This window comes from Mchenga conophoros, linkage group LG17 (assembly GCF_057382185.1).
Source record: "Mchenga conophoros isolate Kocher_MC1m ecotype Shallow Benthic linkage group LG17, M_conophoros_male_GT1.1, whole genome shotgun sequence".
Taxonomy (NCBI): Eukaryota; Metazoa; Chordata; class Actinopteri; order Cichliformes; family Cichlidae; genus Mchenga; species Mchenga conophoros.
This window is the reverse complement of record NC_140542.1, coordinates 37,657,619-37,943,522: the sequence shown is the minus strand read 5'-3', so window position 1 is coordinate 37,943,522 and position 285,904 is coordinate 37,657,619. Positions and strand designations below refer to the sequence as shown.

At 41.1% G+C, this 285,904-nt stretch overlaps 13 protein-coding genes, 3 long non-coding RNA genes and 1 pseudogene across 22 annotated transcripts; 9 read left to right on the top strand and 8 right to left on the bottom strand.

Annotated features, from left to right (window-relative positions):
• The first annotated feature begins 8,295 nt into the window (after window positions 1-8,295).
• On the top strand, window positions 8,296-12,425 carry LOC146555900 (uncharacterized). Its single transcript, XR_014889225.1, has 3 exons — window positions 8,296-8,361; window positions 8,530-8,586; window positions 12,282-12,425. It is a non-coding gene; the product is annotated as an uncharacterized LOC146555900 (long non-coding RNA).
• Window positions 12,426-24,592: 12,167 nt separating this feature from the next.
• Window positions 24,593-49,388, top strand: lrig3 (leucine-rich repeats and immunoglobulin-like domains 3). Its single transcript, XM_085252027.1, has 19 exons — window positions 24,593-25,059; window positions 29,237-29,308; window positions 29,418-29,492; window positions 37,777-37,911; window positions 38,297-38,440; window positions 39,113-39,256; window positions 39,349-39,492; window positions 40,419-40,562; window positions 42,816-42,896; window positions 43,004-43,075; window positions 43,575-43,646; window positions 44,260-44,423; window positions 46,511-46,846; window positions 46,938-47,219; window positions 47,309-47,785; window positions 47,897-48,055; window positions 48,168-48,287; window positions 48,412-48,666; window positions 48,756-49,388. Exons 1-19 carry the CDS (start codon window positions 24,860-24,862, stop codon window positions 48,989-48,991), a joined length of 3,312 nt encoding a protein of 1,103 aa, XP_085108153.1. The 5' UTR covers window positions 24,593-24,859; the 3' UTR covers window positions 48,992-49,388.
• A 38,206-nt stretch (window positions 49,389-87,594) lies between these two features.
• Window positions 87,595-91,006, bottom strand: atp23 (ATP23 metallopeptidase and ATP synthase assembly factor homolog). The gene is made up of 6 exons (XM_085252091.1): window positions 90,618-91,006; window positions 90,376-90,421; window positions 88,962-89,043; window positions 88,739-88,876; window positions 88,370-88,453; window positions 87,595-88,284 (listed from the first exon to the last, which is right to left on the bottom strand). Exons 1-6 carry the CDS (start codon window positions 90,763-90,765, stop codon window positions 88,081-88,083), a joined length of 702 nt encoding a protein of 233 aa, XP_085108217.1. The 5' UTR covers window positions 90,766-91,006; the 3' UTR covers window positions 87,595-88,080.
• On the top strand, window positions 90,418-97,479 carry rpap3 (RNA polymerase II associated protein 3). Of its 2 annotated transcripts, none has more exons than XM_085252089.1 (17): window positions 90,418-90,553; window positions 91,854-92,014; window positions 92,101-92,268; window positions 92,368-92,481; window positions 93,190-93,317; window positions 93,420-93,541; window positions 93,616-93,686; window positions 93,772-93,906; window positions 94,008-94,135; window positions 94,218-94,339; window positions 94,446-94,516; window positions 94,676-94,768; window positions 95,772-95,971; window positions 96,076-96,247; window positions 96,660-96,757; window positions 96,947-97,047; window positions 97,162-97,479. In XM_085252089.1, exons 1-17 carry the CDS (start codon window positions 90,532-90,534, stop codon window positions 97,245-97,247), a joined length of 1,992 nt encoding a protein of 663 aa, XP_085108215.1. In that variant the 5' UTR covers window positions 90,418-90,531; the 3' UTR covers window positions 97,248-97,479. The 2 variants fall into 2 exon arrangements, with proteins under 2 accessions (XP_085108215.1, XP_085108216.1); XM_085252090.1 differs by lacking the exon at window positions 90,418-90,553 and adding an exon at window positions 91,521-91,659.
• A 1,953-nt stretch (window positions 97,480-99,432) lies between these two features.
• On the bottom strand, window positions 99,433-109,123 carry LOC146555896 (uncharacterized). The gene is made up of 11 exons (XM_085252237.1): window positions 109,064-109,123; window positions 108,804-108,854; window positions 108,425-108,673; window positions 108,073-108,336; window positions 105,832-106,080; window positions 105,480-105,743; window positions 103,234-103,482; window positions 102,882-103,145; window positions 101,211-101,459; window positions 100,859-101,122; window positions 99,433-100,440 (listed from the first exon to the last, which is right to left on the bottom strand). Exons 1-11 carry the CDS (start codon window positions 109,107-109,109, stop codon window positions 100,352-100,354), a joined length of 2,238 nt encoding a protein of 745 aa, XP_085108363.1. The 5' UTR covers window positions 109,110-109,123; the 3' UTR covers window positions 99,433-100,351.
• Window positions 109,124-111,619: 2,496 nt separating this feature from the next.
• LOC146555895 (uncharacterized) lies at window positions 111,620-117,737 on the bottom strand (annotated as a pseudogene). The gene is made up of 7 exons (XR_014889134.1): window positions 117,263-117,737; window positions 116,311-116,364; window positions 115,917-116,159; window positions 115,535-115,792; window positions 112,349-112,597; window positions 112,146-112,249; window positions 111,620-111,935 (listed from the first exon to the last, which is right to left on the bottom strand). The product of XR_014889134.1 is annotated as an uncharacterized LOC146555895 (transcript).
• Window positions 117,738-117,926: 189 nt separating this feature from the next.
• mapk12b (mitogen-activated protein kinase 12b) lies at window positions 117,927-125,777 on the bottom strand. 3 transcript variants are annotated; one of them, XM_085251186.1, is made up of 12 exons: window positions 125,465-125,777; window positions 123,461-123,590; window positions 123,268-123,326; window positions 123,075-123,186; window positions 122,955-122,984; window positions 121,884-121,931; window positions 121,677-121,791; window positions 121,504-121,602; window positions 121,185-121,264; window positions 119,329-119,407; window positions 119,080-119,253; window positions 117,927-118,134 (listed from the first exon to the last, which is right to left on the bottom strand). In XM_085251186.1, exons 1-12 carry the CDS (start codon window positions 125,581-125,583, stop codon window positions 118,070-118,072), a joined length of 1,110 nt encoding a protein of 369 aa, XP_085107312.1. In that variant the 5' UTR covers window positions 125,584-125,777; the 3' UTR covers window positions 117,927-118,069. The 3 variants fall into 3 exon arrangements, with proteins under 3 accessions (XP_085107312.1, XP_085107313.1, XP_085107314.1); XM_085251187.1 differs by having other exon boundaries at window positions 121,504-121,575; XM_085251188.1 differs by lacking the exon at window positions 121,504-121,602.
• Window positions 125,778-127,017: 1,240 nt separating this feature from the next.
• Window positions 127,018-142,462, bottom strand: mapk11 (mitogen-activated protein kinase 11). Its single transcript, XM_085252845.1, has 12 exons — window positions 142,241-142,462; window positions 135,171-135,300; window positions 135,009-135,067; window positions 134,670-134,781; window positions 132,906-132,935; window positions 132,553-132,600; window positions 132,346-132,460; window positions 132,169-132,240; window positions 131,685-131,764; window positions 131,394-131,472; window positions 131,031-131,204; window positions 127,018-129,847 (listed from the first exon to the last, which is right to left on the bottom strand). Exons 1-12 carry the CDS (start codon window positions 142,351-142,353, stop codon window positions 129,774-129,776), a joined length of 1,086 nt encoding a protein of 361 aa, XP_085108971.1. The 5' UTR covers window positions 142,354-142,462; the 3' UTR covers window positions 127,018-129,773.
• Window positions 142,463-149,625: 7,163 nt separating this feature from the next.
• Window positions 149,626-160,186, top strand: LOC146555892 (FYVE, RhoGEF and PH domain-containing protein 4-like). The gene is made up of 16 exons (XM_085251876.1): window positions 149,626-149,905; window positions 152,437-152,577; window positions 152,705-153,269; window positions 153,394-153,871; window positions 154,081-154,226; window positions 154,457-154,613; window positions 154,694-154,832; window positions 155,016-155,074; window positions 156,202-156,345; window positions 157,414-157,586; window positions 157,706-157,736; window positions 157,843-157,926; window positions 158,067-158,192; window positions 158,285-158,428; window positions 158,527-158,667; window positions 159,636-160,186. The coding sequence occupies exons 1-16, from the start codon at window positions 149,785-149,787 to the stop codon at window positions 159,933-159,935; spliced, it is 2,949 nt and encodes a 982-aa protein (XP_085108002.1). The 5' UTR covers window positions 149,626-149,784; the 3' UTR covers window positions 159,936-160,186.
• Window positions 160,031-175,335, bottom strand: LOC146555891 (DENN domain-containing protein 11-like). The gene is made up of 9 exons (XM_085251878.1): window positions 174,494-175,335; window positions 169,929-170,028; window positions 169,559-169,717; window positions 164,624-164,780; window positions 164,394-164,532; window positions 163,952-164,083; window positions 163,660-163,810; window positions 162,950-163,018; window positions 160,031-162,671 (listed from the first exon to the last, which is right to left on the bottom strand). The coding sequence occupies exons 1-9, from the start codon at window positions 174,879-174,881 to the stop codon at window positions 162,476-162,478; spliced, it is 1,491 nt and encodes a 496-aa protein (XP_085108004.1). The 5' UTR covers window positions 174,882-175,335; the 3' UTR covers window positions 160,031-162,475.
• Window positions 175,115-181,915, top strand: arl1 (ADP-ribosylation factor-like 1). Its single transcript, XM_085251880.1, has 6 exons — window positions 175,115-175,605; window positions 177,184-177,321; window positions 179,893-179,974; window positions 180,354-180,465; window positions 180,639-180,817; window positions 180,910-181,915. Exons 1-6 carry the CDS (start codon window positions 175,602-175,604, stop codon window positions 180,938-180,940), a joined length of 546 nt encoding a protein of 181 aa, XP_085108006.1. The 5' UTR covers window positions 175,115-175,601; the 3' UTR covers window positions 180,941-181,915.
• A 30-nt stretch (window positions 181,916-181,945) lies between these two features.
• utp20 (UTP20 small subunit processome component) lies at window positions 181,946-206,376 on the bottom strand. Of its 2 annotated transcripts, none has more exons than XM_085251874.1 (61): window positions 205,370-206,376; window positions 205,110-205,190; window positions 204,948-205,014; window positions 204,712-204,844; window positions 204,435-204,623; window positions 204,090-204,171; window positions 203,552-203,689; window positions 203,286-203,441; window positions 203,057-203,209; window positions 202,812-202,946; window positions 202,602-202,679; window positions 202,346-202,524; window positions 202,100-202,267; window positions 201,148-201,236; window positions 200,637-200,742; window positions 200,356-200,506; window positions 200,137-200,199; window positions 199,890-200,057; window positions 199,118-199,194; window positions 198,788-198,867; window positions 198,414-198,669; window positions 198,142-198,324; window positions 196,868-196,958; window positions 196,648-196,733; window positions 195,992-196,117; window positions 195,286-195,452; window positions 194,635-194,843; window positions 194,375-194,518; window positions 194,207-194,286; window positions 193,875-194,110; window positions 193,189-193,333; window positions 192,967-193,054; window positions 192,661-192,804; window positions 191,353-191,406; window positions 191,052-191,204; window positions 190,791-190,946; window positions 190,540-190,680; window positions 190,321-190,458; window positions 190,081-190,220; window positions 189,912-189,994; window positions 189,530-189,822; window positions 189,298-189,437; window positions 189,036-189,192; window positions 188,590-188,688; window positions 188,308-188,475; window positions 187,052-187,218; window positions 186,799-186,946; window positions 186,575-186,691; window positions 186,314-186,484; window positions 186,105-186,236; window positions 185,910-186,020; window positions 185,676-185,825; window positions 185,363-185,545; window positions 184,082-184,213; window positions 183,863-183,995; window positions 183,595-183,776; window positions 183,414-183,485; window positions 183,027-183,305; window positions 182,801-182,927; window positions 182,551-182,696; window positions 181,946-182,461 (listed from the first exon to the last, which is right to left on the bottom strand). In XM_085251874.1, the coding sequence occupies exons 1-61, from the start codon at window positions 205,418-205,420 to the stop codon at window positions 182,306-182,308; spliced, it is 8,427 nt and encodes a 2,808-aa protein (XP_085108000.1). In that variant the 5' UTR covers window positions 205,421-206,376; the 3' UTR covers window positions 181,946-182,305. The 2 variants fall into 2 exon arrangements, with proteins under 2 accessions (XP_085108000.1, XP_085108001.1); XM_085251875.1 differs by having other exon boundaries at window positions 202,100-202,264.
• A 1,437-nt stretch (window positions 206,377-207,813) lies between these two features.
• LOC146555888 (sodium-coupled monocarboxylate transporter 1-like) lies at window positions 207,814-215,916 on the top strand. The gene is made up of 17 exons (XM_085251877.1): window positions 207,814-208,118; window positions 208,240-208,359; window positions 208,963-209,028; window positions 209,128-209,179; window positions 209,293-209,360; window positions 209,742-209,780; window positions 210,062-210,177; window positions 210,572-210,712; window positions 211,502-211,631; window positions 212,850-212,938; window positions 213,117-213,226; window positions 213,334-213,401; window positions 213,535-213,621; window positions 213,989-214,203; window positions 214,379-214,479; window positions 214,572-214,660; window positions 214,741-215,916. The coding sequence occupies exons 1-17, from the start codon at window positions 207,900-207,902 to the stop codon at window positions 214,858-214,860; spliced, it is 1,830 nt and encodes a 609-aa protein (XP_085108003.1). The 5' UTR covers window positions 207,814-207,899; the 3' UTR covers window positions 214,861-215,916.
• Window positions 215,917-221,318: 5,402 nt separating this feature from the next.
• LOC146555887 (sodium-coupled monocarboxylate transporter 1-like) lies at window positions 221,319-242,957 on the top strand. The gene is made up of 17 exons (XM_085252332.1): window positions 221,319-221,648; window positions 221,770-221,889; window positions 222,493-222,558; window positions 222,658-222,709; window positions 222,823-222,890; window positions 223,272-223,310; window positions 223,592-223,707; window positions 234,185-234,325; window positions 235,118-235,247; window positions 236,136-236,224; window positions 236,403-236,512; window positions 236,620-236,687; window positions 236,821-236,907; window positions 241,589-241,803; window positions 241,979-242,079; window positions 242,172-242,260; window positions 242,341-242,957. The coding sequence occupies exons 1-17, from the start codon at window positions 221,430-221,432 to the stop codon at window positions 242,458-242,460; spliced, it is 1,830 nt and encodes a 609-aa protein (XP_085108458.1). The 5' UTR covers window positions 221,319-221,429; the 3' UTR covers window positions 242,461-242,957.
• Window positions 242,958-248,822: 5,865 nt separating this feature from the next.
• Window positions 248,823-270,302, top strand: LOC146555886 (sodium-coupled monocarboxylate transporter 1-like). Its single transcript, XM_085252333.1, has 17 exons — window positions 248,823-249,148; window positions 249,270-249,389; window positions 249,993-250,058; window positions 250,158-250,209; window positions 250,323-250,390; window positions 250,772-250,810; window positions 251,092-251,207; window positions 261,685-261,825; window positions 262,618-262,747; window positions 263,636-263,724; window positions 263,903-264,012; window positions 264,120-264,187; window positions 264,321-264,407; window positions 269,089-269,303; window positions 269,479-269,579; window positions 269,672-269,760; window positions 269,841-270,302. The coding sequence occupies exons 1-17, from the start codon at window positions 248,930-248,932 to the stop codon at window positions 269,958-269,960; spliced, it is 1,830 nt and encodes a 609-aa protein (XP_085108459.1). The 5' UTR covers window positions 248,823-248,929; the 3' UTR covers window positions 269,961-270,302.
• Window positions 270,303-272,728: 2,426 nt separating this feature from the next.
• LOC146555885 (uncharacterized) lies at window positions 272,729-276,920 on the top strand. Of its 2 annotated transcripts, XR_014889188.1 has the most exons (5): window positions 272,729-272,995; window positions 274,070-274,161; window positions 274,887-275,044; window positions 275,464-275,521; window positions 276,456-276,920. It is a non-coding gene; the product is annotated as an uncharacterized LOC146555885 (long non-coding RNA). The 2 variants fall into 2 exon arrangements; XR_014889187.1 differs by having other exon boundaries at window positions 275,464-276,920.
• Window positions 276,921-278,939: 2,019 nt separating this feature from the next.
• Window positions 278,940-281,012, bottom strand: LOC146555884 (uncharacterized). The gene is made up of 5 exons (XR_014889228.1): window positions 280,888-281,012; window positions 280,275-280,400; window positions 280,067-280,117; window positions 279,673-279,794; window positions 278,940-279,530 (listed from the first exon to the last, which is right to left on the bottom strand). It is a non-coding gene; the product is annotated as an uncharacterized LOC146555884 (long non-coding RNA).
• Window positions 281,013-285,904: the final 4,892 nt, after the last annotated feature.

Below are 285,904 nucleotides of genomic sequence, written 5' to 3'. Positions count from 1 at the left end.
GTCCTGTTCTCCGTCGTTTTGTACATAACTGTTTTTGGGGCAAATAAAATGCAAGTAGGGATTACAACCGCAGAATGAATGATTACCGGTGCTGGAAATATTAGCATTTGATGCAGTGTTTTGATTTTGTTGCCACGTGTACCCAGAAAGCAATGCGTGAAAGTCACGTGGTCTGTCAATCTCTATACCTTTCTAATGTGACGTTGATTGCCACGACACAACAGCTTTCCATCCCAGGACAGACGGAGAACCTATGCATTGGTCATCAGAGGAGGACAACAAAACGGTGAGGGAGATTTCTTCCAAGCACGGCAGCAGAGCCGGAGGAGAGAGAGCAGCTGGCTGCAGACCACTATGGTGCCCGACAGGGAAGTCGGACCGGACACGACCGGAGGTTTGAAAGGAGACCAGCTCAAAACAACTGGTATGTAAAACCCACCCGAATTGAGCGAGCTGGTCCGCCTGTTAACAAAATACCATCAGATGATCCAGACTTTTCTGCTAAGGTCCGCATTATTCATAGACTGATTAAAGCAGTGCATCATCTGAAGAATGTTTCAAGAGACATTTAAGCCAGCCATCCCCAACAGAAAGACACAGACTCTGAGGGAAATGCTAGAAACTGGGCTCACACAGTCATTCTGATCCTCCGTGATCATTATACTGAGAGCATAGAAGAGGAAGTAAAAGCTCATTTTGAGTTCCCTAAACAGGACTGGAGAGGCCCAATTGAGTTAGCGATGTCCTGGGCCAAGAGGAACCTGGGCCGCCGCCTCCAGCCCGAATCTTTGGAGCAGGCCCAAGCTGAGATTGTGGCAAAACTGGCAGATTTGAGGGCAGCCACTGGACCTGGGGGAGAATACAACCAGCGACCCAGCACAACAGCCACAGGTGAGTGGGGCGGTGATGCAGTTTGACACTATTAAACCCCTCACTGAGGTAAAACAGCCAGCTGTTCTGCACACACGACCCGCCACACCACAGACCTCCATTTAGAAAGACAGAACTTCAACATGTCTTGAAGTTCTCCAGAGGCCTGGTAATATGAACTAATCATTTGATTCAGGTTAGTGATGAGATTTCCGGCTCTTTTTAGAGAATCAGCACGACTCACTAAAAAGAGCCGGCTCTTTCGGCTCCCAACCGGGCTCTTCAGGTCGTTTTGTTGCTTTAATTTATTATTAACAACAATAAAAAAAAATTTATGCACAAAAGGAATTACTAATGTAAACAAAAAAAACCCAAACTGGTTTTATTTATATATGTTTATATATAAATATATACGGTGGACCCTAGAGACAAAGCACGTACAAACTCCAAAACACATTTCTAGCGTTAACTGAACTTCCAAAACAGAGCTACCTAGATCAGCGCTCCCCAACCCCCGGGCCTCGTACCTGTACCGGTCCGTGAGTCGTTTGGTGCCGGGCTGTGAGAGTTGAGGCTCAGGTGTGAAATGTATGGTTTTTAATCGGTTTTCAACGTTATTTTGTTATTGTTTTTATCGTTAACTCGGTTTTCCTGTGTCTTTTCACGTGTGTTATGAATAAATCTTGTTTTCGGTACCGGTACTAGTTTTATTTTGTTGTATTTATCCGCGACACCTCAAAGGCCGGTCTGTGAAAATAATGTCGGGCATAAACCGGTCCGTGGCGCAAAAAAGGTTGAGGACCGCTCACCTAGATCACTTAAATTAGTCAATTGAAAGCATATGTGTATTGTTTGTGTATTTATACACAAGCACTGATATATATTCAAATAATTAACAAAAAAAATAAAAAAAATCTTCATTTACTTGTTACTACCACACACCAAATCCGGTCGTTGGTACTTCCTGGCTTATGTAGCCACTAGGTAACAAGAGCTCAACACTGCGCCTAGCATCCTGGAGCACTTCTGTTGTGTTTTGTACGTGTTTTGGAGTTTTTACGTGTTTTGGAGTTTTTACGTGCAATGTCTCTAGGGGCCACCGTAAATATACTTTTATTTATTCACTCCACATAAAATGTAATAAATAAATCATATAATACAAAAACCAACTATTCACATTTCAACTTTTAAGTATTTAAATTTTCAGCTTTTTCCCTTTAAACAAATTTAAAGTGAAACAACACAAAACACTGCAAACCACAACACAATTAAATATAAATTAAAATATGAAAACATAAAGAAGATGCATATTCTGTCATATGGGCCCGCATGAATAAACCTTCTGAATCCTTTATCATACCCAACTGAAAATAGTTGTGGATGATTACTATAGAGATTGACAGACCACGTGACTTTCGCGCATTGCTTTGTGGGTACCCGTGGCAACAAAATCAAAACACTGCATCAAGCATCAATTTTATTTGCCCCCCAAAAAGTTATGTACAAAACGACGGAGAACACGGCAGGTCCGTACAAAGACAGACTTGATGAAAAGGCAAACAACAAGTACGAGGAAAAAAATCAAAGGAGTGAAAGAGTCAGACCCATACGAGCATACAGAGTGGAGTAAGGACGTTAGTGTGCTGCCCAACTTTCATCACGCACATATTTATTATTATATGGTCCTAAGCGTGAGTGTATGCACTTCACGTTTATTAACTTCAGATCCCTGCAACAAGCCCAGGTCCAGTTTACTTTGGTGATTTAGACTATTCCATTTAACAGCTGTTGTTTTTTTTTGTTTTTTTCCCCCTTATCTCCTGTACAGGCAAACGCAAACCTGTCGTTTCAGGTTGTAGTATTACACAACATTTTCAGAGCTAATAGAAATAAAATGTGTTTTGTAATTCATTCAATTTATTGTCTTTATTTAGAACTGGCATTATTGTTTCATTCTATTATAGAATCTTACAAGAAAGAGGCAAAATTGTATTCCATTATGCTTTATTTAGCAGTTTCGGTGAAAAACAAATCAACACAAAAAAAAAAAAAAAAAAAACATATCAAAACAACATACTGGAAAACAGTTATTCATCACTCGATTGCTTCCCTTGGGCACATATATGCGGGACGTTTCGTGGCTGTTTTGATATCGCTCTCTCTTTTAACCGATCAAATCTCGCTGCGGTAGCAGCTTTAAACTCGGTATGACCCAGGTTGATAGAGGGGCCCAGTCTGGATCGCATTCCAGCATTTGGTAGGCTGGTTTTCCTACAAAACACAACAAACATTAGCCCGCAAAGCCACAGTGAACAAAGCAGCATAGCACAACGAATTCAATTCAAATCAATAGAAGACTTATTTGTAACCTACATCAACAATTATGTTATGATAAATTACGTAATTACAACTACAACAGAAGACTTACCTTTGTGGAAATGCTTGGGGCAGACTAACATGTGAGCTGGAGTGTTCTGGAACGTTATATTTGGTCTTGGAATGGCTGCAATCCAGACCATCCGTCGGCTCTTTGTTACTTCGGAAACATGGCTTAAACAATTTCTCTTCCACGACGTAATCTGATAAAAACCGATCTCTTTACCCGTCGGCTTACCATGGCTGTCGTGGCTGAGTTTTCGAAAACTCAGTTTTTGCGCTTACATGTGAACGAGGAAAACGGAGATATAGACATTTACATGTGGACAGGATTTATATATAAAAAAAATTTTAAAAAAAAAGCTTAAAAATGTAGACTTGTTTTTAACGTGTGAAAGAAGACTAGACAATAGAAGGTTAATGGGATAAGTTAGGAATCTATTCTTACTGGTACTCTGTACGTACAGTATTTCTGTTTGTGGTCAGTTCTTACAGTTTCTGTGTCCTAGGGTTGCATTTGGAAAGAAACCCAACACAGTTTGATCATCATTCATTTTCAAACTGCCTAATGCCATACAATACATTTCTTTTAGTAAGTCTTTGGTTTCTTCATTTGGGTAGTTCAGTCTTGTGTATTTGTGATATCACAGAAAGGAACCTGGTTCATCAGAATTAAAACGCCTGCTTTGTGATAAAGTTGACAGAAGGAGAAACCTTTTACATTATCCAAAGTTCATGTGTGTAAAACATGTATCTTTGGATGTGTAGCCCACTTTGAGGCTGAATACACAAAGCTTGAAATGGTCAGAGGCGGCGACTTTGGATCCGTTTTTGCTGGGAGAAGCAAAAGAGATAATTTGCCAGCGAGTAATAACATACATATTCGTATATATCTCTTATAGCGTTCCCTGCAGTAACCAAAGTACTCCTGACTGGCCTGTAGGTGGTGATCAAACACATCCACAAAGAAGATGTACAATGTGAACAAGTGGTGAGTGATCAGAACTTTTTAATAAAGATGTTTCACCTTCTTGTCTGAAAAACTCGTGTGCTCATTCACTTTTATTCTTTTTACAGTTTCTGTGGGAAAACCTGAACAGTTCCACTGAAGTTCTACCCATGACTAGAGTGGGAAGTGGGCCACCTCTGTAGGGAAATCTGCCGCCGTCTCCATACTGGACTGGTATGAGCTTGAGAAAAAGGTTCTTCTCATCATGGAGAGAGTCCCCTGTGTAAAGGAGAAGGTACTGAAGCTGGGGTGAAGGAAGTTTTTTTTTAGTTTTATACAGATTTGTGTTGTAGACTTTCCCAGAGAAGCTCCACAGAGCTTGTTTGTTTGATAGCTGCCACACTGACAGGAACCAGTTTGTTCTTCAGCTCTGCAACTGTTTGTCTTTGTGTTTAACCCATGGGAGATATGAGGTCCCACCACAGTCTGGCAGTTGGGCATGTATGCTATATGACATGCTGGATTGAAAGCAACAATTTACCACATCCAAGTGTCTCTGCACGACAATTGCTTTTAATATTGAGATGTCCCAAGTTGAGAAAATATCTCTATGAAGGCCAGAGGCCGGTAAGTGGAACTGAACCCAAGCGCAGTACCCAGAGCGGAGGCAAAGAAAAGGTTTTGACAGTTTTATTGCTCAACACAAGAATAATATTTGATAGTGACAAACTATACAGGATTTGGGTGATGTGGCAACATGGCTGGGGTAAAACAAAGGGGCAGGACTGAGAAGGTAACCGAGTGGAAATAGTCACACTGGGAATTGAGGAAAACCAAATTAGCGCTTAGCAAGAGGGGAGTTCCAGAGAAAGTATGTGTAATTATTCTTTTGGCTTAATTTGCAGGTGAGAGATGGATGCGTTGAAGGAGAGCCGGCGTAGGTCCGGGTGAGTTTGATTATGTGAATATGGCTGACCGGAGTTCCTTGTGGTTCCAAGACCAAGGGACAGCAGGAGGGCGGGCAGGTTAGGCAAGGAGTGAATCCCAGGAAATATAGGGGAAAATTGAAAGACCAAAAGGATGTGTGGTTTAAAGCCATGGAGCATCTGGGAGCACTGATACACAAAAACAACAAGGTAAGTAAAGCACCTACAGTCAGACGCGTGAGCCATACAGCCTGGTTACCAACGTAGAGTAGTCAAACTGGCGGAGAAGAGACGTCAGCGCAGAGCTTAAATCTGCCAGCCTAATTAGCTCAATCAGCTCCAGGTGGTAGAGGGTGTGGTGGCCATGCCCATGGGTGGAGACCAGAGAAGTTCAGGATCCTAGTGGAAGTTTCCAGCCACTCACCCAGACCATGACTGAAAATGGAAGGAAAGCTTGTGTTTTGGTGCTAACGCCGTGCAGTATGTTTTACTTACAAGTTCCAAACTATCACTGAAGTTTCCATCCTGATCGCTGCTTTTTTTGCAGATGTGTTTGACTCAAAGTCCATTAAAGTGAGCAACACTGGAACAAAGTCAACAGCACTCCTGGCTGCAAAATCGAAACATAAGGATTTAAAATCAGATGATTGTTTGCACCTGTGTCCCGCTCATCAACCCTCCTGCAACCACCTCTTCATCTTCTGTTATTTCCCTTTTATATATTTTTCTTTCTTTCCTCCTGTTGCTTTGCTGTCTGTAAATGTGTAAATGCATATAGTGCAGGTCTCTGGTTAGAGATACTGCAATTACTAAACAATTGTACATTAGAACATGTGTCTAAAATAAAAATATTTTTACTTTGTCTTTTTTTCTTAAAGTTTATTTTTAAACTAGTTCAAATTTTCTTTTCAAAAAGGAAAAAAATAGCTTTTTGTAAGCTGTAACCCTAGTTTAACCCATATTTTTAACATCTGTGTGTTGCAACAAATTCAGCAAGTTGTTGTTTGTTCGTGATTTTGCAGCTGCAAACAATGTTCATGTACAATAAGGTTAATTAAGGTTAATTTGAGGGGGTAGGGACTAATAAGTGTATACTTCTGCCTACTCCTTTTCAAACAAAAGAATGGAATTGTATTTTGTAATGATTGTGAATGCACGTTTGAAATAAAAATGAACTGAACTGAATTACCACATAATCCATGAATATGTTACAGTAATTAATAGCTAAGCTTCATTTCTTTTTTTTAATGCATACAGTATATTTTATGATGTGAACCAACAAGTGCTCCGATGAAGCGCTCCTGCTCTTTAAATATGACCCATACGGGTTTTTCCAGTCCACCATGCTGGATTCACAACCACACACACCACAGAGAGCCAAGTCTCCTTCAAAGCTTTATTTAGCACTTGATTGATGAGGAACGAGGAAATCAACAGAAATCCCTCATTCCTCATTAGGGGCAGAACAAAAACCAGCGTGAATGACCATTTTAGCTAATGGTAACAGTGCTTGCTTACTAGGTATCCAGCATAAATACACTCATCAGATACAACAGAGTTCACAAATAAACAAGCATGAGTTTTATTATTTACTTTCTTGGTATTTTTATATCCTGTCACAGGAAGTTAAAGATTATTCACCATTACTGGACCTGCTGAACTTAAAAAATATATTAATTTAGAGATTTAGGCTACGTCTACACGGGTATTTTTGAAAACAGATTTTCCTTTTCTTTTTTTTTTAGATCCCGTCCACGTGCAGTTTTGAAAAATATCTCCGTCCACATGTAAACGCTAAAAACGAAATGTTGGCCAATCAGAAGTCTAGAAGCCTGGAAGGGAAAGAGTAAACAGGGTTTTGTACCCTCTCAGAACCTTAAGTACTTCTGAAAAGTTTTTGTTTTCCTGGAAAGGCAGATCATTTTGTGTTACTTTTCTCAAGTGCCTTCCAATATTTCACATGTTAAAAACTAAAGAGAGTATTTTGGTTGGTATAGACTCACAACTTAGGAATGAACAAAATGCCCACAGTATACATAAATTTAAACTGATGTTGGGATTTGGGTTGTGACAGCGGCTGTGTTGAATGTAGAAGCCACGTCTGAAGTTCACCCTGACGCCTCTGTCTTTGTAAATGGAGGGACAGTAACTGCGTGTGTATATGCAAGTGTGTTAAAACTGCAGATAGTCAGATTCACAGCAGCAGTATTTTGTCGCTCTCCGCCATTGTAGAAATAATCGCATGCTTTGATGTTGCGTGACTAAATCTCAGTTTTCCTCGTCCACACGTAAACACAAAAACGGAGTTTTCCAAAATCTCCACCCTGGCAGGAGTTTTTAAAAATCTCAGTTTTCAGTGATCGAAAACCCCGTTTACATGTGGACAAAAGGTGCAAACGCATAGAAAAATCTGCGTTTTCAAAAATACCCGTGGACGTAGCCTTACATTTACAGCCTTGTGTTGACTGTATAGTTGGGGTGATAACATCCACAGTTTGTAATCAGTTGTTAAGTGATAACCCATAGACTGTCCTTCTGGGTCCAAACACCTATTGTGTTCATCAAGGCTGTTGTCTCGTTCCATTTAATCTGAAGAAGCCCCCCAAAATAGTCAGTGATCACTGTTGGCCTCTCTGCATTTTTTAATAGCAGTATTAATCTACAGCATGTTTTAAAGCTCAGTTTTCAAAAGCTTGTCCCTCACCCCATGGTTTGCCAGACACCAAATATTTGAACAGGTCACAAAAGAATCTCTCTGAGTCCAAAGAAAGATGAAGCTGAGGATTAAGAATTTTAGATAGCACTCACCCAAACCATGCAGTAGTACATTAATGACGAACCTTGTGTTATGGATGGATCATCTCAGATGTTCTCCTAACTTTAGTGTGGCCCATTTTCAGCATCTTTTACTGCCATGCAACTACATTTGTTTCTGACCATTGGGGACCCTCACTTTAACTTTTATTGAAAAGGGTAAAAAAAAAAAATGGAAAAGGGTAGCCTTCATTGTCCAGCTTCACTATGCTAATGTGTTCATATTATCCTAGCCATAGCTAGCTACCACGTAGCAGACCATTATATACCAGCTAGCCAAACAACAGTAATCCTAAACAATGCTGCAGTTTAGTTTTTTGTCTTCATTTATGTTCACGCTGATAGCAGAACTATACGTTTCAGTTTTCAAGAAATCCCACGGTCAGTGTGTCATCTTTTGATGGAACACAGCACGCTAACTAAAATGTGAGTACAAATGGGAATTACAGCTGCTGGAATTTTAGCTAGCAACACATTGTACGACAAACTGCACACAAACAGTTTGTGTGTTTGCTGATGTTTGTTGAGCTAATAGAAATGTTGAATTTAAAAACTTTGGGCGGAACTAATGGTACTCCCTTTATGCTTTGGCAGCGCTAACTGGATGCTGAAATACCATGACCGTAACTTACGGACAACTACACTGTTCTGGTAATCGTTTACTAAAACTGATTTTTTTCTTTGATTTTTATGCATAATATCTTTACTTAAATGAGTAAATACACTGAAGTAAAGAGTATTTATGAAAGGGTTATATATAAAAAAATGTTTTTTACTCTACTCATTGTACCGGATTACAATCAATCCTCTCCTTTTTTGGAAACTTAAACTGTGCTTATAGAACTGTGATGTTATATTTCTTACAATTTCTGGTGCTCTCTTGACCAGATCTCTCTTAAAAAAAAAACACATTTTTAATGTCAATGAGATTTTTTACCCAGTTACATAAATTACACAGAAGAGTCATTTTGCCAACAATTGATTGCAGCTTCTACTTGGTGATGGGAATCTTACGTCTGGCTTAAAATGACTTGATATCAGTCATGAGAGATATGTTTGACCTAGGGTTGCCACTTTTATAACTACCAAATAAGGGACACTCTGGTATGGCAGAAGCACAATGCACAGACAGCTGGGCATAGTGTAAATATAAATGCATGTTCATATTCTTATAATAAAAATGCAGTACAATGTTGGTTTCAGTTTAATCAATACCTCATCTAAAGCAATATACAAAGCTGCAGTAAATGATGACAGAAATCACATGGGCAGTTCCTTCGACAAATAAGGAAAAAAAATAAAAAAATATTCAAATACAAGCACTCGTCTGTTACAATTGCGGCCAAATCAGATTTGGTATTTGTAAGTGTGCCATCTGTGGCATTGCGGGCAATGGCAATATACAGGACATTTGAGGTAGAATAAGGGACGAACCAATTTTGCTCATTATATGGGATGTCCCGAATAAAACAGGACAACTGGAATCCCTAGTTTTATGTACTTTTGACTGATTTTAGGTCAAAAAGTCATTTTAACAGTTTAAATTCCCACTATCATTTTATTGCACATCAATGGCAGCATGGTGGTTAGCACTGTTGCCGCACAGCAAGAAGGTCCTGAGTTCAATTCCACCATCAGGCCGGGGTCTCTCTGTGTGGAGTTTGCATGTTCTCCCCGTGTTTGCGTGGGTTCCCTCCGGGTACTCCGGCTTCCTCCCACCGTCCAAAGACATGCAGTTTCAAATTGCCCAAAGGTGTGAATGTGTCTGTGTGTTGGCCCTGCGACAGACTGGTGACCTGTCCAGGGTGTACCCCGCCTCTCGCCCTATGACAGCTGGGATAGGCTCCAGTGCCCCCTGCGACCCTGAAAAGGACAACCAGAAGCAAATGGATGGATGGATACCAGAAATCAGTTGTATCAAGTTGTATTTGTTGTTATAAGTTTGTTTTTGGCGCGTTGCTTTAAAGACAGCTTTGCCATCATAAAAAAATAAAAAGTTAAATAAGAATGGAAAAAATAAAGAAAATAAGAAACTCATGAAAACAAGTTTTTAATTAAAAAAAACTATAAAAAACAGTATGCAGTAAGATAAAGATAAAGCAGATCGGTCACTGGAGTGTTTTGTACAGATATATAAGAACACAGAAACATGCAGTGTAGTTTTTAAAATTGATGTCCTCTCCATGGTCTCCACCCCTAGAGGTCACAATACACCAGACATCTCCTTGACAACAGGCGAAAAGCAGCTCCATTCTCTCACATCATCACGTCAGCTCTCACATCATAATTTCTCATCTCTGCTGGCCGATGTTTGAATTCACGGCCTCCGCTCGTGATTTAAAGCTGCAGTTAAACTGGTGCGGGGCTCTGTGACTGATGAGACCACCAAAGGAAGAGGCTCTTTCCACACCTTGATGTTTACCTTTCCTGTCAGCTTGTTTCCACAAAAGCTGGGAGTGCCCTGACTGTTTGGGTCAGAGGGACTGCAGCTGGAGGGAGGGCTTCATTCTCACCTCAACACCTCCCACTTGGGTGGGGATGAAGGAGAGAGGAGACACCGAACAGCTGTAGCTACCTGTCTCTGCTTTTCACACCAACACATTCCTATTTTACAGCACAGTCAAATTACCATTCAATACACTTCAAAAAGCAACTCTAAAAGAACTGCAAATTTTCCCTTACATGGTCTATTTAGCAGCACGCCTGAGATGAGAGTTTTGTCCGATAATACATTGAGCTGAAGGTTTTCACATTTATGTAAAATGCTGAAAAGCTGCATGATCTATGGTGGTCCTGAGAGGTCAAACTCACTGTAACCTAGGAAAAAAACACACAATGGAAGTTAAATAAAACACAACGGATGTAAAAAATAAATAACAAAAACACAACAAAGGTGTATTCGGGGGGCACAATAATGTTGTAGAACAGCTTCTGAAGTGATAGGAACCAAAACATGCCAGAGATTGCAACAAGACCGACTCCCAAAGGGAAGGATTCATTGATTAGTCGATAACTGTTAGCTTGTCACTTCCACATGTGATATTTTCACGTTATTGTCTCCCCATGAACACTTTGGTTGTGTTTTGTGAGTTTTCATTCATTTTTTGTAATTGTGTTTTATTCAACTTCTGTTTTGTTTTGTGTGCTTTTGCAGCTTTTTTCTATTTGTTGGTGTTTTCTTAAGTTTGTTAAGTAGTGATTCATACATAGCACCATACAAATCAGTACTTTCAATTTGAATATTGGTTAGATCAATGGAAAAAAATAATCATTGAAACCATCCTGATCAGAATCCTTCATTAATCCAAGAGTGATCATAATATTAAATAATACAATATATTACAAAATAGCTCTAGCAAATACAAATACTTCTAATATATCCCAATACAGTATGATACACAAAACTGAATATTGACAAAGTTGAAATTGAGGTATTCTTTTTATCATACTGACTTTGCTGTTTTCTTTGTAAAGGATGTGCAGATATTACGGCTAACACACAATGAAACCTTGGAGACCAAAAACCAAGAGAAAAGCAAAGTGAAAACTGAACTACTGAACCTCGCACTAAATGGTTTTTTTTATTTTCATCCATGCATCCATTCTCTTCTGCTTACCCAGTTCAGGGTCACAGGCGGGCTGGAGCCTGTCCCAGCTGCTATAGAATAAGAAAAGTGGGGTTCATCCTGGACAGGTCACCAGTCTGTTGCATAGCTGCGACACAGAGACAGATAACCATTGATACTATCATTAACACCTATGGGAATCACCGATTAACCTAACCAAACTAACTGCATGTCTTTGGACTGTGGGAATAAGCCAGCGTACCCGGAGAGAGCCCAGACATGGGGCATATGGTGGATTCAAACCCAGATACCTACCTTCCACATAACCTGACGTCCACCTCCTGAGAAATGTAACTACTCATCAGGTCAACGTTCAGGGTTAAGAGGGGCGTCCGGTCTAAATCGAAATCACTTCTAACCTTGTGCATGTCCTCATTCACTACATACTCGGAGGTCTTGCTCTTCTCCTCCTGCCTTCATCTTCATCCTTGGTCCCATGTATTCACTATCATTTCTCTGCATATGTGCAAACTATCGTCGTCTCGCCTCTTTAACTTTGTCTTCAAACACCTTGACCTGAGCTGTCTCTCTGACGATTAACTCCATGTCGATTCTGGTCACTGCAAATGAAAATCTTGCTTCAGATGTTTCAGGGGTGTTTTTTCAGCAGGACATAGTCTAGTGTTTGACAGTCAGAGCTCATACTCTTTCTTGGAAAGTAACTAAACAATACTGAATGTACTTACCACAAACCTAAAGATTCTACCTTCCTTTTTTCAGGTGGTTGACCAGGTATCTCCTGCTGCTCCGGAAACAAAGAGCTCAAGCCGGTTTGAATGTTGTGCTTCATCAGTCAGCAAACAATAGGTCAGGATGGAAAAACAGAAGAGGTGAAAGGAGGAGGGAAAGCATTCAGGAGACAAGCAGCAGGAGGTTCCTGGGGGATAAAAGCCGGGAGGGGGTGCTGGGTTGAGATGTCAGAATCCCTGTGAAGGTGCACTGCCCCACTCCTGATTAGACTGCTAATAGTTAACTATTGTAAAGGTGTTACACTATAACAAGTGATAATGTGTAGCAGTTAATGTTTAGAAATGCAAAACTTAAAATGCAAAATCATTTTGAGGGCATTCAGAGTCTTTTGTTTCAACACAGAACATTTCAAAAAATATCAAACGAAAACATAAAGAGCATCCATTGTATATTTGTGTTATAGTAAAAGTCCTCATTAACTGTGTGTCCCCTGCAGGCCCTCTCCCTGTTATCTCCCATCAGATATGCTTGCTTCCTCTATTCTATTCAAAATGAGTCACTTATTAGCGGTACATTGTTTTCCGCAGTGACCCTTCAACCCATTACTGATTTGAGAGCCAAGCTATTAAATCAAACAACTATGCTTTGAAATGCAAAAGCAATGACCGGAGCAGACATGCGCAAACACAGTCCTGTCAGCAGCAAAAGGACACTGTTTGGGGGGGTTTTCAGCTCTGATCAGCAGGTGAGCGAGATCAACTATTTTTGATATTTTGTTTCAGTAACTCTTACTTGTGGGTTTCAGTGAGGGGTTTTGCCCCGGGGCTGCCACTGAACAAGCTGTCGAGATCAAATGTGTGACCCTGGCTTTGTATACTTGAATATAGGTTCCTTTTTAATTACAGCTTTTCTTTTTTTGATCATCTTATTTCAAAACCTACCCTATCCTAGCGTATTTGTTACGGACACTATAACAAGGGGGTGTCAAACATAAGCAAAGACTCCCTACTGGACAGCATAAGTTTTGGACTCATAAGTGTATTTTCATAACTTTTACAGCGTTTTCTACTGAGAGACCTCCCCCATGGCTGTTGATACTATCTCAAAATCATTTATATATTAACAATTAAATGAAAAATTAAATGAAGGATAATCTGAGCAATGAGCTAACTGCCAAAAAGGGACATTTCAGTGGTCCGGTAGCATTTTGGAACACACTCATTTCTGTATAGCCAGTGAAAAAATGTTGTAATTAATGACATCCATGGATTTTAACAAAACTGTATCCATGTCTTCAGGCAGCATAGGTTCGTTCTCTGTGTGTTAGCTAGCATTATTAAAAACGGTGAAGAGATGAGACATGTTTCTTCTGCACTGTTAAGATTCACTATTGCATGTAATGTATGTCATGCTATACAGTCATGTGGCGTTAGCTTGTCCACTATTTTGAATGTGTGACCATCACTGTAACATAAAGTGAATAAGGCCTGTGTCACATAGGCCTATAGACATGACAGTAACCAGCTGGCAACCACCTGTTGCTAGGGGAAAACGTGTATTCCACAAAGTTAGCAAAAACATCCTCGTGATTGCTTTGGTTTGGCTAACATTGTGCTTTAAGCCTAGTTTAAATGAAAGTGATGCACTCAAAAAAAGGGTGATCAGCTCCTCTCTGAACTGCAGTGAAATTGTAAACAGGAACTGGAAATTGAGACCCTTTTCCTTCAAAGTAAAAGTTGGGGCTTTTCATACATGTTAGCTACAGCACAGGTTTTGCATTGAAGGCGAAGCTTCTTCATTTCTCGTTTGTTTTTGCACATTTTACTATCATTCAGCTAGTGGTTAGTGAATATTTGCAGGCTACCATGGCAATCTGCTAGCAACTTTGCTATCTGATCCAATATAGTGGGTTAACTCTTGAGAACTGTGCACTTGATGTCACATGAGAAACCTCAATATAGCAGCATTCAAGCAGCACGAGACCTTCCCAACTGCTAACTCAGGGACATCTTTGATTCTATTTTTATCCTTATGTGGAGCTTGCATTAAGTTCTGCGTCATGCTGGGGGCTCACTGTTTACTCCGTGGTTGACTTTGTGGGTGATTTACCCTTTAAATTTGTAGTGGTTCAATCCAGCGCTTATTTGGGCTCTGGTTCGACCGGTAGGCGAGTACCCTCCCCTTAAATACCAATTAGTCAGCCTGTTTATGTGTGAATGTGTGATTGGTTCATTTGATTTTGTTTTTCTGTAGTATACTTTTTAATTTAAACACTAACTGTTTTGTATTTTGTAATGGCCCAGATCAAGGCCACAAACCTAAGCGTGTTAGTCTGCTGATAAAGTTGTTCCCTAGTTTTCCATGAAAACAAGAAAAATATGGCACTTTTTTGCAATGAGAGGAAAACATTTAAAACATCTTCTCGGAGATGTGTCTCTTAGTTAGAAATTGAAATAGGGGCAAACAGAATCTCACCAAGTTAGACAGGTTTCAGGGTCATGTTTGACGTGAGGCTTTTGCTCTGATTAATCAGTGGTCTGTTGATATGCATGGATATTCATTTCTGTAAATTAAATAAGCTGATGTATTCCTCCGACCATCCCCGCTGTATTCCTTCCAACTGTTTTAACACCTGGGCTTTCTTTATCACCGCTGTGGACCTACCGCTGATTCTTCCTGCTGGGAGGGGTAAGTGAGGTGAATAAGTAAAGGTGGGGGGTCCCGAGGTTGGAAGCACTCAGCAGGAAGGAGGGCTGTGACTACTGCCTTGTTTGGCCAAACTCAGTCGAGGATAAGGCATCACCAAGAGATTTACACTACTCTGGTTAATCATGAACACTGGAGCACAAGTGCTTAATATATATTAGTGAAAAGAAAAATAACACCTTATTTTTCACAGGACACACTCACAAACACCAGGACAGAGATCCACTGTGGACTACAGGAGGTCACGTAAGGATTCAGGCCCTGGCCAACATGTGGTTCAAAGAAATCCTGCAAGAATCGTTTTTTCTTGAAAAGAGTAAAGATCCAGTGAGCAGCAGTTCTTTGGGCAAAAATGCTGATGTCAATGTCTACCATAGACTGTATATAAAAGATGGAGGCACAGCAGCACTAACCCATTTTTGAACATTTTGAAGCCTCAGTGTTGTTGCTGCCCATGATATTGTTCTTGGAAGCCAGATGTTACTATATTTGGACAAAAAAGCTACCAGTATTGATGCAATGCAAAGACACAGATAGCTAATCATGCTTTATATTATGTGTTAAATATCCTGTTATTTTGTTTCTAATATTGTAGCGTTCTCTTGCTTTGTATTATATGGCAAACACAGTTACAGCTAGACTGAAAGCATGTGTGGACTTGCTTGCATCTTACTTTTCAAAATAATGGCGCACACATACTCAGCCGTCTCGAGGCGCTCACTGTTCACATCTCCAAAGATGCACTATTATATTGCTTATTGTTGATATATCTTTTGCAAGGAAATATTTTTATAACTACTCTTTTTTTTGACAAATGCCCATTCACTGCTCCTTCTTCGATATGTTTATCCATGTGAATTAACATTTTAGAAATGCATACTCGCTCATTAAACGGAGAACCAGAGTATGATGTGAAGTAAATGTCAGTGAAGGAAAGTGCAAAAGGTTGATTGGGAAGTTAAATTGGATATTGAGCTGACTGAGCTGTGTGCATCTCGGTCAGTGTGTCAGGATTATTGGATGATAGCCGTGCCTGTCTAATAAGAGCTAGCAAATACAGGACAATTGGGTTACAAATGAGCAACAATTCTACCTCAGGGTGAAAGATAATTACAATCAATACTAACCTTACGCTAAAGTCCTGTATCGTCTGACCTTGAGCCTGACGTATATGCAATGGGGTTTTTTTTCACAGTTGAATTAATGGTATTGATGTAGTTAATTATTTCCATATTAAAAGTGAAATTTCCCTTCACACTGGTGTCAAGGGCAAGATAGTGAAAATAGGTACGATTTGTATGATAAGAAAGTTGCTAAAAGGCGAAACTGTTGCTTGGTTTTCAGGCAGTGTTTGTATGTGTGTGTTTTTGCCGGGGGTGGGGGTGGAATTATGAGGTGAAAGGACACATGTTGACAAATCATATGGCCATCAGTCTGGGCCGGCACACTCCATGCCAAAGTCAATCGTCCCATTAATTATAAGAGGCAGGCACCCTCACCGAGTGCCGCACACTGCCTCGTTTATTCCTGCTGACCTGTTCGCACAGCAGACATTTTGTTTCGGGCTCGGAGATTTGTAATTGGCAGAGGCCACACAGCGCAGACCTTAACACGGGCCACTTTGGAGCCTCTCAGCCACCCGTCAACATCAACCTCGCACAGGCTCGGCCCTGACAACACACGCACTGTTTTAATGCTTGAAAGATCCTGTGTTAGGTACCGAGAACACAAATATGGCTTGACACCTGGAATGAGACTTGATGCAGCACGATCCACGGAACATCTCCTGCACCAGTGTAGCATTAAAAATACACAAATCATCGCCATGGTGGAGCACTGATACCCTCAGCATCACCCCACCACCAAAATAGGGTTTCTTCTGCATTAACAGTCAGACCACCACATGATTAAACCTGCACAACTTCAGGTTCATTAAAAAAAACAAGACAGACTTTTGTAATATTAATAAAAAGCACTCAATGACGCAACAGAAAGTTTACAACCGTGCTACAAATCAAACCAGATTTCTGACTTGCTGACAAAGAAATGAGCACACGAGAATTCCCAAAAGTCTCATTAACCAAATTCCTTGACACAACTTTCTTTGGGCTTCATTTGTGAAAGTGATGTGGTAGAAGATGATGCTGGTTGGATTAAACCAAAACAAGTCTTAATATAATACTGACGTTGTCTTCAGTAAATGATGATGATGAAAAGTTAGCTACACATTTGGCAGAGACAAAGAAACATTATCAGTCATGTAGTTATGTGTTTCTTGTAATTTCAGTCCAGTTTTTTTCCCGTTTAGCTTCTGTTTGGGTGAAAACGTTCTTTTTAGCCTTTAAATCCCACCCCACTAGCTGTTAATTTTGCATGTTTGCCATTTAATTTTGTTTGAACTTTACATAGCTGTAAATGTCAATGAGAGCTGTGACTCTCAGCAAAATCAGTAAAGGTTCTAAACTAAAACGGCCCAGGTGAGTATTCCTGAAATGACATAAAAGGGATCCCACTTTACATGAGCAAACTATTTCATTTCAGGAAATGTCAAGTAGCATGAGGCATAAACCCACCATACATTGTAAGGCAGTACAATGTATTGCTTTAGAAATTTGATGCTCCCTATTAATCATCCCCCAAATTATCTATTCAGTCATTTTTTAGCCAGAAATGAAGAAGATTCAACTTCAAGGTAAATTCAGTGAATGCTCACGTCAGGCTGTCAGTTCAGTCAGGCGTTGCTTGTACTAAGTGGTCTTTGGCATTTGTGCCTTGACTCAAAGGCCACATCAATTGTTATCAGCTGTTATTGTTATAATATTGTTGACCAAGAGCAAACAGTCCTTTAGTAAAGAGCAAATAACCTCTGCAGTGTAAGAGGGCCAAACGCTGGAGGCGTCTTGTTTGGGAGGCACTGTGTTGAAGACTTTTTTTACCCAGTTTTCAGACGGGTTTTGTGTTTAACTTTAGCATTACACTATACCGCATATAACCTAAACTATAGTTTGGGTTCAAGTGCACCTTTTCACACCTTTAACCCTGTGAATGAAAAATGACTCTAACCAGGATGTTTAAACAACATGCCAAGGACTACTTTACAGGAGCCATATGTTATGTTAGTGACAGACCCGTTTCACGTTGTCTAAACCCTACCTCAAAACAGAAACCTCCATTAAAACTTCATAATATTATATTTACAGCATTTAAATGAGGTAAATGCATGTGCAAGTACATCACATTGGCCAAAATTTCAACCTTCAGACTGCATTAAATATTTGGCTTCTTACAGTATTTGGCTAAATGATGTCATAGAGAAGACATATTCATTTAATCCCACCGTTTTAACCCCCTATTACATGAACCAAATTAAACACATTGTGTGTAGGGGGAGTCTAAGGGGTAAATACATGCACTTATTTTGCAGGGAAAAATTGGGGATTAAATGGGTTAATAAAGCAGTCTCACTCCACACCATGAAAACCTTCTGTTTGTAAAGGACAACTAGTCAGAAATTGTTAAAAGCATTAAAACATGTTTGCGTTCCTCAATCTTGGCTCCTCTACCAGGAAACACTGTGAGAGACTGTGGTCCATACTGACATACTTTATTGGATGGAGATCTTCTGACTGTGGTAAATGGTAAAAGGGTGAATGGACTTCCATATTTTTCTCTCTAACTGAGCACTCATTTTTACTATAAACTTAATTCACCTGGTCACACACAATTTTACACAAGCACCTTGTCTAACATTGCAGACACATTCACACGCCATTGGATGCATCAGGGAAACTTATTCTGTAGTATCTTGCCCAAGGATACTTCCACATGCAGCCATAGCTGGGTGTCGAACCTCCTCTACCTCCAGAGCCGGAGGAACCCAGAGTCATTTGAGTACAGTGAGCTCATTGTCATGTTCCAGAAGCCGGTTTGAGATTATTTGAGCTTTGCGACATGGTGCGTTATCCTGCTGAAAGCAGTTGTCAGTACATGGGTACACTGTGGTCATAAAGGAATGGACATGGTCAAAAACAGCACTCAGGTCGGCTGTGGGATTTAAATATTTTTCACTTTGTACTAAGAAGGCCAAAGTGTGCCAAGAAAACATCCCACACATCATTACACCACAGACAGGATGGTGTTGTTTACGCCAGATTCGGACCCTTTTTTCCCCCCAATCTTCTAACAGGAGTGCGGTCTTCTGCTGCTGTAGCCCATCTGCTTCAAGGTTAAACATGCATGTGTTATATATTCAGTGATGCTGTTCTGTAACAAGTGGTCTGGCCATTCTCTTCTGACTTTAACAAATCATTTTTGCTGGGAAAACTGACGTTCATTTCTTTTTGGACCATTTTCTGTAAACCCTAGAGATGATTGTGTGGGAAACTCCCAACAGATCAGCAGTTTCTGAAATACTTTATCACTTAACTCACCTTTCTTCGCCATTCTGATGCTCATTTTGAACTTCAGCAGGGCGTCTATACCATGTCTGCATGACTGAAAGCAGTGAGTTACTGGCATATGATTGGCTGATTAGATATCTGTGTTAACAAGCAGTTGAAGAGGGGTACCTAATGAAACGACTGGTTAGTGTATTACGTAATGAAGATGCCACAGTTTACCCAAAATATTCCCAGATGATTTTCTTCTTCTTCTTTTGGGAAAAAAGAAAAAGAAAAAAAACTGATGAGTTGACAATGTGCATCTGCAGAATTCTACTCATTTATTTAGGAAATAATCTTAAAGTTTGGCTGCGTGTTCAGCCAAACCTTTCCTTTTTTTGTTTTTTTTGTTTTTTTTTTTTTTTGTTTTTTTTTGGCCTGTCCCGTTTGGCTCTTTTGCCCTCAGAATTGTTGTCTAAAGGCAAAGAAAGATGCCCAACGGATTTACTTTACCAAACTGACCATCCCAGCCTTGCCGTAATGGTCCATTTGATTCACCTTTTATTGTTTATTTTATTTTCACTTACTGAATACGGGACAGACTTGACTGGGGGAAAGAAGGGGAGAAAGAAAGAGGGAAAGAGAAACAGCTGAGAAGAGGGACGGGGGAGAAGGGCAAAAGACAAAAACCAACAGAACGGGCAGAGAAAAAAAATGCATATATCAATCACCTGGATCACCTGCTGAGAAAGAAAAAAGAAAGCAAGCAGAAGAGAACAAGAGTAATAGAATAAACAACATCACAATGATATATGGGAATATGACAGTAAATACTAAATGTTAAACATTATTGTGCAGCACATAAGATCAACAGAACACAGTGTGCTTTGAGGTAGGAGCCAAAAAGGGTGTAGTTTGTGGGTGTGATCACCCGTGTGTACACCTGTGAGCATGGACGCGCTTGTTTTTTGTTTTTTAAAAGGTTCCTTCATGTAATGATCTGCTAGAGGGTGTGGGGGGGCCACAGCCCCGTCCTCCAGGGCGTGAAGCAGGTGTGGAGGAGATCAAAACTCCAGACATCCAGAGGCCCCCAGAACACAAGAGACCAAGGAAGACCAACAGAGGGGCAGCCGCGCCACTGTCCCGGAAAGAGCTGAGGAGAGTCCCAGATGAGGGCTCACTCAGCAGCCGCGGAGCAGAAGCCAGGGGGAGTTGCAGTGACGCGCCCGTGAGCTCCGCCGGCAGCCAGCTGCGCCTGAGTGACCGAGCCAAACCTTTCCTAGCGCTCCACTCCTCTGCTGTATGTTGTTCCTGGCAGAGATGATACCTGGAGCTGAGCATGCTGGGAAAGCATTTTTCAGTGCCATTGCTATTCTGAGTATAATGTCTGGCGGCCAGCCATGCACAGCATTAGCAGCTCCACGAGCTCACTGCCAACATCTGTAGGTGCTTCACACAGACTCTGCAGAGACTGACAAACCGTTTTTTTCTTTTCAGGTCCACATACCTCCAAACTTTCTGGGGCCGAGGGTTGGGTGGAGGAGGGGATGCAGAGAGGGGTACAGGAGGTGTTTCACAGCCAGAAAAACATCTATCATGCAGGCGCCGCTGTGACCAAACAAATCAGCGGCGGCTAGAAAATATGATTTCACCAGGGGAGGAATGCAGGAGCTGAGACGCTTCGAGGCTGGCGCACACTGTATGGCTGTGTGAGAACGACGGCAGGATGGGATGAGGAGGTTCTGCGGGCCTGCAGCTGGTGAAGGCTCACGTTAAAGGACATCTAAGTGCTCAGGGGGTCTGGGCTGAACATTTGCAGTTGTGCTTTTTGATTTTAGGCTGTTCAAAACTTTCAAGAAAAGAAAAAAAGTGGGAGAAATTACCCCAAGTTACTGTTACATACTCAGTGAAGATTTTCTCCTTCGGTTGGAGATTAAGCAAGTTGTTAAGCTTGGAGGGAGGTGCTGCTGTTGTTGTTGCTGTCCGGTGTTGGTTTCCTGCTTGAGACCTCAAGCAGATGAAGCCATGAGGAAGCAATCAGCCCATTGATGAGTGGGCCTGTTGGGATGTCTGAACCCCTCCTCCGCTCTCCAAAATCCTCCAGGAGTCTGCTGAAATCCAATCAATCACTACAAGCAGGATAAATACCCAGACATGCCATTTCTGCCCTGCATTCCTGCTAAGTTTGCAGTTGTTTTCCCCCGAATGTCAAATCAGTATACTGAGCTAGTGAAGAACAGCAAGTTCCCTGAAAAAAAAGTGAGTTATTATTCGTAGTTTTGATCTGTTGAGTCTATTGGCACATTTATTGTTATTCAGCTCCAGTAAAGATTAAACTTTATTACGTTTCTGCCAGTTAGTCACGCCACATGGCTTTTACATCAAATTTGACATCAAACAGAAAAACTTTTCATCTATTCAAACGAAAAACAAACTTATCTTTACACAAATAGTTTAGATTGATGCCGCCGCAAACAACTGCAGAAATTTAGTTTTCATTATTTTAACCACCAGAGAGAGATTTTATTTGTGTATTTCCTAAGAAGTTGTGCCATCCACTGGGAATTGGTTGCCTTTTAATTATTTTTCTGCTAATTGCTTTAATTAAAAAAAAACGAACACGGATTTTGGTTCATTCAATTAATGTCTTTGCGTTCTCTCCAGCTATAACCGTTTAGTATTGATAATGCATCCTGCTTCATAGGAGTGGAATCGATACACTGCTCAACAACCTTGTTTTCAGGGGTTTTTTGGCACAATCCAATTTATTGAAAATTTGTAATTAAAAATGACTGAAGTTGGCAGCAAATGGAGCAACAGGAAGCAGCTGACAGGTGCTGAAAGAGGCATAAACACATTAAACAACCGAGTTAAACATCTGATTAAACTGTGATATTAAATGCGGGGATATTTATTAACATTTATCTGGTACAATGTGCTTGTACAGTGTTGTCTATTTTAATAAATGATCCTCACAGTTCTTAGCAGTGTGCAGGGATGTGTCTCCGTTAGCTGTTGCTCTCGCTTCGCTTTTTTGTTAATAAATGAGTTGCTGCTTGATTAGAGGATGACTCTCGCACCAATAGGTAGCTGTTACTGAGACAATAAAACCCACTCAGAAGGCAACAAACAAAACAAAGCAAAAACAATGGAGCTGCTTACCATCAGTTGCCTGCATTGTAAAATCACAACAGCCATCACACAAGAACCTCTGAATTTACTGAAGCGTATTAGCTCAGAGTAATGTTAGTACTGACGGGCGGGTATTCTATAAACGGGATGTTTATTGGTGAGGCACAGACACTGGTGCGTATTGACATATTGCAGAAAGGTGTTTTAGCTGAGCTGACCACAGAGATGGAACTAACACTTCATTTAAAAAGCACTTTCGAAGTTAAAAGATCAAATAAAACACAAGCTATAAATATAGCACAGTTACATAGTCTGCAATTTTGCAGAGGCTATGGTGGGTGAGCAAGTTGAAAATCCTACAGTGCCCTAATCTGACTCTTAAGATAAGCATAGTTATAGTTGTTACATGTAACAACCTAAAATTTATACTACTAACTAGCTTAGCTAGATAAGTCTTCAGAAATAGTCGGCTTTAAAGGTTCACACTATTTGATAGGACCCGTAGAAAAGCTTCAAATATTAGAAGCTTGATTGCAGCAAGGAAAGTTTTAGTTTTTGAACGGTGTGGTTTAAACAAATATCATCAGCTTGTCTGAAAACAAACAGCAGTCTTCAGTATCTTTTAGACTTTTTTTGATTTTCAGAAAAATGACCTGTCAATAAATGTTTGGAGATTACATCATGTTAAGCAGTAAAACCTTTATTTTTTGGTTTTAGCACACAAACTGCAAAAGCGGCTCCAACACAGTCTAATAAAAATGCCCATCATTTAAATAATACAGAGCTGAATATTAATCATACCTCGAGTGGGCACTTTAAAAATATATATAAACACATGATCTTTGTCTGAAGCATATTATGCCTCTTTGAGCCACAGATAGCATACAAAGTGACTCGATGGCATTTAGTTTTATTCAGCATCAAGATAAGTAATAATGAGTCTGTGTCCTCACTGAGAAGTTGAATGGTCAGTCAGCAGAGAAAGCATGCCTTTGGCCACACAGGAAACTGCTCCACACTTTGCCTAAGGTGAAACTAACACATTTGCCTGGCCATGAATTTCCTATGAGGGGTCTTTTCATGTGGAAATTTTAAAAAGAACTCACACCTTTTAAATTGCAAATTAGAAAATATCAATGGGCTTTCAAGTGTTGAATGCCAATTAAATCCTCTGTTAATAACTCTATCTGTAAGGTGAAGGACACTGTTTGGTGTCCTACAAGGAGAAATATTGCCTTCTGTGTAATTAGCATTGCTCATGAATTAAGCCCTGCACTATTACACAGTGAATGTAAACAAAACATCAATTCCAGCCACCGTCTAAATGACAAAGCATTTCTTGTAGTTTTGTCTGTTTTCAACACTTTTGCAGGTTTATTATTGTCCATAACCCACATGTTACTGATAGGTTACAGGTGGGTGTCATCAACCATTGCACCAGGCAGTGGCTTCTGTTGTCTGCGACAACGACCAGCACAAACAAGACCTGCAAAGGAAGATTTCAGAGCCTCCCTTAATTAAAAGTAATGAGGCCACGATGGAAAATACCCAATTACAAGTAGAGCTGAAACGATTAGTCACTTAATCAAGTCAGGCAACAGAAAATTAATCTCTTTGTTGCTTTCCTTTGAGGATAAACGCTTAATGTGCACCGCTTCCAGCTCCTAAATGTGAATATTACAGGTTCTCTCTTGCCCGTCTTTGAATAAAGTGAATTTCATTTGGACTTGTCACTGTTACCAAATTTTCCTATTTGACAGCTGGGATTTTTCCGCAATTATCAGGCGTTTGATAGACTAAAAACATAATCAATTAAGCAAGACCGCAATCCAGTGTGATTATGAGCCCTAAATACAAGTTCCAGGAGGATTACCAACAGTATGTGCAAAGTGTGTGTAATTAAAAACGATTAAACTCTACATTTTACAAATATTTAATTACTGATACATAAAATATAAGCAGAATTCTATTATTGTTGCACTAAAGGACACAGTACACAGCACTTAACGCCAGCAGCAGTCCTATGGACTACATTTCCCGTGCACCCCTGTCGTCCCGCCCACATACCTCTGGCGTGCGCTCACGCTGCGCTGTGGGGATCCTGCTCAGCGCGAGTTGCCCCAACAGAAGCAGCGAGGCTCACGGTACAAAAGTTTCTCCACAGGAATGGGCAAGTTTGAGAAGAACGCTTTTCTTTTACACCTCACCCCCGCGATCCCCACAACAACAACGGATTGGATATAAGGATCGACTGCGCCCCGACAGACAGCTCCAGATCTGGACTTTATTTCGTCTTCGTGTTTCTTTTTCTGGGGGTGATAACTTGGATAACTTGGATTCATCTGAAGATAAAAGCAAAACAAGTTGGGAGGTGTTCGTTTGGGGGGGAAAATGCGTTCCTCTACGCTGCCTCGCACTTTTGCAAAGTTCGCTGTGATTTTCCTGCTATTGTTGAGAGTGGAGAGCGGATCTGGTACTAACGCCAGGACGTGTCCGTCTCCCTGCGCTTGTCTCAGGGAGCTCGTGGACTGCGGTCGGCTGAAAAGGGGACAAACACTACCAGCCGTGATCCCGGAGTGGACAGTTGAGCTGTGAGTCTACTGGATCAGCTTTTGATTTGAATCGCTGTGAATAAGGGTTTAAACGCAATTTCATTGTTCTTGACAATGACAATAAATAAATAAATACTAAATACTAAAGCTCTGCGCACCTCTTGGGGAACAAGTTTAGTTTTCTTGAGATGAGATGGGATGATCCGCATTCCTGTCGCACTGAAAAGGGAGCGGGTTGTAAAGTAGAAAAAGTAGAAGAAGACTGACTTAATTTGCTTTGATTTTATTGTTATTTGCTATAGATCCAGTCAGGAGTCCAGAAAAAGTTGCGCGTAATGGTGACCTTAGTCATGAATCCGCTTGTGTGAGTTATATTCACTGATCCTTTTTAGCAACGTGCCATTTATGTGAGGGAAGCGTTAAACACACCATACATACACCAAACCCCCCTTTCTACATAACCTGCAGTTAATTGTGAACAAATCCGCCGAGCGACTGCAGGTACTGGGCGTTTAGTCAGGCTCTCCCATGGGCGATCGCATCATAGAAGCAGCTGCAGAAGCTGCCAGTAAGCAGTTATTAATGAGCATAAGTGCTGTTAATAAAGAAGAATATTGCGTTTCGATTTGAAAGACGAGCATCTACACGTTTATCCGCACTGTTTGGGTGTTTTCCCTGTCCAGATTTTTAGTGTCACAAACCCCCGCGGGCCTCCCCACAGCCATATAAGCGTAAACCAGATGCAGTCTGGTTGCAGCACTGAAGTCTTTCCTCGACTCAGACCTCCATTACTCTGTCCACAGGCTGCTTTTGGTTGAGCTTGGCCTGCGGCCTTTTTTGAAGCTGGGACACCATATCCAGCTGTAACAGCGTGATCCTAGATGTGTTCTACTTAGATAATTATTCTTAGTGACTTATTTTTTTACATCCTGGCTTTAAGGTGGAGTGCTTGGTTTTTATTGCCCCGTGTTACAGCGCTTGATTTCGGTGCTTGGTTGTAGTTCTTGCCCTGCTGCTGCTGAGTGAGTTTTCTCTCTCCCTAAAATGTGCTGCTCTGGAAACTTGAAGTTGCCAGAGAAAACAGACCCAGCCTGAGCCTCATAACCGAGGCCCAGTCTTCCCAAAAAAACAAAAAAGTTCCATATGGGGGGAAAAATTCTTTTCACTCTGGCATGCTAATTTACGAGTGGCTCTCCAGCACATTTTAAACCCCTTAGACCGCCCGACCCTTTGTTTTCCAGCACCCCATTATTTCTGCTGAATTAGCAACACAAGAGCCAGCGATGGTACTGATTAAGGGGGAGCGTGTAGGATTAGTCTCAGAAAGAGGAGGGGGGCATGGAGAAAGTATGGAGAAGTAGGATTAAGCCTCACATATATGAGGGGACGTTGAGAGAAAAGGCAAAAGATTAGTCCAATTTTTAAACTGAGAACATATTTATTAAATGGAAAGTGCACCATTTGATTTTTAGTTCCTTTTAAAAAAAAGTCTCAGTTGCATAATGTTAAACATATATAGTCAAGTCAAGGTAACTTTATTGTACCTCGACAAATACATGATTTTTAGGGAGACCCAATATCACAGATGGATAGATATACTGATAGTGACAGGGTTTCTACATTAAAATGTCTACTTTGCATTTTATGTTTTAAAAATAGTTTTTATGTGAGTGAATCTCAGACACCACATTTAAGATATAGATATATCTGTCATGTGGCAGTATCAGTCGACTGGTCTCTGAAATGTAGTAATGACTTGATAGTACGTCATAAATGTGAATTTTCTAGCACATTAGCCAAATTTTAAAATTAGCCTAATTTTAACTAGATACTTGTTTAGTACTTGAATAAAGTATTGAAGTGCTAAACAATGCAATGTTGTGGTAACTTACTTTTACTTTGGGCTGCTTCCTCATACACAAACTTTGTTAGAACATGCAACGCTGAAAAAGAGGTGAAAAAATTAGTAGTACAGTACCTGATGAGTTTAACTAGCTAAAACTAGTGAACCCCAGCTGCTAGCCAGTTAAACTATTAGTTTTTCTATGACATTTGAAATGTGACAAATAGTGTATATTTGATTAAACATTTATTGGATAACTTTACTGAGACATTCATTTGACCAGGTAGAAACCATAAGAACATTTTCTTAAAAGTCACGTTCCATTATAGCTGATGCTAAATCTGTTTGCTACTTAGCTAATTCCTTAGTGTGGTGTCTAAAATCTGAAAGCCAGTAGTTGCTACATGCCTTCCAAAATCCTATTTTTTGTGGTTGGTATTTTAAAGCTGAGAATAATTTAAGTTTAACTGTCGTTTGTGATGTGACAGTCAGATTTCAGAATCAGAAACTTGTGGCTAACTTGTGGTGTTTATGCATCGTTAGAGAAACAGTTGTCATATTTAATTTGAAATCTTGTTATTTCCCCTTTTATTGTAAAATGTTAATGACAGCTCTTGTAGTGTGTAGAGTAGCTCATTCATTTTCTTTAGTGAGTGATAAGTACATTTTCACCAGCCCAGCAGATATAGTTGTGCAGCCTGCACGCAGCACTGCCTGTTATCTTGCTCCTCTCAGAGCCTGCTTTGTGAGGGATATGAAAGTGTCATGGCTACTCACGGTTTATCTCAGGAGTATGATAGGGCACCTTTCCCTTATGGCCCCCAGCGCTGGAGCTGTAACAACAACAACAACACACAGCTGCATGCTTGGAGGAAAAAAATGGGGGGAGGGAGTGAAGGAGGTTAGTTAGAGTAAAACTCTGGTTGAGTGGCTTGAGAAACTTTCCACCAAAGAACAAAAACAGGCCCCAGAAAATTCAACAGGGGTGTTTCAGGCGTATGAAAGGCGTCCCTCTCACTTTTCCCGGCATTGAGAATACATTAGCAGTTGTTAGGTTCTCCCCCTCCTTCCAGAGCTGCTTGATGGATTCCAGATGAGGGAGGTAAGGGGGGCGAAGAGGAGGAGGGGAGGTGTAAAAAAAAAGAAAAAAGTGTCTGGCACCACAGCGTCGATCGTGCGCAGCAGCATCAATAACTCCAGTGCTTTATGGCGCACGAGGCTCTGCTTGCCAGATTTCTTGAGCTGGTTTTCAGGCTCCTTTTCAAAAAAACAGGCAGCAAAAACAAGAGTCTCACCCCGAGTGAGCTGCAGCCAAAGCTGCTTCAGACGAGTCCAAGACCAGGCTCGTTTTGAGCCAGGCCTCCATCCAAATGGGGCTCAGACAAAACCAAGACATAGACCAGATCAAATTGAGCAATATTCAAGACTAAAACAAACATACTCATACTCATACTTCTAAATAGAGTATTATATTCAGGAGTTTCCAAAATTGTCAAAACTTTAGAGGAGTTGTGATTGCTAGGGGTTTTTGAGGTCAACTACACAACTAAATAACACTGAAAGTACATGTTCAATACATGTTAGATTTGATTTTCAGGATTTGTAAATATCGAAGTCAGAAAAAAGGGATTTACGAGTCCAGACACCAACAAAGACGTCCGGACAGAGACTCAGTTACTAACAAACCTCTGCCGACTCCACTCGTCCCTTTTACTCCCCCCCCCCCCACCACACACACACACACACACACACACACACACGCACACACACAATAAGTTATCAGGTTGTAGGTTTTTGGCTTTCTCTGCTGACGTCTGGTTTTGAAGGAAGCTGTTTTGGTATCAGCTTTTTCTGCTGTGTTTCAAAGGAGAGACCAAATGTCAGAAGCAGCCTTTTAACTTGTGAAGCATTCAGAGGGGAAAAAGTTGTATTGGAACTTTTTTTTCTCTTGCTTTGAGATGTTGTCCAATATTGGGCACTTCTCTAAAACACCTCAAACAATCTTAATGTTGCTGCTATTTGACTGTATTTCAAAGGGCTATACCTGTGGTTTGAAACCAAAGTCACGCCCACCCTTAAAAACAACTGGAACTAAAATTCAAACCAGTCGAGGGACTTTGTTTAAAATTTGCGACTTTATTTGCGACTCTAAGCATTCTGTTACGTCGTGGAGCTTTAACCTCGTAGTTACATTACAGTGAGTTTTTCTTTGATCCGCTTTCACTGTTCACAGTTTTAAGGCACAATAACACACCAAATTTGTATGTAATTATGTTTGCTGCGCAGACCCAAATGTAAGACTGTAGCAGCTGAAAACTACAGTGCGTGGGGTATACTTTTCCCTTAATTTTTCCTTCTTTTTTTTTCCCGCAGGGACCTGAGCCACAACAAATTGCAGGTGCTCGACAGCACTTTGTTTTCCAAACTACAACATTTAAAAGAAATGTGAGTATGCCTCGTGTTTCGCAGCACATTTCAGAGCAAACTCGGGCTTTTCCAAAACAGTGTGTCTCTAACTCTTCTTTCACCGTGTCTTTTTTGATGATATATTCAGAAAGCTGAACCACAATGGACTGGAGGAGATACCAGATCTGGGCCCTTACGCCTCAAACATCACAGTTCTTATTCTGTAAGTAAACCTTTCCTTTAAATCGAAAGCTTCTCTGGATTCTCACCTCAGCGTGGTGTGGAGGGTAATTCTCCGCCGGGGCTGTCATGGCTGGTTAAACTAGCGAGCGGGGAAGTGGTTCCTCCCCCTCCTCCTCCTCTCTAGAGAGCAACCCATTTGACTGAGCTGGTTCCCAGACGGGGCAGTCAGAGAGATGGCAGTCAGCCCCAGACGGGTCACGTGTTTCGAGACAAATGCCATCAGCAGAAATGGGGGAAAAAAAATTTTTTGGTGGCTTTCACTGCTTGTTGGTGTATTTTTAAACTGGAGGCAGTGACGTGAGACTGGGAAGAAAGAAAATCTGTCATGTGAAAAAAAAATTTTTTTTGGTGTGATCCCAAGTGGATGGGTCACGTCCAGTCCTTTAAAGAGAGTTGGAAGAAAATGCTTCAAGTTTTAACATTGTCTTGTTGTATCAGTTTTTCTAACTTTTGTTGAGAACGATCACTTCGTGTGCTTGAGTGATGCTGAGTATGCAGAAGGCGATTTGACTTGTCGTAGTCGGTCCCTGTCAGATTTTAACCAGTATTGTTGTGCAATACGTGCTCTCGGGGCAACGCCAGATATTAGTGTGTGAAACCGCAACAATTTTATTTGCTTTCTGTGGCACGTCTCTCAAAACCAGCCAAAGTGAAGTTACTGTGGAGGAATGTGCCTCCACTCTGAGCTAGATGAGGCCTTCTCCTCATCAAGCCCCAACACGAAACCCCGCGGTCGCCACAGGGCGTGCAGTCTTCAGTCAGTCAATTGACAATTTGTTTACAGATTTCACTCAGGAGCGTCACCTCCAGCTATAAGTTTCTTAGCACAGAAACATGAGTAGGGTAGACTTTTTTTTTAAATCCAAAAACCCAAAAACCCTTCATACTTTAGAGCAGGGATGTCAAACTCATTTTACATTACAGCCCAGTTTGAGCCTTAGTGGGCCGGATCACTGAAACTCTGTTTTCTGTCAGTGTAAAGAAGTTTAACTACACATTTAATCGCTAACACATTTTAGGTAAACAAGTGCGACTGCAACAGTACATCTTAGTTTTTATTCATGATTTAAAAATGCTGCTATGGTAAATGAAAAAGTTCTGTAACCTACTGCAGAGACTGTCCTGTAACTATAAAACAGAAAGTTTTTGTTCATTCAGAGAAAATGTCTGATATATTTATTTATACTGTGAATCCATTGTTTGTTTGTTTTAAAAACCCTTTCTAAGCACTTAGTGAATGTGAATTGTTTGTCTATTACATAATTACTTTGGTCTAGTGTGAATGGCCAAGGGGGAGGTGTTTATCAGTAGGAAACTGATGTTAAATTTTGTTAACATAAGTTAAAATTCATTCTCTCCTTCGTATTGTTCAAAGCCATGCAGTGGGCCAGATTGGAGCCTCTGCTGGGATGATTCTGCAAATGGTTTTGCAAATGTTTGAGCCATTTTTGAAATAAAACATACCATTTAATGCTGACAATTAGTGAAAAACAGGATGCGCGAGAAGCTGTAGCTAATATTAGCTAATACACATTTCTGCTAGTCTTAACCATGAACTGTATAACAGATGGAACTAGCTTCCAGGTTTGAGAGGTGGAGCCAGTGTTGAAGTACCTTTAAACTGTATTCTATTTAATTGCCACTAGGGGGCGACTTCTGGGGTTACAAAAGGACATAAGGTTTAAAAGAAAACAGCTCTTGTTTTCCTTCTTGCAAACATTCTCCTGATGAGTTTATGGGTTCAGTCACTAGTTTTAGGTCATGCTAAATAAAAATTGAAGTTTATTTTTGTACATTTTGGTAATTCTAAGAGTCAGAAAGGAGAAATATCAAAGTTATGCTCATTGGCTAACAACTTATCAATCACAACACGTTAGCAAGTAAATGTGAGGTGAGCTCTCTTTTGTCTCGGTCGTATTCAACTCAATGAGATGGCAACACCCACGCAGGGCTACGTCCATCTTTGAGCAGTCTTTCATTTAAACAAACTATTCTAGTTAATAGCTACAGTTTGTCATGCTAATTTTCTGGAAGTGGATAGTGCCGTGGAGCTTCATGAATCCTATTTTGCTGACATACAATTTTTTTTAACCAAAAAGCTCACAATATGCAGTTCAAGGTCTGTTTTAATTTGAGAAACATAAAAGAATGTTCTGTGAAACATTGCCTGTGCTATATAATTAAGTAAATACTGGCTATTTTGCCTTAAAAAAGATCACATTGCAAAACTGTGGTTATCAGCGGGTTTGCCAGCATCCAAAAACTCCCGTATTTGTCAAACCCAAAACACACCGCATTGTAACTCTGTTATTGTTGTCAAGCACAATTCATCTGAAATATGCAAAAACCAGAGTGAAGAAAACGAGCTCACGCAGAAGAAAACGAAGTGAACACTTGCTCTCTCACTAGCCATCCTCCTCCTTCAGATGAAATGGCACAGTGTGTGATTTTTCCCTCCAGTGAAATATTTTTCCAGAATTTCTCTCCCTCCTTTAGTTTCTCCAAGCTGGGATGGTTGTAAAGAGGGGGGGGAAAGACCTCGGGGTATCGAATACCACTTATTCAAACAGCCAGTCAGACATAGCGGCAGCTCTCGTCGACTTCTTTGACCCCGTTGCTCTGAGTAAAAACAAACGGCAATAACCCTGCAGCTGGTAGTAATTGAGTCGTGATCAGTTTAATTAATTGAACAATTTCCCAGGAATTTATGGAGGGGGTGAACCCCACCACCACTAAATCCCTTTGCTTGTGTTCAAGGAGGGTTCAACAAATGACCATAGAGATTCCAGGTTGGATTAGGTGTATAAGGAGGTGAACCTCTGTGTTCCTCAGGAAATGGGAACCTTGTTGAAATGAAGAGATCCAAAGCAAAATTGGCACAGATAAAGTAATTGTTTGTTGAATTTTTCATGTGATTCAGCTGCTAATGAAAATGTTTGTTGGTTTGCTTTTGATAAATCAGGGTTTTGTTGAATCTGTTCTTTAAAAATCCCGGCGGTATTCCTTTACAAGGTGTTTAGTTGTTTTTGCCTGAGTATGGGTTAAGCTAAACATGATTTGATGCTAATTGAGTTGTTGGTTGTACTCCAGATAAAAGACTATGGCAGCTTTGTTATGTGAGGAAGACGGCTGTGAGGTTAGTGTGAGTTGTGTTAGCTGGTTTCAAATATACACTATTTGTGTTAGATTTAGAAAAGTGTGTCACTGTAGCGTTTCTTTAAACTCAAAGTTAAAAATGTCTGCCTCAGTGCTTCAACCAGATGGTTTGATGGACAGTTAAACTTGAGAAACTGCAATTAAATGAGGGATTAAAAGTTTGTTTCTTGTTGTCGTTGTCTTTTTCGCTCTTACCCATGCTCACTTCCAGCTCCATACTTTGGTTGTTGGGGTCTGCTTAAGTAGAATTGTATGATTAATAGTTGAGAGGAATCCGTATACCAGCCCTCGTTCGTCTTTCTGATACAAGCAGTTTTTGCTCCTCTACCCTAGGCCCTGTCCATGCATACTCGGGCATTTTATTAAATGTTACTTTTTCTGTGTTTTGGCCTTTCAGCCACATTTAAAAATTAAAAATTGAGCTCCTTCTAGGGTTCCTTCTGTTTCTACGTTTGTATGTAGACAAAGAAATCAGAGTTTCTCTTATATCTTAAAAGGAGTGTGCCTGTATCTCTTTTACTAATGTAATACTGTGTGCCGTGTTAGTCTTTGTAAGCTTTTAATTGGCAAACATGTGTATATGTTTAAGGATATATGGCCACCAGTTGCTTTGGCATGTTCTTGACAGTCTCATCTTTTTCGTGTGGACAACGATGTTTTTCAAAATGAACTTGTTTGAAACAAATACCTGTGAATGTGTAGCCGGAGAAAGGCCACTCTGTTTTTTTAAGCCAACTTTCTTCTGATTGGCTGCCCCTCATCACCAGAAAATATATATTTACAGATTGTGGGCAGAACTCCTGTGTGTAGGTCAGAGGTTGACCATATTAGGGTTATACACTCTTACTGATGTCACACAGAGCCAAGAGCAGAAAAAAGTGTCAGAAACAGAGTTCTTAGAGCAGTCTGAAACCGGAGGTTTTAGCTGAAATTGTTACTATTTGACTATGTTCACTATTGGTATTCAGCATTCTAACATTATGTATTTGATAGAATTTAAGAAATACAACAATGTGTTTTAGTACTTTGTGCAGTGCAGAAACGTACAGCCTTAAAGACATCCTTGTTCTACACAAGCGTCCTTCAGTTCACGTTAACACAGTGTGTTCTTCTCACTGACTGACGTGTTAAGATGATCTGCCATTTAAGTGAGATATGCAGATATGTGCGGAGCTTAATATGGCGTCTCAACAGTGAAGCACAGCGCTGGTTTTCATTACAGGCGCCACTGCAGAGAGGGAGAGAGTCATCAGATGGCTTCTGCAAACTCTGTTCTTTTTCCAATAGGAAATACCACACACACACACACACACACACACACACACACACACACACACACACACACACACACACACACACACACACACACACACACACCACAGGCAAGATACATTTAGAAAAAAAAGCAACTTTCCATTTAAAGAACTTCCCCCTCCAAAAGTATTATTTGCCAGTCACTGCAGCGAGCTTTGCTGAACAGTAACAATAAGAAGCCTCGACGAGGATCTCAGGTTTTTGCAGTGAGTAAATGTGGTCAGCTCGATGGCGGCTGAGGCCAGAAATACTATCGAGCTATGCAACAAGTGCTGACAGGTATAAGCTTGTGTGAAACCTTTGTCTTATTGGTGTAATAGGCCTGTGAGTATAAAAAGGCTTTACCTGATTATATTGCACATTGCAAGCATTTGAGAAGGTTTGAAAAAAAGACCATTACATGCGATTAAATCGTTTTGTAGCCACGAAAGCTGCGCAACAACAACGTTACCCATCCATCCATCCATTCGCTTCCGCTTATCCTTTTCAGGGTCGCGGGGGTGCTGGAGCCTATCCCAGCTGTCATGGGGCGTTACCATAGTTTAATAATTATTGCAGATTTCCTCAGTATTCAGCATCCATTGGGCTGTTATTGACACATGCTTGGCCTTCCACGGACTTCCAGAAGCTGCAGCAAAGCCCTGCAATCACACTAGTAATGACTCCATAATCACATTAGATTGAATGAACAAGTTTGGAGTGAGTGGATTTAAAGTGTACAGAGCGCTGTTTGTTTGTGTGTGGCAAGGACTCTTTGAGTGGCAGTGCAGATGTTGAGACTGAAAGCACGGTCTCGACGTACAGTCCCGCAATTGTCTGGGCATGCAGTCGCACAGAGAGTCACACAGAGAGTTCACGGTTGGGTTAATGTTTAAAGATGAACAGCGGAAGATATTTTCTACTGCGAAATAACGGATAGGATTGTGCAATAATTACATGGGAGACAGCGATGATACCATCTAGCAGTCAAATCGAAGGCTAAGCTCTTTCCCCGGGAGCGAGGAGCAGGCACCGAGCCCCTCCACCTGTCCCCTGTTTGAGCTCTCTCTCTGAGCAAAACTGGAAAGACTGGTTCTGTCTCACCAGGCAGCCCTCCTTCTCTCAGCGACCAGTCAGGGGAACATGAAAACTGAGATACAGGTGGTGTGCGGCACTTTTGTTTGGGACCCGAGGGCTGTGATGCACGGAAGGCTCGCTGCAAATCTCCAAACAAAAGTTGCTGACAGTGAGCCAATGTGTTTTACTTCGGTAATGATGTAGTTCGTGCACACTGCAACACATGTTTAGGTTTGACAATTCAGTTCAGTTGAATTTTAATTATATAGCACCAAGTCATGACAACAGTCACATCTATGCACTTTATTTTGTAAGGTAAAGACCCCACAATAATACAGAGGAAACCCTAACAATCAGACGACTGCTTTTGAGAAAGGACTTGGCGACAGTGGGAAGGGAAAACCCCCTTTTAACAGGAAGAAACCTTCAGCAAACCCAGGCTCAGGGAGGGGCGGCAATCTGCCGTGACTGGTTTGGGATGAGAGGAAGAAGACCGGACAAATTCGAAAAAAGTGGAACAAGAAAAGAAAGTGAAGGCACGCTCGCCATTCTGTGTGACAGTTTAATGGAGCAATGTTTTCATGTGTTTCATGAACATATGAGTCTCCGGCTACGTCTACACTAATCTGGATAAATTTGAAAATGGTGTTTTCATTTAAAAACGCTCCGCGTCCACACTATTTTCAATCGTTTCCGAACAGTTCTTCATCCACGCTGAAACGACCAGAAATGCTTACGTTCCTTCACTGTACTCGACCTGTGTCATTTCCATCTGCTGCTTATTTACTTTCCAGCTCTTTGAAACATCGTGGTAAAATGTTGAGGAAAAGCACTGAGTTTTTTTAATGGGTTACAAAGTTGCAAAAGCGAGTGAGAATTAAAGAATTTGAAGAAAAGCTCTCTGGAGCAGGTACAACAGCTGTGTGAAGGACCAAAAAGCTCTCCAGAGAGTGATCCATACAGCAGAACGCTGCTGCAGGATTGCTCTCCCCCCGCTTCAGGACACCTACACCAGGAGATGCCGGACTAGAGCAGCACAGATACTGAAGGACCCGTCCCATCCTGGCAACAAACTGTTCCAACTTCTGCAATCTGGTAGAAGGTTCCGCATCTTCCGGGCAAGGACAGAGAGACTCAAGAGGAGCTTCTATCCCCAAGCCACCCGGGCCCTAAACACACACACCCGCCCTCTCACATCATCTATAATTGACTGAGACAGGACTCTCTTCCAGACACTAAACCAAGGCACAATGTACATTTCAATTCCTTTAATTTTAAATATGTTTATATTGTCTATCCTGTAAAATAGTCAGATGTCTATTCATATTAATGTACAGAATTCACCTGCTTGCTGCTACTACTGCACATTCACCCAGTGTATATACTATATGTGTGTATATATATATATAATGTTCTTCCTCTACACCCCCCCCCAATTTTGCACATGTCGAGGAGCGTGTCAGGCTACATTTCACTGTGTGTTATACTTGTATAACTATGCATGTGACAAATAAAGAACCTTGAACCTTAATCTTTTTTATGGCTGTCAAAATTGAGAGCAAACAAAACAACTGCTTTACGATGCCGTCCGCCATCTTGGTTGAATTGGTCACATGACTGCATCACATGACTAAAATGTGTCAAGGTTTTCGAAAAGCCCCCATTTTTGCAGTCTACACTGTGACAGCATTTTCAAATGTATCCACTTTGGAGTGCTTTTTCAAAAAGCTCAGTTTTCCTTGACCAAAAACGCCGTCTCAGTGAGGACAAAAGGCCAACACGGAGAGAAAAAGATGCGCTTTCAAACGAAAATGTATTAGTGTGGACGTAGCCTCCATGCCCGCCAAACTCCTCCATCTCTCCCGACTCTTTGCTTCCCATCATATCACCCCGTGAATGAGAAGTTTACAAAAAGGTGTTGCAGTTCCCACCCAGTTCTATGAATCTGCAGCACACCACAGTTTCATAGCAATGTGATGCAGGTTCAGCTAATTTGCATTGGTTAAACATTAATGGCACCGCATCTCATATTAAACCTAAATTATAAAACTGTCCTTGCTTCTTTTCTTTTTTTTTGGCTGCTGGAAAGAGGCTTCAGGAAAACCTCTCTCCTGGTCAGCAAGGTGTAGCTGGAGGAGGGACTGTAAGTAATGAAAACTAGGCCTGTAGTCTGCTGCTTTGGAGGGAAACCCCCCCCTCCATTCCACTTGCTCTCTCCCTCTCTGGTGCAGAGTCTCATGCACAAAGAGGGCACTGTAGAGGCTCTGTTTATAACTAAGCAGTCCCTGCACTGCAATTTAGGAGGCGTGCAGCTCAGGAAATTGCTGGCCTCTGCTGAGGCATGCTTTCACTGAGGGAATGGTATTCATCAGCCAAGTAATTGGCAGGTTACTTTTTTAAATACCTTGTTGGTAATTACCTTATAAACAAAATAACACATCAGTAAAGTGAAAGCTTGTTTGGTGTGAAGAGCAGCAACATTAATCATATTGAATAATTTGTTGGCTTTTTTTATGAAATGCGCGTGCAACCTCAGCAGAAAAAAAAGATGACATAACTTCATGTTGGGTGGTAAGTTTAAGCTTTAAGAGCGCGAGAATTTGTCATTTTTTAATTCCGCAGCCGAATTTTGGGAACGCGAGTGCTTGTGTATCTGGAAATGTGAAACCGATGCGCACCGCTAGCCAAATACATGATGTTTTTGTCATTTATTGGAGCAATGGTGTCTGTATTTTCAGAGCAAACAACAAGATCACTGCGATCTCCGAGGCTCAGCTCCGGCCCTTTCTTGCCCTGGAAACCCTCGACCTCAGTAACAACAATGTTGTGGAAATAAAGTCCGGCTCCTTCCCTGCTCTGCCTCTCAAGAACTTGTGAGTGTTATGATTTTCTTTATCTTAAGAAAAACATGCAGATCAGAGCACAAGCATGGCGCTGTCATGAAACTCATTCATTCAGAGCCAAAGAAAGGTGGTGTTTCCAGCTGTAGTCATTTATATTTGGCAGCATATTTCTGTTCTGGGACCCCACAGCAGTCAGTCGGCACATAACACAATACATTTGATCACAACAGAGATGACAGTTATTAGTCAGAGATGGCATGAAAATGGGCGGAGGTGGATTGCAAAGCAGCTTGCAGATACACACTAAATGTAGGCAGGTTTAATCACTCCATCTAGTTCAACAGTAGATATTGCAGTTTTTCTGCAGTACATTTTTATTTAAAGCAGATTTTACAAGCATATCTTCCTTTTTCAGGTTCCTCAACAACAATCGGTTATCCTCTCTGGAGCCTGGCTGCTTTACCAATCTGTCGAGCACGCTGCAGGTTCTCCGGCTCAACCGCAACCGCCTCTCCAACATAGGACCCAAGATCTTCACTCTGCCTCACCTACAGCATCTGTAAGCAAAAAAATGACAAAGGCTTGCTAGACAGTTTGACCATCCATCCATCTGTAGGACTTACGGCTCTGGGTCATCGGGGTAATAGTCTAAACAGAAAAGCCCAGATGTCCCCCATCCCAGCCACCATCGAGGTGTTCCCAAATTTTGTTGCCCCATAATTCCACATTTTCCTCTGGCTTCTAAGGGCTGTTTATCCATCTAGATTATTTTGGTATTGGTTTCCCAATTTTGGACATCGCCTGTCACTTGCCATGTTGGGCTCATGTGGAAAATCCACAGGCAGTCTCTTTATACTAAATTCCACCTGAAGGAAGCTCGCCCACTCTATTGCCATATTCCACGACCTGACTTGTTGCACAGGTTGCTATCGTGGTACCACATTGGAATTCACTGAGCTCCTGGGAGCGACCCATTCTTTCACGAATGTTTGTAGAAGCAGTCTCCATGCCTGAGAGATTGATTTCATCCACTTGTGGCCATGGACGTGATTACCTTTAGCAGTATAGTGTATCCACCTGTGGTGAGAGATGCATGCTGGTGACACCTCGACAATAGAGCTGTCCTCCTCGACTGAGTTGTAGTGTGAGCGCGGGGCATGCTTGTACTGCTTTTCACTGTGAAAATAGTTTGAGTCCTGTTTCCACTTTAAACTTTCTGCGTGCGTTTCAGAGAACTGAGCAGAAACCGGATTCGCAGGGTGGATGGGCTGACGTTCCAACACCTCCCAAGTCTTCGCTCCTTGAAGATACAGAGAAACAGCCTCAACCGCCTGATGGACGGATGTTTCTGGGGTCTCAGTAATATGGAAGTCCTGTAAGCATTTTTTGTGATATGTTTTATTCCTGAAAGGTAATGTTGTTTGCAGAATAAAGTCTCACTGTGTGTGTGCACGTGTGTGTGTGCAGGCAGCTGGACTACAACAACCTGACAGAGGTTAGCAAAGGCTGGCTGTACGGCCTGCTGTCTCTGCAGCAGCTCCACCTCAGCCACAACACCATCAGCAAGATCAAATCTGACGCCTGGGAGCCCTGCCCGAAACTCAGTGAGCTGTGAGTCCACCTTTTTTTTCTCTTTCCCTGCCGTCCCTCTGGATATTTCCCCCCACTTTCTATTCACACTCTGAACTCCCAACACTTCTCCGTGTTGCCCTCTCCTCCTCTCTGGCAGTCCCGCCTGCCCTTCCTCACACTCCAGTTCCTCCCGTCGCCAATACACCCCGAACCCGACACACACACACACACACACACACACACACACACACACACGTAGACAAAGCAGTGTCTCTTGTGCTCTGCCAGTCAGTGCCAACATTAAAGCACTGCCAAAATATTACACACCCCTTTGCCTCCTTTCTGCTCTGCTGTCACTTGAGCCAAAACATTGGCCTCTGGAAGTCCCGTTAGTTGTTTGTTTTTTTTGGAAATTCCATTATTAGTTGCATTTTCGTTTCTTTGAAATACCCACAAAATTGATTTCTCAAGCCATCAACGCACGTTCCTGCGAGCGGATTGAATTTCCTTTGTTGTGGTTGTTGTTTACAGCGGTGGCCGGTTTTAGTGTTCGCCATGTCTGGAGCTTTTTTTCACGGATAGCTTGTTTTTTTCTTTTCTTCCTTCTTCCTCCCTCTCTTTCCCCACTTTTTTTCGCTCTTATCACACAAGCCTGAGAGTAAACAAGTCGCCTGTGGGTTGTGAACGTGTTCAGCTATCTTGATTTGTTCTCATCAGAGTTTACTTTGAGGGAAAAAAAAGTATATTCGGAGTGATTCACAAATTCTTTTTTGATGCAAAATTTGATCTCTGCAGACTGATTGGAGATAAGGTTGGTCTGGAAATATAAAGAGTAAAAAAAATGGCAGTTCTGTTTTGTTTGTTTTTTTAAAATATGAAACATGAAGCATCACAACAGCCGAGCCAGTTTGTAATCAGCGCTTTGCAGAAATGTATTTATTATTACCTTCTTGTTTTTCCCATAGCAACCTGTCCTCCAATCACCTGTCCAGGCTGGACGAATCGGGATTCGCAAATCTCGGCGTGCTTGACAGGCTTGACGTTGGAAACAACCGCGTGAGCTTTATCGCTGATGGAGCTTTCCGTGGTCTCTCCAACCTGCAGATGCTGTAAGTTGTATTCACTGTTGACTAAGTAGTGCCTTACTCTCTTAACAAGAGTAATTTCTTACACAGCTTGTTGACTTATATTTTGCTTTTACATGGCCCGAGATGATAGACAGTACAAGCTGCCCTCCATGAGACGACCACACCATGGTGATAGCCGGGGTTACAATAAGACTGTCAGTCTTCTTTCCTGATGAGCTTATGAGTATTAAGTCATTTCGGGCCATACTGAATAAACAACTAGGTCTTTTTGGTTTTGGAAGCCAAGGTGCAGATGGTAAAAACGCTAATCTGGATACTTTAAAACAGGACTGCATGAACCAATGGATGGTGTCACGGCATCTACGTGCATCTCTTATACTGTCTATACCTGAGATGAATTGTTACATGTTTGCAAGTTAAAATTATAAACCTGCTGCTCCGTGCCCACACATAAATCCTTATATAAAATAAGAACATGCACATGATCTTTTATTTAAGTTTAAAAGACAAATCAAATTTTGGCTGGGATCAGCAGCCATATTATGTTACCATAAAATGCATTTTATGCCTTTATGCAAGAGCAAGCAAAGTGTCAGTTTTGTGTTAGCAGCAGTGGATAGTCTTTTGTGGCCTAATCACGGTTTGCACTTTATTGTCTTGCCCTCTTGCACTACAAACAAAAATTAATGTAATGTAAGTAAATGTAATGTGATTACTGCTTGACATCTAGCACTGATTACTGTAAGTAGTTTCTAGATCATCGTGTAGAACGTTATTCACACTGTTGTTCTGAATGTTTCATTTCTCTACCTTTCTAAAAACAGCAGTACCACTAATCATGTTTCGTTTAAATTGCTCGAACACTTAGAAAATCCTTACCTACCCAGTCTTAACCCAAAGTTCATTGGCATACATATCGAGGCAAAATAGATTTCAAACTTTTCTTTTCAGGTTCTCCGTGCTAGGGAAAAAGAACACAGCTTGTATAAAAGAAAGAAAGAAAAAAAAACCTTCAGAGAGCCACAAACCCAACCTCAACACCCCCCTCCTCCCCACACACATACACACCATACACCCATCGTCCCCTGTTCCCACAGAGAGGCTCCCTAACATTTTTCCCAGTTAGGTCTTTTTAACTAGAACCAAATGTCTTCCTTAGGTCATCGTAGGGCAGGTGTGCACCTAGTTAGATGTAGATTGCTTCAGGCCTTCAAACCAAATGCCCCCTACACACACACACACACACACACACACACACACACACACACACACACACACACACTTCCTCAGTTTGTATCAGCCCTAGCAGGCGTGTCGAGGAGAAAAAGAACTGTTTGAAAGCAGGAAAGCCGCTCGGGGATCAAAGCAGGCAATTTCTCAGGGAAATGCTTTGCTTTTACTGATGTTCATACCCTAAAACTGTGTATTTAGTTGTTTTGCGTGTATTTTTCTTTCTGTGGATAGCAGGATAAATGTAACCATATTTTTTCCAGGAATTTTTAGTTTTGGTAGCAGAAAATGTTTCATCAACATCAACAGTTGGTTACAGTCTCTCGATTTCAAAGAGACATTTTTTTTTCTGTGTAATGTTTCTTTTTTTTCAACCTCGTGTTTTATTTCTATTCCCACAGGAGTAATTCTGAAGTTCAAAGTTCTAACTCAAACATTGAGTGGAAACTTAATGTTCTCACTGAAGTAGTTCGCATGTAGAGACTAGACTTGCTAGCTACTTGAGTTGTTTCCACAAAGCCAACGTAATATAACGCTGAAAATGGCTGAAATATGTAAACTCACAAGGACATAGCAAAATAAGCAATTAATGTCAGGCGAGCTTAACCAGTAAATATAGAAGGATATGTTGGTTTTGGTCCAGTTTAGAATAAACAAAGTGTCTTTGTGTATGTTAAGATTTTGGTAAACTCCTTTGGGGATGATCACGTACAGATTTAAATTGCACGTGGAATATATCATCCCCTCGAATGAAATGCAGCACAGCTTATATTGCCGAGCTTCCTTGTAAAACTTTTTTCCACTATGCAACACAGAAATGCCAAAGCAGACTTTTAAAAAGTGCCACCACGGCCAAGATGCAACTTCCTGTTTGGGCACGGGGCCACTTTGTAATTTTAACATCTCGAGCATTTTCCCTCCATCACGCGAAATGTAAAGCCGCATAAAGTTTTATTAACATCACAAGCGCAGTTGTTTTCTGGGTGTGGATTTTTTTTCTTCCTTTTTTTTTAAAGTGCTTTTTATGTTTGCTTCTCCTGAAAGGGATCTCCAAAATAATGAAATCTCCTGGACTATCGAAGACATGAATGGACCTTTCTCTGCTTTGGACAAGCTGAAAAAACTGTGAGTGTGGGATCATTTTGCCATAATCCTAGTGGAACACAAACAATGTAAGGTCACCGAGTCAAAAGTGAGGTTGGAAATTGATAAGACTTTTGTTGTTTTCCCAGATTTCTGCAGAGGAACCAGATCCGCTCGGTGACCAAGAAGTCTTTCTCAGGCCTGGACGCGCTGCAGCACCTGTGAGTCGGCCTCGTGTTTCACTGATTGTTTCCAAAAGTCCGAGCTGTAAACTAACCAGGGTGAATCACACTAAGACAGAGAGGCTGTTTGTTTCTTCTCCCATTCCTCCGCTTTGATGTGGAATCAAGAAGAAAACTCTGCCATTAGTATCTTTACATGTGTGCCAGACTATATCGATCACTGAGGCAAGTGGAGATAAGTCTGTGTGTGTAAATGTGTGTGTGTTGGGGATGGTGGTGCAACAGCTGCATTTGATTCTAATTAGAGTTTTTTCCCAGCCGTTGCCAAAGCTCAAAAGCAGCCCAGCGTTGGGCCTCTCTTGATTAATGCAGCAAACTGCTGCACAGAGTTTTATTGTTCTGGAGCCCAGACTTTTTCTTCACTCGATTGAAGTTTTTGTAGCCTTCGCTCCACACGGCTGATGTCGGCAGAAAAAGCTGCCATCTTTGTGTGGGGATCTTAGCGGCCCTAATTTTCTTCTCTCTTTCCGCTCCGCAGAGATTTGAGTAATAACGCCATCATGTCCATCCAAGCGAACGCCTTCTCCCAGATGAAGAACCTGCAGGAGCTGTAAGTGTCTACGGGCAGCTTCAGTTAGTGTTTCCAATGTTGATGTGGGACAGAACACCAGGTGAAACTCATTATGGTCTGCTGGGAAAAGTCTGCAGCAAACAGTGCTTACTCCAGTGTTAATAACGGGTTCACGGTTTTCTTTGTGTCCTTCATTATAGGATAGCTTTCGCTGAAAAACCCAAGCAAAGCAATCTTTAAATTTATTCAAATTCAGTGCAAGTCTTGACAAATTACATACACAGTACACCGGATTAATGTTTCCTAAAGAAAACAGGTGCATTGTAGTTGGATTTTAGGTGATATTTTAGTATGTCTGTTCGTCTATATCTACATTAAATATCCAGTATAAATACCAAACAATATATGAATCTTATTTTTTTCCTAAACGTATTCACTTCTCCTAAGAAAAACACTCTACATTTACCTGATTCATATACACAAACCGATGGTCTTGTACTGATAAAAATCTCCCTCTGTAGATTCCACTGTGGTCTTTATTTGACACACGGCTTTACCTTCATCGGCTGTGTGAGGAAACGCAGACTACCAGCCATTCTAAATATTACTGCAAAGTGAATTAAACGCTTCTGGTATCTTCTCCCCCCGGCAGGCGTCTAAACACCTCCAGCCTCCTGTGCGACTGCCAGCTGAAGTGGCTACCCATCTGGGTGGCAGAACAAACCTTCCTGTACTGCGTCAATGCCAGCTGCGCCCACCCGCAAATGCTGCAGGGCAGGAGCGTGTTCGCCGTCCGCCAGGAGGAGTTTGTGTGTGGTGAGTGATGCTTCCACTTGGTGCGAGACCTTGACACAAATGTCCCATAATGTCTGAGAAACAGCCATTTATCCACGACAGGTTTTCCACTCACAGACTGGCCCAGATTGTTGGGTATTTTCCTCCTTGACTTCTGGGTTTCGAGAAGGAATATGATAGAAGTTTACTACGTTTTTCCGCAGGGCCCCATCTGCACTTAGTTACAAATAAAATCCTAAGATTTACGCTCGTGTCTTGGCTCTTTAAAATAATGATAAGGACTAACAAAACATAACATCATATCAGAGCTGGGCCCTGTGCTTCGTACGTCGCTTACTACATCCAAGATCAAATGAAACATCCAAGACCAAATCATCGCGCTAACTCTGAGCTCGCTATTCCGGTTCCCCGAACACACCTGTTGTTGACGATTAGTATAGCTGGATGAAGTAATGTGAGATCACTGGGTGTCGTAAAAGGGGCTACGCATCGATAGTAGAAACATTGATCGGCAACCCTTTGATTGGTCGGCGAAAATGTCGAAGGAGCGCGCTCGGTATTTTTCGGCAGCAGAGCAAGAACTCTTGAGTGAGGGATTTCAGGAGTTTCAGAGTTTAATTAAAACGCAAGGGAACACTGCAAAGGCTGCAAAAGCAAGGAGAGAGGGCTGGCAGAAAGTTGCTGACAAATCAAACTCGTAAGTAATTCAATAATAACAATAATAATGGAGTGGATTTATATAGCGCTTTTCAAGGCACCCAAAGCGCTTTACAATGCCACTATTCATTCACTCTCACATTCACACACTGGTGGAGGCAGCTACGGTTGTAGCCACAGCTGCCCTGGGGCAGACTGACAGAAGCCAGGCTGCCATATTGCGCCATCGGCCCCTCTGGCCAACACCAGTAGGCGGTAGGGTAGATTTATCATATCACACCATATTATCCAATATTATATTACATTATATTATATTATAATATGTTATATTATATCCCCTTTCACATTAGAGCCACAACAGGACCCACTAGAACATGGGAACAAGTAAAAGTGAAATATAAGAATATTCTACAGAATGGTAATATTTATCACTTATATTGCTTGTCGTCTCTTGGAAAGAGACCCTGGAATACTCTGTTTGTTTGTTCATAACAGCAACCAAGAAAAGGGCAGAGCAAAAAAAAAGACAGGTGGTGGTCCTGCACCCTCTCATCAACAAGTTGGTTAAGTGAATAATACCCTCACGGGAAAATCGATATCTCTCTATGAGCACACTGTCGCGCTGAGCTAAAGGATCCTGTCTATCCCGCAACATACGCTGAATTCTGAGGACTCTCCTTATCAATCTTGCACCTTCCGCAATGGGTGGCTCGCGTAAACGGACAGGATATGGCTGCGACAGGCTTCCCAAATCCACCTTCGCTTTTATAGCCGTGGTCTCTCATCTTGATTACACGAAGTAATTTACAATTACTACTCTGAAATATGAATTACATCTGTAATAATCACATACATGTAATAGAATGTTAATAGTACATTTCCCTTTTTTAGGGAATGACCTGTATGTATCTGTGTGAAATCAATAAAAGGATCAAGTGCTGCATTATCTTTAGTTACATTGATGTTATTTATTTATGGTGAAACAGTGGTGGAATATCGCTGTTGCTTTCGTATAAATGAAGCGGACATACCTGCGTGGCCGCGATCTAATCCTGTTTACATAAAGTAAACCTGCTCCCGAGCAGGTTTACGCTTACGGCTCTGTTGCTATGACAGCAAGTCCCGGATGGGCTTCGGGGAACCGAACGATCCAGGATCACGCGAAATCGTCAACAATCTCATCCAGCTAACTCACTTAGCGCGGTACGAAGAACAGGCCCCTGATCTGCAAGGTGTCGTTTAACCTGACAATTAAAAAGTTATCTGAAAGACTTTCTTGATTAAGAGATATAGGAGGTCCTCAAACCTTCTGCAACTGAGGATATAATGTCAGTTATTAAAACCCAAAATCTTAAAAAATGGGAAATTGGAATGAGCTAAGAAAATATAAACACGTTATATATTTATATATGTACTTGCAGCTCAAAAATTCCTTTTTCTTATTCACACAGAGGATTTTCCAAAGCCTCAGATCACTGTGCAGCCGGAAACCCAATCGGCCCTCAAAGGCGCCAATGTGACGTTTGTGTGCTCTGCGGCCAGCTCAAGCGACTCGCCGATGACCTTCGCCTGGAAAAAAGACAATGAGGTCCTTAATGATGCGGAGATCCACAACCAGGCCCACCTACGGGTGCAGGGGGGAGCAGGAGGTGAGACGGAGGTGACGGAGTATACGACCACATTGCAGCTCCGAAACGTCGAGTTCTCCAGCGAGGGGAGGTATCAGTGTGTGATCTCCAACCATTTTGGATCTTCGTATTCTACCAAGGCCAGACTCACCGTCCACAGTGAGTTTGGAGTGGGATGTGTCATTTTATGGGCACGCACCTTTAAAGATCCTAAACAGCCTAATCAGAATGTATTTTGGTCTTTTTCCAGTGCTCCCTTCCTTCACGAAGACACCGATGGACTTGAGTATCCGCGCCGGGGCAACGGCTAGGCTGGAGTGTGCTGCTGTTGGCCACCCTTCCCCCCAGATCGCCTGGCAGAAAGATGGAGGCACCGACTTTCCTGCCGCCCGTGAACGCCGGATGCATGTCATGCCTGAGGATGATGTCTTTTTCATAGTGGATGTCAAGACTGAAGACATTGGCGTTTATAGCTGCACAGCTCAAAACACAGCTGGAGCCATTTCTGCAAATGCTACACTCACAGTTCTAGGTGAGAGAAAGGCACCAATTTCAGGTCCAAAGTCTTATATGTAGAAGTTGTTGGCCCATTTAAACTCTATTCTTGTGCTTGTCTTACAGAAACACCGTCATTTCTCCGTCCACTCATGGATCGCACTGTGGCCAAAGGCGAGACCGCCGTCCTTCAGTGCATTGCTGGCGGTAGTCCTCCCCCAAAGCTGAACTGGACCAAAGATGACAGTCCATTAGTGGTTACAGAGCGCCACTTCTTCGCAGCTGCCAACCAACTCCTTATCATTGTTGACGCCGCAGAGGCAGATGCAGGAAAGTATACTTGTGAGATGTCCAACACTCTGGGCACAGAGAGGGGCAACGTTCGACTGACGGTTGTGCCGAATCCCAACTGCGACTCTGGAGCACAGGGCGTCGTTGGGGTGGGTATTGGAGCTGGGGCAGGATCTGACGATGATGGGTGGACCACAGTAGGCATCGTCATCATAGCGGTGGTGTGTTGTGTGGTTGGTACTTCCCTGGTTTGGGTAGTCATCATCTACCACACCCGTCGAAGGAATGAAGACTGCAGTGTCACCAACACAGGTCAGTTCATGGGGCTTATTTAATTATCATTCAGTACCTGATTTCTTTTTCCTTGCATATTTAATATATAATAATGAAAGCAAAACTTAATCAAGTGTTCTTATGCTTTAGATGAGACCAACCTGCCTGCCGACATCCCCAGCTACCTGTCCTCTCAGGGCACATTAGCAGACCGACAGGATGGTTATATACCGTCTGAGAGCGGTAGCAGCCATCAGTACATGACGTCTTCTATTAGTGGTTTCTATCTGCAGCCCAAAGAAATGATCGGTAAAAAGCTGCCTTTTCTTCTTTGTTTCCAAAGGGAAAGCTGTAGAAACAGTAGGGTTTTTTAGTCGAGCCCATTCATTTGTCCTGACAGGTCTTTGTCATTTGGATACAGGAAGTGAAGTGGACATGGAAGTGGCCATTGATCCTCTGCTTTGCCATTACCAAGGTCCAATTGGCTCACTGCTTCAGAGAGATAACATGTACTTGACTGACCCAACTGAAGTCTTCACAGGTCTGCAAAATAGTCTGGCAACATTACTGTTGTTCAGCTATAAAAATCTATTCAAGTGTATGTGACGTACTTTAAAAATCTCAGACTCTTTATAAAGATTCTGACTGTTTTTCAAACCCTTCAGGTTGTTCCACTGACCAAAGGTCAGCTTGTATGGACTCCTACAACGGCAGCCTGACAAACTCTAAAAGGAGGGACTACTTCCTGACCGAGCATTTTGACCTCTGCTCGTCCACTGTCCTGACCCAGCTTCCCAATGCTAGTTTGCATCATGCTTCCTCCTACCATCAGAGCGACCATCGTTCATCAGTGGAGGAGGGGGATACGGTTGATTATGGGAGACCTAATGAATGTCTCTCCCCCTGCAACACCTTCATGGGTAGGTCTTAAATTCATGTTTCCCAAACCGTTCTTACTTCAGAATTTCCTGTGCTCCGGCCTGACTTCTTGTTGCACGTTTTCACTCAGGAACATTTGGGAAAGCTCCCAATTGGAGGCCTCAGGACCTTCATCCAGGATTCACCCCACTGTCAGTAACACAGAATGGCATAACTCTGCACGAGAATCCTTATACTGCTCCGGATGCAGAGTCAGACCACAAGGAGTTCAACGACTCTTCATCAGAGCAGAGCAACAGTGTGTATGAACAGCCATTTGACAACACGCGGACTGATTCCACCTCACAGTGTCTATCGAGCACTTAGCTGAGTGACTGAGCTCCAGTGAGCTAGTGTTTTTCATGAAGAGAACAACCCAAAAAAAGAACATTTCTACCTCACTGAATGTACACTTTTGCAATAAAAGGACTCCTCATATGGACAACGAGTGAATGTAAAGGACAATTTAATGTTCCTGCAGAAAGAAAAAGAAACATATTACCAGCTGTTGTTGAGGATACAGATTCTGTTAAATATTAAAGATCAATATATACATTTTTTTATCAAAGTTTATTATATTTTGTAAATTGTATATAAAAAAGATTTCATTATTTTTGCTTACATTTTGAGTACTTTGCAGCTCTGCCTATTCACTTATTCCAGCTTTGAATGAAGCATTGTTTTGCACATACATTATGTAAACAATAAAAACACCTAAATGTGTGCTGCTAAATTCATTGAAGGCTTCACGATGTTACTCGCTTCATCTCGCAAGAGATGGAGGTGTGGCCATGTGGCATATGTCGGGGGGTGGGAGGTTAATGCTGGCTTTTATACCCAGTCTTTTTTTTTTTAGAACCACAAACCACCAAGGACAGTCTAGGTCTGTCATCAGTGAGCCCCCCCACACAGAGAGGATATTTAACTGTTAAGTATCAAGGTCTGACTCCAGAAACAGCTTGGGAACAACTGGGTATTACTGTTTATTGACTTTCATAGTACCGTAATCATACAAATTCATGTTTCAGTGCCATATTGGGATATTCACCAGCCACTTTATTAGGTACACCTGTTCAGCTGCTCATTAATACAAATATCTGGCCAAACAATCACACAGCAGCAACTCAGTCCATTAAGGCATGTAGACAAGATGCCCTGCTGAAGTTGAGCATCAGAATGGGGAGCAAAGGTGATTAAAATGCGACTCAAAATCACTTGAGTATTTCAGAAATTGCTGGCCTGCTGGGATTTTCCCCACACGTCTCTTGGGTTTACGAAAAATAGTCAGAAAAGGAGAAAATATCCTGTGGCTCAGGGGGTTGGGAAGCGCACCTGTAACTGGAAGGTTGCCGGTTCGATCCCCAGGCTCTCTGTCCTGGTTGTTGTGTCCTTGGGCAAGACACTTTACCCTACTGGTGATGGCCAGAGGGGCCGATGGCGCAATATGGCAGCTTCGCTTCTGTCAGTCTGCCCCAGGGCAGCTGTGGCTACAACTGTAGCTTGTAGTGAATGAATAGTGGAATTGTAAAGCGCCTTGGGTGCCTTGAAAAGCGCTCTATAAATGCAATCCATTATTATTATTTTTGATGTAAGAGGAGAATGGCCAGGCTGCTTCGAGTTGGGAAGAAGGCAACAGTAACTCAAATAACCTCGTTACAACCAACATATGCAGAGAATTATCTCTGAATGTACAATAGCTCAGATTTGAAGTAGACGGACTACAGCAACAGAAGACCACAACGCCAGTCCTGTCAGCTCAGAACAGGGAACAGGTTACAGTTCACACGGGCTCACAAAGATGAAGAGAAGAATGGAAAAGTCTTGATATCTGCTGCCACATTCAGATGGTGGTGATGTAATAGTAGGGGGATATTTTCTTGGCACGCTTTGAGCCCCTTTGTACCAACTCAGCACCATTTAACCCTTTAAATCAGGGGTGGGCAACTCCAGGCCTCAAGGGCCGGTGTCCTGCAGGTTTTAGATCTATGATCCAACACAGCTGATTTAAATGGCTAAATTACCTCCTCAACATGTCTCGAAACTCTCCAGAGGCCTGGTGATGAACTAATCATTTGATTCAGGTGTGTTGACCCAAATCTGAGGCCATGGTTCTCAGCCAGAAAAGGGTGGAGTGCCCACTCCGGGTCGGGGATGAGTTCCTGCCCCAAGTGGAGGAGTTCAAGTATCTCGGGGTCTTGTTCGCGAGTGATGGGAGAAGGGAGCCGGAGATCAACAGATGGATTGGTGATGCGGACGCGCTGCACCGGTCCGTCGTGGTGAGGAGGGAGCTGAGTGTAAAAGCGAAGCTCTCAATTTACCAGTCGATCTACGTCCCTACCCTCACCTATGGCCATGAGCTGTGGGTAGTGACCGAAAGAACGAGATCGCGGATACAAGCGGCGGAAATGGGCTTCCTCCGAAGGGTGGCTGGCCTCTCCATTAGAGATAAGGTAAGAAGTTCAGCCATCCGGGAGGGGCTCAGAGTAGAGCCGCTGCTCCTCCACATCGAAAGGAGCCAGCTGAGGTGGTTCGGGCATCTGACAAGGATGCCTCCTGGGCGCCTCCCGGGTGAGGGCATGTCCCACCGGGAGGAGGCCCCAGGGAAGACCCAGGACACGCTGGAGAGATTATATCTCTCGGCTGGCCTGGGAACGCCTTGGTGTTCCCCCGGATAAGCTGGAGGAGGTGGCTGGGGAGAGGGAGGTCTGGGCTTCTCTGCTTAGGCTGCTGCCCCCGCGACCCATTCCCCAGATAAAGTGGAAGAAGATGGATGGATGGATGGGTGTTGACCCAGGGTGAGATCTAGAACCTGCAGGACACCGGCCCTTGAGGCCTGGAGTTGCCACTACTGCTTAAACCCTAACCCGTCGTTAGCGACGGGTTAGGGTTTGAAGAGTTAAACCCATTTAGACACAAAAGCCTGAGTATTGCTGACCATGTCAATCCCTTTATGACCACAGTGCATCCATCTTCCAATGGTGCTTCCAGCAAGATGCACAAAGCTCAAACTGGCCTCTTGAAAAAAATAAGCTCACTGTTAATAAAATGGTTTCCATGTTTACCAGATCTCAATCCAAAAGAGAAACTTCGGGATATGGTGCAACAGGGATGCAAATCTGCATTAACTGTATGATGCCGTCATGTCAATATGAACCAGATTCTCAGAGGAATGTTTTCAGCATAGTTGAGCCCATCGTGATTGTAAGCTGGTAACAGATGCTAATGTTACGGGCCCCAGGAATGGTGCCACAATAACAAAGAAGAAATCCCTGCAAACACAGGTAAAGTTCAGGAGCAATGAAGACAGTGCACTCGGTTTGCCTCTCAGATTGCATCTCTTATTCAAGTTTCAATAAACATGAACAGCATTAACAATATCCACGTGTGCATGACTTTTTCAGTCCCAGTGTCCATATCTGTCCATTTCCCCAAAGTCACAAGTAGAAAAATAAATGAATTCACACTCTACACGTTCCACTATTTTACATGTACTTCATGCGATCGCTCAGTCTAAGCAAAACAAAAGTACACACCTGCTCTTACTTAAGCAGTTGGAAGCCACTGTAATCTACAATGAATTTACAGCAATATACGACTGTACAGATTCTGAATACTGAAATTGAGCAGAATTAGACACACATTTACAGCACACTGAGGATGAAACTCACTTTTGCATAGCATGGGCAACCTCTTTCTATTTCACATGTCATTAACACCCACATATTAAACAGCTTTATACTTTTGCAAACCTCAATGACACTTTAACAATAAAACATCTTTGTATCATAAAATTTATATAGAATAGTAAAGTGTGCGGGAGTACCAACTTTCATAATGAAAAGAAAATAAATCTATATGAATGACCTTCCTACAAGACAACGCTCTGGGCGCTACGACCCACAATACAAAACATTACCGCGCCATTTCTGCTAGCGGCCTGCGCAGCCTGACCCCGCTGTCTCACACTGATGCGAGTCGACCGCGCGGCAGTGCCCATAAGTGTTACAGGTACTGTTCTACTTCTTCACAAGTTAACATGGAGATAAAACATTGTTATGTACAAACAGTGGTAGTATTTCTTTACCAGGTACCAACCTGCAAACACAGGTAAAGTTCAGGAGCAATGAAGACAGTGCACTCGGTTTGCCTCTCAGATTGCATCTGACTCGTGGGCGGAAGTCCATCCCCCTAAAGCAACCGGGTTGCACCTGTCTTGGAATAATAGTTCCGCCTGGGGTGTTGCTCCATTTCTTTGTACTTTCTATACAGTTTATGTGACAAAATAATGCACTGGTTAGGTTGGTCATGTTGTCAAAGTCATTTTGGATATTAATAGCCACAGAAAATAACTGATAAACAAATTAAATACATTAATTAAATGATTAACACAAAAGTGGCCATGCATTTTGGGTGTGCCACACACTCCCCTACAAACAAAAGTGGCTCCCGACACTTGCAATTAACAGTGTAAACTTCCATTAACTCTGAATCAAGCTTTAACTCTTCACTCAATATACTCACAAATTACAAATACATATGGGTGTGCAATGATTTTCTACATTTTCTGAATACCCAACACTATATGTACCCAAGGTCCTATGCCCGTCTTAAACTCAGCAGCAGATCGGGTAAGTGACAGCGGAGTGTACACCAGGCATAATATGGATGGGTTGGACTGAATGCCAGTACGATTGTGGACACTGGTGCATATAGAACACTGGCTGTACACCCACAGAACTAACAGCAAGACGTGGCTGATACGTTGGCTGGCCAAGGGAAGAATAGGTCAGTATCTGGCCAGGTCTCCTCTGCCTTGTAGATCTCCTTAGTACGGGCTGAGGTTCAGGTTGAGACCCTTGAGTGTTTTCACTGGAGTCATTGGTCTGGGGCGCCAGCTGCTCTTCGCCAAACTCTGGTTCCTCCACAGGGGGCGAAATGTCATTCTCTCTCTCCTGCTCCATCTCTCCTACACTCACTCGGTCAAACTCTGATCCCATAGGAACATCGCCACCCTGCATGTCACCAGGTGTCTCAGGACTTACCAATGACCCGCTCACTGGGACCTGATTAGGAATGTCCCGATTGGTCCTTAATGATTCTCTGGGTACCCGCAGCCAGTAACAAGGTGCCTCCTCATCTGTTTCAGATCCACTTACATCACCAGCCTCTATTTGGTCGACCGTTTCACGTGGCTGATTTGACTTTCCTTTTGCCCTTGGCGGTCTATCAGGCATGCGATCATCTGTAATGTCTGCTGGTAGACCATTAACTTGAAGCAACAAATTTCTGTGGAGGGTGCGAGTATGGTGACCTCTGTTTTCAGGGCTGACCTTATAAACTGAGTTGTCACCAACCTGCTCTCTGACAATGTAGATAGTTTTCTCCCAATAGGGTTTCAGTTTGCATGGACCTCCCCTTTCTGCAACGTTGCGAACAAGAACCCTGTCACCTGGTTGTAGGGTTACACCCCTGTTCCGTTTGTCATAATAGTGCTTGCCTTTGGCACTCGAATGTTGGCTGTTCGTGCTGGCTATCTTGTATGCTTCGATCATTTTCTCCTTCCATCGTTTTGCATATCCACTTGGAGTGTCGGCCTCGTCCTCAGCTACCAACCCAAAGAGGAGATCGACGGGGAGACGTGGATGGCGACCATAAAGGAGGTAATATGGAGAAAACCCAGTGGACTCATGTTTGGTGCAGTTGTATGCGTGCACAACGTGAGACAGGTGATCTTTCCAGTTCTCTCTCTCTTTCTCGCCCAACGTCCTGAGCATTTGTAGCAGAGTCCGATTGAACCTCTCTGCAGGGTTGCCCTGTGGATGGTATGGGGAAGTCCTAGAATGGTTTACACCGGCCAATTGCCTGAGAGTCCTAAACAACTCATTCTCAAACTCCCGGCCCTGATCATGGTGAAGCTTAGCTGGATAGCCAAACCGTAGGATGAAGTCACCGAAGATTCGCTCCGCAGCGGTCTTTCCAGCCTTGTTTTTAGTGGGGTATGCTTGTGCGAATCTGGTGAAGTGGTCGACTACAACCAGTATGTATTCGTACCCACCCCGGCTGGTCTCAAGGTGCAGAAAGTCAATGCATACGAGCTCTAGGGGCGAGCTCGATGTAAGGCTCCCCATAAGTGCCCTGTCAGGTAAGGCTGGCTTTTTTTGCTTAATGCAACGACATTGTCTGGTGATATATTCCTCAACCTCTCTCTTCATAAAGGGCCAATAAAAGCGATCTCTTACTAGGCTAAGGACTCTTTCCACGCCAACATATCCCATGTTGTCATGGAGGTGTGAGAGGACAGTTTGTTTGTAGATGGCAGGCAGGACTAACTGCTTTCGGCTGGGAGTCTTCCTATAGAGTAAGCCATTTTCCACCTGCAGCCTACTCCATTCTCTTTTTTTTTTTTTTTCCATTCTCGTGACAATTTCCTTGTGGACTTGTCCAATGTTCTCCGAACCTCATCAGTTAGATCTCTGTTATTCTCCTTTAACTCTAACATTTTGCTGATAACAGGATCTTTCCGCTGCTCATCTGAGAGCTCTTTGCAGCTGATGACTGGAAATGTTCCAGTGTCTGCATGTGTCTGGTGTTGTGATGTTATGTTGAGGGCTGCCACCCATGCTACATCCCCTTTTTCTGCAGTCCTAGTTCCCTCCCAAGTGGCACACACTGCCTCTTCTGGTAGTCTTTCTGAGCACTGATCCATAAAAACACTGATATCAAGTGGACAGCGTGAAAGCGTGTCTGCATCAATGTTCTGTTTGCCTGGCCGATACCTGATTTCAAAATTGAAATCGGCAAGCTGCCCCAGCGATGACCCACAGCATTGAGCTTGGCTGTGCTCATAATGTAGGTCAGGGGGTTGTTGTCCGTGAAGACCGTGAAATGGGGCGCATAGTACAGGTAGTCGACAAATTTTTCACATACTGCCCATTTCAAGGCCAGAAACTCCAGTTTCCCACTATGGAGGTGGTAATTCTGTTCTGCTGGGGTCAGTGTGCGTGACCCATAACCTATCACCCTCATCTTATCATCTTGTTTCTGGTACAGGACCGCCCCCAGGCCCTGTTGGGACGCGTCTGTGTGCAGTATGAAAGGGTGATCAAAGTCTGGGTAGGCTAGCACTGGTGGGCTTGTTAGAATGTCTATGAGACGCTCAAGAATCTGTTGGTGTTGGCTGCCCCACTCTACTGGAGTCCGTGAAGATAACTGCGGCCCCTTCCCCTTTTCTCTTACAAGGTTAGTTAGAGGTGGGCTGGGGTTTGTCTTGAGCAATTCATAAAGCGGTCTGGCTATGCGGGAGAAGTCCTGCACATAAGCCCGGTAGTAGCTCAGAAAACCCAGTAGCCGCCTGACATCACCGACTGTTTGAGGGGCTTTTTGCTTTAGCGCCTGTACTGCCTCTAGGTCCTTTGGGTCTATCCTCACTCCATCTGCCGACACCAGGCGGCCTACATACCTGACCTCTTTGCGGAGTAGCTCACATTTCTCAGGGCGGAGCTTAACTCCATGGCGTTGCAGAGCTTGAAGTACACGCCGCAAGACCTCAACATGTTCCTCAAAGGACCTGGAGAAACATAGCACATCATCCAGATAAGGGATGCAACACTCATCCCTGAGTGTGTCCAACATTTCCTCCATGCTTCTTTGGAAGGCTGCTGGTGCATTAGAAAGGCCAAACGGGATCCTGACCCACTCATATAAGCCCCATGGGGTGGTGAATGCAGTCAGGTGCCTGGACCCCTCCGCGATAAAGCCTTGGTGGTAAGCCTTGCCCTGATCTAGGATGGAAAACCACCTGTAGCCTCCGAGTGAGTCAATCAGGTCCTGTATGCGGGGGAGGGGGTGCCGATCTGGCACAGTCTTTTTGTTGAGAAGCCGGTAATCAATGCACAGGCGCAATGATCCGTCTTTCTTTCTCACACAAACAATAGGGGCAGCATATGGCGAGTGTGATTTTACAATCCACCCCTTCACAAGCAACTCCTGTATATATTCTTTAACCTCCCTGTACAATGGCTTTGGGACTGACGCATAAGCCTTTTGGACTGGGGTGTCATCTTTGAGTCTGACATTTGGAGAGAGGGTATACATCCAATGTCACTGCCGTCCCGTGCAAAAGCAGCTGATTCCTCATTCAACATTTTCTCGACTATTCTCTGCTGTTCTGAACTAAGGTGACTGAGGTCAACCGGTGGTCGCCACAGGTCAGCAGGGGGAGTACCAGGAGAGGCCACATTAACTTCAGCCTTCAATACACAAGCTTGTGTTGGACCCCCATCTCCAACGTCCTGTTCGCCTGGCTCCAGAACTTTGGCAACATGTTGGATGGAGCCAAGTTGGGACCTCTTTGGCAGAGTGATTACTTGGTTTGTGTGGTTGGAAATTGGCACTCTAACAAATGGTTGTTTGGTGTTACTGATTTCCAACAATCCTTCCCCCACACTCAGCTGCTCTAGCTATCCTCTAGTGGCTCATACAGGACAACAGGGTTGGAAATGTCAAAGGTAGATGGCCATGCATTTTGGGTGTGCCACACTAACAAAGCTTTGCAGACCAGTATCTATGTGTTGTAGCTGTCTATCAAAGTGAGCCTTGAACCCACGAGGTGGGCTGCTCTTCGGTTGTCGCTGATACTTTGGATTTGTGGCATACCACAGAAAGGGCAGAAGTCATATTTTGCCAAAAGAAAACCCTTCTTTGTGTCAGAGTGAAACTGAGTGTTAGAAACAACAACCTAAACTGCCGACAGCAGCCATTCTCCATGCTTTTCGTGTGTGCCTGTTTGATCTTTGATGGCGTTTTGTTTTGTTTTTTTAATCCTTCTTTGTAGTCAACTCCACTGTGGTTTGCTTTCATGTTCAAGCCAACTTTTAAACCAATCGCCATTAAATTTACTCACAGTGTCATCACCATGGGGCTACATGCTGTTGGTTTTTTGGTGGACTGCTCAAAAAAACCGAAATGTATGAGAATTCTCAAAATCCCTCTGTCGCTCTACGTAGCCAAAAAGCAAACAAAGAAGATCAATGCGGGGCCATAAATCCTGCATGAGTGGACTGTATTAGAGTCAGAGCTAATAAATATTGAAACGAGAAGACGGCATGTGTCACTGGAAGAATACTGGCCTTTTGCCTCCTTTTATTGGCTTATACGTTTTTATGTCTGGATACTGAAGAGACCCATCCTGCACCACACGAATAAATCTTGTAAGTCCGAAATGTTGTTAATACCCCTCCACCCTCAGCTTAGCAGGCAAAGTATCAAGGAAAACAAAGTGTTAATGTCATACAAAAAGATAAACCAGCAGAAACTATGATAGGGGCCAGTAGCCTATCATTAATAATAGCTCTTTAAATAACGGTGCTTATAACTAAGTAACAACATGTAATTTGCATTAAACCCACAAACTGCCGTTAGAACAGTATGGCACAATATACCTTACTCCATACTAGACTCTCTGTTTGCTGGATGACTCATCCCCCTCCCCTAATCCCCCCAGCCCTTCTTGCCTGGCGGTTTGTTGTTTCAGGCCTCTCCTCTTCAACATGAGGAAAAAAGGTGTGCTTGTGCACCGGGCTAGCTGTTGAAACTTGCACTTGGAACTTGTCTTGCGGCTCCCTGGCTGCCACAGTGGAGCTGTGTGTTTATGAAATGGAAGATTCACGATGGTGGTGCCGGCAGTTTGGAAGAGGATTTAATCAGATCCCCTATTCAGGAGCAGTAACTTTAGTCTTGCACTCGGTCTACTGTGTGAAAAGCATTGTAGAGGAAAGCAGTGAAACTGACTGCTTTTCTTGTAGTCATGTTCACCGTAAAGTTCTTTGGATTCATGCACTCAGTTTGTGTATGGAAACACTGATGTAGACTCTTGCTTTCATAGGATGTGTTATTTCTCTCTCATCCTTCTGGTTGACTAATGTTTAAGTACACCTGGCTGTTGGCTACGCTGGTCTGGTTTGTATGCTTTTACCCCAGTCTAAAGGAATGAGGGGGTTTGTTGGAAGTCTTGCCAGTTCTTCGAGGAGGCTGCGATTAAGACAAGATGGTGGAGCCACACACATCCAAACACCTGGGAAGCAGCTGCCGTGCTTTTGCTGCTGAAGCAACATTCAAGGACTGGTCCACTTTTGTCTAATAATCTAAAGTCAGCGCAGAGCCGAGCTAGTTCACTTCACAAAAGGACTTCTCACAAACACGGCCTGAAGCATGGATAAAATGGGACTGGGGAGTGATAAATGATAAACTCAGTGGATTCTGATTACACTTCTTGTTCGACAAAATGTGGTGATATTTATAGGAGTGTCACATTTTATTGTTTTGCAAGTAAATAGTCAAACCTTTGCGTGAGCTCGATGATATATGGTGATCTGGTGCTGTATGTAAGGCATTCATAAACAGATGTTGGAACAGAAGAGAAAATGTACTTTCAGGAGATGTAGTGGTGAAGAAAAAGAAGAAGTAGAAAGGGGAAAAAAAATCTAGTTTGAATGGTAGATTTATGACTATGAATGTGCATCAGATACCCAAACACTGCACAATACTTAGAAGTACTTTAGAAGAGAAGTTGGGAAATCTGGAGAGTTATCTTGGCAACTTTTGCTTTGTCTTTTGTTGCAAAATCTGTGCATAAACAGTAGAAATCTTTTGCATTGTAAAGTAACATATTTCAGTCAGTAGCTTCCACGCTGGCCCTGGTGCACCCAAGTTGACCGTGGTACACAACGGGCTTTGTGTTTTGCAGAACATTACAGATATTCCTGTCTAGAGATCTTTTAGATCTCTGTAGAAAATGAAAACACAAATCATGATTGATACAGTATACAGTCATCATCCATCTATTTGTTGTCTTCCAGTTACCGAAAGTCAGGTCACGGGGGAGGTGCACGAGCCAAGGTATTCCAGAAGTCCCTCTCCCCCTCTCAGCAACACTTTCCAGTTCATCCTGGGGTATCCCAAAGCATTCCCAAGCCATGCATGACAGACATATAAAACCTTTCCAGCAGATTCAGAGTTTACCATGCTGGCTTTAAAAGTGTGCCCATCTGTTGACTCCATGTTAAATCACAGAGCAGAAATAAAATATAGAAAATGAATAAAGTTAGACTTAGCTACTGTGACATCACCTTTAGTTTTTGGACTTCACGTTTCAACTGGGAAATTAGCCTCTTGCCAGTCTTTTTTTTTTTTGAGGGTGTAGCACTAAGTAATCAGTTAATTGAAACAAGCTCGATTAACAAAGTGCAATAAAGTGTACACATCCTACACTTATTATTGCTAATTGTTGCTATGAAATAGATACATATAATCAAATTTCACTTATCCAAAATGGACCACAGACCTGAGAGGTCTGTTAGTACAATTAACCACATAGCAAGCCATACTGCTTTAGGTAACAAGTGAGTGCTGGCAGCTGCTAGGTTTCCATTAGACACTGCCTTGATTAACCAAACTCAGCGTCCTCAATCTCCCAATCATATTTGTGGTGTTGGTAGTATTTTTAATGTTATTATTCAGCAAATTGCAACTTTCTGTGTAGTCAATAGAGTACAAATAGAAAATCTTCTCAGTATTTTATGAATAGGAAATTGGCTGGTATGTTTGAAACACACCCATACAGTCTATGCGCTCACATTTCTAAAACCAAGCTAACGGACGTTAGCCGATAGCCTACTACTGGACCTTTTCCTAATTTCTGGCCCCTAAACACCAAAATGTTCATATCCAAAATGCTTGGGGCAATTTTGTGGTCCACAAGACAGTGGGTTCTATCGCTGTGGCTTCATCCATCTTTGATAAATAGTTTTTGATTATTATTAAAAGCCACCATTTTCTACCTGCTAAATACAGCTGATGGAATATCCGCATCTATCTCACTGGAGTTTTCAGTATATATCTTTGGCTGGTGACGAGATAGGCCAGCTAGGCTGATGGAAAACAACCTTTTTCACAACCTATAAAATCCTGCAAGAATTATGTTAAAAAGCTCAGATTCAAGTCTGCTGACAGCAAGAAATTCTCAAGGTTTTTTTCACCCCAACTGCTGTGCTCGAGGTCCTTTCCTGTAACAGAGGGAACAACTTTAACTCCACTTTAGTATTTTACAGCTGGTCTGGTGGATTCAAGTCTTCTTATCAACAATATGTGATCTGCCTCTTGAAAGCAAGGTTTTACACTATGCATGTTACAATTAACTGGGTGGATGTAATTCCCCTCAGAATGGTTTATTTACTCCTAAAGTCTCTGAAATTGCTGCAACCAAAAAACAATTTGTGGCCTAACAAGCGACTGAGGCATGGAAGGTTCCCACTCTAACAAAAAAAAAAAAACCAAGACTGTGTATCCAGAAGTCTCCAGCAGTCAGTGACAATCTTCCCATTTCCAGCCGGGGGAAACACCCGCCAGATTGCAGAATAATTTCCCCTCTTTGATTCTGTGTCCAGAGAAACGAGACAGGAAGCTGACTGTTCCTCCAGACCACCAATGACTGGCAGACAAACATTGGAGCTCACTAATCCTGGTCTCAGATCAGACTCTGATCTCCATTTTCAGACTGTACTGTATACACAATAGCAGTCGCATGCCAATCTAGGTTCAGCTCCTTAGGTCATCGTTGCTCTCGACCCCCCAGGGTCTGAGCCAAGAAAATGAATTTAGCATGCCATGTTCTTATCAAACTGCCAGACACCCTGAATTTTGTAGCTAATTTGCTTTCATTATTACCAGATGTGGTGACATGCAGACAGATGTTTATTATATTAAATAGCTACAGGCGGCTCATAGAAATGATTATTCCTCTATTATGAAGCTCGGGAAAGCTGCTCAGGGATTGGTGTCTGAAATTTACGACTGCTGAGCTGTTTTTCCAGGATTATATATGCTTCGTCGATACTAGAATACAGATTTAAAAAATGAGGTGACCCTGGATTGTTGGTATGTAAGGTCACACTCACTCTGACTTCTCAACTGCTGACAGATGAATCCAGAGAGATTTGTGTAGTGCTGTTTTCTTGGAAGGTTTTCACCTTTCCTGGCTGTCCATTTGGGTTATCCTTTTATGTAGCCAAACATTTCAATCATTGCAGATTATCTTCAAGCCTGCAGAGAATCTACTGACCGTATCAGACAAGAGAAACAGCACTTGCTTGGCAAAAACACACCAGTGCCAAATTCAGCCTGGAAACACTGAGCTGGAGAAATCCCCTGGCCGTGTGTGACGTTCACACGAGTTGCCATCAGTGTGAATCCCAGCATGGACTCCATAAACCTCCATCAGCCCATCTCTTTTCGATCTCTAGCTCTTTGTATGATTAAAAGCATATACAAGAGCTTTGCATCTTGCAGATGTTACCATAAATCACCAGTTGGCCCTGCCTCTGCAACTGGCTGCCTGACAAATGCTCCACAATAACTACAGCCCCCACCCCACCCTTCCAGTAAAAGAGAGAGAAAAAAAGAAAAGGGGGGTAAAAAAAAGAAAAAAGAAAGAAGTCTGGAATTTCTACCCGGCTGCTTGTAACTCTTTCAGGACTATTGTAAAACCTCAGCCATGTCAGCACAGGTGGAAACCTGAGGGGTCGTAAAACTAGAAAGAAAAGAAGCCCGCCCACTCCAGGCTTTCTCTTTCCCCCACAATGTCTTAAACTCCCCACTGGCCTGGCTAGCCCTCCACTGTGACTAATTCCACACAAATCTAAAGAGCTAAATCAGTCAGTCTGCCTGTGTGTCTGTAACCGACACCCCCATGCCCGTAAAAAAGACGTGACCATAATGGCTGAGATGGAGACCAGGCTGTGAATCACAGTCTCTGGGGCTTTGGAGCAAAATGCTGTCTGTAGGCAACTTTCAAAGCTTAAATCCTCACCACCATCCGTGCAACTTTTAAAAGTTTTACACTGATATTGACAAGGAGGGGAAGCCAATTAAGGGCCGCTGGAATTGGACAGTTGAAGTCCAACTTTTCCTGTTCTGCAGGTTATTTTACGCTGTAAATTGATTTGAGGAGTGGCTGACAAAGTTGGATGGAAAGTTTGAAATCATGGGATTCAAAAGTTACAGAAAAGTGTCTGGCAGTTTGGATCAGTCATCGTACTATACATTAAAAAAGATCCAAATTTTCACAAAGCTTAAGTGCTGAGTGATTAGCTTATCATATAGAGTGGGAGCAGAGTTAGTGCACAGATTTAACAAGAGAGATAGTGGCGGGCTCCAGGGATGGAAGTATTTTGGTTCAGAGTTAAGTGTCTCAAAAACTGTTGGATGACTTGCCATGAAATTTCTGTACAGATATCCAAGGTACCCAGAGGATGAATCCTAATTACTTTGGTGATCCCCTGACTTTTCCTCTAAAACCCCTAAGACATAAAGGATTTCAAAAGAAATGACTCAACATTTTTTATGCATGTATTGCCATGAAATAGAGGACAAAAATCCCTGTTCAATGTTGACTAATTTGTAGTAACTTTAGTGATGCCTTAATGCTTCATCTAGAGTCATCTGCTTCAATATAACTTTAGTTCATAAACAAATATTTACTTTGCACTCCTATTAGCTTAACCTTTTGGAAGCGATCAAATATTAGCATGCTAAAAGCGTTTGGCACCACCTATAGCAAAACTTAAAAAATGAAATAAAAAACTGGACAACTGTACTCACTGACAACTGCTATATTTATATATTATAAGTTATAAAGTTACATAATTGTCTAAAGGTACACTGAAGGTGGTAAACATTGTACCTGATTAATTAGCGCATTAGGTTAAATCTTGTTTATTTTTTCTTTTATTTATCTACTAAACTTTCTATAATTGGCATCTTAAATTTATGGCATCTTAAGGGCAAAGGTTCTGCCTGGAGAACTCTATGATGAGGATGCTAGTTAGCTTAGCATAAATCATTTCAGTTATGCTATTAGATTACCTTTAGCTCTCTAACAAAGTTCAGCTGTGCTCTTCTAGCCTTGTTTTAGATACGGTGTTTTATAATAAGGTTTTGGTGGGTGGGAGTGAGGTGTGAGGTCTGGTAGTGATGAGAGTGGAGGTTTATAAGCAAGACACTGAAAACAAACTGCCCGAGGGTTAGCTGTTTCCCTGCACCTGGGATATAGTTGCTTTGTTTGTTTTGTTTCTTAACAGCTCTTACTTATTATCTCTCGAATACTTACATATTGCAAATGCCAAACTAACAAATTGTATGTTGTGTATTTTGATACCATATAATTAAGTCTCTATTAAATCTGAAAGTATCTTTAAAGTGAAAGGAACATTACTGAGAACAACTGATATTGTTTCCATTGTTCCACACCCAGAAACTCTCAAACACTTTACCAATTAGGAAGTAATTGCTGTTGATGTTTAGCTTAGGTTAACCATTCGGTCTGGATAAATCAGGTCTGGTGAAGCACTAACCCACATTTTTTCCTTTTTTACAAGCCACAGTAGGAGATAAATGAAGAAAGGTGACCTTGTGGGTTAAGTTTAAGATCCAGGTGGTTTCCGCTCATCCTGTCATTGCCCATCTGATGCTTCAGACAGGCTGCATTCCTTCATTGTATGTAAAGAAAGCTGTGCTATGGTGGCTAGTAGTTGTTGCAAACGGCCTGCAATTATCTTTTCAGTTTGTCTGATCCCCTTGACAGAGTATATGGAGAGCCATTTCAAAGCAGATGATGATAAAAACACCCACAGATACAGTATAGAAGGTGAATTATGGATAGCCCCATACTGTATATTTCAGACAGACAGAAATGCAGATTGCAGTAATACCTTTAAGAGGCAGAAATAAAGATCCACACAACAGCAAACTAATCAGTTTGGCATGTCGTGTTGCAACACGCCCAACGCTGACTCAATTCTAAATCTTACTAAATCTTTACATGTGGGCTCTTGCTTCAGTTGCACATCTATCCATATTTTTTTCAGTGCAAAGTGCTTATTTTGCCGTTACTGTCTTATTTCCTACTGAATACTTAAGTAATCTCTCAGAGAGCCTTTTGTGATATATTGTATCTTTTCTGCACACTGCTGGTAGAAGAGGGATTTAAACAATTATACAACAATGTATTGATCCTCTTGGGGTAATGCACAGCAGCAAGTAGTGACTCAAATAAAGCGAATAATAAATATCAGTGGAAAAAATGCTAAAATTTGTCAAATAAAAACTACGACAAATGGATTTGTGTAGACCCTCCCTGCTTTTAGACTGTTTTTAAAGGGGCCTTTGGTAGAATAGCTCAGTCGTCACTCTTCGCCTGACTTTTGACCTTATAGAGCATCAACACTTCAGACACTCCTGGATCAAACACACTGACACTGAGTGTGTGCTTGACCCCAGATTATGTGCTAAAAATCTCACACCTACAAGCTGATGCAAACTGGCCATAGAAACTATGCTTTTTTGTTAGTTAGCAAATGCTGTGTTCCTGTTGCATTCCTTTTTAAAAAATGATCAATTTCATGCATTCTTTAATATTTGGACGCTCCTTGCCTTTTTGGATGCTATCCCCTCCACCAAGCTGTTCTCAAAAGACGTGAGTGATGCTGTCTCTGGGAAATGATGGGAAAAGCCTAGCGCTGACAACGAGCAAACAAACACTAAAGGTTTTTAATTTCAGGCCAAGCCTGCTGTCAACAGCTCGAACAAATGAAAGCAAAGGAAGGAATGGGGATTGGTTGGGGGGGGCAGCAAAGACCAACAGGACACAGTGTTCATCGAGCCTCTTTCTTTGAAAAAAATCTCTCCCTTTTGTTGATGCTGAGAGCTCTTTGTAGAGTCCTAATCTGATAACGGGGTGTGAGTGTTTTCACAAGTTAACCTCTTTACTATTTACTGAGACCCAGGGACGCCAAATGGTGCATGTGAAACCTGCTGTGCTATACTGGGGAGCGACACTTCCAAACAAAGGTTTAATGATGTTCTGATGGTTGGCCTACAACTCACTTGGATTTTCAACGGCTTCTTTGGGAAGGAATGTTTAGACCGCTGAGTTTATACGTTAGCTGAAATGTCACAGCAATTCTTTGATACTTTCTTCATGTGTGCCAGTTTATTAATGAGTACAATGTGGCCAGTCTGTCCGCTGGATTCCATCTTGGCTGGGTGGAAAGTGAATCCAGATCCAAAGAAGTTAAACTCGAGTAGAGTGTAAGGACAGAAATCAGGAGTTGCTGTACAGAAGAAACGCAGCTTTGCATTTCTAACCTGGTCTCTGACAATACCATCATACCCAGTGAGCTTTGTGAGCATGTTCTGGCAGGCACTGTTGTGCAAACAGCTCAGGCTTTTTAAAGCAACTGAGCTGTCAAATATTTATTGTTTGGTTAAGGGTTCAGTGAGAAATTATGACATCAGTTACAGGAGCAACAGCTAGGAGCTGAGGAGATGGGAGAGAAAGGGGGGATTTCCCACTTTTTCCTCAGACAAACCCTGTCTGAGTCAAAATCCACAGATCTGTCCAGAAGGACTGCACTGAGGCCTGATGGGTCTGTCTTTGACTGATTCTTTTAACCTAAAACAGGCTTTTCAAAGCGACCGTGTGCTAATATTCTGGGTTTGAAACAAGCAGTTTAATGACCAGGGTGATAAAGCATCATTCTCTCCTGAAACCTGAGTGATTAAAAAGCAGTTCTCACCTTAGAGGTCGGATAAATTCAGAACACTGTCTTAATAGTTTATAAACCAACAGCAGGGGAGTTCAAAAGAAAAGTTGGATACAGGGGAAAAAAGCCTTTGATGGAGTTAATTGGGCATACTTTTTCACCTTTTCACTGCACTTAACAAATTGGTTTTTGGAGACATTCTCGAAACTCCCAAACAGTCGCACTAGTGCAGCCGTTAACTGAATCAACCTTTCCAAAGTGGATAAAAGTACCAGATTTTGCAGTGTTTGGCCCTCTGGAGCCATTCATTTGAAAAATATCATTAGCCTTTTGAAGTTTTAAAATTTCAAAATGTTCCTATTTGGCCATAATTTTGATTTTAGGAAGCAACATTTCAACCACTAGATACATTTCAGAGGTTTTACTCTTGAATTGTCATTTTTACTGCAAGTCAAATTTATAACTTTGCCAGAGAGTCTTTAAAATCATTGCAGTGGTACATATGCTGCATGTTGCTCCAATGGTCCGATGACAGGTCAATATGAGAGTATTGGCCTTTAAGCTTTCTGACAGCACCATGACGTTCAGACATTTAACATTCATCCAGTGCTAATTTATTCCCGAATGTCATGTATTTGATGCATGAAGGCTTTCCTTTACCCTTGGCTCAGCTCTCTCATTGCTGGCACAATGCATATTTATGTAACAGGCTAACACAGAGAGACAGATAACTATTTAGTGTCACACCAGCAACTACTTTAACATCACCAATTAATCTGACAAGCAGGTCTGTGGATGGGTTCACTCCAAGAAACGTCCTATGTCAAAGCAACCAGTGCACAAGTTATTTGCTATATCGGCTGCATCACATAACTAATCTAATCACATCTGTGTCCTCTGCAACTTTTACTCTTCTTTTTTACTCTCTCTTAGCACACAAAGCTACATCCACAGACCCATTTTTAATGCTCATCATACACTGTGCACACCCACATGGTATTTGCCTAAAAACACCTCCTTTTGCAGGAGCTGGGAATCAAGCCACTAACCTTGTGAATGGTAGGTAATCTGCTCACCATAAACAATAAAAGATTTGATGTCCACCCAGGAGATGTGACTGAAATATGTAGTGTGTAGTATCTGTGCAAAATATTTAAGAAGAAAACAACAACTCTGGAGTGATTTCAAACTTCTAAAGTTGACTTTTGTGTGGCAGAATGTGAATGTTTTGATACTGTGATCTTTCAGAAAGACACATGTAGTAGCATTTGGGTAGCGGCACTATACTCACCAGGCTTTCAAACATGGATGCACACTCTCCAAGCTAGGCATAGAGATTGTGGAAAGTGGATGTGGTAGTGAGTTGCTGCATGGTCTGCTTATGCTAACAATGATGTATTTTGAGTATAGCACCAGTTGTTCATTACAATTAGTATAACAATATAGCGTACCATTAACTATCACCAAAAATATCTGCCTATGCAGATTATATCATTGTATATCTCACAATCCCAAAAGACTAAAAGACCCAAAAGATCTCGTAGGACTACTCAACGAATCAATGTAAATCCACAATTTTCCTCTTTGTGCTGACAGCTGATGTGTATAAAACTCCAACATTCGCAGGGACAAAAGGCAACATCTGATGCCTCTGTGTTAATATTTCCACTTATTTCTTTAGGATTGCCAAGAAGTCATAAAGTACAATAAAGCTTAAAACTAATACGCACATGCCACTTTTCCTTTCTTGAAAGTCTGGGATTCATTTGCCATGTTTAGAGACATATGAATGAAAACTGTTTAAATAACTGCTAAAAAACAATCTGACAAAGAACAGCCTCATATTGAAGCAGAACATCCATGATTGATACTTAATGGCCCATACATCAGTCCAAATGTATTAAAAAACTGCTGAGAAATACAAAAATAATCCCTCACAGGCTTAATATGTTATGCGCTTGTGGGCCCACCCAGAAGAGTGACTTGCAGCCATTTGTATTTTTTTCATAAACTATTTTATCATCCAATGTGTTGTACAGAAAGCATACACACATCCTCCCACGCTGACTAAGCGAACTCCAGATGGAAAATGGAGCCATCTTTCCCCCAGCATGCAGGACAGGCATCTCTGCACTCTTTTCATAACAAAGATTTTTAAATGTTTTCCAGACTGGATGGCAGCAGCCTCTGTGTGGCGACTCCATCAGCGTCTTGGATGATGTCTTGGCACTCTCGGATAGATTTCTGAAACATAAATACAAGTACTGGCTGCCTGCTGGAAAGGGGCTCCAACAAGCCTCCTACTTAGTTGTTCAGTGCCCCCTCTCTTTGGGGGAAGGGGTGTTCACATGCTCTTGTTTGCTGAAAATAGGTAGATGTTCTCTGTTTTAAGTAGCATAACTTTTTAAGGCATACAGCAATCTATTATTTCTGTCCAGAGTGAATTTTTACAATATATGTGGATTTATGGTGCTATTAAGTAAAATAACAGCAATGAAAGCAATGAATGAAAACGTACCATTTGATGTGCTATGATTGCAGAGTATAGCAGAGTAACTTAAAATGAAATTAATAATGGTTTCAAACAAGCTAAAGGGCGCATCTCATATAAGGAAAAATATTGAAAGTCAAGGTAAAGGTGGGGAAGGGTTGGAGCGAAAGAAAAGGGAGGAAAGACGGCCCTGCAGAGGCTAACATGTCTTCTGGCCTGAATTACTATCATTATTGTAATGACTCTGTAATGTTTTCTTTCCTGAACCAGTAATTGTTACCAAGCCTGCTGTTCAGAAGTGCAGGTGGACAAATTGCTGCCAAGCATTACTTTCCATGATAGCGGGGAAACATAATCATTTCCATCTCGGCTTCAAACAGGACAGTGCCCTTTCTCAACCAAACTGGTGGCATTTGTGATAGTTAGTATACACGCTTGAAGAGTATAAAGCAAAAGAAAGAAATAACTTTTGCTTATGGGATATCAACCACTCAACCACACTTGCTGTACATATTCTGTTTATGTTAACAGCCTTGTCGACTCCTTTTAGGCTAAAGAATTATAACATTACTTTACTATTAGCTGACAATAATGCAAGAGAATTGTTTTAGAACAGTTCCTTTATTAAGTGTAGCACATTATTAAAATATCTCACAGCACATAAAACTGTATTTACAAATTTAACTAAAAGGATCAAATTATAAAAGTCATATTATTTATGCTGCAGAAAAATGTTCCTACTAGTGTTACATAGATCAGTATTACCACTGCAGAAACTTCAGGTTAAGTTAAAAGTTCAAATACTTTATATCTCCACTAACAAATGTTATTCAAAGAGAAATCATAAGATTGACAAGTGGCTAGGATGTGAGAATGCATCTTTAAAAATAGCAAAACAGCTCAAATTGTACCTCAGAAGCAGCTTGTCTAGCACACCAGAGACCACAGGGCAAGCACTGCCTGTCTTGCTTGCCCTGACAGAAAGCTGCTGCCTCGGTGTATAATCATGTCTTCCTCTGGGTTTTTGTCTGAGCCTTTACTGTGTAACCTGTTTCCTCTATGTAAATTTTTGTGTCTTCATGTTTTATAGTTTGGACCTTTTGCTGTTTCTGGATTTTGGTTGTTATATTTTGAAGTTTGCATTTTCTGTTGCTGCACACTTTTTGTCTGCAATTGCTGTTGAATGAAACCTTAACAAAAGGAACTACAAAACAGATGATTGATGAAAGCAAGTTAGTGAAGTTTAATATTTCTTGTTTGATTGATTTTTGAAAATTACTGCAGTTTCTGTTGTTTAGGAAGCAAAAAAAATTTTTTTTACCTACTTGCAATGTAGTGCATTAGCCTCTAACAACTAGGGCACAGACGGCTGAACAATATTCAATTAGGGCTGAAACAATAACAGATTTCTTTAGCTGTCTATGTCATGTCTTATGGATTGTTTTTGCACTTTTGACTGTTATAAAACTAATGTTAGGTGTATATATATACATATATATGTTATAATATTTGTTATGTTTAATTTGTTCCATTTTCAGTTAAATATATGTTTGAAATGTCTTGCAAATAATTGCATTCTGTTTTACTTTGGGTCCCAACATTTCAGGAAACAGTGTTATACCTCTAGTTACTGTTGTAATGGCTGACTAAATGATATTACTTTATCTTTAAAGGTCATTTCATAAAAACAAATGGGAAAGAATGCACATTTTTCCTGCTGTTTTCTTATTTCCCCCTTTTTCCAGTTAACATGAGCATAAGCTATGTTGTACTTGCAGGTACTGACCCTTTTAAACTTCCACGGTCCATATAACCCACATGAACCTCCACCCAGCACCACCACCACCTGCGGCAAACTGTCCATGACTCTTAAAACCAGCCAGATGTTGCCTTAAGTCGAGGATTTCTGTGCAGTTTCACGATCAGGATTGATGCTAATTGCTTTGGTGAGGTGGGAGATTTTTATTGCCGTGTAAGATGTAGAATTGCATGTCTTTATTTAAACTATGAGGAAAGGATATCTCATTAAAGTAATCTAATTACTGAAATCATTTATTGTTCTCAACATACTTTCCTACATTTCCCAGAATTGCCTCCAACTACCCCAAAGGGAACATGACTGGACTTGTTGCTCTCAGCAGTTTTAAAAGTAAAAGGAGGGTTGAAGGAAAAGAAGAGCAACATTTTTGTTTAAAACAAAGGAAATTCTGGCTTGTTTTCCGCTACTACTAAATGTATTTCAGGAAGTGGGTTGCTGAACATCAGTGCAGGTTTGTGAGTTAAGAATTTAACACGAGATCTTTACCCAGAACATTAAATAGAATATTTTAGATTTGCAGGAGATGTATTAGAATTTGCTTTGTCTTCCTGGCCAATCTTCAAAGAAGAGATTGAAACATGTTGCTGCAACAGACTGCTCTTAGGCTTCTTTCCTACTCTTTGCTTTCTCTCCAAAAGGATTTGTCTTTTATTTTATGAGAACATTTGTTTGAAGTTACACTAAACCTTAGTTTTTCCAGTGTTGACCATTTCAGTTACAGGAGGAAAGGCACCTACTCTTACTCGGCTTTGTGATTATTTTATAGCAATTTAACTGAACAATCAACATTTAACATCTAATTAATAATAAATTGCTAAGCAAAAAGGCTATAACCTAACATTAAGATGACCTTTAGTTATATAGAAGTTGTGTTTAAGAATATCATACAAATTACTTGCATATATGTTAAAAAAAACCTTAACGTCTGTATTTTCTGCTTTTTCACTACATCCAATGGGCACATAATGCAGCCTTGGATGCCACATTCCCTTTGCAAGACATTAATGTGACAGAAACACTTATTCCTTCTCTCTCCCCCCCCTTTCTTTTCAGTCCCAGATGCAGGCAACATCAAAAGCAAAATCTACATCTTTTGAAAGTGTTGTAATTGCCAACATGAATGCAGCGCACATGTGACACACACTGCATCAATCACACGGCAACACCTGACTTTAATCACCTCCCCATGGCCGCAGTAATCGTTTTGACACCCACAAAATAGCTGAGAGCTAAATGCTTGAAAGAGGAAAAGTAGGATATTAAAAACTATAATTTTTAGAGCGGGGAATGAAGAAAAAAAAACACATGACAGCCACCAGCTCATTTTATTTTATTTTTTATAGAATGCACAGCAGTCTTAAATGACTGTGTTGTTTAGTTCTCTTCCCTGCAGTAAATTTGAAAAGAATGAACGCAGGCAAATAAAAAACAAAACATTAATTCAGCTCCACAATCCACAAATAATAACACAAAGATGTAGTGTTTTTTTCCCATTTTGATGACACGGGGAGGGGGGATCTTTCAGGAAGACATTGTGTAATCTTAGACTTGACCACAATGACATGGGTTTCAACCACGGGGAATTTGTAAAATGTGTTGCTTATGTACTTGACCTCCCAGAAATCATTAGATAGTTAAACAGAAGAGGGCAGCACCATGACATCTGTTAATGAGGTTCTGCATGTTCTGCTAACAACTACTGATGTATTCTACTATGAAAATTCCTCACTGACTGCATAGGGTTTATGTGCTAGTCCTACAAAGTCAACTCAACATATTCTGCTGTTTGTTTCTAACATAAAAGCCCGACATTAGAGCTCATAGTGATACATTCAAACATCAGCGGTTATTCAGTCTTTTCAGAAGTAATTCACTTTACTGACTAAATATGTGTTCTCAAAGATGAATAAGCCTACCAGTGTAAATGATCCGTATTCTTGTAGCTGCAATTCCAGAGAGAATTCCAAGAGAGACTTGGCAGCAGATGATGACCAAACATAAAAAGCTGTATACATGCAAATTCCAGTGATAATGTGATGTTTACAGTTTGTGCTGCTGTAACTTTACAGCTGGGCTTCTTCCAGTGCAGTTCAACACACTGCATATACAAAAGGTATTCCTTCAGCACAGATCTATAATTTGTGGGGTTTCCAAACAATTGTAAACTGAAACTGATAAACTGAATTGCAGTAAATTACTAAAAAAATAAATAAATAAATATAAAAAAAAAAAAAACACCCAGCACGCCCCTGCGGGCGGTTTATCCTTCAAGCTCGGGTCCTCTACCAGAGGCCTGGGAGCTTGAGGGTCCAGTATCTTAGCTGTTCCCAGGACTACGCTCTTCTGGACAGAGATCTCCGATGTTGTTCCCAGGATCTGCTGGATATATATATATATATATATATATATATATATATATATATATATATATGGCAGCACAAATGAACCAGCTGCTAGTTAACGAGAGACACCCGGAATGGCTAACCGAAGGTCGGACGGTCCTGATCCCCAAGGACCCCAAGAAGGGACCGGTCCCCTCCAACTACCGACCAATAACCTGCCTCAGTACTACATGGAAGCTCCTGTCAGGCATCATATCGGCTAAGATGAACAGGCACATGGGTCAATACATGAGTGGGACACAGAAAGGAATTGGCAAGAATACCAGAGGCGCAAAACACCAGCTACTGGTAGAAAGAACAGTCAGCCGAGACTGCAAGACCAGACTGACCAACCTGTGCACTGCCTGGATTGATTACAAGAAGGCCTATGACTCAATGCCCCACAGCTGGATACTGGAATGCCTAGAATTGTACAAGATCAATGGGACCCTAAGAGCCTTCATCAGGAACTCAATGGGGATGTGGCGTACAACACTAGAGGCCAACTCCAAGCCCATAGCACAAGTCACCATCAAGTGCGGGATCTACCAAGGAGATGCTCTGTCCCCACTGCTGTTCTGCATAGGCCTGAACCCCCTCAGTGAGATCATTAACAAGACTGGCTACGGATACCGACTACGGAACGGAGCAGTTGTCAGCCACCTCCTGTACATGGATGACATCAAGCTGTATGCCAAGAGTGAACGAGACATCGATTCACTGATCCACACTACCAGGCTATACAGCAATGACATTGGAATGTCGTTCGGACTGGAGAAGTGTAGTCGGATGGTAACAAAGAGAGGGAAGGTAGTCAGAACTGAGGGGATTGAACTACCAGAAGGCAACATTGCAGACATAGAGGACAGTTACAAGTACCTGGGGATCCCGCAGGCAAATGGGAACCATGAAGAGGCCGCTAGAAAGGCTGCAACCACCAAGTACCTGCAGAGGGTCAGGCAAGTCCTGAGGAGTCAGCTGAATGGTAAGAACAAGATCCGGGCCATCAACACGTACGCCCTGCCCGTGATCAGGTACCCTGCTGGGGTAATAGGCTGGCCAAAGGAGGAGATAGAAGCCACTGACATAAAGACAAGAAAGCTCCTTACCATGCATGGAGGGTTTCACCCCAAGTCCAGCACCCTGAGGCTGTACGCTAAGCGGAAGGAAGGGGGCCGGGGACTGGTGAGTGTCAGCACCACAGTCCAGGATGAGACAAGGAACATCCAAGAATACATTGGGAAGATGGCCCCAACTGACCGAGTGCTCAGTGAATACCTCAGGCAGCAGAAACCCAAGAAAGAGGAGGGAGACGAGGAACCATCATGGAAGGACAGGCCCCTGCACGGTATGTACCACCGGCAGATAGAGGAGGTGGCTGATATCCAGAAATCCTACCAGTGGCTGGACAAAGCTGGACTGAAAGACAGCACAGAGGCACTAATCATGGCAGCACAAGAACAAGCTCTGAGTACAAGATCCATAGAGGCTGGGGTCTATCACACCAGGCAAGACCCCAGGTGCAGGCTGTGTAAAGATGCCCCAGAGACAATCCAGCACATAACAGCAGGGTGCAAGATGCTAGCAGGCAAGGCATACATGGAACGCCATAACCAAGTGGCCGGCATAGTGTACAGGAACATCTGTGCCGAGTATAATCTGGAAGTCCCGAGGTCAAAATGGGAGATACCCCCAAGGGTGGTGGAGAATGACCGAGCTAAGATCCTGTGGGACTTCCAGATACAGACGGACAAAATGGTGGTGGCTAACCAACCGGACATAGTGGTGGTAGACAAACAGAAGAAGACGGCCGTAGTGATCGATGTAGCGGTTCCGAATGACAGCAATATCAGGAAGAAGGAACACGAGAAGCTGGAGAAATACCAAGGGCTCAGAGAAGAGCTCGAGAGGATGTGGAGGGTGAAGGTAACGGTGGTCCCCGTGGTAATCGGAGCACTAGGTGCGGTGACTCCCAAGCTAGGCGAGTGGCTCCAGCAGATCCCGGGAATAACATCGGAGATCTCTGTCCAGAAGAGCGCAGTCCTGGGAACAGCTAAGATACTGCGCAGGACCCTCAAACTCCCAGGCCTCTGGTAGAGGACCCGAGCTTGAAGGATAAACCGCCCGCAGGGGCGTGCTGGGTGTTTTATATATATATATATATATATATATATATATATATATATATATATATATATATATATATATATATATATATATATATGCACACCGGATTATAAGGTGCATTAAGCGAAAGAAAACAGTCAGATAAGTCAAACTTTACGCAGCTCATTCTTCTTGCTTCCTCCTCTTCCGTACCATTGTTTTATCTGGCAGATGCTCTATTCCCATGTTGTTGCAGTATATTAATGACTAACCTCGTATTGTGGATGGATTATCTCAGTTGTTCTCCTGACTGAAGTTTGGTCCATTTACAGCATCCTGCCATGCGATTGCATTTGTCCATAATCATCGGGAACCCTGCCATTAACAGTGGAAAAAAGTTAGCGTTCATCCTCCAGCTTCACTGTTTATATTATGCTAACATAGCTGTGTCGCTAGCAATCACGTAGCACATCATTATATACCAGCTAGCCCAACTTCAGTAACCCTACAAATGTCACTGCTGGTTAGTTTTCTGTCTTCATTTATGTTGGAAGTGATAGCAGAGCTGTACGTTTGAATTTTTCAGAAATCTCTCAGTCAGAACATGCTATATCATGTTTAGGTGGAAACTAGCGAGCTAATTTCCTGCTAACTTCTAACTCCGTTAAATTTAATAAATCCTGTTTTCATGGATGCCTGGATGTTAAACTTAATTGTTACACCTGGTAAAGCAGCAACGCTGATCATTTTTATTAAAGATGAAAGAATTTAGACAGTTTTTGGCTCTCAGTGATGCTGCAGTGTTCGTTTGTTTTTGGGACCTGAAGCAGCACCATGAGCACCATGTACCACATGAAATTGGTTCGAGGTCAGTAAGCACAACCTGAATTCATAGATAAGGCACACTGTCTATTTTTGAGAAAATTAAAGGATTTTAAGTGCGCCTTATAGTGCGGAAAATACTGTACCCCAAAACATGCTCTATGAAAAATATCTGAACCTTTTTGATTTTATTTATAGCTAATAGCACATTTAGACAACAGAAGTTGACCCAAAGTGCTCTATGAGACAGGCACATTTACATTGCAGGTCTTCAAAAAACCCAGTTTCAAAATACATGAAAAGCTTAAACTTAAGTTTTGTTGTGTTGTCTTAATTAATTATTGTTGAAAACTTGCATTGATTTCGTGGTCATTAAAGTGTGTTCAGCATTTGCAAATTGATGTTGACTCATGTAATAAGTCATGACACACTGTTCTCCCCTATATAAGCTGTATCGGTATTGATATCGGCAATATTGGCCCTGTATTTAATTGGTATCAGATCCATAACAAAATGTGCAGTATTGCACAGCACTATATACTGTATACTTTCTGAATTAATTGTATCTCCTGTTTCCTTAGCAGCTTGAAAGAGTTAGTAAACATGCCTACTGTCACAGTAGTCATAATACAGCTACGTTACCTCCCACTGCGGTTCTGACACCTAAACTTTGTCCTTGGAATAGCCGGAACAGCCGTGACTTTTAGCATTAACCTAGCTGAAAATGTAGCTTCATACTGGGCTCTACAATTAGAGGGTTTTAGAGCCTTGTCAGTGAAAACAGCTGCGTGTAAAAATGATTCTGAGACTAGGGAGTGTGAAACGGTAAAATTGTGGGCTATAAAATCAAAACAACTAAGAAACATGAAAACTCTCTGAAGAGCTGAAGGGAAGTGCATTTGTGTATTTGCTGCTACAAGTCACTCATTTTAGTCATTGTTAGAAGAAGAATATCGACAACAGAAGCTTGTTTCTTGATTTTTTTAAAGGTTTAACAGTGTGACCTAATTGAATACAAATGTTTAAACACCTAATGGAAAATAAAATGTATTGTGCTTTCAGGTCAACTCCCACTGGGTGGCTTGTCATGCTTTGCGGTGTTTTTAAAGGTCACCTCGCAGCATTAGCAAACATTTGACATGTATTTTTCCTTGTGTATGTATGTGTCGTTCACACATGTTATTATTCAACCCCTGGATTATTGTCTGAGTTAGCGAGCCTCACCATGTTGTGGGGGGGGGGTGACTCATGCAGCATGTTGAACCATGTGAAACCACAGCTCTGTGCCCTTGTGTTAGTTTGCCAGGAGGCCTGCAGGACTGTCGGAGCGTGCCTTGCAAGCCGTTTCCATGCTCTGTCAGCGAGCAAACTTGCAAACAGCTGCGTTTTCCATCAGAAGTGGTTTCAGGAGATGGATTTCTTTCCTGTCTTCCTCGGGAAGGGGAGGAAGGAGAGGGGGGTTGGGAGGTAAGAGCTGCAGATAAAAGTGAGACGTGCCTCGTACACGCTGGTACAACAAAGTCTTGAATTTGCGCAGACCAAAATTTACTGATGGGAACGGGCAACTTAAAGAAGGTCAACCTGGCCTGTGGGAGAAAACCAATCAAGAGTGTTTTCCTAACTAATGAACTGTGAGATGAGTCACTTCAAGTTACATTAAAGGAAGGGCTTTTTAGCAAGAAGTCTGGCGTCTTGTCCTGACTTCAGGTTCAGTCTTGTGTGCAGTTTTTATAACTTAATGCAGGGATTTAAAATGCAAACAAATCATTCAGGAGGTCTGGTTGATGCTCAGGTACTCCTCTGTACTCCTACACCTCCTCACATGCTGGGTGTATAGACACTGTATGCAAATACAGGATTTGGTGTGCACTGTGTGACTGTTCCTCATGTTAATGCAAGGGTTAATAAGGTGGATTAAGGCAAAACAGAGAACTATATGATACAGAAAGCAGCGTTAGAGCGACCTCTAGTGGATCCAAGTGTAATTTTAGTAGGTAATCAGAGAAAAGAGGAAGAAAAATTTGGGGAGTGTTTTGTACAGATTCTGCAAACGATGTTATTCTCCTGAGAAATGTGACAACACATTTTAATTTGATGACGTTTTCAAATGAAATACAGAAAGGCATGTACAGATGTTATTAATGAAAGTGTGGAAGGTTAAGAAGCAGGCTCAAGTGTCTCCAGGGAAATCAAAATATTCTTCCTTTCCTCATCAGCTTTAGCAGAGCTGCCCTCAAGCAAGGCTCTTAATCAATGTCTGTATTCAACCACAAGGATAGCCAGTGGCAAAATGACCAAAGATTAGCCTTCTAATATAATCATTTATAGAAAGAGAATCAGTTTTAACCACATTTCCTTTTGGTATTGTTGCAGTCAATGCAGCCTTTGTACGTGCGCTGCCTTTGTCACTTCACTTTGAGCCTTTATCCGAGCCACCCAAGTTCACTCCAAGGTCGATGTGTTTCTCTCACTCCAGCACGTGTGATAAGTAGAGCGTTTTAAGGTCATATTCTATGTGTGTTTTCTTTTTGTTTACTCTGTAATTGCCCGCCGACTGAGAGAGACAGAAAAGTGCCCGAGCCAGTGGCTGATCAATAGCGGTGGGTGCAGCGTTAAAAGCGGCGTAGCGGGCCGATCCTGCCTCATCCGTCGCTGACTAATGAGTGTGATGTGTGGTGAAGATACAGGGTCAGAGTCATCCTCACCCTCCTGAGTAATGAACCCCATGCTGAGTTAGAGTGCATGTTAACTCTCTGGGAAATGATAATGAGACAGAATGCTGCAGGAGTTCGAGATGTGCTCTCATTTAAAGTCGTGTTTTGATGATAACAACCTTAGGTTGTTGTGGTGCTCTTCCCCTGGTCAGGACTCCAGTGATTTGTCCTGAGAATCAATAACTGCACAAGTGCCTCTGAGGTGTGTGACCTTTATAAGCCCAGGTTACTGGGCAGGTTGGACCGAAAAGGTGTGAAAAGACACAAACTACCAGTAAATACCAATAAAGAAAAGCAAAAGTGTATTTGTTGCCAAGTCTTTGCATGTATGAAGCTCAAGAACACAGTGTAGCAGTTGAAGTGATCAAAAATTTGACCTTTCAGTTATCGAATAGTAGGCCTGTGTCTTGCCAAACGCTCAGTCTGTTGTCCCAATTCCTATCTACGATGTCAGAGACAGGAAAATGTCAGCAAAAAAGAAAGAAAAGAAAAAAGGAAGACACGGTAATCCCTCCAGTTGTGGATGTTCAGGTTCAGCTGTTCCGCCCGCTGCCAGAGCTCAGTCACACAACTGTGACAAAGCCTTCAGATTGGAGGACACTTATCTGGACTTGGGACGCAAGAGACAAGAGGTCAGACTAAATTGGCTCACCAGAGAGTGGAGTCCACCCTTCAGGCAATCTCCTACTCCTCCCTTCAATGAATTGGAAGTCCCACCGGTGGCACGCTTTGGCTCCGAGAAGGCCGGACACGTTTCACAAGTGGGGCGAGGAGGAGAATGAGGTGATCCTCCGACGTCCTTGGAGTTTTGCATGACAAAGTATTGAAAGGCAGGAGAGCATTCAGTCTTAGCTGTCTTCACAAGGCTGCCAGTCTCCAGACCGCTGATCTGGTCCCTTGGACAACAAAGAAAAACGACAAAATATGTCAGAGTTTGATAATAAAATCAATAATTCTTCCTGAAGAAACAGAGAGTTGAACATATTAGTTATTCAGTCGAATTTTTATGTATATAGAGGAGTACAGGGTTGCACAGAAAGGGCTCTTAATATCTCCACTGATCCTCAAGAGTCTTTCATCTTGAATGCTACCTAATTAAGTTCTCACTCCACAGCTTCCTCTCAGCATGATGCCAAGCTGATTGCTACAACAAAGGCTGTGACTTTAGAGCTGATATGTGTTCTTTTAAAGCTGCACTAATTGATATTTTTGTACAGGCAATGGAGAAATTGCCTGCATTTATATTATAGTTGTCACAATCTCTGTGAAATTTTAACACAACTCTCCAGAGAGATTTAAGTACCTTTGTTTATGTTTGACAGCCCACAACTTCACAGTTTGAGTTCGATCAATTCAATTTTGATAGTGCCGATTCACAGCAACAGTCACCTCAAGGCACTTTATGTTAGATAGACCCAGAAGACCCTACAGAGAAAGCCCCAACAATCAGACGATCCCATACGAGGAAGCACGTGGCACCAGTAGGAAGGAAAAACATCCTTTTAAAAGCGCTCGTAAAACCAGGCTCAGGGCAGGGCAGCCATCTCAGGAAGGAGACAAAAGACACACTGTGGAAGAGACCCAGAGATTATTAATAATCTGTGTATTTTGCATAGTTGACGTAGACCAAAACAAAGCTAAAAGATAAAGAAATGGTTACACTGCAAATTAATACTAATGTCTTCTAGATCACCGACCTGACTCACTGATACCAGGCGGCGAGAGTTGAGACTCGGGTGTGAAAATGATGATTTTCAGGGTTTTTAGCATTATTTTTTTGATCGTTTTTATCGTTAACTCGGTTTCCCCGGGTCTTTCCCGTGTGTTATGAATGAAGCTTCTCTTTTTTTGGTACCTCTACTGGTTTTATTTTGTTGTATTTATCGACACCTTAAAGGACAGTCCGTGAAAATATTGTCAGACATAAATCGGTCGGTGGTGCAAAAAAGGTTGGGGACCGCTGTCCAAAAGTTGAGCCACCCCTCATTTCTTTAGGTTTCAGGAAATGGATTTGTGTATTTATTGAAACAAGTGGAAAGGGGAAAAGTTTCAAGCTTGTACAATAGCTTGAAAATCAGTATTTTGGTATGACCACCTTTATTCTTCAACATGGCTTGAACTCTCATAAGCAAGCTTTCTTTAAGTGGTATTCAGGAATAGTTCTTTTAAGAATAGGTTGGCTTCAAAGCTCTTCTTGCTGAATTCCTTTTGTTCTGTTGTCTGTAAAGATGAGCCCGCACCGCTTCAATAACGTTGAGGTCCGAGCTCTGGGAAGACTAATCCATGTAGAATCACCAGTGTGTGAATATGTGTGTGAATGGGTGGATGACTGAATGTGTAAAGCACTTTGGGGTCCTTAGGGACTCAGTAAAGCGTTATACAAACACAGGCCATTTTTACTATTGGAGGTCCATCTAGGTATGCTTTTACTGCATTTGCATTGTGTTTGGGATCATTGTCATGCTGAAAAATGAAGCCACTGGCAATCACATGTTTTCTAGATGGTGCTGCATACACGGTCAAAATCTAAAAGAACTTTTGTGTGTTCATAATGCCATCAGTTTTGACAAAATCCTTAACAGCACTGGCTGAAATCGAGCCCCAAACCATGACAGAGCCACCACTGTGTTTTACAGATAGTTGTAGGCACTGACTGCAGATGTCGGCAAAAGCAGAAGAAAGAAGTGAAAACAAAATCTGCATTTTTGCAACAGAAGATACAATTTAAAGTTGGTTTGTTGCTAAGTTGTCTGTGGTTTACCCCTTGAATTCATTACACTTAAATGAGTCATAGGTCAGTGTTTTGTGGCTTAAAAAACAGAAGAAGACCAGGTCATGGTCTTCCTTGGAAGAAAAATATAAAGAAATTACTTCTGGACATCAGTTAGATTTACTTAGAAAAGCTAGTGTTTGTTTTTGTGTGAGATTGGCATGCAGCCCAAATATCTTTATTGTGTACAACATTTAATTTTCTGTCCCTAAAACCCAACGTCAAGCCAGCTTAATTTTTCTAATATTTCGATTTTTCTTCTTGTTAAATTTTCTTAGGATACCAGGAAGGGAATGCTAACGTTTCATATCTCTGATTTACAGTCTCCTTGAATGAGCAAAGACAAAGTGTGGCAAGGTTCAAGTCACAAATTTACCCTCTAAATGTTATTAAAAGTTAATAACACAAAATTTTGCTTTTCTCTAATCGGCTTTTCAGTTCAACCTTGTGTTCTTTTGTATTCAAGATTTCTTCCTCCCTTCTTTTCTCGCCTTATTTTATTAATTTCTCTGTTTATCTGGTTTAATCATGCATCTGCTTCCTTTCTTTTGTTGGTTATAATTCTCTCAGCTTTCGGGGGTTTTGTCCTTCTTCAATGACTTCAACTGCATCTTCCTGGGCTTTTAGTTTAGCCTGCAGAGTTTATCAAATTACTTTCAAACAAATACATGACTCACTTGTCAAGGTTAGCAGAGGTGGCTGCTAGGATTTATTAATGAGCCTGTGGCTTTAGGGAGAGTTAATAAAAAGAAAAAACAGCCCTGCTCTTACCCTGGGACATTGTCCAGCGGTTGTTATGTTAATCACTTAGGCCTAATTAATACCATGCATATTATTAGCAAAATGAACATTCAAATGCCAGCATGCGTTAATTACTGCTGCAGAAGTCCTCTAGCCTACATTTCTCTTGTGAATTTTTGACAGTCTGCCAGTGCTAATTTACCTGAAGCCCTCTCATCAGCGCCAGAAATTATTGTATAAGTTTACAGAGTCAACAGAGAGATGGAGGATAAAATGTGCATTTAAACCCCCCACAAAAAACAGCAACTTTGAGTTGTTACTGAACTGCATCTCTTTAATGCAGAATTCATATTACCTGTGTGCTTTTCAGTGTCTCTGCTGTTTGACTGTCCATCCTAAAACGGTGCCTAACTCGTACACAGGATGTTTAATGGTTGTTTGAGATGATCCACGATCTGGTGGGCATACCTGTGTGCGTTTTAGAGGGATTTCCTGATCTAAGCTCCAGTCCTTTCATTCTAAACAAACACCATTCAATGAGCCACAAATCCCTCGACTTATTGTTATTATTGAGGCAACGTGGGAAAAGGAAAAGGGCACTTACCTGGCTCACCTCCTTGTACTTTGACTTCAAACGACTATACGTGATAAGTCTGCATGCAGATATTTTCAATGTATTCACGTTTTTAACTCTTGCATCCAAATGAGCAATAAAGACTTACTCAGTAGGAATATATAGTTGTAGTATGGAAGGAAAGTACAGCTTGGTGGTTTTTAGGTTGTGCCTACAGGTCAGCACAGTTCAAGATACAGCAATTTATGTCAGCACCATTTCTGTGGTAAAAGAATGAAAACAGTGAGGGGGGGGGGGGGGCATTGTAATTTGGGTCAGCCAGTGTTGTTATATTTAAATTATGCGTGCCCCGACAGTAATGGAGTCAAGCCAAAGAGGGCTGTGTTAAAATTCTAGAAACCTATAGTAATATGAAGATGATCTCAGCCAACTTTAAACAGCTCCTTAATTAATCCTCCTCTTGCACACGTAATTAATTGATTTACATGCTCACCTCCCCACAGCAGTCTCAAACAGTGCTTTCCTGCTGGGGAAGTTAATTGTCAGGTTAGACAGTCCCCCCCCCCCTGAGAATTTGCAGTCTGAATTATAATTTCAACTTTTTTCCCAGCGTTTTGGCAGTCAACAGCCTAATGAATTATCCTGTGACACTTACATAAAGAAGTTTATGGAGCACAACAAATGCTATTTGTTGGCTGTACTGGGTACAGTACAACAAGAAATGTTTCTGCTTTTATTGCTAAGGGGGAGGCTGTTTTATGTTTTAAGAAGATCTGCTACTTGTCATTGTCTTTAGCGTCTTCAGTTGCATCCACACTGGAAGGAATCTGTAATGTTGTGGCAACCACACACCACAGAAAGTCAATGACATTCAGTGAATTCAAGCGACTACATCCGAAAGAAATGCTAGCAGTGCTAAGGAGACAGGTCTGATGTTGCTGTCCGCTGGGAGCAGCTGCTTATCTGTCTGGAACTTGAAGTCCCACAGAATCCTAGCCATGTTGTTCTCAACCACCTTCGGCAGTGTCGCTCATTGGGGACAAATCCATATGTGGCACCAATGGGGTGGCTGTGGCTCTCCCAATGCTTTCATCGGCGTGTGAATTTGTGTGTACATGTTAGATAGAAAGCACTTAGATGTAGGAAAAAAGTGCTTGTATGTACGTGTGTGGGTGAATGACATCTGCTGTATAACATGGTTTGAGTGCTCAAGTAGAGTTAAAAACTGCTATTTAAGAACCAGTCCATTTACAATGTTCCTGTACACCATCCTAGCCACCTGGGTGTTCCTTTCTGTGTTCAGGCTCTGACACTCATTAATTCTTAAATCTAAATGATGTTGATAGTAGGAGGATTAAATTAATTGTTGTTTCCAGTTTTTGTGCTGAACAGCTAGCATTAGCCTTTCATTTAGCTCTTGTTAAGGAAGCAACCTCCAAATATCTCTAAATTACTTTTAGTATTACAACTACAATAATAGCTGTCACAGTGTAATTGTGTAATAATTGCAGTGGTAATACTCTTACATTGTATTGTTTTTACAAGGTTAAACTTTGCAAGTCATATTGTACTGCCCCATTATATAGCTGTCTATTTTGTAGCTTGTTCTTTTCACGTCACATTTGTGCCTTACACCATAGCATCAGCAGATAAAACAAGGTGGCCATCTTTAGATATGCACTCTTGTCCTCAATCATCTGACTGTGATTGTTCTCCTTAGGCTAAAGGACAGGAGACTGGGCTCAATGTATTTGCTATTGTTCACAGGTTTTCCCCAGAGTACTGGAGTCAGGACAGAAAAATGACCATCTTGGCCACAGCCTGCCAAGTCAACCAGTCTTTTCCCTAGGTCTCTCCTGTGTTGCTTTCTTTCATTCACAGTCATTTCAAAGTCACCCGAGACCTTGAAAGGGAAAAAATATTTCTTTCTGAAATGTTTTAAAAATGACATGTTTTTCTCTGAAAAAAGAACAAGAGAAAAAAGCGTTGTGTAAACAGTCTCAGACTACGTTCAAGGCTAAATAATTCAACGGTTTCTCATTATCAGCTCCACTCCCGTGAAGAGCAGACACCTTAAAACTTCACAAAGGCAAGTGGGCGTCCTTGCTTTTCATTGTCTCTCTATGCTACAACTAAATCTGACATTATTCTAATTAATGAGATGAGTTCATTACTGCTCTTGGGGTTAATGTGTTGTCCTCCACAGATTAGTGAAGGGATTTCACTTTTGCTGGAGTACCTAATTAGATCACAGTGGGTGCTGCCTGCTTAAATAGATGGAATAATGAAAGTCGTCACTCTTCTCAGCAGCAACTTGATTACTGCGCCCTATCTCTGCTCATAAAAGGCTCACATTCACCTGGAACAGGACTCAGTGAAAGGAATTCAATTATATGTATCAATAAAACAGCAACAGCACTTTCTTTTTAAGTTTGAGTTGGACTAACTTGGCTGTGATGATCAGAATTCTTGGGCCAAAACTGCCATCTAAAGGACCAAGACAGTACTGCAGTCATACATTGTTACGCATCGAGGTTAAGGTATTACTGTTTCTGGACACAAAATTAACAAACCATATTTGAGAAATTAGTAATTAGCATGCGGCAGAGGAATACACAAATGCTGCATCTAAAGTTACAGAGATCATGATCATCTCTTTCGCACAGTCTGTTTTATTCTTGAACAACCGTAATACATAAGTGTTAAGAATAATTAGTTTCTATACAAAAAACATGATAATGTGATTTTCCAAATGAACGTTCCTTTAATTTGTAAGAAAATTGTAACGTACGTGTATTGACATCAGTATCATGTCCTGTATGATCCTGTTATTATAAATAAAAATCATTTCTGATATAATAAAAATGGAAAACACGTTATCACAAAGGTTTTAAGCTCTTATTCAAAGTGTTTGTGTGTTCTCCTTCCATTTTTGCTTAAAAATACTCACTGGCCACTTATTATCACTACTTACACCTTGGTAGTACCATGTTGTCTATGGCAAATTCTGATCATACCATGTGAATGTGGCAACAGAGTTCATCAGAGCAGGCAATGATTTTATAATGTGTAGCTGAGTTTTGATGAGTGTGTAGTATGTTTTCTGTCTTTATCTTACAGAAGTGCCACCTGGTGAATCATGGTTGCCTTACTATCAGCTTGAAGCACTCCGACAATTCTCCTCTGACGTGTGACAAGGCATTTTCACCCAGCAAACTGCTGCTCTCCGAATATTTTTTCTCTCTCTTTTTTTTTGAACAGGTGTACCTACAAAAAATCTTTAACCTCAATGGCATTCAATACCTTTATGTTCTTTTATAGCTACACTATTTAAGATATTAGTATTAAGAGAATAAACAGAAAAACTGAAGGCTATTTGTAGTGTAAAATAAGTAATTGCAACACACCTAAAATATATACAATTTCCCTCGGGAGATGTTGGAGACCAAAGCAAGGTTAAAATCACACTTATTATTTGGTTTACAGTCATTAAATGGCCTGAAACAAAACTCCAAATTAATGTTAATCATGTTTTGTGCGTTTTACATATTCAAAGTAGTAACTGCTAGCTTAAAATGCTCAACTTTAAACCTTAATTCTTTGCACGTAATCCTAAATGTCTCCCTTATATGCATCTTTATATTGTTAAGAATACAACGGCAGGGCTGTTGTATCACTGAGGTTACATCCTCTGCAGTTTTTACCTACTTGGCACTTTAGAAACCTGAGTAAAATTCAGCATTCTTTAATTAAAATGCTAATATGGTGATTTTTTTTTTAATCAGCCAATTTCTGTCATTTATAAATGAACGTATTCCTAAGAGACTTAAACTAGTGAGAGAGTTTGAATGACCTTAAATCCTGACTACATTATGGAAAACTAAAATAAGTCATCGTAATAATTAAAAGTATTTGGCAGCTAGCATTTGATATGTACACAATTCCACTAGTAATTCTATTGTTTTGTACTTATTTATTACTTGTGTGTATGACATTGCACAAATCCAAATATCATTTTTGTCCTTTGTTTTCTTCACATTAATCCCACTGCCTTGAAGCTTCATTTTCTCTGTTGGGCTTCTTAAAATTCACCTAATCTCTATTGCCCGTCCCACCCACTTATCGTGTGGTTTTGTAGTGTCTTCTAAGAGGAGAATATTGAGTAGCATATTGCACTCAGACACTAGTCATTAGGCACAGGAACTGTTGTCTTTGAGATAGGCTGAAGTGGTGGAGGAGAAACAGGAGGAGGGATTATGAGACTAATTCCCTCATAACTTTTTCCCCTCATTAATTTTGTTGGAGGGCATGAGATTCTTTAAATGCTAATGTCCAATAAAGATGTCAGCAATGACATTTTACAGTGACTGCACAGATGTGAACAAGGTTGACTGTGTTGTTGTGGAAGAACTTTTCCCACTCGCCTCATCTTACTTGTCTCACATGTTAATTTGAAGGATCCTTTATTGGGATTAAACATAACGTTCTGACACGTACACTTACTTATCCTTCTTATATTCAAACAAGGTCAGATGCAACGGGTATGTCCTGTCCTCAAAATAACTTTGTGGTACTGCTTGAGTCTAGCTAGAAAAAAATATTGGCAACCACCAGCGGTACCCCTCAGCCTTCTAGTAGACACACAAAATCCTACGTCACCTCATTGTCAAGTTATCGCACTCACATGATTTTCAGAAAACTTAACTCTGAGCTGGAGGTCGAGGTCATTGAGATTCAAACTCAGCCGAGATTTTTAGTAGACACACCTATGACATCAATATGAAGCTCCTACGTGGCCTCTTTCTTGAGTTACCTCATTCACAAAGTTAAGTGTCCCAGCCACGATGACAATAATCCCATGAGATTCTTACAGCTGAGGGGTAAAAATCTACACACAAAACCCCAAAATCAAACATTTCCAGAGGAAATAAACTTTAATTCACATACAATTTGATTCTATTTAATATACATACAATCAAGTATATTTAGAGGAAATTGATCGAGGTCAACGTGGCAACAAGTTGATGAGCCACCAAGAGAAATACATCCTTATTTGTCATCATAGCACACGCACCGATGTACAAAAAGGCAATCCTGTATTTCCTTAACAGCACCCATTAATCACCTAAAAACAAAGGACAAAAATCACTAACACTTCCAGAGTAAAATCAGTCCTTACAATCCCACTACGCTGAATTAGTGTCCAAAAGGTAGCAGGTGAAATGTATCTGTACGCAGCTCCTTTGTTTTCTCCTCCAAGGACAAATCATCGTCTGAAAATCCCTTTTGAAGGGATACGATTGTTTCGACACACAGTCATTCTGCTGAGGCTGACCACATTGCCAAGCTGCAGTCGGCCCTGCGCAGCACCCTTTGGGAGTTTCATGAAAATGCGGCGACACTAAAGGTTTGCATAATATCGGTCCCTGTTCATGTAATCTCTGTACGCAAACTTGGCGTCTCTCTTGCTGTGCGGGATCCGTCCGAACGGCGCATGGTCGTTGAAACATGAGTCGAAGACCTCGTCGACTATTTTCTCCGCCTCGGCTCGGCTAATTTTCCTCACGGCCAGGATGGAGCGAAGGGCGCGGCCTCGGACGCACTCCTGTCCAAGGAAAGCACACGAGTTTGGTTTGAAAATGGAAGCTGCGAGCTAAAATCTGCAAATAATTTTTGACCGGTGAAAGTACCTGATGATGCCGCTTAAAGCCGAAGTTGAATCTAGCAACTTCGTTGGTGAAGGAGCAGTCTCCGCTCAGGTTAGCTGCCCGGATCTGAAACAGAGGCACCAAAAACTAGAATCTTTGAGGAGCTTCACTCTGTGAGGCTTAACCAAATCCTCCCAGAATCCAGTCTCACTACTCATCAGTAAGCTTCACGATGCTTCCAGACACTTAGTCAGGGGGGAGCAACATTAGGGAATCTAAACAGCTGATGCCTCCCTACTGTTGGAAATTCCAGATCATTCTCAGTGGAGCTTTTGGACACTAGTAGTATTATGGAACTTCTCTTGTTATTCAGTCCCAGTTTTCTTGTGAAAAGAAGACTTCACCACTCACCTCTGAACAGGCCAGATGTCTGAAGTTATTGAACCAGTCCACATGGGCCCGGCAGTGGTCAAAGGCATGTATGAGCTCATGCGTTACTACTCGGTTCATGTGGGACTGCTGGTGGATGTTGTTCTGACACAAAACGATCTGGGGGAAAAAAAACCCAACACAAATACGGTCAGTTCTCATAGGCCCGCACGGTCTGCAACACCTCTGTTCTTGTGTTTCCTACCTGAGACGAGGCCGCGTCAAATCCGCCGCTGACCGTCCCGTCACAGTCCTCACAGGAAAAGTGCCGATCTTTAAACACTTTGCTGCATCCAGAGAGGAAAAGTGAAAACACTGTGACGCTCTTTATTTTGTAAAACTGTGCTTTGGCATATTTGTCACACTAACATGTTTAAGAGCAAACAAATTGTAATATTAGACAAAGATAACACTAGTTAATACAAAGTGCAGCTTTTAAAAGATTATTTCATTTATTAAGGGAAAAAACTGTCCAAACCTACCTCACCCTTTGTGAAAAAGTAACTGCGATTAGAACTGCAATCAAGTGTTATAAACAAACTGGTAATGAGTCTTTCACATCACTGGGGAAGAATTTTGTCCCACTCTTCTTTACAGCATTGTAATTTATTTTGGGGGTTTTAGCCATTCAGAGGTGGACTTGCTGGATCGTGCTGCAGAACACAAGTGTGCTTGAGGTTCAGAGCATGAAATGATGACCGAGCTTACAAGCAGTCCAGACCATCACACCACCATGTTTGATTGTTGGTATGCTATTCTCCTTAGTTTAATACCAAATGTAACAAGACACAAAACCTTTCAGAGAGTTCAACTTTTGTCTCATCAGTCCAGAAAATATTTTCCCAAAAGTTTTGGGAATCCTCGTCTCAAATGTGAGACGAGCCTTTATGTTTTCTTTGGTCAGCAGTGGTTTTCTCCTTGGGACTCTACCATGGATGCCCAGTCTCTTTCCTATTGTTGAATCATGAACTCTGACCTTAGATGAGACAACTGAGGCCCGCAGTTCTATAGTTGTTGTTCTGAGTTCTTTTGTGACCTCCTGGGTGAGACATCAGTGCACTCTTAGAGGCACTCCTGGGAAGGTTCATCACATCACTTTTTAAGAGCTTTTAGACGACTTCACTTTGTTGAACAGGTTCTATTTAAAAGATTTCTTAAAGGTCTGGTGGTAAACAGGCCTGGATGTGGTTAAAGAAATTGAACTCTGCTTTCCAAAAACAAAAAAACGTTGAAATATTATCGACAGGTAACTCATGTAGGGTGGGCGATTACTTTTTCACACAGGGCCAAGAAGGTTTGGGTAGGCAAAAATGTATTTATGTTTTGGGGAAGTGAAAATGTTAGTGAATTTGTTACTCTGGAAAAAATTGAAATGGCTTTTTAAGCATTTGTACTTAAGATTTTTATATGTATATAGTAGCTGTAAAACGAATAATCTGCAGCAAAGTTAAACTTGTAAAACTGTTCATTTCGACTGCTTGTTAATAATAAAAAGCAACAGCAAGAGTATCCCCCCTTTCCCATTTGTTGGGACTGCTCTGTATATAGATATCACTACAGTAATATGAGACTAACAGTGGAAGGTCAAGCGTGGTACTTTATTTTGAAGTGGCACGTACCATCCTGAACTCTTCATGGCACTGAGGAGGAGTTTGGCGTAAGGACCTGAGAGAGAAGCACACAAGCTAGTTAGCATTATCATTCACTGCTAACTGAATCAGCTAACGCTAAAAGTGCTGCCAATATAGACTGTGACTTTGTACACTGCAAAAGGCATGCAGTCCCCCGAACCGGCAGGTATTTGCTTCTTACTGCTGAGGTGACGTTCCCTTTTTAAAAAGTAGCTAACACTGATACTCACTGGTTTCCACTGCGAACTGTAACATGACCTGACACTTGTGGTTGAAAGTGAACAGGCTCTCTGCGATTGAGGTCTTTTTGTGCTCTCCCGGTTTTCTCTCCGGGAATAAGTCATATCCATATTCCTCCTCTTGTTTAGTCTGGTCCATTGTGCGAAATGCCCAGAGTATGAAAATGTCACCATGAAGGTCCTCCTGGTTAGCTGCAGACAGCTAGCAGGAGGGGTCGTCACTGTTTTGTAGGTCACGTGGGACATTTAGGTCAAAGGTAATGAATATGGAAATTGAGTTTGTTATCGCTGACGTCACTATTATGAAAAATAAAAATAAAATATAGAAATATAATTCAAAGAAATGCGGAGAGCAATAAAATGTTAGCCTTTTATATAGTTAATTGGCTAGACTACAGTGAAGATCGTCTATTCGGAATGGGCAGAAAAGTCGTTAACTCGAAGTGGGTCTGAGGACCAAAATTAAACCAGTGTATCAAACGTTTTCATTTATAAGCTGAGTATATTTTGTGTTTCGTAGTTAATGTACTGTCAATCTACAGGCGTGTCAGCTTATAACAAATTATATGGAGTGACATTTGTGCCTTTATTATCCAGTCAATAGATTTGCGATTATAGATTGGAGGCAGAGTCCGTGCAGGTTTGGAAATGTGAGTTCAAAATGCAAAAAGTTTTAGATTTTATCTTTTGATGCTAGCCATCCACTGGCGAGTCTTCACTGGAGTGACAGCTTGAAATCATCCACAGTCAGGGAACTTAGATATGTTTACTTGCAATAAAAATACACTGCCTTTAATTTTAAACTTCTCATGTTTGGGCGCACATTAAAGTCACCAAAGTGACCCCACACTAACATAGACGATCTCTGGGTACGTGCAGTGCTGCTCACGCAGAGCAAAGGCTGCTGGGACCTTGCTGTCATGGCTGCGAACGTAAACAGAAAGCTGTGAATAAACGGCACTTTTTTCTTGTAGTTTTTAGCCAAACTAACGGAAGCTAAACTCTAACTGTGAAGCGGGAAGAGAAGTAACAGGTATTTCACACGTTTTGAGCAGCAACAGTCCGTTTATTTTATTTAAGTAAAGCAATGTTTTTGCTAGCCAGCTAGCTTCTAGCCAAAGAAGCGTGACGGCGTGATTCTCGTGTTTTCTTCCCGACTGCCGCACGAACCCAAAGGCGACAAGTGCCGCTAAGAGTTTGTCCCCCAAACAAATGTGTGTTTCACAGGGAGGGACATGTCCGTGGGAAACAAAGCCGCCGAGTTACAGCTTCAGATGCGGCAAAATGTGGAGGAGCTGCACAGCTTTGTGAGGGAGCTGGAGAACTGGGAGGCGGACATCAAGACGAAGGATGAGGAGCTGAGGACAGGGGTGGTTCAGGAGGTTCAGGTATGCCCCCCGCTGCAGACAGCTCGCGAGGCTCTTGGTGAACTGAAGTCCGTCCAGGTGTCAGCAGCTTCTTGTCTCTGTTGTAGAAAAAACTCCCTCCAGTGAGGAACAGGGACTACAGAGCCAAGAAAAGGGAGAAGAAGAAGAAGAAGGAGGAGGAGGTTACTGGAGATGGTGACACAAAAACAGAGGAGGCCAAACAGGCTTCGAGAATAAAATCATACGACTATCAATCCTGGGACAAGTTTGATGTGGTATTTTTAAAAACCTATAAAACACACTTGGCTTTAGAAGTAAAACTTGTATGCAATCTGCTACAACTTTTATTTAATTTGTTTGATTTGTTGTGGCAGGAAAAGGTAATGGAAGAAATGGATAAGGAGGAAGATTGTCCTGCAGAGTCCAACGAGTCAGACTCGGAGGAAGCTTCAGTAGATCCAGAGAAAGCGCTGGCCGAGAAGGAAAAGGTGGATATTATATGTGAGGCATTAAAAAAAGGAAAAATAGATGTAGTACTGTACAGGCCAATCATGATCAACCCAATGTACGACATAGGGTTTTACAGGGGCTTGCAGTCACGATGTAGGTTTAGATGTCCTGCTGAAGGATAAATCTCCAATCAGGTGATCATGCAGGATACATCAAAATAAGTTATATAATCTGAAAGGGTCTGATACTCCTTCAAGGCCAATATAATTTTTTTTTAATACAATTATATTATAACCAAAAACTGCCTTTTTAAAGTGTTTTCCAGGTAAAAACACATCAAACATGTGAGCTATTTGATTACTCTTTGTCACAGACATTTGATTATTGCAGTTTTTACCTGAAACTATGATTTATCCCATTATATTCCAAGTTTCTTATAGAGAGTGTGCACTTGTATTCATTTATCCTTGCTAACAACATTTTTTTTTTTGTCAGATGTTGTTGATTATTCATTTGTGGCCTTCTATATCCAATGTTCCCCTCATAACATGGATGAGCAGTGATTCTCTCGTCTGATCTTTAATTTTTAAAATTTCATGTATTGGCCTTTATAAGTCTAGATACCGATATATCTGCAGATGGTTAATGAGCACTTATATACGTTATGTTGTAGGATTTACAAAGATCAGAAGCCCCCCCCCCCACACACACACACTTTACAGCTATAGTTTCTGTTTAATTTTCAGGGTAACAATTTTTTTAAAGATGGGAAGTACGATTACGCGATTGAATGTTACACGAGAGGAATGGCTGCCGATCCTTACAACCCCGTGCTTCCCACAAACAGAGCTACATCATTCTTCAGGCTCAAAAAGTGAGTCGGAGCACCAAGAATGAAATCACACAATTAGAATGTTTGTGTAGTTTTTTTTAATTTTATTTTTTTCATTATTTTTTCCATTTTGTGTTTGTGCAGGTACGCTGTGGCTGAGTCCGACTGCAACCTGGCAATCGCTCTTGACAGCAAGTATTTCAAAGCGTACGCGCGGAGAGGAGCAGCGCGGTTTGCGCTGAAGAAGTATGAACCTGCATTAGAAGGTAACAAGCGTACCAACAAGACAGTATATTTTAATTTGAGCGCCCTTAGATGACAGTAAAAATATCCTCTGTAGATTACGAGATGGTTCTCAAGCTCGAGCCTGACAACACGGAGGCACAGAATGAAATAAAGAAAATCAGAGAGGTGGGTTAGTGCACAATGTGTGTTTGTGTGCGCACAGTCAACTTGGCGGTTCATCCTCTTTGATCTTCTCCTGTGTCCGCTTCAGGCCCTTGGACATCAGGTGGCTGCCGTTGCAAGCAAAGCTGCAGAGCCCCTGGAGGCCCCTGCAGTCGATCCTGATCAACAGAGACAGATAGAGGAGCAGCAGAGGAGACAGGAGGCGGTTTTCCAGAAGGACAGAGTAGGATTTTTGATGATGATTCATGAAGGTTTTCATGATTTTAGCAGTGTTTCTGCTTTCTTCCAAAAGATCTTAAGTGATGAGGGTTATTGTGTCTCTAGGGGAATGCCTACTTCAAAGAAGGGAAATATGAAGCAGCTGTAGAGTGCTACACCCGAGGCATGGAGGCAGACCACATGAACGTGCTGCTGCCCGCCAACAGAGCCATGGCTTATCTCAAGCTGGAGAAGTAAGGATACTTTTTCTTGACACACATTAAAAAGGCCTTCTTGTTTCTGACTGGCTTTGTTTTTCCTTTCCTTCTGCTGCAGGTTTAAGGAGGCAGAGGAGGACTGCACTAAAGCCATTTTCCTGGACAGTACTTACTCCAAGGCTTTCGCCCGGAGAGGTACAGCCAGAGTGGCACTAGGAAAGCTGGAAGAGGCCAGACAAGGTGCAGTGTGTTTGTGTTTTTATGAGCCCAAAAAACGACATTGTGTCTTCTGTCTGTTTGCTGTTGGGTTGGTTTTAATCTTTGATTCTGTTTGTGTGTGTCACAGACTTTCAGCAGCTGTTGAAACTGGAACCTGGAAACAAGCAAGCCCTTAACGAACTCCAGAAACTGCAGATGGTATGTGTCAAAATCCAGTCATTAGCCCAAAACTAAGTAGTCATAGAAGAAGAAAAACAATTAAATAATGAGTCAAAAGCATTAGCTCCATTAGCTTCTGATGTCTTTATTGGGCTTGAGATTTTTCTCCTCTCACTTTAGTCTTTCTCCTGGTGTTAGTACACAGGCTCCAGTGGCCGTCTGCAGGCTGTGAACGGCTCACAGATGAGAACAGTCCAACCAATAGACAAACCAACACACCTTCGCTCAACCGTGAGTAGCAAATGTCTGTTTAAAAAGCATTTCCTGGATTGCAAGCGTCACTCTTGGCACCCCTTATTGTGAGGGACCAAGCAGCCAAAACAAAGAGGACACAGGCAAAAAAATATCTTCAAAAAGGGTTTTCTTTATTTTAACCCTCAAAAAGTCCAAAATTCAAAACCATACTTAGCAGGCCCATAAAACAGGTCAACTAAATATAACTCTACAAAAAGTAATTTCCAGAAACTTAAACAAAACAAAGTGAGACACAACTTAACTCACAAACTGACCTAATTACAAAGACACATGAGGGTAGCTTTTATAATGATTTGGCCAAACCATTTGAACACAATAGGGGGGGAAACAAAAACACACACTAATATTAACTAAGCACAGAATAACCTAACTAAACCTAAAACACCCCTGCTCCTGGTAAGCCCATGGTTGGTCCTGCTGAGCAGGCATTTTGTCCCCAGAGTCCTCAGCCACACCTTTTGCCCAGACAGGAAACAGCCACCGCCCAAACCCAGGTAACTCAAAGAGAAACATAATTAATATAACAAAACATTTTAGAAAAACCATACAATGCTACTATGTGCGCGCCTCATAATACCAGTGTTAGGTTTAACCAAATGATTAATGAATTATATTAATGAAGAATACTGCAAAGCAAAATAATAAAGTGAAAAATGGACTAATTTACCCCTGTGTGGCTGCTGCCATCACACTTAGACTAGTGTATTTGTAAACTAATATGAACTATGTGAAAGTGGATTTGTGATCCAGCGGAGCTCCGTTTGAACACGCTGCTGAGAGAAGACAAACACTTATTTTGCCATTGCTTGCATGCTATTTTGTTTTGTTTAGTTTTGTTTTGTTTTGCAGGCCCATAAAAATCTTCAGTGCACATGTGACTTTTATTATGTTAATTTTAATCTTTCCTGGAATGACCAGAATCAACGGTGGGGTCCTTTTAATTTTATAAAGCTTGACAAACCTTTTTTTTTCTCTGCAGAAACCTCTGAGGAGGATAGACATCGAGGAAATCAGCGGAAAGATTGTGGTGCCCGAGGGGGAATCAGGGGCATACAAGCCCTTGGTGCAGGAAGTGGTGAAGGAAGTAGAGGAGGCGTCTTCTCCCCTGTCTACATCCCCCAGCGCCAAGATGATCAAAATCGAGGAGCTGTCAGAGGTCCCCTCACAGGCATCAGAAAAGTAGGTGTCAGCATTTTTGAGTATTGCTCTTAACTTTTCTGCACTAGTTGTTATTTTATTGTATCAGTTTTTGTCCTATTAAAAGTTATTCTTCATTTCACCAGACAGCCCAAACAACCAGAGCAGGCAGAAACCGTTCATCCTCCTCCTGAACCATCAACCGAACCTTCCTCAACAGGAACAGACCTGCCTCCTCCACCAACAAACAGCTTCCAGCTGGAGGTGGACCTCCGCAGGATTGGAAACCAGCCCGAAACTGTTTACAGATATCTGAAGGTGAGCCTCCATGCGCTTTTCTTTGTCCCGTCTTCCTCCCCTCACCTCACCCAGTCGCAGCAGATGAGCCTGGTTCTGCTGTTAAAAGGAAGTTCTTCCTTCCCACTGTTGCCAAAGCGCTTGCTCATAGTGTCATATGATTGTGGGGGCTTTCTCTGTTTTCATTATATTTTTGTAGAGTGTTTACCTTACAATAAAAAAGCGCCTTGAGGCCACTGTTATTGTGATTGGGCGAGTATAAATAAAATAAAATTGAATTTCTATCAAGTTATCAAAGATTTTTGGCTAACAGGAAATAGCTGTTCTGAACCAAATGTTTAAAAAAATGAAAATAGGCTGCTGGAGTTTGTTTTAGCTGAAATTGTCGTCTTTGTTCTTGCTTTTTTTGTTTGTCTTGTGTTTTTATGTACAGCAAATAAAATCTGAGGCTTACGCCAAGATTTTCCACAACTCCCTCGAACCTGATATCCTCAGTCTTATCCTGAGGACTCTACATGACTTCTACATCAAGTAAGTTTTTTTTTTTGTTTTTTTTTTTAAATGGTGTCTACGTCAAAGTTATGGTTAATCGTAGTATTATTATGCATTAAGCATCCTGTTATTTTCAGTCATACTCAGACAAATAGGTGCAGCTAAACTCTTAAAGTAGTGAACACGTGTAGCTCTGTGGTGGATTTAAAAAAACAGCTTTGTTTGCAGGAATGAAGAGCCGGCCGTCATACTGGAGACTCTCAGGAGTCTTGCAAGCGTGAGGCGCTTCGATATGGCTGTTATGTTCATGTCATCACCAGAGAAGAAAGGTGGAGTCTTTACATGATGCGCCGCTGCAAACGGCTCATAGGTTCACTTTGTCTTTTTCATCCACATTTTTCCAGCATATTGATCATTTCTGGGGGGGTTTCTTTTCCTCACAGTGCTCAAAGAACTGTTTGACTTTCTTCACCAAGCCGACCTGGACAGATCATCTATCACGGCTTTGCAGAAGAAGTATGGCGTGTAATTGCATTGAATGGAAATTTGGCGCCTCAGACTTTGCATTTCAGAGAAAACCAAAAAAATCAGCTGTTGTTTGTTTGCTGAATAAACTTTTGTTTAATAAGACTGCAGAGATGTGAATCTTTCCTCTGGAAAGGCGCTGTCGTTTTCTGTCATAAGCGAGTTTATTTAAAGTTGGAGGCTGGGAATTCAGTTTCAGCTGCATTTTAATAAAAAATAAAGAAAAACTTTTCACAGAGGTTCACTTGACTGTTGATTAAGATAGACTCTGCAATTTGCAAATGCAATAAAAGCAGATGTTTACCTTCAATAGCAAGAAATTGTTCAGAAATGTAAATGGAACCAAGTTATTAATCACAGATCCTTTATGGGGTTTTTGGAATATCTAGGCAGGCATACAGAGGCGATATTTAAACGTACCACTCCTGTTGTCCCAAATTTAAGTTTGTAAAAGTTTAATTGAGAATTAAAGGTTTTAATCAAATTTTAGTTGTGTTAAAACTCTGTAACAATATGAATGGGTCTGTGTGAGCAGTTTGAAGTAAGCCAAGAAAACTAAATACGTTTTCAGTAAACTGAACACCAAATAAAGAATCTTTTTTTAATGTGTTTGGACTTCGATAATTTGATGAGTCTCCCCAGGTGTGAGAAATGGAAGAAAATGAGTTTTAGTAAATACCCAAGCTGTTGAGTCTTAATAAAATCCAGGAAAATGTGGAACCGAAAGGTTGATTCTGTTCATCTGGATGCAGCGTTTTCAGTGGGAGAAACGTTTGGTCCAATCCAAGTGACGTCTTCAGTCTCAGCTGACTGCAGGTTTCACCAATTTTGTAAACAGTACATTTGCATAATGACTGAAACCAGCCCACTGAATGAACAATGGGCTGTGAGGTCAGTTCATTGATCAATATGCAAATTGTCATGATCAAAGACCTGAGTATCACTCACACACTCACAGCATTGTAATATGGTGACAGATGGACCCTTAGGCCCCCTCTCCAGTTCAGAGATGTCCTTTTCCTTAAATGACCTCTTTGATTGCCGATCAAACCAGCGTTCCTCCCTGTCCAGGATGTGTACATCCCCATCATTAAAAGAGTGTCCACTGACGAGGTAGCTCTTCTGTGTTGTGCCATCCGCTTAGCCAGATGTTTGGTTTCCGCGATGTATAAATCATGGCAATCCTCCTGGCACAGCGTACGCTATATTACTGTGTTGGAGGACCGATTCCTTGGGGTGGACCAATTTTAGGCGCAGCGTGTTTTGGGCTTTAAGCACCACAGAGACTCGGTGTTTAGAAAAAATGTGTCTCAACTGTTCTGATACTCCTGACACATCAAGGATCACTAAGGGTTTTAGCTTAGGGAGCATGTTCTTCAGCTTCCCTGGCCGCTGTGTCTGTGGGGATGGTGTTGGCTCTATGTTGTAGTGTCCTGATGACACCCAGTCTGTGCTCAAGTGGGTGATGAGAGTATGTGGTAGTTGTAAATAGTAAATGTGGTAGTGCAGCTACAGAATGGGTAAACATAGCCTTGCACATACAGTATATATGTTACTGATGCTTGTGCAGAGCGGACCAGTGGGTGCAGTTCTTCTAGCGTCTCCATGTCAGTGAGGCTCTGCAGTGAAAAGCACATAAATCAGTGCACATGAACAACAGCTACAAACACCGAGCCATTTTCTGATGGGCACAGAAGAGATGCCAGTCTAAATTTTGTTGTACTTGTATAACGACAACAAAGATGATCCTATCCTGTTATTGTAATTACAATAAGTGGAGTTATTTCAGTTGCAGGTTGTAACACACAGTAGCATCTTGATGAATCTAACTCACCCAACCACCTTCAGTGTGAATGCCTACCAAACTGTTGCATATGTCTGCATATTTTTAAAATGCAAATGTTAGCTTTTGTACAGCAGGTGGAGCCAAAGCTAAAACAAGACTAGCTAAATGAGAAACTGGGCATGCTTTCCAGTTCCAGAGCAGTTTTAAGACTATACACACACTCTTACAGGTGATTTCACTGCACGGTCAGATTTTATTTGTTCAGATTTTCAGGATACAGAAGAAAATATCTTGCCACGTGTAAGTCGTCCTGATCCCATACGTTCTTGTTCACATGCTAAAGAATGTCACAAATATCTTAATAGCTACGCCTCGTATGCGCCGTCCCTTCTGTACTCTGATATGAAAGTCCTTTCAGCTTCACTGATTAGAAAGTACAAATAGAGACTGGCCCATTGTAAACAAGTGAGACGAGCATAAAGTGCTGCATTGTCAGGTTGCAGGTGAGTCATTCACTCTCAAAGCCATTTTATCTTGAGCTGATTCACAAAGGCCGGAAAATCTGACAGAGAAAAACACACATATATGAAAAAGAAACATTTAACAGTGAGATAAAAACTCCACATCTTTATTGTAGTTAACACTATAGTAGCAAATAATAATAATTGTAAAAAATGCTTAGAAAATTAATAACAGATTGTCACGGTGCTTGGTATTTTGACAAAGCTTATTTATTTATTTATTTTCTGAAAAGTTGCAGTGAAGTTGCAATGTGTTTGACCCCTCTGGGCCACTGTACTTTTGGGATTTTCAAGGTTGTTTTCTTCACGTCCATTCTCTCATAGTTTCTTAGTGTCTGGTTTCAGTCTGCTTTTAGTTAGTGCCTTCCATTTTGTTAAGGCTCCACCACCAAGGTAGATGTTCCCACTTTTAGTTACTTCCTGTTTTAATATGGTACCTATTTGTCTTCAGCATTTTGTATTTAGCTTTACTTCCCCATGCCTCTGAGTGTTTGTACCTGTGTGCTGTTCCCCAGCTGTGAGCTCTTCCCTTGATTAGCCTTGTGTGTATGAGCAGCTTTAGTTTTCCCTCATTCTTTGTCTATGTGTTTCTTAGTTTAGTTTTTCCTTGCTCTCATGTTTTCCCTGGATTTTGTTACCTTTTCGACTTTGTTTTAATTTGGACTGTTGCTTCATATATTCGTTAAATATACATTGTAAGTTTTCATTTCAAGGTCCACTAACAAGACAGATAATTGCAAAAATAACAACAATACAACAGCTGATTACATCATATCTGAGGCGAGTTCTGTCGCTACTCGATCACAGTGTGAAGGAAGCAGGAATGATGAAGGCCAGCAGCAGCACAGCTGAAGATTCTTCAAGACGAGTGGCCAGGCTGCGGTTTGCCGCTGAACAGGAAAAAGCAAAAATATGTGTCAAGTCAACACTTGAACCACACGACTGGACTAACTGTGGAAAAATGACTTCCTGCAGCTTCTGCTGGACTCTACACACAGTCCTGTCTTGATGCATGCTCAATCATCCAGGTAAGGAAATCCCAAAAAGTTGATTCTGTTCATTTGGACTCGTTTTCAGCAGGAGTTTTGTCACTTGGATGAGTGAAAATGTAACGTCCAGATGAACACAATCAACTTTCTGGGATTCACTGTGATCACGTGATTCCAAAAGAGAAGGAAGTCTCACAAGATCAGATGATATTTGGTTTTAACTTAACTTTAGCAAGTAGCAACACAAATGATGCACTGCCTAATAAGAAGTTCTCAGTGTCTTTATTGTTAACTCGCAGACTTAAAAACCTTTACGTACATGCCACCTGCAGAGACTGAGTCGTGGAGATGTAAAGATGTGAGAGGGAGTTCTGAGCTTTGCAGGTCAGAGACCCAGAGAGAGTGCTGGGAGGTGGAACGATGGAAACCGGGTTTCCTTCTACAGTACTGAATGTCATGCCATCGAAGTCAACTCTCCATATGTAGTTGCAGGAGGGGTAGCACTCAGCCGAACAGGTGAAGTTGGACGCAACTCCTGTTGTGAGATTTCCTGGGCCACGTATCTGTATGTTTGAAGGTCCGGCTGAAAAGTTTGAAAATAAAAAACATTTTCTTGAAGTTATTGCTGCTAAGACAACTTACGAGATCAAACTGAATCTTGCTGTCACTACCTGCTGCTTGCAGCATCTTTTGGGCAGTGGCTGCTGTTTTGGTAACAGGATTGACAGCTGTGCACGTCAGGTTTTGGGCTGCCTGTAGTTCTGTAAGCTGCAAGCTCAGCTCTGGGCCCTGGGAAGTCACATTCCCCCAGGTCCAGGTGAACTGACATGCAGGGTAACAACTGGCCGAGCACTGAAAACTGTACAGTATCCCCAGAGTCATTACATCAACCACACTCATGGCTACTGACGCTGGTCCATCTGAGGTTAGAAGCAGAACAGACAAGATAAAAAGCTTAATTTCTTACTCAACGCGGCAAATGCTTTGCTAATAGAAAGATACATATTTCAGTTATATTGTGGAATATGTTTTTTTCCTTATTTTGCTTGTTTTAGCCACTGTATGATTTGCCTTTATCACAAATTACTGCATCAATGTAGTCTGACACAGAGGCAGTGACTGAGGTGTCAGTGAAACAGAGGTTGCTTTGATAGTCATACACATGGTTAGCAAACCATGATGGATGCTCATGTAAACACAGCTAAAATATCAAACAGCAAGCTCAGTTTCATGAACACTTCTGAACTTTCAGCTTTAAACTGAACTCTGATACCTGTCATGTGTAGAACAAGAATACTGAATGCGTTGAAGCTTTCTGGGAAGAAACTGAACCAACATTCACAGCTATTAGGACTTAGACTGTAAGATTTCCATCAGTTAAGGGGGAAATTTGAAAATCTATGTGTACCATAAATGGATATGGCTAATTATTTATTTAGGTTTGACTCTCATCATCCACTGGAGCACAAACTGGGTATCATCAGGACGCTACAACACAGAACGAACACCATCCCCACTGACACAGCAGCCAGGGAAGCAGAAGAACATCGTGCCAAGAAAGCCCTGAGTAAATGTGGTTGTGCCAGCTGGGCATTTGTCAAAGCTGTGAAGGCGCCTAAAAATGCTTCAGGTGATCCAGAAGAGAAGAAAGACAAAAACTGCCCAAGCAAAATCCTTTCATGATTCCTTATGTGTCAGGAGTATCAGAACAGCTGAGACGTATTGTCTCAAAACATCGCTTCTCAGTGGCTTTTAAACCCCAAGATGCACTACGCCAAAAATGGGTCCACTCCAACGACTGCGTCCCCCGGCACAGAGTAATACAGTGTACACGGTTAAGTGCCAGCTGGATTTATACAGTAAACAACCTCTGGTTAAGCAGATGGTATAAAACAGAAAAGCTAACTACTCAGGCCAGGACTCTGCAGTCCTTTTCCGCCTACAGGCGAGTGGCCACTCTTGTTCAATGACAATGATGAGGGTGTAAACACCCTGGACCAGGAGGAACGCCACCTCTGAAACAATTTGCATATCAGTGATCGTGAAGCTGACCTCACAGCCCGTCAGCAGTGCAAGTTTCAGTCATTGTGCAAATGTACTGTTTATAAGGTTTGCGGACAAAACTCCCACTGAAAATGTAACGTCCAGATGAACACAATCAACTTTCTGGGATTCACTGTGATCACATGATTCCAAAAGAGAATGAAGTCTCACAAGATCAGATGATATTTGGTTTTAACTTAACTTAACTTTAGCAAGTAGCAACACAAGTGATGCACTGCCTAATAAGAAGTTCTCAGTGTCTTTATTGTTAACTCGCAGACTTAAAAACCTTTACGTACATGCCACCTGCAGAGACTGAGTCGTGGAGATGTAAAGATGTGAGAGGGAGTTCTGAGCTTTGCAGGTCAGAGACCCAGAGAGAGTCCTGGGAGGTGGAACGATGGAAACAGGGTTTCCTTCTACAGTACTGAATGTCATGCCATCGAAGTCAACTCTCCATATGTAGTTGCAGGAGGGGTAGCACTCAGCCGAACAGGTGAAGTTGGACGCAACTCCTGTAGTGAGATTTCCTGGGCCACGTATCTGTATGTTTGAAGGTCCGGCTGAAAAGTTTGAAAATAAAAAACATTTGCTTGAAGTTATTGCTGCTAAGACAACTTACGAGATCAAACTGAATCTTGCTGTCACTACCTGCTGCTTGCAGCATCTTTTGGGCAGCGGCTGCTGTTTTGGTAACAGGATTGACAGCTGTGCACGTCAGGTTTTGGGCTGCCTGTAGTTCTGTAAGCTGCAAGCTCAGCTCTGGGCCCTGGGAAGTCACATTCCCCCAGGTCCAGGTGAACTGACATGCAGGGTAACAACTGGCCGAGCACTGAAAACTGTACAGTATCCCCAGAGTCACTACATCAACCCCACTGAGCACCACTGAGGATGGTCCATCTGAGGTTAGAAGCAGAACAGACAAGATAAAAAGCTTAATTTCTTACTCAACGCGGCAAATGCTTTGCTAATAGAAAGATACATATTTCAGTTATATTGTGGAATATGTTTTTTTCCTTATTTTGCTTTTTTTAACCACTGTATTATTTGCCTTTATCACAAATTACTGCATCAATGTAGTCTGACACAGAGGCAGTGACTGAGGTGTCAGTGAAACAGAGGTTGCTTTGATAGTCATACACATGGTTAGTAGGGGTGCAACGATACTCGTATCGATATTGAATCGTTCGATACAGTGCTTTCGGTTCGGTACGCATATGTATCGAACAATACAAAATTTTAAATTTATTTTATCAACTTTCCTTCTGACGATGCTGTCTGTGTTGAGCGCTCAGTGGATCTGCGCTCGACAGTGCAGCCTAGGCGGAGTAGTCGAACCCAGATTCACTGAGCGCAGGGCAAGCTAGCAGACAGAAGTTAAGCTCTCGTTGCAACATGGCAAATTGAACCTCCCCCACCCTCATTCAGATCTGGCGTTTGGAACTATTTTGGTCTTCATGTGAAGTATGACCCTGAAGATAAGCGCGTCATGGACTAAAGTAAAACAGTATGTCGGATGTGCCACGCAATGCTCAATTACATTGGTGGGAACTACTGCGTTAGCGCAGTTAGCTCGTTAACGTGTTGATGCCATCCAGCCCCACGCACAGGGCGATCCGCGGTAGCTCGTTAACGAAGATTTGCCGTGTTGTGGCGTTAACATCATTTCAGATTAACGCTGACAGCACTAGTGGGAACACAACGAATATGACTGCACATTTACGCCGACATCATCCTAGTGCAAAGACAAATGGAAGCAGACAAAAACAACAAGCACGCATGCTACAAACTTTACCCGAGTCATTTAGACAGCCGTTAGCACGTGATTCTCCTTATGGGGACCTGATATGTTTAATATGCTGCTGAGAGTATACCCCAGAAGAAGCGTATAGTATAGCTTTTATTTTGGAAAGAGCCATTTCTCTGTAATAAACTCTCTTTTCCAAAGATGAGTGATTTCTCAATCAGATTTATTATTTTATCCCTTTGTTGTTCCAGCAACATTAAATTTTAAAACTGTACTTTTGAGTTAAAATATATATTTATAATTTTAATAAATGACAAATGAAAAAAGCATGAACATTTTTTTTGTATCGAAAAAATATCGAACCGTGACACCAAAGTATCGAACCGAACCGTGAATTTTGTGCATTGTTGCACCCCTAATGGTTAGCAAACCATGATGGATGCTCATGTAAACACAGCTAAAATATCAAACAGTAAGCTCAGTTTCATGAACACTTACGAACTTTCAGCTTTAAACTGAACTCTGATACCTGTCATGTGTAGAACAAGAAAACTGAATGCGTTGAAGCTTTCTGGGAAGAAACTGAACCAACATTCACAGCTATTAGGACTTAGACTGTAAGATTTCCAGCTGGATTTATACAGTAAACAACCTCTGGTTAAGCAGATGGTATAAAACAGAAAAGCTAACTACTCAGGCCAGGACTCTGCAGTCCTTTTCCGCCTACAGGCGAGTGGCCACTCTTGTTCAATGACAATGATGAGGGTGTAAACACCCTGGACCAGGAGGAACGCCACCTCTGAAACAATTTGCATTTCAGTGATCGTGAAGCTGACCTCACAGCCCGTCAGCAGTGCAAGTTTCAGTCATTATGCAAATGTACTGTTTATAAGGTTTGCAGACAAAACTCCCAATGAAAATGTAACGTCCAGATGAACACAATCAGCTTTCTGGGATTCACTGTGATCACGTGATTCAAAGTCTCACAGCAAACAGATGAACAAATGACAAAAGTCCCCACAAGATCAGATGATATTTGGTTTTTAACTTAACTTTACTTTAGCAAGTAGCAACACAAATGATGCACTGCCTAATAAGAAGTTCTCAGTGTCTTTATTGTTAACTCGCAGACTTAAAAACCTTTACGTACATGCCACCTGCAGAGACTGAGTCGTGGAGATGTAAAGATGTGAGAGGGAGTTCTGAGCTTTGCAGGTCAGAGACCCAGAGAGAGTGCTGGGAGGTGGAACGATGGAAACCGGGTTTCCTTCTACAGTACTGAATGTCATGCCATCGAAGTCAACTCTCCATATGTAGTTGCAGGAGGGGTAGCACTCAGCCGAGCAGGTGAAGTTGGACGCAACTCCTGTAGTGAGAATTCCTGGGCCACGTATCTGTATGTTTGAAGGTCCGGCTGAAAAGTTTGAAAATAAAAAACATTTGCTTGAAGTTATTGCTGCTAAGACAACTTACGAGATCAAACTGAATCTTGCTGGCACTACCTGCTGCTTGCAGCATCTTTTGGGCAGTGGCTGCTGTTTTGGTAACAGGATTGACAGCTGTGCACGTCAGGTTTTGGGCTGCCTGTAGTTCTGTAAGCTGCAAGCTCAGCTCTGGGCCCTGGGAAGTCACATTCCCCCAGGTCCAGGTGAACTGACATGCAGGGTAACAACTGGCCGAGCACTGAAAACTGTACAGTATCCCCAGAGTCACTACATCAACCCCACTGAGCACCACTGAGGATGGTCCATCTGAGGTTAGAAGCAGAACAGACAAGATAAAAAGCTTCATTTCTTACTCAACGCGGCAAATGCTTTGCTAATAGAAAGATACATATTTCAGTTATATTGTGGAATATGTTTTTTTCCTTATTTTGCTTTTTTTAACCACTGTATTATTTGCCTTTATCACAAATTACTGCATCAATGTAGTCTGACACAGAGGCAGTGACTGAGGTGTCAGTGAAACAGAGGTTGCTTTGATAGTCATACACATGGTTAGTAGGGGTGCAACGATACTCGTATCGATATTGAATCGTTCGATACAGTGCTTTCGGTTCGGTACGCATATGTATCGAACAATACAAATTTTTTAATTTATTTTATCAACTTTCCTTCTGACGATGCTGTCTGTGTTGAGCGCTCAGTGGATCTGCGCTCGACAGTGCAGCCTAGGCGGAGTAGTCGAACCCAGATTCACTGAGCGCAGGGCAAGCTAGCAGACAGAAGTTAAGCTCTCGTTGCAACATGGCAAATTGAACCTCCCCCACTCTAGTTCAGATGTGGCGTTTGGAACTATTTTGGTCTTCATGTGACGTATGACTCTGAAGGTAAGCGTGTCATGGACAAAAGTAAAACAGTATGTCGGATGTGCCACGCAATGCTCAATTACATGGGTGGGAACTACTGCGTTAGTGCAGTTAGCTCGTTAACGTGTTGATGCCATCCAGCCCCACGCACAGGGCGATCCGCGGTAGCTCGTTAACGAAGATTTGCCGTGTTGTGGCGTTAACATCATTTCAGATTAACGCTGACAGCACTAGTGGGAACACAACGAATATGACTGCACATTTACGCCGACATCATCCTAGTGCAAAGACAAGTGGAAGCAGACAAAAACAACAAGCACGCATGCTACAAACTTTACCCGAGTCATTTAGACAGCCGTTAGCACCTGATTCTCCTTATGGGGACCTGATATGTTTAATATGCTGCTGAGAGTATACCCCAGAAGAAGCCTATAGTATAGCTTTTATTTTGGAAAGAGCCATTTCTCTGTAATAAACTCTCTTTTCCAAAGATGAGTGATTTCTCAATCAGATTTATTATTTTATCCCTTTGTTGTTCCAGCAACATTAAATTTTAAAACTGTACTTTTGAGTTAAAATATATTTATAATTTTAATAAATGACAAATGAAAAAAGCATGAACATTTTTTGTATCGAAAAAATATCGAACCGTGACACCAAAGTATCGAACCGAACCGTGAATTTTGTGCATTGTTGCACCCCTAATGGTTAGCAAACCATGATGGATGCTCATGTAAACACAGCTAAAATATCAAACAGTAAGCTCAGTTTCATGAACACTTACGAACTTTCAGCTTTAAACTGAACTCTGATACCTGTCATGTGTAGAACAAGAAAACTGAATGCGTTGAAGCCTTCTGGGAAGAAACTGAACCAATATTCACAGCTATTAGGACTTAGACTGTAAGATTTCCAGCTGGATTTATACAGTAAACAACCTCTGGTTAAGCAGATGGTATAAAACAGAAAAGCTAACTACTCAGGCCAGGACTCTGCAGTCCTTTTCCGCCTACAGGCGAGTGGCCACTCTTGTTCAATGACAATGATGAGGGTGTAAACACCCTGGACCAGGAGGAACGCCACCTCTGAAACAATTTGCATTTCAGTGATCGTGAAGCTGACCTCACAGCCCGTCAGCAGTGCAAGTTTCAGTCATTGTGCAAATGTACTGTTTATAAGGTTTGCGCACAAAACTCCCACTGAAAATGTAACGTCCAGATGAACACAATCAGCTTTCTGGGATTCACTGTGATCACGTGATTCAAAGTCTCACAGCAAACAGATGAACAAATGACAAAAGTCCCCACAAGATCAGATGATATTTGGTTTTAACTTAACTTAACTTTAGCAAGTAGCAACACAAATGATGCACTGCCTAATAAGAAGTTCTCAGTGTCTTTATTGTTAACTCGCAGACTTAAAAACCTTTACATACATGCCACCTGCAGAGACTGAGTCGTGGAGATGTAAAGATGTGAGAGGGAGTTCTGAGCTTTGCAGGTCAGAGACCCAGAGAGAGTCCTGGGAGGTGGAACGATGGAAACCGGGTTTCCTTCTACAGTACTGAATGTCATGCCATCGAAGTCAACTCTCCATATGTAGTTGCAGGAGGGGTAGCACTCAGCCGAGCAGGTGAAGTTGGACGCAACTCCTGTAGTGAGAATTCCTGGGCCACGTATCTGTATGTTTGAAGGTCCGGCTGAAAAGTTTGAAAATAAAAAACATTTGCTTGAAGTTATTGCTGCTAAGACAACTTACGAGATCAAACTGAATCTTGCTGTCACTACCTGCTGCTTGCAGCATCTTTTGGGCAGTGGCTGCTGTTTTGGTAACAGGATTGACAGCTGTGCACGTCAGGTTTTGGGCTGCCTGTAGTTCTGTAAGCTGCAAGCTCAGCTCTGGGCCCTGGGAAGTCACATTCCCCCAGGTCCAGGTGAACTGACATGCAGGGTAACAACTGGCCGAGCACTGAAAACTGTACAGTATCCCCAGAGTCACTACATCAACCCCACTGAGCACCACTGAGGATGGTCCATCTGCTGGGAATGGTTGAACAGATAAAGCTGTTACATTCAAGTAAGTTATTGGATTGTAATTTTTGACAAAAGTTCGAGATAAAACATCATTTTTATAAGATTTAGAAACATAGTGATCGAGGAATCTTACATGTAGAGTCTGCTGTGGTTCTAAGTAGCTCAGTTGTGTTGCCATAAAATCCTTTATCATGAAAAATGTACAAATTTCATGTCAAATTAACACCATATATTCCATATGTTCCAGGTCACACTACAATAAATAAATTCAACTTTTAATTCAATAAGTCCATAAAAAAGTTTCACCATACCATTTTCATAAAAATCTGATAACCTGCGCTTAGATAATTCCAACTCATGCAAGCGGACGTGAGGTGTGTGTGTCTTCCTTACCAGGCAGACACGTGAGCAGCAGCAGACAGGCTGACTGATGAACCATGGTGTCCGCAGATGCTGAAGTATCCACTCTCTTATGATCATAAAGACTGTACAGTCCTTATAATACATGGGAGAAATGGTATGCCCACTGTTATCAACCACTCAACACAAAAAGCAAACAACCTCGAGGGGTAAAAGAAGTACATGTTGGTTATCAGCTGGTTCTTTTGTCTGGGTTTCTTTTTTTCTCTGAACAGTGCTGCAAAAAAATAATCCTGTGCTCACAGATCTGTCTCTCTCCACTTTTAAATCACGTCTCAAAACCCATCTATTCAGAATTGCATACACCTGATCTGTCTTAGTTCATTTTTACCTTACTCAGCTTTTATACTTTCATGCTTGTGTTTTTGTTTTTTTACCTTAAGTCTAAATCTTTTTTTGCCATGTTTATTGTATTTTATTGCTGCTATTGTTTTTGTGTTATTGTAAGGTGACCTTGAGGGTCTTAAAGGCGCCTATAAATAAATGTATTATGTGGCCAAGGTAGAAACACTTGCCATTGAAGCTAAAACGTTATAGTTAACCTAGTTAATCACAGATATGTTGTAATTCAAGTTGCCAGGATTTTTATAAACTTCAAAATTATTATCCCAAACACACAATGGTTAGTCCAGCTTTCTTTCCTAAGATTATTTATTTATTTTTCTGTATTTCACACTTTATTTTAGATTTTCCTTTTTGTTTCTTTGCGGCTCTAGTTCCTCTTCAATTAGATTTAAATGAGACAGCACACTTACAGTATCCGTTTGTCTCATAGTCACATTTTTTCCCATCCGTCCATTCTCTTCCACATATCATTTTCAGGGTTGCTGGGGCCTATCCCAGCTGTGTTAGGGCGAGAGGCAGGGTACACCCTGGACAGGTCACCAGTCTGTCACCGGGCAAACACATAGAGACAGACAACTATTCTCACTCATATTCGCATTTATGAGCAATTTAGAGTTACCAGTTAACCTATCCCCAGTAACTGCATGTCTTTGGACTGTGGGAGGAAGCCAGAGTACCCGGAGAGAAACCACTCAAACACAGGGAGAACATGCAAACTCTAAACAGAAAGACCCCGGCCTGATGGTGGACTTGAACTCAGGACCTTCTTGCTGTGAGGCAACTCTGCTAACCACCGGCACGGTGGCATTTCTGACACTCTTGGATGCCTATACCCACAGGCCATACATCTGAAACAGAAAGTTCTGTTTGTGTAACCATGTATATAAAGTTGGGCTGATTGGAAATCACAGTTTTAATGTTTGTTTCAAATTTAAGTCACATTTGGTGTTTCTGTTTTTATCTAGTCTTTTCTTTTTTACTGCTGATGAGGAAATTGCTGCACATCTTAAAAGTAATGAGACCTAATACAGAGCTGAATCATTTGACATTTATATTACACTTTTTTATAACGTGCATTAGGATACTTAAAATTCATCACATCTTCAGCAAAATAATTCACCACAGTTTTACTGAGAAGAGGTTTGACTTTATGCAGAAAAGATATAGAATTAATAAATACTTAATCTGCTAATTATTGCAGTCAGAGCAAATACGTGCAGGTCATCTTCCTGCGATGATTTACAGTGTCAGTGTGGAGGTGTCGTTTGGTGTTTTCAACATTTATTTTTATAAAACCAAAATGAAAAGTTCATTTGTTAAGTAATAAGTTCATGCGCCTTTAGCAGCTCAGTGTTAATTGCCAGTGCTCTTTGTGACATGAGATTACAGCCTTTAAATGCACAAGTGTGGGAAACACTTAACAGATTAATTCATAGGTAACCACAAATAAAGTTCTAAATGTGATAAGATTTATGAAACATATGACATTTTCCCTGAGACTGCAAACATTGTGAAATTAAATAACACTTGACTGCTCATTAAGTGCAGATTCTTATCAACAGGAAACTGTGGCTGTGCTGGTTACTCATTCTTTCTTCTGATAAAGCAGGGCGTGAAAATCATTTCAGTTCACGGGTCACAAACAGCCTCATTTAATCTCAAGTGTGACAAACCAGTAAAAAAGCGGCATAATATTAAAAATAAATGAATAATAGAAATTTGAACTTTTTCACATTTTCTCCTGGCTTTAAATGTTGCTAAGGCCAAGTGAAACACACCTGCCACCCATCGCCTTTAAAAATATAACACTAAAAAAGTTTTTTTCTCATTAAATTAACTTTTCTTATTTACTGATTTAGTAGGAAACTGAGATGACTCAAGTATGTGTGACTTCATCAGCTTTTTTTCTTTTGTTGATTGGGTGACAAAGCAAAAATTTCCCAGGTACAACTTTTGTAACTGAACTATATTAAATTTTTCAATTTTAATTCAATTTTATTTATATAGTGCCTCAAGGCGCTTTATATAAATATATTTTACGTCTTTATGATTTTCAGAAGCTTCAGCTCCTGTAGTAAAGCTGATAACACCACACATGGATTAATAGTGATTAGTTGTGATTTATTTTAGCACTGATTTTCCATTTATAAAGATATAAGTGTTTGCCTCTAGGTTTACCCAAACCATTTAAAAAAAGACTGTCATTGAGTTCCAGAGTAGGTCCGTTTTTATTAATAGAGATGATAACTTTGTACATGTCAGAAGAAGAATGTGTTCTTTGTACACATTTAAATTGTATCAGTGCAGAAGAATGTCAGTTTTGTACGAACACTCCCTTCGCATACAACATTTCAAGTTAATTTATCAAGTACAAACATGGATCCGCCTATTAACAACATGTGAGGCAAATGCATAAGATCAATGTGCACTAGGCTACAGGTGAGTCAGCAATTCAGTGCCATTTCTTCGCAAAACTGATCCTCAGCGCCTAAAAAAGGATCTGAGAGAAAAGAACACAGAGACAAGAAGATAAATTATTTATCTGATGAAAAAAAATGTTATTGACACTAAATTGATGCTGACACTTAATAAATACTGTATAATAATAATACTCAAACGTAATAATAAACATGCTACTACTACTACAGCCAAAAACTATTTGTGTAATATTTAATAATGATAATAAACTGTGCAACATGAAGAGCCTCACCTGTTCTGTACTCAATCACAGTGTGAAGGCAGCAGCAATGCCGAAGGCAAAGAGCAGCAGGGCTGAAGTTTCTTCAGGGCGAGTGGACAGACTGCGGTCTATCACTGAACACAAGCAGAAAGCAAAGATCTGAGTCAAGTATCAGTAAAAACAGTTAATATCTTGTAAGCTTTACATCAAACCATGGTTTTCAGACTGTCTACCTTTCATCTGTACAGTTTTTAGGGCTGTAACTGTCTTCCTTGAGGCAGTATTTTGTGCTTCACACTTGAGAGTCACCGATTTAAGCGGATGATCCAGTGTCATCTCGATCACATTGCCCCTCACGGTCTGACTGTCCACAGACGACAGGAAGCGACAAGAAGGGTGACATTCGGCAGTACACACGTATTTATACGTTTCCGCAATTTCTACAACGTCTGGGCCTTCAATCTGAACCTTTGATGGTCCAACTGAAAGACAGATGATTTGTGAAACACATTGTCGTACAAAGTTAATATACAATTACCTCGTCAATATCTCTTTTAAACACACTACCAACAAACCTGACAGCAAACATTCGCTTATCACTTCTGTTTCTTAGGTTAGGAAGGTAGCTAGTAGCTGGCTATACTGTAGCGGTGTCCCAAAACGTAGGCCGCATCCTTCGGACCGGCCTTCGCGGTCTACGTGAATCGGGTCCTTCGAAGACCGACAAGGCCGGAAGTGCGAGGCTGTGAAATGGGACGGTCTAGCCTTCAGATCTGCGTCTCCGTCTCGGTGGAGTTAAATAAACTCAGCCATCTGCTCCTTGCTATCTAAATATAACCGGACGCTGGCGTAAATTCTCGACCATCTCACACTTCTGTTTAGTCAGTTTTCTGTTTGACATTTATTCAGCTGTGCGAAAATCCCAGAGGAACCCACCCGAGTTTAAAGTTTAATTTAATCTAATCTAATAACTTTGATCTCAGCCAAACCAATTTACTCCGGAAAAAATAATACACCGAAAAAAGCCAAACAATTACATTTTTAAGTTATCCGAGTGACTGCAAAAGTATTCAGCCCCCTTGAACTTTTCCACATTTTGTCACATTACAGCCACAAACATGAATCAATTTTATTGGAATTCCACGTGAAAGACCAACACAAAGTGGTGTACACGTGAGAAGTGGAACAAAAATCATACATGATTCCAAACAGTTTTTACAAATAAATAACTGAAAAGTGGGGTGTGCATAATTATTCAGCCCCCTGAGTCAATACTTTGTAGAACCAGCATTTGCTGCAATTCCAGCTGCCAGTCTTTTAGGGTCTGTCTCTACCAGCTTTGCACATCTACAGACTGAAATCTTTGCCCATTCTTCTTTGCAAAACAGCTCCAGCTCAGTCAGATTAGATGGACAGCGTTTGTGAACAGCAGTTTTCAGATCTTGCCACAGATTCTCGATTGGATTTAGATCTGGACTTTGACTGGGCCAGTCTAACACATGGATATGTTTTGTTTTAAACCATTCCATTGTTGCCCTGGCTTTATGTTTAGGGTCGTTGTCCTGCTGGAAGGTGAACCTCCGCCCCAGTCTCAAGTCTTTTGCAGACTCCAAGAGGTTTTCTTCCAAGATTGCTCTGTATTTGGCTCCATCCATCTTCCCATCAACTCTGACCAGCTTCCCTGTCCCTGCTGAAGAGAAGCACCCCCAGAGCACGATGCTGCCACCACCATATTTGACAGTGGGGATGGTGTGTTCAGAGTGATGTGCAGTGTTAGTTTTCCGCCACACATAGAGTTTTGCATTTTGGCCAAAAAGTTCCATTTTGGTCTCATCTGACCAGAGCAGCTTCTTCCACATGTTTGCTGTGTCCCCCACATGGCTTGTGGTAAACTGCAAACGGGACTTCTTATGGTTTTCTGTTAACAATGGCTTTCTTCTTGCCACTCTTCCATAAAGGCCAACTTTGTGCAGTGCACGACTAATAGTTGTCCTGTGGACAGATTCCCCCACCTGAGCTGTAGATCTCTGCAGCTCATCCAGAGTCACCATGGGCCTCTTGGCTGCATTTCTGATCAGCGCTCTCCTTGTTCGGCCTGTGAGTTTAGTTGGATGGCCTTGTCTTGGTAGGTTTACAGTTGTGCCATACTCCTTCCATTTCTGAATGATCACTTGAACAGTGCTCCGTGGGATGTTCAAGGCTTGGGAAATCTTTTTGTAGCCTAAGCTGCTTTAAATTTCTCAATAACTTTATCCCTGACCTGTCTGGTGTGTTCTTTGGACTTCATGGTGTTGTTGCTCCCAATATTCTCTTAGACAACCTCTGAGGCCGTCACAGAGCAGCTGTATTTGTACTGACATTAGATTGCACACAGGTGCACTCTATTTAGTCATTAGCACTCATCAGGCAATGTCTATGGGCAACTGACTGCACTCAGACCAAATAAGAGTAATATTAAAACTTAGTAGCTGCCGCCATTGTTGGAAACTGGAATTGGCTGGGTCGCGCTATGAATTCTGGGATATGGTGGGCCATGAAGGACACACCCGACCCATCCTTCAAATTTGGGGAAATGAAGGACGCATTTGTTGGCCGCATTTGAAGGAGTCGATGAATTGGGACAGCCCTCATCGCCTGGCTGTGACATAACGGGTCTTCAAATGCAGCCTCCAAAGGATACAGCCTACGTTTTGGGACACATATAAATGGTTATTGTTAGCCATTTATAATTCTTAGATACAAATTTACTACCCATGGGTCAGAGCCAGCCAGCAGGGTTGGTAAAAGAAAAGCATCAAAGCAGTTGTGAGATGAATAAAGAGGATCAGTGCAACTTTTGGTACACAAATCTCTTGCTTTTGTTAGGTATGGTTGAATATGTAAGGTAAAATGGGATGTACAACAACTATTTTAATATCTGAAAAACATTTTTTCATCATTTGTAGCTCTTTCCAGTAGTAGGTGATTTTGTTTGAAGTTGTTTAAGTGTGGTAACATATTAGAACTTACTGCAGTTTGGAGTAAATATTTATTATGAACCTAATAGTTTTGCATTGAAGAAAAATTTTTTTTTGTCTATACTGTCAGTTATGGTTCTTAGAAAAAAATGAATTGGTGCATCACTACATAAAACAAGTCCCTTTGACACTTCTGTTTTTGTAGAAGATTAAATATGGTACAAAACATCTAAACCTATAAACTTTAGAGTTAGCAAATGAAAGGCTTGCAGTTCTGCTTGGGCAGGCTAACCGTCTGTAACAATCTTCTTTAAATATTCAACTTCCAGATTTCTTCTATTTAAAAAAAATTACTGGAACTTAAGAAGTAGTTATGACCATATCCCTCTTTTATTAGTAAAATAATCTTTGTGTAAAGGTATTTGCTCCCAGTTTTGCATTTGTCTCCAAATCTTGACTTACATGTCACAGCTATGTTTTGAGTAGCAGTGGCAAACAGCCCAGAGATGCGATTGGTGGCTTTGCAGGTGACAGTTTTGAAGGTGTCCATCTCCCGAGGAGTGATAGAAACAACATTTCCTTGACTACGGATCCATGGGCCTTTATCTGTCCTCCAGCTGTAGTAGCAGGATGGCTGACAGTACGCATAGCAATTATAGGTATGGCTCACTGTGGGATTCATCAAACTGGGGCCTGAAATGGAAACATTGGTAGGTCCAGCTATAATAGAAAAATATATATTTGTCATTAGTGGAACCAGTATGGGCTAGTGTCCGTAATTTTTCACATGACAATAACTCAGTGAACTGCTCTTAGTTTTGTAAAAGATCTAACAAGCTCATACCTAAAACCTGGATGTTCTTTGTTGCCGTAGCACTCAGCCCGTTGTCGCCTGAGACTGTACATGTCACTGTTAAAGAAGGTACCCAACTATTAATAGTAAAGGCTAGCATGTTGCTTTGACCCACGGCACTTTGTCCATCCAGAGACATGGAGTAGGTACATGTCCCACAACTGGAACCGCACTCAATGCTGCTTGGCACACCCACCGTCACATAGTTTGGGCCAATAATGACTGGTTTCAAGCCTTCAGAAAATGTCACAAAAATTAGTACTTTATTGCACATAATGTTCAAATTTATTTACAGCTACAGTTCATTTATTATATATTGTTTATGATGATACCTAGAACAGCATTAGCATAAGACTTGTATTGAATTAAATGTAAAATCACTTACCACTGTCAGCCAGTTCAGAGGGCTTTCCATCTGAAGACAGTACTGGGTGAAAGCCTAACAACCAGTAAAGCAAACTACATAAAACATGTAACCTTTTAAGTTTACAAGAAAATGTAGGCCTAAACAAAGTTTCAGCTATTTTGGGCTGTTTTCGGTCATACAAGGTAAGGAACAGATTGTTAACAAGTTTTTTATTTGGGATTGTTTTTATTAATCAACTCTACTTGCTGCTTATTTTAAGCTAACAGGTATGTGAAGAATCATCTAACGTTAGCAAAGTGTAGCATTACTGCAGGCCTTGTGCTGACTTTACACTTCTTCTGTACTTGTGTTTATAATTACACCGTGTTAGTATTATCTTGTTAATCATGGCCATAGACCTATGCATATATCTGTGCAGGTTCTCAGTCATCCAGGTCATGCTAATCTAAGGAGCTTGGAAAGAAAAACAACTGGACTTCATTTCACCTCACCTCACCATAAAGAAGTCCAGCCGCTTTTCTCGCCAAGCTCCTTGGATTACTGATGCATAGGCTTACAGAGGCTGATGACTAGATATTACCAGTAACTATTTTACTTGGGAGGCTTAAATAAATTGCATAGCCTTCAAATTGTTTTTATGAATAATCTTCACATGGATCCATAAGTTACCCACTACTAACTTGGCAGCTGTTGAGCTTAAAGTTATACAAAAAATATACGATAGCAAAACATATTTTAAGAATCAAAAATAATAGTGCTCATAATGTCTAACTTGATTCAATTTACTTTTTCAGCATACTTTTGTAGATAAATATAGAATGTTAAACGTAAGAATTTGGAAAAACAGCAACAAAACTGAAAAAGCAGAAAAAGGTTAACTGTCAATAGAAACGCATTAGCCCTATGTACAGTGTGCCACGCTAACTTTTTTATCACAGCTACATTTGAGTTCATCGAAGGATTGTGTTACCTGCCAGAAACAGAAACACCGAAATTCTGATGACATTTGTGTTTTCTCCTTTTGGTTTGGATGTGAAGGTATTATCCATTTTTACTGTACGAAGCTGAAGTGTATCTCCGGGAAACAGTCCACTGACACAGAGCAGTCAGGCAGCCAGTCAACATGACTAAGCACACAGCTCATATCAGTAAGAGCTGAAAAGAAATCACCCTTCTTCGTCACCGAGCAATCCATTGCTTTTGTTTCGTAGCACAGTGCGACCCATAGTGGTTACACAAAGGTTTCAGAATTTCATCAGCTATGTATAACCGATTTAGATGGATGAGTTTGTGCACCTTGGGTCAATTTTCCAGAAGCTGATTTTAAAGAGTGGAGAATTACACTGCAGCAGTACTCCCATCTTTGGGCTACAGGCTCAGAGCCAGATAAAAGGAGTGCTTTGAATCTAGGGTGGTGATAGTTGTAGAGAGTAGCCCAAAAAGGAAATGTCACAGGTCTGACCACTCGAACAGCAAACATTTAAATAGAAAGGCATTTATATAGCAGTTTTCTAGTCTTATTGACAATTCAAAGCACTTTATATATCTCAAACTAATCAAACACATGCATATAATAAACTACAACACAACAACTTAACACAACTTAAAACAACTGAATAGACCACATTTATTGAAAGCAAACATTTTGACAAACTAATAACATTCAGTCTTTCTACACAAATACTAAATGTCAAAGGAAAAGAATACTTGTGGGTGTAGGTGCAAGTAGGTGCAATTTTATTTGTAAGAGTGTGTGTGTGTGTGTGTGTGTGTGCTCTTAAAGTGACGTCTCTTTCGAGTCCTTGGGTGGCCTGAAGGTCAGTATCTCTGTGAAAGTGTGACCTGCACAACACAAAAGAGGAAACTGTTATTAACAGCAATGCTAAACTCAAGTTTAACAACTAAGACACTGCCTGCCTTGCTGATTATGTTACGAATCAAGGCAGCTTCTGTGTATTATTAGATTTGAAATCTGCATCAAGTAAGATTAGCGTACACTGACCTCTTTTGGCCTAGGGAAGGTACTACAACTTCATGGAATTAATTTTTTTTTTTTTTTTTTTTTTTACTGTCATTCACATTGTCAATTTTTACCTATTATCTATACATCTTTTCTGTATGTTTGGGGTTATCTAAAGGAAAAATCTGGTTCTTCAGCAGTTAAATGCCCCACTTTGTTTGGTTGTTTGGTGTTAACCAGGAAGCATTAGAGGCTTTCTTAGATTTGTTTTTTTAACCTGAAGAACAACTGCTGGCTGCAGATTAGAACAAAAAAAGGAGAACTGGGGGGAAAGGACCAAAACAGTAAAGATCTGTGCCAAAACATTAACAGCTGAGTAATAGGTTTTTTGCAACTCGATTAATTTCAATTGAATTCTATTTTATATAATGTAAAATCACAACAACAGTCATCTCAAGGCGCTTTATGTTGTAAAGACCCTACAAATATACAGAGAAAACCCCAACAATCAGATGAGCCCTGTGAGCAGGCACTTGGTGACAGTGGGAAAGAAAAACTCCCTTTTAACAGGAAGAAACCTCTGGCAGAACCAGCCTCAGGGAGGGGCGGGGCCATCTGTCGTGGCAGCTGTACCTCCCATTCTACTTTTAAATACCTTCAGAACCACAAGTAAGCCAGCAATCTGATAGTGTGATGTAGAGGGGACACGGTTTTATGAGGTCTTTTAAGCTAAGATAACATGATTTTACATTCGATTCTGGATTCAACAGACTTCTGTCATATTTCTTTCAGAATATTTTTGAACAACTCCAGTATTTTTTTATTACGTTTCCACAGGTCCAGCGGCAGTTCTGTGTTGTCTAGGGTCTGATCGTATGGCAGCGCCTCGGTCTCCTCCTCCGTATCTCTGAACTCACTGAAGAAAGGGAGGTCAAGCGCCTCAGAGGCGCTCAGCCTCTGGTCAGGGTCCAGAAGCAGCATCTTTTCCAAGACACATACAGCTGTAATGCAGAGACATGTCATATTCTGGATGATAGTAGCTTAGTGTAATTTATGGATGGTGTATGATCACGTACCATTTGAGCTAGCTTTGGAGAAAATTGAGTGCAAATCCTTTTTTGGCACTTTTGGTAAGCTTCTGATGTAGTTTCTGGCCTGTTCGCAGAGGGAGAGGAAGAAGGTTGATCATTTGAAATATTAAATCAGTGACAGCACATATGTCTACTATTGTCATTTCAACAAGCCCCACCCACTTACTGCTCAAACCTTCTATTTGTGAGGGGCAGCCAATCATGAGAAAGTTGCTTTAAAAGGAGGAGGGGGCTGCACCAAATCAATCTAATGCAAACCAAGATTAAAACTTTTGGAAATGGAATTGAGCATAAGAGGTGACCTTTCCACATGCTTGATTAAAGTCTACACAGGAAAGTAATTCTTTAAAGTCTAATTCAATGCAAATGTCACCTGAGTGCTACTCATGTAGAATACAAGAATAAGACGCATGCACCAGTTTGGCGAAATGTACCGTATTTTCCACACTATAAGGCGCACTTAAAATCCTTTAATTTTCTCAAAAATCGCCAGTGCGCCTTTTAACCTGGTGCGCCTTATGTATGAATTCTGGATGTGATTACTGACCTCGAACTGATTTTATGTAGTACACGGCGCTCAAAAATCTGTCAAAAAATGTTTTAGTACGACTTTGGTAAGCTATGAAGACACAACGCTTGATGGAATGTCGGACAATTGTGACTACCGTAGTCAGAAGCCTTGCGGACTCTGTGTAATCTGGGTCTAAAATTCCGTCAGCTTCAGGTCCCAAAGTCAAACGAACACTGCAGCATCACTGAGAGTTAAAAACTGTCTAAATTCTTTCATCTTTAATAAAATGATCAGCGTGGCTGCTTTACCAGGTGTAACAATTAAGTTTAATATCCAGGCATCCATGAAAACAGAATTTATTAAATTTAATGGAGTTAGAAGTTAGCAGGAAGTTAGCTCGCTAGTTTCCACCTAAACATGATATAGCATGTTCTGACTGAGGGATTTCTGAAAAAATTCAAACGTACAGCTCTGCTGTCACTTCCAACATAAATGAAGACAGAAAACGAAACAGCAGTGAAGTTTGTAGGGTTACTGAAGTTGGGCTAGCTGGTATATAATGATGTGCTACGTGATCACTAGCAACACAGCTATGTTAGCATAACATAAGCACAGTGAAGCTGGAGGATGAACGCTAACTTTTTTCCACTCAATAAAGGTTTATGCGAGGGTTCCCGATGGTTAGGAACAAATGCAATTACATGGCAGGATGCTGTAAACTGACCAAACTTCAGTCAGGAGAACAACTGAGATAATCCATCCACAATATGAGGTTAGTCATTAATATACTGCAACAACATGGGAAACGAGCAGCTGCGAGAGAATTCAACATTAATGAATCAATGTTACGGAAGTGGAAGTAGCGAGAAGAATGAGTTGAGTAAAGTTTGACTTATCTGACTGTTTTGTTTCACTTAATGCACCTTATAATCCGGTGCGCCTTATGGTACGAAAAATAGAGCATTACAGTAACTAAGAAAATAGGTAAGGAAGATGCACTGCACTCGACTCCCAGTGCCGAGAAAGTCCTAAACACAGCTACTCCTGTGCTTTCAATCTGAAAAATATGTGTTTCAAACATACTGTGAGAAAAAAGGAATGGTTTTGATAAACTTCTGTGCATCTTTTTGTGATGAGAACTGTGAAAACGCTGTGACCAACTTTGTATTGGAATGCATTATAGCAACTATGAAACCAGACTGACCACAGCTGCTTTTCCCTTTGAGGTCTGAGAGAGCAAATTGCATATCTTTTACAGCCCTCCCCTTTTTCAACTTTACAGCCAGTGTTTCATACTCAAAGGGAACTGTAACCCCGGGTTATTACTTACATCTTGACTTTGTAGTTTCACAATAAAGTCAGGAGATGGGGTTCCTGTAATCTTCATGATTTCCCTCAGCTGGTCCAGGTCTGACAGTGAAATATGGTTAAGAAGGGTGTGTTTAACTGATTTTTGATATTCAATTGTGAGCTTTCTTTTCAGCTTGCAAGTATAATGGGATCAACATGAAGAGACAGTAAAAATAGGAAAATGGGGAATAAGTCTTAATTTTGCTGTGAAGTGAAGGATTCAGGTGGTTAGTCTTAAACATAGACTGCATATAAAAGATGGCAAGGGTTACACGCTAGACTAACACGGTGAAGGATACGGTCGTTGCCTTTGAACAACGGCTTTCCCAGAAGCATCTCCGCCATTATGCAACCTGCCGACCAGATATCCACTGCAACCCAAAGCCAAGCATCTTTATCTGCAATTTTGGATTAAGAAAGAAATATATCCTCCTGATTTTTACCCCCATCCCTATAAGAAAGATAGCTGTACCAGTTTGCGTATAGTGCATCCAGTTGAGGATAACCTCTGGTGCTCTGTACCACCGTGTCACCACATAGCCGGTCATTTCAGAATCAGCCTGCCTCGCCAGGCCAAAATCCAGAATCTGAAGTGGAGGAAATAACTGAACTTTAACACAGAACGTGACTACGTCTAGAGACTTCACATCGATACATCTTCTTTGTTATTCGGCATTACCTTTAACTCACAGTCTGGGTTAATGGCTAAATTTCCAGGTTTAAGATCCTGTGGTGAAAAGAAATGTTGAGACCAATGAGACCAAGAGATACAAACAGTATGTGATTCAGGTTTAACATTAGTCATTAAAAGTAGGAATTCAACTCAATTTTATTTACATTCCATGTAACAACCCTTATTATTGTGATACAGCACCACTAGGGGGTGTTGTCCTGATATTGTAGTAGTTGGGGAGACTCCTAGTGTGTGTGTGAGTGCAGCGGCAGCCATTACAGCCGAACAGTCTGTTCAGAGAGAGACCTCATCATTGTAACGCGATGGCACCGGCGACTACCCATCCCCGCACATGTAAGTATGGACAGAGGAGAGCCGTGGAGACCTGGCATGTATGGTCTTATGTTGCTAACATCAAATAAGGTCTGTTGTTCGATTTAACTGACTGGCCTCGAGTTATCCAGCTAACCTACACACCACATGCCCGCTGGACCCACTAGCCGCTCTTTCTTCGCCAGACTGCCGTTACAATAACAGACATTGCCTCAAAGTGCTTTATATTGTATGCATAAATACCCTAAAATTTATTAGATTAAATTACATAATCCCCTGTGAGAAAGCACTTGGTGACAGTAGGAAGAAAAAAATCCCTTTTAACAGGATGAAACATCTGGCAGAGCCAGGGTCGGGGAGGGGCGGCCATCTGCCGTGAGTGGTTGGTGGTGAGGGGAGAAGAAGAGAACGGAGGGAGGCAGGACAAAGGATTTGGAATTGGAAGGCTTGTTTCTTTAGCAGGGCTAGCAAGGGTGAAAAAAGGACACATTTTTTAGCAGTAATTGATACGTTTTCTGCTCTAATAAGCAGTTCTCTGAGAGGCAGGAAAAATCAAGGAAAGGCTTTTGAAAATAGACATTTCAATAACACGATCTAACAGTCAGCGTATCAGACACAAACGCACACACTCACATAACAAAGCTCCCTGTGTGGGAATCGAGATGAATGGGACCGAGTATAAAAAAGAGAAAGTAGCCCCGCCACCCCCAAAGCTCATAGTCTAAAAGGTCAAAGGTCACCTACCCTGTGAATGATCCCTGCTGAGTGGATATACTGTGGAGAAAGCAGAGAGAGGGGGCATCAGATCAGCTCACTGAAACACTTTCCTGTTGTTTCAAGAAATTTCATGAGGGTTTCATTCACCTTGAGTCCTTTCAGCATCTGATAGACGAGGAACTGCACTCTGTCCTCCGATAACCTCTCCAGCTTCATCAGCTTGCCGAGGTCGGTGCCCATGAACGGCATCACCAGATAACTGCGGAGAGGCATGGGATCAATTCAAATGAGCTCTGTCTGATTCTTTAAGAGTGGTTAAGGAGAGCAGAGAGAAACTTACAAGTCACGAAACCGGTCGAGTGAGATTTCAGGAGTGAAAACATCCAACAGCCCAATGACCTGATAAGCCAGGAGGGAAAAAAAGCTCAATTAAAATCCGACTGGAATGATATTTAATCACATCTCTTCTCCTTCAAGCATGAACTTCAACATCTGCTATAATGTGAGTCGTATTTGCTGTTCCCGCGTCTTACGTTTTCGTGCTTCATGTGTTTGAGAAGTCGCAGCTCTCTGTAGGCCCTTTTGGCAAAAAGTTTGGTCTGGAAAGGCCGGTGGAGTTTCTTGATGGCCACCTGTGTCCCTATCCGGCGGTCCCATGCTGAACTGATGAGCAAGAAAACAGGTTTTATTGTCAGACTGAAATTTAAACTGGAATTACAAACCCCGATTGCACAATGAAACGTTTTTTAATGATCTGAATTAAAACCAGAAACAACTGCATCTTTCCATGTTTTTTCCATAGAAATGTGTTTCTTTTGTTGTGTTCTTGGTTTCAGTCAGGCACCTGCCCCATTTTTAGTGTGTGTGTGGATGTATTTCCCAGTTAAGCAAACTTGTGCTTTTCCTAGCAGGACAAGTCACCGTGTCTGCAGTGGGAAAAAATGTAGACTGCAATGTGACTGGAGACAAAGTGCATTCTGAGGAATTAACTCAGGGTCTTTAGCTTGACCCTAACAATAAGAGTTGGGGGTGGGTTTTCTTTGTTGACCCTCAGTCACAGTACACAATGCAAAGAGGGGCCCTAGACAGCCATCTGTGGAGAGACCACTGACCAAAAGAGCACATACAACCAGGACCTGATGCTTAGATAGGCTTTTATTGCAACATAAGATGCAGTGATGTGCAGAAATCTTGAGTCGCTTTTCATTTATTTACAATTTCCTAGAAAAATGGGAAATGGAAACAGAGATTTATTGAGACAAGTGTTAAAACATACATGGAAATAAAGCATATAAGCCAAAAACAGAATTTATAATTCTAATAAGCTTGAAAGTGGATAATTGGTAGGTCCAACATCATTCTTTAACACAGCCTGATCTCTCTTTGGCAAGTTTCCTTGTAGTTTCTTTAAGAAGTCTTCAGGACGGACATTCAAAGCTCTCCTTTGGATGTTGACTGACTGATACTACACTGCTTTGACAGTGTTGAGGTCCGGACTCTTGGGGAGGCCAATGCAAACACATACAATTGGCAATGTGTTTGTTATCAATATCCATTTTGACGAGATCTCCAACAGCTGGCTAAAATGGAGCCTCAAACCATGACAGAACCTCCAACATGTTCTATGGATGACTGTAGACACTTGCTGTTGTACCTCTGTGCTGTCCTCTGAATCAATTTTTTAAATTTGTATTCATCAGCCCACAACACCCGTTTCCACTGATTTTCAGTCCAGTTCTGGTGTAATTTCTCTTCGTCCTCCTTCCTTGACAGCTGCCCTCAATAAACAGTAAATGGATCAACTGAAGAGTCAGGTGCATCTCTCAGGTCCTGTGTCAGCTTGGTTTTTTTTTCCAGTTTCTTAAGGACAGGACTCTTTTTTTAACAACACACTGCACACGCTGCTAAGACATGCCAAGTTTTTGGCTAATAGCACTTTGGGAATTACCTTGTTGGTGCAAGGCAACATTTCATGCCTGTCCAACTGTGTTACTTTGGTATTTCTCATAGATTCAACTGAAGAAACAGGAACAAATGTTGTGTTTTTGCAACAAGCTGCTAGGAACAAAGTGCAAAACTGATTATTTGCTAAGCTGACTGTTGTCTGTAGGCAACACTTGAGTTAGGTGTCTTCTTCATGCTTTGCTGACCAATCAGCGAACAAGTAAGCAGGGAAAATAATCCCTCTGAAAATGGTCAGGTACAAGGACTGGACTGAAAATGGGTCAAAAAGGAGCCAAAGAAAAACGTTGAAAGATTTTGAGAAATCCCGAGGAAACAATTTAGAAATTACAAGCAAGCCTGGCTCCCTGGAAGCAAAATATAAAGAAATGAAAGGAGGCTCAAGACTTTTCAGACCGTACTGTACTTTATAGCCTTTCACAGTATGTACACAGACGTTGCTTAAAGTCTAACAGACTTGTCCAACTGCATAACACGCACAGGATAGGTTTGTTGACAATCAGTCCAACCCAACAGATTTTTTCTTTTTTAATCAAATTCTTTTAAAACTTTCAGCTACAACTTGCATAACTCACCACACAGTCCCATATGCTCCCGTTCCGACCTGCTTCAAGTCTCGATACCGCTCCGGTACCTCCCACACGGTTCTGTTGATCTCCTGCCTGTAGAACCCCGTCCTGGAGCGCACAGCCATACCCTACCGACGAACAAGGCTGCGGCTCCGCTCCAAACTCTCATGTGAAGAAATAAAAGTTCCACAGTAAAGAGCAGCTGTAGAAACTGCTGGGGCGCAAAATTCCTCCAGATGCGATCTCTTGTGCGCTTTGGAGGATCGATACTCACGGCCCCCCAGGACGCACACGCAGACTCACGCGCACTGAATTGTTAGTGGTTGTTTCTGGTCGCCCATGGCACTCCGTGGGTGTGTCTACAATGTGGGGGAAAGACTGCAAAACATCTGTCCACCCTATAAGGTTAGGTCCCCCCTGCGTCCCTTCAGAGCTAACCTTGGCTTCTAACATAAAGTCAGTAAGCTTTCTTTTTTTTGTTTTAGGGATTTTTAGGATTTTGATATTTTTTTGAGTTAAGTTATATTTTCTTTTACACCTGGTTGTGTGCACCTCAGTTTAAATACCTGATATACATGTCAGTGCTTTTAGCAGGGGAATGTCCAGAGTGGGCGCATGGGGTGCCTTGACCCCAAATCCAAAATATAGGATGTCTGAGCAAAATCCATGTTCAGCCGTCTTAATTAATTATTGGCAACACAAATTTTATTTTTTTGAATTCCTTCTACAGTGGCTCTGAGAGTTCAAACGCACTGCAACTTTAGAAAATTTCTGGAAAGCACAAAAAACACAGTGGATGTTAAATAAACACAACAAAAGCAGAAAAAGTGAAACAATGGAAGTAGAAAAAATGCTAGTGTTTGGGGGGGGAAGATAAAGATGTGATGGAACAGCTGCAGACACGACAGAAATCCAAATATGCGAAGGATTTTACTTAAACATGCTTAAAAGAAGGGGAGGATTCACTGGTGATGTGAGGGAGAAAAGATGCTAGGCAATGTGTCTTTTAATCACATTATTCATAAAATACTGTTTATGTTTGCTATTTACTGTTTAGCCTGTCATCATGAATTACTACCCCGCAATAACAAATTCTGTGTTTTGTGAGGGGTTTTTGTGTGGGGGCTCTTGCTATTTTTTTTCTCTTTTATTCAACTTTGATCGTCTTTGTGTACTTTTCCAGTGCTGGTGTTTTCTTACATTGCAGTGCATTTTTCCTCACAGGGGCACTGTATATTTTTGAAATATACAAAATATACTGCAAATTCCCTGTGAGAAAACCCATTTAGTCAGTTGGAACACCCCATTAAAAAGCAAACAAACAAAAATGGAAAACCTGTTTTCTTCAGAGCAAAACAAATACTAAATGATGAGGTTTGTAGTGTCTGAGTTTTACATGTAAAACCACCATCATCATCTAGATTGCTTTATGTCTTTACAGTATATATTTATGTCAACAATGTATTTTATTCACAATTAATGGTTCTAGTCCAAACTATAAAAATCACACGTTTAATGATATGAAGTATGCAAGAATGATGTGTACTCTATGTGAGACATTTTGGCAAACAGAGATGATCGAGTTTATTCTGTTGAAGCCAAAGCTTAAAAGTCATGGTACTGTCTGATGACGAGAAAATCCTTTGAATCATTTGGAAACTAAGAGCTGACATTCATTTTAGCGATTTGAAACTCAGGACTACAGTTGACTCACACGCCACCATGTATTCAAAAGTCATAACTTGTAACAAACATACATACATACATATACATTCAGTTTGCAGTTGCTAATTAAATCCACCACATATACAACATAAGCACATAACACTGTAACATTCAGAGCTCACACCTTGACTGAGACACAGTTTTGATTAATTTAGACTTCAAATTCAACATTTTTCATCCAGTATTAGTGGACAACTTGCACAAAAGGCTACATGTAGCACTCCAGTGTGAACCAATCTGGGGGGGGGGGGGGAAGGAAAAATAAAAGAATAAACTTTCTTTCTTGTGTCCTTAAAGAATTATTCTTCACGCAGAAGTAATCTTGCTGGTTGAGTTTAATGTGAGCAGATTGAATCAAGAAACTCAGAAGACTTTGCATTACTGCGATGGAGCACATATGGATATGTCCACGGGTACATGGTAATTTTTTTAAAACAGCGTTTTTCTGCTTTTTTGTTGTTAAAAAAAATTGTATTAAAAAAAAAAAATCACAGTGTCACACTCATTTACCTTAATTATGAGTGGACAAAAGGCCAAATGCAGAGAAAGAAGCTATGTTTACCAAAATGCCCGCGTACATGTGAGCAAGTCTGGGATACAATTCACTTCATGTAGCTAGGAGTGGTTTATCTGTCAAGACACATGCTAAAATTCAATTCATATGCTGTAGTATTAAACCTTAAATAAGTGCCAATGATGTGTATAGACCATTCTTTACTGACAGAACTGTATCAGTACATTTATTCTAGCTAGTTTAAAAAACCTAACTAGGCTACAATAACAGCTACAGTTTCACCTTAGCTAGTCTTGTGAATGCCTGCGCTAATACCTGACATCGGAAGGCAAGCCAATTCACTTATTTGTTTTATACCTGACATTCTAGCCAACATTTGCCAACATAGTTTACATATTGAATTAAACATCAGCAGTCAGATATAAATGTGAATAGAGTGTTTAACTGGCTTACTTTGCTTCTTATCCTGTTGTTCAACATGGACAATTAAAATGATTCAATTACAATTTAAACCTATTATTTAGTTTGTTGCATTCAACTTCAAATACCTTTCACTTGATATTTTCACTGACCTTCAGGGCAAAATCTGTGGTTTGTTAGCTGTGCTTACAGTGGTTTAATACCATGCTATTATTAAAACAGCAGCAGCAGCAAAAAAAAAAAAAAGTTACGAGAACTGAAACTCCAGTTTGTGGCAAGATGAGTGACACATCAGTGGGGAAGTCAGCCATTTGTTAGAAAAATGCATATATGCGTTCGGCTTGTGTGCTTACGCAAATATTTCCAGTCAGAGTTGCTAAGCATGAATATTTATGTTACAATGTTGCACCAAGCTTTTAACTGCAGCAAACTAAAATACACGTAATGGAGGTTAAAAAAGAGATGATCCAAGAATTATGGAAAGAAAAGAAAAAGATGCTTAGGTAACATGAAAGATGACTAATGAGCTCCCTGGTTGCCACAAGCAGCCAAATATGGCTGCTTTCTGTGAATCATCAGTCTGTGGTGTTTGACCGGTCAATGCTTGGATGAAGCTACAAGTTGCATAACAGATTATTATCCAGCATTGTTAGACACCTTCTGGGAACTGATTCTGACAATTTGCACAATGTCTGTAATGTTAACAGTTGTAAACACAAATGGGGATCTGTATAAGACAGCAGAGCAGTAGAGAGACCTTACGGAGCAGGGCCAAAGCCAACAGGTGATCGGTTGACAGCGGAATCTGTATATGAGGAAAGAGACTCACACTGTAAACACAGATCTGCAGGGCAATCATTCTGTTTCAGCTTTGGCATATATTAATTATCTTGCTAATTAATAGCACAATTGGTGTTTACTATTCTGTAAGGATGGGATGACTTTTCATCCATGGAAGAACATTTTCAGACATGAATTACAAAGACAGAGGAGGTGAAACACTGGTTACATTTCCTGGTAATGCCTCTTTCTCAACCCCAAACTGGTTTAATAGCAGTGTGGCAGACACAGTAAGCAGTGGTTATAATACACCACCAGTAATATGCTTTAACAATAAAATGCACAGAAGTCATGCATCAGTAGTATGCAGGCTGAATGCTAAGCTGTTCTGTGATGTGAAATGGTATCACTGCAAGCATGATTTTTATATATGAAAGCTTAATGGCATTCGTCTTGATGATGACACAGCATTCCTGTTGTTGCTTTGGAAATCCTAGTGTGCATTTTTTCCTCCTCCCACACCTTCTGTTGGTCTTTAAACAAAGTTCAGTTTCTTAAAGTTGCTTCCTCACATGAATCCTCACGTCCTCCGTGGCCCCTGATATTGAGCAGTTCCTTATTTTACCCTCAGTGAGCGGAACCATAACAGGAAGCAACTTTCTGCACTGGTGAAATCCTTTTTTTAAACTCGAAAATGTTCCCTGTAATAGTAATGTTCACATGTGATCCCATGGAGACCATCCTGCCCTGCTGCTCAGACAAACTCATGACAGGAAATCAAACACAGTCATTTCCTTTGCTTGTTTTTCCAGCCCTCCTTGCATTTATTGACTACATGGTCCTTCTTCAAGCAGAGGAGGCAGAGCAGTAAAAGTCTCACTGCTCCACCTGAAGGCTGTCAGTCTTGCTGCCAGATGCTTTGAAGCTGTTCACCTCTTCAAATACCAACTCTGTGGACGTAAATGAAGAAGAAGGGAGAAGAAACACTGTTAGGCGTGCTGCTCAATATTCGGAATGTAACAATAGAAACAATAGAAATTGTGACATTGCAAAAGCACCTTCTTGATGTTTCATGGCAACAACACAGGATAATATAATGTGCATACTTTAAAGTTTCTTCAGGTTGCTATATTAGTCCAATATAGCAACATATTACAGTCGATAAAACCCAAACATAAAGCATAAACTAAAGCTGGCTGCCCCTCCCTGGTTCTGCTGGAAGTTTCTTCCTGTTAAAAGGAAGTTTTTCCTTTCCACTTTTGCCAAGTGCTTGCCCTGAGGTCCTTGGATGGTCATCTCTGTGTTCAATATAAATTGCCTTCTTTAGGTTTTCAACAAACTTAAAGAAGTCCAGATGCTTTTCTTTCCTCGCTCCTTAGACTACGATGGCCTGGATGACTGAGAACCTTCACAGACATACCACCCACCATAACATTGGTACAGATGGTGTTTTAAGATCAAGACCGTGTGGGGCTATAGACATGACAGTGCTGCCCCCCCCCTGCAGAATAATCCATCTCATTACACCCCCTAAAACTGCTAGAGAATGATTTGGCAACGATGAAAAAAGAGCCCAAGGCACAGACCCAGGCTCAAAACTCTCCAAACTGCCTCTATTGGTTTTGCCAAAACAAACTCCATCCACAGAGGCCCCGTCCTGCCACCCACAGGACCCCATGAATTAGCTGCCAGTGTGCTCTTGCCAGACACCACAAGGTTTTCCCAGATGTCACGTGTCTATGCCCTGGCTGGTCAGAGTTGTTTTGGCAGCACAGTATGAGGCAGGTGGTGTTGTGGTGAATACTAGTCTCCAATATTGCACCATATTGCTTAGATGGTGCATTTCTGCAACACCCATGCAATATGAAATGTGAAAATCAGTGCAGCTTGAATATATTGTCTTCTTGTTCCAACAGACTTTTATTTCAAATGGTACTTTTTTATTTGCAGAAGAGGAAGTTGCTACTGGCACCACAAATCTAAAACCTCGACAAATGTCTTTCATAGTCATATTTTCTAGTTTGACAGCAGGGACTACAGCAGAATTCTGTGTTTCAGGTAAGACGTGAGTATGGTATCTTCTGTCAGCTGTTTTAAATCATAAAATCACCAAATTTTAAAAAGAGGCTTTACCTTTCCATTCTTCTAAAGTTCGGTCTTTGCTCTCCAGTGTTTGGTCATAGGGCTGGGCCTCTGGCTCGTCATCTGGATCATGGTACTGGGAGAAGTAGGGGTGGGAAAGAGCTTCGCTAGCTGAGATCCTCCCGTCACAGTCCAGAACCAGCATGCGCTTCAGCAGATCAACAGCTAAAAGAGAGACAAAAAACTAGACAAATAAAAGAAGGAAATAGCAGGAGGTCCAAAATTTAATTTAAGCCTATATGGTTAAAATGCATTTCAAATTTGCAGGCTGGAGAGAGTAACTTTTAGCAGAGTCTTAATGGTTTTCAATTGAATTTGAGAAGCTGATAATCCAATCTGCAGTCCATCACCCACCCAGTGGATTTGCCCCTCTGAAGATCTTTTCCAAGTCCTGTTGGGGCATGAAGGGCAGAGATTGGATGTACTTCTGTGCCTGCAAATACACACCAATGTTACACTCATGGCAAGTCACAATTTGGATAACATGTCCAACCACTGGTGATCAATTATGTCCAACACTCAGACATACTGACAGCCAGGTCAATGGAGTGACTAATCAATCAGAGCAGTTTGCTTTTGTCAGTAGAAACAGCTTTTGCGGAAAGCATTATTTTGACATTCCCAATCTCTTTGTAGAGTCCTCACATGTTCAGAGCAGATCTTCTTTAACAGCTCTGGTGTCGGAGTTCCCACCACCTCCATGATTCTCTTCAGCTGGTCGATATCTTAGCACAGGAGGAGTTAAGGGCCATCGAGATTTGCGGAAGTCATCAACTCGCAAGATTTGGCTCATTAGAGTATCTTTTCACATACCGAGGCAGATCGCTGCTTAAAAGACATCTCGAAGCCTGACAGCACAGAAAGATCAGTAAATCAAATTTGTTTTAGAGCCCCTCCGAGACACTGAATACAACAGCCTAGACAATTCAGTCTTTTGTGTTTGCTCCTATTCATTCCCCAGTTTCTCTCTGTTGAAGCAGCTCCCCCCATAGAAAGGCCTATGATTGTAATGCAAATCCACAAGAGGTCCGCATCCATGGGACGGTTTAAAGAGGCAATGGAAGGTTCCCACTAAGACAGAAGAAAAGCTGCAAATTGCGGTGGACTCACGCCACGATGATAAGGATACAGTCAGTGCCGGGAAAAAGGACTTTTCCCTTCAGTAGCTCTCCCATAATGCATCCCACTGACCAGATATCAACTGAAACAGAAACACTACAGGTTCAGCCATTCAGCATTTGCCCATTTTATTGCTGCCAAATGCAAAATACTTTGAAAACCTCATTTTCATTCGATGGCATCTTACCATTCTGATTGTAGTGCATCCAGTTGAGCATGATCTCTGGTGCTCGATACCAGCGAGTCGCCACATAACCTGTCATCTCATCATCTGTCTGCCTGGCTAAGCCAAAGTCAAGGATCTGTAGGACAGGTGAACATTTTATTTCCAGATTGATGGATTTCATTGGGTGTAATGTAGCATTTGTAGGGTTAAACTAAAGACCAGTCTTACCCTAAGCTCACAGTCTTCATTCACTGCCACATTGCTTGGCTTGAGGTCCTGAAGACGTTGGTTAAATAGATAGAGAAACATCACAAGAATTACAACATATCTGAAACTCAGCAGCATGAGCAAAATAACCATTATCCCATTTTCTGATCGACTTTTTTTTCAAAATGTGAAATGTACTCTCAGAATTTCACCCAATGAAACATGTTTATGTTATAATGCCGGACAGTCTGGAGGTGATTTTATCACCTTAAAACATTTTAAGAAATGAAATAGGAAAATGCTTAAGATGTTGTCGTTTCAACCACCAAAGTGCAGCAGTGGTCTCTTGACCAAGGCAAGAAGAAGGAACTCACTCTGTGGATCAATCCAGCTGAATGGATGTACTGTTCAACAGGTGGCGTGGCAGGGGTACAGGGGGAGGAGAGAGAGAGAAGATGGGGGTCAACAGTGCAGCTCAGAATTTAACTTTCTGCCTCTTTTGTCTATCGGAGAGTGAAGAGCCAGCATCTACAGGCAGCTGGATGATTCAGTGTTAGATGGCAAATCTTGGAATTGTGGATTTCAAAGTCTGTGTGCACTTCAGTGTAGTGATTTCAATGTTACATTGTATATAAATGATCAAAAGTTATCTATTTGATTTTCACAGAACTGTTTTGAAGCCTCGCCATCCACCATCTTTTGTTTTTTGAAGTCACATGTCAGTGGTACACTATGGTAGCAGTGTGTCAATCACCCTAAAGCATATTGAACTTTTTTAAAAAACAAAAAACAAAACCAAACATAATGGGATGTATAGAACGAATGTCTTGTTATATAAAGTCACCAGAAAAATGTCAGAAATGATGTGTTTTTTTCAGCCAGTCTTCAGCACGTTTTAGGCATCAACAGATTAAAGGTGGACCTAGTGTTTGCCCCCTTCCTGATTTCCTAGTGTGTTGCATATTTGTCACACTTAAATGTTTCAGATTGTCAAACAAATTTTAATATTAGACAAAGATAACCTGAGTATATAGAAAATGAACTTGATAAAGTGAAAAAAGTTACCTAAACCTACCTGGTCGTGTGTGAAAAAGTAATTTCCCTTCTTGTTAAATGATTGATTAACTGTAATTAATCGCCATGTTTTGAAAATTTGAGTTCAGTTTGGCTAAACACACTCAGGCCTGATTACTGGCAGGACTGTTGAATCAAGAAATCACTTAAATAGAAGCTGTCTGACGAAGTAAAGCAGGTAAAAAGAGCTCAAAAAGCAACACATCACGCCACAATCTAAAGGAACTACTGAGAAACAAAGTTACTGACATCTATCTGTCTGGAAAGGGTTAAAAAGCCATTTCTAAGGCTTTAGGACTCCATTGAACCACAGTTTGAGCCATTATCCACAAATCGAGAAAATTTGGAACAGTGGTGATGATTCCCAGGAGTGACCAACCGACCAAATTTACTCCAAAAGCATATCAACAACTCATCCAGGAGGTCACAAAAGAACCCAGAACAACATTAAGGAACGACGGGCTTCACATTTCTCAGTTAAGGTCAGAGTTCATGGTTCAACAATAATAAAGAGACTGGGCAAAAATGGCATCCATGGGAGAGTTCAAGGAGAAAACCACTGCTGACCAAAAAGAACAGAAAGACTCGTCTCGCATTTGCCAAAAAGACTTTTGTGAACTGACAAGACAAAAGCTGAACTTTCTGAAATGTTTTAGTCCCGGTGGTAGTGTGATGGTCTGGGGCTTTCTGTCAAAACATCCTGAAGGAGAATGTCCGGCCATCCGTTTGTGACCTAGATACGGCAATTTGTGCTTACTTGTGTTACCTTTCTCTAAATATTTAAATTTGTTTGATGACCTGAAGCATTTAAGTGTGACAAACATGCAAAAAAGTGATCTCCAGTTAAAAAAACAAACAAACAAACAAACAAGAAAGAAAGAAAAAAACAAGATGGCGATGACCAAAATTCCAGGTTTGTGTATTCAAATCAGAGTCTGTCTGTCTTTTGTATACAGTCTATGATTCGCTGCTGTTACATGTGTCTGCTGGCATTAAAACAGACACAGCTGATTATTCATGTTGCAGTGTGGCATGCAGGAGATACTCGTGATGCAGTAAATTACCTTGAGGCCACGGAGGAGCTGGTAAATTAAGAACTGCACATGCTCATCTGACAACCTCTGAAATTTGACTATATTATTGAGGTCTGCGCCCATCAGGTTAGTCACCAGGTAGCTGGAAAAGAGGAGAGAGTCTACATGAGTGAATGGGGGAGGGCATTTCAGTTCAGAGGAGAACATGGAGGTGCTGCCATAGCAACCATCTGACATCTCTACAAGCCTATAATCCCCCTAGGATTGCCTGTATATATGCATCAGTATGCCCTCTAATAAGAGAAATATCTAAAAAGGTGGACAGCTGTACAGCTTGTAGAAAACACCGAGGGAAAAACAAAGATTTACAGCTCATTGAAGTCTTCTAATGTGGCAGCAGGTGTGAAGACGTCGAGCAGCCCTATTACCTGCAGAGACAGAAACAGAAGCAGAGCGGATCAATAACGGAGCGAAAAACATTCAGAGAGCCACGTCTGTCTGTCTCTGGGTATTTTTATAAGGAGCACTAACATTCTCGTGTTTCATGTGCTTGAGAAGCCTGAGTTCCCGGTACGAGCGGCGACTGTGTATGAGAGACTGGAAAGGCCTGGATAGCTTCTTCACCGCAACCTTTTGCCTTAAGACCACATCGTACGCCGAACTGCAAAGAGCAAACAGATAAAGCATTTAACACGTGTGTGGATATACTTAAATGCAGTGCCATTAACACACGAGCTAGGCTAAGCTACTACTTCACGCTGTGATGAATGCCTGAAAGTTGAAAATAAAAAGAGAAACGGGCTGGAAGAGTTTGAAACGCAAGCAGACGGGAGAAGTGAGTGAAAGAGGATGTGGTGGAACAAGGGAAGCGAGGATGTCAGATATTGTAAAAGTGCTGCTGGGTTTTTTTTCATCTCATCTCTTTTGAAATGTAGATGTCACTCCACATATTGAACACTGAGCCCTGCTGCGGCTCATGCTGAATGCCTTTGTGGTGCCAGTGTCTTTTCAGGCCTGCCAGCTTTGCAACCGCTCTTAGAAAGAATAATAATACAGCCATCAGAGGGTGGAACAGACCAACAGGAAGAGCGGGTGGGAATTGAGTAACAATGCATAACATTGCAAAAATAGACCAAGAAGTAAGAAAAGGAACTATGACCTGAAAATTTGTGTGATGAACAACACTTGCAAAACAACTGATGCAATAAAACGACTGTAAACATTTGACATTTTAAAACAAATATCATTTACATCTGGCAGCATGGATGAAATGTTTTACTCCGGTTTATGATAACATACTGTACATAAAGGATGGACAAAGCTTCCTGTTCTGATAAGTAAAGCCAGAGCTAAGTGCTTTAAAACCTGCATTATGGGGGGTTACTCCTTTGGGCGCAGTGCCGCATTCCAGATTAAGTCTGAATTTCTTTATCTGGAACACCCTTTCAAGTCACATTTCATACTTAGAAAGTAAGAGCAGCCCCGCCAACCCTGAGCTAACAATCCAAAGTTGCATAAGTGAGCATAAACAGCAGTAAAACTTTAAAACTAATCTGTGCTGCCACTGTTGGCTAGCACTGACTCGACTCTATCCACGAATGTGCTCCAGTAGTGGTTTTAAGCTAAAAGCAAAGAAGTAGTATGCTCTATTACTCGTGATACTTGAAAAACTCTACCTTGCTAAGAACTAAGCAAGTTTTTTCTCGCTTTTCTAGCTTTACTACTGGAATTCTGGAATTCACTAACTTCAGAGAGATTTCACTCCCAAGTTTCGACATCTGACTTCTGAGGTAACCGGAAAGTGACATAAAAGGAGGTTAGATTGCACAGACGTCATTGGGAAAATTATCCTAAAGCTCAGTTGATTCATGACCTCAGTTTCAATACTTGAAATGTGCAATTCACTTGTATTTGTATTTTTTATTCCTATTTATTCTATTTATCCCCTTCGTATATTTTATTTATATTGTCTCTGTATTTATATATATATATATGTGTGTGTGTGTGTGTGTGTATATATATATAATATTCTGTAACTCTGTAACTCTGTAACTTCTGTCGGTGCTGTGCTTTTTTGGAAATCGAATTTCCCAGAGGAACCCACCCGAGGGATTAATAAAGTTCTATCTTATCTTATCTTATCTCTTATCTTATCTTAGTTATCATTTTCCTGGTGAGCTTATGGTCTCAATTGCTAGTCTCAAGTCTTATTTTATTTAATATATTATTATTACATTGTTATAGTACATTTATTCAGAATTTTTCCATTTTATAATTGGGAAGTTGTTACCATATGACTGTGTAGCGTCCTTGATTTCCAGAAACACAACAAGATCAAGTCACAAATGCATAAATCAAGGCTTCAGAGTGGGACTGTGTAAAGTGATTGGTGACATGATGGTGCCTACATGTTAAGCTTTAGAAATCCTGTGTACGTTAGTGATTAGTATATATACATAGTGGCCTCATCTTCTCACCTAAGATGCCAAGGGAATGAAAACGCTTTTAACCAGAAAGCATCAAATTATTCTTCTAATTCATAACATCTTTGTTTAATTGAGTGTCCTCCTGTGCAGGTAAAAAGTACTGTTCCCTACAGAGATTGTGGATGATGTTCTTAGGCCATTTAGCAGCTTAATACATTTTTTCTTTTACCCTTAAGACCTGCAAAGATTCAGCTAACAGCAGGTATAACGTCTGTTTACTTTCAGACAGTTACAGTAGAGGTGTCCATGAAATGATGCATGTGTCCTGTTTTTTTTTCCTATACATACTATAAATATTGCTGTATCTTTTCCTGCTGATATATAATGCTTACGTGCTTTAGTTTGCTGCACTTTTGCACACTTCAGTGCATCCATGCGGCTCTCCGTCTCCAAATCACCTGCTGACAGCCCGGATGTCCCAGCTGGGCTACGTCCAGGTCAGCAGCCAGCCTCCTCCGTCTGACATAAAGCAGGCCTCACCGCCTTGAGCATATCTTCCCCCCTGCCATCTTCCATACATGGGTATGATGCACCATTCTCAACACAAACAAGCTAGCAAAGGCATCGATTTCTCCACTGTCCTTTTGTCTCAGTATGCCTTTAATATCCCAGCTCTTAATGCACATTGGGTTTCTCAGACGGAGACGGTGGAAGTAAACTGTTTTTGCAATGAGGAGAAATGTTTCATATAGATAAGATAGCTAGCAGTCTAAACAGTGATATATTCAGATTAAATTTAAGAGAAAGCCAAAAATGATTTGAGGGAGGCTGCTACATGGTGCTAAATCAAGTTGTCTGCATTAAGAGAATTTTATGTTATTTACATTTTTTTATAGGAATTATGCAAAGCTACGCAAACAGCTGCTACATTTAAATTTGTCTTCCAATAAGCTTATTTCACAGCTTTTACCCTGCGATCATTCACATGCTATTTATTCATAAGATCCACAACAACTCAGAATCCCAGTGTGCTTTTTCCTCCCTAATTTATCAAATTTCCAATCAACAATCTGACAAGCAGAGATATAACAATCTCGACAGGAGAAAATGAAGCAGTCATGTTTTATTCATAGTAATCCAAATGCAAGGCTTCATGCCCAAAGTCTAGTGAACAGATGTTACATATGCTCACATGAGATGAAAGCAGCCTTGATCAGCTCAACATATATTCTGTCTTGATGTTCAATCTCGAGCAAACGGTCCAAAATTGTCCCATTTTTTTGGTTGCGAGAAACCGAAGCAGAAAAGGAATATTAATTGGGATTATGGCTCAAGGCAGGAAGCTGAGAAGACAGTGAGGCTATACTAGACATAGAGTATGACAGCAAAATTCAAGAAGCAGTGAATGGTAAATTATTAAAACAGCTTTGTATTCTTGGTGCTACTTGCTCTAGTGTCTGTACTCCAAAGTTATTCCTTATGTATTTACATGCAACTATTCCATTTTTCTCTCTTAAATCTGCCTTTTGATTCCCCTACTCCCAGTAAGGATGGGGGATAGATGTTCTTCAGCTCCAGCTATAATGGATTATATGAGCTTGTCGGGTCCTTGACCTAAGGCCTATTTTCTCGAGAGATTGCACTGAGAACATGGATCATTTGTGCACATTTCAAGACCTGGACTGCTTGAGTATCGACCCCCCTCTCCATCACGACACGACAGATACAGATGCCATACCCTTAACCCCATCCCCCTACTGTTTGCTAATCAAGTCTTGCCATGAGAAAGTCAGTGACAATAGCTCAAGATCAACATTAACAATGCAGGGAAGCACTCGGTGTCAGCATGTGTGTGGAGGAATGCCCTTTGTGTATTTGTATAATTGTATAATAATCTAAAGCTCAACCATTCGCACTTGGCCTGTCTAGAAATTATGCTTTGAGAAGCAGGTGAGTAAGATAAAAGGATTAAGAGACCTGCTATGGAAGAAAGGTTTGATAGCTAAAAACAGTGGATAAATGGTTAAATTAATTAGCTAAAACAACTAGAACGAAGCTGATTAACCCTTTAAAACCTGAACCATGAAATAACTGCCAGGAAGTGTTTGTTGAACCTTTAGACAAAATATATATAAAAATACATCAAATGTTAATCTGCATATGAGTTTTCATTTGTATCGCATTTGCTACATTAGCCATATTTTTGCAATTTAGTCATTACAAATGTGTCATGCAATTTATATCATTTTGGGGGGTAAAAAAAGTCCCGCTGATGATGCAGAAGTCTCAAAAACTCCCCAAAACACGTGTATCAAATACGATACGCTTGGCTTTAAAGGGTTAAAACAGTTGACTGATAAGTGTTGGAAGCATTTAGCTTTAAAAAATGGATCGTTGGATAATGGATAAGTAATTAATAAGTGGTTATTACTTCTTTTTTTTTTTAAAGAATGTAAGTAAGCTAAATAATGAATGAACTGGGCTAACTTAAAATAGGTGTTAAATGGATTAAATAGTTAGCTAAAATTATAAATAAATAAATAAATATTTTTAAATGACATACTAAGGAGGAGTAATGCTATATAAAGGATGAATTAAACACTTGCTAATACCTTAATAATGCTTAGTAATGTGACATTATTCTAAAGTGCTACCACTAAACCTCAGATAAACGGATTCATTTGGCTATAAACTGTTACATGCAAACTCTAAGAGGGCGTCATTGTCCACTTTTATATATAAACAAGGGAAAAAATTCATTTAAATCAATATAGTTTGATGATCCAGAGTAATATGAGTGAACAGGTTCTGTGAGTTCACCTGTCAGGGCTGTGGTGATGTGTGTTAGCCAGGAAGGGTTTGAATAGCTCATATCTGTAGCCTACTGGCAACAGTTATGCATCATTTTCAGCATGAATCTGTCCTCAAAGGGGGGATTATGAGAGTCACTCACAATGCTAATGTTTACTTCAGTAATTAAGACTCAAGAAAACAGTCTATCAAATCATAATCATCCTTTTATGTAACCAGAGAAGAAGTCTAGAAAGTGCGTCTTGTGGCAGTAGCTAGCTATAAATAATAACTCTGCTTCTGGCATTGACTTTTCTGTCTATACACAAGCTCACTGCACCTTTAGAGAATATGAGTTACAAGCGTGACTTGCTTAGGGCATTTTTTTTTTCTCAAGAAGGACAAGATACGTGTTGAATGGACTTTTTTTCATAATGCATCCTTTGTACCATGAGTATCCAAAATGGGAATCAGACCTTAAACTTACTTTAAAAAATGTCCATGTGAGTATTACCTCGAGGCTGAAAGGCAAAGTCATGATCCACCCCTGTGCATTTTTAGTCTGCTGCTATTCTGAGCAGAACTCTAAAGCTGCAAATAGGCAAGATGCTAATGCTCAGTACTCCTGTGAAAGCTTCTATCACGACGTGAGGTAAGTGAGGGAGACACACATCCCATCATCCCATCATCCCATCCCAGTTCAAATGTTGCCTTAATTCAAATCTGACAGAAGAGGATGTTAGCCATCAAGACATAAACTGCTTTTGTGAGGACACAGGCAGTGACATCTTGGGTGTGGTTTAACGGGCTGAGATATGAGCTCTGTATATGTGTGTGACTGGACACAAGCTCCCACTACTACTGTGTAAGAAGGAGATAATAAAGTGAGACTAAGATGCAGGAAATTCAGCCTGGTTTTGGGTTCGGTTATTGGCACATTTTTTTGCCTGTGCAGAGAAAGCTCAAACAGAAAATGACACATCAAAACTTGACAGGCGATTCCAAACTGGCTGCACAGAGTGAGTGCTCCATCTGTAGAAACTTGGACTCCCTGCTATTATATCCTCTGCCTCTTTTATTTCCTTGCTACAAAGCATCACAGGATTTGGGTTTAGACTTACAGGATTTGGGAACTTAGCAACGCTGACCTAAAATTTTAGAGTTTCTCATTTTAGCCTGAAAAGGCTGAGTGGGCTTGTGTCATGTGATGTCGTCACTTGGTGTCTACCCGGTTTACTGTGGAGGTGATGGCATAGCTTTTAACTACCTCTCATAAGGCTTTTAGAGTCATTGGAGGAAGGTCCGTTATATTATATCTGTAAACTTCTCTACAGTGTTTGGGCGTTTCGGCTCATAGATAAGTGTTTTGCTCAGCTGCCAGGATCAATCAGTTTGTAGTGGAAGGTTTTTCAGACTACTCACAGCTTTAATAGTCATTTCTCACTGATACCACTGAAGCTGGCAACATGCAAATCCGCTTAAATACGTGGCACAATGTGATTATTCCTCAGGGATCTGTCACACAAACACAATAACAATTTTGTCTGCGTTTTCATAGCCTCCTGGTAACAGCTTAATTAATATTAACTGTCAGAGGAGGTTATGCCATGACATATCGCCATGGCAACGGCATCCCACCGGCTGAGGCAGATTTATCCAAATCTAAGGCAGTTACATTTTGCAAAATTGATAGTGCATCCACACAGAGCGTGGGGGTTATAAACAAAGGAGAGTGAGTGTGCAGGTGCAAGGAATACAGCATCAAACTTGCAGCTGTGTTCCCATTCCAGATGTGCTACACACACACACACACACACACACAAACACACATATATATATGAATATCTGCTGAGGTGCTACTCAAATTAAATCTTAAGATTCGAGACTTTTTTCCAAGACTATTTCTGTGTGTGTAGAAGCTGGGTGGGGGTGAGGAGAGGGTTATTGGGGAAATTCCTGTACTGTCTCATTCTGTCTTTCCCTCCCACACACAGGCTGTAAGACCCACAGACAGTGAGCGGTGGGACAAAAACAAGCCCTGCAGACCTGCCTGTCTTTCTATAAGGCTGACATCAGTGCAAGCAGTGAAATCTTATTCATGCACACAAAAACAGGGGCGGAAATGGAATTTGAAGGTGTTTTGCTGAATATTGGGAGCATGATAATTTAAAAAAAAAACGCCAGTAATAACAGCAGTGAAGACAATAAAACCTCCCAAACAATCAGTTAACAAAGCAGCTCGGTCCTGAGAGACACACACACATAAAGCGCTGTAGTCTACTGATGCATCATGAACAGAAATACCGTAAATGTTGTGACTGTTCAGCCTCGCCCCTCCACTCTCACAGCACACACACACATACATACACACACGCACACACTCACCACACCGAGCCGTAAGCTCCGGAGCCCACCGGCGTCAGGTTCTGATAGCGCTCTGGAACCTCCCACACAGTCTTGTTCAGCTCCTGCCGGTAAAATCCCGGTCTGGCGGACATTTCTGCGAGCCTGCTACAGAAAATAAAAGGTGTGCAATAAAGGGGAAGAGGGGGAGAATAGAAACGAGAGGACGAAATCGGTAGATTGGCCGCCGTCTGCTGACTGAGCCAAGCTACTGCTGCAAGCACTGCACCGGCCAGTGACAGGCTCGCTCTCTCTCTCTCTCTCTCTCTCTCTCTCTCTCTCTCTCGCTCTCTCTCTGTCTCTCTCCCACTTCTACACACCCAAGAATTTGTAACACAAGATAATAGACCATCATTAACAAAAACAAAGATTTATATTATATTATATTATATTATATTATATTATATTATATTATATTATATTATATTTTAGCTGAGTGTGCAGTTTCAATTTTTTATTTCATCGTCTCAAGGCTTTTTATATTGCAAAATAAAGAGTTTCCAGTTCCAGATCAGATGATCTCCTGTGACCAACCTGACCCTGGCAAAGGTAGGGAGGAAGAACTCTCGTTTTACAGCCTGTGGTAGCACCATGCTCAGGGATGGGCAGCTATCAATTTTAACTGCTTTGATGATGACAGAAAAGAGAAGTGTGGAAAGACCAGAAGCAACAAACAGGACAAAACATAGTCTATGGGAGAGAGAAGACCAAAGTTAAATGCATGGGGTCTAAAAACACAGGGAGACGTGATCAGTCATTGTAGGAGCGGGGTGGTAGCTGCAGACTCTGCCTCCCTTTCTACTTTTAGACACTCTATGAAGCACAAGCTAGCCTGCAGTCTGTGAGAAATGTGTTCGGCTGGGTGGTTTTGATGATATGATGTGTTTGAAATGTCTGGGCCTGGTTATTTGGAGCTTTGTGTATGAAAAAACTGGGATTTTAATCTCAATTCTGGATGTAGCCGGGAGTAAACAAAGAGCAGATGATCTGTGAGGGATATGTTTGTAGCATTTTAGATCAAATGAAGGCTTTTCGCTAAGGAATAACAATAATCAGACTTGCAAGTAATAAATACACTCTTCTACAGCATGTTCACAATTTTGACAATATTGCTCAAATGAAAGAAGGCAGGCCCACACGTAGCTGTAGATTAACAGATTCATTTATGTTGTCTGGCTTCATCTCCATAGCAGTGTAAATGTTTGATGTGTTTCTAAAAAGACTGCTTAAGCAATGCTGCTCTGTGAAACCTCAGCTGATATCTCTCTGATATTATGCTGACTTCTCTGTGTGTTGCTTCTATGTGTTATGCTCACTTCTCAAACCTGCTAAAACCAGATTCTCAAATGGCACCAAAGGAGAACTAGCTCTTTATGAGCCAGTTATTTTTGGTCATAACAACCTTGTAAATTACCATTGAGGAAACCTACTTAATGGTGCATTCACCACAAAAATCAGTGACAAACCTATTTTGCATATCACTGTTTTTACAGACCAGGTTGCTGAATGTAACGCCATGAATTATCTGCTTTTGTCTAGCATATATCAGCCTATAGGCCTTCAAGGTTTATTGGGAAACACATACAAAGCAATGGCTTTGCTTCTTACTTCTTAAATCTTGTGTGGCCAATTATGTACGTGGTTACGCAAGTCCAGCAGCTTTCCTTCCACTGAAAATAATATCAGGGCCTTATGAGTTACACTGAGTCTGAGCGACTGGAACGTGTTCCGCCTTTATAAAGAAGACCAAACCTGAGTGGGCCATTAGTGGTGTAATGAGTAGCTCCCGGCACTCTGAATCCAATGATTTGAGTTCAAATTTCAGTGGAACCTCATAATAAGAAAAGAAACACAGGCTGTTTAGAAGCTGGAGTGTTTCTTATGTAAGTAGATATTTAGAGTCGGTGCTGATTATAAAGCTGTTGCTTAGAACTTTTGATTTCAACGCCTGTAACCCCATATCAAGCAGCTTGACATCTGTGCACTTGGTCTAAGACATACTAAAAAAGACTCTCAGCAAGGGACAAGAGCTTTGTGTTAAAAGTTCAATCACCAGCTCACTACATGTAATTTCCACCTTTTCCATCACAAGTTTAGATGCATTTTTTTGTCTGAATATTTTATAGTCTTATTAACAACCTCTGACAAGAAGTATATTTTAAGGAGAAGAAGCATGTTTTGTCTAACGTGAGGATGCCTAGTCAGTTAGCTGATGATGCAGCTTCTTTTTTTAGGTACAGCAGTCGAACCTCTGATGACATCAGCCTGAAGAGAAGCTTTAAAGGGGACATATGAGATATGAATGTGATACTAGTAATTTGACTGAATAAACTTTATTAGAACCAAGGCAAAATTATACAAGCTTGAACTGACGGTATTGCCATTAAATTCCTGAGCAGTTTCAAAGGTGTGCACGATATAATCTCACGATATAATGTAATATAACTTCATGTTTCCTCAACCCTTAACCAATAAATCCACTAGAGGGCAGGGAAAACCAGAGTGAAAGACCCTATTCACTGGCAGTAAAATTAGCTCGGTTACATTCATTTGATTAGCACTTGTTTTGATTGTTTGTTTCTTCATCTGGCAGTACAGTACAAATACAATCCTTATCAGAAGGATAACTTCGTAAGATTATTGATAACAAATGAAAATAATGAATCATCACTGATTATTGTCATTTACTGAGTATAACTGAAGAAGAACATTTATCCCAAAGGGGGTTAAACAAGCCTTTGAGTATTACAGTATTTCCTGTGCTGCAGTTTAGTAGACATGTGTGATGAATGTAGCTTTAACACTCCTGATGATCTTCATCATCAGCTGTCTGTGATGATGATGCTGCAGCAAATGAGGAGGACATGGAAGACCACTCGGGAACAAAGAATCATAGTGACAACCACGGGACAGATGAATAATAATAATAATAATAACAATAATAATAATAATAATAATAATAATAACAGATGAAGGTGGAAAACAGTAACAGCACTAAAGAAAAACAAAAAATAGCAATATTGTTGGTAATTACTGCATGTATTAAGCATCTGTTGGTCTTCACTGTTAAAGTAAGTTAATTATGTGTTTTGATCCTTGACACTGACTGTATATAAAAGATGGACATGACAAGCGAGTGTTGGATCTGATCCTGACCTACTGAAGTCTCATATGGTAGTGATGTGTTAATCACGACGTTACTTTGAAGTTTACCCTCCATTTTAAGTCCAGAGGTGACCATCAATTACAAAGTAATCCTCATGCTGTATACCAAACAGTACAATACAACTTATCCACAAAGTGCTTGTTCTAAATCACAGATCTAGGCAGTAGATGCCTGAATGCCACGTACTTCTTTACAATGAGATTTAATTAATCCTAATCCGTTAGGAGCTGCCCCCTGCTGGCTTTTGGAAAGAATTCAGGTTTAATGCACTGTAATGACGGCACTTTTACCTGGGTGTCCACATCACTCAGGACCTGTCATGGTCCTGTCACATCAACACCCTGGTTAAGAAAGCCCGTCAGCGTCTCTTCTTCCTCAGAAGACTTAGAGACTTCCATCTGCCACTGAAGGTGCTCAAGAACTTCTACTCCTGCACCATCGAGAGTGTCCTGACGTCAAACATCTGCACCTGGTTTGGGAACAGCACCAAGCAGGACAGACGAGATCTGCAAAGGGTGGTGCGCTCGGCAGAACGCATCATTCAATCAGAGCTCCCTGACGTGCTGTCCATCTACACCAAGCGGTGCAAGTCCAAAGCTAGGAAGATTATGATGGACCTCTCCCATCCCAACAATGGACTCTTCTTACTGTTGAGGTCTGGGAAGCACTTCCGCTCCCTTAAGGCCAAAACAGAGAGAATGAGGAGGAGCTTCTTCCCCCAGGCTATTCGGGGCCTGAACCAGGTGTAGGACTGGACTCTCCCAAACACGTCACTATAAGACTGGACTCTCACACACGTCACCACACGCACCACCACACATTTCCTATAATCCTATAATTCCTATAATTTATAATCCTTATCTTTATAATCTTTTCTGCTATTTGCACATTCTTTACTGTAATTTCCTAAGTTAATTTGTAAATTTTTGTAGTAAATTGTAAATATTGTAAAACTTTTCTTCTGTCATTTAATGGTCGGGCATTGTACAGCTACAAGCATTTCACCCCCATGTCATACTGTGTATGGTTGTGTGTGTGTGACAAATAAAATTTGAATTTGAATTTGAACTTTTCAGATCTAGAAACTAGAGTGTGTCTTTTATATATGCTCTATGTTCTTTAACAGCCATGTCTTCCACTCTGTCTACTGTTTACACATGTTATTACCAGGCAGAGAAATCTCAGCCCTCTTTCTGGGTGCTTGTTTCATTTTCTGCTGCTTCTGTCAAACTTCTGTTCTTTGTTGTCATTTATGGATTAGTACTAGCTCTCGACGCTTCAGCTGTTGTGATCAAAAAGGCAAATTTATTTTTGATCCAAAAAGCTCTCTCAGGAGATCCGTAACTTTGTCATCATATCAGAAATAAAAAGCACTGAGAAATCAAGCGAGGTCCAAGATGGAGACAACACTGGCCTGTGTCCCATACTTGTGACTAAACTTGCTCTGGCCCCACTAAGTTAAAGTGTTTTATACTGGCATATACTGAAAAGCATCAGCTTTCCTGACCTACAATGTCATGGGTCAAACGCACAACTGGCAAAAAATGTCACCCTCAGGGACGCCTGCATCGTCATTGCTGTCTCTCATACTGTTTACAGCACGTTTGGTGCTAAAGCACATCAGAGGTAAAACCAGATCATCAGGGCACAACATAAACATTTAAAATAGTGTAATTATCTTGATAACTGTGAAAGTTTAAATAAGTGTCCAAATCTATGACACTAGCACTATAATTACAGTGTGTGTTAAAATGCATTGGTTCCCATAGTGGGGGGCGCAAGGGGAGCCCTATATGAATGATTAAAAAAAAAGAATGGTTTGACACTGCTAGCATAATGGACAGGTTTTTAATGGGGCTCCTACAACCGCAAAGCAGAAGATGAAGCATCGCCAAATATGCTTCCAAACCAACGTCCTTCCAAGCCAAAGACTAGAAAATATGATGAAGCATATCTTGCCTTTGGCTGCACAACAGTGGTGCCAAGGTAGGAATCCCGAATAGAACTGGGCTGTCCAAATTTATGTTTTTAAACCCATTAAAAAAAAAAAAATGCAATGTTGAATATTCTTACACAGTAAAAAAACAAACAAAACAACTACACGTAAAATAATTACACCATAAAGATGGTTTGCTTTTCCATTATTTAAAAGAGGTAGTACTTTATTTTATTGCTACCTGTGATTTGTTACAGTTTACTTTTATGTGTTTCATTGTTTACAAAAGGTTCGAGGTGTGAAATGAACCGCAATGGAGTTTGAAAACAAACCATGGTGTGTGTGGTTGGACGATGTCTTTGTGCCGGAGAGGGGGGTTATTGTAAAAACAAAGGGGGGCCTAGCAAAAAACGTTTGGGAACCACTGCATTAGAATAAGTTGGGTAAACTGGTGCATTGGTTTTTTCCCCTATATTGCTGTTCAATATATTTATTTAAAAGATACTGGACAGTTTTTTATTTAATACATGGGGGGTGCAGGTGTCAATGCACAGAAACTGGTAAATCTACTGAATGACAATGGCTTTTCTATTCTAGGTTTATGAAATGTGCAGTGATATGACATTTAATAGTGTCTGTGAAGGTTCTCAGTCATCCAGGTCATCGCAACCTAAGGAGCTTGCAAAGAAAATCGTCTGGACTTCTTTAAATTGCTTGAAGATGTTTCACCTCTCATCCGAGAAGCTTCTTCAGATGGTGGAGAGTCCCAGATTTAAGCCCTATTGGAGTGTCCCCACAAGAGGGACATGGACCCCCTATTGATCCTCTACCTAATCACACGAGTCAAGGTGTGAATGCGGGTTTGGGCACAATCAGCCAAGGTTTCAGGGGAACCCACTGTGAAACCTGGCCGCACCTTATCATGTGATTTCCTGAGGTCAGATGGCCCAGGATGTGAGTGGGCATTGAGCGTCTGGGGAGGGATCTCAAAACTGGATTATAGATGGCAGACAGTTGGTGTCGTAAACCACCGCCTCTGTTCAAAGATGGTCGTTCACAGTGGAAAAGCACAACATCCCGATGCACTTCAGACCCAGCCAAACACTCAGCCAAAAACTGGTTCATCCCAAAGACAAAACTCCAAAACACAAACTTAACAGCGTTGTGTATGCTGTACAGTACAACGAGGAATGCTCAGACCTCTACATTGGAGAAACCAAACAGCCACTTCATAAATGCTTGCCACAACATAGAAGAGCTACCTCGATGGGACAAGACTCAGCTGCCCATCTGCATCTAAAGGACAAAGGACACTAAAGGACACTTTTCGGGGACGCCAATGTTCACATTTTGGACAGAGAAGTCAGATGGTTTGAAAGAGGAGTGAAAGAAGCCATCTATGTCTTCAAGCAACTTAAAGAAGTCGAGACGCTTTTCTTTCCAAGATCCTTAGACGACATTTAGTAGCCATTTTCTGTTAGCATTCTTTTGACATTATTAAACACAAAAATTACAGATACCATGTATGGCGCTCTAATGCTCTCGTGGGTGTATTGGTAATACTTACAAACAAATATGTTGTAATCAATAAGCACTGTCATCGTGGTATGATGCTGTTTCATCAGTCTTAAACCCACTGGCTTCCTCAAAACGCCTCGCCCATCTCACGGTCTTACTGGGCCAACATGCAGTAAAGCTGAAGGCGGCTTGTTGTTAGTGCACTTTCATTTGTAACTGCTATCGCTACAAATGACTGCTTAAAATAAATTTGCCACTTTATGAGCTCACCTTGTGTTACATCATTTGGAGAAGGGCTTACTGCCACTTTATCCCCCTGTCTTCGCCTCAGGACTCATTGTAAAAAACATTTTTTGTGTGTGTTTAAGGCAGCGTGTCAATAAACAGCTTCAAATACAAATGGCTTATGTTTACTTCCAGGCTCTGGGGAGGCCAGTCCAGGTCGATTAAAACATGATTGTACTTTTTTGCAGTTTTTGCATTAATAATTCCATAAATTTTGACAACACCCCCAATAGCACTGGGTGAAATGCAGCCCTCATCTATCGATCCATCTATAGATATATATAGATGACCAACCATATATATAGATGGCCAATGACCAAAGCAATATTGCTTTGGTCATTGGCTGCTTGCTCAGTCATTTCAGTTCCGCGGTTCCATCCACAGTGGTGAAAGTGATTGCGCTCTCTGATTGGTCTGCGTCCTCCTCCAGTGGACTTCAATTAGAGGCGGGGATTTATCAGCAGCTGTACGTGACGTTAGTGACGCTGATTAAACAGGTGAAGCAGGATCTTGTATTTGCTGGTATTTCGCGTTTGCTCTCCGATTGATTAAGAGCTCGTGGACTTCAGTGAAGCGTCTGCTTCAGTGGGCAGAATTTGAAAGCAGGGCTGCTCTGTCACCATGTTTGACCTGAAGAAGAGGAATAGTTTGACTCTGAGGGACAGCCGTGGGACGGAGGAGTTCAGACGAGTGGCGGTCAGACGGAAAGTCCAAGGTCCTGTGGGTGACTGTCAAACCTCAGGTGAGATACTTTGCGCTTTGGAAGGCTTTATGATGTTATTGGCTTCTAGACTGCATCAACTTTGGGTGTTAATTAAAAATAAATAAACAGATGAGAGTTTAGCTTTTGTGTTGATGCTAGTAGTTTATCCTTTCAAGGGGCAAATGTAAACTGCAGTGAAAGCTGGTAGATATAAGCTAATATTCACAATAAAACTCATATTACACTCATACTCATAACCAGTACTTATTGTATTCTGTATTATCCCGTTTCTATGTGTAGTTGCCAGTTTTACAAATTTATAAGCTAATACTAGTGAACTCTAAATTATCAGTCCAGCAGTAGAGACTGCATGCTATAAAGTTTATAATGTTTAGCCTCCGGAGGCCATTGTTTGTGGTGCTGTAATTGTGCATATAATATTTATACTTTAAAGGGCTTTCTAATATTTTGTCTGCAAGTCGAAACGCTTAAGAGCAAAGAAAATGCATTGAAAATAAAAAGGCACAGCTAACACTGGCAGTTTTGGCTCTGTATGAGGGTGACCAGGGCAGCAGGGTAAGGGCATTGACCCTCCTTGTTATGCACGGATTACATCAGTTAATACTATTTTGGTTGCTTTGTAAATCCAGTCCCTTTGGATTGTTCTCTCTGTGTGTATTTGAATTTTTTTTTAGCCACATTTGGCACCGTAGCTTGTTGGATTACTGATGTGAAATCTCTTCCCCCTGATTCAGCCTGGACTTTGGCAGTTTGTGCTTTGAGACCACCATTTGTCAGTTCCACTCAAAAGCGTCCACACAAAGTCTTACTGTTCCCTCACTGAGGCAGAATTATGTGCTTAGAAGTATGTTGGTGTCAATGGTACTGTCGCATGCAAGAGTGGCATCCATATTCTGAATGCAAATTATTCTTTAGGTTACCACTCTATGCAAAAAGCTGTGTTTTAGAACACAGCTTTTTGCATAGAGTAGTTTTTATTGCATGTTCAGAAATGGGAAGAAAAGGCAAAGATTTCCTTAAGATAACTTAAAACATTGCCTTTACTGTATGATGCAATTATGCTCAGCGCCATGCCCTCTGCACGGCAGAATAACCCACTCTGGCTCTATCTAAAGGTAAGAAAACCTAACAGTAGCTTTCAGCTGGTAGAGGAAAAAATAACAAATTTCCCAAATTAGTTGTTGATTGTTATTAAGAATTGTATTGTTGAATGATCTACCTACGTGCCCTTTAAAAACCTCATAGACACAGTTTCACTTTATGATAGTTTATTTAAAAAAAAAAAAAAAAGTCAGTGTGTTTCTTTGCAGTTCCTCTCAGATTCATGTTGTCTTGTAAACGCTGATGTAACTAATAAAACTGGCAAAGGTTAGACTCTGTGATGAAATACCCAGAAGTAAGAAGAGGAAGTATTACATAGTTCTCTATGTAATACTTCCTCCTGTCGGCTTTAGCCCCTCCACGTGACCAATCAATCCACCACACTTCAGCAAGGCGTTAGTTGGAAAGCTTTACACTCTCTAACAAGTAGCTAATATTACTGCGTAGGTTTGGCTATAATGTGCAGGTAAGGAAACGATAAGTTACACAATTACAAGTAGTTGTTGTTGGGTAAGGATGTCAGTCAATACAGTTAGAGGTCAGATTTCAATGAAGCCATAAATACTGTGTGTGGTTTCTTTTGTTTTGTTTTGTTTGTTTTAATGGGACTTTTTTTGGGGGGGGGGGTAGTTAAACTGGTCGTACCTATTACGACCAGTTTAACTAACAATGAAAAATGCTTGTGGAGGATTTGGAAAGTAAAAGAATCCTTACTGTGTGTGCATGCATGAAAAGGGAGCTTTATTCAGTCACTGCAGAGAATTCAGGTACTTGACTTTTTAATATTAACAAGATTATTAATAACAATATCATTGTGGGAAAATCACCACCTGATAGAAAGCATGAAATGGACTAGCACACTTTTTTTAAAATTTATTATTATTTTTTTAAATAAAACCTTTAAGTACGTTAGTTAAGAATTGGAGGGGGCAGCTAATGTTTTCAGAAAATGAAAAAAATATTTTTACTTAGAAATAAAAACAACTTTTCTTGATTTATAAAACTTAAAAAAAGCTAAGAATATTTGAATGACACTTGCACTCTTCTTCATAAATCAATAAAAATTTTAGCAGCTGAAGAAGAAATGCTTTAAAATAACCAGGAAAAATGTCCAGTGAACATGCATAAAAACATTTAACGAGATTAAAAAAACAAAATCAGAGCTTTTAATAATGCAACTATAGTAGAAATTTTGGTAAAGGAAAATGACCTTGAATCATCCTCTTCAGTTTAGAGATGTCTTATGTTGTTCCCCGAAAGCAAAAAGGAGGATCTGTGAGGCAGATTCCTGGTCGTTGGCTGTAGCTGATACTAGTGAAAAGTTTAAATTGTGGCTCAATGATTTTACAATGTTTAAATGTTTAGTTTTCTGAATGTGTAACCAACTGACTACAATAACTACAACATGCAGAAAGCATGTGTGGTTTAATAACAGTGTTTGTTTTCAGATGTGAGCAGTGGTGTGAGTGGTTCATACAACGGTGGCCATGCTCATGGCAGAGTTTCTGGACCAGAACTGATCGCAAAAATTGCTACAGAAAAAGATGATGAGAAAAGCCCAACGAAGAGATCACCTTTTAAACCCCAAGGTAAGTTTAAAATCCTGCAAACTGCATACACAACTTGCAATGTTGTTGCCTCACATGGCAAATTTGTTACTGTAGCTGTTCATTGTTCTGCAAAGATGCTCAGCAACCACAATGTCTGTCTTTGCAGTGCCTCCTCAACCAGATCACCTCCAGAGCCCTCCGAGGGTAGGACAAGATCAAGCCTGCAGTCTCACTCCAGGAAAAGTGCCACCCCAGCAAAATAATGGAACAGAGGAGAACCAGAATAGATGCAATGGCGTTTCTATTTCCTGTGTAAGCCCACAGAATTGTTTAGACTCTCCAAGTAAAGAAGGGGGACGTTATTTTCTGAATGGGGTTTTGGATCCACACATCAACCCTGCCAGACATCCTCAGGGGATTCTGAATCTTACAAGCAGGCCACTATCAGGATCTCCAAGCCCAGGCAAAAGAGGCATTCAGAGCTGTAGCCCTCTGAGAGAAGAAGGCCACAGCCCCGGTAAGCTGTCCCCAAGAAACTATAGACCTCTCACGGGAAAACTACGTGCTTCGAGCCCTGTTCAAGGGAAGATGGGAAGCTACAGCCCTGCCAAGAGTTCTAAATCCTTGCTAGGACTGCACAGAATCTCAAGCGAGAAAATAGAAAGACGGGAGAAGAGAGCAGGAAAGTCTCTGAGTGTGCCTGACCTGATTGTGTATTTGGATGAGAGCAGGTAGTTGTTCAGTATGTGATATGTTCTTGTAGTGCGTGTTGCATAGCAAGTGTAAAAGTCTTTTTTTTTTTTCTTTTTTTTTAATTGATTACATTTATTTATTTATATTTTTTTTCCCCTCTAGGATTCCCTCAGATAAAGCTGAGCGCTCTCCACTCAAACTGCTGCACTCACCCAATTTTAATATACCTGCCATCACCGTCAAAGCATCAGCTAAGCATAGACGCAGTCTTACCACAAATGAAGAGCATCTGTTACACAGCGGCATAGAGCATTTCCCAGGACAAATGAATGGCATTGTGCAGGAGAACAAACAGCCAGCAGCAAATGGGATGAGGCAAAATGACAAAATGGAAGAAGGCAAGATACCTACAGGGTATGGCTCCAAGTTTTTCTGCCAGTGGACAGTGGCAACCACAGAAGATGAGAAGATTCACAATGAGAGAGCTGAACAAAATGAGGAGGAGAAACAGAAGCAAGAAGAGAGGGAAGGAGATGAGGCAAACAATAAAGGGAGCACAGAGCAGAAGCTGTTTAACATCGCTACTGAACTCCTGCAAACAGAGAAGGCCTATGTGACCCGCCTCCACCTGCTAGACCAGGTGAGTGTTTATGCTGTTGGCACGTCTAAAAGACAAATATGTGCACAATGCTTAAACGGAGAGTTATTGAAATGAAACTTAAAAACTGTTTAATCCTGTAGAATAATCATGTTATCACTGCTGTTCATAAGTGACGTTTACTTGCTGTGTAGAAGATTAATATCTGTGAAACTAAATGTGATGTTGCATTTCGCTGCCTCCCACCTCAGGTTTTCTGTTCACGCCTAACAGAAGAAGCAGGTCGAGGCTCATTTCCTCCCGAGGTGATAAGAAATATCTTTGCGAACATTTCCTCAATCTACTCTTTCCACAGCCAGTTTCTGCTGCCTGACCTGGAGAACTGCATCACACACTGGTGAGTCTTTCAGAGAGTTGGTACACTTCATAAACTTGCAACCCAAATACAAACTGCCTTATTGTTATTATTGCTATTTATACAGTTAACCTGAGAAGCTCATAACCTTCATATTATCATAAAGCTAAATGCTTTTGCACTCTTGTCCAAATTATTGTTTCATTTTAAAGCCAATGTGAACCAACATGTAATGGCTCCCTACATTTGCCCTCTCATCTGCTTAAATGTAGGTGTAAGAGCCCAGGCCTGGGTAAGGTTCTTCTACAGCACGCACCCTTCCTGAGGATGTACGCTGACTACGTCAGAAACTTCGACCATGCAGTGGAGCTGGTGAGGGCCTGGACCGAACGCTCCTCTGCTTTCAGAAACATCATCCAGGACATACAGGTAAGAAATATTCTGCACGGTATACATCATCGCAAATTCATATTCCTCTCTCATCACAAGGTTTTGTATGTCTGTTTTAGAGTCAGGGGATCTGTGGCAAACTCACCCTGCAGCACCACATGTTGGAGCCAATCCAGAGGGTTCCACGTTATGAGATGCTGCTGAAGGATTACCTGAAGAAACTGCCTGAAGATGACCCGGATTATGAGATTACACAGAGCAAGTTGTCTGTGTATTTATACCATTGACCTGTTCATTTTGTTATTGATGGTCTTGTCACACCATTAGTAATGGATGCTTATGTTGAATTTTTGTGTTGCCTTATTAATTACTATACATTCATCATCACTGTCCCCCATTTTTCTGCCTACTGTGTGTAATGCCTCCTGTCTCCTCCAACAGAGTCCTTGCAGACCATTTCCATGGCAGCCACACACTCTAACAGTGCCATCCAAAAAGCCGTATGTAACATTACTGATACTGTTTAGCAATGTTGTAAGGTTTTCCAGAGGTGTGGACTTGAGTCACATGACTTGGACTCGAGTCATTAATTTTATGACTTTAGACTTGACTTGAAAAAATGTTCTAAGACTTGTGACTTGACTTGGACTTTTACACCAATGACCTGGGACTTGAATTGGACTTGAACCGGTTTACTTGAAAAGACTTGATATTTCACCCCAAATATAAAATTTTACACGCATATTATATAGAAAGTGTGCACCATTAGTTCACTTCATTTATTCAAACCACACTCCATACATATGTGTGCGTGAGCTGTAGCACAGCCAATCAAATTAACCAGATTTTTAAAAAAAACTAAAAAAAAAAAACTTCAAAAATGCTGCAAGGAGTTATTTTTTTCAGGTACATAAACGATGAAGTAGTGAACAAAAAACCGAAATGCAATATGCAAAACATGCAAGAAGAGAATCACAGACAGATGGAACAACTTCCAACTTTCTCCGACAGTTGAAGTTGCATAAAGAACGGTAGGTGGTGGTGCTTTTGCTACGATGAGATGGCTGACTTCATCTAACTAGCAAATGTTGTCCAGGCTCCCTTGGTGATACGTGTGGGGTTTGTTTTTTGTTTTTTTTTAAATGTGTATGATATTTTTGTCATGCGATTTTAAAGCCGGTCCTACAAGCGCATCCAAGAATAACATGCAGCTTATCTCAGAACTGTCGGTGAAAATTATTCTTGGAGCTAGGTTTAATTGAGCTGCATTTTATAGAGGTGCAATTTCACAATTTGTGTATATTTTCTAAGTTCACTATTTCGTCATGTGTTGAGAAAAACAAAGATTTAAAAATTACATGGTCTAATATTTACTTTTCTTTTTTATATTTTATTTATTTTTTTAAAAAGACTCGAAAGGACTTGAAATTCAAAGTTTCAGACTTGTGACTTTACTCGGACTTTTACACCAGTGACTTGAGACTCTACTCTGACTTGCCTGACATTACTTGAGACTTGAGGATAAAGACTTGAGACTTGCAAAACAATGACTTGGTCCCACCTCTAAGGTTTCCTGATATTGTCTTGAACTGTTCCAGTATTTTATCTGTGAACATTTCCTTAACAGGAGGGTCTGAAGCGACTCTTGGAGATCTATGAGATGGTTGGAGAGGAGGAAGTCGTGAATCCAACCAACGAGTTTCTCAGGGAAGGTCGTCTGCTCAAGCTTGCTGCCAGGAACACATCAGCCACGGAGAGACACCTGTTCCTGGTTGGTGTATATAGAAACACATGCACACCCTATCTGTGACTGATTTTTCTCTTACCTCTGTCGTAAAGTTAGTAATATAAGTGGCTTAATCCCAAAAAGTTGATTCTGTTCATCTGGACGTTTTCGGTGGGAGAAACGTTTCGTCACTCATCCAAGTGACGTCTTCAGTCTCAGCTGACTGCAGGTTTCAATCTTATAAACAGTACAGTAATGACTGAAACCAGCCCAGTGAAGGAACAATGGGCTGGGAGGTCAGTTCCTTCTTCATGATTATGAAAATTCTCATGAACACTGATCAATGGCCATGAGTACCATTCAGAGTTGGGGAATGGCTGCACCCGTAGATCCCTCCCCAATTCAGAGATGGTCTTTCCATTTTCACTTGAATGGCCTTCTTGACTCTCACTTAAACCAGCATTCCTCCCTGTCCAGGATGTGTACATCCTCATCATTGAAAGAGCGTCCACTGGCCTGTAGGTGTGAATAGTCTGAAGAGTCCTGGCCTGGTGAGAAGGCCCTGAGTAAATGTGGTTATCCTAGTTGGACATTTGTCAAAGCTGAGCGAGCACCTAAAGAAAGCTCCAGCCGATCGAGGAGAAAAGGACAACTGCTCCATAAGCTAAAACTCTTAGTTATCCCTCCACCCCAAGGAATCAGTCCTCCAACACAAACAGAATAACATGGTGTACGCTGTTAAGTGCAGGAGGATTGCCAGGATTTCTACATCAGGGAAACCAAACAATCTCTGGCTAAGCAGACGGCACAGAAGAGCCACCTCGTCAGGCCAGGACTCTGCAGTCTATTCACACCTACAGTGGACACTCTTTCAATGATGAGGATGTTCACATCCTGGACACTCATCACTTGGATGAGTGCCGAAACATTTCTCCCATTGAAAATGTTACATCCAGATGAACAGAATGAACGTTTTGGGATTTCCTTACCTGGATGATTGAGCTTGCATGAAGACATAACTTGCTTAAATGGATATCTTTGTTTCACTCCAGCTGTCATCAGTCTAACACTAGTTCATTGCATAACTGATTGCTTGGTAACTTTTATCTACAGTTTAACAACTTCCTGCTGTGCTGCTCTCCAAAGTTCAGCCTGGTCGGTCAGCGTTTCACTGTGCGCTGCAGGATCGGGATGGATGGGATGCAGGTGCAGCAAACCACCAATGAGGATCATCCATACACCTTCCAAATATCTGGAAGGGAAAGGATCCTTGAGCTGCAGGCCAGGTGGATGTCATGATTGAAGCACATCAGTTCTTCTTGTTTATGTTTTTAACTATTTACTTAGATTGTTTTGAACAGTTACACTTATTAATTGTAAATGCATTCAATTTTGGTTTTCCAAGCTCCAAGCAAGATCGGGATGAATGGATAAAGGTATAATCAGATTTTATTTATTAAATTCTATTTTCTAGACATTAAACGATACATTGATTAGGAAAAAATGAGTTTTCTCATCTTCTAAAGCAAGTTTTGTCCCCAGGTGATTCGTGAAGCCATTGATGTGTTTCAGAAGAAAAATGATACCTTCAGACTGGCTTCTAGGGAGCTTATTGTAGCAGAACCAGTAAGTTGTATCAATTCTAGGAATATGGAGTAAAGGAGGATTTTCTTTCCTCAATGTTTATTCATCCATTCTCCTCAGCTTATTTAATTCAAGGTTGCCGGGGGGCTGGAGACTGTTTTAAAACAAAATGTGTTCCACAGACAGAGGAGCTTGGCAAACGAGCCCCTCGCTGGATCAGAGACAATGAGGTGATCCTGTGTATGTCCTGCATGGAGCCTTTTAACGCCCTTACCAGAAGAAGACATCACTGCCGTGCCTGTGGTTTTGTGGGTGACATGATAAACTGCAGCTTTGTATCACACAAAACTGAACTTTATCTGAGAACAGCTCACACATGATGGTTTCTCTGTTTCTACAGGTGGTGTGTTGGAAGTGTTCAGACTACAAAGTGGCTTTAGAGTATGACGGTTACAAGCTGAACAAAGTGTGTAAAGCTTGTTACGCCATCCTGACTGGCCCGAGAGGGGAGGGCTTGGATGGAAAAAAGAGAAGAATGCTGGATGTGAGCCTTGTCGTTTCAACTATTTAAACTTTATGGGTTGTTTTAGATCAAAAAGGCCACCTAACAAATTTTGATCATTGGTTTTTGTTTTTCCACAGTCCAAAGCATCTCCAGGGCCTACTGACAGTGTAATGAGTGGTTTCCTGCAGTATGGGGACAACCCCCAGACCTGGCAGCGAGTGTGGTCCGTGCTCACCAGGGCTGAGCCTCCGGTTCTTTACCTGTACTCCGTTCCACAGGTAAAGTGCTCTGAAAAAGTCAGGAATAATAATAATGTTGAAGGGATTTTGCTTTTACATATAAGGGTAAAACTGTGTTTCTTTGGGACACCAGGATATTATGTTACAACACAGCAAATACTTTATACAGTCAAATGAAGACAGACTTGAAATGCAGCTGGGACTGTAAAGATGGTATGGTACAAGCAGTGTTTGCCCCTCAGCTGTAAAAGACTGATGGGGTGTTGCGGTCACCCTGCCGGGCAGGTGGGCAACACGGACACAAAGTTTGCGAAAGTGATAACTCGAGAATGAAGTAATGTAGGACTTTTAAATTGATACCATAGGTGCATCTACTTGGGCATGGGTGAGGATCTCCAGGCCTTCAGGGCCAGTGTTCTGCAGGTTTTAGATTTTACCCTGGGTCAACACATCTGAATCAAATGATTAGTTCATCACCAGGCCTCTGGAGAACTTCAAGACATGTTGAGGAGGTAATTTGGCCATTTAAATCAGCTGTGTTGGATCAAGGACACATATAAAACCTGCAGGACACCGGCCCTCGAGGCCTGGAGTTCCCCCGCCCCTGCACTAGGGGGTTGAGGGGTATGACTGGCCACCACCAGTGTTTGGATAATTGGTCAAACACTCCTTACTGTACAACAGAACCCTTTGATGACAAACGTCCTTCGTGTCTGACTGGAGTCTTCTGTTATTATTAAACCAGTGAAGGCAAAGAGAGCCTACCTATGCCAAACATGCTTTTAAATACATCCCTCCACAAGTCATTTGGTCTCCTGGTGCACATGGTTTTCTTTCTGTTCTTAACGAATGTACTGCTGGTTGGTGTGCTGCCCCTCCCACAGGTGAAGGATGGTGTCATGTTATAAAAGGGTTCAGCCTCCAGTCTTTTATTGCAGCCCTGCTATGGGTCTTGTCATTTAAAACAAACCCTTTTTGAATCATTGTTTGTGTCCCTACATTTCCAGGATTTAAAGCCCCTCTTCACTATACCTCTACTGGGCTGCAGCGTAGAGGCTTTCCCCCAGGCGTTTCAGGGTCAGTCCTGCTTCTGTCTGACCCAGTCCAAAACCAGCCACACTTTCACCTGCGATTCTCGGGACATCAAACGCAGCTGGCTGAGTGCTCTGAAAGTTGCTGTGACAGGATGGCGTACAGCATGCTCACTGGCTGTTTGTGACAACAGCAGAGGAATCAGGTCTGGCATTAATGGGAGTCTCAGTGGTGAGAACTTTGTAGTCAGTGGCAACAAGGAACATCGCTCTTGAATGTTTGTAGTGTGTCACGTATGCAACAGCAGAACAAATGTCCATTGTTGTAAAATGAAAGTTCATGAATACAAAGGTTACAGTACTCTGAAAACTGTCTTTAAAAGTGTTGTGCACTTTATTTCAGAAATGGTTTACAGTAAAATAAATAAAGTGAAGGCGTTTTAACGTGAGTGAGACTATCCCTTCAACTACGACTGCATTTGCTTTAGCTCTGTACAAGTGCTAAGGTGCCAAGTGGAGAGAGAAAATGTGCTCAAGGTTATTTTCTTACAGCAGACAGTAGAACACACGATTGCAAAGAGTTCCAGTGACACACAGAGGCTCTGCGGGATCACGATCGCCTTATAAAACACATTCAGCTGATCCCATTTCTTCACATATTATTACAGTAAGTGGATATTTACACTCAACAGTTTACAGCTAAGCAACAAAAACACGAAAAGAACTGGAAAAGGAATGTTTACATCCTGTCATGTCTGCAGCACATAGAAACCAAAAGCACCAGGTTCATTTACTGTACAGTGTGTTTCAGTCACTGAGATGATGAATACAAATGTTCCTGTCTGACTGCATGTCCATGAAGCGGTCATGTGATGACAATAAAGAAACTTCCTCACACATTGGCTGTAGTGTTTGATGGCAGTTGTATCTGACTTGTGGAAACGTGCAGGCTAAACCTGAAAACATCCCACAAGAAGGAAAGCAGATTTGAAGCTCCATTAGGATAGTTTTTCACTTTTACATGAACAATTGTGACAGGAAAAGCTTTCCTTTTGATAAAATTGCCACCAGAGCTCTGATGTCCTTTATACATGTTGGTTGTGCAGTAGAACCTCACATTTAAGCCAGCTTTTATCTACGATCAACAGTTGTTTTAACCAAAAACTGATCAATCCAGTGTGCAGCTTACAACAGCTCTACAAACTTTGCTGCTAGCTGGTGCCGTGGTCCTATCTGCTAAAAGAGCTAACTCATGCTATTTTAGCAGTGAGCTTTTGAAGACAAAGGAACTCTTAAAAAAACCAAAAAAAAAAAAAAACCTGAACAAACAAATGTATAATTATAAAAAATGCATTAGTGTTTTAAATAAAGTGAACCTATATTCTCATTTCCAGCTAAATGGTTCAGCTCTAGGACTAGGATGTACTTGAAGGATCCTTGCTCAACTTATAAGGGGCCTTGGTGTAGCCCTTGAGTTCATCCTGTGTTTGAAGTTTTAGCTCACTTTCACCTTCTCTTCTGATTGGCTGCCCCTCCGGACAGCAAGTGGGTGGGGCATCTGCTACCATATTAGGAATATCCTCTCTTACTGACATCATACAGAGCCAGGATCAGTCTAAGACCTGAGCTTTTGTTTATAGCGATTTTTTTTTTTTTGCACGTACACTGACCTCAGTATTTCACAGTATCATCTTCTTTCGGTTGCTCTCTATAGGAGTCGCCACAGCGAATCGTCTGCCTCCATTTCACCCTATCTCTAGCATCCTCTTGTCACAACAACCCTCTGCATCAATCTTCTTTGTCTCCTTCTTTTCCTCCTGCCAGCAAGCTCCATACTCAGCATCCAGAAAAGGAGGCAATAAAAAGCTAAAGCACTCACCCCCTGACTTGCTGGAGGTGAAAATATATAGTGAGTTCATTCTCTTCCTTACTTTCTCTTGACACTGGAGATGGTAAATTAAAATGAAAAATGAAAGAGACTTTGGGTGCCAACAAGCCATTTCAAAACTCCTCTATGTGCATGGAGACAAATGATCTGTAGTCTTAGCTTTGCCTGGGAGATGTCAATGAAATTACTCAGCAACATCTTCCATTAGCTGCTTTAAATGCCACTTAAACGCTTATGCTTATGGACTTAAGAGGAAGGCAGTTTGACCTGTTAGTGAGGATACAAAAAAGGAGGCCCTGATATCGACAAAGAGGCTTCTTAATTGGATGTTTAAATCCAGCACTTGATACAAGGAGAGCAACAGTGGCCTGAAATTTGGCCCTCCAGACACACATGGACACACGACACAAAGGAAAAATCGATATTTTATACAACAACCCTAACTCTTTTACTTAGATACATTAATTTTCAGTTTGAACAAGTTTGAATAAAAGTTTCCATCTCTCTGTCTTCATCTTCCACTAGATGCCCCAGTTCTGTTTGTTCCAGTTTAGCATCAGTTATATCATCGATCCTGGGTTCGGAGAGGCTTCCTACGGTGTTCAAACGACGCGTTTCTTTCCTCGGCCGAGTTTGAGAAATTCAAACAGTGACTTTATCTCCTCTGTGAAGCTGTGCTGAGTAAAACTAACTACGTTACTTTCGTTTGTACCACAGCAGCTGACTTATTGTTGATCCTGCCAACAGGTTATGAAGGAGCAAAACTACAGCAAACAAAAGAAGCAGGTGGAGATAGAAAACAAAACGAAACAAAAGCTCCAGAGATGTTTCTGGACGCTCAAACTGTCCTGAAGACTCCATGAAGTGCAGCACTCTCAGTTGGCTCGAGGCAAGTCAGCCCACCTTCTAAAACCAGCAGTGGCGACTCTCAGCTGCAGCACAGCTGCTCTGACACCAGCAGGGTGTCGTAGCCGTAGATCTCCAGAAGGTGGAGCAGGAAGAGCCTGTCTCCGTGCGGATCCAGGCCCATGGCCCTCACGCTCTCCTGGGTTACGGTGGGGTCGGGGCTTCCTGCCACCTCGCTCAGCGTCTGGAAAATCCTGTTGTTCTGTTCCAGGAAAAACCTCGGGTAGACCAGGCAGACAAGGCAGACGAGTCAGTCACTGAAATCTGTTCAATCTGTTCTTTTTTCCTCCACTATTCATAACAGTAACTGTGGAGAAATCACAAAATCAGCACAAAACGACCCTCTGTGACACGTAATAGCTACCATGAGGATAATAAAGCAGGCTCACTGCCTGTTCACTGTTCTTTCTCTACAATCTTCATAAGATAGAGCCGTGTCTGCTCCGAGTACTGTAGTTAGTCACTAGACCGATTAAATAAACTGCTCTGTACTCACAGAATAAAGAGATCCTCTTCACTGGACACACAGTCTCCATTCTCCTCCTGGGAGTACAGCAGCATCTGTCTGCACACACACACACAATTTACAGAGGTTCTCATAAGACAAAGTCATCCCAGCGTGCACACATGCAGCTGCTAGCAGTAAAACGAAGGCCAGGCTAGCAGCCCTGTGAGGCTGTATGTAGGCTTAACATGCTAACCCCACCAGCCAGCAGGTCCGAACCACCAACATTAGCACGACTAAATGTATAGAGTTAAATCATAACGCTACAGCTGCAAACTGTTTCTCCTGGGTTATCATGTTAACTTTTGCTACATGTAAGTACAGTAGGGGCAGCAGTGGGTCAGTTCTGTGAGCAAAAATGCTGTACGGAGGTCAGAGGTCAGAGGAGAATGTCCAGACTGCTCTGAGCTTACTCAAATACCTGCTGGGCCCAACCAAAGTATGCAGAAGAGCCTCTCTGTGCACACAATTCATTGAACCTTGAAGCAGATCGGCTCCAGCAGCAGAAGACCGCACCGATAGTCACTCCTGTCAGCTTAATGAAGGTATGCCATGAAAAACTAAGGCCGTTCTGAAGCTAAAAGCGTACTAGCAAGATTTACCAAGTGAAGAAGAATATTTGTAAAAAAAAAAAAAAAAACCCAAAACAAAACTCAAACTTTTGAGCCTGTTAATGTTTTAAAAAGCAGACTTTAGCCTACCTCTGCTCGGTGAGCTTACGATACTTTTCCCTGTCGGCTGTGCTGAGGCGGAGCAGCGGCTTCAGGCCGTCTCTGTAGGTCTTTACATTCTGGTTATCTACGTACACGTCGTACAGATCCTTCTTCTCCTCAAAGATCTTCTCAGTGGTGCCTAAACATACAAACATGCAGAATCCCTCAAATTTAAGAACATGCTCAGCTCTCCTGGTTACACATCAGCCCGATGAGTCTGTTTTTTTAGTGAGGCTTTTTGTTTTTAACAAACGTCAACTTATTTTGAGCATCTACTTACACGCGACATAGGAAAGCTCGTTCTCCAGGGCGCTGATATCAGCCACATTAACGTAGAAGAAGGGCCGGAACTCGGGCACGGCCACGCCCACCCCGGGGATAGAGATGTTTGCCAGGCAACAGCAGCAGTACACTGACGGGGTGGAGGGAGAAATTAGAGAAATGATGCACGAGTGTGGGGGAGACCGAGAGGAGCAGAGCAGGTAATGTGCGCGTGATGTGTGGGCTAACAAAAGCTGCTACAGCTGGAAAGGAACTGTTTGTCCTGTGATGTGAAATCCCCACACCGTGACAGCTTAGTAAACAACAAAGATTTAATTGGCTGATTCTGTTTTTTAAGGACTTGATTAACATTTCCGGAAAGAAACATTTTTCACTACCTTGCTGAGGACCAGATGACAAGCAATAACAGGGAAGTCAACCTTCATCCAGATGTTTCTCACCTCTGTAGCAGACCACACCCACGGGTGGAGGAGAGAAGATGAGGATGCGTCGGCGGAGAAGAGCCAGTTTCCACAGTACCATGATCTGCTCCCCGAAGAAGCGGATGAAGTGGGACATGCAGCCGGCCGGGTGGGTGATCTGCTCCAAATGTATCCAAGTGAAGAAATATGCATTACTGAAGAACAAATAATCATTTAAGCTGTTTTAGGAATAAAATGGTCCATCCCACCTTCATCTCAGGATGCATGCTGTGGTTGATTGCTGCACTCCAAGCATTGGCTGGTAACGCAGTGACAACAGCGTCTCCACTAGGGGGCAGAAGTGCTCTCTTGTCCTCATAGAAGGCCTCAAGGTGAGAGTAGTGGCCCGGGGACTGAAGCTGGAGCCTAGAGAAAGGTAACAATGGCATCCAAAAAAAAGAAAGAGGTAAAAAAAAACAAAAAAACAGCGGGTTATTAAAAAGAAATGCAGATACCATATGATCAGTTTAACAGACACCGTCTCAAATCAGTTCACTGCTCTGTGTCTGCACAGATGGTGCTGCTCAGGCCATCAGCTAATTAAGTTAAAACGCAAACACTGTTCATCAGAGCGAGCCGTGATTTCAAAATAAAATGTGGAACACATAACTCTCGCTCATTAGTGCAGCGGTGTTGTTAAACAAATGATCATCTGCAGGGTTTTGTTACACAAATGAATTTCTGTATGGCCCTTAAATCATGCTTTAATGTGGCTCAAATTCCCATCAATATGCGGTGGACTGGACGTCAGTCTGAGGGAAAGAAAATGCTAAGTCTCAATAACTAACTTAAAGCTGCCAAACGAAAGCTATTCACATTTTTTTCAGGACTTACTTTCCAAGTAGTATCAACCTTAGTCTAGCACATCAGGATAAATAGAGCCCAACCGGATTTTTGGAAGCCTGATACTGATACCAATATTTGGTGATTTAAAAGTCTGATATCTTGATATTTCAGACAATATCTTTTTCTTTCACACATGAAAGAAATAAAAGCTATCTAAAAAAAACGTGTTATGTTCAGTGATTTATTAAATTGTTTACCCTGCTCAGATCAGCTGATTATTTAATTTGTAGTGTTGTTGGTGGCAGGAACCTCTGTAAAATGAAGTCACTACAGAAATGCTAAAATCTGTAATCCCTCAACTGGTAACTTTATCGTGCACTCATCTGGTCTGCATCAGCTAGCTGGTGTTATCTGATAACTTAGCACCTGCCTCAGCTGCAGCAGCCAAAATGATAATGCTGACGTTTACCAGGGGTCGTGGGTAAAGTTAGGGCAACTGCATCCATCTTTTATATACAGTCTATGAGTTTCATTGAGTTTTCACTGATAAACTAGATTGGAACAGCAATGTAATATATTCAGTTTTAACATTAATAAACTGCATTAAACTCTTACTCTGTGCTGCCAAAGCTACCATTCTGTCAAAAAAGGGGGAAAGTCACGCTAGCTCATTAATTTTTTTCCCAATATGCAGCTTACTCCTCATGGATTTGAGCTAAACTTTAAGTTGATCATGTTTCTTAACTCCTGAACCTCAGAAATGATTTAATATTGTCTTTTTTTCAAATTTTATTTCTTCCAAATTAGAAACTAAAATTACCAAATGCTCCTTTTTGGCCTGATAAATCTTTTTTGTTATTGTTGTTGTAAACCTACTGTGGATCCATTTTCTGTGACTCAACTAGTAAAACAGTAGTTTCAGCAATGAATCTTATTAAAGGCCTCAAAGGTTCATCACACAGGGTAAGTACTTATCAAGTAGCTGTTTGTGCTTAATCTCAAATCAAGGTAGAATTCTAGTCGCTCTGGCTCCACTGTCGGGTTTTACTACAAGATAAAGGGTCACATTTATCACCTGTAAATGTTTTTAATGTGTTTTGTGTTGCAGTGGGAGTTGCTTAGAGTTTTCAGGCTGCAGTTACTCTATGCCAAGACACAATTTCATTCATCACACCTTTCTTTTTTTAGCTTTTCCCTGCAAAACTAATGAGTTCCACAAGCTGCGAGTGCAAAGAGAAAACAAATAACAGAACATGTTTAAAAAAGCAGCGAGATCGAGCGAGCGAGGGGGGAAACTCTTCGCAAATTGCTAAATATCTTAATTGCCTTGTGACCAGCAAGAGAGGCCATTATGTAAGAAACAGACGACTACAATGGCAGCCAGCAGATGGGGAATGTGGTGTGAGCTATGTTGGAATTGGTGAGTAAAGAGCATGACCGCTGCATGACTGGAGGCCAGGAGAGGCCAGGGTGTGGGAACTGTGGAAAGAGGAAGAGAGGACTGTAAGGGAAAGCAGGGAGAAAGAGAGTCCGAGAACAGAGGGAGACGTGTTCGAGGAGCTGCTGAGGAGGAAGTGTGGCACGGCTTGGGATGAGGCACTGGAGTAAAAGGGCCTGTGCACACCACTAGTAACAATAAAGGGAAGTGAAGTGTTGTCTGGAGGAATGTGCTTCTTTTCAGAGAAAACAGGAAGCATGGAAAGTGCGAGCTGTTGCTGTAAGCAAGCCGGTGTCTTCTGTTGCATGTAGAGCTCTCACTTATTTGTATAGAAGAAATCGAGCGATTCTGAGCGGTGGAAGTAAAACGGCGCCGCCGGCTCCTCCACGTTGTCCTTAACCCCAAACTGCTCCCTGTGCAGCTGCTCGACAGCAAACACACCAGTCTGCACCAGGTGTGTCTGTGTGCTAAGGGTGTTCCCACTAGCCAAGTTTGCACACCCACATCAGGCAGAAATTTCTTATGATTACATCTTTTCAGACTTGTTTCAGCACAGAAAGGAAACATGGACACTGAATGCTCACTGTTAAGCTACTGATTTTTTTTTTTGGTGATTAATGAAATAATGATATACAGAAATGATCGTTTAGCCTTTAGTCTCAGTGTCACTGCTCTTCTGCAGCTCCTTACCAAAACTGCACTGTGTGATAACAATGAGAGGTGAACTATAGGCGATAAGACTGTACGGGATACACTGGTGCAGATCACATGACAGAGGATCAACAAGGAAGCCTGGTTCTGTGCCAATTTAGTCTTTGTGCACATGGACTCAGGGTATCTCTGTTCAGAGCAAGTTGCACGGCACTCTGCACAACTGCACAGATTAACAGTGAAGAGAGGTGAAAATTAGCACTTCATTGCTGCCAAGCACAAGATTCCATTCCACATACCAAAAATAGCTGTAGAGACACTGATGTTGTCTCTTTGTAGGACACTTAGTGATAATCTTTTTAAACCGTTTGTTATTCTAGTGAGCAAAACTCACTCAGAATTGGCCAAAATCTGCCATTTTCTTAATGCTACATTTGGTTGTGAATAATCATACTGACCCAGGGTGAGTCTAATCTCTAATAAAGACACAATATAACACTAAACATTTATCGATCAATGAATAACTCATTGCAGTTTGTTCAAAGTGGAAGATTTGCTGAATTTATGACTTCTCACTATCTTATCGATTGATCTCAGCACTGAGAGAAACACTGACTTGAAACATGGACATTTAAACATCTGATCTGAGATCAGGACATACTTATTCTCTGGGAGAAGACATGTGGTCTGATCAAAACCTTCTTCTGATATATTTATCCTTTCATTTATCTGGATTATTAACAAGTGACCAAAAAGAACCTACAGTACTGCGTACTCATTTCTTTATAGTTTTTTTAATAGAACAGCTGGTAATAGGTGCAGGAATTTATTGTAACATCCAATCATAACAGGAAATACTTTATATAATACAAATTCTTGATTTAAAGTTAATATTTGGTATGCCCACCTTTATTCTTTAGCCTGAACTCTCTAAATTAAGCTTTCTTATCATTTGTTTGATTAGTCATCTGGAATTTGAAAATGTTGACACTGACCTTGAGGACATGACTTTCAGATTCCGTTTGTCTGCTGCATTTAGTTTTTAGCCCTGTCACTTCTTCTCCTATCCTTCACTTATCCAGTTTCCCCAGATTTTTTTAAGGACGCATTGCACACAGTGCCATGATATGCCAAATTTTCAGCTAATGACCCTTTGTGATTGACTTAGTTTGCAAACTTATTTCAAGCTTATCTTTGGCATTTTTGTAGATTCAACAAAAAAAAAAAAGTGAACAAAATATGTGTTATGTGACGTGCTGCTGATAACAAAAGTATCTGAAGATGGGTGTTATGCTTAGACAAAACTCTGGTTATTCTGTTTAGATAGTTGAGTAATTAAAAGTGTCAAGTGGCTTTAAAACATTCCCCTGAAACGGATGGGCACAGGGACTAAAAATGAGTTAAAAAGCAGTGAAACTCCAAAGGAAATGTGTTGAAAGACCTTCAGAAACCCTGCAGAACTATTGTTTAAGCAGACATTAAAAAATTACAGGTCTGGCTATTAGGAAGAAAAAAAACAGAGGGAGGGGGGGGGGGGGGGGGGGGGGGGTCAAGACTTTTAATCAACACTGCATTCAGTCACTACAGGTAATTACATGTTGTGTACAAGTAACATTAATTGAGGTGTACCACAGGGTTCTATTTTAGGTCCTTTTAAATTTTCAAACCAGTTTTCTTAGAGTTCAACTTGAACAGTCGACTAAAACGAAGGTCAACTCTTTTTCATTATAAACAAAAAGTCACTCACTCACTGGCCTTAAACCAGTTCAAAATAGGCATCACATCACATAACTCCAATTTCCACTGTCTTTGAAAAAGTTTCCTTTGCATTTTGTGTCCGTTCGGTAGGGGTTTTATATTTCTCTCAACTGTAGCTTGATGTTCATCTTATTTTGTTGCCATTACTGTTTTTGAAGTATTCTCTATTCAAAATATTATGAAAGCTAGAAAAATACATGCACACTCCTACCAAAGAAAGGGGATAGGTGCCGGGCCAAAAACAGATAGGAAAACAGCCCCCCCTCCCCACCCCCTGCTTGCACACTGTAGGGATAATTACATTGTTAATTCATGTGCACTTTGGGTAAACTTCTGTTGCTTTTAAACATGCAATATAAATAAGAGTGACCCACAATTCCCAAAAATATGCTATTTTCTTTACTAAAAAACTAAAAAGTACACTCAGTTGGTTGGTCTAAATGTTTCGTTGATAGAAAGTCATAGATCTTGATGAGCAGAGCTCTCCATTGTACAAGCTCAGTGCTCTTACCTGACCTGGTGCTCCAGGAAGCTCATGTAGCGGTAGAGCAGGGTGTAGGAGGGAGACAGGATCCCAACCGACTTCATCCTGGCCCCCCTCTCCACCGTGCTCTCCACTGCCATGTTGGCAAAGCAGGCGAGGCCAAAGTAGCAGCCCTTACGGAAGTAGCTGTGGAAAGAGGGGAGAGGGACACAGATGAGGCCATGAGTCATGAAAAAGCAAAGATGCTGCCAGATGGCTGTTCCTTTTTTTTTTTTTGTCAGGCAACACTTTCCTCGGCTCTGTCCTGCCAGGATGAGGACATGGGGGTGCATCCTAATACTTAAAATTAGCGACTCGGCTGTGTAAGAGTGTAAGAGACACAGATACTGATCCTTACATGAAGTCTGTGCTGACTCGGTGGGAGCCGCTGGCAATGGCTTTGAACTCCACTCCATCCAGGTCCATGTCTTTGGGCAGACACCACTCCAGCATGTTTCCTATCACACCCAAACAGCACAGAGACAATAATAATGATAAAACTTGAATAAATGGATATAGGCTGATACAGGAACAGACAGTGTGTTTTCAGGAGTCCAACTATATTCCCTGGAATTCATTACTTGTTGGTTGACGCAGCTGAGCAAATATGAGCTGACAGGAGCTGAGAAACCGAAGGTGACTCAGCCAGTGTGCCTTTCAATCTCATCATGAGATCTCTGCGTAAGAGTTTCTGCTGAAATATGAGCTGATCAGTGCTTAATATGAAGTTGCTGGTGTCTGTCATCCACGAAGAAAAGATGCTTTACCGACAGCTGGTAGTGACTTCAAGTGTTTAACTTTGACTCTCATGCAGTGCTAGGTGTATGGACCAGATGTTACTCATGGGTCTTGCTAAGAATGGAAAGTCAAAGTAATTTTACAAACATCTGGTTTTGCTTTGATCTATGATCTATGGGTGTGGATGCACAACTAACATCCGGGAGGAATTATCCTAAAATCCAAATTTTGTCTAAACATTCTCACAGCATCCTACAGCATTATTATAGGTGGAATAACAAAATCCCTGTACACTGAGCCTGGGTGTGCCTGAGGTTTGTTCCTGTTAAAAGGGAGTTTTTCCTTCCCACTGTTGCCAAGTGCTTGCTCATAGGGGGTCGTCTGAGTGCCTAAAGCTGCTATAAAGCAGCTTGAGACACCTGTTGCAGTAATTTGATGCTATATGACTAAAATTGAATTATATTGAATTCTGTCTAGGACCTGGTGCACCTTAGGACACTTACACTTTCCAGGAACACATTTGCCCAAATAACACATCCACATACCAGATACAAATACGAGAGAAGTTACTCAGCAATGAAAACCACGAACACTTGCCCACAACGACAATACAGCGATTCTGTGATGCTCAATATATTGCATGATAATCTAAATCAAATTTCATAAGCATATTTGCGATAAACTGCTTTATTTACTAACATGAGCACATATGAGCTCAGGGACTGAACCTTCAAGTACAAACTAATGATGATTTTTTTTTCATGTGTCCATCTGCCTCTGTGTTATTATGTTTCATTTCGATGTAAGGAATGAGTCATAAAACGGCGCTTCATCTCGTATCTGACATCAAATGCTGTGTATCAGAAAACAACCTTGATGAAGAACTCGTGTTATATAACTTCAGTTCAGTGCCTTTTCTAAAAAAACATTATAAAGTATTAAAATTAGATATTTGCAGAGTACCACAAGATCCAGAGGACACATATATTTCTATAACTTAAGGAGGAGAAATATATGTATTTATTCACCATGTTGTTTGTCTGTATACGTGTTATTATTTTCCAATTATAACGGTATATCAGTTCAAGTAATTAGCTCTACTTTGCTGTTCCTCACTGTCTGCCATTTTTCCATTATTAACCTTTTTATCCAGTACAAATTTTTTCACTTCAGTTCCCTTCGCTCTCATTCATCTGATAAGTGCTGCCAATGGGAGTCACGCCGAAGTGAGTCTGCCCACATAGCAAGCAGGTCTGGCCCGGATCTGGTATCAAGCCGGCACTGCTGGCTGACTTCTGGCATGATAAGACGTATGTGGTGGATCAATCTCTGGCTCCTCTAGTCTGCATGTCAAGAGTATGAATGTAGTCAGGAAGAACTCAGTTTAGAGAAAGTGTGTGATTGGGTAAATGTGGCATGTTGTATAGAGCACTTTGAGTAATCAGGGAGACTAGAAGCACTATATAAGAATCAGTCCATTCATTGTGTGAACAGAGTTTTGTCATGTTACTTTTGCACTGTTTTGCATGTTCTGGCACATGTTGATTTTACATGGCTTGATTAAGGTACACATTAGGCTGACATCTGGGACCAGAGCTGAAACTATTCTGAGCCGGCACAGGGCCAGCAGCAGTGTGTCTACAACTGGCCCGTGGCTGCACACAACTTAGACATGGCCCACATACCACAAAGAATGACGGCCCTTTGGTGACCCAGATCAGGTTTGCCAGAGTAGTCCACATATGGGCCAGCACAGGACCACCAGTTTGTCTGCAACTGGCCTTGTGCTGGCCCATGTGTGGGCCCCATCTGTCAAACCAGATCTGGGCCACCAAAGGGCCGTCATTCTTCGCAGTATGTGGGCCATGTGTAAGCACACTGTGTGGGGCCAGATCCGGGCCATACCAGGTGGTAGGTCAAACCAGCATGGGGAATCCTTTAGTTTCACTGGTGTAGTGTATAGATAGCTGTGTCACAAGAAAATATATATACACATCGATATTCTAACAATGTTACAGTAATGTGCATAGAAGCTTTAAGAAAGAAATCATGGTAAATAATCATAATAACTCCCCCAGTAACTTTGCTTTGTTTGATATGTGATGAATAATGAATAACACTCAAAATATGAGTAATGACAAAAATAAATATATTCACTGTAAGTAACTGTATATGTATGTGTAAATAATTTCATCTTACAAATAATGATTTTGATTATTTCATATAAAAATGTCTGTGAAGGTTCTCAGTCATCCAGGTCATCATAGTCTAAGGAGCTTGCAAAGAAAAGCGTCTGGACTTCTTTAAGTTGTTTGAAGACGTTTCACCTCTCATCCGAGAAGCTTCTTCAGTTCTAAGGTCAAATGGTGGGGAGTCCCAGATTTAAACCAAGTGGGAGAATATCTCCCCACAGAGGGATAAAAGGACCCCCTGATGATCCTCTAATCGCCTGAACCAAGGTGTGAAACTGGGTGTGGGTCCCAATCAGTGGTGCATGCTGTACAGTGCAGCGAGGAATGCCCAGACCTCTACATTGGAGAGACCAAACAGCCACTTCACAAGCGTATGGCACAACACAGAAGAGCCACCTCCACAGGACAAGACTCAGCAGTCCATCTGCATCTTAAGGATAAAGGTCACTCTTTCGAGGATGCCAATGTTCACATTTTGGACAGAGAGGACAGATGGTTTGAAAAAGGAGTGAAAGAAGCCATCTATGTCCAGTGTGAGCGACCATCTTTGAACAGAGACGGTGGTTTACGACACCAATTGTCTGCCATCTATAATCCAGTTTTGAGTTCCCTCCCCAGATGCCTTAACGCCCACTCACATCCTGGGCCATCTGACCTCAGGAATTCGCATGATAAGGTGGGGCCAGGTTTCACAATGAGCTCACCCGAAACTCTGGCTGATTGGGACCCACACCCAGTTTCACACCTTGGCTCAGGCGATTAGAGGATCATCAGGGGGTCCTTTTGTCCCTCTGTGGGGGGATACTCCCACTAGGTTTAAATCTGGGACTCCCCACCATTTGACCTTAGAACTGAAGAAGCTTCTCGGATGAGAGGTGAAACGTCTTCAAGCAACTTAAAGAAGTCCAGACGCTTTTCTTTGCAAGCTCCTTTGACTTCATATAAAAATATTTGCCATTATATTATGTTGTGACAACTCTACCATTATAAGACACTATACTTCTATATTGATGCATCCTTCCTTTATAAACATATCTGGGTGGCGTTCGACTTAGAAGGGCACTGATGTTTCTAAGTGGTGGTTAAAGAAGAATTTGTCCAATGTGCCGCTGCTCGTTTGATCTGGTTTTCTTTTAAAATCCTACAAATGAACATCTTTTGTGTCATCCTGTTTTTATCATACCACAGACTAGACTCCTTAACAGAATGATGTAACTGGAAATTATATTGTGGAGATAAAAATGTATTATCACGTGGTTCCAGCAATAAGCAAGCATGTGGGATCGGGTCATGAGTGGCCTGGAAGTCCACGGTAACACTGATGAGTGGGAACTGGGAACTGATTCAGCTTCAGCTTATCTGGTAGCTTGCTGGTTTCTAATTGAGGTCTTTCAGTGAAGCCCCTGTAACACAGGTACTTATGATTCTTTTCGTCAAATCTAGAAAATAAAACTGCTCATCACACCATGCTCCTGGTCTTCACTCAACCAGACACCGCAAAATCATAAAGTGGCCAGCTCCACCCTGTAGGGAATATCCTGCACTGCATGCCTCCAAAGCATCATCATGAAGCCTTAAATCCAGTGAATCGTAACCTGATCTCCTGCCTCCTAAGTAACTGTTTCATAGTGGGTTCGCCCCTGTCTTTAACATATCTGTCATTAAAAATGTATGGCTCTACTGTGCATAAAGCACCAGCTGATTGATTTTCTACCACAGCACTCTTCCTGACATTTTGTCATGGCTTATTCTGCCACTAGGCTTGCAGAAGATGTCGTGCCTTTAGATAATGTCTCCAAACTACTGTTGCAGGTCAGAAAAAGCCACACCTGTGGTGGTCTGCAGACTTGGTCATTCTGAGCGTCAGACACAACAGCTGCATCTGTTTATTCTGACCTGTCTATAAGCTGATCATTGCCCTTCTTTTAAAGCCTGCCTGTATTTGTTTTTATAAGGTTAAATAAATTCCATATAAGTACATTTGATGTCCCACCTGATCTGGTATTGAATGTAACCACAAACACCGACACTATCTGGTCCTTTTCCTCCCATTTCACCATCCTGTCTTCTAGCGACACCTCTCTCGGTCCTGTATCCGAGAGATGCTCCTCCTTGTCGGGTGGCAGCGCTTCGTCTGTACCCGCCAGATCGCTGGAGGTCGCGGGCGGGGCGCTGCAGCCGTCTGCGTTGGAGACAGACCTGCTGGCAATGGGACCCCCTGGTCCGCTGCTCCACCCAAACCCGGGCGCGGAGCATCCTAAGGCACGGCTGTTGGAGGGACTCGACAGTCGTTCCTTCGTCGGAGAAGTACCTCCGGTCTTCTCCGCGGACGGAACCTCTTCCCAGTCTAGCAAAGGGGCTCGGTCCGACCGCTCCACCATCCTGGCGGTCCCGCCTCAGTCTCACCGCGGATTTGTAAATGATGTCTCAGCCGACAGTGACCAGGTCCATTCGTGGATAACTAGAACTCAGAGCAATTTCTTCACAGCGAAGTTACTCCTAATTCATAACGGCTATTCATAACGGCTGCATCTCGTTTTAAATAAACATTACGTATTAGCAGCTTGAAAGCCTAGCTTTAAAATCTTTCCAGTATCTGGTGATCATAAATTTGATGCTGTTCAGAGAGGGCAACTCCTTCGTCTAATGCGAGTTGCGTTCAAAACTCTTCGCAATTTTATTTGTCACATTCCCTTGGCTGAGACTGGCTTCAAAACAGTTAGGAACGCGACTGCTTTTTGTCTTCTTGAATGTAGCCTGCGCTTTAACGTCTTCTTTTCGCGTGCCGCACTTTCGATCACTACGATTATATTTTTATAAAGCAGCGTAGCCAATACGACACATTTTATAGTAATATTTTTTTTTTATAAACGGTCAAATTATTAATTTATTAGCCAGAGTTACTGAAGTTTGCTCCATTTGTCGCGATTTCTTTATTTTATATTTTATTAGCGCTTTTGTGTGTGACGAATGTTGCTAAGCAAACTCCAAGCGACAAGTTGGTGACGTCGTTCAGCGACACGTCAACCACACGGAAGAAGATCCGCATCCTGTGAAATCTGGCACTTTAGTGTGGAAATAAGGACCCTGGCTTTATCAAAATGGGTGAGTATTTTCACAATTGCTCAGCAAAACGTGATTTTGTGTAGTTACATGTAATCTTCGTGTGTATTAATGATTATATCCCGGTATATCCCTGTTTGTTTGTTTAATTTAATGTGCGAGTGTAGCCAGTTAGCTTGCCTGCCAAAATTAGCAACTTACAGTGAATATGTTTTGCTCTTTATTAACAGCATGTTGTTAATATTCCCCGACCAAACAGTTCTGTTGTAATTAAAACATGAACATACTGGCATTGATCATGAATGATGACATGCATTTTATTTTCTGCTAATACCAAAACTCCATAACACTGTGTGTAGCTAAGCTAACTGCAGTTTGCCTGGTTGACAGTGACAGTAAATCGGTTAGTAGCTTCCATGGAAATCAGGAAGAGAGTAAAGAACTACAAGCCTAAATGTATTCGGCATATTCGCCTTTTTGGTCACTTCTGCTTGTCAAATCAAATCAATTTTATATTTATAACACCGAATCACAACAACAGTTGTCTCAAGGCGCTTACGATAAATTAAAACCAATAGAAATTGCTTTTATTTTATAATTTACACAGCTTTTTAACTTTGGTGGGAAAAATCATAAATTATATACATTTTCATAAAGATTTTAAGAACTGAAGCAGTGGAATCTCTCGCACAGGGCATCATACATTTTCACCTACTTAAAAGTGAAAAGCAAAGACTTGCGTCCATTGTTGGGGGCTGTATAGTATTTGGTATTCTGTACCTGTTTGGTCATTTATGGTTGTGATAAAAAGGCATGATTTTATCTGTCCAATTATGTCTTTGCGTTAAAGCATCTGCAGCTAAGCTCCCACGTGTTCAGTATACCTACAGTATGTAGTATGTGTGTGTATTATCATTAATACACTCTGCAATTAATCTCGGGCTTTGCTAACTGCTAGCTTGGTCTCTGTCGATGAAGATTTTTATTTTGGCCGGTGTTGTGCCAAAAAGTGATCGTCTGTCAAAAAATGATTAAATAACATTACAATTAGATAAATAACTATGTTAAACATATGTCAAATTTATCCATAGCCATGAGTGAAGTTAAGTTACAAGGGAGAAGCTGCAATCACTTTCTGGCAAAGTGATTTTTATATATCCTTTATTTACCCAGTTAAAAACTATCATTGACATTGAAATTGTCTCCTTTAAGAAGGATATGGATAAAGGGGTAGGAGAAATTGCAACAAATATAACATAAAATTTGTATAAAGATATTTGAAGTGGCTAAAAAGGTCTGGATCGGTTATAATGTGGGTACAATGTCACAAAGTCATAAAGATACTTTCGAGTTAATTTCTCTGTTTTTCATAAAACCCCATATAAATCCTGTTGACTACAATCTTTTAACCAATGCAAGCAGAGACATTACACATTTAAAAAAAACACATAAACATCGGAAATGACTTTTTGGCGCAACACCAGCACTCTGTCAATGTTAAAAAAGAAAAAGCAATACTACCCCTAAAAATCCAAGGAAACTAGGTGTTTGATGAAAAGTAAATATTTCTGCACATTCATCCTTTTTTCTCACTACTCCTTTCTTTTTCTTCTTCTTCAGGTGGTTTCTTCTCTAGTCTCTTCTCTGGCCTGTTTGGCACCAGGGAGATGAGGATTTTGATCCTGGGTTTGGACGGTGCCGGGAAAACCACAATTCTGTACAGACTGCAGGTTGGAGAGGTGGTGACCACAATTCCCAGTACGTATTTGTTTTGTCTGTATCTCGATTGCACATTTAGTGGCTCCATAGTGTAGGGGTTAACATATTCACCTTAGAGATTCTAGACTGATATCAAGAGGGGAGTCAAACCCAGCTTCAAGGGAGTCACAAGCTAGTGTTCTCCTGTGGTATTCCCAAGCCTGGGAGGCATCCATCATTAAATCTGCCATATACAATGTGGGTCTCCATGTATAGATTTGCTATAGTGACGCCTTTGAAAAAAGGGAGCAGCTGAATGTCTTTATGCCTTCATTTTCCTGCTGTGTCAAGTTCAACTTTAAATTTTCACACTCGTGTGCCTGACGTTCAGGAGCTCCAAACTCCTGCTGTTTTTCTGCTTCGAGAAATATTTGTATAAGCAATACCACACCCCCTCCCCTCCTCCCACATTCCAGTAATTCAAAGTGAAAAAAAGCTACCGATATTGTTATTGTGAAGAAAAATGCTGCAGTGCCTGTTCCACCTGTACCCGTATGAGACATGCTCCACCAGCGCGGTGCTGATGCAGAGCCTGTTCTGCCTTGGTGTCTTTTGAAAGCCAGCCAATATTTTGACAGGTTTGCCAATGATTTGTACATGGCATTACTTGCACAAGTAGCTTTGATATCCATGTGAGATGAATCATGCAGCAAAGAACTGTGCCACTGACTTTGGGCCCAGCAATTATGTGGTACGCTGTGCTGGTGGAAATACATAAACCGTTTTATGATTGGTCACCTCTACTGTGATTTTGGAACAGTGGTGAGATATTATAGGTGGATTTAACTGTTACATGAAGTGCCTCCCTGTAGGGCTGACACAAACGATTATTTTGATAGTCGACTAGTCACCGATTATTTTTGCGATTAGTCGACTAATCAGATCATGCATCCATTGGACGGAAAATGTACAGCTTATTGCACCAGCATGCATCTGCTCTTATATAACTATGATTAGCTTACAGCTTTAAGTGTTTCATTTGTACGTGCTTTGTCTTTAGGGGCCACCGCATATATTTATATATAAACATATAAATAAAACCACTTTTTTTTTTACATTAGTAATTCCTTTTGTGCATAATTTTATATTGTTGTTAATAATAAATTAATTAAAGCAACAAAACAACCTGAAGAGCCGGTTCTCTAAAAAGAGCCGGAAATCCCATCACTACTGAGCAGGGCCGCGCTATGAATTCTGGGACACTGCTTCTTCTTCTTCTTCTTCGGGGTTTAGCGGGAGCTGGCATCCTTGTACGTGCAGTGCTGCCATCTTCTGTTTCAGTCCGTTATTACACTCTTAAATCCTGCTACTTATTCCTGCGTCTTTTGTGATCTTACAAAGCTTCAAACGACGCGTCGACTATTAAATCAGTCGTCGACGATTTTAATAGTCGACGTAATCGTGACTAGTCGACTACCTCCCTGCTAAGATAACCCAGCATCTCCAGCACAGATGACCTGATCCACAGCCAGATAAAATTAGTGCATTTGGCAAAGAATGGCCTGACTGATTTCCATGGCTCAGGTTTTATGTTGGCGAATGATAAGAAAATGTAATGTGGTTCAGTGAGAGAAAAAGAGAGAACCAGTGTAATTCGTGTAATATGCCTTTAATCAACTGCCAGACAGTGGGAGTTATCAGAGTTTGACGCATCAAAGGCCAGCGAGCCGAGCAAACTAACGAAGCACTCTGACCCCAAACATCCCTTCTGTGAGAAACCTGTTTTATGCAATCACAGCGGATTTGACTTGGCATCATGTCAGATGACATGGAAGCTACTGTAAGTAGATATGAATACAGGTTTGGGGTTTTTTTTGTTGCAATTTTTGCACATTGCACTTTATGTAGTCCTGTGTTGATTGTCTGTTATATGTAGCACCGTGGTCTTGTCTTGGAGGAATGTTGTCTTGTTTCACTGTGTACTGCACATGGCTGGAGTGACAATAAAGCCTCTTGACTTGACTTGAGTTGAGTTGTGGCTGGGACAGAAAAGGTTTAAATGTATTGCTATGGAGACAGAGGTGTCTGTATAAACCAATCGAGAGCAACACCATAAATATCCAAAAATGTTCAGCTGACCTCGAGACTGGTTTTAATCAGATTTTGGTTAATTTAGTTTTAAGAACTCAAACTATCTTCTGTGTGTGAAGTTCACTTCACAGGTTGTTTACATTTTTAGTAGTTCTTAATCACAGTTCCACCCAAACTTCCCTCAAAGCCATGTTGCGTCAGTGAGTGAGAATCTTTTTATTTCTTTTTTTGTAAGATACCTGACTTATTTAGCTGTTATTTAAAGATAAGGGTATTTTGTTGTTTCCCATAACAAACAGGAAACCGTTGGATAAAACATTACAATAAAAACCCTTTAATACACCTGAAGTGATTGGAGCTACTCAGCTGCTTTCACATATTTCTTTTCCTAAATAAAGTGTTTTAATATTGAGCCTTATTTGTCTTTCTATGTCATCTTTAAACTGCACCACAAATATCTTTGCAGTATGCATTTTCTCCTCATCTCGTTATTATAGTGCATAACTTGATTATATGAATAATATTTTCTTTTGTCGGCAGCAATTGGTTTCAACGTTGAGACGGTCACGTACAAGAACCTGAAGTTCCAGGTGTGGGATCTGGGAGGACAGACGAGTATCAGGTAGGTGGTGCTGTGAAAATGCAAGAAAACAGCCTCCTGTGGATTTGTTAAGAGTAGAGAATTGAGGCCTGCGTGTGTTTCTAACTGGAGATTTACATTTTTCTTTTCATTTGAATAAGCAAAACAATTTCATCTTTGGTTGAGACCATACACAGATTACTGCTGTAAGAAGCTGGTGTGTTCTTAGCTCGCCATCATTCATTTTCATTATTTTCTCAGTGTTTTCACCTTCCAAGTGTTTGGTATCTTTGCCTTCATCTTTATTTTTGGATTGTTGCACTCAGTCTCCACCTCTCACTCGCTCTTTGATGGAGTTCCTTCCTCTCATCCTACCTGTCTCCAGTTTATCAGCATTTCTATTTAATTTTCTGCTTCACAGGCCCTACTGGCGCTGTTATTACTCAAACACAGACGCAGTCATCTACGTCGTCGACAGCAGTGACCGTGACAGGATGGGCATCTCGAAGTCTGAACTGGTTGCTATGTTGGAGGTAAGTGTGCTAACTGTCAGCTAGCAGGTGATAATGAACCCAGCAGCTGGAGCTGTAAACGGCTTCCGTCATTTGTTTCCGTTTGTCTGATAATGTGCAGCAGCTGCTTATTGAAAGTTGGAACAAAAAGGTCCACTTTTCACGCTGGAGTTTTGTGACCATGTCTTGTTCAGGAAGAGGAGCTGAAGAAGGCGATCCTTGTGGTGTTTGCAAACAAACAGGACATGGATCAGGCCATGACACCGACCGAGGTGGCCAACGCCCTGGGCCTGCCTGCCCTTAAAGACAGAAAATGGCAGATCTTTAAGACTTCAGCCACCAAAGGCACAGGGCTGGACGAGGCTATGGAGTGGTAGGCTGCTAATCACACAGAGCAATGAGACTAATGGAAGGATATCATTTACGTGTTCTCCTCTGAACTCGGTTTACTCTCACTGCTTGCAGGTTGGTGGATTCCCTGAAGAGTCGGCAGTAAAAGGCTGGCACCTGTTCTGTCAGAAGTCTTGTAATGGACTGCTCCCCATTTCCCTTTTTACATTGGACAGGTGATTGCACTCCTACCCTTCCCCATCACCTTCCCTACATTTGACCCATCTGAAGCCTTTGGCCGAGTCCTCCCCATGCCAAACGCCTCTGAAGCCTGGGACCGAGCAGCAGAGGCTGCAGTAACATGTGGACTGGACACAGACAAATGAAGGTTTGGGAGAACTGTAAGACTGCAGCAATGGATGAGCAACAGTTTAAATGTGGTGTCAACATTTTCCTATATCTTGGCAACACAAAGTGACAGCTGATAACTGTGACATATATAAATAAATGTTGCTAATTTTATTAATACATTTACGGTAGTTTTGAAGTCATCATGGATTAAAAATATTCATTCAGCTTCAGTTTTAAATCCTCTTGAAGGATGCTTTGCAGCCAGACAGCATTTACCATGTGACGAGCACTACAGTCACTGAAAAGATCCAGCAAATATCCACCAGGAGGCAGCGTTTGACCATTAAAGGCACAAACATTACAAGACCCGACAGTCCTGCTCCTGAGAGGGTGAACGTCCACCTCAGTGCAGAATGTTTATAGTACACTGGACTCGCATTGATTTTCCATTCCTCGTTGAAAACAACATTCACTAAATCGCAAAAAAATTATTTTGACTCAGAATGTGGAAGAACACGTTTCTTTGTATCAGCCATCGTCTAGCCAAGTGTTACTGCAGCCTGACCATTTTTTGTACTATATAGCAGGCAGATGGTTTGTCACCAGTTTCTATTTTTCCTTCTGTTGATTTGTTTTAAATAATTTAGGGGTTACGTTTTTGGGTGCAGCTTTGGCATATTAGTCTTTCAGCTACTGAACACTAACTGTATGCTCAAAGTTTTATGGTTGTATCTGCTTGTACAGTGAAACTTATTCTCAGTAAAGTTTGCTTTCAGTGATTGTATCAGCACTGAGACTTGTTTTTTTGCTTTTCATCGAGTGACATTAGACATGACAATAAACAGATGGATCTTTTTTAATTACAAATACATGTACATTTAACTGCACGGGATAGAAATTGGGGCAAAACTGTAGCCTGTTCACAGCAAGAAGATATAAAATAGATTCCAGCTTTGCAATTCACATGAATGAGTGCTGCGCCGTGACGTGTAACAGACGTTAATTCTGGGTTTTTCCACAGCGTCCTTGCTCTGTACACACAGTCAAGCTTCTGTTTGGTCTTTTGTGTTAAGTTGAATCGGAAGCCCACAGGATTCTGGGTATACTCTTATCCATGCTTCCTTTTGAGTCTGTTCTGCATCAGCTGGCCTAGCTTTCATCCCCTCCTAGCGTCCTCGGCTCACTGCACCATGGCCAGGTCTTTGAGCGCGTGGCTTCGCTGCTTCTTGGCTTTATATCCAGGCCGGAGGAACTCGATCTTCCTCTTTTTGGCTTCGATTTTGTTCTTGTGCTTCTTCAGCTTCTTCTTTGCAGCGATGTCTGGGTTTGCGACCGCCTGCAGAGACCGGAGGAGAAATTGTGAGGACGATCGATGGCAAATTAAAGCTGTTTCTCGTGTGTGTCTCATTGCGATGTCTATCATACCTGCATGGCTCTGTGTTGTTTGCGTGCCGCTCGTCTCTGTGAGAATTCCTTCTGGACGGCAGAGAAGGCCAGGGAGAATCTCTCCAGGCCCACATGTTTCTTCATCAGCTCGATGAGCTCCTGAGCAAGGTTCTTCAGTGTGGGATCTGGATCAGAGATTAGGAGACAACAGGGGTCATTCGGTGTATCTAACACTTTTTGTCAGGATGGTTTTTTTTTATTCTTGGCAACACTGGTTCAGAGCAGTTACCCTGGTCTGCGTATGTGCTGTCCAGCTCTCTGTACAGTGGCGTGATTATTGTGGTCAAATACGGGGCGAGCCGTTCTTTCCCCAAGTCCATGGCCATTGCTCCCAGGAACTTAAACACGCACGTTCTCTGAGAGAAATCACAGTGAAGGACAAACAGTGTCACATTACGGGCACTTCAAATCATCACTGGGTTTAAAAAAAACAAGACAAGTGTTTCTAAGTTTACCTTGAGGGGAACTTTGGGAGCATATGCAGCTTCTCTCTTTGCCATCAGAGACAGCTTCTTCATCAGCCACAGCAGGGAAGGAGGCCTGTCTTCTTTGTCATCTTCTTCCTCCTCCTCCTCTTCTTTTCCCTCTTCCTCTCTCTCCTCCTCTTCTTCATCTCCCTCATCACCATTCTCCATTTGCTCATCCTCTCCCTCTTTCTCTTCTTCCTGAGGAGTTTGGGACTCGGGGGAAATGAGGTAGATCACCTTGCCGACGAACAGCAAGTTCTTGATCACCTGTGGGTGAAGCAGAAGCGCCTCTGTTAGCCAAACACCTGTATGAGCTGATCTTTAAATGTATGAGGTGCAGGAAGGCAGGTGTGTGGCTCGGTGGGGTTTGCGCACCTGCTCTCCTGACGCCGTGTCCAGGTACTTGGACTGCAGCTGATAGCAAAAAGACAGCGCCAACTCTCTCATCTAGATTTCAGAAAACAAAGGGAAAGAAGATTTCATTTAAAATATAAGATGCAGAAATGAAGTCTGCTGCAAGAGGGGAAAAAAACAAAAACAAGCATCTTGGCTCTACCTTCTTATCCAGGTTGCAGGTGATAAAGTCGGTGGCTGCCAACTCTGATGAAGCATCTCCTTCGCCTCTCCAAACGGCGACCAGCTGCTCTGCCCGGTGAGCTGCAAACAGCTGGCCGAAAAGCTGTGAGGCCGTTAGCCACACCCAGCAGTGAGGGTACCGCAGGTGGGCTTCGATGTGACCTAAAATAAGGCAAAGACATGTTTTAATGAGCATGTGCAGAATGCATTTGTCAGTAACGGCGAGGTGATGCATGTGCGCTCTTTACCCCAGATGTTCCGGAGTGTGTCACTAGGCTTGCTGAGCTCCAGGAATCCACAGTGTTTGCTCAGCTTAGTGAGGAGAGTCAGATAACTGAAGAGCAGCCTGTCAGCTCCTTTCTCCTCCTGCTCCTCTTCGATCTGAAAGAGAAGGTTACAAATTAATCATTTATTCTGAACTCACTGCCTTCAATCGCACTTCTGCTCCTCCCTGTGTGATGACTCACATCTTCATAGTTGTCGGGGTCGATCTCCTTCTCCAGCAACGGCAGCAGGTCCTCCAGTCGACGGGAAAATTTCTCCTCCTCCACCTCCACGAACAGGCCGCATATCTGTGCCCCGAGACGCCGCAGGCTGACCTGGGAAGGAGAACATTTCTCAGTTTATACAAGGACAGATTTTGTAATAGGACCTTTAATATATGAAGGGCCAAAACTGCCAAATGTTGAATAAATAAATAATTGACACAAGACATAAGTGCATCAAGTTTGTTTTTCTGTTGAAGAAATGTAATCTTTCATGCAACTTATTAATTTAATGTCACTATTTCCAAATGTAGCCACTACATGCACAATTAAACAAATTACATCAACCAGTCAGTTATGTAACCATCTCCTAACTGCTTATAGTAAATAAATGTGACCGATGAATGATTTATTGTGGATTTTGGCCCTTCATAAATTTTGACTAGTGCTGTTAGCGTTAATCTCGTTAATAGGACGTTAACGCCATAACCGCATTCACGAGGCAAATCCCCGTTAGCGAGTTAACGCGGATCACCGCATGCGAGGGCTAAATGGGGCGATCCGCGTTAACTCGCTAGCGGGGATTAGCCGCGTTAATAACGCTGACTGCACTAATTTTGACATTACTACACTATAAAATATAAACAAAACGTTAAAAATTATCTATTATAACGGTTCACTTTAACTAAAAAACAAGCAAACTGTAAAACTGTTCCCCTGCAAAAATCTATACAATCACGGGCCACTTTAGGTACACCGGCTCAACTTCTCATTAATTCAAATATCTAATCAGCCAATCACATGGCAGCAACTCCACATATTTGGGGATGTAGTCATGGTCAAGACAACCCGCTGAAATTCAAACTGAGCATGAGAATGGGGAGGAAAGATGATTTAAGTAACGTGGCGTGGTTATTGGTGCGAGAAGGGATGGTTTGAGTATTTCGGAAGCTGCTGGTCACACAACCACCAACAGGGTTTACAGAGAATAATCCGATAAACATAAAACATCCTGTTTCAGGAGAACGGCCAGAGTGCTTTGAACAGATGGGAAGGAAACAGTCACTCATAAAAACACAACCAAAATGCAAAAGAGCATTTCTGAACGCACACGTCTAACAATGAAGCAGATCGGTTACAGCAACTGAAGACCGCAGCGAGGGCCACTCCTCTCAGCTAAGAACTGGAAACTATTCCACCAAGAAATAAAGCACGTATGAAGAGCAAATGAGTTCCAAACCAGTAAAGCGTTTTTGTATGTACCTTTTCTGCATTCAGCCAAGTGCTGACAATGGAGAACAGCGTGTTCTGGTTGTTCGAGTCCAACTGTGTGAGCAGAGTCTTGATGGCCATGGCTGCCATCTTCTTGCACCGCGCCGAGTCATCGTTGACCACAACAAGAGCAAGCGGGGCAAAGAACAGAGCGCTGTGCCCCAAGAGAATTTTCTGAATGGGAGGGAAAGAAAAGAAGAAGCAATGTTTGACAACAGGACCGATGTTGTGAATGTGCAGTGCGGCTGGATTTCATTATCCTGCAGAGTATGCCGTTTCTATTATTTTGTATATTTTTACACACCTGAGGGAAAGTCTGGAAGATGTATGCCAGCATCTCCAGCACTGACTCCCTGCCCGTGTCTTGCTCATAGCGCAGCTGTGCCACCACAAACTCCAGGTGTAGTTTCAGCTTCTTCCCCAGCGGGTAGTCCAGCAGGTACTTCAGATAGATCTGCACCACATAAAAACATCATTTAGAAGCTGCACCTGAGAGTCTGCCAATGAGTCGGTGTGAAAGCAGAAAAGGAGTTTGTACCTGTCGACAGTGGATTCTGATCATAGCGTTGCTGCCAGTAACCGACAACTTGGCCACTTTTTTCATCACCTCCTCCATCTCGGGAACAACGAGCTTCCTGGACAGAATTGCCTGGAGTGTACACACACACACACACACGTAAGCACACTGCACATTACATTAGAAATGTTTCTGACTACAGCTCCACTGGTTTACCTTGAGCAGACCGAAGGCAGTAGCCTGGCGAGACTGGTCGTAGATGTCCTCCTCGGCGTATCCCAGAAGCACCTGCAGCTGCGTCTCAGAGATGTTGTTGGTTTTCACATTCTTCACCAGAACTGTCATGGCCTAGGAAAAAGAAAACATGTTACCTCATTCTCGATCATCTTTAAACCTCACTTTAAAGAGTACGATGCATTTTATACCTTGAAGCAGTTCTGGACCAGGTGGTAGTTCTCCCCGCGGGCGGCTCCAGCCTTGGAGTAATCCTTCAGCAGGACAAAGAGCTGCTTGGTCAGCTGCCCAGCGTTCTGCTCTACTGCTGGCAGAGGGAACTTTAACAGCCAAGTGAACGCTATCAGAGCCTCTGTGATCACCTGAGAGGGACACAAGCAGAGGTTGATGGAGGTTTATTTAAGCAATCCATGATAAACGAAATAAAAAGATGCCCAGGTAAGTGTTGGTACCTTGACATGCATGGAGTCGAGGCAGGTGAGCAACAAGTGCACAAAAGGATCCAGCATTTCCAGGACTGAGGGATCGGATGATGTCACTTTGGATTTCTTCAAACTCAGGTGGAGTAGCTGAGCATTAGACACGTGCACACATTAACACACATTTATTCCTTCTTGAGATAAAAGTACAGGGTGCCATGTTACAGAGATCATTCGTATTGTTGGAGAAAGCGCACCTTGAGGCCGGCATCCACCAGGATGTGCATGTTGGTGCGGCTGCTGACGGGAGCTTTCTGACCTCCTCTCTTTGGAGTGGGAGGCAGGAGCAGACAGCTGGGAGGGGGCAGTCTGGGATCTGGGGGAGGCTTAGCTGATGCTTTGTCCCTACAAGCAAACATGACATAGGCAGGAAATTGGACAAAATATTAGAAATAATTTATTGCACTCTGATATTAGACTGTGTGTGTGTGTGTGTGTGTGTGTGTGTACCGGTCTCTTTTTGTTAGAAGTGGCAGGCTCTGGCTGACAAGGCCATGGCTCAGCAGAAGGATGTCTTGCGAAGTCATGCCGCTGTTGACAAGCAGACCTGAGACCAGTCGCCGCAGTACTGCAGCCACCCGATTACACACCTTCAAACTCGATGTAGCCTCCAAGATCTGGTTTGAGAAAAATAAACGTTAGAATAAAAGTTATATACGTGCGTAATATACCCGTCACCAAATTTCACCAAAATTTGTATCGACAACGGCATTTTGTTCGACGTATGAATTTTGTTGTTAATAATTAACAATTTAGTTAAAAATGTTGTTGCTAACGAAAGAAAACATGGACTTAAAAATTAAGAAAGAAATACTATTAAGTAATGTTAAAGACGCTAGCTAGCTAAAACAGCTAACAAAATTTATTTATGTACAAGAGTTATATAAAACGGATGTGTATTAAATATATGGTTATATTTAATTCAATCCAGCAGCTAGTTAGCTAACTACCTAGGTAGCTAACTAGCTGACAATTCAAGTATGTTAGATAGCATTTTTAATGAAGCTAAACTAGCCACACAGTAGGGCTGTTACTTCACTGATGTTAAGAAATGCTTTGCAATTTTTTGTAAACTCCATGTAAGTACTAGCTATGATTATTGTTTATATGTTTTTGTGTTTAAAGTTGTTACTTAATTACTTTGTTACTTAATAACAGATTTTAGAGATTTTAAAAGCTATAAGTTAAAAAGAAGAAAAAGAGCTCAGGTGATTTCATCCCGAAAACATTACTGGAGTGCAGATAAGTTATAACAGAAAACTAATTGTAAAAAAAGTCATTATTAGAGGCCTTCACAAAGGGTATTTAGCTAGGCAGGTAACCTTGTGTTTGTACATTAATCAAAGTCTTAGTAAAGGCAAGAAACATGATTTATGTGATCAGTAGCGCCTGATTGCCAAATATTTCATGTCAATAAGTCTGCTGGAAAGTTTTTAAAAAATTTAACCGAATGTAACCATCTTTATTTTTAGCTTTTTTATAATTATTGATTTTTAAAATATTTTTTTACATTTTATATTTGATAACCTGACAATCAGTCAATAATTCATTATTTGGCACATTTAGATGCATCTTCATCCTGTCAGGGTAATCTTAAAACTGACAAAAAACAAACAAAAAAATCTTGTTGGCCACTTGGAAATATTATCCGCCACTGTGACTGATTACCAATTATCTTCTGTTTCTAAGTTCAAACCCCTCCTCACCTCCTTCAGGGGCAGTATGAGCTTGGTGATGCTCTCCTTGCTGCAGAATTGTGCCAGTAGCTCGTACGAGTCCATGCTCTTACTGTGGCGGGCCTCCATCAGCTTGGAAACGATACCCTTCACTTCCTTCTCCTCGGCGACCGTCCCAAACAGCTCGTTATTGAAGATCTGGTCAGTGGAGCAACAATAACAGAGAGGAGGAGAGTGTAATAGGGGGACAGAGATTAATATAAACACAAAAAAGTAAAAAGAAAAAATGTTCCTGAAAGACGTCAAGCTTACATCAATGAGCATGTTCATGCAGGGGTCCAGGTCTCCACTCTTTAGGGTTGGAGTGAGAGCTGAGAGCAGCTGGTACACTGTGAATGTTAACACGTGGAGCTGGATGGAGGAGGGACAAAAACAGACAAATATTAGGCTGATCAGGTTTGCCTCATGTCAACAAAGGTTTCTACTGTTATGACATCAACTGTAACATTAGATTATATTTCCTGTCTAGGGTTAGCTCAATTACATGTACTCATACAAGTCTGAGCATGCACATAAAAACATAACTGTCACGCTCTTTTATCACGTTTTACTTACTTGTACTTATGTTGGCATACTTCTACTTGAGGTACTCTTTTAAGCACATACTGCTGCATGATGCGTGCGCTATATTAAAGCTAAGGTGACCTGAAGCATTTATTGATGTTTGCAGGACTGCATTGTTGCGTGTGTGTTCCTACCTGGTATCCCTTGACCAGAACGCCTTGCATCTCTTTGAGCAGGTACTGCAGGTATCTGCAGCCTAAAGTCTCGATTATCTTCACCAGAGTTCCCCTTGCCACGTCACGGATCTCCTGGAAACGGTTCCTCAGCAGAACACAAATCTTGATCAGAATCCTGTAACAGAAGCAGAAATAATCAATCGGATGTCATATTACTGTCTAAGGTTTGAAATACACAGCAGATGATCTTTTTTGTGCTTATGGACACACGGCTGCGTACCCGGGGAGGTTGACCTCCATGACGTGCGGAGGCAGCGTCTGCATTAGTTTGACCATGGCGAAGGCGATTGGTATCCGCACCACCTCCTCGTCTTTCACATCCTTTGACTTCACTACCTTGTGCTCCTCGTCACGCTTCACCTGGAGGAAACCCACACATTATCACCAACACTCTGCTCCTGAAGGTTTTTAGAAAAACTACCAACACATCCACACGTTCGTGTGCATCGTACCTTTGCATTGAGACACTTGTGGAGACGGGGCAGGACGCTCTCATTAACAGTCTGATGGATCAAACCAATCAGAGACTCCAACTCCTCCGCGCTCTGCGGCAGTCCACTCACTGCCGTGGATAATTTAGGAGCTGCCTGCGCCTTGACTTTAGTGGCAGGAGCTTCCTCCATTTCCATGGTGACATCAGTGGAAGCATTACCATCGACTTCCATCGCTTCCTCATCGTCGCTCGCGTCAGATTCGTCATCCGCAGCTACGTTCTCGTCGTCTGCGTTGATTTCCACACTCCCAGCTTCCCAAAGACACACATTTATATTTCTTTACTTCATTTATTCATGTAGTTAGTCAACAAAATTCATGTCACCCCCCAGAGCCGCTCACCCTCTCTGGCTTTGGCGGCTTCCATTTCTCTGCTGAGGGTCTGGTGGTCAAAATGGAAAGCCTCCAAGACTGTGACCAGCAAACTGAAGCAAGTAAAGCAGAACAACAGGTAGTGTAAAAAGAAAAGACAAAAAAGATATACTCAGATTACAAATATATGCAACCTTACCTGACAGCCAGTTTCTGTTCAGCCTGCGCTGTCTGCAGGATGTGGACGAACTGCTTGAGGTAGTAGAGGTATTTGGACCAGGTGAGCCTGCGACATACCGCGCCCACCACCTCCACCGATGCTGATATCATGTTCTCATGCTGCAGTATGGAAGGAGGAGAAAGAGGAAAGATTTTAGACACAAAGAAAAAGGAAAAAAATACGTCCTTAACTTTTAAAATGAAACCACAATCAAGTAACCTTCAGCATCTTTTCGTCCAGCAGGGCCGTCATGGCGTACGGCATGATGTAGTTCTGGAGGGAACGAGGCGTCAACAGCACCGTACCCTCGGTCAGCTGTTTGGCGAGCTTCCTCAGGGCACGACCCCGACGGTGGATCTGAACAGAGAGAAAAGGTGATCAGTGGGATAAAGGAGGAGGAGAAGGCAGAAGTGTGAGCTTTTGTGTTCCCTCTTTTACCTGAATGTGCTTCATATGCTCAAAGAAGTCAGACTCGGGGTCGCTGTAGTTGGCGAGCTGCACCAGGTCTCTAAACTCTTTCTTGGAAGGAAAGGTCTTCACCAGGCAGGCCAGTATGGTTGTATACTCATGCTGCACACTCTTGAAAGATAAAGAAGCACAACAGAGTGAGCAAGTGAGTTTAGTGGCTTCACAGCATCTGTGTCATTTGACAGAAACAAGAAAGCGGTAACCATAGTTACAGCTGTTACCTCCGTTTTGCTGCGGAGGCCCTTGTGCACAGCGTCCAGGATGATGTGTTGCACCACGTCCCTGTAGATCTGTTCTCCGGGCCCGACCGCTGCCAGCTGGGCGATCACTGCAGACAGACACAAGGTGGCGTTGTCTCCCAGTGACATGTCCCCGATCTGCATCGGAGGAGCGAGATGAGAATAGAAGCAAAACATCAGCCAATGAAATGTTTATCCTGAAGGTAAACAACTTCTAAAGTGTAACAGTGAATATTTATTTACCTCATAGGTGTGGAAACAATTGTGCATGACAGTGCTGATGTAGTCCAGGTCCAGAGTCTGCATGCCTTTAACTCGTCTGGTGGCGTCTTGGAACGCCGTCAGACGCACGTCAAAATGGATCTCATCCAAGTGTCGACTGTCAAACGCGTTCAGCTGCAAAGGTGAGCACAGGAAAAGCCCGTTAGCTGCTGCTCTTTGTATCGTGACCCAGACTGAACATGACGGCAGAGGTTACAGTTCAGACCTGTAGAAAAGTTGGACATTATTTCCTCTCTAATGTTCCTCATCACAGTCATCTCACCTTTGTTGCCAAGTCAGTGATGTATGTGAGTGAAGGGTCCAGATCCGACAGAGTCTGAGAACAGAGCAGCGCACAGGAGGAGTCAATTAAAAGGGCTACAAAAACTAATAACAACTTTCTTTTAACTGTTTTTTATAAGAACATTGGTTATTTGCTATTTTGGTTATTTTTCTTCATTTACACTGGCCATCGCAGGCCACATACAGCCCACCAGACTGGTCAAACTCCACTTTCTGTCAGTATACAAAAGCTTAACTACAAATTCGATCCCTGAGATATTTTATTATTAGAAAAAGAAGTGCAGTTTCAGCAGTACTTTCTACACAATGAAGGAATACCGGCTTAAACTGTAAGCAGTAAACATTTAAAATTACAGAAATCTATTACTGGATTACATTAGTGTAGTATGAATGGTTATGGGAAAGTTCTGTATCAGTAGAAAAATCTGCAAAACTTGTGAAAATACAGTTCAAAGTTCAAATTTGATTTCCCCCTTCACATTTTCCAGTGCCGGGCCACTTCTGGCCCCCAGGCCTTATGTTTCACACCATTGTTTTATGCTATTTTTGGACACCCAGTGTAACGACATACAATAATTCCCACAGCTAATGTTGTACAGGAGTGAACACATCTCTCTTTTTATTTTATGTGGCTTGATGCACTGTCACAGAACAGTTTAGCTAACATAAAGGATATTCAGTGCGGTGTAGCTAAGTTAAAACAAGAAGAAATTTAAAGACCTGCAGTTCCTTGAATGACCACTTGAGGCTGACTCTAAAAAAACAGTCAATCCCCATAGACTCTCATGATAAATTCACCAACTCACATGTCTGGTACAAAATTCTCAGTTCATAACAGCCGACAGGGTGTTGAATTTTTACATAATGCACCTCTTTCAACTAAGGCTTAAAATTAGGCCTAAATAGGGGCGTGGCTGCTTTGAATGACAGAACGACAGGCGGGAGCCAACACATGGCCGCTATAGCAGCTAGCTAGCTAGGTGTGCAGTGAACTGGAAAAGTAGTCGAATTTTTATTTTATTTTTGCTGAGTATCATTTACTCTTAGCTGGTAACTTCAAATACAGTCATCCACCTCCCCCCGATATGAATAAGAATAAATAAATAAATAAAAATAACCCAAAGCCAAACACATTTCAACACAGTGGCTAACAGGACTGTGGTGGAGAAAATGGTGAGATTAAGTGCTCTGGCCTGCTTTGCATCTGTCCACAGGCTGATGGTTGATCTCACCATGCCTATATTATAAGTTCCAGACAGCGTAACGCTGCATTAGTTCTCTGCTGTACCTTGAAGACGTTGGTGAGGGCCTGCCTTGGCAGCTTGTTGTGAATGATGGAGAAGAGTTTGCTGAGCGGCCGGAGGAAGGCGGAGGGCTTGTCACACTGTCTCAGCAGGTTCTGTATGGTGGCCAGGAGGTCGATTTCTGTCTCCTGAAACAAAGTTTATCTTGAGCGGAACTTCTCGAGCACACACCATAACACTGCAAAACTCTGGCTTTTATGTAAAAGTTTTTATAAATTAATTAATTAATTACTACAGATTGTTAAATGACTGTAATTTCAAGGTTCAACAAACTCAGTTGTAAGTCTTACTTGTGATTTGTTGCCTTTCTGGAGGTAAGGAAGCAGCAGGCTGATAAGCATCGAGCTCTGCTCCTTGCTGCTCACGAATCGGCTGACCCTGGCAGCGAGAGAGTAACACATCCTACTGTTAGCTGGGGAAGAGTCAACCGCGTGTATAACGATAACCACAACCACAATCATAATCATAACCTTTATCTCAACCCAAAATGAGTCACTTGACATTCAACTCACTTGGACAGGATGTTGAGCTCTTTGGCCACCTGTGCCCTGAACTTCTTCTTCTTGAGTCTGTCTGTGTTGCGTACAATTCCGCTGAAGTAGCGCAGCAGCGTGGGAATGTGAGGCAGCAGCAATCTGGAGCCTTGAGTAAGTGAATCTGGAGGATACAACATGTGCACGTTTAACGGTGATCAGCAGCAGAGGGAAATGAATCCTATTCTACATCCTAGAATGTAGCTAAGTCCAGTGGAGTGGTTGGGTTTAAACTAGATTAAAACTAACAATCCTCTTAAAAAAATTAGAATACTTTAAAATAAAATAATTAAACATATTAACCAAAAAATTGACTTAGCTACATTTTGGACCGTCTTTCCGGAATGCAGTAGCTAGCGAGCTGATCGGAGACTGTAACAGCCAATCAGAATTTTTGCCAGTCTGTGATTGGTTAGTTTTGTGGCAACAACTGAGCGAGAGGGGCTGTTATTGTGTGTGTATATGTGTGTATATGGATAATAGCAAACACTGAAATGCATTTCTTGCACGCGGAAATTAATTTTGTTTGCTCAAATTAAACTTTTCTTCACGCAAAATAATTTTCTCCTCAAAATGCAACATTTGTGCTTGCAAACTTTTTTTACATGCGCTCTGAATAGAAGCACAAAAATAACGCCATCAAATTCCTGTCACGATCTGCTAACCTGCTGCGATGAGAGCTCCCTCTGCAGGCTGTGGAAACACACAGCCGTTGACACTGAGCTCCGTCTCAGTTTCTGAGGCAACAAAGTCTGCAGCTGTTGCCAAATACTCGGCTATGTCCATTACTACTGCGATGGTTGCTGGAGATACTTTCTTAGCTGAGAGGAGGGCGAAGACATTTAGAAGGATGTCGCACTCTGGGTGGTCCGGCTTCTGCTTGGCAAGGAGGGGGAAGTACCTGAGACGGTAAAAAAAATATATCTTTGAGCACGCTTTACTAAGCCTGGATGAAGCTTTCAGCCGACACTCAGAAACATTTGTGAAGGATGCTGACCTGGCATCTTTGGACCACACATGGATAAGTTTCAGCAGAGGGGTGGGGGAGTAGGTGCTCTCTGTTGGGAGACGGCGCACCTGCATATAAAAAACAAATTTAAACTCATCGGAAAGCCGGGACAAAGTAAAGAAATACTCAGTAAGAATACAAAAATCTTTCTCTGACCTGAGGCCAGACCGCTGCCTCAAAGACAGCATCAATCTCATCCGGCCTGAAGCTGTAGGTGTCGAAGCAATTGAAGAAGTCCAGGATCCTCAGGATCCCGAGTCTCCTCAGGTTCTTCAGAGGATTGACGCAGCCTGCTCGCAGCTGAGGAAGCAGATACGAACTTCTTTATTTTTATGTTTTACAGAAAGTAATAAGGACTGTTAAAAAGTGTTAGGACTATTAAACAACTTCAACCCTGAAAGAATAATTCTGATTACCTGTTCTCTCTGGTCCAAAATGGTGGACACGGACGCTGTGACACACACTAGGATCTGCAGCACTTTGGGCAGGTAGACGTGGATGAGGTGGCCCAGTTTCTGGATCACCACATTTATAGTGTTCAGCAGGCTGTGAAGACGGCCCAGCGGCAGGACAGCACACAGGTCGGTCTCTGCTACCGCCCTCTGAACTGCAGCCAGACATGAACCTGAGGACACAGGAGGAAGAAACGATGAATGAAATATTGGTTTGCAGCTCTCTGCGAGTGCCTGTTGTACCCAAATAGTCTGTGGAAGCACTTTGCTAGATGATCTCGCTTGGATTATCTGATAATGTGCAACAATGTTGTCCAATATTACTTCGGGCTCTCAACAAAACTACATGGCATCTGTTTCTAATAAAGCCTTAAAAGTCGAGCATCTGTTGCCGTTCTACAAACATAGAAAATGTATATATAAATTGTAAATAGATGCAGGCACTCTGCAACCTTCCTTTTATGTAGGAATGCACCAGTTGAATCAAGTCCCTCACTACAAAGCGATGCGTTGCAGACAAGATGCACATTTTACCACAAACTGACTCGGATTAATTGCTACCCGTTGACACTCTGTCTGTTTTTATAAATTACTTGTGACGTTTTCATATCCTACCTTGGCAGTGATGGCTGACTGACTCAAAAAGCAGGTCAATGAACATCTCCAGCTCCTCAGCCTGACATCCTGCCAGGAAGCGTAGAATGATGGAGGACCGGTAGGTAGCGCTCGCCTTCCCCTGAAACTTGCTGCCTGCTTTGGAGCGCAGACGACCAAACAGGATCCTGCGTCGTACACAACACAACACTGAGCTGTACAAACTTACGATAAAATACGGGATTATCTGAAAGAAATTTTCCCCTTAAAGCCAAAATAAATGTAGAAATGAAAGTTAAAGGTAGTAAAAATGTTTTACTACTTCTCCACAAATCCACAGCATGAAGCTGTGATCATACTGATTTATGTAAAACACTGGACGGATGTAATGCAGAACAAGAAGCTTGTTCCCTGTAATTGCTATCAGACGCACTATTAAAAAAGCAAAACACAGAAGAAATGTTCAGTAACTGGAGGTTATCAGACCAACAGCCAGAATCTGAACAAAAGCAACATCCTCTTTTTCTCGAGGACACCAGAGTTCATCTATGAACTAAAAACGCAATATGTAACCTTATTTAACAACCAAGTAAAAATACTGTGCAAGAGTCAGAAGTTTTGGGCAAAACACCTTCTCTTTGTTGTTGTTGTGTGGTAAATTAAAATGATGATATTGCTCATGCATGCTTATGCTGCCTCTACCTTTACAGTGGAACTTGTACAGTACCTCATGAGCAGCGGTATAAGTTTGCCTCTGTGGGAAGCATCAACCACTCCGGTCTCCTCAGAGATGTTGAAATGGACGATTTCCTCTTTGAAGTGTTTGTCATCCAATAGCCTCTCAAGATTCTCCCTGAAAAAATGCAAACACACACACGCAGGTCTAATCACTCTGTAAAGGTGTTGCAGAACCTTTGCTAAAATATCTTCTCCATATTGTAATAAGTTTCATAAGCACAAACAATACATGTGTCATATGAAAGAATAAGAATTCCATCTACAAAATAATGTAATTAAGACTCTGAAAGCAACTCAGGGTGTCAGGCTGATCCTGAACAAAGCAACACACACACACACACACACACACACACATGTCTGTAATGCTAACGGCCCCTGGATCAGACTGTCTGTCTGCAGCTTGGCTGAATGTGTGGTAAATGGATATCTTGATAACAGACAGCAGAGAACATAATGTCAGACAGAAACAGCACGGAGGTGGAACTCAGCATTCCTACATCAGTAACCACAGAGGGCTGATGATAAGAGCCTTAACAATAAAACCACTGAAGAAGAGACGGAGGGAGAGAGAGCTGCTGCCAAAGAGAAATTGCACTGTAATCACGTCCTCTCCGTCTCCTGAGGTGATTAAGGTAGTTTCCTTACTTGTACGGAACTATGTTGGGGTCCTTGTACGTGATGACACACTCCAGGGCCACTTGCTGAATCTGCTGATCCTGATGGGTGAGCAGCTGAACAACAGATAGATAAGAGAAGAAATCTGTGATACAACTGCAAGAAAATAGCAACTGCCTCAAAAATGACTCGAGTAAGGGAACAACTCGTATGTTTTAAGGACAGGGTGTGCTACAGACTTGGGCACTACCTGATTATAGAGCTCACGGAGGCTGCTTTCCAGATAGAGAGCTCGAGGGTTGGTGAACTTGGCAAATACTTTCAGATGAGCGATGAGCTGTCTGAGAAACAAAAGACAAATTCAGTTCATTATGTTCTTCTACTTACTGTACAATACACTAGAATTATATTATAGTTATATCAAAGTTTTATTTAAAAAATGAAAGTTTTCTGGTACATATAAGTTGATGAACATACTTCATACCGTGTACATTATAACATACCATAATAGACCCATTTCTGTAATATACTCACATATCTTTATTATTGCTAATATATATTGTAATATATCTATATCACTAAAGCACTTCTGGATGGATGCAAACTGCATTTCGTTGCACTGTACCTGTGCATGTGCAATGACAATAAAGTTGAATTCTATTCTATTCTATGAAGTCTTTATTTAATTCTGCACACTGGGTAAAAACTACCCCCATGCCCAAGCACTTGCAACACATGGCCGCCCCTCCCTGAGTCTGCTGGAGGCTCTTTCCTGTTAAAAGCGAGTTTTTCCTTCCCACTGTCGCCTAGTACTTGTTCATAGGGGGGAAGTGTGATTGCTGGGGTTTTCTCTCTATTATTGTAGAGTCTAAAGCCCCAGATGGCAACTGTTTTTGTGATTTGGAATTATAAAAATAAAGCTGAATTAAATTGAACTGGTAACCCATAGAGCTAAAAAAAAAAAAGAAAAAAGAAAAAAAAAAGAAATTGTGGCAAAAGCTGCAGTTCCCTGATTGGCCACTTGAGGCTGAATCCAAAAGAGACTCGATCCACATAGACTTCCATGGTAAAATGCCAAACGTCAAAGCAGAAATAACATCTGATAAAGGTTTGGTGCAAACACATTTTTGGTCTCTTGGTCACTTTTAACCCCATAAAACCTGGAGAGAAATGTATTTTTATAACTTGCTCTTTTAAACCACATCAAGGTGAAATCTAGGAGAGTGGTCTCTAATAACAAGGAACTTAGGTGGCTTTTTGGGAGATATTTTTAGACAATTATCCAACAAATAAATTGAATGCTGTGCAGTTAAATACCTTAAACACACTTTACATGAAGTCTAAAGTGAAAATGGAAACCAGACATGACACTAGTAACTACAAATAATAAAGCAGCTATCGCTTTGACATCAGAGCAATAACGTGGGTAAAACAATTATGGTAAAATCAAAAACAGCTTGCAAATCAGAACCCTGAAAACAACGTCATCGCTTTGAGGACAGCAGTATTACAAATATTTCTTACTTGGCCGTTGCTCTTCTTGGAAGGGACTTCCTCAGCTGTTTGCTTCCTTCCTCTGCCTCCTCCTCCTCTTCCCCTTTTTCCATGTGCTCAGTCATCCCTGATTTATCCTCCAGGGCAGCATCGCTTCTCTTCCTCAGGTCCTGAGTGGGCGCCACCAGCAGGTCTGTGAGATAAAACTCATTCCTGCAAACAAGCGCCGAGTTTAAGATCAGATAACAGAACATATTCTTATGATGGAATTTAAGGAAAATGGTCAATCAGCTGACACTGACCTGATAAACCTGAGCAGCAGCGGGGTCAGTTCCCGGCTGCGTGGCTCCACTCTGTCGGTAAACTGGGCCATAGCGCGCCACAGTAAACTGCGGAAGTTAGTGAAGTCTGTCCTTTCACTGGGGTCGGAGGCCAATTTCAGCTGCTCTAGGAAAAGAGTCCCCACATCCCCGCTTTCAATGACATCACAGCCTGGCTCGCTCTGAACACTGAGCTTTTCTTCATCATCATCGTCTTCTTCTTCTTCCAATTCCTTCTCTGTTACATGCAGAAAGCAGAATTCCCTTTTAACGTGTTTTTGGCAGTTCAAGGGATTCATAGGTAAATAAATGCCATTATAATTACATGCTGTGACACAAGTACCAAACAGCCTTACCTGCCAGCCCGGCCACCATCTCCAGATGTTCATGGTACACCATCCAGAAGTCCTTGTTGTCCATGCCTCTGGCATGGCTCCTGCAACGAGGAAAGACAGAAACCCATTTACGCCAAATGTTTTCCATGGATACCTCAAAGTGTCAATGTAGTTTTAAAGGAAATGCAGACAAATGTCTGTAATTTGACAGAAAGGCCAGCTTAGAGCAAATCCCCAGCATTCGATAGCAGCATACTCATTTAGAAAGGCCCAAGTAACAAGACTGGAGCATAGATGATGGAACGTACATGGTTCTTGAAGTATAAACAAGCGTGATTATTTTACACTCACACAATAAGTTCAATGACTGGGTCCCACAGTGGCCTGAAGTTCACAAACAGCATTGCAATGAGGTACCGCAGAGGAACCTGAAGTCAAACAAGAGGAAGGTTATCCACCCAAGCATCTAAAAATAAACGGGACTCGTATAACTTCTCTGTAACTACATTATACGGTGGCTCTGAGAGGCCAAACGGACTGCAACTTAAGAAAACACCAGCAATAAGATAAACGCTGCAAAAGCACACAAAACACAGCGGAAACAGGAAAAAAGAAAACAGAAATAGAAAAAACTGTTTTCCAAAAGCACAAGGGAAGTGTTTCTGGGGAGACAATAATCTGACGGACCAGTTGCAGGAACCAAAACATGCTAGGTAAGTGTGTTTTAATCACATCATTCACATAATGCTGATGATGGATTTTTAGGCTAATAGTTAGGCTAACACACTTGCCTCTCATCTTTACTTTGCTCATAAAACCGATGAATCCTCTACAACTGGTCCGTCAGGGTTACTGTCTCCCCAGAAACACTTCCCTTGTGCTTTTGGAAAACTGTTTTTTCCTATTTCCGTTGTGTTTTTGTGCTTTTGCAGCGTTTATCTTATTGCTGGTGTTTCTTAAGTTGCGGCCCATTTGGCCTCTCAGGGCCACCGTAACATTATTATATATGCCAACATACTGTATTTATACTCTCTGCAACAATAAAAAAACAAACTTATCACATGATAAAGAACACGCATCATTATTCATCCTGTCATGCTTTCATCACTGCTCTTCTCCACACCTGCTGGATGGTGCCAGGAGGTCCGCGGGGCAGGCTGCGCGGCACCAGGTCGTGTCTCAGCTTCCGGAGGTGAAGCAGCTTCTCTCTGTAGTCGTGCACTGAAGCCGGCACCAACTGCGCCTGCAGACACACTGCGAACACCGACTGCACCTCCACATTATCCTCACCCTGGACGAAGACAGTCGAACAACATTTCCAATAACTCCAAACTTTAAATGTGTTTAATGAGAATCTGCGGGTGTTGTACCTCAGTCTGTGGAGGGAGCTCTGCATCGAACTGAGAGAAGAGCCTCAGAGTCAGCAGACGAATCTGAATTTTAAAAAAAGAACAAAACTGTGTTTAAATATGTCTGTTTTCACCAACACCCAAACCACCAGCGCCTTCAGGTTGTGAGATATCTTAACTTTAAGGGGGGAAAATTTGGTCTTTAAACTATTCTGAAATGTCCCGTGATCTGGCACAAACCTTAGAAATGTTGGACGAGAGGTTGCAGTACAGCATCTGGTAGAGTTCAAGCAAGGCATTGTGGGATAGGTGCTCTGAAACCCCACTGAGTGACAGACGGGTGTAGTACAAGTCTGCTAGCAGCAGAGCTGACAGGTCTGTGGGAAATTTCCTGTGACAATCACGACGACAGCGGTTACAGGTTGTTGAAAGGTGTTTTGATCTGATGCAATAGATGGAAACTCATTCGGCAACAGAGAAAGGGTGCTAAATGTGTTTTAGGTCGCACACGCAGAGCTTACTGTAGGATCGAGTTGACTTTTTCCACCGTGACCAGTGAGAGAAGCTGGGCAGAGCTGTCCAGAGACAGGAGGCAGCTCAGGGCTTGCCTGGCTACGAACAGAGCAGCTGGAGAGAGGACAGGAAAGAAAGGAGTCACTCAATTTGCAATTTTAAAAAAATCATTGTTTACTTTTTCACCCCTCACCAGTTTTGGGGAAAACCTCATTAAATTTTGGGAGATTAAATATATAAAGTATTTTAATTTTTTCCTTCATTTAATCTGTTTTTGTTTTGGTGCCCAAATTTAGGGTTGTAGAAATCCCAGACATGAAGTTTAAGGTTAACTCAGACTTTTAAAAAATAACTAAAATCACAACCAGTCATTCTAACTTGTTGGTAAATGATTAATTCCAGTCCTTATTTTATTTGCTTTGGATGTACTTGTTAATTACCCCACTGAGCCGTATGAAACTGCAACCAAATGAAAACATTTGTGTTAATAAAAAACCAACCACACAAATAATCACAAACCTTTCCCTAGTTTCTCTGCCTCGATCTCACACAGGAGGCGGTTTAGGAAAGCTGTCACATCAGGTACGACAGCGGCTGGAGCCAGAGGCCTGAAGCAAAAGAGTGTAAATATTAACATTTAACATGTTTCTCTCTTTTTTTGCCTGTGTATGAATACACTGTAAGCTGACAAAGAAAAAACTGAAACTTTCCCCAACTCTCTGGGTCAGGGGCCCCCAACGCCGACTAAATCTTCTTGTTTTTTGGTACTGGTTTTATTTTGTTATATTTATCTGCGACACCTTAAAGGCCGGTTCGTGAAAATACTGACGGACATAAACTGGTCCGTGGCGCAAAAAAGGTGGGGACCGCTGCTCTGGGTTGCCTCTGAGGTGTGGTCGGTTTTTATTTTAAGCACTCGGGTCGGGTTTGCCATGAAAATCCAGAGGAAGTGATGGATCCCTGGCTCCTGAATGCCTCACTTCTGCTCCCTGGCAGCAGCAACTTTGAGCCACAACTAGTAAAGTTAGCTCACAGCAACCTTTGTCCAAACTACAGGCTCCCAGCACAAAAGCCAGACAAAAGCCAGTTTTACGCATTGAACAGACAGGAGAAAAAGGAATGTATGAAACTACAATGCAGGACCAAAACTAATCCTCTCCAGGCATCTTCTCTGGATGTTGGCTGCCTTTTGTTTTGTTCTCGGTTAAGATGACTTAAACAACGTTGAGCTTCGAGCTCCAGGGGAGGCCAATCCATGACTGATGTGCTTCTGTGTTCATATTTCTATCAATTTTGACAAGATCCCAACAGCACTGGCTGACAAAAGCCCCAAACCATGACAGAGCCTCTAAGACGCTTTACAAATGCCTGTAGACACTCACTGTTGTAGCTCTCTCCTGACCACCTCCTCATTTTGACCAATGCTGTTGCACACGTGACCAAAAGGAGTCTGCCTGCAGGGAGGAGTTACCTGAGATGAGGCAGCAGTACAAGTGCAGCCCACGGCAGCGAGAGGTTACTGACGGGTTGGTCCGGCTCATCGGGAATTTTGATCATTGACAGCACCAGCTCAGGCACAGCTAGTGTCTCTGACTCCGCATGGCTCCGCTGAATTTCCTCCTTCCTGCTAAACACTCTGCTGGAGGAGAAAACAGATTTACCTCGTGGAAAATGACACGACAACAGTAGAAAATAACATTTCACCGTAGAATCTCACCCTGTTGTCTGACCGGTGAAAAGCAGTGGGTAGGTTTCAAAGGCCATGGAGCCATCTGTGGGGGGCGGAGCTTTAGCGAGGATGAGACTGACCAGCACATCCAGGCTGCTGTGGTGAGAGAGGGCATCACCTTGGTTGAACAGCCCTGTGGTGAAGCGCAGCAGGGTGGGGAGGAAGAGCTGGAGGACAGCAGAGGAGGAAGCCAGTTAGTCCGCGAGATTTAAAAGAAACAGAGGAAAATAAAAAGTGAACTCACCTGCTCAAACTGTTTCATGGTGAACATCTCTTTGGTGAACTCCAGAATCAGATCGTGCCCCACAGTGCTCCGAAATATCTAATAAAGAAGATTTCCAGAAAGTCTGCACGTAAGCAACGGGCAACTTTCTCTTTCTGGTCGTGTTTATAATGCAGTCCTTACGCACACTGTGACACCAGACGCAAAAAACCCATCTTTACATGCACAAACCTTTTGCACAGTCTCTTGGATGAGTGAGTTTGGCAGGCTGACGTTCTCCCCGAGGAGCAGAGAGGATGTGATCTGGAGAAGAAGACGGGAGCAGGAAGCTGACAGAGACGAGCTCTGAATCAGCCTCAACACCGTCTGCGAGGACGAGATCGTACCATGAGACGCCACCTTCATATGCCCGCACATAATCCATGGAATTTCTCGCATTTCTATATATAATTCAATCTCTTAGATTCTCCTCTCACCTGGCAGACAGACTCCGCTTTGGTAATCTTGGCTCCACCCTTGTGGGATGCCAGGGTGTGCAGAATGAACAGAAGGCTCTCCAGCTGCTCTGTTGCCGGGTCTGCGTCTTTCCCCTTTGCCTCCATAATATCCAGCACCTCCGACATGCTGGCCTTAAGAAGAGGACACGGCGCCATCAAAACACGTGAAAAAGGCGCAGAAAAGACACAAAATAGAGTCCAGCCTTACCTGGAGGGACTCCCACAAAACCAGCATGTGTTCTCTGTCCACGTGATCGGCTGCTGCCTGGGCCATGTGATCCAGAGCGTCCCTAACAGAGGTCCACGGGAGAGAGACTCCACGGCTCATTGTTGGGCCAAGCTTACGCAATGCCACAGAGAAAGCCTGGAAAGATAAAAAGGTTGCTTAACACATCAGGTTATATAAACAACACCTAAAAGTGCTTAATTCAACCTAAGTGACGTCCATCCCGCGCAGTCACTCTGTTAACTCACATTAGCAGCACAGGAGTGGAACATGTTTCGCACTCCTTTGCACATCTCAAACAGCAGCTGGCCCGTTCCCTCCACCTTCTCAGGGTGCTCCTCTAGGTCGGAGAACACGTGGGTGAGCAGAGCATCGAGATCTGGAACCTGCAGACAAAGTGATACACCAGTTCATCGGGGAAAACGACAACAAATAAAGAAATACAGTAGAAGGAAAGAAACTGCTACAAGCTCAGGAGTTAGCGCAGGTCATCGGTAATCAGAAGTTTGGCAGCTCGATCCCTGGATGCTCCAGTCTGCATGCCAACCTATCCTTGGGAAAGATGCTAACCCAAGTCCCTCCCAACAAGTACATCGGCGTGTGAATGTGTGTGAGTGTTAGATAAAGGTGCACTTAGAGGTAGAAATAAGTGCTGAGTGGACAGGAGAAAAGCGCTGTACAAGAACCGTCTATAATAATAGAAGATGTTCAATGGAAATGTATCGCAGCAGATGACAAGTAAATCAAAAGTGACAAGAAGTGGAGACATGAACCCAAATCACCAACCTTTCGCATCAAAAAGGAGAAGCTTTCTGCTGCAAACATGCGGATGTGCTCCTTCTTGTGTGCCAGCAGGCTGCTATACAAACTGTGGGGTGGAAAGAGGTTTCACATTTAACCATCATATGTGCATCTGATCTCTAGTAACACAAGTAACCTGCGAAGGATGCAGAAGGAAAACCAGAGCACTTCTAGGGTCAAATTACAAAGCATACACCCATTTTCACCCACTTTGCTTCCCAAAACTAGCTCCTTAGGTCGTTTTAAGTCTTAAAAATAGATTCCTGATTATCTCAAATTTCATTAAAAAATAAAAATCACTCGCCCCTCTGACTTTATGTAATGCCTCACCTGTAGATATTGGTCATGTCCTTCACCATAAGCCTCCACAGGTACTTGTAGAGGTAGGAGAGGCAGGTGAAACTCCACTCCAGGAGCTCTGTGTCCTTTGTGTCCAGCAGTGAGGTGATCAGAAGGAAGAAATCTGGGAAGTGGGGGTAAAAGTCGGTCTGCAGGTCTCTGGCCAGCTGCACCACGAGGCTGGAGGAAGAAATTAGGCGCTTAGATTGCAGCCTGATGATTCTATGCAAGCCTACAGCTACAAAAAATAACATAAAATACTTCTTACTCTAGCAAGGGTTGGTAGGCCAGACTGTTCTGGACGGCCAGGTGGGTTTTCAGAGATTCCACGATGGACTTCTGATGGAAAACCAGCATGTTGAATGACTGGCTCTTGTTGGAAACCTCTTTCAGAAACGTGGCTGTGAAGGAAAAGTATTAGCTTTGTGTGCAAATCTCTTCAATAAAATACTAACACACAAGCTCCCCCTGAGTATGGGATACTTCATGTTTCCTTATACATACTGAAATGTTCTGTCAAGTTGAGGTCCCTCCATTTTGTCAGTCCTTCAGAGAAGTATGTTTCTACTTCCTGCAAAGAGAGCAAAACAGTCCTCACCAGTAAGACACAGATGAATGGATGAGAGTGGTGTTCGTAATAAGAAGCGGAACATTTTGATTCCAAACCTCAGCGTAAGATCCAGTTCTGTCAATGCGATGGATCACGTTGATGTTGACGTTGGCGAGTCTTTCAGCAAATGTGAGAAACTTAAAAAAGACAAAAACAAACAAACAAACAAAACAAACCCAGATCACATGACTTTAAACGTGCTGCAGATGGTACACAAATTATTCTAAATGTGACAGAGTCATACCAAACTAGCTTTTCCCCAGCTCTGTCTTTGCTGCTGTACTATTAACACGCCGCAGTGTTTGTGGGTTCTTACCCTGAAGGTGTTCTCAGATTTGTGATACGAAGACTTGGATTTGATCTTCATCTTGGCCTCGTCGCTTGATAAGAAAAGAGCGGATTTCCAGAGATCTGTGTGCGGCTTAAAAGACTCATGAAAACTGCACTTTGTTTTTCTTTCTTTCTTTTAGCTAATGTTACAACTGTTTACACACACGCCGACAACAGGAGGCAGCCATGCTGAGCAAAGAATTATGGGAAGTTTTCCTCTCTCCGCGTGGTTAGACCGAAGACAAGCTAAAAGGCGAGAGAAGTAACCCATAGTTACTTCCGGTTTCGTTTGTGCTCTCTCGTCTCTCTGCTTCTCAAGTTATTTAGGTTCTAAATGCACAAAAAAAGAACAAATAAGGATTTTTTTAGACTTTGTTAGACATGCCAGAATAGACTTCGACACAAAGAAAACAATAGTAAAGCAGTATTTATCTGAAATAATTTAACTGAAACCTGCCTGAAATCGTTCTACGGAGCGCCACTGGGTCCAAATCATATGACCATATCCCGATTACCTACATTTAACAAGGACAACAGAGTTTGGTGTCCACTAAACTTTCACATTATTGTAAGCGTTATGGGTTATGTTTCATTTAAAGGTTTAATTGACTGGAGAAAAAATATTTATGGTGGATGCAACATTTTTATTTCATAAAGGACATCATCATATCTGCCCATCCATCCAAATAAGACGTGACCAGACTGGTAAACGTGCCACTCAAGCAACTATTCACACTAATAACATCTGAGTCTTTACCAAAAGTGAGAGGCTTGCTGTAAACAGAAAAAAACATACTTTATGGTTTATTATTAATGTATAAATTGTTAGAGTTATATTATTTTTTCATGGTAGTGGCGCTTTTTTTGGAAAGAGTTTAGTTTCTTGAGTGGCTATTTGAAGATGGCTTTAAAAGTTAGTCAGTCCCCAATTTTAAAATGTTCATCTTCAGTCATAAATTAACTTATTTACAGCCTCATACAAAAACACATATTTTCCCCTTTGTGAGGACTATGTTGGGAGTGAATTTATATAAAGGATGATATGTATATAATCATTTATATACTCCCCAAAGATCATTGCATACCTGATGTAGTTCACTGGTTTTTATCATACTTGAGTTACTATGTGGAGATTTGGGTTACCATTTACAAAAGTACACCATGTCATACAAAATAGAAATAAGGGTGCTTAAGTATAGTTAACAAGGGTTGTAGCACAAACATTCATTATTTTTAAGGTCACACGTGGTAAAATAAAAAAAAAATGTAAATTTATTTATGGATAATGTCTATGTATATATTAGACTGTATAATCAAAACAGATATATACAATCAGCTAAATAGGGGTTGGACTTAATAAGCATGTGTTACCTCCTACTGAGTTTCAAACAGGGAATGATCAATATTTCTCATCATTTGAATATAATGTCTTTCTTTTTTTATTTCATATTCATTTATTTATCTTTATTAACATTTATTACATATAGGTCTGAAATAAAGATTCTGATTCTCCAGGTGTTTACAGTCTGTGCGTGTGCAGACATTTCATTACTATAGCATATATTTATAGACAATAACATAAGATATTATTTTCATTTATATCATAGTCTACTCTAGAAAAATGAATATTGCTATATTCCTATTTTTGAAATGATTAATGAATCCCACACAAGGTTTGATAAAGATAAAGTCTGATAAACTGTAGCCCAGCTGACTCTGGTGCTGCAGCAACAACAAGGATTCAAATCCAGAAAAATCCAGTCCCATAACTTTCAAAATCTAGTCCACATTCTCAAAACTGCCAGTAAAATCACACTTTACACAACTTCTCAAGTCCCTTCCCTCTTTTTATCTGCTTTGCTGAATTCTGAGCCGTGTATCCCTTATCAAAAACTACCACACACTCTTCAGACACGCTCAAAAAGTTACGCTCTGCTAGCTCCGGTTATTGTTACATTGGTGGACAGTAGTGTTTTTAGTATGATTTGAAGAGGGGCTTTTTTCTTATACTGAAACAGCAGCAATGAGGAGCAAGATAAACATAATAAACGTTTGTCTCTATGACACGCTGCAATAGATTTTTAATTAAAAAATCATTTTCTTGTGTTAGTGGCATGATCATTTTTTTAAGTGTGTATTTCTGCAAATTGAAGTATAAAAAGGCGAAAACATTGTCAAAAACACACAGTTTTCTCAAAAAAAACCTCTTGAAACACAAGCATGGGGTTGATAAAAAACACTTTTTCTGCGGTCACGAAGACTTGATATCACAAATATTTGCTGGCCTGTGGATTTTTCATATATTGCAGCTACTGTACTTCCCTGGAACTAACTCTCTCTCTATATCCACCTGTCTCCCTCCCTCCCTGCCTCCCTCACACACACCCACAGCGGTGTGATTTTGCTCTCAGCTCAGTGTTCAGTGAGATGGTGATGTGCCAGGACTTCTACACATGGGGGAGGTTTGAATAACTTTCTGAATAAATCTCAAAGCTTTGTTTCCAACTTTGACTAAAATGGCAGTTACCTCCTTCGCATTGGCGGACTATGTGGTGTTCGCTCTCATGCTGGTGGTGTCCGCTGCTGTGGGGATCTACTACGCCTGGGTGGACAGGAGCCGGAGAAACCCCGGGAACTTTTTAACTGGAGGCCGCAAGCTGACAGCTCTGCCCGTCTCCCTGTCCCTGACCGCCAGCTTCATGTCAGCCATCACAGTGCTGTCCTTTCCAGCTGAGGTAAGGTAAAACGCAGATTCACAAGGGACAAATCCAAAATGTGACGGTTATTGAATGGAAGCAAGGCTGAACTTTCTTTTTTTTTTAAATAGCTACAATAATTCATACAATCCCTCTGTAGGTTTACCAATACGGAGCCAATATCGGATTTTACGGTCTCTCCTATTTAATGGCGATGCTGATCACATCTGAGGTCTTCCTCCCCATCTTCTACAAGCTGGAAATCACCAGCACTTTTGAGGTAAGAGTACTTTTTCTTCCCCCTTTTTCAGCGCTGTGCTGTGTGGATCGTCTGATTTCTGTTTTGCAATTCCACCAGACTCTGTTTACACAGGAATGAAATGTCTACATGTGAAAGATCATTTTGAACTGTTATCGAGAAAGGGACAGAGACATTTGATCACCGTTGCACTACTGTGCAAACAAAAGGCCTGTGTTAGGCTTGGTAAAAAACAAAACAAGAATGACACTGAAAGAATAAAGAGCACGTCGTTTTTGTGGACTGAGATAGATAAAATACAATATGGCCAAGTAACTTGGTAAAAGTCAAAGAAAGTCGAAAGTGGTTTGTAAAGAGAGCCCCGGCTACTAAACATTATGGTGTGTGGTTTTCAAGTTTCAGATGTTGCTTTTGTCTCACTTTATGTCATGAACTATGGTGCATGGAGATGAAAAACAGATTATCGATAGATTCAAACCAAAGAGGAGTAAAGGGAGTGATTGGGTTCGACTTTAAGGCGCTGGTTAATTTGTAAACATGAGACGAAAACATTTTATGACTTGATAGAAATGCATCACCTTACTCATACTTTTATCTTGTCTCTCTACTTCTGTCACTATGAAGTATCTGGAGCTGCGTTTTAACAGAGCAACCCGTCTGCTGGGCACACTGCTGTTCATTGTCCAAACAGTGAGTAAGAGGCCTGTCTACACATAATTACAGGGTTTTGACCTGTGTAGGTAAAACCACATATCAGTCACTCGGGGAACTTTTTTTTTCCTGTGACAGATCCTCTACAGTGGAATTGTCATTTATGTTCCAGCTCTTGCTTTAAACCAAGGTATGTTTGCTTGCGGTCCAACACAGTGGTCACATTCATAAAACATTCCTGCACGAGGGCACTTACGCGTACTCGGTTTTATCCAGTTGACTGACCAGTGGTTCATTCCTCAGTGACCGGGATGAATCTGTGGGGTGCGGTCATTTCCACGGGAGTGGTCTGTACATTTTACTGCACACTGGTATGTAACAAAATTTGATTGAATGAATTCTGCGGTCCCCAATTTTTTAATGCATTTTGACAAGAATGATTAAATAATGAGAAAATGGGTTCATTCAAGCTCAGCCCCGATCACCATCGATCAGAGGATCCCAGTGTCATCATGATGATACACTTCTGCACACCTAGGAAACCTCAGAAAGTGTGCACTACTTAAGCTTCCCTAGACTCATGCACATGTGGAAGTTTTTCAACCTTCTTTTAATGCAATGTCTGACTCAATAATTGTAATCAGTATTATATCTGCAGTTATTGGTTCTTGAAGGTCTAAAAGAGTCATACCACCAAATGGAAATATACAGCAGCCCTTTGTGAAATCTGACTTTGGTCTGCATTGTTACAGGGTGGTCTAAAGGCAGTGGTGTGGACAGACGTGTTTCAGGTAGGCTCCTCGGGGAAATAATAACACACCAGGTGGTTGGTGTGGTACTGACTAAATCAGAGCTCACCCGTTATGCCTCATGCTGCTTGTGGTTGGAGAGACAACAATGTACACTGGTGTTTCATAAATAGTAACTGCACACCACATCAGCATGCTGGTGTTTTGCTTCATTCAAAACACCAGCATTTTCTGCTCTTCTTTACAAGTCAAACACTAGTTTTTATCACCGTTTCCATCAACATTCAATAAGCAAACTAAAAGTGGTATTTTTTTCCCTCCAGCTCGGTGTAATGATCGCAGGTTTCCTGTCTGTCATCATCGCATCTGTCATCCTACAAGGTGGAGTCATCAACATCTTTTCAGATTCACAACACGGAGGGAGAATCAACTTCTGGGAGTGAGTATTCACCAAAACATTAAAATGAACGTTCAATTTAGCAGCAGGAAAAGAGTCAACTGTCGGCAGAAGAGGAACAGTAACACTAATTTACAGTGACAGTTTTCATGCTATGGGTTGACTCAGTATATCATCACTAAATCAACAACAATATACATACACAGCAATAAGAACAATTCTTTCCACAAATGCAGCTAAGCACCGTAGCAGTTCTGTGGAAATTTAATGTCTCATACTGTGGAGCATTCCTAGTGTACTGCTAGTGATTTCACTTGTTGTAAACTCCTTTAAAGCACATTTTTGTGAATGGTGCACATTGGAGATTAGCTAACCAGCCTCTTGAATTCAGAAGCAATCAATAAACTCAAATTTCTCCCTTTTTATGTCTCATCAGCTTTGATACAAACCCTCTGAGAAGACACACTTTTTGGACTGTTGCCATTGGAGGGACATTTCTTTGGACCAGTATATATGGGACCAACCAGTCGCAGGTTCAGAGATACATCTCCTGCAAGAGCATTGCTCATGCTAGACTGTGAGTCTTGTTTTATTGCACGATGTATGTATGGTGGTGGTGGTGGTGGTGGGGGCTTCTCAACAAAAAGCTTGCCTTAAAAATGCCAGTTAGCGGTCAGTCATATGTTACACTGCAGAGACTAATATAGAAATTCATCCATATTTAAAAGACGGGGAGGCAGAGCTTTCAGCTTTCAGGCTCCTCTTCTGTGCAACCAGCTTCCAGTGTGGATTCAGGAGACAGGCATCCTCTGTATTTTTAAGATTAGGCTTAAAGCTTTCCTTCTTCATAAAACACAGTCAGGGCTGAATCAGGTAACCCCGAATCCTTCATTCCTATGCTGCAGTAGGTCTAGTGTTTCTTCTTCAGTCACCTTTTGTAGTCACTTTTTGTTCATATACCTGTCTGCCTTTAATTATTAGTTATTATTAATCTGGCTCTCCTCCACAGCATGTCTTTATCCTGTCTTCCTCCCCTCACCCAAACCGGTCGCAGCAGATGGCCCCGCCCCTCCCTGAGCCTGGTTCTGCTGGAGGTTTCTTCCTGTTAAAAGGGAGTTTTTCCTTCCCACTGTTGCCAAAGCGCTTGCTCATACGGGGTCATGTGATTGTTGGGTTTTTCTCTGTATGTATTATTGTATATTGTATTTACAGTATAAACTGTTTTGAGGCACCTGTTGTTGTAATTTGGTGCTATATTAAAAAATAATAATAATAATAATAAAAAAATATATATATATTATATAAATGTTTTTTTTTATATAAATAAATGGATGCAAGTACATTTATTTTCTGTTTTCTTCTTTAGTTCTTTGTTCATCAACCTGTTAGGTCTGTGGTTGATACTGTTGTGTGCAGTGTTTGCGGGAATGTGTCTTTACTCAATCTATAAAAGCTGCGACCCCTGGACATCTGGACTGCTTTCTGCACTTGATCAGGTATGACATAGCTGAGAGTTACACTGTAACAAATTACACTCACGCATGATAGAAAGTTTACCTCATATTACTTCTTATAGTTCTTATATAACTGCCCCAACAAGCATCAAGGCACCTAATTTGAGAAATAAACCAGTAAGAACCCATTTTAAACGATATCTTTAGGCACTCTATTACCAGAAATTTGTGCCAAAAACACATCATTTTCCTAGTTTCTTTAGCTTAATCCCAAAACTAACACAGTTTCTCAGGCAAAAAATAGTATTTTCCAACCAACAAGGTGATTTCCAAAGAGCTACTAGTCAGAAACTTCATCTCAGCATGGTGTGCAGAGTGCTCTTTTGGGTGGAAACAAAAGGCCTGTGTTAGGTGTTAGATGATAAAAAAGTGGTAGGCCCAAGAAACTACAGAAAACTACAGTCGTGGTTTATGGTTTTTTCCCATTTTTTCCCAGTAGCATTTAAAGAAACGAGGAGTGTCTCAAGACTGAGAATTCACTTCATTAAACTGTAATATGAAAATGTCCTAACCAAGGCCCTTATATCAACATTTGATAGTTAGACTCACTATCACTTCCAAAAAAAAAAAAAAAAAAAAAAAAAAAAAAAGAACAACTCATTCTTTCAAAAGTGAGTAAAATTACACTTCGTGGCCATGCGCTTAGTTTTGCACACCTGTGGCAATAAGACTGCAAACATCTGGATTTAAAGATTAAGAAGAGTGGACCAACACTTTGTCTATATAATGTATTTCAGGGACTGCAACAATCTTGTAACACCAAACCGACTGCAAATTAGCTTCTTTTTAAAGATCTCAACAAACAGATGGTATATAACTGCAACTAATAAAAAGATGAGTAATGTGCTAAAAAAAAAAAAAAAAAAAAAAAAGACTCACTATTGTTATGAAAAATGTGTAATGGCACCAGTGCCAAAGTACACCCTGTGTTAATCTTTGAGACACTATCATCTTTGAATAAACAGTACTTGAAATCATGGGTGTGTCTTATCAGTGATAAAACCTTACAAAAGTAACAAAGTTACAAAGTAACAAAAATTTGAATATTACTAATCAATGGTAAATAGTAGCTACTTAATTACTTAACTGTGTGAATACTGTTGAACTAACAGTTTAATATCATTATTATCAGTAGTTTGTATAAAGTATGACTCTCTGGCCCTCTTGATCCATTAACCCAGTCTCACTGTTCCTCTGTAGTTGATGCCTTATTTGGTGATGGACGTCTTGGGAGACTATCCTGGCCTTCCTGGTCTGTTTGTGGCAGCAGCATTTAGTGGATCTTTAAGGTTATTGAATATTTAAGATAATACTTTCAACAGATTAAGTACACAATGAAAATTTAGTGTGTTTACTGTAGCAGCTTGCAGTATAATGCTGTGATTGCTATCTAAAAGGCAGGTTAGTTGTATCGTGCCTTGTTTTTGACTCGACTGTTCTTGGGTTTCCTACTATTCCAACCCATAGCACAGTCTCTTCTAGCATCAATGCACTGGCTGCAGTGACAGTGGAAGATCTAATCAAACCATATGCCAGCATGTCAGAGAGACAACTGGCCTGGATCTCAAAAGGAACGAGTAAGTAGATAATCACTGTGTTCAGTTTAAGACTGGCATCGCTAAAAAGCAATTATGAAAAATTATTAACAAATGAACGCCCAATATTTTACCATTATTGTTTGCAGGCCTCCTGTATGGAGTTTTATGCATTGGGATGGCTGGGTTGGCCTCACTTCTAGGACCGATCTTCCAGGTACAAATCTGTCAGTGTGTAAACTCCACGGTTTATTTAATCAAGAAAGGAAAACTATTACAGGATCTATGCATTTGTTAATGATAGAATATGCTGTCTGCAGCTTAGCTGGTATGTGCTTTCCTCTAAACAGGCAGTCATCAGTATATTCGGGGTCATTGGAGGTCCTTTACTTGGACTGTTCACTTTGGGGATTCTCTGTCCATTTGCCACGTCAAAAGTAAGTATATCCCTGTTACACCTAATTCCAAAAAAGGCTGTCAATAAACATTCAGATTAAAAAAAAATGATTCAGGAAAAAGTTTTAGTCACATTAGACCATAGAGACCCAGAAAATGTGCCATTTCTTAAAAAAATAACAGCTCATTTTGAACTTGACAGCAGCAACACGTCTCAAAAAAGTTGAATTGAGAGCAACAGAGGCTAAAACCCCCACAGTACTTTATCTACCTTCATACTACATATATCCCTGTTATTTAATAAGGCTTCATCTTTAATCGTCCCTTTAAAACGTTTGCATATCCTTTGTATCTTTTTCTATGGAACTGTACACTTTTTCATGTTGCACTCATTAAAATGTTTTTCAGGGAGCTTTGTCAGGTGTTGTGTTGGGGCTGGCTGTGTCTCTCTGGGTGGCCATCGGAGCGCAGATATACCCTCCTCCCCCTGAAATGAGTCGGCCTCTGTCACTGACCACTGAAGGCTGTAACTTTACAATGACGGACAGCTTCAGCTGGACCTCCACTCATGTCCCAACATTGCAGAGCTCCACAACAACAGCCCGAGTACTTATCAATAGCAAGTAAGTGTAGCTAATAGAAAAGATCCATAAAGTAACTTTTTTTTTAATGCCCTGGATGAACATTTATAAAAAATTTTAGCACACTGATGAGTAGACATTAGAAATCTTGATGACAATTGTTCTTTTGATGGTATGAGCAAGATTTCACTTCTGGTTTCACGACTCCCATCATCAGGCCTGCGCTGGCAGACTGGTACTCAGTCTCCTACCTTTACTTCAGTCCAATTGGAACTATAATAACTATAAGTGTGGGTCTGATAGTCAGCGTGTTGACAGGTAAATAACAGCTTTATTCAGCGCACTATGGTTAACGCTGTCCTCTTAGGAGGTTATTGATGCTTTTTGTGTGTTGTTATTGAACATTTCAGGAGGTCGGAAGCTGAATGTAGAATCCAGGCTCAGGCTGACAAAAGAAGACACAAGTCTTTACTACTTGTTTAAATTGATCAAAGACAGAGTAAGTACTGCTTCAGTAAGCGAATGTCATATATGACAGGTTAACTTACTGAGTTTCTGCCCTGTTTTCCCATTTTTTAGGCCATGAGACGAAAAAGAAAGCTTGATCTGAAAAAGGACAGGAAGAAGACATTTGGCAATCCTAATCCTGCTTTCTGTGATGTTGAGCTGGATTTGCCACAAAGCAGCATTTCCACCTAAGAATGTAGCTGCTTTTTTAAAGTATAAGCTTCTTTGTTTCTCTATGATCTTATACAGGAAATGCAATGTAGAAGAGGAATTGTGGTGGGACTTTTTGCAAATGCAGACTAGCACTTGTTTGAATTTAAATTGTGCAATAGTTATTATGTACTGATCAATCAGCAATAAATATGAAGCAATAATTTTAAATGATGCCACAGAAATATATAAAAATCAAAGGTCTATTTATTTAAGTAATAAAGTTTTTAAATCATTTTTCATGTAATCAGATTCCATTAAAGTTAACATATTGTTATGTAATAAAATTACATGTAATTAAATTGATTAGAGTCTGTATTTTTGAATTGCTTCGGAGGCATGAAAAGACAGCTAGGTTCTCAGCCTGGTTCTCTCCAGTGTGATCCCTTGTGTGCCATGGGAGTAAAATAACTATCTTCATAGTCTTGGTGGAAAATGTTACTATTGTGCCAATATGCCATGCTGATATGTTTCAAGCTCTGTCTTCCTGGGCTACAGAAGAGCCCAGTGAAAATTCATCAAATTAACTGCAAAATGCCATATTCCAACCATATTCCACTCAGTAAGCAGATAAATATAGTGTTCTTATATCTTTGAATATGTGTTTGCTATATTTTATATTGATACAACATTTTTATTGGTTTATTTCTGGTTTTGTCAACAGTTTCACACTTTTTCCTTATTAAATCATCCAACTCAACTGTTCCTTGGATTTTGATTAGGAGAGTGTTAAGCTGTCTGTATAGCTGAGTCTACGTTCACGAGGACAACACTTAGTGAGGACAGAACATGCACCGTGCCACGTGGCCCATAGGGCAGAGCCCCATGTCCAATGTGCATGCAGTTCTGCAGAGGCTACCCTGCTTACTTCTTCCCTTCTTCTTCTGAATGTGGCATTTAGGTCTTAAAAGTGAATTAAATGTGTGTAAGTGCATTAAACCTGCATTTTTTTTGTGGTGGCCATTAGTGTGACTGCTTATAAAAAATTATTAAATTCTCACTTCTATTGTAATCTTATTAAAAATATTTTTTAAAGTGGTTGTAGCCTCAGTTTCTAGATTAAGTTCCGCTTAATATGTATATATAAATATGGTAACATTGAGAGTAAGAGTTGATGTCCTGTACAGGGTACCAATCACAGACTTGGGCAACCTTATAGCTGGAAACTTGGCTCTTTAAGGAGCCACGTCTAGACTTGATGCCTCAAAGGATTGAAAAAGTGTCCCAAGAGCCTTTGACTGAAAGTGTTGTTAGACCAGGAGATCCCAGAGGTTATATGAAAAATGCAATTGGCCATATAATTTTGGTCTAAATGGGAGTCACCAAGATGAGGCTCACATCTTACACATCTTTAAACGAGCTGACGGTTCACTCGTTAAGCTGAAAGAAAGATGCTTTAATCACAGGAGTCACACATGTGTCCACTGTACCATCTGGGAACTCTTCTTGTTTACACTCGTAATAACACAAACACTAAATCCTGCTTCTCTGGTGCTGTTTTGTAGCAGTGTGTACACCTGAGACTGTCACCTGTCTGTCTGTCCTGCACTCTCTCTCTGTTTCTTTCTCTCTGATTGTGGAATAAAAGTATGAACATGTGTTTATAAGTTACACTTGTGTTTGAATCCTGCAGCTTATCACACATTTGATTTCCATGTGTGACAACTGCAAGTGTCCAGAGTGAGGACAGACTGAGGGACCCACAGCTGCACATCATCTGTGAGGCTTTGCAGCCCTGATGATCCACCAGGACAAACTCAGCAGTGTGTGAGGAAGAGGAGGAGGAAGAGCCAGCAGCAGCTGACAGATGGAGAGAATAGACAGACTGTTCCCTGTTTGTGAAGGACTGTTAGGAAAGTTCAAAATAACTAATTGTCTGTCCTGAATCAGTCTTGTTAGATAATGTTCAAATGATTTCATCATTCCAGTGTTTTCAGTGTGGGAGAAAGTACTCAGGGCCTTCAAGTTACACACTATGAAAGGCAGCACCAAGTTTAATGTTCAGAAACCTAAAGTCTGTATCAGCAGCAGAATGGACCTAAAAATAAATGTTTGTTCCAGTTCTATGAAGCTTTGAGTATTTTGGATTAGTAGCACTGCTGTGTTTGTTGCATCATATTGCTGTGATTGTTTATATGCTTTATATATTCTGAGGTAAGTTGATCTATAGTGTTACATCATATTCTATAAGGATGTTATGTGTTTGTATACTTTCTGCCCAGTTTGACCCATTTAGCAGAAGTCAGCCTGTTTAAGGCTCTGATATCTATTCTGTGTGACTTAAAGCAGTTATGACATGGTCTGATTTTCTCACCCAATAAAGAAATATTCAATATATCAGTCTACTCTTCATTTTATCAGAAACAGTTATCACAGCTCGTACATTTTCTTTTTATACATATATGTAAACATTGAGCCAAATTTAGTAATGCCAACATACTGAAGGAACATTTGTCTCTTAACCTCCTAGGACCTGGCGTCCACATATGTGGACATCACATCCATCCATCCATTCAACACGTTCTCACTCCCAACTCGTCAAACGTGTGACGCATGGTCAGGCTCCCTCTGCTGCACTTATGGACGCGCAGGGTACCCCTCTCGCGTCGGGAATTGACGTGAAGGGTCCTCCGATTGAAGAGATTGCCGGGAAGTGCCTGTTGTCGGTATATTTAGACATTTTCCAAATCACATTGTAGTGACGTATACAGAACACAATAAATTATATAATGTAAACAACTACCTGAAAAACAGGTAGAACAATACTTTTGTATCGTTTATTGCATTTATGGAGGGAGTGATGTATGCTGGGTAATGGCACAGCTAGCGACTGGGTGACTTTATTCACCCGCTTCGGCTGTTATCAGTCCATACATTAGCGTTATTAGCACAAACCAGTCCCATAGATATGGGCCATCTCCTGCTAGATTGTTCAGAAGGTTGTTCTCATCCATCCAGATGGAGGATCACTAACAGGAGCGTGGGAAGACTCCAGAATCCACTCTGGCTGCAATCCGGTGGATATGCAGTGTGTACAGGTAAGACCATTTAAACGGACAGCATTTATAGAATGACTATTAAAAGTCAGCGAGTGTCAGTAATGTTAATGTGGTTATGTTAGTAATACACCGAGTGTAAGAAAACAATAGTAAAGCAGTATTTATCTGAAATAATTTAACTGAAACCTGCCTGAAATCGTTCTACGGAGCGCCACTGGGTCCAAATCATATGACCATATCCCGATTACCTACATTTAACAAGGACAACAGAGTTTGGTGTCCACTAAACTTTCACATTATTGTAAGCGTTATGGGTTATGTTTCATTTAAAGGTTTAATTGACTGGAGAAAAAATATTTATGGTGGATGCAACATTTTTATTTCATAAAGGACATCATCATATCTGCCCATCCATCCAAATAAGACGTGACCAGACTGGTAAACGTGCCACTCAAGCAACTATTCACACTAATAACATCTGAGTCTTTACCAAAAGTGAGAGGCTTGCTGTAAACAGAAAAAAACATACTTTATGGTTTATTATTAATGTATAAATTGTTAGAGTTATATTATTTTTTCATGGTAGTGGCGCTTTTTTTGGAAAGAGTTTAGTTTCTTGAGTGGCTATTTGAAGATGGCTTTAAAAGTTAGTCAGTCCCCAATTTTAAAATGTTCATCTTCAGTCATAAATTAACTTATTTACAGCCTCATACAAAAACACATATTTTCCCCTTTGTGAGGACTATGTTGGGAGTGAATTTATATAAAGGATGATATGTATATAATCATTTATATACTCCCCAAAGATCATTGCATACCTGATGTAGTTCACTGGTTTTTATCATACTTGAGTTACTATGTGGAGATTTGGGTTACCATTTACAAAAGTACACCATGTCATACAAAATAGAAATAAGGGTGCTTAAGTATAGTTAACAAGGGTTGTAGCACAAACATTCATTATTTTTAAGGTCACACGTGGTAAAATAAAAAAAAATGTAAATTTATTTATGGATAATGTCTATGTATATATTAGACTGTATAATCAAAACAGATATATACAATCAGCTAAATAGGGGTTGGACTTAATAAGCATGTGTTACCTCCTACTGAGTTTCAAACAGGGAATGATCAATATTTCTCATCATTTGAATATAATGTCTTTCTTTTTTTATTTCATATTCATTTATTTATCTTTATTAACATTTATTACATAGGTCTGAAATAAAGATTCTGATTCTCCAGGTGTTTACAGTCTGTGCGTGTGCAGACATTTCATTACTATAGCATATATTTATAGACAATAACATAAGATATTATTTTCATTTATATCATAGTCTACTCTAGAAAAATGAATATTGCTATATTCCTATTTTTGAAATGATTAATGAATCCCACACAAGGTTTGATAAAGATAAAGTCTGATAAACTGTAGCCCAGCTGACTCTGGTGCTGCAGCAACAACAAGGATTCAAATCCAGAAAAATCCAGTCCCATAACTTTCAAAATCTAGTCCACATTCTCAAAACTGCCAGTAAAATCACACTTTACACAACTTCTCAAGTCCCTTCCCTCTTTTTATCTGCTTTGCTGAATTCTGAGCCGTGTATCCCTTATCAAAAACTACCACACACTCTTCAGACACGCTCAAAAAGTTACGCTCTGCTAGCTCCGGTTATTGTTACATTGGTGGACAGTAGTGTTTTTAGTATGATTTGAAGAGGGGCTTTTTTCTTATACTGAAACAGCAGCAATGAGGAGCAAGATAAACATAATAAACGTTTGTCTCTATGACACGCTGCAATAGATTTTTAATTAAAAAATCATTTTCTTGTGTTAGTGGCATGATCATTTTTTTAAGTGTGTATTTCTGCAAATTGAAGTATAAAAAGGCGAAAACATTGTCAAAAACACACAGTTTTCTCAAAAAAAACCTCTTGAAACACAAGCATGGGGTTGATAAAAAACACTTTTTCTGCGGTCACGAAGACTTGATATCACAAATATTTGCTGGCCTCCTCCACACCTGCTTCACGCCCTGGAGGACGGGGCTGTGGCCCCCCCACACCCTCTAGCAGATTATTACATGAAGGAACCTTTTAAAAAAACAAAAAACAAGCGCGTCCATGCTCACAGGTGTACACACGGGTGATCACACCCACAAACTACACCCTTTTTGGCTCCTACCTCAAAGCACACTGTGTTCTGTTGATCTTATGTGCTGCACAATAATGTTTAACATTTAGTATTTACTGTCATATTCCCATATATCATTGTGATGTTGTTTATTCTATTACTCTTGTTCTCTTCTGCTTGATTTCTTTTTTCTTTCTCAGCAGGTGATCCAGGTGATTGATATATGCATTTTTTTTTCTCTGCCCGTTCTGTTGGTTTTTGTCTTTTGCCCTTCTCCCCCGTCCCTCTTCTCAGCTGTTTCTCTTTCCCTCTTTCTTTCTCCCCTTCTTTCCCCCAGTCAAGTCTGTCCCGTATTCATTAAGTGAAAATAAAATAAACAATAAAAGGTGAATCAAATGGACCATTACGGCAAGGCTGGGATGGTCAGTTTGGTAAAGTAAATCCGTTGGGCATCTTTCTTTGCCTTTAGACAACAATTCTGATGGCAAAAGAGACAAACGGGACAGGCCAAAAAAAAAAAAAAAAAAAGGGCAGGGTTGTCTGGTTCTGTGGCGTATGAGCCAACATAACTCTGTGATGATTAAATGACAACAAATAACCGCAAAGTTGTTTTTATAAATACTTTTAATTACATTATACATGTTTGGACAGCTATTTTCAAGGGGTAACTATCTGCAGTACAGACTTTGATGGAGTGGAAATATTCTCACACTTTCAGTCCAAGCTTCTTCTCTTTTTTTTTACATGCTTGTATTTATTAGCCTCTTTAGTTGACACAGAGACATATGCAGTTTTCACCTTCACTTTTTCCATCCAAACTTCAGCTGAAAACGTGCTGTAATTGGTTTGCCTCAATGCTATGTTGTTCACTTGCACACAGATTTTCCATACGCATGCCTAGTTATTTGTGAATATCTGACCTATAACAAACAGCTGTTGGCTGGCTGCTTAGTTCTGCCTCAGATGAGAGCAACCTCTTTGCCACAGTCGACATACAAATAAATAAACCGTTTATTTATCAGGCTTTTAAACAACATCGAGCTCGTTATACAGTCGTTAGGATGACTTGTGTCATGCATCAGTTTGAAATGTCATCTTGTGACCTTATTATCCCCCGTTGTTGTGATTAAACCTGTATTTGTGACTCTAAAAAAAACAAAAAAAAACAAACAAATATTTGCTGGCCTGTGGATTTTTCATATATTGCAGCTACTGTACTTCCCTGGAACTAACTCTCTCTCTATATCCACCTGTCTCCCTCCCTCCCTGCCTCCCTCACACACACCCACAGCGGTGTGATTTTGCTCTCAGCTCAGTGTTCAGTGAGATGGTGATGTGCCAGGACTTCTACACATGGGGGAGGTTTGAATAACTTTCTGAATAAATCTCAAAGCTTTGTTTCCAACTTTGACTAAAATGGCAGTTACCTCCTTCGCATTGGCGGACTATGTGGTGTTCGCTCTCATGCTGGTGGTGTCCGCTGCTGTGGGGATCTACTACGCCTGGGTGGACAGGAGCCGGAGAAACCCCGGGAACTTTTTAACTGGAGGCCGCAAGCTGACAGCTCTGCCCGTCTCCCTGTCCCTGACCGCCAGCTTCATGTCAGCCATCACAGTGCTGTCCTTTCCAGCTGAGGTAAGGTAAAACGCAGATTCACAAGGGACAAATCCAAAATGTGACGGTTATTGAATGGAAGCAAGGCTGAACTTTCTTTTTTTTTTAAATAGCTACAATAATTCATACAATCCCTCTGTAGGTTTACCAATACGGAGCCAATATCGGATTTTACGGTCTCTCCTATTTAATGGCGATGCTGATCACATCTGAGGTCTTCCTCCCCATCTTCTACAAGCTGGAAATCACCAGCACTTTTGAGGTAAGAGTACTTTTTCTTCCCCCTTTTTCAGCGCTGTGCTGTGTGGATCGTCTTATTTCTGTTTTGCAATTCCACCAGACTCTGTTTACACAGGAATGAAATGTCTACATGTGAAAGATAATTTTGAACTGTTATCGAGAAAGGGACAGAGACATTTGATCACCGTTGCACTACTGTGCAAACAAAAGGCCTGTGTTAGGCTTGGTAAAAAACAAAACAAGAATGACACTGAAAGAATAAAGAGCACGTCGTTTTTGTGGACTGAGATAGATAAAATACAATATGGCCAAGTAACTTGGTAAAAGTCAAAGAAAGTCGAAAGTGGTTTGTAAAGAGAGCCCCGGCTACTAAACATTATGGTGTGTGGTTTTCAAGTTTCAGATGTTGCTTTTGTCTCACTTTATGTCATGAACTATGGTGCATGGAGATGAAAAACAGATTATCGATAGATTCAAACCAAAGAGGAGTAAAGGGAGTGATTGGGTTCGACTTTAAGGCGCTGGTTAATTTGTAAACATGAGACGAAAACATTTTATGACTTGATAGAAATGCATCACCTTACTCATACTTTTATCTTGTCTCTCTACTTCTGTCACTATGAAGTATCTGGAGCTGCGTTTTAACAGAGCAACCCGTCTGCTGGGCACACTGCTGTTCATTGTCCAAACAGTGAGTAAGAGGCCTGTCTACACATAATTACAGGGTTTTGACCTGTGTAGGTAAAACCACATATCAGTCACTCGGGGAACTTTTTTTTTCCTGTGACAGATCCTCTACAGTGGAATTGTCATTTATGTTCCAGCTCTTGCTTTAAACCAAGGTATGTTTGCTTGCGGTCCAACACAGTGGTCACATTCATAAAACATTCCTGCACGAGGGCACTTACGCGTACTCGGTTTTATCCAGTTGACTGACCAGTGGTTCATTCCTCAGTGACCGGGATGAATCTGTGGGGTGCGGTCATTTCCACGGGAGTGGTCTGTACATTTTACTGCACACTGGTATGTAACAAAATTTGATTGAATGAATTCTGCGGTCCCCAATTTTTTAATGCATTTTGACAAGAATGATTAAATAATGAGAAAATGGGTTCATTCAAGCTCAGCCCCGATCACCATCGATCAGAGGATCCCAGTGTCATCATGATGATACACTTCTGCACACCTAGGAAACCTCAGAAAGTGTGCACTACTTAAGCTTCCCTAGACTCATGCACATGTGGAAGTTTTTCAACCTTCTTTTAATGCAATGTCTGACTCAATAATTGTAATCAGTATTATATCTGCAGTTATTGGTTCTTGAAGGTCTAAAAGAGTCATACCACCAAATGGAAATATACAGCAGCCCTTTGTGAAATCTGACTTTGGTCTGCATTGTTACAGGGTGGTCTAAAGGCAGTGGTGTGGACAGACGTGTTTCAGGTAGGCTCCTCGGGGAAATAATAACACACCAGGTGGTTGGTGTGGTACTGACTAAATCAGAGCTCACCCGTTATGCCTCATGCTGCTTGTGGTTGGAGAGACAACAATGTACACTGGTGTTTCATAAATAGTAACTGCACACCACATCAGCATGCTGGTGTTTTGCTTCATTCAAAACACCAGCATTTTCTGCTCTTCTTTACAAGTCAAACACTAGTTTTTATCACCGTTTCCATCAACATTCAATAAGCAAACTAAAAGTGGTATTTTTTTCCCTCCAGCTCGGTGTAATGATCGCAGGTTTCCTGTCTGTCATCATCGCATCTGTCATCCTACAAGGTGGAGTCATCAACATCTTTTCAGATTCACAACACGGAGGGAGAATCAACTTCTGGGAGTGAGTATTCACCAAAACATTAAAATGAACGTTCAATTTAGCAGCAGGAAAAGAGTCAACTGTCGGCAGAAGAGGAACAGTAACACTAATTTACAGTGACAGTTTTCATGCTATGGGTTGACTCAGTATATCATCACTAAATCAACAACAATATACATACACAGCAATAAGAACAATTCTTTCCACAAATGCAGCTAAGCACCGTAGCAGTTCTGTGGAAATTTAATGTCTCATACTGTGGAGCATTCCTAGTGTTGTTAAGGTTCACAATTGAGGAGGGAGAGTACAAACCACCCTTGGTCCAGAAGCTCTTGGTCAAACAATGATTTTAATGAATACACACGTGTGGGAAGAACACTCTGTACGCCGACAGCAAGTGATCTCCGACTTACTAAAGCACAAACAATTATTTTATAACATCAGGGTTTGTTTACTGACGCCCCTTCATGCGTCACAGGTACATTTTATACATAGATCAGATCAACACCACAATGACTTTTAACCCAGAAGATCATCTTCTATTTTCATGGCTGGTACTTTCCGTTCTTGTCTTAAAGTGAATTGTTCCTCTTTCTTGTCGAGACATGACTAATCTCTCCTCTAAATAAATCTAACTCATGTGTGTGTGTTGACCTCACATGCTCTTTGTGTCACCTCTTCACCTACTAACTGTCTGTGTCTCGTCCTCAAATGCTCTTTCTCAATTCACCTGTTGCACTTCTGACCTTTCACTAGACCAGAAGCTCACTGAGACTATGTGTATGTCTTCTACTAAATAAATGTTTTAACCAAGAACCTCTACTAAAACCTTAATATGAAATGATCTGATATATAAGTGTTTTGTAAGCATGTATTGCAATTCCTTCTATGGCTCCAAGTCACTTGCACAATAGATTGTCCGAACATCGCGCCGAACAAAGCTTCCAACCCCCAATTAATTGACCGAGCTCCAACTCTTTAATAAGCACAGATATGCATTGTGTATAAAATAGTCAGAACTGCACCTGAAATACAAGGTCAACATAATAACTATATGCATAACATCTTAAGGCCATCTTAAAGCTATCTGTTACATTGTTAAAGCAATGATCATACTGCAGATTATATTATGCTGGTCAAATACTTTTTGTTCATCCCCACAATCCCCCTTTCGACCTCTGGCACACCAGAGGTCGATACATAGGTTGTTGTTCACTCCTCAGTCCACTCGACTACCTCCAGATCCATCATCGGCATCATGGACATAGGGGCCACCGCCCCAGGGTCCACTGCCTTTACAATCACCTTCTCTACCAACCTTCGGGCACAAGGAATGAGACAACAACCACAGGTCACCAAAATACCCACCAATACAGATAGAGACAACATAATTGACAGAGCAAGCCCCTTCCACTTTCCCTTTTTTACTCTTTTTATTTAAACCACCCCTTTTCAAACTCTCAATTTGTTACCACTCCTTTCTGTAGGCGCGGCGATCTCCTCCTAGGCTGCTCTTCTTTCTTCGGCCTTCCAGGTGGACTACTGGTCGGCCCGTTGCACAGGTGAAGAGGTTTATTCTGCCTCTGTTCCTTGACACCTGCGTTCTTTGAAGACGAATTTTCCTCCACCAAGCTCTCGTGTGCGGGTGCACTGGAAACTGTCTCCCAGTCAGCAGCTCATAAGGGGTGAAACCTGTGGATTGGTTAACAGAACATCTTATGGTCCTCAAAGCAATGGGCAGGGCTGCGACCCAATTTAGCCCTGTCTGCGCACAGATTTTAGCCAACTTGTTTTTCAAATTTAGGTTCATCCTCTCTACCTTTCCTTGAGATTGAGGATGATAGACCATCCCGAACTTATGTTACACTCCCAACATCCTCTCTACCTCTTGCAAATCTTTGTTCTTGAAGTGAGTACCATTGTCTGATCTAATTCTCTTGGGAAACCCATGCCTTGGAATGTAATGATTGATTAAGCACTTAATCACGCTTTTCGCGTCTTCACGTTTGGTCGCCCATGCTTCGGGCCATCCAGTCAGAACATCCACACACACCAACAAATACCTCACCCCACCTGGGCCTGTATCAATCATGTCGGTATAATCAATCACGACCTCTTCTCCTGGCCTTTCTGGCATGAGAAACTTACCAGCTTCAGGTTTTACTGCTGGCTTTGGGTTGTGTGCCCCACAAATTAGGCACGTTCTGGCCTTTTCCAGTATCATCCTTCTCAAATCAGGATGCCACCATCGGCACAAATTTCTCTCCATCTGTTTCACTCCCATGTGACCAAGCCCGTGAGCCTCATTCACCTTCTGTTCCGCCATTTTGGCCGTTAAAGCGGGACGCCCATCTGGCCCCCTCCACAAACCGCCATCTTGCCAGGCTCCTTTGTTTTCCCACACCCCCTTTTCCTCTGGGGATGTCTCCTCCTGAGCCTGTCTAACTTCTTCCATGCTGTTAGTGCTAACCTCCTCTTCTGGGGTTACCTGCACCATTTGTCTCTGTCCTTTGTAGCCCGCTGCTTCCTTTGCGGCTTCATCAGCTTTCTGATTTCCTTTTGCCACCATACTGTCTGCTTGTGAGTGGCCTTTGCATTTTATAATACTTACCTCGTCTGGGTCCTCCAGGGCCTTTTCCAGTTCCTCCATTTCCTTTTTGTGACAGATGGGTGCATTAGTGGCCGTTCTGAACCCGGCTCTCTTCCACTGAGCCAGTTCCACATGAGCTGCTCCAAACGCATATGCTGAGTCAGTGTAGATGTTCACTCTCATGTTTTTAGCCAACCTCAGGGCTCGAGTTAGGGCTATCACTTCAGCTCTCTGGGCCGACTGTTGTCCCTCAATTTTTCCTGCTTCTTTCACCTGAAACTCAGTTCCTACTCTACAGACTACTGCATAGCCGGCTTTTAATCCTTCTTCATCTCTGTGGCAGCATCCATCTGTGAACCAATCCTCAGCTCCATATATGGGCTCTGCCTTCAGGTCTTCCCTGATTTTTCCTTCAACTTGGGCTTTCTTAATACAGTCATGTGGTTCTCCTGACCCCATTAGGTCTGCCATATTTATTCCTTCATGTGTGAATATCAAATTTGGCGCCTCTAAAATTTTGCTCAACCTTTGTTGCGTCAGTGGAGTCATTGTGAATACCTGTGAGTTCACATAGGCCACTACACTGTGTGTGGTAAGCACTTTCAGTGGGTGTTCCCTCACTATGTGTGCTGTTTTCTGAATTATCTTTGCTACTCCTGCTGCGTGTTGTGTGCATGTGGGATGCCTTGCTTCTGTTGAATTTAATCTTATGCTGACATACATAAGTACATCCCTACCTCCCCCTTTTTTCTGAAACAACACACCATTCACAACTCCCTTTGTTTCTGAAACATCAAGATAAAATGCCTCATCATAGTTAGGTGTGGCCAGATCTGTGGCTCTTGACAAATCCTGTTTTAGCGAAATGAACGCTGTCTCTGTGTCCGGCGTCCAAGGCAATTCAGCCTTCAGATTTCGAACACCAACTTTCTTGATCAGGTCCCTTAAAGGGGCAGTTTTACCCGCATAGTTCGGAATGAACTGCCTGCTGTAACCTGTCAAGCCAAGAAAGGAAAGCAACTCCTTCACAGTTCTTGGTTTTGGATGTGTCAGAATTTGGTCTCTGTGTGTGTTCATTAACCCCACTGATCTGTGTGCGATCACCCGGCCCAGGAATGTTACCTCTGGCCGGACCAACTGCAGTTTTTCTTTACTCACTTTGAAGCCACACTCCGCCAATCTGTTCAACACCACGAGCGATGCTGCCGTACAGGCCGCTGCTGACGGGGCTGCAATAAGAAGATCATCAACATACTGTATTAATGTACAGCCCTCTGGCAGTTGACATGGGGACAATGCCTCTTTCAACACCTGATTGAAAATTCCTGGTGAGAGTGCAAAGCCTTGTGGTAGGCGTGTGTACCTAAATTTCCGGCCTCTGTATGTGAAAGAGAAAATGTCTCTGAGTGACTCGTGCAGTGGGAGACAAAAAATGCATTCGCTAGGTCAATACATGTGAACCACTTTTGGTCCCCAGTAATTTCGGTCAGAGCTGTGTAGGGATTTGGTACAGACACAGTGTCAGTCCTCAGTATGGCATTTATTGCTCTCAAATCATATGCCATACGGTACTTCCCTGTCCCATGTTTTTCCACTGGCAAAATAGGTGTGTTCCAAAATGACCATGAGGGCTCAAGCACTCCTGCCTTCCACAGCCCTTCAATGGTTTCAGCTATACCTTCTTCTGCTTCAGTTTTGTGCTTATATTGTGGTCTGTTAATTGGTGTGTCAGACTTCAGCTGGAACAGGACAGGCGAACAGTTAGCTAAACCTACATCTGTGGGCCCTGCGGACCACAAAGTATCAGGCAATTTTGAGAGCTCAGCTACTGCATCAGGATGATCCATTCTTTCCCTGCCATGTATTCTGGAGATTTCTTTATGTTCTAAGATCACTGCATCGTTGGACAAACAAGTTATGCGATATATTTTACATTTTGGTGCATACCAGACATTTGGAATTTGGGTGCTTTGCCAGCTGGCGTTGTCCAGCGCCCGCTTGACCATCGGTCCCAGATCTCTTGGCCCATGACCCTCGTGGACCGCCAATGTAATGTGAGGGGCTGAATCCTCTCCCACATTGTACCAAGGCAGTTGTTCATCAGTAAATTTCACAGCCGCGGCCACACCTTCTGGTCCAACATAAATGTTATGTGTTCGCACATTCCACGTCTGTCCCTCAAGATCAGACTGGAACTGTTCCCGATAGATATCGTTATCTTCCCTATCATAAAAGAGTGTAACGTGGAAAGGATCTCGCGGGGGAATAGACGGCCAGGCTCATTATCCAGGGTTTCCACAGCTGATAATGTCTCAAAATGCCTTCTTCCACCAGCCTCCCCCAGTAGATTTCGGCAGTGGATTGTTCAGAGTTCTGGACTAGATATTGAGTCTTTTGAAGGTGATCCCAGGCACGGGAATTCTTTTCCTCCAGGCAGAGTAACCATCAGTCCATCTGGTGAGCACATGATTGTGGCTCCCAGTTTCACAAGCAGGTCCCTGCCCATGAGATTTGCAGGCACCTGTGAGGACACCACATATTGGTGTTTCAAAGTCTGTTTTCCCAGCTTTGTCAATGCTGGATCTGTCAATGGCAGTGTCATTGGAATCCCGGAAAGGCCTACCACATTAACTGTGTGACAGGAAAGTGTCGCACTGTCTGGTGTGTCTTTCAGTGTTGAGTATGTTGCTCCAGTCTCCACCAGGAAGGGCAATTCAGTGCCTTCCACGGTCATTGACAGCATGGGTTCTGCCGTCCCCACGCTGTTCAGTTTCTCCGGGCTCCGTCAGTATTGCTCCCCCTCCCAGCCCCAGTCAGCTACTGGGTACTGGGCGACTGGTGCTGCATTCGGGTTTGGAGCTTGATGTGCTCCCCTGTAAGCAGCTCTTTGTCTTGGGCCTCCTCGTGCCTGGGGTTGATAGCCTCGCCTCTGATAATTTCGCAGCGATTCAGGGCATTCTCGGGACCAGTGTCCTTCTGCTCCACAGCTGTAACAGCCAGTCCAAGACACATTGTTAGGATTCCCTGGATTCCGAGCCCTTTGTCCTCCCCTCACGGATCCACCACGCCCTCTCTGCGGTCCACCGGTCCCCCAATTCCCTACTGGTTGACGCTGCCTTGGTGCATTGGCGGGCCAACGGTCATCAGGGTAGAGACCCGGATCCTGATCTGGCAAGTCAGGCACAGGATCGGGCTGAGGCCTTGCCACCATTATTTTCCTTGCGCTCTCTTTATCCTCTTTCTTTCTGTCTCCTGCTTTGTTTTTTGCTTCTGCCAGCTGCAACTTAACCAGCCACGCCTGGGCTTCCTCCAACTCTTTCTTTTGTTTGTTTGCCAAATCCTGTTCCTGCTGAAGTCTGTGGGTCACATGTCTATCCCACTGCACCGAGTCTGCAACGGCAAAATCTGGGTTCTTTTCCAAGTCAACTGCAACCTGGTTGGGCAGCCCTGCCAGCACTGCCGAACGAAACCACGCTCTACTTTCACCCTCCTTCCCCGGATGTATTCCTGTTTCTAACAACCATTGTTCCTTTGCTTTAGCTAAACACTCTCTGGGTGTGTTTTTGGGATCCCAAATAATTTTTGGAATGGCTCCAGAGTTAGGAGTTGGGTACTTCTCCCGGACTGCATCTGCTAAGTCATTCTGCACCTCATGGTATGGCAGGTCATTTGCATATCTGGTTGTTTGAGCTATCTGCTCTACATCTGCTAACCCACCACCCAGCATACAACGTCCGGCCAAAGCGCGAAAATCGCCCAGCGCTAATTCTTCTCCTTCCCAATGTTCTCCCTTGGTTATTGGTGGAAGTTGTTTAACCAATGCTTCCAAATCTCTCACCTTATAGGCGTGATAAACTGGTTCGTTCTTTGGACCTGCTATTAGAGGCAGATTTAAACCAGGGTCAGGAGCTCCTTGTTCAAAACTCACTTTTCTACTCTTCCTCAACTTTCCTTTTCCCTTTGAGCTCTTAAATATGGGCCGTCTCTGTGCTTGGTCTCTCTTCACACTTCTTTTCCTCAAAATTAGGCTTGTACTTGGTTGGGGTTCAGCTCCTCCATCTTCGTCCTCCTCCTCGTCCTCTTCTTCTGATGACGTCGCACGGTCTTCATTCTCCTCTTCTGGCCCTCCCTGCATTACTCTCTGCTTTATAACCTCCAATGCCGTTAATGCCTCTATTGACGCACGTAGGGCCTCATGCATTTGTCCATACACTTCTCCTTCAGTTTTTAACACCAAGCTCAGAGCTATTTTATCACCCAGCCCTTTCTGTTGGGATGTAATAAGTTTGCTTACCTCAACCTCCATCGCTTGGCACTCCTTCTCTGCTGATTTTAATACTCCAGGGGAAGCCAAACGAATAGCTTTCTTAAGCTGTTCAAGCTGATCCTTCAGAGGTTTGCATCCCCTTTTCCCACTAGGTGTCGCACCCGAGCTGTCAGCCATTCTCTGAAACACAGACTTACCTCTTCCAATGGCGTTGGTCGACTCCACCTTCTAGGTCTAGGTCACCCAGACACGCTTAACTTTCGGTTTCAGTCTTCGTCTCGCTGTTCTCGCAACCACTGGCTCCTCTTCCCCTGCTCGGTGACACACAAAGTTTAACCCAGCACTTTAGACGCTGTCCTCGCGTTCTCAAGCGTTGACACTCAATCAAAATTATTCGCCCTCAAAGTGTTAATATATGACACCAGCAACCCTTATGCGCAACGCGCTCACCTCCGTATACTTACCTCTCCAATAGTTCCTCGGATTAGTGTTTTTTCATTTTTTCATTTATTTTAAACCCATTAACGGCGCTGCGCGTCCCTTATATACTTTACAGCAACACACCCTCAAGCGTCCCTCAACTTGTCCCGTACTAATAAATTTAAAACCAAGAAATCACCTTTATGTCATTGTGTCAAAGCTTTCTCCATTTTGCACAGCCTGCCACATGTTTAACAAAAAAATCGCTGCCCGAGAAGGCTCCCACATATCAAGGTGGTCGTTCTCACAAATTTCCAGCAGACCCTCAAATAAACAAAAACAACGACCCAGGCAGGCTTCCAGTTCAGCCTCCTCAATTTCTATGCACACCGAAAACTCATGGGGAGATTCTTCTGTCTCCCCGTGTCCTACACAATTCACCTCCAAATGATCCCCTACAATTGAAATTTCAGTGTGGAATGACGCAGAGATTAACATTCCCTTTTTTATTTACTATATGTAACCTGAATTTTTTCTCTCTTATCAAATAACAAAGGTTATCTTTAAAATTTGTTATTGAACTACTAATTAAGTTGCTTTTTATGGTATCAGTGGTAAACTACCCCTAAAAAGTCCACTTTATTGCGTGTTCATTGAGTTACTTCTATTAAGGCTATTTAACAAGTTCAATTTACACATACTCATTAATCTGTCACGCTTATTAGTGGCTCATGGTTGCTTAAAGCCTATGTCTGACTTGACCACAGAGTTAGAGCATCATTCAATCCTCTCAGGATGACCACTCCACTTACTCTGCATCCAGTCAGCTCATGAATTAACAACACTTGCAGACTGTAACCCTTTTATTTTTTGTTTATGCCTTCAAATCCACCTTAAATCTTCTTACCTAAACGTTGGTTTTAAACACAAACAATTCTTATATTCTACTTTGAAACGCTGTCACCATTCATATATTTACAATGTTATTATATACTAAGCCAGCATTTTAATCGCAGACATTTATCCACATTTGCAAACAATAGTTATAGAGCTGAATAACACACAAAACCGAAAGCATAGTCCTCTCATGCGCTCTGCATCAGCTGCCTCATTTGCATGCACACACACTCTCCATCTAAAAATGGCAGCAGGCAGTCAGTGCATTGCTGACTCGACACACAGCCTCCTCTCACACCAAATTTTCTTATTCTATATTACAACGACGTCTTATATTTACAACCACTGTCAGATCTGTCAGCTTTAGCGCCTACACAATTTCGACAAATTTAAAATAACCGCCCAGCGGATAAACTCCCTGAGTTTTTTGCGACCAATTAACCAGTATCAGACTCTACTGTTTCTGGCCTCATCTCTAAAATCCCTAACTCAATTTAAAAGCGTCAACCAACCCAAACTTTGCCTGAAGCTCTATTTTTGGCGTTTCACAGCCAAGGCTTACCCCGAAGTGTTAGGTTAAAGTTACACGCCCGAAGTCCAACTTCTCCTGTCCAAAAAAGCGCAGACTACCGTTCCAAACGGTAAGGAGACTCTATCTCCTAGTTATTCTGGAGTGCCCCAAGCTCCACAGTGACCAACTGACTATCCCTCTTCGAGGACAATGCCTAAGTGTCCTTGGCATTGGCAAGCGTTACCTCTGAGCACTGCGCTTCCTAGAACCCCCACGGTTCCGTTCTAAAATAATTTATAATACTTTGAAACAACAATCAACACCCAAAACAAGTGTATAACTGAGGCAGGTGCAACCTAGTGGTCAATGGAGACTCCAACTCACAAAATGACCGCTCAGGTCCACTCTTATGACCAAATTTGGACTCTAACCAACACAATAACCAATTCCCTACCAAACTACTTGAGACTCTAACTCAATTTCTTTGGGACTTCAACCCAGTATTTAAACTTTTCTTATCAGACTCTTAACTGCTTCAACTCATGAAATTTTCATCAAAATCAAAACAGACATCCACCAGTAACTTCAGTGAGTAGACTTAAATTTTATCATATCCAATTTGGCACACTTTGGAAATAATTCAACAGGTAGTGCCTTACCTTTTGGATAAGCCGGCTTATGCCCACTCACTTCGACCACTGGAATTCATGTCTGCCCGTCAGACCACCTAAGACCAAATTTCTCCATCTACCCCTCCTCAACCACCGGACGAAGCCCCCAAATGTTAAGGTTCACAATTGAGGAGGGAGAGTACAAACCACCCTTGGTCCAGAAGCTCTTGGTCAAACAATGATTTTAATGAATACACACGTGTGGGAAGAACACTCTGTACGCCGACAGCAAGTGATCTCCGACTTACTAAAGCACAAACAATTATTTTATAACATCAGGGTTTGTTTACTGACGCCCCTTCATGCGTCACAGGTACATTTTATACATAGATCAGATCAACACCACAATGACTTTTAACCCAGAAGATCATCTTCTATTTTCATGGCTGGTACTTTCCGTTCTTATCTTAAAGTGAATTGTTCCTCTTTCTTGTCGAGACATGACTAATCTCTCCTCTAAATAAATCTAACTAATGTGTGTGTATGTGTTGACCTCACATGCTCTTTGTGTCACCTCTTCACCTACTAACTCTGTGTCTCGCCCTCAAATGCTCTTTCTCAATTCACCTGTTGCACTTCTGACCTTTCACTAGACCAGAAGCTCACTGAGACTATGTGTATGTCTTCTACTAAATAAATGTTTTAACCAAGAACCTCTACTAAAACCTTAATATAAAATGATCTGATATATAAGTGTTTTGTAAGCATGTATTGCAATTCCTTCTATGGCTCCAAGTCACTTGCACAATAGATTGTCCGAACATCGCGCCGAACAAAGCTTCCAACCCCCAATTAATTGACCGAGCTCCAACTCTTTAATAAGCACAGATATGCATTGTGTATAAAATAGTCATAACTGCACCTGAAATACAAGGTCAACATAATAACTATATGCATAACATCTTAAGGCCATCTTAAAGCTATCTGTTACATTGTTAAAGCAATGATCATACTGCAGATTATATTATGCTGGTCAAATACTTTTTGTTCATCCCCACAGTGTACTGCTAGTGATTTCACTTGTTGTAAACTCCTTTAAAGCACATTTTTGTGAATGGTGCACATTGGAGATTAGCTAACCAGCCTCTTGAATTCAGAAGCAATCAATAAACTCAAATTTCTCCCTTTTTATGTCTCATCAGCTTTGATACAAACCCTCTGAGAAGACACACTTTTTGGACTGTTGCCATTGGAGGGACATTTTTTTGGACCAGTATATATGGGACCAACCAGTCGCAGGTTCAGAGATACATCTCCTGCAAGAGCATTGCTCATGCTAGACTGTGAGTCTTGTTTTATTGCACGATGTATGTATGGTGGTGGTGGTGGTGGTGGTGGGGGCTTCTCAACAAAAAGCTTGCCTTAAAAATGCCAGTTAGCGGTCAGTCATATGTTACACTGCAGAGACTAATATAGAAATTCATCCATATTTAAAAGACGAGGAGGCAGAGCTTTCAGCTTTCAGGCTCCTCTTCTGTGCAACCAGCTTCCAGTGTGGATTCAGGAGACAGGCATCCTCTGTATTTTTAAGATTAGGCTTAAAGCTTTCCTTCTTCATAAAACACAGTCAGGGCTGAATCAGGTAACCCCGAATCCTTCATTCCTATGCTGCAGTAGGTCTAGTGTTTCTTCTTCAGTCACCTTTTGTAGTCACTTTTTGTTCATATACCTGTCTGCCTTTAATTATTAGTTATTATTAATCTGGCTCTCCTCCACAGCATGTCTTTATCCTGTCTTCCTCCCCTCACCCAAACCGGTCGCAGCAGATGGCCCCGCCCCTCCCTGAGCCTGGTTCTGCTGGAGGTTTCTTCCTGTTAAAAGGGAGTTTTTCCTTCCCACTGTTGCCAAAGCGCTTGCTCATACGGGGTCATGTGATTGTTGGGTTTTTCTCTGTATGTATTATTGTATATTGTATTTACAGTATAAACTGTTTTGAGGCACCTGTTGTTGTAATTTGGTGCTATATTAAAAAAAAATAATAATAATAATAAAAAAATATATATATATTATATAAATGTTTTTTTTTATATAAATAAATGGATGCAAGTACATTTATTTTCTGTTTTCTTCTTTAGTTCTTTGTTCATCAACCTGTTAGGTCTGTGGTTGATACTGTTGTGTGCAGTGTTTGCGGGAATGTGTCTTTACTCAATCTATAAAAGCTGCGACCCCTGGACATCTGGACTGCTTTCTGCACTTGATCAGGTATGACATAGCTGAGAGTTACACTGTAACAAATTACACTCACGCATGATAGAAAGTTTACCTCATATTACTTCTTATAGTTCTTATATAACTGCCCCAACAAGCATCAAGGCACCTAATTTGAGAAATAAACCAGTAAGAACCCATTTTAAACGATATCTTTAGGCACTCTATTACCAGAAATTTGTGCCAAAAACACATCATTTTCCTAGTTTCTTTAGCTTAATCCCAAAACTAACACAGTTTCTCAGGCAAAAAATAGTATTTTCCAACCAACAAGGTGATTTCCAAAGAGCTACTAGTCAGAAACTTCATCTCAGCATGGTGTGCAGAGTGCTCTTTTGGGTGGAAACAAAAGGCCTGTGTTAGGTGTTAGATGATAAAAAAGTGGTAGGCCCAAGAAACTACAGAAAACTACAGTCGTGGTTTATGGTTTGTTCCCATTTTTTCCCAGTAGCATTTAAAGAAACGAGGAGTGTCTCAAGACTGAGAATTCACTTCATTAAACTGTAATATGAAAATGTCCTAACCAAGGCCCTTATATCAACATTTGATAGTTAGACTCACTATTGTTATGAAAAATGTGTAATGGCACCAGTGCCAAAGTACACCCTGTGTTAATCTTTGAGACACTATCATCTTTGAATAAACAGTACTTGAAATCATGGGTGTGTCTTATCAGTGATAAAACCTTACAAAAGTAACAAAGTTACAAAGTAACAAAAATTTGAATATTACTAATCAATGGTAAATAGTAGCTACTTAATTACTTAACTGTGTGAATACTGTTGAACTAACAGTTTAATATCATTATTATCAGTAGTTTGTATAAGGTATGACTCTCTGGCCCTCTTGATCCATTAACCCAGTCTCACTGTTCCTCTGTAGTTGATGCCTTATTTGGTGATGGACGTCTTGGGAGACTATCCTGGCCTTCCTGGTCTGTTTGTGGCAGCAGCATTTAGTGGATCTTTAAGGTTATTGAATATTTAAGATAATACTTTCAACAGATTAAGTACACAATGAAAATTTAGTGTGTTTACTGTAGCAGCTTGCAGTATAATGCTGTGATTGCTATCTAAAAGGCAGGTTAGTTGTATCGTGCCTTGTTTTTGACTCGACTGTTCTTGGGTTTCCTACTATTCCAACCCATAGCACAGTCTCTTCTAGCATCAATGCACTGGCTGCAGTGACAGTGGAAGATCTAATCAAACCATATGCCAGCATGTCAGAGAGACAACTGGCCTGGATCTCAAAAGGAACGAGTAAGTAGATAATCACTGTGTTCAGTTTAAGACTGGCATCGCTAAAAAGCAATTATGAAAAATTATTAACAAATGAACGCCCAATATTTTACCATTATTGTTTGCAGGCCTCCTGTATGGAGTTTTATGCATTGGGATGGCTGGGTTGGCCTCACTTCTAGGACCGATCTTCCAGGTACAAATCTGTCAGTGTGTAAACTCCACGGTTTATTTAATCAAGAAAGGAAAACTATTACAGGATCTATGCATTTGTTAATGATAGAATATGCTGTCTGCAGCTTAGCTGGTATGTGCTTTCCTCTAAACAGGCAGTCATCAGTATATCCGGGGTCATTGGAGGTCCTTTACTTGGACTGTTCACTTTGGGGATTCTCTGTCCATTTGCCACGTCAAAAGTAAGTATATCCCTGTTACACCTAATTCCAAAAAAGGCTGTCAATAAACATTCAGATTAAAAAAAATGATTCAGGAAAAAGTTTTAGTCACATTAGACCATAGAGACCCAGAAAATGTGCCATTTCTTAAAAAAATAACAGCTCATTTTGAACTTGACAGCAGCAACACGTCTCAAAAAAGTTGAATTGAGAGCAACAGAGGCTAAAACCCCCACAGTACTTTATCTACCTTCATACTACATATATCCCTGTTATTTAATAAGGCTTCATCTTTAATCGTCCCTTTAGATTTTGTTTGGGCAAACAAAGGTACTAATAATTGACATCAAAGAGAGACAAAATGGCAAAGATGAAGAAAGTCGAAGAAGATCTGGAAGAGATTAAGCATTCACTTAATTCGTTGACGTCGGAAATTGAAAAAGTAAATAAGCAACAAGGAAAATTAATGTCGATGATGGAGCAAATCAAAGAACTAAAAGATCTGGTCAAGGAGAAAGATAAGACAATCCATTTTTTGGAAAGGAAGGTGGACGACCTAGAACAGCAGGCTCGACTCGAGGAAATGGTCATTACAGGTCTGGAAACTAAACACAGAACATATGCGAGAGTTACCGAATCTGGGACTGGTGCAAAACGAGGAGAGGACGTGCCCCCGATGGAGGAGCTACAATCGTTGGAACGGCAGGTTGTGGAATTCTTTTCGAGTAAAAATCTTCCCCTGCATAGTAACAATATATCTGCATGCTATACTCTTCCTAGAAGGCACAAAAATGCTCCTCCAGCAATTGTAGTGAGATTTGTTAATCGAAAACACAAAGTAGAATTGCTGAGACGGTCCAGCCTTTTGAAAGGAAGTGGAGTATATCTGAATGAACATCTTACAAAAAGAAATGCAGATATTGCAAGACAAGCTCGTATTTTACGGAAGGAGAAAAAGATTCAAGCAACCTGGACCAGGAATTGCAAAGTGATGATTAAACTGAATGGAACACCAGAAGAAGCCAAGGTTGTAACGATTAAGGAACTTGAGGAATTGGACAATTATACGTGATAATATGATTAAGATAGACAAATGGTTGCGACCAATTATGGCTATAACTAGTTTATTTTTGGCAAGGTCAAATGCTACCTCGGGAGGAAAAGGACAAAAGGAAATTGTAAAATTGGATATGGAAGATAACAAGATCAACGGACTTTAAAATATGTTGATAAATGAATGTGAGATTGCTTAGGATCTTTTCTTTCCTTTTTCAGTTTTTTTTTTTTTTTTTTTTTTCTTCTCCTTCTTTTCTCTTTTTTTGTTTCCTTCTCTTTCTTATGAGGTAATAGATAGCGCTAGAATAATTTATGCATTATGTTTGACGACACAGATTATAAATCATATGATTTTGAAGTAGGTATTGACCCTGAAAGGAATGTGCTTAATACAATTAATGTCACATGTGATTATTTTACAGAGGAGCAATTCAGGGATAAGGTTGATATAGTCAATACATTTTCTTTAATTCATATTAACTGCAGAAGTCTTTATAGAAGTTTTGCTTCGATTGAAGATTTTCTGTATAGTCTGAGAGGCAAGTTTCAAATAATTGCTCTGTCTGAAACATGGTTAGATGAGAATAAGGGTTGTAATTTTTGTATTGAAGGATACGATTTGTACTTTGTGAATAGAATTAAGACAAAGGCAGGAGGGGTGGCACTTTTCGTTAATTGTGATTTGAAATGTAAAAAAGTTGAATGTATGTCTGTTGTTATGGATGATTTAATGGAGTCTGTGACAGTAGAATTGGATATAGAAAAGAGAAGTAATATAATTGTAACGTGTATATATAGGAAACCGGGATCACAGATTGAGTTATTTACAGAAGCAGTAGAAAATTTATTGAGTAAGGTTAAGGGAAATAAGACTGTATGTTTGTGTGGTGATTACAATATTGATCTTTGTAAAGTGACAAATGATAAGGCTTCGTCAGATTTTTTTGAATTATTATATGGTAAAGGATTTTATCCTTTAATTATAAAGCCGAGTAGAATAACGGATAAATCAGAAACATTAATTGATCATATTTTTATTAATAGTTTGGAGAATAATATTGAAAGTGGCCTCATCATAAATGATATAAGCGATCATCTACCAGTCTTTTTTATTTTCGATTTAAAAATGAAAAGAAAGAAAGAAGCTAGTTTTGTGAGTTATAGAAGGTTAAGAAATGATGAAGCAATTAATAGGTTTAGACAAGATCTCATGGAAACGGACTGGAAGGAGGTTTATGTTAATGAGGTCAACATTGCATACGGAGTATTTTTAAATATATATTTGGCCTTGTATGATAAACATTGTCCATTGATATCATTTAAGCATAAGAAAAAGAATATAAATAGGAAACCTTGGATAACTAAGGGTCTTGCAAATGCGTGTAAAAAGAAAAATAATTTATATAGGGAGTATATAATATATAGAACTAAAAATGCGGAAATGAAATATAAACTATATAAAAATAAGTTGGTATTAATATTGAGGAAAGCTAAGAAAGATTACTATAATAAAGTTTTTCAGGAAAACAAAAATAATATTAAGGGCATTTGGAATATTTTTAAAGAGGTATTGGGTAATAAGAACACACCCATAGTTCGGCCTAATTATTTTATTAATAATAATCAAGTTGTTAAAGATAAGACCGAAGTAGCAAACGAATTCAATTCTTTTTTTGTAAATGTTGGACTTACTTTAGCAAATCTAATCAGGAAAAATGATGATCCAGGAGATGAGGAAGCCTGGATAGGTGATAATAGAATGGTTAATTCCATATTTTTAGCCGATACTACCATAAAAGAAATAGTAGCAATCGTAAAAAATTGTAAAAATAAAAAATCTACTGATTGTGATGGTATAGACATGGTCATAATTAAAAAGACAATAGATTGTATAAGTACTCCTCTTTGTTATATTTTTAATCTTTCGCTACAGTCAGGAGTATTCCCTGACAGAATGAAAGTGGCAAAAGTAATACCATTATATAAATCAGGAGATAAGCATAGTTTTAACAATTATAGGCCAGTGTCTCTTTTATCACAGTTTTCAAAATTGCTAGAAAAACTCTTTGCACAAAGACTTGATAGTTTTATTGAAAAATATCAACTAATACATGAAAACCAATTTGGATTTCGTAAAAATAGGTCAACGGCATTAGCGTTGTTGACTTTTATTGAAGATATTTCATCTGCAACACATAATAATAAATACACAGTGGGAGTATTTGTTGATTTAAAAAAAGCTTTTGATACGATACAACATTCTATTTTGATTTCTAAATTGTATAACTATGGAGTGAGAGGAGTAGCATTGAATTGGTTAATGAGTTATTTAGAGAATAGGTTGCAATATGTTTATTATTTTGGCAATACTTCTGAAAGACTGAAGATTGTATGTGGTGTTCCTCAAGGTTCTATTTTGGGACCTAAACTCTTTAATTTATATATTAATGATATTTGTGACGTATCTAAAAGGTTAAATTCGATTTTATTTGCAGATGACACAAATTTTTATTGCTCTGGAGAGAATTTGCAAGACTTGGTTGAAATTATGACTTCTGAGATGTTAAGAATAAAAAAATGGTTTGATGTAAATAAATTATCTTTGAATCTGACAAAAACGAAATATATGATATTTGGCAATCGTGTAAAGGAGGATAAAGTCATTATGTTTATAGAGGAAGAATTGATTGAAAGAGTTACTGAATTTCGTTTTTTGGGTGTAATAGTGGATGAGAATTTGACATGGAAATCTCATATTGAACATATTAGAAAGAAAATGGTCAAAAGTATTTATATTTTGGGTAGTATAAGAGATTTATTAAATTATAAAACAATGCGTATTTTATATTTTTCTTTGTTTTTTTCATATATCAACTATTGTGTTGAAGTTTGGGGGAATACATATGAGAATACCATAAAACCTTTAAACCTATTACAGAAGAAAGTTATACGAATAATTCATAATGTTAAATATAGAGAACATACAAACAAATTATTTATAGAATCAAAATTATTAAAATTAGGAGATTTAGTGAAATTACGGACATTATTAATTATGTTTAAGGCTAAAAATAATATTTTGCCTTTTAAGTTACAAAGAGTATTTTTGATGTGTTCAAGGGGAGAAGAGAATAGAAGGAAATTTTATTTTAAACATCAGTTAGCCAGGACTACACAAAGATTAATGAGCACAACGGTTAGGGGTATAAGACTGTGGAATTCACTTCATTATAATTTAAAGAATTGTATAAATTTACAATGTTTTAAAAAGTGTTATATGTTTAAAACGATAACTCAGTATGAAGAATGCGAATGAATGTGATGTTGGTTTGGGATTCGACCGGAGAGAAATGTCAATATTAGTTTGTTCCTGATTTTTTTGGTGCCCACCGGTGATATAAGTTCGATGGTAGATAGGGGGCAGGGTTTAATAAGAATATTTTCTTCTTCCTGCTCCTTTTCACACATGGTTGTTGTGTTTTGTTGACAGAAGATGTGGTTGTTTTGTTTGATTTGTAGTACCAAGTGTGAAATAAATAAAAATGAAATGAAAATGAAATGAAATGAAAACGTTTGCATATCCTTTGTATCTTTTTCTATGGAACTGTACACTTTTTCATGTTGCACTCATTAAAATGTTTTTCAGGGAGCTTTGTCAGGTGTTGTGTTGGGGCTGGCTGTGTCTCTCTGGGTGGCCATCGGAGCGCAGATATACCCTCCTCCCCCTGAAATGAGTCGGCCTCTGTCACTGACCACTGAAGGCTGTAACTTTACAATGACGGACAGCTTCAGCTGGACCTCCACTCATGTCCCAACATTGCAGAGCTCCACAACAACAGCCCCAGTACTTATCAATAGCAAGTAAGTGTAGCTAATAGAAAAGATCCATAAAGTAACTTTTTTTTTAATGCCCTGGATGAACATTTATAAAAAAATTTAGCACACTGATGAGTAGACATTAGAAATCTTGATGACAATTGTTCTTTTGATGGTATGAGCAAGATTTCACTTCTGGTTTCACGACTCCCATCATCAGGCCTGCGCTGGCAGACTGGTACTCAGTCTCCTACCTTTACTTCAGTCCAATTGGAACTATAATAACTATAAGTGTGGGTCTGATAGTCAGCGTGTTGACAGGTAAATAACATCTTTATTCAGCGCACTATGGTTAACGCTGTCCTCTTAGGAGGTTATTGATGCTTTTTGTGTGTTGTTATTGAACATTTCAGGAGGTCGGAAGCTGAATGTAGAATCCAGGCTCAGGCTGACAAAAGAAGACACAAGTCTTTACTACTTGTTTAAATTGATCAAAGACAGAGTAAGTACTGCTTCAGTAAGCGAATGTCATATATGACAGGTTAACTTACTGAGTTTCTGCCCTGTTTTCCCATTTTTTAGGCCATGAGACGAAAAAGAAAGCTTGATCTGAAAAAGGACAGGAAGAAGACATTTGGCAATCCTAATCCTGCTTTCTGTGATGTTGAGCTGGATTTGCCACAAAGCAGCATTTCCACCTAAGAATGTAGCTGCTTTTTTAAAGTATAAGCTTCTTTGTTTCTCTATGATCTTATACAGGAAATGCAATGTAGAAGAGGAATTGTGGTGGGACTTTTTGCAAATGCAGACTAGCACTTGTTTGAATTTAAATTGTGCAATAGTTATTATGTACTGATCAATCAGCAATAAATATGAAGCAATAATTTTAAATGATGCCACAGAAATATATAAAAATCAAAGGTCTATTTATTTAAGTAATAAAGTTTTTAAATCATTTTTCATGTAATCAGATTCCATTAAAGTTAACATATTGTTATGTAATAAAATTACATGTAATTAAATTGATTAGAGTCTGTATTTTTGAATTGCTTCGGAGGCATGAAAAGACAGCTAGGTTCTCAGCCTGGTTCTCTCCAGTGTGATCCCTTGTGTGCCATGGGAGTAAAATAACTATCTTCATAGTCTTGGTGGAAAATGTTACTATTGTGCCAATATGCCATGCTGATATGTTTCAAGCTCTGTCTTCCTGGGCTACAGCAGAGCCCAGTGAAAATTCATCAAATTAACTGCAAAATGCCATATTCCAACCATATTCCACTCAGTAAGAAGATAAATATAGTGTTCTTATATCTTTGAATATGTGTTTGCTATATTTTATATTGATACAACATTTTTATTGGTTTATTTCTGGTTTTGTCAACAGTTTCACACTTTTTCCTTATTAAATCATCCAACTCAACTGTTCCTTGGATTTTGATTAGGAGAGTGTTTAGCTGTCTGTATAGCTGAGTCTACGTTCACGAGGACAACACTTAGTGAGGACAGAACATGCACCGTGCCACGTGGCCCATAGGGCAGAGCCCCATGTCCAATGTGCATGCAGTTCTGCAGAGGCTACCCTGCTTACTTCTTCCCTTCTTCTGAATGAATGTGGCATTTAGGTCTTAAAAGTGAATTAAATGTGTGTAAGTGCATTAAACCTGCATTTTTTTTGTGGTGGCCATTAGTGTGACTGCTTATAAAAAATTATTAAATTCTCACTTCTATTGTAATCTTATTAAAAATATTTTTTAAAGTGGTTGTAGCCTCAGTTTCTAGATTAAGTTCCGCTTAATATGTATATATAAATATGGTAACATTGAGAGTAAGAGTTGATGTCCTGTACAGGGTACCAATCACAGACTTGGGCAACCTTATAGCTGGAAACTTGGCTCTTTAAGGAGCCACGTCTAGACTTGATGCCTCAAAGGATTGAAAAAGTGTCCCAAGAGCCTTTGACTGAAAGTGTTGTTAGACCAGGAGATCCCAGAGGTTATATGAAAAATGCAATTGGCCATATAATTTTGGTCTAAATGGGAGTCACCAAGATGAGGCTCACATCTTACACATCTTTAAACGAGCTGACGGTTCACTCGTTAAGCTGAAAGAAAGATGCTTTAATCACAGGAGTCACACATGTGTCCACTGTACCATCTGGGAACTCTTCTTGTTTACACTCGTAATAACACAAACACTAAATCCTGCTTCTCTGGTGCTGTGTTTATAAGTTACACTTGTGTTTGAATCCTGCAGCTTATCACACATTTGATTTCCATGTGTGACAACTGCAAGTGTCCAGAGTGAGGACAGACTGAGGGACCCACAGCTGCACATCATCTGTGAGGCTTTGCAGCCCTGATGATCCACCAGGACAAACTCAGCAGTGTGTGAGGAAGAGGAGGAGGAAGAGCCAGCAGCAGCTGACAGATGGAGAGAATAGACAGACTGTTCCCTGTTTGTGAAGGACTGTTAGGAAAGTTCAAAATAACTAATTGTCTGTCCTGAATCAGTCTTGTTAGATAATGTTCAAATGATTTCATCATTCCAGTGTTTTCAGTGTGGGAGAAAGTACTCAGGGCCTTCAAGTTACACACTATGAAAGGCAGCACCAAGTTTAATGTTCAGAAACCTAAAGTCTGTATCAGCAGCAGAATGGACCTAAAAATAAATGTTTGTTCCAGTTCTATGAAGCTTTGAGTATTTTGGATCAGTAGCACTGCTGTGTTTGTTGCATCATATTGCTGTGATTGTTTATATGCTTTATATATTCTGAGGTAAGTTGATCTATAGTGTTACATCATATTCTATAAGGATGTTATGTGTTTGTAGACTTTCTGCCCAGTTTGACCCATTTAGCAGAAGTCAGCCTGTTTAAGGCTCTGATATCTATTCTGTGTGACTTAAAGCAGTTATGACATGGTCTGATTTTCTCACCCAATAAAGAAATATTCAATATATCAGTCTACTCTTCATTTTATCAGAAACAGTTATCACAGCTCGTACATTTTCTTTTTATACATATATGTAAACATTGAGCCAAATTTAGTAATGCCAAGATACTGAAGGAACATTTGTCTCTTAACCTCCTAGGACCTGGCGTCCACATATGTGGACATCACATCCATCCATCCATTCAACACGTTCTCACTCCCAACTCGTCAAACGTGTGACGCATGGTCAGGCTCCCTCTGCTGCACTTATGGACGCGCAGGGTACCCCTCTCGCGTCGGGAATTGACGTGAAGGGTCCTCCGATTGAAGAGATTGCCGGGAAGTGCCTGTTGTCGGTATATTTAGACATTTTCCAAATCACATTGTAGTGACGTATACAGAACACAATAAATTATATAATGTAAACAACTACCTGAAAAATAGGTAGAACAATACTTTTGTATCGTTTATTGCATTTACGGAGGGAGTGATGTATGCTGGGTAATGGCACAGCTAGCGACTGGGTGACTTTATTCACCCGCTTCGGCTGTTATCAGTCCATACATTAGCGTTATTAGCACAAACCAGTCCCATAGATATGGGCCATCTCCTGCTAGATTGTTCAGAAGGTTGTTCTCATCCATCCAGATGGAGGATCACTAACAGGAGCGTGGGAAGACTCCAGAATCCACTCTGGCTGGAATCCGGTGGATATGCAGTGTGTACAGGTAAGACCATTTAAACGGACAGCATTTATAGAATGACTATTAAAAGTCAGCGAGTGTCAGTAATGTTAATGTGGTTATGTTAGTAATACACCGAGTGTAAGAAAACAATAGTAAAGCAGTATTTATCTGAAATAATTTAACTGAAACCTGCCTGAAATCGTTCTACGGAGCGCCACTGGGTCCAAATCATATGACCATATCCCGATTACCTACATTTAACAAGGACAACAGAGTTTGGTGTCCACTAAACTTTCACATTATTGTAAGCGTTATGGGTTATGTTTCATTTAAAGGTTTAATTGACTGGAGAAAAAATATTTATGGTGGATGCAACATTTTTATTTCATAAAGGACATCATCATATCTGCCCATCCATCCAAATAAGACGTGACCAGACTGGTAAACGTGCCACTCAAGCAACTATTCACACTAATAACATCTGAGTCTTTACCAAAAGTGAGAGGCTTGCTGTAAACAGAAAAAAACATACTTTATGGTTTATTATTAATGTATAAATTGTTAGAGTTATATTATTTTTTCATGGTAGTGGCGCTTTTTTTGGAAAGAGTTTAGTTTCTTGAGTGGCTATTTGAAGATGGCTTTAAAAGTTAGTCAGTCCCCAATTTTAAAATGTTCATCTTCAGTCATAAATTAACTTATTTACAGCCTCATACAAAAACACATATTTTCCCCTTTGTGAGGACTATGTTGGGAGTGAATTTATATAAAGGATGATATGTATATAATCATTTATATACTCCCCAAAGATCATTGCATACCTGATGTAGTTCACTGGTTTTTATCATACTTGAGTTACTATGTGGAGATTTGGGTTACCATTTACAAAAGTACACCATGTCATACAAAATAGAAATAAGGGTGCTTAAGTATAGTTAACAAGGGTTGTAGCACAAACATTCATTATTTTTAAGGTCACACGTGGTAAAATAAAAAAAAATGTAAATTTATTTATGGATAATGTCTATGTATATATTAGACTGTATAATCAAAACAGATATATACAATCAGCTAAATAGGGGTTGGACTTAATAAGCATGTGTTACCTCCTACTGAGTTTCAAACAGGGAATGATCAATATTTCTCATCATTTGAATATAATGTCTTTCTTTTTTTATTTCATATTCATTTATTTATCTTTATTAACATTTATTACATAGGTCTGAAATAAAGATTCTGATTCTCCAGGTGTTTACAGTCTGTGCGTGTGCAGACATTTCATTACTATAGCATATATTTATAGACAATAACATAAGATATTATTTTCATTTATATCATAGTCTACTCTAGAAAAATGAATATTGCTATATTCCTATTTTTGAAATGATTAATGAATCCCACACAAGGTTTGATAAAGATAAAGTCTGATAAACTGTAGCCCAGCTGACTCTGGTGCTGCAGCAACAACAAGGATTCAAATCCAGAAAAATCCAGTCCCATAACTTTCAAAATCTAGTCCACATTCTCAAAACTGCCAGTAAAATCACACTTTACACAACTTCTCAAGTCCCTTCCCTCTTTTTATCTGCTTTGCTGAATTCTGAGCCGTGTATCCCTTATCAAAAACTACCACACACTCTTCAGACACGCTCAAAAAGTTACGCTCTGCTAGCTCCGGTTATTGTTACATTGGTGGACAGTAGTGTTTTTAGTATGATTTGAAGAGGGGCTTTTTTCTTATACTGAAACAGCAGCAATGAGGAGCAAGATAAACATAATAAACGTTTGTCTCTATGACACGCTGCAATAGATTTTTAATTAAAAAATCATTTTCTTGTGTTAGTGGCATGATCATTTTTTTAAGTGTGTATTTCTGCAAATTGAAGTATAAAAAGGCGAAAACATTGTCAAAAACACACAGTTTTCTCAAAAAAAACCTCTTGAAACACAAGCATGGGGTTGATAAAAAACACTTTTTCTGCGGTCACGAAGACTTGATATCACAAATATTTGCTGGCCTCCTCCACACCTGCTTCACGCCCTGGAGGACGGGGCTGTGGCCCCCCCACACCCTCTAGCAGATTATTACATGAAGGAACCTTTTAAAAAAACAAAAAACAAGCGCGTCCATGCTCACAGGTGTACACACGGGTGATCACACCCACAAACTACACCCTTTTTGGCTCCTACCTCAAAGCACACTGTGTTCTGTTGATCTTATGTGCTGCACAATAATGTTTAACATTTAGTATTTACTGTCATATTCCCATATATCATTGTGATGTTGTTTATTCTATTACTCTTGTTCTCTTCTGCTTGATTTCTTTTTTCTTTCTCAGCAGGTGATCCAGGTGATTGATATATGCATTTTTTTTTCTCTGCCCGTTCTGTTGGTTTTTGTCTTTTGCCCTTCTCCCCCGTCCCTCTTCTCAGCTGTTTCTCTTTCCCTCTTTCTTTCTCCCCTTCTTTCCCCCAGTCAAGTCTGTCCCGTATTCATTAAGTGAAAATAAAATAAACAATAAAAGGTGAATCAAATGGACCATTACGGCAAGGCTGGGATGGTCAGTTTGGTAAAGTAAATCCGTTGGGCATCTTTCTTTGCCTTTAGACAACAATTCTGATGGCAAAAGAGACAAACGGGACAGGCCAAAAAAAAAAAAAAAAAAAGGGCAGGGTTGTCTGGTTCTGTGGGGTATGAGCCAACATAACTCTGTGATGATTAAATGACAACAAATAACCGCAAAGTTGTTTTTATAAATACTTTTAATTACATTATACATGTTTGGACAGCTATTTTCAAGGGGTAACTATCTGCAGTACAGACTTTGATGGAGTGGAAATATTCTCACACTTTCAGTCCAAGCTTCTTCTCTTTTTTTTTACATGCTTGTATTTATTAGCCTCTTTAGTTGACACAGAGACATATGCAGTTTTCACCTTCACTTTTTCCATCCAAACTTCAGCTGAAAACGTGCTGTAATTGGTTTGCCTCAATGCTATGTTGTTCACTTGCACACAGATTTTCCATACGCATGCCTAGTTATTTGTGAATATCTGACCTATAACAAACAGCTGTTGGCTGGCTGCTTAGTTCTGCCTCAGATGAGAGCAACCTCTTTGCCACAGTCGACATACAAATAAATAAACCGTTTATTTATCAGGCTTTTAAACAACATCGAGCTCGTTATACAGTCGTTAGGATGACTTGTGTCATGCATCAGTTTGAAATGTCATCTTGTGACCTTATTATCCCCCGTTGTTGTGATTAAACCTGTATTTGTGACTCTAAAAAAAACAAAAAAAAACAAACAAATATTTGCTGGCCTGTGGATTTTTCATATATTGCAGCTACTGTACTTCCCTGGAACTAACTCTCTCTCTATATCCACCTGTCTCCCTCCCTCCCTGCCTCCCTCACACACACCCACAGCGGTGTGATTTTGCTCTCAGCTCAGTGTTCAGTGAGATGGTGATGTGCCAGGACTTCTACACATGGGGGAGGTTTGAATAACTTTCTGAATAAATCTCAAAGCTTTGTTTCCAACTTTGACTAAAATGGCAGTTACCTCCTTCGCATTGGCGGACTATGTGGTGTTCGCTCTCATGCTGGTGGTGTCCGCTGCTGTGGGGATCTACTTCGCCTGGGTGGACAGGAGCCGGAGAAACCCCGGGAACTTTTTAACTGGAGGCCGCAAGCTGACAGCTCTGCCCGTCTCCCTGTCCCTGACCGCCAGCTTCATGTCAGCCATCACAGTGCTGTCCTTTCCAGCTGAGGTAAGGTAAAACGCAGATTCACAAGGGACAAATCCAAAATGTGACGGTTATTGAATGGAAGCAAGGCTGAACTTTCTTTTTTTTTTAAATAGCTACAATAATTCATACAATCCCTCTGTAGGTTTACCAATACGGAGCCAATATCGGATTTTACGGTCTCTCCTATTTAATGGCGATGCTGATCACATCTGAGGTCTTCCTCCCCATCTTCTACAAGCTGGAAATCACCAGCACTTTTGAGGTAAGAGTACTTTTTCTTCCCCCTTTTTCAGCGCTGTGCTGTGTGGATCGTCTGATTTCTGTTTTGCAATTCCACCAGACTCTGTTTACACAGGAATGAAATGTCTACATGTGAAAGATCATTTTGAACTGTTATCGAGAAAGGGACAGAGACATTTGATCACCGTTGCACTACTGTGCAAACAAAAGGCCTGTGTTAGGCTTGGTAAAAAACAAAACAAGAATGACACTGAAAGAATAAAGAGCACGTCGTTTTTGTGGACTGAGATAGATAAAATACAATATGGCCAAGTAACTTGGTAAAAGTCAAAGAAAGTCGAAAGTGGTTTGTAAAGAGAGCCCCGGCTACTAAACATTATGGTGTGTGGTTTTCAAGTTTCAGATGTTGCTTTTGTCTCACTTTATGTCATGAACTATGGTGCATGGAGATGAAAAACAGATTATCGATAGATTCAAACCAAAGAGGAGTAAAGGGAGTGATTGGGTTCGACTTTAAGGCGCTGGTTAATTTGTAAACATGAGACGAAAACATTTTATGACTTGATAGAAATGCATCACCTTACTCATACTTTTATCTTGTCTCTCTACTTCTGTCACTATGAAGTATCTGGAGCTGCGTTTTAACAGAGCAACCCGTCTGCTGGGCACACTGCTGTTCATTGTCCAAACAGTGAGTAAGAGGCCTGTCTACACATAATTACAGGGTTTTGACCTGTGTAGGTAAAACCACATATCAGTCACTCGGGGAACTTTTTTTTTCCTGTGACAGATCCTCTACAGTGGAATTGTCATTTATGTTCCAGCTCTTGCTTTAAACCAAGGTATGTTTGCTTGCGGTCCAACACAGTGGTCACATTCATAAAACATTCCTGCACGAGGGCACTTACGCGTACTCGGTTTTATCCAGTTGACTGACCAGTGGTTCATTCCTCAGTGACCGGGATGAATCTGTGGGGTGCGGTCATTTCCACGGGAGTGGTCTGTACATTTTACTGCACACTGGTATGTAACAAAATTTGATTGAATGAATTCTGCGGTCCCCAATTTTTTAATGCATTTTGACAAGAATGATTAAATAATGAGAAAATGGGTTCATTCAAGCTCAGCCCCGATCACCATCGATCAGAGGATCCCAGTGTCATCATGATGATACACTTCTGCACACCTAGGAAACCTCAGAAAGTGTGCACTACTTAAGCTTCCCTAGACTCATGCACATGTGGAAGTTTTTCAACCTTCTTTTAATGCAATGTCTGACTCAATAATTGTAATCAGTATTATATCTGCAGTTATTGGTTCTTGAAGGTCTAAAAGAGTCATACCACCAAATGGAAATATACAGCAGCCCTTTGTGAAATCTGACTTTGGTCTGCATTGTTACAGGGTGGTCTAAAGGCAGTGGTGTGGACAGACGTGTTTCAGGTAGGCTCCTCGGGGAAATAATAACACACCAGGTGGTTGGTGTGGTACTGACTAAATCAGAGCTCACCCGTTATGCCTCATGCTGCTTGTGGTTGGAGAGACAACAATGTACACTGGTGTTTCATAAATAGTAACTGCACACCACATCAGCATGCTGGTGTTTTGCTTCATTCAAAACACCAGCATTTTCTGCTCTTCTTTACAAGTCAAACACTAGTTTTTATCACCGTTTCCATCAACATTCAATAAGCAAACTAAAAGTGGTATTTTTTTCCCTCCAGCTCGGTGTAATGATCGCAGGTTTCCTGTCTGTCATCATCGCATCTGTCATCCTACAAGGTGGAGTCATCAACATCTTTTCAGATTCACAACACGGAGGGAGAATCAACTTCTGGGAGTGAGTATTCACCAAAACATTAAAATGAACGTTCAATTTAGCAGCAGGAAAAGAGTCAACTGTCGGCAGAAGAGGAACAGTAACACTAATTTACAGTGACAGTTTTCATGCTATGGGTTGACTCAGTATATCATCACTAAATCAACAACAATATACATACACAGCAATAAGAACAATTCTTTCCACAAATGCAGCTAAGCACCGTAGCAGTTCTGTGGAAATTTAATGTCTCATACTGTGGAGCATTCCTAGTGTTGTTAAGGTTCACAATTGAGGAGGGAGAGTACAAACCACCCTTGGTCCAGAAGCTCTTGGTCAAACAATGATTTTAATGAATACACACGTGTGGGAAGAACACTCTGTACGCCGACAGCAAGTGATCTCCGACTTACTAAAGCACAAACAATTATTTTATAACATCAGGGTTTGTTTACTGACGCCCCTTCATGCGTCACAGGTACATTTTATACATAGATCAGATCAACACCACAATGACTTTTAACCCAGAAGATCATCTTCTATTTTCATGGCTGGTACTTTCCGTTCTTGTCTTAAAGTGAATTGTTCCTCTTTCTTGTCGAGACATGACTAATCTCTCCTCTAAATAAATCTAACTCATGTGTGTGTGTTGACCTCACATGCTCTTTGTGTCACCTCTTCACCTACTAACTGTCTGTGTCTCGTCCTCAAATGCTCTTTCTCAATTCACCTGTTGCACTTCTGACCTTTCACTAGACCAGAAGCTCACTGAGACTATGTGTATGTCTTCTACTAAATAAATGTTTTAACCAAGAACCTCTACTAAAACCTTAATATGAAATGATCTGATATATAAGTGTTTTGTAAGCATGTATTGCAATTCCTTCTATGGCTCCAAGTCACTTGCACAATAGATTGTCCGAACATCGCGCCGAACAAAGCTTCCAACCCCCAATTAATTGACCGAGCTCCAACTCTTTAATAAGCACAGATATGCATTGTGTATAAAATAGTCATAACTGCACCTGAAATACAAGGTCAACATAATAACTATATGCATAACATCTTAAGGCCATCTTAAAGCTATCTGTTACATTGTTAAAGCAATGATCATACTGCAGATTATATTATGCTGGTCAAATACTTTTTGTTCATCCCCACAATCCCCCTTTCGACCTCTGGCACACCAGAGGTCGATACATAGGTTGTTGTTCACTCCTCAGTCCACTCGACTACCTCCAGATCCATCATCGGCATCATGGACATAGGGGCCACCGCCCCAGGGTCCACTGCCTTTACAATCACCTTCTCTACCAACCTTCGGGCACAAGGAATGAGACAACAACCACAGGTCACCAAAATACCCACCAATACAGATAGAGACAACATAATTGACAGAGCAAGCCCCTTCCACTTTCCCTTTTTTACTCTTTTTATTTAAACCACCCCTTTTCAAACTCTCAATTTGTTACCACTCCTTTCTGTAGGCGCGGCGATCTCCTCCTAGGCTGCTCTTCTTTCTTCGGCCTTCCAGGTGGACTACTGGTCGGCCCGTTGCACAGGTGAAGAGGTTTATTCTGCCTCTGTTCCTTGACACCTGCGTTCTTTGAAGACGAATTTTCCTCCACCAAGCTCTCGTGTGCGGGTGCACTGGAAACTGTCTCCCAGTCAGCAGCTCATAAGGGGTGAAACCTGTGGATTGGTTAACAGAACATCTTATGGTCCTCAAAGCAATGGGCAGGGCTGCGACCCAATTTAGCCCTGTCTGCGCACAGATTTTAGCCAACTTGTTTTTCAAATTTAGGTTCATCCTCTCTACCTTTCCTTGAGATTGAGGATGATAGACCATCCCGAACTTATGTTACACTCCCAACATCCTCTCTACCTCTTGCAAATCTTTGTTCTTGAAGTGAGTACCATTGTCTGATCTAATTCTCTTGGGAAACCCATGCCTTGGAATGTAATGATTGATTAAGCACTTAATCACGCTTTTCGCGTCTTCACGTTTGGTCGCCCATGCTTCGGGCCATCCAGTCAGAACATCCACACACACCAACAAATACCTCACCCCACCTGGGCCTGTATCAATCATGTCGGTATAATCAATCACGACCTCTTCTCCTGGCCTTTCTGGCATGAGAAACTTACCAGCTTCAGGTTTTACTGCTGGCTTTGGGTTGTGTGCCCCACAAATTAGGCACGTTCTGGCCTTTTCCAGTATCATCCTTCTCAAATCAGGATGCCACCATCGGCACAAATTTCTCTCCATCTGTTTCACTCCCATGTGACCAAGCCCGTGAGCCTCATTCACCTTCTGTTCCGCCATTTTGGCCGTTAAAGCGGGACGCCCATCTGGCCCCCTCCACAAACCGCCATCTTGCCAGGCTCCTTTGTTTTCCCACACCCCCTTTTCCTCTGGGGATGTCTCCTCCTGAGCCTGTCTAACTTCTTCCATGCTGTTAGTGCTAACCTCCTCTTCTGGGGTTACCTGCACCATTTGTCTCTGTCCTTTGTAGCCCGCTGCTTCCTTTGCGGCTTCATCAGCTTTCTGATTTCCTTTTGCCACCATACTGTCTGCTTGTGAGTGGCCTTTGCATTTTATAATACTTACCTCGTCTGGGTCCTCCAGGGCCTTTTCCAGTTCCTCCATTTCCTTTTTGTGACAGATGGGTGCATTAGTGGCCGTTCTGAACCCGGCTCTCTTCCACTGAGCCAGTTCCACATGAGCTGCTCCAAACGCATATGCTGAGTCAGTGTAGATGTTCACTCTCATGTTTTTAGCCAACCTCAGGGCTCGAGTTAGGGCTATCACTTCAGCTCTCTGGGCCGACTGTTGTCCCTCAATTTTTCCTGCTTCTTTCACCTGAAACTCAGTTCCTACTCTACAGACTACTGCATAGCCGGCTTTTAATCCTTCTTCATCTCTGTGGCAGCATCCATCTGTGAACCAATCCTCAGCTCCATATATGGGCTCTGCCTTCAGGTCTTCCCTGATTTTTCCTTCAACTTGGGCTTTCTTAATACAGTCATGTGGTTCTCCTGACCCCATTAGGTCTGCCATATTTATTCCTTCATGTGTGAATATCAAATTTGGCGCCTCTAAAATTTTGCTCAACCTTTGTTGCGTCAGTGGAGTCATTGTGAATACCTGTGAGTTCACATAGGCCACTACACTGTGTGTGGTAAGCACTTTCAGTGGGTGTTCCCTCACTATGTGTGCTGTTTTCTGAATTATCTTTGCTACTCCTGCTGCGTGTTGTGTGCATGTGGGATGCCTTGCTTCTGTTGAATTTAATCTTATGCTGACATACATAAGTACATCCCTACCTCCCCCTTTTTTCTGAAACAACACACCATTCACAACTCCCTTTGTTTCTGAAACATCAAGATAAAATGCCTCATCATAGTTAGGTGTGGCCAGATCTGTGGCTCTTGACAAATCCTGTTTTAGCGAAATGAACGCTGTCTCTGTGTCCGGCGTCCAAGGCAATTCAGCCTTCAGATTTCGAACACCAACTTTCTTGATCAGGTCCCTTAAAGGGGCAGTTTTACCCGCATAGTTCGGAATGAACTGCCTGCTGTAACCTGTCAAGCCAAGAAAGGAAAGCAACTCCTTCACAGTTCTTGGTTTTGGATGTGTCAGAATTTGGTCTCTGTGTGTGTTCATTAACCCCACTGATCTGTGTGCGATCACCCGGCCCAGGAATGTTACCTCTGGCCGGACCAACTGCAGTTTTTCTTTACTCACTTTGAAGCCACACTCCGCCAATCTGTTCAACACCACGAGCGATGCTGCCGTACAGGCCGCTGCTGACGGGGCTGCAATAAGAAGATCATCAACATACTGTATTAATGTACAGCCCTCTGGCAGTTGACATGGGGACAATGCCTCTTTCAACACCTGATTGAAAATTCCTGGTGAGAGTGCAAAGCCTTGTGGTAGGCGTGTGTACCTAAATTTCCGGCCTCTGTATGTGAAAGAGAAAATGTCTCTGAGTGACTCGTGCAGTGGGAGACAAAAAATGCATTCGCTAGGTCAATACATGTGAACCACTTTTGGTCCCCAGTAATTTCGGTCAGAGCTGTGTAGGGATTTGGTACAGACACAGTGTCAGTCCTCAGTATGGCATTTATTGCTCTCAAATCATATGCCATACGGTACTTCCCTGTCCCATGTTTTTCCACTGGCAAAATAGGTGTGTTCCAAAATGACCATGAGGGCTCAAGCACTCCTGCCTTCCACAGCCCTTCAATGGTTTCAGCTATACCTTCTTCTGCTTCAGTTTTGTGCTTATATTGTGGTCTGTTAATTGGTGTGTCAGACTTCAGCTGGAACAGGACAGGCGAACAGTTAGCTAAACCTACATCTGTGGGCCCTGCGGACCACAAAGTATCAGGCAATTTTGAGAGCTCAGCTACTGCATCAGGATGATCCATTCTTTCCCTGCCATGTATTCTGGAGATTTCTTTATGTTCTAAGATCACTGCATCGTTGGACAAACAAGTTATGCGATATATTTTACATTTTGGTGCATACCAGACATTTGGAATTTGGGTGCTTTGCCAGCTGGCGTTGTCCAGCGCCCGCTTGACCATCGGTCCCAGATCTCTTGGCCCATGACCCTCGTGGACCGCCAATGTAATGTGAGGGGCTGAATCCTCTCCCACATTGTACCAAGGCAGTTGTTCATCAGTAAATTTCACAGCCGCGGCCACACCTTCTGGTCCAACATAAATGTTATGTGTTCGCACATTCCACGTCTGTCCCTCAAGATCAGACTGGAACTGTTCCCGATAGATATCGTTATCTTCCCTATCATAAAAGAGTGTAACGTGGAAAGGATCTCGCGGGGGAATAGACGGCCAGGCTCATTATCCAGGGTTTCCACAGCTGATAATGTCTCAAAATGCCTTCTTCCACCAGCCTCCCCCAGTAGATTTCGGCAGTGGATTGTTCAGAGTTCTGGACTAGATATTGAGTCTTTTGAAGGTGATCCCAGGCACGGGAATTCTTTTCCTCCAGGCAGAGTAACCATCAGTCCATCTGGTGAGCACATGATTGTGGCTCCCAGTTTCACAAGCAGGTCCCTGCCCATGAGATTTGCAGGCACCTGTGAGGACACCACATATTGGTGTTTCAAAGTCTGTTTTCCCAGCTTTGTCAATGCTGGATCTGTCAATGGCAGTGTCATTGGAATCCCGGAAAGGCCTACCACATTAACTGTGTGACAGGAAAGTGTCGCACTGTCTGGTGTGTCTTTCAGTGTTGAGTATGTTGCTCCAGTCTCCACCAGGAAGGGCAATTCAGTGCCTTCCACGGTCATTGACAGCATGGGTTCTGCCGTCCCCACGCTGTTCAGTTTCTCCGGGCTCCGTCAGTATTGCTCCCCCTCCCAGCCCCAGTCAGCTACTGGGTACTGGGCGACTGGTGCTGCATTCGGGTTTGGAGCTTGATGTGCTCCCCTGTAAGCAGCTCTTTGTCTTGGGCCTCCTCGTGCCTGGGGTTGATAGCCTCGCCTCTGATAATTTCGCAGCGATTCAGGGCATTCTCGGGACCAGTGTCCTTCTGCTCCACAGCTGTAACAGCCAGTCCAAGACACATTGTTAGGATTCCCTGGATTCCGAGCCCTTTGTCCTCCCCTCACGGATCCACCACGCCCTCTCTGCGGTCCACCGGTCCCCCAATTCCCTACTGGTTGACGCTGCCTTGGTGCATTGGCGGGCCAACGGTCATCAGGGTAGAGACCCGGATCCTGATCTGGCAAGTCAGGCACAGGATCGGGCTGAGGCCTTGCCACCATTATTTTCCTTGCGCTCTCTTTATCCTCTTTCTTTCTGTCTCCTGCTTTGTTTTTTGCTTCTGCCAGCTGCAACTTAACCAGCCACGCCTGGGCTTCCTCCAACTCTTTCTTTTGTTTGTTTGCCAAATCCTGTTCCTGCTGAAGTCTGTGGGTCACATGTCTATCCCACTGCACCGAGTCTGCAACGGCAAAATCTGGGTTCTTTTCCAAGTCAACTGCAACCTGGTTGGGCAGCCCTGCCAGCACTGCCGAACGAAACCACGCTCTACTTTCACCCTCCTTCCCCGGATGTATTCCTGTTTCTAACAACCATTGTTCCTTTGCTTTAGCTAAACACTCTCTGGGTGTGTTTTTGGGATCCCAAATAATTTTTGGAATGGCTCCAGAGTTAGGAGTTGGGTACTTCTCCCGGACTGCATCTGCTAAGTCATTCTGCACCTCATGGTATGGCAGGTCATTTGCATATCTGGTTGTTTGAGCTATCTGCTCTACATCTGCTAACCCACCACCCAGCATACAACGTCCGGCCAAAGCGCGAAAATCGCCCAGCGCTAATTCTTCTCCTTCCCAATGTTCTCCCTTGGTTATTGGTGGAAGTTGTTTAACCAATGCTTCCAAATCTCTCACCTTATAGGCGTGATAAACTGGTTCGTTCTTTGGACCTGCTATTAGAGGCAGATTTAAACCAGGGTCAGGAGCTCCTTGTTCAAAACTCACTTTTCTACTCTTCCTCAACTTTCCTTTTCCCTTTGAGCTCTTAAATATGGGCCGTCTCTGTGCTTGGTCTCTCTTCACACTTCTTTTCCTCAAAATTAGGCTTGTACTTGGTTGGGGTTCAGCTCCTCCATCTTCGTCCTCCTCCTCGTCCTCTTCTTCTGATGACGTCGCACGGTCTTCATTCTCCTCTTCTGGCCCTCCCTGCATTACTCTCTGCTTTATAACCTCCAATGCCGTTAATGCCTCTATTGACGCACGTAGGGCCTCATGCATTTGTCCATACACTTCTCCTTCAGTTTTTAACACCAAGCTCAGAGCTATTTTATCACCCAGCCCTTTCTGTTGGGATGTAATAAGTTTGCTTACCTCAACCTCCATCGCTTGGCACTCCTTCTCTGCTGATTTTAATACTCCAGGGGAAGCCAAACGAATAGCTTTCTTAAGCTGTTCAAGCTGATCCTTCAGAGGTTTGCATCCCCTTTTCCCACTAGGTGTCGCACCCGAGCTGTCAGCCATTCTCTGAAACACAGACTTACCTCTTCCAATGGCGTTGGTCGACTCCACCTTCTAGGTCTAGGTCACCCAGACACGCTTAACTTTCGGTTTCAGTCTTCGTCTCGCTGTTCTCGCAACCACTGGCTCCTCTTCCCCTGCTCGGTGACACACAAAGTTTAACCCAGCACTTTAGACGCTGTCCTCGCGTTCTCAAGCGTTGACACTCAATCAAAATTATTCGCCCTCAAAGTGTTAATATATGACACCAGCAACCCTTATGCGCAACGCGCTCACCTCCGTATACTTACCTCTCCAATAGTTCCTCGGATTAGTGTTTTTTCATTTTTTCATTTATTTTAAACCCATTAACGGCGCTGCGCGTCCCTTATATACTTTACAGCAACACACCCTCAAGCGTCCCTCAACTTGTCCCGTACTAATAAATTTAAAACCAAGAAATCACCTTTATGTCATTGTGTCAAAGCTTTCTCCATTTTGCACAGCCTGCCACATGTTTAACAAAAAAATCGCTGCCCGAGAAGGCTCCCACATATCAAGGTGGTCGTTCTCACAAATTTCCAGCAGACCCTCAAATAAACAAAAACAACGACCCAGGCAGGCTTCCAGTTCAGCCTCCTCAATTTCTATGCACACCGAAAACTCATGGGGAGATTCTTCTGTCTCCCCGTGTCCTACACAATTCACCTCCAAATGATCCCCTACAATTGAAATTTCAGTGTGGAATGACGCAGAGATTAACATTCCCTTTTTTATTTACTATATGTAACCTGAATTTTTTCTCTCTTATCAAATAACAAAGGTTATCTTTAAAATTTGTTATTGAACTACTAATTAAGTTGCTTTTTATGGTATCAGTGGTAAACTACCCCTAAAAAGTCCACTTTATTGCGTGTTCATTGAGTTACTTCTATTAAGGCTATTTAACAAGTTCAATTTACACATACTCATTAATCTGTCACGCTTATTAGTGGCTCATGGTTGCTTAAAGCCTATGTCTGACTTGACCACAGAGTTAGAGCATCATTCAATCCTCTCAGGATGACCACTCCACTTACTCTGCATCCAGTCAGCTCATGAATTAACAACACTTGCAGACTGTAACCCTTTTATTTTTTGTTTATGCCTTCAAATCCACCTTAAATCTTCTTACCTAAACGTTGGTTTTAAACACAAACAATTCTTATATTCTACTTTGAAACGCTGTCACCATTCATATATTTACAATGTTATTATATACTAAGCCAGCATTTTAATCGCAGACATTTATCCACATTTGCAAACAATAGTTATAGAGCTGAATAACACACAAAACCGAAAGCATAGTCCTCTCATGCGCTCTGCATCAGCTGCCTCATTTGCATGCACACACACTCTCCATCTAAAAATGGCAGCAGGCAGTCAGTGCATTGCTGACTCGACACACAGCCTCCTCTCACACCAAATTTTCTTATTCTATATTACAACGACGTCTTATATTTACAACCACTGTCAGATCTGTCAGCTTTAGCGCCTACACAATTTCGACAAATTTAAAATAACCGCCCAGCGGATAAACTCCCTGAGTTTTTTGCGACCAATTAACCAGTATCAGACTCTACTGTTTCTGGCCTCATCTCTAAAATCCCTAACTCAATTTAAAAGCGTCAACCAACCCAAACTTTGCCTGAAGCTCTATTTTTGGCGTTTCACAGCCAAGGCTTACCCCGAAGTGTTAGGTTAAAGTTACACGCCCGAAGTCCAACTTCTCCTGTCCAAAAAAGCGCAGACTACCGTTCCAAACGGTAAGGAGACTCTATCTCCTAGTTATTCTGGAGTGCCCCAAGCTCCACAGTGACCAACTGACTATCCCTCTTCGAGGACAATGCCTAAGTGTCCTTGGCATTGGCAAGCGTTACCTCTGAGCACTGCGCTTCCTAGAACCCCCACGGTTCCGTTCTAAAATAATTTATAATACTTTGAAACAACAATCAACACCCAAAACAAGTGTATAACTGAGGCAGGTGCAACCTAGTGGTCAATGGAGACTCCAACTCACAAAATGACCGCTCAGGTCCACTCTTATGACCAAATTTGGACTCTAACCAACACAATAACCAATTCCCTACCAAACTACTTGAGACTCTAACTCAATTTCTTTGGGACTTCAACCCAGTATTTAAACTTTTCTTATCAGACTCTTAACTGCTTCAACTCATGAAATTTTCATCAAAATCAAAACAGACATCCACCAGTAACTTCAGTGAGTAGACTTAAATTTTATCATATCCAATTTGGCACACTTTGGAAATAATTCAACAGGTAGTGCCTTACCTTTTGGATAAGCCGGCTTATGCCCACTCACTTCGACCACTGGAATTCATGTCTGCCCGTCAGACCACCTAAGACCAAATTTCTCCATCTACCCCTCCTCAACCACCGGACGAAGCCCCCAAATGTTAAGGTTCACAATTGAGGAGGGAGAGTACAAACCACCCTTGGTCCAGAAGCTCTTGGTCAAACAATGATTTTAATGAATACACACGTGTGGGAAGAACACTCTGTACGCCGACAGCAAGTGATCTCCGACTTACTAAAGCACAAACAATTATTTTATAACATCAGGGTTTGTTTACTGACGCCCCTTCATGCGTCACAGGTACATTTTATACATAGATCAGATCAACACCACAATGACTTTTAACCCAGAAGATCATCTTCTATTTTCATGGCTGGTACTTTCCGTTCTTATCTTAAAGTGAATTGTTCCTCTTTCTTGTCGAGACATGACTAATCTCTCCTCTAAATAAATCTAACTAATGTGTGTGTATGTGTTGACCTCACATGCTCTTTGTGTCACCTCTTCACCTACTAACTCTGTGTCTCGCCCTCAAATGCTCTTTCTCAATTCACCTGTTGCACTTCTGACCTTTCACTAGACCAGAAGCTCACTGAGACTATGTGTATGTCTTCTACTAAATAAATGTTTTAACCAAGAACCTCTACTAAAACCTTAATATAAAATGATCTGATATATAAGTGTTTTGTAAGCATGTATTGCAATTCCTTCTATGGCTCCAAGTCACTTGCACAATAGATTGTCCGAACATCGCGCCGAACAAAGCTTCCAACCCCCAATTAATTGACCGAGCTCCAACTCTTTAATAAGCACAGATATGCATTGTGTATAAAATAGTCATAACTGCACCTGAAATACAAGGTCAACATAATAACTATATGCATAACATCTTAAGGCCATCTTAAAGCTATCTGTTACATTGTTAAAGCAATGATCATACTGCAGATTATATTATGCTGGTCAAATACTTTTTGTTCATCCCCACAGTGTACTGCTAGTGATTTCACTTGTTGTAAACTCCTTTAAAGCACATTTTTGTGAATGGTGCACATTGGAGATTAGCTAACCAGCCTCTTGAATTCAGAAGCAATCAATAAACTCAAATTTCTCCCTTTTTATGTCTCATCAGCTTTGATACAAACCCTCTGAGAAGACACACTTTTTGGACTGTTGCCATTGGAGGGACATTTTTTTGGACCAGTATATATGGGACCAACCAGTCGCAGGTTCAGAGATACATCTCCTGCAAGAGCATTGCTCATGCTAGACTGTGAGTCTTGTTTTATTGCACGATGTATGTATGGTGGTGGTGGTGGTGGTGGTGGGGGCTTCTCAACAAAAAGCTTGCCTTAAAAATGCCAGTTAGCGGTCAGTCATATGTTACACTGCAGAGACTAATATAGAAATTCATCCATATTTAAAAGACGAGGAGGCAGAGCTTTCAGCTTTCAGGCTCCTCTTCTGTGCAACCAGCTTCCAGTGTGGATTCAGGAGACAGGCATCCTCTGTATTTTTAAGATTAGGCTTAAAGCTTTCCTTCTTCATAAAACACAGTCAGGGCTGAATCAGGTAACCCCGAATCCTTCATTCCTATGCTGCAGTAGGTCTAGTGTTTCTTCTTCAGTCACCTTTTGTAGTCACTTTTTGTTCATATACCTGTCTGCCTTTAATTATTAGTTATTATTAATCTGGCTCTCCTCCACAGCATGTCTTTATCCTGTCTTCCTCCCCTCACCCAAACCGGTCGCAGCAGATGGCCCCGCCCCTCCCTGAGCCTGGTTCTGCTGGAGGTTTCTTCCTGTTAAAAGGGAGTTTTTCCTTCCCACTGTTGCCAAAGCGCTTGCTCATACGGGGTCATGTGATTGTTGGGTTTTTCTCTGTATGTATTATTGTATATTGTATTTACAGTATAAACTGTTTTGAGGCACCTGTTGTTGTAATTTGGTGCTATATTAAAAAAAAATAATAATAATAATAAAAAAATATATATATATTATATAAATGTTTTTTTTTATATAAATAAATGGATGCAAGTACATTTATTTTCTGTTTTCTTCTTTAGTTCTTTGTTCATCAACCTGTTAGGTCTGTGGTTGATACTGTTGTGTGCAGTGTTTGCGGGAATGTGTCTTTACTCAATCTATAAAAGCTGCGACCCCTGGACATCTGGACTGCTTTCTGCACTTGATCAGGTATGACATAGCTGAGAGTTACACTGTAACAAATTACACTCACGCATGATAGAAAGTTTACCTCATATTACTTCTTATAGTTCTTATATAACTGCCCCAACAAGCATCAAGGCACCTAATTTGAGAAATAAACCAGTAAGAACCCATTTTAAACGATATCTTTAGGCACTCTATTACCAGAAATTTGTGCCAAAAACACATCATTTTCCTAGTTTCTTTAGCTTAATCCCAAAACTAACACAGTTTCTCAGGCAAAAAATAGTATTTTCCAACCAACAAGGTGATTTCCAAAGAGCTACTAGTCAGAAACTTCATCTCAGCATGGTGTGCAGAGTGCTCTTTTGGGTGGAAACAAAAGGCCTGTGTTAGGTGTTAGATGATAAAAAAGTGGTAGGCCCAAGAAACTACAGAAAACTACAGTCGTGGTTTATGGTTTTTTCCCATTTTTTCCCAGTAGCATTTAAAGAAACGAGGAGTGTCTCAAGACTGAGAATTCACTTCATTAAACTGTAATATGAAAATGTCCTAACCAAGGCCCTTATATCAACATTTGATAGTTAGACTCACTATTGTTATGAAAAATGTGTAATGGCACCAGTGCCAAAGTACACCCTGTGTTAATCTTTGAGACACTATCATCTTTGAATAAACAGTACTTGAAATCATGGGTGTGTCTTATCAGTGATAAAACCTTACAAAAGTAACAAAGTTACAAAGTAACAAAAATTTGAATATTACTAATCAATGGTAAATAGTAGCTACTTAATTACTTAACTGTGTGAATACTGTTGAACTAACAGTTTAATATCATTATTATCAGTAGTTTGTATAAGGTATGACTCTCTGGCCCTCTTGATCCATTAACCCAGTCTCACTGTTCCTCTGTAGTTGATGCCTTATTTGGTGATGGACGTCTTGGGAGACTATCCTGGCCTTCCTGGTCTGTTTGTGGCAGCAGCATTTAGTGGATCTTTAAGGTTATTGAATATTTAAGATAATACTTTCAACAGATTAAGTACACAATGAAAATTTAGTGTGTTTACTGTAGCAGCTTGCAGTATAATGCTGTGATTGCTATCTAAAAGGCAGGTTAGTTGTATCGTGCCTTGTTTTTGACTCGACTGTTCTTGGGTTTCCTACTATTCCAACCCATAGCACAGTCTCTTCTAGCATCAATGCACTGGCTGCAGTGACAGTGGAAGATCTAATCAAACCATATGCCAGCATGTCAGAGAGACAACTGGCCTGGATCTCAAAAGGAACGAGTAAGTAGATAATCACTGTGTTCAGTTTAAGACTGGCATCGCTAAAAAGCAATTATGAAAAATTATTAACAAATGAACGCCCAATATTTTACCATTATTGTTTGCAGGCCTCCTGTATGGAGTTTTATGCATTGGGATGGCTGGGTTGGCCTCACTTCTAGGACCGATCTTCCAGGTACAAATCTGTCAGTGTGTAAACTCCACGGTTTATTTAATCAAGAAAGGAAAACTATTACAGGATCTATGCATTTGTTAATGATAGAATATGCTGTCTGCAGCTTAGCTGGTATGTGCTTTCCTCTAAACAGGCAGTCATCAGTATATCCGGGGTCATTGGAGGTCCTTTACTTGGACTGTTCACTTTGGGGATTCTCTGTCCATTTGCCACGTCAAAAGTAAGTATATCCCTGTTACACCTAATTCCAAAAAAGGCTGTCAATAAACATTCAGATTAAAAAAAATGATTCAGGAAAAAGTTTTAGTCACATTAGACCATAGAGACCCAGAAAATGTGCCATTTCTTAAAAAAATAACAGCTCATTTTGAACTTGACAGCAGCAACACGTCTCAAAAAAGTTGAATTGAGAGCAACAGAGGCTAAAACCCCCACAGTACTTTATCTACCTTCATACTACATATATCCCTGTTATTTAATAAGGCTTCATCTTTAATCGTCCCTTTAGATTTTGTTTGGGCAAACAAAGGTACTAATAATTGACATCAAAGAGAGACAAAATGGCAAAGATGAAGAAAGTCGAAGAAGATCTGGAAGAGATTAAGCATTCACTTAATTCGTTGACGTCGGAAATTGAAAAAGTAAATAAGCAACAAGGAATATTAATGTCGATGATGGAGCAAATCAAAGAACTAAAAGATCTGGTCAAGGAGAAAGATAAGACAATCCATTTTTTGGAAAGGAAGGTGGACGACCTAGAACAGCAGGCTCGACTCGAGGAAATGGTCATTACAGGTCTGGAAACTAAACACAGAACATATGCGAGAGTTACCGAATCTGGGACTGGTGCAAAACGAGGAGAGGACGTGCCCCCGATGGAGGAGCTACAATCGTTGGAACGGCAGGTTGTGGAATTCTTTTCGAGTAAAAATCTTCCCCTGCATAGTAACAATATATCTGCATGCTATACTCTTCCTAGAAGGCACAAAAATGCTCCTCCAGCAATTGTAGTGAGATTTGTTAATCGAAAACACAAAGTAGAATTGCTGAGACGGTCCAGCCTTTTGAAAGGAAGTGGAGTATATCTGAATGAACATCTTACAAAAAGAAATGCAGATATTGCAAGACAAGCTCGTATTTTACGGAAGGAGAAAAAGATTCAAGCAACCTGGACCAGGAATTGCAAAGTGATGATTAAACTGAATGGAACACCAGAAGAAGCCAAGGTTGTAACGATTAAGGAACTTGAGGAATTGGACAATTATACGTGATAATATGATTAAGATAGACAAATGGTTGCGACCAATTATGGCTATAACTAGTTTATTTTTGGCAAGGTCAAATGCTACCTCGGGAGGAAAAGGACAAAAGGAAATTGTAAAATTGGATATGGAAGATAACAAGATCAACGGACTTTAAAATATGTTGATAAATGAATGTGAGATTGCTTAGGATCTTTTCTTTCCTTTTTCAGTTTTTTTTTTTTTTTTTTTTTTCTTCTCCTTCTTTTCTCTTTTTTTGTTTCCTTCTCTTTCTTATGAGGTAATAGATAGCGCTAGAATAATTTATGCATTATGTTTGACGACACAGATTATAAATCATATGATTTTGAAGTAGGTATTGACCCTGAAAGGAATGTGCTTAATACAATTAATGTCACATGTGATTATTTTACAGAGGAGCAATTCAGGGATAAGGTTGATATAGTCAATACATTTTCTTTAATTCATATTAACTGCAGAAGTCTTTATAGAAGTTTTGCTTCGATTGAAGATTTTCTGTATAGTCTGAGAGGCAAGTTTCAAATAATTGCTCTGTCTGAAACATGGTTAGATGAGAATAAGGGTTGTAATTTTTGTATTGAAGGATACGATTTGTACTTTGTGAATAGAATTAAGACAAAGGCAGGAGGGGTGGCACTTTTCGTTAATTGTGATTTGAAATGTAAAAAAGTTGAATGTATGTCTGTTGTTATGGATGATTTAATGGAGTCTGTGACAGTAGAATTGGATATAGAAAAGAGAAGTAATATAATTGTAACGTGTATATATAGGAAACCGGGATCACAGATTGAGTTATTTACAGAAGCAGTAGAAAATTTATTGAGTAAGGTTAAGGGAAATAAGACTGTATGTTTGTGTGGTGATTACAATATTGATCTTTGTAAAGTGACAAATGATAAGGCTTCGTCAGATTTTTTTGAATTATTATATGGTAAAGGATTTTATCCTTTAATTATAAAGCCGAGTAGAATAACGGATAAATCAGAAACATTAATTGATCATATTTTTATTAATAGTTTGGAGAATAATATTGAAAGTGGCCTCATCATAAATGATATAAGCGATCATCTACCAGTCTTTTTTATTTTCGATTTAAAAATGAAAAGAAAGAAAGAAGCTAGTTTTGTGAGTTATAGAAGGTTAAGAAATGATGAAGCAATTAATAGGTTTAGACAAGATCTCATGGAAACGGACTGGAAGGAGGTTTATGTTAATGAGGTCAACATTGCATACGGAGTATTTTTAAATATATATTTGGCCTTGTATGATAAACATTGTCCATTGATATCATTTAAGCATAAGAAAAAGAATATAAATAGGAAACCTTGGATAACTAAGGGTCTTGCAAATGCGTGTAAAAAGAAAAATAATTTATATAGGGAGTATATAATATATAGAACTAAAAATGCGGAAATGAAATATAAACTATATAAAAATAAGTTGGTATTAATATTGAGGAAAGCTAAGAAAGATTACTATAATAAAGTTTTTCAGGAAAACAAAAATAATATTAAGGGCATTTGGAATATTTTTAAAGAGGTATTGGGTAATAAGAACACACCCATAGTTCGGCCTAATTATTTTATTAATAATAATCAAGTTGTTAAAGATAAGACCGAAGTAGCAAACGAATTCAATTCTTTTTTTGTAAATGTTGGACTTACTTTAGCAAATCTAATCAGGAAAAATGATGATCCAGGAGATGAGGAAGCCTGGATAGGTGATAATAGAATGGTTAATTCCATATTTTTAGCCGATACTACCATAAAAGAAATAGTAGCAATCGTAAAAAATTGTAAAAATAAAAAATCTACTGATTGTGATGGTATAGACATGGTCATAATTAAAAAGACAATAGATTGTATAAGTACTCCTCTTTGTTATATTTTTAATCTTTCGCTACAGTCAGGAGTATTCCCTGACAGAATGAAAGTGGCAAAAGTAATACCATTATATAAATCAGGAGATAAGCATAGTTTTAACAATTATAGGCCAGTGTCTCTTTTATCACAGTTTTCAAAATTGCTAGAAAAACTCTTTGCACAAAGACTTGATAGTTTTATTGAAAAATATCAACTAATACATGAAAACCAATTTGGATTTCGTAAAAATAGGTCAACGGCATTAGCGTTGTTGACTTTTATTGAAGATATTTCATCTGCAACACATAATAATAAATACACAGTGGGAGTATTTGTTGATTTAAAAAAAGCTTTTGATACGATACAACATTCTATTTTGATTTCTAAATTGTATAACTATGGAGTGAGAGGAGTAGCATTGAATTGGTTAATGAGTTATTTAGAGAATAGGTTGCAATATGTTTATTATTTTGGCAATACTTCTGAAAGACTGAAGATTGTATGTGGTGTTCCTCAAGGTTCTATTTTGGGACCTAAACTCTTTAATTTATATATTAATGATATTTGTGACGTATCTAAAAGGTTAAATTCGATTTTATTTGCAGATGACACAAATTTTTATTGCTCTGGAGAGAATTTGCAAGACTTGGTTGAAATTATGACTTCTGAGATGTTAAGAATAAAAAAATGGTTTGATGTAAATAAATTATCTTTGAATCTGACAAAAACGAAATATATGATATTTGGCAATCGTGTAAAGGAGGATAAAGTCATTATGTTTATAGAGGAAGAATTGATTGAAAGAGTTACTGAATTTCGTTTTTTGGGTGTAATAGTGGATGAGAATTTGACATGGAAATCTCATATTGAACATATTAGAAAGAAAATGGTCAAAAGTATTTATATTTTGGGTAGTATAAGAGATTTATTAAATTATAAAACAATGCGTATTTTATATTTTTCTTTGTTTTTTTCATATATCAACTATTGTGTTGAAGTTTGGGGGAATACATATGAGAATACCATAAAACCTTTAAACCTATTACAGAAGAAAGTTATACGAATAATTCATAATGTTAAATATAGAGAACATACAAACAAATTATTTATAGAATCAAAATTATTAAAATTAGGAGATTTAGTGAAATTACGGACATTATTAATTATGTTTAAGGCTAAAAATAATATTTTGCCTTTTAAGTTACAAAGAGTATTTTTGATGTGTTCAAGGGGAGAAGAGAATAGAAGGAAATTTTATTTTAAACATCAGTTAGCCAGGACTACACAAAGATTAATGAGCACAACGGTTAGGGGTATAAGACTGTGGAATTCACTTCATTATAATTTAAAGAATTGTATAAATTTACAATGTTTTAAAAAGTGTTATATGTTTAAAACGATAACTCAGTATGAAGAATGCGAATGAATGTGATGTTGGTTTGGGATTCGACCGGAGAGAAATGTCAATATTAGTTTGTTCCTGATTTTTTTGGTGCCCACCGGTGATATAAGTTCGATGGTAGATAGGGGGCAGGGTTTAATAAGAATATTTTCTTCTTCCTGCTCCTTTTCACACATGGTTGTTGTGTTTTGTTGACAGAAGATGTGGTTGTTTTGTTTGATTTGTAGTACCAAGTGTGAAATAAATAAAAATGAAATGAAAATGAAATGAAATGAAAACGTTTGCATATCCTTTGTATCTTTTTCTATGGAACTGTACACTTTTTCATGTTGCACTCATTAAAATGTTTTTCAGGGAGCTTTGTCAGGTGTTGTGTTGGGGCTGGCTGTGTCTCTCTGGGTGGCCATCGGAGCGCAGATATACCCTCCTCCCCCTGAAATGAGTCGGCCTCTGTCACTGACCACTGAAGGCTGTAACTTTACAATGACGGACAGCTTCAGCTGGACCTCCACTCATGTCCCAACATTGCAGAGCTCCACAACAACAGCCCCAGTACTTATCAATAGCAAGTAAGTGTAGCTAATAGAAAAGATCCATAAAGTAACTTTTTTTTTAATGCCCTGGATGAACATTTATAAAAAAATTTAGCACACTGATGAGTAGACATTAGAAATCTTGATGACAATTGTTCTTTTGATGGTATGAGCAAGATTTCACTTCTGGTTTCACGACTCCCATCATCAGGCCTGCGCTGGCAGACTGGTACTCAGTCTCCTACCTTTACTTCAGTCCAATTGGAACTATAATAACTATAAGTGTGGGTCTGATAGTCAGCGTGTTGACAGGTAAATAACATCTTTATTCAGCGCACTATGGTTAACGCTGTCCTCTTAGGAGGTTATTGATGCTTTTTGTGTGTTGTTATTGAACATTTCAGGAGGTCGGAAGCTGAATGTAGAATCCAGGCTCAGGCTGACAAAAGAAGACACAAGTCTTTACTACTTGTTTAAATTGATCAAAGACAGAGTAAGTACTGCTTCAGTAAGCGAATGTCATATATGACAGGTTAACTTACTGAGTTTCTGCCCTGTTTTCCCATTTTTTAGGCCATGAGACGAAAAAGAAAGCTTGATCTGAAAAAGGACAGGAAGAAGACATTTGGCAATCCTAATCCTGCTTTCTGTGATGTTGAGCTGGATTTGCCACAAAGCAGCATTTCCACCTAAGAATGTAGCTGCTTTTTTAAAGTATAAGCTTCTTTGTTTCTCTATGATCTTATACAGGAAATGCAATGTAGAAGAGGAATTGTGGTGGGACTTTTTGCAAATGCAGACTAGCACTTGTTTGAATTTAAATTGTGCAATAGTTATTATGTACTGATCAATCAGCAATAAATATGAAGCAATAATTTTAAATGATGCCACAGAAATATATAAAAATCAAAGGTCTATTTATTTAAGTAATAAAGTTTTTAAATCATTTTTCATGTAATCAGATTCCATTAAAGTTAACATATTGTTATGTAATAAAATTACATGTAATTAAATTGATTAGAGTCTGTATTTTTGAATTGCTTCGGAGGCATGAAAAGACAGCTAGGTTCTCAGCCTTGTGTGCCATGGGAGTAAAATAACTATCTTCATAGTCTTGGTGGAAAATGTTACTATTGTGCCAATATGCCATGCTGATATGTTTCAAGCTCTGTCTTCCTGGGCTACAGCAGAGCCCAGTGAAAATTCATCAAATTAACTGCAAAATGCCATATTCCAACCATATTCCACTCAGTAAGCAGATAAATATAGTGTTCTTATATCTTTGAATATGTGTTTGCTATATTTTATATTGATACAACATTTTTATTGGTTTATTTCTGGTTTTGTCAACAGTTTCACACTTTTTCCTTATTAAATCATCCAACTCAACTGTTCCTTGGATTTTGATTAGGAGAGTGTTTAGCTGTCTGTATAGCTGAGTCTACGTTCACGAGGACAACACTTAGTGAGGACAGAACATGCACCGTGCCACGTGGCCCATAGGGCAGAGCCCCATGTCCAATGTGCATGCAGTTCTGCAGAGGCTACCCTGCTTGCTTCTTCCCTTCTTCTGAATGAACGTGGCATTTAGGTCTTAAAAGTGAATTAAATGTGTGTAAGTGCATTAAACCTGCATTTTTTTTGTGGTGGCCATTAGTGTGACTGCTTATAAAAAATTATTAAATTCTCACTTCTATTGTAATCTTATTAAAAATATTTTTTAAAGTGGTTGTAGCCTCAGTTTCTAGATTAAGTTCCGCTTAATATGTATATATAAATATGGTAACATTGAGAGTAAGAGTTGATGTCCTGTACAGGGTACCAATCACAGACTTGGGCAACCTTATAGCTGGAAACTTGGCTCTTTAAGGAGCCACGTCTAGACTTGATGCCTCAAAGGATTGAAAAAGTGTCCCAAGAGCCTTTGACTGAAAGTGTTGTTAGACCAGGAGATCCCAGAGGTTATATGAAAAATGCAATTGGCCATATAATTTTGGTCTAAATGGGAGTCACCAAGATGAGGCTCACATCTTACACATCTTTAAACGAGCTGACGGTTCACTCGTTAAGCTGAAAGAAAGATGCTTTAATCACAGGAGTCACACATGTGTCCACTGTACCATCTGGGAACTCTTCTTGTTTACACTCGTAATAACACAAACACTAAATCCTGCTTCTCTGGTGCTGTTTTGTAGCAGTGTGTACACCTGAGACTGTCACCTGTCTGTCTGTCCTGCACTCTCTCTCTGTTTCTTTCTCTCTGATTGTGTAATAAAAGTATGAACATGTGTTTATAAGTTACACTTGTGTTTGAATCCTGCAGCTTATCACACATTTGATTTCCATGTGTGACGACTGCAAGTGTCCAGAGTGAGGACAGACTGAGGGACCCACAGCTGCACATCATCTGTGAGGCTTTGCAGCCCTGATGATCCACCAGGACAAACTCAGCAGTGTGTGAGGAAGAGGAGGAGGAAGAGCCAGCAGCAGCTGACAGATGGAGAGAATAGACAGACTGTTCCCTGTTTGTGAAGGACTGTTAGGAAAGTTCAAAATAACTAATTGTCTGTCCTGAATCAGTCTTGTTAGATAATGTTCAAATGATTTCATCATTCCAGTGTTTTCAGTGTGGGAGAAAGTACTCAGGGCCTTCAAGTTACACACTATGAAAGGCAGCACCAAGTTTAATGTTCAGAAACCTAAAGTCTGTATCAGCAGCAGAATGGACCTAAAAATAAATGTTTGTTCCAGTTCTATGAAGCTTTGAGTATTTTGGATTAGTAGCACTGCTGTGTTTGTTGCATCATATTGCTGTGATTGTTTATATGCTTTATATATTCTGAGGTAAGTTGATCTATAGTGTTACATCATATTCTATAAGGATGTTATGTGTTTGTATACTTTCTGCCCAGTTTGACCCATTTAGCAGAAGTCAGCCTGTTTAAGGCTCTGATATCTATTCTGTGTGACTTAAAGCAGTTATGACATGGTCTGATTTTCTCACCCAATAAAGAAATATTCAATATATCAGTCTACTCTTCATTTTATCAGAAACAGTTATCACAGCTCGTACATTTTCTTTTTATACATATATGTAAGCATTGAGCCAAATTTAGTAATGCCAACATACTGAAGGAACATTTGTCTCTTAACCTCCTAGGACCTGGCGTCCACATATGTGGACATCACATCCATCCATCCATTCAACACGTTCTCACTCCCAACTCGTCAAACGTGTGACGCATGGTCAGGCTCCCTCTGCTGCACTTATGGACGCGCAGGGTACCCCTCTCGCGTCGGGAATTGACGTGAAGGGTCCTCCGATTGAAGAGATTGCCGGGAAGTGCCTGTTGTCGGTATATTTAGACATTTTCCAAGTCACATTGTAGTGACGTATACAGAACACAATAAATTATATAATGTAAACAACTACCTGAAAAACAGGTAGAACAATACTTTTGTATCGTTTATTGCATTTACGGAGGGAGTGATGTATGCTGGGTAATGGCACAGCTAGCGACTGGGTGACTTTATTCACCCGCTTCGGCTGTTATCAGTCCATACATTAGCGTTATTAGCACAAACCAGTCCCATAGATATGGGCCATCTCCTGCTAGATTGTTCAGAAGGTTGTTCTCATCCATCCAGATGGAGGATCACTAACAGGAGCGTGGGAAGACTCCAGAATCCACTCTGGCTGGAATCCGGTGGATATGCAGTGTGTACAGGTAAGACCATTTAAACGGACAGCATTTATAGAATGACTATTAAAAGTCAGCGAGTGTCAGTAATGTTAATGTGGTTATGTTAGTAATACACCGAGTGCTAATATAACAGCTTTAAGATGCATTTGTAGATGTTATTACGTGTTTTACCGTCTTTATGGTGCTAGCTTAAAGTTACGGTGTAAACGTTAGCTTATATTGGAGGAAAGCTGTTACTGGTTAAACGATGTTAGCACAGAAATATTAGCTTCTGTCATGACTGATGAAGTTACCAGTTAATAAAGTTTCCAGTAAAGTGATTAATCGCAGCCACAGACTGACAGCAAATATCTCGATTAGCTTCAGTGCATCTGTAATAAATATGTGCAAGTTTCAGTGCTTCGTTTAAACTGTATGATACTTATACTGACCCAGGGTCAGTGTAAAATACAATCCTAGCTGTGTGAACAAAGCCTGGCTCCTTTAATCCTGCATGACAAACCTCAGGATGCAGGTTATTATTACTCTTTCCTGCTGGCACACCTGTCACACCTGAGAGTCAGCTAGAAACGTACAGTGACGTGGACATCATGCAAAGACTGCCAGACTCTGTAATACTGCAAATGATCAGTGACTCAAGTTAACACTAAACTTTAAACAGTACCTCTGTGTCTCTGTGTGCTGAACATCTAGGATTGAGTCAGGCTGCATTGACTGTGGGACTTTAATGTGTTAAAAGCAGGTTGAAGACGGCTCAGAAACATTTGAAGATTAAAATTTAGCATTATGGCTGCTGGTGGTTTGTAAAGCCTCTACTCAGCTGTATTTTTGTTACTAATTTATGTTTGTTGTTGTTTAACACAGATTTCAGAAGAGCAAATATGCTTAATAGTTTAACTAGATTTCATTTGTCAGTGTGGGACTGCTGAGTCACCTGAAGAACTCATTTCATTCATTCTCCACATGATGTTCATTTACAGAAATGTTTCACAGGAACTGATTCCTCCCAAAGGTTGAACTAGTGTGTTTCCATAGATTACCTCTGTATGAATGTACTTCTTAAATGAAGGCAAGTGTTTGTCCTGTTTTGTTCCTCAGGTACAGTACGTGATATCAAGGGCAGGCGGTCAACACTGGGGGAAGACAAGAAGCAGACGTACTTCCAAGAGGGAGCTGCAGTGAGGTCAGAGGTCAGAATCTGAAACAGCTCAGGTTTATATTTTAGAGGTTATAAAAAATCAAAATGTATTTATAAAGAAACCTTTAAATAATAGTCATAATTATGATTATTATAAGAAATATCAAACATTTAAGTGGATTTTCTGTTACACATATTGTGTTAGCCCTGCAATAAACTGGCAGCCTGTCTTTGTCCTGTATCAGCTGGGATAGGCTTCATCCTCCCGCAACCCTGAATTGGATACATTGTATTCCAATTATGTAATCTGATCATTTACAAACTCAAGGTTTATAATCAAAATGTAAGTAATAATTATAAAATGGGAAAGCAGAAATAAGTGTGACATGAATGTAAATGTGTGAGCTGACATAGAGGACAGCTACATGCAGTCTGAAAAACCTTTGTTGTCAAGTTTGCAGGTATATCAGCACGAGACATTCTTACATAGAAGAGACATTAAAGTCTCTAACTCAGTGAAGCATTATTGGTCCCGTCTGTTTGGATAAATATAGTAAGTTGATGTTTGTCCATTTATTGACACATTTTCTTAAGTGCTTATCCAGTTCAGGATCACAGTGGAGCTGCAGCTGGATATGTTCACTAAATAAACCTTACAAAAGTTAACAATAAACCTGCATCCATGTACGTTGTTGTCCACAGGATGAGAAAATCAAACTGGAAGACTGTGGAACATGTTAATAAATGTTTGTGTGTTTATGCCTGTGTCTTTCACAGGAGGCGCTGGAAGGTTTCCCTAATAGTTCCTGGTGAATCAAAGCAGAACCATAAAGGTTGCTGGACTGCATGATGGCCTTACCCCTGAGCAGTCATCCTGTTACAGGAGGAACCAGTTAGAAGCTGTTTTCAAAGTAGCTGAGCAGATTTCATCTAAAGTAAGCAATTAAGTGTTTGTTCGTTTGTTCTGCCACTTAAAGAGCATTTAAGGACGTCTTTCGAGTGTCCAGTTGAATTAATTCTACTGGCTCTCATGGTCATTTGTTATTATAGACATATTTTTCATGTTCATCCAGCTATTTAGTAAATTCTATCTATTTAGTAAAATCCGTCAGCTATAAAATGTAATATAAATATAAAAATATCTAAATATCTCCTGTCCTTTATGTTTTAATGATGTAAGTCTGTTTACATTAGCATTCCTCACATATCAATGAGATGCTGTACAGTACAATCCTGCTGAGACAGCAGAGGGATAACGACGGCTATTCAACATCGTTACACGACACATTCGAGCTGCATGATGCAGACAAAGTGACTAAATCATCTTTTTTGTGGTTTATTGTCTTCAAACCAGCAGACAAAGCTGATGGCAGAAGATGTCGGAGAAGAACTTCAGGCCGTGGACTGAAAAGGTCTTTTTTTCTTGTTATCAAAAGACATTTGGAGTGGCAGCTTCTACAACTGGTTGTGCTGAAGTAAAGCTTACAGTCTAAGAAATCACAGTGTTGATATTCAGCACAAAGAGAAAAGCTCACTTGTTTGAATTAATTTACAATCATAGTTTTATAAATTCTGACTGTAAAGAGCTTTTACAGCTTTGATATTGTTTGACACTCGATATCAGGTGATGGGTTTAATTTAAAGGTTTCTGTGTCCCAATGAGCCATTCACACTGATCAGTGTCAGTTTAACTGTAACACATTCATTATTTAGATTCAACAAAGAAATAACTGAATGTAAAAAAATGGCAGCCCTCAGGCAGGTTTATAGAGATATATGCATGCATTATGAAATTTATGTATCCCAGATAATTGTTATACATCTAGTCATGGCAGACCTACCTCTTCCTCCCAAGTTAACTGCAACCCAAAAGAACTAGTGGGGCTATTTACACACTCACAACCAGTGTGGGGTAAAAAGAGCCACCAAAAAGCTGTCAGCCACAGATGTGCTAGAAGAGTTAGAAACTCTACTTATGGAGAAACTTTCTAAGTCTAACAGGGGACAGGTACTCCTGCCCAAATAACATGATATAACCCCACATACAGCCCAGCCATAAAATGAACCAAGTCATTTAGTTAAAGACAGCATGGGACCAAATGCATGTAACCAGCCTGCATCAACCTGACATTTCTTCCTCCTGAATTAAATGAATGAATGGATGAAAGTTAAATGACTACAAACCTAAAGCCACTAGTTCCCACACTGGAGCTCCCTGACACTGTGTGTTAACCGTATTTAGCTTGTATCAACAGTTGTAACAGGCTAAGCCACCTGAGACACTGCATTGAATGATTGTTCCTGTCTTAATGGTTTCAGCTCAGATGTTCTGCTTTTTCCTTTCAGTAGATCAAAGCAGCTCGTGCTCCTTCTGCTTCCAATTTAGAAGAAGAAGAAGAAGAAGGCGAAGGCTTCAGCAAAGTGGCGTTCATGGTCTCAGTGAACAGTCACGGTCACACACTGCATGTGGTTTTAAAAGCAACATGTCTGTTCACCACAACAATGGAGATGTGTAATATTAGTGCAGCTACGGTTTGTTCTTGAACATCAGTTCTGTTTTCTACTTTGATCACTTAGACCAAAAAAGTGTTGTTTTCAGATTCTTTCTTTTACATCTATAAACCACCTGTTCATTTTTTTCATTACAATTAGTTTCACATGAATGTTAGTGTTTCCTTTATGATCTTTTAATGCTTACACTACACTGTACACGTCTACATTAGAGACATTTCTGTTGACTCAGAGTTGTGAAATGTTCTTTTATTTGATGCACAATATGAAGTTCATAATTTTCTTACAAATAAAACTAATGACAAACATGAACATCTGTGCTTATTTCTGAGACATGAGTTTTTGAGTGTGTTCATATTTAGACAGTGTGCATCTGTCTGCTGAAACTGTAATGGTGAACCTGATGGTGATGGTCAACAGAAGGCAAATATAAAACAATATTGAAGTAATGTCTTTACCCTCTGCAGCGTGTGGACACTGTGCACACAATCACCTTATTCACTGTAGTAAACATGCACCGCTAGCTCACGTGACTGACTGTCTCCATGGTTACATCGTATATTATTAGCTATGCAAACAGCTTCCAAAGATACCGCCATAGCTCTCTGCAGCTGTAACACTTAAACACTTTGCAAATCATTTCATGTTTTTGATCGTTATGAAGACAGAATATGTTTTTAAGGTCATGCTAGGCGGTTGCTATGGTGGTTGCTGTGGACTTGGCTGGACCGCGTCCGATTCCTGTTATTAGCTGTCCGCCGCAGGAAGGCTGCGTTCCATTTACAAGTAGTGACAGTCTGCCGCAACTCGAACTCAAACCCCGCTTTGTTCTGTAATTATAGGCCTTTTATAGCCGTTCATGACACGCACACACACACATAAAGCACTTTGCCTCACCATGAGAATGCAACTTTACCTAACCTAACCTTAAAGTATCTGATATAGGATAGAAAAATAAAGCAACCAGAGATTTAATGATGAAGACTCTGGGTTCTGTAGTTCACGTTTTACAGTCCTGAATGACTCTTTGCATATGATTTATTGAAGAGGACTTTAGAATGCACTTTACATTTAGACTGTTGCTGTTTCATTTTTTACATTGTTGCCGTGTTATGTCATGAATAAGGTTCACCTGCTGGGGGTTTGATGGATCAGCTGGACAATACAGTCAAAGACAGACTTCATTCATCATATGCAAGAATCCTAGTTGGATTTTTGTTGTCACTCGTGTTTTTGAACCAAATATTGAAAACAATTCTGACAGACTGGATACCTGGTCAGGTGTACATTACCTTGTACTCAAGCATCCCAGGACAGAGCCCTGCCCCACCATGAGCCTGGGTGGATACGTGGTTATAATATAAAAGGACCGATACTGAATATGAATATTTCATGAAAATTGAATTATAATACGAATTAGTAATAAGGGTTTCTCTGCGCCCTTATCTACCCCATACTCAAAGAGCTGCGGGCAGAGAGGGTGACAGGAGAGGATGGCACTGAAGAGAAGATGCTCGGTTTCTGGAGTCTCCTGGTCCTGTCAGTATTAGTAGGATGCATCTGCTGTGTCTTCTCGTGGATGCTCACTTACCTTGACTCGTTCCAGCCTGGTATGGATTTCCCAACACTGCAGACAGTGGCCCACGTCAGAGACGTTTAATATTGATTACATATGTCTGAATTGCTAACCCTAACCCTAGCTCAACAGACCACAGTGCCCTGGACTGTCAGTATTATTACATGCTGTGAACATAAGTACCTTTGATCACAGTTTAAAAGAGAAGGAATATTGGAAAAAAGATCAACATTGTGATATTATTTCTTCCAAACTGACCAGAAACATGCTTGTCAGACTCTCACAGCAAAGGATCAGACTCACTGTGCATGACAGCTCAGGCCAATGATGTCTGTTAGATTGTCAGTTGTTTAGTGCTTCTGTACAGTTAGGGTCACGTCTCTATTTCAGAATAATTAATATGTGGAAAACACTAAAAGTTGATTGTCTTCCAATATTCTAGCATAATTGAAAAACTTTGACTTTAAGTACATATTATTAGTCCTAATGCCAGCATGATTCTTCATAACTCCTGCTTTGAAATACTGAACTTTAAAATTTACCTGATGAAAGATCATTTACAGTGGCACTCTGTCAGGATCATTCTGACTGTAAGATCACTCTGAATCCTTCTGCAATGTGCTGTGAATGAATGCTGATGCAACTCACTGTGGGAAAGCTGTTAATAAAATGAATCTGTGACACATGCAACACATTCACAGAGGAAGAGGACACAAAGGGAGGACACGCAGAGGCTGTGTTGAAGTCAGAAATCCAAATCTTTATTAAAAAACAGGCGGCGGTTACAAACAGGAAGACAAGCAGTCCATCAAACAGTCTACAGGGTCAAACATACAGAGAATTCAAACAGCAGTAAAAAATAACTGGACACTGAAAAACATAAAGCAATGTGTGACGCAATAGAAGGAAGCAGCGCAGTATATTCACTGAATTATCATCAATTACAAAAGAGAAAAAGGACGATTTCTAAGGATCATTTTCTTAAATGCAGTTAGAGTGTGGCTGGTAAAGATGGAAACATACAGAATGTAAACTGTGTGAGTTTGTGAACTTTGTTAGTAACAAATGAGGTAAAAAAAAACAAAACAGACAAAACACAGAAAGAGGCTCTCAGTATTCATTAATAATTAGAAAGAAAAATTCTGGTCGTGGATTTTTACAGTCTTAGTTCCGCTCGCTGTCATCATTATAATCATCATGATCAATGGCGAGGTCCTGAGGTGGGTGGGGCTGTCTCTGGTGATGTCACCATGAAGGAACAGCATCTGGCACGTGTTGGTGAAACATCCCAGTACACTGGTGTAGTTTCCTCTCCAGCTGTTTGACATGTGACACTTGAACATTAAGGGGAAGAAGAAGAAACAGTGTTAGGTCAGGTGACCACTTGGTTTCTAAAGTAACTGACAGGAAGTAACCAGGCCGTTAGAAATGGATGGCATGTGTTTAGAGTTACTGTAGTTGGGTAACTCTACTTACCAAAAGCAGCAGCACACAGATGAAGGATCAGATGCTGAATGTTGCAGGAACATGCTCATGTGTGGTGGTCATTCAGTGCTGCTCCGGCAGGTTAGACAGTCCAAGACTGATATGCTGCCCATCTGAGAGTTTGAAAACACACATGCAAAGATTTATTTTGTATTACAGTCAAAGTTGGATGTTCATTTTTGTCCTTTAAAAATGTTTGTGTATTTGAAAGCACTAACATTTAAGGATGACTCTAATCGTCTCTCTCTAAGAGTGTCTCCTTTAAAGGGGAGACAAGTGTATCCACTGATCCACGTCACTTTACCTGGATGATGACTCCTCCCCCCTCACTCAGAAACACTCCTAATATAACCAAGCAAATAAATAATATTGAAGATTTACTTACATCATTACAAAAACAGCAAAAACATCTCCCTTTGATTCCATTTCTCCATTCCTGCTGAACATCAGGCAACAAATATCTCAATAAATCACAGTAAAATGTAAAGCACATGTTTTCTCTGCTTTGTCTAACCTCTGCAGAGCCTCTGTCAAGAAAAACATAACTGTAAGCATAAAACAAATATACATTCATAACACGTCACTGGACAAACCTCGGTCAGTTGATTTCCTCTGTGCAGTGCAGACGAGCATCAGTCAGCGAGTGACTCTGCTGGTTCTTCTGAGGAAACACCATCGTCTCTCCACACCGTCACCATCTGTGAGCACAAACTGCTGCTCTGCCAGCATGTAGGAATCACATATCACACACACAGGGGTGAAGAAACATCAGAGCTCAACTTTGGATACTTTAGATCTAAACAGATCAAAGCAACTCTTAGTTTCAACAATCAGTGAGCAGACAAACAATGATACCAAACTGATTCTGTATGAATACAATATGGTATTTTCAATACAGCTGTCAAATTAATTTATTAAAACTAATACAGATATATGTATATTTCTTTTGATAAATTAGTTTGCTAAATTATAAGAATATATTTTTTATTTTTTTTTCATTTAACAATTGCAACTGAAAGAAATTAAATATTGAACAAAAATATATTGTCACATTCTGAGCATGCTCAGCACGCTGAGAGACTTGAAGTTGCTACAGATTTTAAGAAGTGATAATTATAGGGAAGAAACTTCTCTTTTTCATCTGTTTAATCAAATATTTGATGCCTCAGCTGTCTCAGTCTATAGCGTTCTGCAACTACAACTAACCTGAAGCTTGGATTTGGCTGCAGGTGCCCCTGTACATCCTTCTCAGCAGCACACATGTGGGTACCATTTAATCACACTTCTTCCTGAGCTTTGCTTCATCACAAGACCAAAGGTGGCATCCTGTGTCAGTCTTATCATCATCCAGAAGAAACATTTGAAGAAACATCATGGAAAAGAAACATTTACGCGCCTCCTGGTTTTGTTTTCTGATCCTGCAAAAAGACTGAGGACAACAAAGCCCAGAGAACACGAGATACACAATATCCAACATTCAGACTCAACAGCCTCCATAAATGAAGAGCACCAGGTTGGTTCAGTTATAGTAGATATGAGCATACTTCACATTACTGGGTATGAATAATAATGAGGAGGCAAACTTTGAAGATGCAGAGCATGATGTCCCATCATCAGACTGTAAACAAACATCCACCAGGCTTCTTTGTTGCCAAAATTGATGATTCTCCCATCAGGGATCAGTAGAGTGTAGAAGCAGCAGTCACTGAAATATTACCGTTTCAGATAAGAAATCTAGCACATAAAAGCCAGGGTGGGAGGGATCTCTGCAAACTGACCTACCTCTGCAAGTGTGAAGCTCAACAAAAATCTGACTCTCCAGTCACTGACAAACAAAAACTCCAGCTGGGAGATAGAAAACGCTGTCTGGGTCCTGCTGGATGTTGCTGGTCAGAGTCCCACATTAGCAGAGTGCTTCTTGGTCCCACTGACCCATGTGGACAGCGACTGTGGAGAACTGTTCTGGAAAACAGAGAAGAGAATTAAAATGACAAAAAGCCAAACAGGATTTCCACAAAGACTATCTTGGAATCAGCAATCAAAAAAATCACTGGTTCATATTTCAATTAAATATGACCAGGTTCCTCAAATGTACGCAGTTCAGATCTGATTTAATTTAATTTCCTTCACACAGCACATTCGTCCAGGCTGACAGGTAAACATAGAATTAATCTCAGGTAACATGACTCATAGTAGAGATTCAGTAAGAAAGATTGCAGGCTCTAATATTATTACCACACAATCCAAGGACACACCGACAGCTCAGATTTGTAGAACTATTTAAACAAATGTCTTCTGAATATTCAATTCAGGTTCACAGTGGGAGGGTGGGGGGGGGGGGGGGGGGTCGTGGAATTTTTGAAATAAAGTCTGCAACACAGAAAGAGCTGTGATCAAGCTATTTATTACTGCGCCAACACACATCAAACATCACAGTTCAGTCATGTCAGCGCTGCCACAGAAGTTGTGCTCCTCCTCCTTTATGCATTCCAAGGAAAAGGGAGGAAGTTACAAACTGATCCTACCACACTTCAACGGATCAATGGTTAAGCTGTTTTGTGCCCTTGGCCTTATCAGCACCTGTAAAGGGAGTTGTTTTCTCAAACTGCTGACGCTGAAGTAAGTTCATCTAGTTTTAGAAACTTTCACTGAACAGTCTATAACAGTGTCACAACTAAGCATATGCATAAGCACTTAAATACTTAAAATGAGAATAACAGAACATTTCTATTACAAAGGCTAGAGCCTGTCCCAGTAGTCACAGGTAGAGCACACCTGGACAGGTCACCAGTCTGTCAGAGGACTAACACAGAGACAGACACGAGAGTAACAAATCTATTTAAAATTAATGTAAGTTTGCTGCAGCTGTATGTATGAACATGTGTTTCTGTGCTCACAGTCCACCTCTCAGGAACCTGCAGTTCACTTTTAGTCTACTTTAAACAGACCTCACAAAAGGCTGATGTGGCTGGATCAGTAGTCTGATTTAAGTACGATACCTTTGGCCAGGGATTCATCTGGTGCATCGCTTCACTGCAGTCTTATGTATTTTCCCCACACCTGAATAAAAAATACTGATATATACAAATAACAGCTTCAGCTGATGCAGCCTGACTCAATCCTAGATGTTCAGCACACAGAGACACAGAGGTACTGTTTAAAGTTTAGTGTTAACCTGAGTCACTGATCATTTGCAGTATTACAGAGTCTGGCAGTCTTTGCATGATGTCCACGTCACTGTACGTTTCTAGCTGACTCTCAGGTGTGACAGGTGTGCCAGCAGGAAAGAGTAATAATAACCTGCATCCTGAGGTTTGTCATGCAGGATTAAAGGAGCCAGGCTTTGTTCACACAGCTAGGATTGTATTTTACACTGACCCTGGGTCAGTATAAGTATCATACGGTTTAAACGAAGCACTGAAACTTGCACATATTTATTATAGATGCACTGAAGCTAATCGAGATATTTGCTGTCAGTCTGTGGCTGCGATTAATCACTTTACTGGAAACTTTATTAACTAGTAACTTCATCAGTCATGACAGAAGCGAATATTTCTGTGCTAACATCGTTTAACCAGTAACAGCTGTCTTTGAGTGAAGATTTAAGGTGACAGGACATATAAATAACTGCAACTTGAATCTTTACTGAAGCTCAGTATTTGACACAGAGTTCACTCACATGAATTTCACTCACATGTGCTGTACCAGTGTACCTGCACATGTGATGTCACAATAGAAGTGATTTGATTTGAGAGTTCAAACTCACTGCTGTAATAACCTATAATGATTAATATAATAACTATAGTATTGGTCATCTCATATTTACACTGACTTTAGTGAACATGAACAACATTAACTAATTGTTATTTACTAGCTAATCTTATATGTAGTGATGGGACGTTCTGTATCGAGGCTTCGAAGCCTGTGTCGAGTAATTGAGGGGGCGTTTCCGCGATGCGCGTATCGAGCCTTGCTTCATTTATGGGAGGAGCTGAAAATGATGACGTCCGAAGCCTCGCTGCCCGGCTGTACCACATGACTGGTTCATGAAGTGGTTCGAACTTTGCCGCGAGATATGACAGCGATATAAACCCCTCAGACTTCATTCAAAAATGTGGGTGTTTGATGGAGAGTTGCGGTTAGTGAGAGTTTGGAGACAGTTTGGAGGTTTATGAGAGTGAGGAGAGAAAGTCAGGAGAGAATGGAGCCAGCTAAGAAGAGGAGCACAACTACTGTCCACACCCCAACCACACCTCACAGTAAATGATCATTTCCATTTTAAGCATTTCCAAATAATCATTTTCCATACTGCCAGTATAAATATACACAGTATGCTGCCATCACTACAATATACATGTTTTACACACTCCTTGTGTTGTTGACATTTACAGGCTGTGTGCAAAAGGCCACACTCTTCAAATTCATGCCAACTAATATTTTTACGTCCAGTAGGTCTCCTACTAGAGCAAATGAAGCTTCAAGAAGCTTTGCGCTGGGATGAACCAATTGGATGAAAAGCTTCAGTGCTTCATGAAGCTTCATCTGCCCATCACTACTTATATGACTGTTCAGTACAGATATGAAGCCCAGCAATCATGTTTTACAGTCCTGTGGTCTCAGCCTCAGATACTTATCAAATCACACAAAGCTCATGTAGAAACGAACAAAACATGTTCTCCCTCATTACCCGCCTGTTTCCAATCAGTGCACGGCCTTAATCAGGAGTCTTAATCAGCGTCACCTGTGGAGGTTGTGGCTAACAACGAACATAACTATAGGTGTTTAGGAATATATAAGCTGAAGAGCTCGGACACATAGCGAGTTTGTGCGTCATGGAGAGCAGGGTTCGCAGTGATTTGTAAAGGCCTATCTGGCGTTATAGTTAGTTTTGCTCTGACTTGTAACAAAATGTGTGAGGACTTGGCTGGAGCTGACTCGTTGCACATAGCGGACTATGCAGTTTTTGTGTTGATGCTGCTGGTGTCCGCAACCATCGGCTTACACTACGCTTGGATCGGAAGAAGGCAGCAAAATACCCAGGAATTCTTAACCGGAGATCGAAAACTCACCGCTCTGCCCGTCTCCCTGTCACTGACCGCCAGCGACCTGTCGTCCATCATACTGATATCCATTCCGGTAGAGGTAATGTGCGGGATTGGCCTCAGATTAAAATTCTCTCATTGCACTTTCATTTTTTCCTGTGATTGGCTTTCCCCGCGAATATTTGACTTTAAACTGTACTTGCATAAGTATAAGGACCTTCCTCGTGGCAATTAATACAACATTTAAGTAACAGAAACTAATTGCATAGAACTTTGAGTTTATAGTAAAAACATTCTGTTAGCTAATAAAATATTCCAAGCTGTATTATTGGAAGTATGACTTTTATATTTAAAATATCTCAGATGAAATGTGCATTACATGTCTTTACACTGACGGTAGTTTAACTGGTCCAGTCCATTTGGCCCACGATGAAAAATGAGTTTGATAATTTTAAGAAACTCCATTCTGGGTTTCTTTGAGGCCTGGGCTTTCATCATCAGAGTTCAGCCTTTAACCTATAACAATTAGAATATTCTCAAGTAACACTCAAATATGATCAACAGTTAATTACGGCACCGGCCGGAGTACCGGGAGCAGTTTGGAAGAACAAGAAGACGCGGAGACTGTTCTAGATTGTCATCCCAAACTAACTCGGTTTATTCTTTTGTGCAGCAGTTTTTATAGGCAGACAACAGGTTTCAGTTCAGACCCTGCCCACTGGGTGGGGTGGTGTCCTTCGACAGTTGGAATCCTTTGTTCAGCAAGGGCAATAAAGATACACTCACAAGGCCTATAAATCTTATACAGAGGTCTCCTACATCCGTGAGTTCTGACACAACCCAGATGGTCTTCACATAAACATCTTCTGCAAGGGAGTGATAAGTAAAAGAGTGATTTGTTGGTGTTTTCCCTCAAACCTTAGTATCTACTTTCACACCATAAAATCTTCAGTTGACACAGCAAGAGAAAATGACGGTTAACATAAAGAGCCTTGTTGAGTCACAGAATCTTCTGTCTAATATCATCAAAAAAAGTACCCAGTAAATGCTCCCATAATACTAAAATATCTAATATCCACGCTGTAATAAAAACATCCGTAATTTAAAGGGAAGAAATCAGCTTATTTGGTTTCTGGTTAAACCAGTTATGATTTATTGTGTAATAAAATGTTTGTTTTTTA

Coding starts and splice junctions, on each gene's coding strand:
- LOC146555891 (XM_085251878.1), bottom strand. CDS start 174,881: ATGGTGGAGCGGTCGGACCGAGCCCCTTTGCTAGACTGGGAAGAGGTT. Junction 164,084..164,393: donor GGGTGTGGTCTGCTACAGAG/GTGAGAAACATC, acceptor CCACCCCGTCAG/TGTACTGCTGCTGTTGCCTG. Junction 163,811..163,951: donor CGAGCTTTCCTATGTCGCGT/GTAAGTAGATGC, acceptor TTGTATGTTTAG/GCACCACTGAGAAGATCTTT.
- LOC146555886 (XM_085252333.1), top strand. CDS start 248,930: ATGGCAGTTACCTCCTTCGCATTGGCGGACTATGTGGTGTTCGCTCTC. Junction 251,208..261,684: donor GGGAGAATCAACTTCTGGGA/GTGAGTATTCAC, acceptor ATGTCTCATCAG/CTTTGATACAAACCCTCTGA. Junction 264,188..264,320: donor TTCTAGGACCGATCTTCCAG/GTACAAATCTGT, acceptor TCCTCTAAACAG/GCAGTCATCAGTATATCCGG.
- rpap3 (XM_085252089.1), top strand. CDS start 90,532: ATGCAGTCCCCCGAACCGGCAG. Junction 93,318..93,419: donor TCATTCTTCAGGCTCAAAAA/GTGAGTCGGAGC, acceptor GTGTTTGTGCAG/GTACGCTGTGGCTGAGTCCG. Junction 95,972..96,075: donor CCCTCACAGGCATCAGAAAA/GTAGGTGTCAGC, acceptor TCATTTCACCAG/ACAGCCCAAACAACCAGAGC.
- LOC146555887 (XM_085252332.1), top strand. CDS start 221,430: ATGGCAGTTACCTCCTTCGCATTGGCGGACTATGTGGTGTTCGCTCTC. Junction 223,708..234,184: donor GGGAGAATCAACTTCTGGGA/GTGAGTATTCAC, acceptor ATGTCTCATCAG/CTTTGATACAAACCCTCTGA. Junction 236,513..236,619: donor CTGGATCTCAAAAGGAACGA/GTAAGTAGATAA, acceptor TATTGTTTGCAG/GCCTCCTGTATGGAGTTTTA.
- utp20 (XM_085251874.1), bottom strand. CDS start 205,420: ATGAAGATCAAATCCAAGTCTTCGTATCACAAATCTGAGAACACCTTC. Junction 203,442..203,551: donor TCCACTCCTGTGCTGCTAAT/GTGAGTTAACAG, acceptor TTATCTTTCCAG/GCTTTCTCTGTGGCATTGCG. Junction 191,205..191,352: donor TCACTGACTTGGCAACAAAG/GTGAGATGACTG, acceptor TCACCTTTGCAG/CTGAACGCGTTTGACAGTCG.
- LOC146555888 (XM_085251877.1), top strand. CDS start 207,900: ATGGCAGTTACCTCCTTCGCATTGGCGGACTATGTGGTGTTCGCTCTC. Junction 209,029..209,127: donor TGCTGTTCATTGTCCAAACA/GTGAGTAAGAGG, acceptor TTCCTGTGACAG/ATCCTCTACAGTGGAATTGT. Junction 214,480..214,571: donor GATAGTCAGCGTGTTGACAG/GTAAATAACAGC, acceptor TGAACATTTCAG/GAGGTCGGAAGCTGAATGTA.
- mapk11 (XM_085252845.1), bottom strand. CDS start 142,353: ATGTCCGCCAGACCGGGATTTTACCGGCAGGAGCTGAACAAGACTGTG. Junction 135,068..135,170: donor AGCACATGAAACACGAGAAT/GTTAGTGCTCCT, acceptor CTGTCTCTGCAG/GTAATAGGGCTGCTCGACGT. Junction 132,601..132,905: donor CAGCTGGATTGATCCACAGA/GTGAGTTCCTTC, acceptor CAACGTCTTCAG/GACCTCAAGCCAAGCAATGT.
- LOC146555896 (XM_085252237.1), bottom strand. CDS start 109,109: ATGGTTCATCAGTCAGCCTGTCTGCTGCTGCTCACGTGTCTGCCTG. Junction 105,744..105,831: donor AAAGATGCTGCAAGCAGCAG/GTAGTGCCAGCA, acceptor CAAACTTTTCAG/CCGGACCTTCAAACATACAG. Junction 103,146..103,233: donor AAAGATGCTGCAAGCAGCAG/GTAGTGACAGCA, acceptor CAAACTTTTCAG/CCGGACCTTCAAACATACAG.
- atp23 (XM_085252091.1), bottom strand. CDS start 90,765: ATGGACCAGACTAAACAAGAGGAGGAATATGGATATGACTTATTCCCG. Junction 90,422..90,617: donor ACAGTTCGCAGTGGAAACCA/GTGAGTATCAGT, acceptor CTTCTCTCTCAG/GTCCTTACGCCAAACTCCTC. Junction 88,454..88,738: donor GACATCTGGCCTGTTCAGAG/GTGAGTGGTGAA, acceptor CCTCTGTTTCAG/ATCCGGGCAGCTAACCTGAG.
- arl1 (XM_085251880.1), top strand. Junction 177,322..179,892: donor GGTGGTGACCACAATTCCCA/GTACGTATTTGT, acceptor TTTTGTCGGCAG/CAATTGGTTTCAACGTTGAG. Junction 180,818..180,909: donor CTGGACGAGGCTATGGAGTG/GTAGGCTGCTAA, acceptor CACTGCTTGCAG/GTTGGTGGATTCCCTGAAGA.
- lrig3 (XM_085252027.1), top strand. CDS start 24,860: ATGCGTTCCTCTACGCTGCCTCGCACTTTTGCAAAGTTCGCTGTGATT. Junction 25,060..29,236: donor CCGGAGTGGACAGTTGAGCT/GTGAGTCTACTG, acceptor TTTTTCCCGCAG/GGACCTGAGCCACAACAAAT. Junction 37,912..38,296: donor GCTCTGCCTCTCAAGAACTT/GTGAGTGTTATG, acceptor TTCCTTTTTCAG/GTTCCTCAACAACAATCGGT.
- LOC146555892 (XM_085251876.1), top strand. CDS start 149,785: ATGTTTGACCTGAAGAAGAGGAATAGTTTGACTCTGAGGGACAGCCGT. Junction 154,833..155,015: donor GGATTATGAGATTACACAGA/GCAAGTTGTCTG, acceptor CTCCTCCAACAG/AGTCCTTGCAGACCATTTCC. Junction 158,668..159,635: donor ACCTGTACTCCGTTCCACAG/GTAAAGTGCTCT, acceptor CTACATTTCCAG/GATTTAAAGCCCCTCTTCAC.
- mapk12b (XM_085251186.1), bottom strand. CDS start 125,583: ATGGCTGTGCGCTCCAGGACGGGGTTCTACAGGCAGGAGATCAACAGA. Junction 121,932..122,954: donor CAGCAGGGATCATTCACAGG/GTAGGTGACCTT, acceptor TTTTCACCACAG/GATCTTAAACCTGGAAATTT. Junction 118,135..119,079: donor GCCGCTGGACCTGTGGAAAC/GTAATAAAAAAA, acceptor TGTGTTGTGCAG/GTCACACTTTCACAGAGATA.